The 288,358-nt window shown below is 35.9% G+C and overlaps 5 protein-coding genes and 1 long non-coding RNA gene across 6 annotated transcripts; 3 read left to right on the plus strand and 3 right to left on the minus strand.

Moving 5' to 3' along the window:
* The first annotated feature begins 16,129 nt into the window (after window positions 1-16,129).
* On the plus strand, window positions 16,130-19,260 carry LOC121413657. The gene has a single exon (XM_041606570.1). It carries the CDS (start codon window positions 16,518-16,520, stop codon window positions 18,567-18,569), a length of 2,052 nt encoding a protein of 683 aa, XP_041462504.1. The 5' UTR covers window positions 16,130-16,517; the 3' UTR covers window positions 18,570-19,260.
* Window positions 19,261-64,459: 45,199 nt separating this feature from the next.
* On the minus strand, window positions 64,460-134,683 carry LOC121413658 (E3 ubiquitin-protein ligase listerin-like). The gene is made up of 32 exons (XM_041606571.1): window positions 134,511-134,683; window positions 130,383-130,586; window positions 129,825-129,923; window positions 128,037-128,270; window positions 127,527-127,579; window positions 126,389-126,569; window positions 125,161-125,334; window positions 123,924-124,114; window positions 122,206-122,347; window positions 120,891-121,148; window positions 120,254-120,395; window positions 118,961-119,694; window positions 117,095-117,275; window positions 113,830-113,972; window positions 112,704-112,785; window positions 111,606-111,759; window positions 110,833-110,998; window positions 109,768-110,079; window positions 107,964-108,106; window positions 107,539-107,658; window positions 106,423-106,571; window positions 105,538-105,673; window positions 103,890-104,037; window positions 103,165-103,378; window positions 102,182-102,422; window positions 100,188-100,277; window positions 96,918-97,104; window positions 95,835-96,003; window positions 95,292-95,424; window positions 92,850-93,132; window positions 66,125-66,292; window positions 64,460-65,709 (listed from the first exon to the last, which is right to left on the minus strand). Exons 1-32 carry the CDS (start codon window positions 134,550-134,552, stop codon window positions 65,650-65,652), a joined length of 5,733 nt encoding a protein of 1,910 aa, XP_041462505.1. The 5' UTR covers window positions 134,553-134,683; the 3' UTR covers window positions 64,460-65,649.
* Window positions 134,684-137,793: 3,110 nt separating this feature from the next.
* Window positions 137,794-140,060, plus strand: LOC121412609 (protein D3-like). The gene is made up of 3 exons (XM_041605389.1): window positions 137,794-137,978; window positions 138,911-139,118; window positions 139,747-140,060. The coding sequence occupies exons 1-3, from the start codon at window positions 137,862-137,864 to the stop codon at window positions 139,986-139,988; spliced, it is 567 nt and encodes a 188-aa protein (XP_041461323.1). The 5' UTR covers window positions 137,794-137,861; the 3' UTR covers window positions 139,989-140,060.
* A 3,218-nt stretch (window positions 140,061-143,278) lies between these two features.
* On the minus strand, window positions 143,279-160,721 carry LOC121413659. The gene is made up of 14 exons (XM_041606572.1): window positions 160,706-160,721; window positions 155,109-155,316; window positions 154,376-154,480; window positions 153,163-153,222; window positions 151,053-151,211; window positions 149,813-149,911; window positions 149,298-149,523; window positions 147,854-148,020; window positions 147,326-147,400; window positions 146,585-146,760; window positions 146,007-146,067; window positions 144,880-145,172; window positions 143,992-144,073; window positions 143,279-143,586 (listed from the first exon to the last, which is right to left on the minus strand). Exons 2-14 carry the CDS (start codon window positions 155,301-155,303, stop codon window positions 143,524-143,526), a joined length of 1,761 nt encoding a protein of 586 aa, XP_041462506.1. The 5' UTR covers window positions 155,304-155,316; window positions 160,706-160,721; the 3' UTR covers window positions 143,279-143,523.
* Window positions 160,722-164,098: 3,377 nt separating this feature from the next.
* LOC121413660 (kinetochore protein NDC80 homolog) lies at window positions 164,099-179,524 on the minus strand. Its single transcript, XM_041606574.1, has 16 exons — window positions 179,426-179,524; window positions 178,726-178,849; window positions 177,695-177,803; window positions 177,062-177,231; window positions 176,536-176,638; window positions 174,771-174,854; window positions 174,126-174,219; window positions 173,359-173,450; window positions 172,266-172,410; window positions 171,397-171,602; window positions 170,244-170,405; window positions 168,839-168,928; window positions 168,293-168,385; window positions 167,678-167,808; window positions 166,293-166,395; window positions 164,099-164,365 (listed from the first exon to the last, which is right to left on the minus strand). Exons 1-16 carry the CDS (start codon window positions 179,514-179,516, stop codon window positions 164,273-164,275), a joined length of 1,890 nt encoding a protein of 629 aa, XP_041462508.1. The 5' UTR covers window positions 179,517-179,524; the 3' UTR covers window positions 164,099-164,272.
* A 47,943-nt stretch (window positions 179,525-227,467) lies between these two features.
* LOC121413661 lies at window positions 227,468-228,349 on the plus strand. The gene is made up of 2 exons (XR_005969761.1): window positions 227,468-227,708; window positions 227,761-228,349. It is a non-coding gene; the product is annotated as an uncharacterized LOC121413661 (long non-coding RNA).
* The last annotated feature ends 60,009 nt before the right edge of the window (window positions 228,350-288,358 follow it).

Raw genomic sequence — 288,358 nt, forward strand, 5'->3', positions numbered from 1 at the left:
ATCCGATTTCGATGAAATTTTCAGTGTTATGCTTGTTGAATTTTTCTCTTTTAATTCAAATCAAGTTTTTGTTGGGGTGGACTTGCCTTTAAGACCTTAAAATATGTCACTACATAAAACAATAATAATTCGACGTGCGAGGAGATATAATATTTGGTGTATATTGACTTGAAAACGGGAGGTTTTAGTACAACAAGATTATAAATCTCGTTAAACAGACAATGCGAGTATCAGTTTCATAAAGTTATATATATAATATAACATAACATAATTATAATATAATATAACATAATTAAAAATAATTTCTTCCTTCCCACTCCGTTTCTTTCACTTTCTCCCTCTTTTTTCCTTTTTTTTTTTTGGCCAGCCGATTGGGGGGCACGTGCCTCCCCCCTTGCCCCCCCCCCCCCGTAGTTACGCCACTGGCTCGTTCATATAACCATTTTGTTAAAAATAAGCGAAACTTTGAAATGTCATAACTTTCTTATTTTAATCCGATTTTGATTAAATTTTCAGCATTGTACTTGTCTGATTTTTCTTTATTGATTCAAATCAACATATTTCTGAGATTGACTTGACCTTTAAGAAGTATTTTTAAAAAGGAGAGAAAAAATATTAAAGGACAAGTCCACCTCCAACCAGTAGTTGGTTTGAATAAAAAGAGTTTCGCTCAATTTCACATAAAATTCCTATTCACATCCTGGCCGGTATGCAAATGAGGAGCCCGACGACGTCATCCACTCACTATTTCTTTTGTATTTTTTATATGAAATATGAAATAATCTAATTTTATGCTCATTGTCAAGTGAAACAATTATTAATTTCTTCATAAAAACATCTGGAATTAGCATTGTTTAATACTTTATTGTTCAGTCAAGTTGGTCCTCATTGTCAAATCTGTAAAAAAATTAAATATTGTATAATTCAAACAATTAAAAACAAAAGAAATAGTGAGTGAGGGACATCACAATCAATCTCATTTGCATGTCACTGAGTTGTGCATATCACTGTTTTGTGAAAAATAAGCGAAACCTTAAAATGTCATAACTTTCTCATTTTACAAATGTTTTTGATGAAATTTTCAGCGTCATGCTAGGTTAATTTTTCTCTATTTATTCAAATCAACATTTTTCTGGGGTGGACTTGACATCTCTATGATTTGTAACTTTACAGGGCCTGTCAATCCCCCGTTTTTTCGATTAGGAAAAATCAGTGACGTCGTTATTAAGTTGTGTTGTACCCTTGTAAAAATCCCCTGTTGATTCCATTACATCCCCTCCTTTCTGGCTTAGAGGTGATCAACTTCACCTCCACAAGATTGTCTGTAGATCAAAGAAAATCGTGTTTTATCAAGCTGTGTTGACTTGTGTAAAACGAGTAGTATATAATCACGAATGTATTACTATGAGGAGGGTTTGAGGCTGAAATTATTCTACAAGTAAGTTTTATCTCTGGAAAATTTGTGGGTATAGCCCTTATTTGCGTTAGCAACCTTTATTTTGTTGACATTATGCCTGGAATTCATGTCATTTTCATGGAATGGAAGAGGAATGCGCCGTGGAAAAGCGAACGGCAATGTACACCAATACCGAATACCCTGCGCTAAGATGACCACCCGGTATAAAAATGGCTGTTTTTAACAGGTTTTTGTGGGGTGTTGTGTCAAGTAAAATCGGCTCTAACATGACAACGGGCAAAAACGGGCAGCTAAATTTGGTATGAACTTAGAGCTTAGAAATTGGGAAAAATGATGCTTATAGAATTTAGACGGAGATTAACGGAAATCTACACGTTTCTAAGGTAAATGCAAGAAACATGGATTTTCAGCCTATATCGAGGAATAATCATATAAACCTCCTCAAAGATGTGTTTTATTTATTTTGAACCCTTTCACACGAAAAAAAAATTATCAGGATTATATGGGAGCCATTTCAGATTCCTAAATGATGAAAAACCTCAAGTGAAATGGTCTGTTTTTCAACGAGGTTGTCATACACGCGACCTTTGGCAAAATGTCACATTTTACGATTTGAGGCAGGTAATTAGCAACCTTAATGCGAATTCCGGAATGAAATACTTTGCTGAAAAATTCTTCAAAGTGTTGTCTTTCAGCTGGGCATGACAAAAATCGAAAATTGCCCAAAATGACTTTTGGCGCACTTTTGTTTCGCCCGCGCTGAAATGCTGTGAGCCATCTTTATATTATTAATACAAAAAAGGAACAATTGAAAATGAAAGAAGCTGAAATGAAAATGGGGAAGAAAAAATAAGAGTATGAAAATGAGATGCTTTACTCTCTTTTTGTTCAAAATTTTTAATGGGGGGGGAGAAGTCAACTTCAGGTAATTGTCTTGCCCCCTACCTTCCTACTCGATTCCCTGGCGCCGCCCCTCTATATACCGGATGTCTGTCTAATTCAGGCAGAGGACAAAGTAAAGCCATGGGTTGGTCTTTACCGCCCTCTCTTGGTCGATGCATCTCATGTAACTCGCTAAGTATTATTTTTAAGGTCAGTCTTATAAAAAAAAATCGAGTTTAATCAAAAAAGAAAAAACAAATAAGCATGATTATAAAGTTGAAAACTCATCACTATCGGACGTATTCACTTGTACGCTTTTGATGTTCATGACATTATTTATCTTAAACTGTAATTTTAAAAGATAACATGATAGAAACATTATCAAGTCTTATATATTTTTTTCCTGTCATTCAAAAAATAACAATCTAGTGAAATTTCAAAGTTTTTCATTATTTTGGTAAAAAAACTCCTTTTATTTATTCATGCAATGGAAAAGTTGATAAAGTCATATCTTCACTTTTTGTGTTTTATTGGATGAAATTATATTTCTTTTAAAATGTTTCTCCAATAATGAGACAAAAACGGATATACCATAATGATTTAATGTAAATTGCTGCAATTTACAAAGTAGACATTTTACAAGAACATGTCTGAAATAATTATTATTTCATGTTAAAATAAGAAAAAAGTGGGAAGTGCGGGTAATATTCTAATTAACTTAATGCACTTAATCAGTTGCCAATCCAATTGTTTTAGTTCTTGGTAGAAAAAAAATTGAAAAAAAACCTCATTTCACATAATAAAGCCGGGGGAGGGTGGCTTCAGCCCCCTACATTTTCCAAAGCCATATACAAAAACGTAAATAGAAATGACCATATTTATGATTGTGATTTTTTGCATGGTCAGCCCCCCCCCCCCCCCCCCCCCCCCAATTTGAAAACCGTTGTGCGGGCCCTGAGATCACGGTGAAAACTACAATGCACCAAAAATTCCAAAAGTCCAAAGCGGAATATTATATCATCATTGGTGTTAAAGCTTACAATAATAATGATAATAATATGTCCATTTATATAGCGTATTTACTATGTGCATATAATCAACTGGTGTCACATTATATTTGGTATCATATTGTTACCCCGGCTGTAGCTAAGCCGCAATATTAATAGGCGCTAAAGCATCCAAGGAATAATCCTACCGGATACCCATATTCACCTCACCTGGGTCGAGTGCAGCTATCCACTATGTGGATAAATTTCTTGTCGAAGGAAATTATACCATTGTTGGGATTCGAACCCACGACCCTCTGTTTCAAAGTCCGGATACTAATCACTGGGCCACAACGCTCCACTTTAGGTTCTATATTTTCTAATGGTTAAAGTGTAATGATACACCGGAAACCGGCTAATTGTGACTCAACTATTTTGGAACCGTCTGTAAAAAATGCGAAAGTGAGTATAATCCGCATTGTCTGAGTATACTTATATGAACTTCTCTCTTGCAGTGGGTTGAACATTTTTACGCGGCCAATTTATTTGGTGTAGCAGCTAGGTTCTGTCAATCAATGGAACAATTCCTTTTCAGGTATAATTGTCAAAACTCATAGCTCTGTGTGCTCACATTTATGTATACTATTATATTCATTCTAAAAACTGCTTAAAATTCCCTTTTTATATTAGTCTATAACAAATTTCGACTCACGTTTCCCGTGTGCATTAATAGTTAAAAATGTTCATTAACAAGTGCATCCTGTTCAGGATTACAAAAAGTTCCATGGGCGGAAATCTCTCCCCAATGGTATGGGGGGGGACACGGGCTGGAAAAAAAGGTTATCACGCCCAAATGCAAGGTCATTTCGACCAAAATAAATTTGGCAAGCAAAAAAAAATTAAGGTCGTTTCGACAAAAATTAATTTGACAAGCAAAAAAAGGGGAGGTTATCATTCAAAAAGTAAGGTGATCTCGTCAAAAATACATGTTTTATTTAAATTTCAAATGATGTATTTCTTTCCATCATAAAAGACCAAAAGTAGTAGGGGCGTTTGATATTGTCCCCCCCCCCCCCGGATTTCCGTCCATGGACAGGAAGAAGTTCCAGCCATGAATACAAGTTTGAAGAATAACTATCAACATTTGGGGAAAATTGGAAAGACATGTTAGTTTGAAAATTATTAATAAACCTGTGTTGGTGTGTCCATAGGTTGCCAGATATTAATGTTTTTAGGCAAAAATTTGCATGTGCATTGATATCTTTCTTTTTTGCCATTGATATCAACAATTAATGCAAAATATCAGCATTCTACACGAAAGAGGATATATAAACGAGAAGATTGATTTGCTTCATGATAGTATTAATGTCCTAACTTGCTAAGATATAGGGAAAATACCTTTAAATGTATTCCCCGATATTGCATTAAAATGACACCTGCCCAGTAAAGCAACCTCCGTCCTAGTCATAATAGTGATACCGACTACAATGCGCTCGCTGGCATGCATTTCAAGAGTACAATAGACCCGATCGGTCTTGGCTCGCCTGTATTGGTGTGACTAGCACGCATAAATGCATGTATTTAGCGTCGCCTTAGAAAAGTGTATATTACATAATTATTATATGGGTATGAGGACAAAAGGCGTTTTTTGCATATTGAAGCAACTTTTATGTTAATGAACCCTCTTGGAAAAGTTAGAAGAGGCATTGCTCTGCATGTCACAAGCAATTACATTCGCGCACCTTGAAACATAGTCCCGCAAGAGCCTGTCGAAGGTACCCCACCCTTATCCGAAGCTTGACTATTAAAATATCTTGCCTTTGGAGCCCTCAGTGTGGCAAAATGATGCTTCGGATAGGTAAAAAAAACTATAATTTTCTTGAAATCACTTAAAGACGAAAGAGTAGGCTTTTCTCTATCAACTACTTTTAAATAAGTAAGGGCACAGCAGAGCCTACCCTCTCATGGGGCTGCCCCAAGTCACCCAGCCCCTTTTTCGTATTTTGCCCATTTCTTGGAAAATTCGACATTTTGGAGCCACATTGATGAAAAAAGTGATTCCACTATGTAGTGAAGCCACTTTCATCGTTTTAAACCACTCGGAGACAAAGGAGTAGACATTCTTCTATCTATCAAATTTATGGAAAAATCTGCAAATTGGGAGGCCCCACTTAGGCTAAAGGGTGTTTCTGGTAAAAAGCAATCAATTTTCATTGTCTTAAAACCACATGGAGACGAAGGAGTTGCCTTTATCAGTGACATAATAATAAAGAAGTGCTGGCACAGCAGAGCCAACACCCGTCAAGGGCTCCAAAAATTACCCAACCCTTTTTTCCGTATTTTACCTTTTTATTAGAAAATATGCGATTTTGGAGCCCACATTGATATGAGGCACAAAGATGTTTCTGCTAAAAAGCAAACCACTTTCTTTGTCTTAAAACCGATTGGATGCAAGTAAATAGTACACTCTAAAAAATGAAGTGCTAATTCAGCTCTTAAAGGGCGTGTATAGTGACTGCACTTCGGAGTGCTGATTTTTCTCGTTCAAATTTGAACTACAGTGTAGACAAATCAGCACTCCGAAGTGCAGTCACTATACACGCTCTTTAAGAGCTGAATTAGCACTTCATTTTTCATTAGAGTGTATTTTCTATGTCTGCTACAGATAAGTGCTGGCACATAGAAGCCTTAACCCTTTAGGGCATGGCTAAAGTCACCCAAACCCTATTTCAAATTTTGCCAATTTATGGAAAAATCTGCCAATTTGAAGCCACTGAAGAGGGTAGGCGTCGATGTGCCAGCACGTTTTGTGCATGTAGCTGATAAAAGAAAACCTATTCTTTCATCTTAAAGTTGCTGCCAAAAACTTGCTTCATTGGCTTCCATTAGATTGGCTTCATTATACAGTGCGTATCAAAAAAAAGTTTACACTTTGGAAAAGTCCTGGGAATTAAAAAATACACAACACGTGGGTAATTTTTTCACATATAAACTTGGGTTTGGGTCTCATCTATCCAACGAAAGTAAAAATTTTGTCAGAATGTTACACTTGAGTGAGCACTGTCCATTTCTGTAAAGCTCGCAGAAATCTGATTGCGCAGAAATGCTGGTTTTCATGCTGTGTCAAGTCGAAAGGACGAAATCAAACTGACAGTATGAAAGATTTATCATACATTTCCCTTGCACTTTTAGTCATTTGGAGTAAAACGGATACATTCAAGCATTTTGTGACAATTTTGCCACCCAAACTGAAATTTCAACACTCAATAAGCACAACCTTTACCCTATTTATGCCAGCTGGATCTGAGGACATAACTGAATCTGAACAAAAGTTTATATCAGACATCTCCAGCATTTTTTTCACTAAGTTTTTATCATTAAAAGTTGGTTTACATTTCATTTTTCATTTAATACTTGTTTCTCCACACTTTTCCCAAGCTTAGCAATGATTAACAAAATGAAAATCAAGCTTAAGCCATTCCATGTAAATCACAGCTCAGTGTAAAGCAAATATCGTCACGATGGCCTCGGTGTGTGGGGGAGTGGGTGGGGCAAAATGCACTCTTCGAAGTGTTTTGGGCAAGGAAACAAGTCAAACAATGTAGAAGATATCTTCAAATCAATTTTACTAGCTAAATTCCATGTGTTCTTCATGATTAAGGTCTACTTTCATTCGCATAACTATTTCAAATTTCTGCGCAAATCATTTTTCACTAACTTTTCAAAAGTAAGTGGTGCTCACTCAGGCGGAAATATTTTTCGACAGTTACATCGTCATTTGCTTTAATGGACCTGTACCAATGTTAAAATGTGGAACAATCTTCAGGATATTACAAATGTATAATTTTACAGGATTTTTTCAAAGTGTAAACTTTTTTTTGATACGCACTGTATAGCAGGAATGCTATTTTGCCTGAACGAGGGGGTCAAAAACTGTGAATTATTCAATAATCCGATAAAATGGGAAAATAGGCAAAAGGGTGAGGGGGGGGGGGTTCGGCAGCCTCTGCCAGGGGTAGGTTTCTGTGTGCAAGCACGTCTTCAAATGAAGTTGATGGAGAAAATCCTACCTTTTTGTCTCCAATGAGTTACAAAACAATAAAAGTGACTTTCTGCAAAGCAGAAACGCCGTTTCTCAATGAGGCTCCAAATGGCGAATTTTCCTATAGAAATGGGTAATATACGAAATAGGGGTTGCGTGACATTAGCCGTGTCATGAGGGGGTAAGGCTTCGATGTGCCAGCACTTCGTTATAATGTAGCAGATATAGAAAATAACTACTTATTTGCATCCTAGGGGTTTTAAACAATGAAAGTGGTTTGCTATTTAGGAGAAACATCTTTGTGCCTCAATGTGGGCTCCAAATTCGCAGATTTTCTAATAAAAAGGTAAAATACGGAAAAGGGTTGGGTAATTTGGGGGTAATTTGGAGGCTTTGCTGTACCAGCACTTCTTTATTATGTAACTGATAGAATAAATGCTACTCATTTGTCTCCAAGTAGATTAAGGGAATGGAATTGATTGATATATATCAGGAACGCCTTTTTGCCTCAATGGGGGCTCCAAATTGACAGATTTTCAGATAAATTGCAAAAATGCAAAATAGGGGTTGGGTGGCTTCAGCCGACCCCTGAGGGGGTAGGCTTCGATGTGCCAGCATTTCGTTATATGAAAAATACTACTTTTTATCCAAGTGGTGTTAAGACAATGAAAGTGATCGCTATATATAAGAGAAACATCTTCTTGCCTCAGTGTGGGCTCCAAATTCGCATATTTTCTAATAAAAAGATAATCTAAGAGAAAAGGGGTGGGCAATTTCAGGAGCCCCTGACAGGGGTAGGCTTTGCTGTACCAGCACTTCTTTATTATGTTACTGATAGAGGAAAGGCAACTCCTTCGTCTCCATGTGGTTTTAAGACAATGAAAATTGATTGCTTTTTAGCAGAAACACCCTTTAGCTTCAGTGGGGGCTCCGAATTTGCAGCTTTTTCCATAAATTTTCATAATACGGAAAAAGGGGATGGTGTCTTCGGTAACCTTGTTCTCTGTTTAAATCTTTATCCAGTTTCATTTCACAATATCAAAACTTTTCTGCTCGCGCTTTGCGCTCGAAATATCAATGTAGGTAGATTTCCAATTACTCATCCTTTTCATGATTTACAAAACATGAATAGAGTGTCCCATTTTTAGGTGTATATCTCGATTTTTTACGCTCGCGCTTCGCGCTCGCATCGATTGTTTAGTTACATACTTTACCTTTTCAAAATTACAAAAAGTGCTTAGAATTTCCATTCTTCAGGTAGAAATGTCAACATTTTCAGCTCGCGCTTCGCGCTCGCATTATTTGATTGTTGAAATATGTAACGTCTTCAGGGCTAACTGCAAGCAGCCGTTAACAGATCATTTTTAATAGATCAAAACGTATATTGAAATTTGTGGCTCACGCTTTGCGTAGGAAGATTTCCAATTACTCATCCTTTTCATGATTTACAAAACATGAATAGAGTGTCCCATTTTTAGGTGTAAATCTCGAATTTTTCCGCTCGCGCTTCGCGCTCGCATCGATTGTTTAGTTACATACTTGTCCTTTTCAAGAATACAAAAAGTGCTTAGAATTTCCTTTCTTCATTTAGAAATGTCAACATTTTCAGCTCGCGCTTCGCGCACGCATTATTTGATTGTTGAAATATGTAACGTCTTCAGGGCTAACTACATGAGCAGTCTTTTACATGAACTTTTTTATTCCATCAGTTCATTTCTGCTCGCGCTTTACGTTTGTAGTAGTTGTTTATTTGCATACACATCTTTTTCAAGATAACAAACGTTGCCCGGAATTTTAAATTCTAAGAAAAAGTACACAGGATTTCCACAAAAAATAGCTCGCGCTTCGCGCTCGCATTATATAAAAAAGGATATTATATATTAATGTTAATTTATGAGAATAAAGCTAAGAAGTGACTACTAGGACTACCCCTTCAAAGAAACCAAAAGTCATCTTCGAGAGGCCGATCGGGGAATATATGGCTGAACCCCCCCCCCCCCCCCCTATCGGCGAAGGCTGGATCCGCCTCTGATACACCTCTAACACATCACGACAGTATTCATCACCAGTACAACACTGCCATTGCCTCTGTCATCCTACAGCCTACATAAAGCCGTACCCATCTGTCAAGTATGTGGCCAAACAGCTGCTGCAGCTGCCACTCGGGTTGTGTCACGTGCTCCTAGATGCCGTCAGACTCTGTTGCCTGCCCCAAGGTCTGTGGACATAGGTAGCAGTAGTTTGGTGGTGATGCAATGACTCAGTGTTTCCACTCTTTCCGAAATTCGGGAAATTTCAGGGAATTTTGACTTTTTTCAGGAAAGGTTCGGGAAATGAAAATATTCCAGGAAATTTCAGGAAATCCTAAAATTACAATTAAACAACAATTAAACGTAGAAAGTATCAATATTCATTATATTCAGGTCACATTTTAATAATATTTTACAGCCATACGTAGCTCAAAATTTTCCGCTCGCGCTCCGCGCTCACATTTGTAATTTTGTTACTTTTTTAAAGAGGGCGTGAACAAAAAACTGCCAAAATCCTCGATTTGGGCCACCTTGGCCGAATTTTGGCACGCTGTATTATTGCCCGATTTTCGTTTAAAATCAATCTTGAAAATTCCAGGAAATATCTATGAATTTCAGGAAATTTGGGATTTAGTTTCGGGAAATTCATTTTTGAGCTGTGGAAACACTGCTGACTGCTATACCAGCTGCCAACTGAAGGAGGGATAAACAGGATGAACCTGGTTAGAAAGGCCACTTGGAAGGCTAGATTTCAACAAACAGTAACGGTTTCGTAAAGGTATAACACCGAAGGGTTTACAACCAGTTTTCATAATTTTCGTTTGGTCTCATAGACTTACCGGACTACAATGTAGTCCCACACGAAGTCGCTTTATACCGGTACATTGAAAATGGCTGTCACATACAAAATAACATACAACGTTGGCTTAACCCTAAAGACGGGGGAGGGGGTGAATCAACCCCCCCCCCACCCCTTAACATTTTCCGAGACCATTTTGCTGCGCGTTTTTTTTTTTTTTTTTTTACCGTGCCGCTCGCCGACTTTTTACTTCGAAGTCATGTGTATTTTTTGACGAGATGTACGATGCCCTAGGACGCAATTGAATAGTTATGCAACATAATGTATGTGAATGCAGACTCCAAATTGCTCCAAAACGTGATTTCGTGAACAAAGTCAATGCAATTCAAGTACTTTCATTAGTTGGAATAATTGATCTTAGCCTAAAAATGTTTCAAAAATCTTCTGCTATAAGTTTGGCGGAAAAAAAGGTCGAAAAACAAAAAATTAAATAAGAAATTCACAAAAAATAAAATACATAAGAAATTTATTTTAAAACAAGGATTTTTTTTTCATTTGTAATTTTTAGCAATTTTATGAGGAATGTACACCAAAAAATAAACATTGTAGGGCCCTTTTTTTTAGTGAATTAGAGCAAAAAGTATGATTTATGCATAAATTAGCATACTTAGTCAATAATATAAAAAAAGAACTACACAGCATTGTAGATTATCCCACATTATTATCAAGTCAATTTTCACGGTGCGAGCGCATCTGGCGTCCCCTCCCCCTAAATGTAATACCTAAAAAGCACCGTCGGGTTAGGGTTAACAAACTTCTGACAAATTGATAAGTATTTTCTGAGAAAAAGTGACAACACATCCAAAAGTGCGTGACATCAACTGATTGATAAATAAAGTAGAAGTAGCCAAATTTTCCTGCTCATAATATATGCCACATAATCTACAAAAACAACAAATGTTGCAGCAATACTGAGAATATGTTTTTTTATATCAGCAGGCATAAAAAAATAAAGTATTTGGTAATTTTTCAAAAATAACGAAAATAGCAAGTGTAAAGATTTTATTTGTGCTTTCTAAAGAGATGCAGTCATTTGTTTGTTTATTCAAAAGAAAATTGCAGCATCTTGACTATCCCTGTACATATACATGTAAGCCCTAGTCAGAAGAATACTGCAGTGGTGCAAAAAATATTTTCAGTGGTAAAAGAATGGTTTGTCAGAAATGCTCACTCAGCTATATTGGTAATGTATTATCATAATATCTCAATGGTGGCATATACATGTATATGAACCGGGCATGACACACCATTGGTTTAATCATGGAGCCATGGAGCTATTACAGTAATAGCTCTATGGTTTAATGAAAACATCCCTAATGTCAATACCAGGTAGCCATAAACTCTACAGCAGAGTATTATATTATGATGACAAAGACATTGGAATTATTCCAGACTTTTCCCCTTGAAAACTGAATGATTAAGATGAGCATGATGAACAAATCTAGAGGAAATTGCCTTAACTGTTATTAAAGGACAAGTCCACCCCAACAAAAAAATCATTTGAATAAAAAAAGAAAAATCCAACAAACACAACATTGAAAATTTCATCAAAATCGGACGTAAAATAAGAAAGTTTCGCTCAATTCCACAAAACCGTTATATGCACATCACAGTTGGTATGCAAATGAGGGAACTAATGACATCACACACTCACTATTTCTTTTGTGTTTTATTGTATGAAATATTCCGATTTTCTCCTCATTGTCCTTAAGAACAAAGCTTTATTTCCCCCTGAACATGTGGAACTACCATTGTTAAACATTTTATGGTTCAGTAAAGTTGGTCCTTATTTTCAGATCCGTAAAAATTGAAATATTGTGTAATTCAAACAAAAAAAAAACAAAAGAAATAGTGAGTGAGGGACATCATTGATTCTCTCATTTGCAAGTGACTAAATTGTGCATATAACTATGTTGTGAAAAATAAGCGAAACTTCAAAATGTCATAACTTTCTTATTTTACATCCGATTTTGATGAAATTTTCAGCATTATGCATGTCTGATTTTTTTCTATTGATTTAAATCAACATTTTTCTGAAGTGGACTTGAAATTTAAACATTGTCACAGCACGTTTATGTTTATAAATCTGCCAAAACTAACAAAAATTTAAGTACCTTCTGTGGAACTGCTTCCAATTCAGTCATCGCCTGACACCACTCTTTCATATACACTTCAGTGATTGCGGATTGCAGGGCTTCGCATTGCCATGGCAACCCACTCTTTTCCAAGGCGATGTCCTCATCATTTTCTTGTAAAACTGGATTAACTGATGGGGTATTTTTTTGTCAGTTCTGATATAAGGGGTTGTCACGCAGTCAAGATTAGCTTATAGTGGCAACCCCTGCAACCTACTAAAAATCGATATGTATTAATAGAAAATGCAATGTTGCTCAATATTTTGCTTGTCAGTTATACTATATTATTATTGTATTTTCTTTGTTAATGTGTTTATGAAAAAGTGTTGCAGAAACCAATAAATGAAAATGAAATTGGTTTTGTTGGCTGAGGTCAAAGGTCGTATTGGGTCCTTTGTTGACCAATCACTGCAGAGGATATCCACTGTGGAGGGAGCACGCTGACTGTATTTGAAGACATACATGTAGATAAAATCCAGCATTGACAAATTACTGCTCTCCCATGGGACTGAACAGATCCAGTAGAAATCCCTCTCTATGCCGCCATGAAAAAAAAATGTTCAGATTTGGACCGTTCATTTTATATGAATATTTCTTTAATAATTACGTCATTTAGGAGAATTCTCCTGAGGACGACAAGAACACACTTGTCGAAACGTCGAGATTGGGTGGTCCTTTTTAGGACCAACACTTGCCCAAGAAAGATACATGGTGTACCGTGAAACCTATATACTATTCTTTTTCGCCATGGAAACCATCCGAAGTTATATTGTCTCGCATACAAATATATTGAACAATAATTTCTTCTTTCCAATTACGTTTCTCTTTCTTGCTCCCTCTTTTTCTCATTTTCCCCGGGTTTTTTTGCCAGCCAATTAGGGGGGCAAGTGCCCCCCATGCCCCCCCCCCCCCCCCGTAGTTTCGCCACTGTATACACATTATCAAGTCTTATATAATTTTTTCTGTCATTCAAGAAATACAAATTTTGTGACATTTCAAAGTTTTTCATTATTTTCGTAAAACGGTCTTTTCATTTGTTCATGCAATGGACAAGTTAATAAAGTCATATCTTCACTTTTTGTGTTTTATTGGATGAAATTATATTTCTTTTAAAATATTTCTCCAATGTTGAACCAACAAAGGATTTACCACACTGATTTAATGTAAATTGCTGCAATTTACAAGGGAGACATTTCACAAGAACATGTATGAAGTAGTTATTATTTCGTGTAAAACATAAGGGGGAAGGGAAGTGGGGATATAATGTCATCATCATCATATCACCGTCACCCTCAGCTTTTTCATCTTCATACTATAATATTGCATGGATGTTTCGGATTTGAAAATATATGCCCGTTCTGCTTTATAAATGTATTAATTAATTCAATTAGTATAATTTTGGGATTGTCATTTTTTCAAGCAATCTGCTTATGATGACAATCCTCCTGTGAATTGTGAGTATCATATAGTTAATCATTTTTGTCTGGAATTATATTTTTAGTACTCTTTATTCATGATTCATGCCAAAAATGCTAACATATTATGTTATGAAAAATGTATAATACGAATGTTCCGTGGATGCAGAAGAAAACAATAAATCAAATCAAAATCAAATCATTGTCATCAGCCCACCTATTGCTGGGTATATTTATCACGGCGTAATAATACAAAATGACTCTAAAATTAAATATTTTTGTAAACTGTTACGCTATATCATAATGGATTTTTTCAGCGTTTTGTTCAGTGATTTTTTCTCTTTTATTTAGATACACTTGTTTTCAGTCAAGGGTCACCCCCTTAACTTGCGTGAGACTCTTGAAACCTATTATGTCGAAACGCCATTCTGAGGATTTTCGATTTAAAGGAATCACCGGGGCGATTCGGATTGAAGGCGAAATCAGTTTTAATGGTTTCTCGGTTCGACATGACTGACTCCTAGCAAAAAAATAACACATTCACTGCAATCACAACAACTTTCTATTGGAATTTTGTTTAACCACGAATAGACAAGTATAATGATCAGGGGCCGATTGCACGAATGGGTCTTTGCAAGGGCCGTCTTTCGTGTCGCCCATCTTTTATGATGCGCCATGTGAAACTCATTTTAAATAGATCATCTGCAAACATATTTCATTCATTTCATAGAAACCAGCAACTTTAATACTAGGTAAATGTGTACTTTTTTTTAAAGCTGCCAAATTGTGCCTGACTTGAACGTGACAATTTATTTCGACCCGCGCAGTAAACTGCGCTTCGTTTTCATGGAGACTCAATTCCATTTCTTCCACTCAATATAATGATATAGGCATACCCCTCCCATAGTTAGAGATTACCATTAAAAAAAATATCCAAATCGAATCGTCGATCTCTAAAGATGACCGGTTTGTAAAACATTTTCCTCCTTTTGACGCAAATTGGCAAATTTGTAAATTATTGGGTTAGAGCCCAACTTACGACCTCTCTTTGATCCGATTTCAAAACAAAACGCAAGTTGCCCAGTTTCCTGATAATAATAAACGAAAGTAATTGCATGGTCAGGGGTTAAAAATAACTAATAGAATAGGCCTGGGAATTTTTTGTAAATTAAGGGAAATCGCAATCCTTTATTTTTGGAGTGGATTCTTTATTCAAATCAGAGCTGATCATACGACTGATGACGTCTAAAATGTGGTTGCTTATTTTGTATTGAACCAAAAGAATGTAAAATCAAGATGACACTTCAATTTTGATAGCTTTTGTGCATATAAGCTGTTACTGATACACAATAAACTTAATAACGACGATCTTTTACATGTTATACGACGAATCAAACACATTTTACAGTGTTTGAGGAAGAAAATTGAAATATTTTCAAATTGATTTTGCAAATGATAATTTACAGAAGAATAGGGCCTAATGGCGAGTGTGGATACTAACACTCTTTGGAATCTTTATTGGTTGTTTATAAAACTATTTAAGATTCTTAAAGAACCTTTTGGTTACCCTTTTTTAAGAGTTCCAAATCCGTGTCAAAAGGGTTCCACTTTGCACCTTTTTTTCGAAGAGCATACAGACTCGAATGTGCAAGTTCAAATGTTATAACTTTCTTATTTTCCCTATTTCTTAAACCTTTTCATTGGGATGCCGCCATCCTCAACCAGGCTCGAATCTCGTTCAGAGCAGGTTTTGTAATCAGGTAATGGGTCCATGTTCAGAGTTAGCACCAAACGATGAATTATGTGCATATTGGTTACAGCGCCATCTCTGTCAGGATTCTGTGAATTGACAGACATCCTGGGAGGCGGGGGAAATCAAAACTTTCCAGTTCACCAATTTCTATTCATGTTGAATAAAAACAGCTTCTTTTGTTGTCAGCAATCCGATTTTCCCCTTTTGTTTAGCGTTTGAGTGCCATACTGTGTATATAATATTGGATTCAGCTTGAAATCATGAAAGCTTAATTTCCTTTGACTCCCTACTGCCATGACTGCGTTACTGTTATTCAAAAGTGGGTCACAAATCATGTGTAGGCCTATTTCCAATGGGATTTAAAGGAACTATAAAAATTGAACAGTTAGCAATATTTTACCACACCCTTCCCACATTAGGCCTACGCTAGTTTCTGAATTAATATTTCAAAACTCGAAAAAAAATAGTGTTTCCATAAAGCTAAAACTAGTAATTCAGCGATTTTCTTACCATGACGCATGCGCATAAGTTAGAAAACTATTGGAGATTGAACCATGGAAAACGGGGTCAGTTCGATAGCAAAAACGGACTCATCCATTTCGAATGGTTCGATGAGCATAATGATAATAATTGTGAGTTAACGAGACTGTGGGAGTGGGAGAGAAAGACGTGTTGCTAGCTGTTATAGCCGAGACTTATACAGGGTGCTTACTACCTGACAATAGACTCTGAGTCATTAAAGCATGCCCTCCTCAACCGTCGAGTCACACACAATACTGCATGATCAATTTTATTATTAGCTACTGCTACCCAACTCAGTCTTTATTATGGCAATATCCTTCATCGGGTTAGCTTCATGCCACTGATCTTCCGCAGTAGGGCAAATCTTCAAGTGATTTTATACTGTCAACGTTTGACGTTATTTTGTTTTCTCACTCCACCCAAAAACAATTTCGGTGTGAAAGTTGAACAGTTTCTGTTCACATGGATTAGACAAGATGTTTACCAGGAGGCAGAAGATCAAGTATGTCGTCTTGTTTTTTATCGTTCTTGGATTTTGTAACTATATAACTGAGTGGTTAACTTCTGATAGGGAAACTCATGGAAAGCGCAAAGCCGTTGGAGATGCGAGTGATATTTTGCATGATCATGTTGGTGATATCAACCATCTGGTGGGGGCACGAGCTCTCTTGAATGGATCGTATCAGAGCATCCAAGAGCAACAAGGGGGAACGGTCAAACCGACCGTCAGAAAATCAAAAGAGATCAAACCGGTGGTTTCCAGTGCAAACCTCACCTATGTTGGTGACATCTATTGCCAGGAGAACTCAAGGGTAATCGCCTTGGTGTCCACGTTGCCTCATAGTACAGAGCTTCGGCAAGCGATTCGGGAGACATGGGGTAAGGTTAATGAGAACAGAGATTTTGCCATGCAAGTTGTATTCGTCACCGGAAACCCCATTTATAAAGCCGGAGAAGAGCATAGAAATGGACAGCTAATGGAAGAAATGAGAACTAAAGGAGATCTGCTGCAGGGTGATTTTACCTACGACATTCAACCTAAGACGACCTTACCAGTGATGTATGGATTATCTTGGATCTTAGATAATTGCAAAGATTTCCAGTATGTCGTCGTGGTCAACGAACAAACTGCCGTTATGCCAAAGAAACTTTTCGAACGCCTTGATTACTGCGAAAAACATGGCGTCTCGGATTCCCGGACGTGGATGGGCAAGATAGTATCACACTCCAAGGTTCAGAGATTAGAGAATGGGTTGTTCTATGTCTCACATGAGCAGTTTGCTGATGAGTTCTTCCCTCCATTCTGCACAGATGAGAATGGGCACGTCATCACGAAGACAGTTGCGAAGCAATTCCTGGAGAGCGCGGTGAAACGTTCTTCGGTTGTCCCAATCGCCGATGTTTTTATCTCGATTATTTCAAAAGAGAGAAACTGGACTTTGGTGGAGGACGATATGTTTACGAGGAATCATCTGCGAATTGACAACATATGCGCATCGCAATCCGCAGTGACGATGCATATTCCAAAAGAACCTACGGAATTAATTGCAGCCTGGAAGAAACTTGGAAACAAGACAATGCTGAAGGAATGCATGGATCCCGATCTCGACCTTGTATTACCCGCCAATGTAGACAATCGTCCTTACCTTGACCGAATCCTCTCCTACAAGTTCACAAATCCACACGTGTGTTACGACAGAGAAGGCAAGCCATTGGATATATTTATGATCGTGTTGATCAGCACGCCACCAAATCACGGCGAAGTGAGAAAAGCTATCAGGGAAACTTGGTGTGGGCAGCAGGAAGTGTTGGGAGAGACAATCCGATGTGTCTTCATCTTGGGCGAGATGTCTTCTGAAACGGACGAAATGAGATATCAATTGCGCCAGGAGGACATCAAGTACGGAGATCTAGTTCGGGCTAGTTTTCAAGAATCATTTCAGAACCTCACCTTAAAAGTAGTGCTTGGTTTAAAGTGGATATCGGAAAACTGCAGACACACAAAATACTTTTACAAGGGGGACGAAGACATGTTTGTTAACTTCAACAATATCATCTCCTACATAAAAGGGTTAGAAAGTCAAAATCGCGGTGAAACTCTGACAAAGTTTTTCGTTGGGTCCCGCATGTACAGTAGTATCAGGTTTTCTCCCAATATACCTGAACATAAAGGCTACAAGAGATATCATGTTCCAGATAAAATGTATTTTGGACACTTCTATCCTCCCTATTGCAGTGGAGGCGGGTATGTCCTGTCAGCTGAAACAGTACCCGATCTTTACCAGGAATCACTGAGGACATCATTGATCAATGTTGACGATGCCTTCCAGGGAATTCTCACCAAAAGGCTGGGTTATGGCCCCATAGGAAACAGTGGATTTAAGAACTGGGGAGGAAAGACGGACACGTGTTCGCTGAGGGACAAAAACACCATGACCATCCATGGTATCGGAAAAGATGCCAAGAACCTTTACAATGTCTGGAATACCTATAATGCTGAAGCTAACTGCACCGACTTTGGTATCTAAATGTCTACGGAAGTACCTAAAATTAGTTGCGTAAGCCTATTGCCCCAATTGACATCTTCTAATTATAATGTGTGAATATACGAGTTTCCGATTAAGGAAACAGGCTAATAATTTTCTACTCGAAAGATATTGAGGTGAACTTGAATACCATCCTGCAGTCATTAAAATGACGGAACTATAAATCTTAAATAATAATTAATATTATCATTGTTATGATCATTATCATTATTATTAACCAACATTATGTAGGTCATTGGGGTGGAATTAGACATCTTCCATTGGACAAAAATGTGTATTCTTGCTTATTTAGATACACTGCATAAGTTTGAATGAAATGTGAATTTAAAAAAAGCTCATTTGAAATAGCTCTTGCAAAATTCCATGTTATGGTAAAAAAAGAGCCCGGATTTTGAATTATCATTGGTAGATATTGAATCGAGCAGTACTTTTAGTATTTGTATTCTAAACAAACGATATTTTTATAGGTATCGAATGTTGTATGTGGGTAAGGATATCGATCATAATCGATCACATTGGCATGAAGGGGTAATCGAAATTTTGAATTGAGATGACTGCAATATTAACGGTGATTCTATATGATTATTGTCTGCGTTGTGTGGATGATGTGGTTTTACTAATTTCGTTGGCGCTTCTGTAAGATCGTGTTGTATGTATGTATAGTCATTATTCATTATTTATTTTGAAATACTCTTGCCACAAGCGTTTGTTTCAGGGTGGAAAGACGTGTTTCTTAGTGTAATTCGTTGAAAAGAGGAATTTTACGTGTAAATAAGAAAGATAAATTTAATATATCGAGTCTAGATATGTTTGGGCCTTTATTCCTCCGTTCCTTTCCTCCTTCCCCTCCAATCCTCCGTGTCCACTTCTCCAGATTAAAGAAAGCACTACAGTGCGTATCAAAAAAAACGGGACAGATTTGAAAAGTCTATAAAATTTTTGTTTCATATTATGATCTCTATATTTTGGTGTCAATACGTGCTCTGGAGTCTTATTCTTCAAATGCCATTAAAATAATTTAGTTTCGTTCATGCTTGAGCGAACACGGAATGTTTTCGTCTGGGGTAAAAAAGGAGGCTTGCGCCAAAATGACATAAAATGATAAATATGGTGGTCGGACTTCTTGCTAATCAGCAGACTTCCTCTTAACCTTTTCATTATCTCTGCCATAATTTTCGAATTATGCGGTCAAAATTCATTTCCAAATCTACTTATTTGCTTGAAATAGTTCTGTTGTTCCTTTTTAATCTGTTCTCTTTTAGCTTTGAATATTCCTTCTTTAGGCAAGAACATTTTTTTTTAACCAAAGTATGGGAGAGCGTGTTTTTTTTCAAATCCTTTCATTATGTGCTACAAAGGTTATGGTGCCTTTGAACAGTGGCATACTGAGGGTGGGGGCTCGGGGCGCTCTCCCCCCAAATAAAAAATATTACCAAGGAAAGAAAGGGGAAAGGCAAATAACAGAAAACTTAGAAAGTGAAGTATGATATCATTTTATGAATATTATGTCAAAATCACAAGATTGGATATTTTAATAAAAAGTGGAAATTTTTGCTTGCTCGCTTCGCAACTTTTTAATACATTTTACCCGATCTGCCATATCTTGCTCCTTCAAAATTGACTCAATGCACCATTGCCATTGAAAGACATGAATCCTTTCCTGTTTGTCCTGTCAAGCACATAATTAAACTTGGTGAAGGATTCAATACCGTAACACCTTGAAAATAGGATTCATGTCTTTTTAGGTACCATAGCATAATTTGTTTCACCAAATAATTATTAAAGGTACCATAATATATTTTGTTTCACATAATAAAAGAATTTGAATAATTACAAATTTTCCCATTTAATGGAAATCTTTTTATTTCGGTTGACAAAGTCTCTTCTTTTCTTACTTATGAAGGAAAGTTTAAATGAAAAACAATATAATTCAGGTAAATAAATAAATTTGTAAATGAAATTTGACAGCATAAATCGAAAATTATGGCAAAGATAATGAAAAGATTTAGAGCAAATCTGCTGATTAGCCAAAAGTCTAATCATCAAATTTCTCATTTCTGCCATTCTAGCGCAAGCCTCTTTTTGAACCCCCGACAAAAACGTCCCGTGTTCGCTCAAGCATGAACAAAATTTATTTTCTTAAATGGCATATCAAAGATAAGATCTTAGAGCATCTATTAACATCGAAATATAGATATAATAATTTGAAACACATTTTTTATAGACTTTTCAAAACTGTCCCGTTTTTTTTATACGCACTGTATAGGATACATTTGGTATAAGTTAAGAAAAATAAACAAGCAGAATCTTTTTTTAACAAAACATCTATCAAAATCGGATTTAAAAAGAATTGTTATTGATTTTGTTCAATTAGTTTAGTCAAGCAATACTGGTGTTGGTATGTTGTCATGAACATGCAATCAGTGGTCTCACGATGCAAAGTACTTTTATTTCGTGAAACCTTATTTCACGTTTCATCCTTCTAATTGTCTAGCCCATCTCATTCCACTGCTGAAAGGGAACGGTTTCACCAATCTATGTGAATGACATTGCAAATGATGTCAAACAAATCAATTACATGTGTGTAAATGATATCACTAGGTTTGTGCACCGCCACGCATAAGGCTTTCAAGAACACAGAAAATGTATTGAAAATACCCGCCTAATGATCGTGAACAGCTTGAAGGTCTTTGTCGAAAATTTGTGAACCGGAACAGCATTTCGTCCTATGTTTCAGGGGTCCGTTGCAGAAAAAGTTGCGTTTGAACGCAAGTCAAATAATCAATCGCAAGTCCCAAATGCGCGCTGTTGATTGGTTGAAAATCAAGTTGCGCACGATCTTTAGAGTTGCGACTGATTGCACACTCTTTCTGCAACGGGCCCCAGAGCTGTCAAAAAATTGCAAATAATTACATCGTTTTTCCAGAATCCAGGACGATACTGCTGTTTTGATTCGCCAATTTTTGACAGCAACTTCTTGGTTGCCCTTTGCCATGAAGGGCATCTAAAAGAAATATATTTTCTACATGTTTTATGTTATATAACAGAGCGTTCTGCGATTCGAAAACTCCTTACTATCCCTGATGGTGCGGAATCAATCAACCTTCACGCTGAATAAAAAGTCAATCCTATTTTTGTTTATTCGCGGAGGAAAAAAATGAATAATAGACTTAATTACATATTTGTAAAAAATGCAAAAGAAACAGGGCCGAGATATCTTCATCCGATCCTTATTACACCCCTGTCATTGCATGTAAATGACGACATTCTACAGAAATGTTTTACCAGATTTTCGCCAAATTAACAATGATAAAATATCTATAATACAAAAACTACGAATGCGATCAACAAATTTGTTTTCTTCTTGCCTTCTATACGCTGGTGTCGGGAACAGTGAATTAGTCTATGGATTGGTTATCATTTTTAGAATGTCATTTTAAAGAGTACGTTTTTAGTTGTTTAATAATTGCTTTTCTAGCTGTTTTTTTTACTAAAGCGATAAGATAACTTTGTACCGTTTGGCGACATAACTACGACGACATGACATATTTCAGATGTCAACTTTGGAAGACAAATAGTTCCCTTATGTCAACTGATAAATGATATTTTAACTTGATGATATTGCTATTCATCATTTCGACATGCTTTTGATATCCGGTCGACTAAAATGAAATAGCCTGTTACGTCGTCAAATAAAATAACGAATTAACGTTTCCTTATACTTATGTTTCATATACTGTATGTTTCGATAAGCATTAGCTATTCATGATCACTCTGATGGGTCGTACTAACGTAAGAAGCAAAGATGAATAGGGTGAAGAAAAAACAAGTTAAGAGAAGCATGTTTTCTTATTATATTCACATTCAATCCAGGGGCCTGTTTCAAAAAACACGTTATAATAACAAATTCGCAGTAACAGTTAAAAGCTACTGAAATCATTTGATGTGATTGGCTGATGATAGTAAACTTGTTAAAATTGTGCATTTATTTACTTTATCAATTCCTTATGAACCAGGACCCAAACCATTTTTTCCACGAAACGTAATGTAAAATATGTTCTTTAGGTGATATGATTTTTATCTTGGATTGCTGGTATTCATTTACAAGCCTATTAGCTGGACAATGCACAAAATGTATATTTCGATATGTGCAATGAGGAGATTTGTTGATAATTATTCACTCTCACTATATTCGAAAACAAATGTTGTACCAAACATTTTGTTTAATTAATTTCTTGGTAAAATGGAATAGTTGTATTACTAATTGAAAAACAGTCGAAAGTGTGCATGTATTGTCATATTCATTATGTGTCAACCGTATGAACATTTCACCTGTTCACCCTTTAAAACTGGTTCTTAGACTTTTAAAAGTTTCTATATATATTTGTACCGTACTTAGAATCATAAACAGAAAAGGATGTAAATTATCTTTAACTACCGCTTCGGAACCTTTTTTAGGTTATCATAAAAAATATTGAAGGTGCTTGAGCACTTAAAGAACTTTTTGTGGAACCCCTTTCCTCGAGGGTTCCTGATATCGGACAAAAGGGTACCAATTCGTCCTTTTTTTCTAAGAGTGTTGAGTTAACTTAATTGACAATGCTTGTATGTGTGACATGTTCAGTATATTTACGATACGAATAAATTAAAGTGCCTTTCTAGTATCAAACGGTGCCTGTTTGGAGTCAGAAGCGTCATCAATGTGATTTCTTTGATGGTCATGTACAAGTAAGGTGGATTCCTTTAACCTCATTTTCATACTTGACTTAATTATTGCTATACTGAGCCAAACAAAATTTGAGGGGATAGATATGGCGTATCGGGCAAAATTTATCAAACATAAATTTAAAAAAGTTGTGAGCGAGCTTGCAAAAATTTATACATTTTTATTTTTAAAAATCAATTTTGTGATTTTGATCTAATATTCCTTTTTCCCCTTTTCATTGTTTTCTTGGTCATGATTTTGTTTGGCGCTTGCCGCCCCCTTCTGTACTCCACTGTATTTAATCGATAGCTTAGCAAATTACCAAACCCTCTTTTCTAGAAACCCTTGCACGCATGGAGAGGCATTTAATATATTTCCCTCGTTTAGGATCTGTTTGTTTCAATGTGGTAGTTGATTTATTTTCATTTTATGGTTTCAAAATTTCCTGGTGTCATCATTCAGAGCCCAGAGGTGAAATTGTTTGGTAGACGTATCACTCGAAAATATCTGGAGTATATATGTTAGAGGAAAAGGATGTCAGGTTTCTAAAAAATGTCAGTGAAAATGTCAAATGAATAGAAATCTGGCGTGATATTGTCTTACATAAAAAGGTGTCAGTGGTAATTGCTATTGATGACACTGACAGGTCTGAAAGCATCAGACGTAAAAGTGTGGAAGGAAAAAACAACTTCCAGCATGTTTAGAAGAAAATGAAGTGTTAAAGGAAAATAAAATGCCATAAAAATGAATATCGGTTGTAAAAAAATCAGAGGTAGAAACCTCAAATATAAATGAAGCTATAGAGGTACGAGGTTTCGGAGATAAAACCAACAAAAGTCTGGAACAACAAATTTCGATGAAAAAAAATCACAGGAAAAGATATAGAGGAATACAATATTAGTGGAAAAATATTAAAGGCATAAATTTGTGAACTGAACGAAGCCGGTAATGAAATTGCTCCAACTAAAAAAAAAATGCTGCAAATCAGAAGAAACAATTTCAGCGGTAAAAATAATGCCATCAGAAAATATCAGAGGTAAAATCGTTAGAGATCAAAACGTCAAAGATCAAAATGTCACCATCAGAAATGGAATGAATAAATTCATACCCTTTTTTGACTGCGCAGTGCATGTAGAGTGTAGTTTCAAATAGTTTTTCGGTTTATTAGCCGTACCTTTGACAATTATTTGATTGGGATTTCGTCATTAATATTGTAAAGCTAAAGGTACACTGTAAACACTATGGTGTTAAAACTGACACCAATTGATGTTAATAGAGGACCACACCCTGAGGTGTTAAAATTACACGCTAGAGATTGAACATAACACCAAAGAGTGTAAATGTAACAATCAAAGGTGTTGTATTAACACCTATAGGTGTAAAACTAACACCACCAATTTAACGTCCGGTGTAAAATAACTGGTGGGGTCCTCTATGTACACCGGTTAACACCACAGTTTTTGCTGTGTAATAATACAGATATGAGGAGATATATATGATATAACTTAACATCCATATCCCGATAATGGTCAGTTATTTGCAAAATAAGTGAACACATTGTGAGTGGTAAACTAGCTGATATAATATGCTATTATGAGTTCAAAGAGTGTGACTTTATTTTAATTTGATTTACTTATCAATTCTCCAGCTGCTTCATATACCAGGGTTTGGACAATGAGTTTTCGTCACTGTGGTTAATATATGTTATTTATTAAGTGTTCATAAGTTGAATGCTTCGTTAATTTTCAAATGTGTGTTATTCATATTTTCATTTCAACATTTTTTCATTTGATTAACTCTCTCGTACTTCCCCAGTCATTAGAGGATGGGGTTATGGTAACAAGATATTAATCTATCTAATTAATAAAATGAAAAATTTTAATACATAGTATATATGTATGTGATTTGTTTGTGTTTGCTGAACTATGCATGTAGTCGGGAAGTTGAGGTTTGTATGGTTTGGGAGTTTCGGTGGCAATTTCACTCATGCAATGTGACAAACAAAAGCACTTGTCATCGTGTTTGAGTAACGATGTGTACTTTTGAGAGTTCAATCATTCGAAATGGTAATCATCGTTCAACATAACCAATGGCCGTTACAGTTCAACGCTTGATTGCAATTTTTACTACTGTCCGATGCGTTAGACATAAGGGTATTTCAGCACCGCGAAACAGAACGCTTTCAAGAACATAGAAAATGTATTGAAAATGCCTGTAAAATGACAATGACCAGCTAAGAGATCTTTGTCGACAATTGGTTAACCGGAACAGCAGTTTCGTCCTAAGTCTCGGAGCTGACGAAAAGTTGCAATTATGTCGTTTATGCAGAGTCCAGGGGCCCGTTGCAGAAAGAGTTGAAATCAACGCAACTCTAAAAATCACGCGCAACTTGATTTTCAACCAATCAACAGCGCGCATTTTTGACTTGCGATTGATTTTTTGACTTGTGTTTAAACGCAACTCTTTCTGCAACGGGCCCCAGCACGAAACTGCTGTTTTGATTCACAAATTTTCGACAAAGACGTCTCGGTTGTTAAAAATCACGAAGGGAATTCGACAATACATATTCTACGTTCTTGAATCTGCCATGTGTTGTGTAGCGAGATGTCCCTATTAACTCGCCGAAGGCGCGATCTGCGTAATTCATTTTACCGTGAAGAGGAATCAGTTGACAGGAAAAATCAATTATAATCTTTGTCAAACGCGGGGCGATATCATGAAGCCCTGGTACGTGTGACTTTAGTCACTAGACATCAAGAAATATATTTAGACCATAACGGTATGTCATATTGGAGTTTTCTTCAATATTATCCAATCCCAATGATCCGTTCCCTATCGATCGGAGCTGACTGGTTCCTGGTCAAAGCCTATGAGAATTTCAGAATTCAGAGGTGAATGGGTTAACTAGTGGCATTAAAAACTCGATGAAAATTGCAGTTTCTCGATCATTTCAAGTATATTTTCTGTTTGCCACAATTTGATAATAACAAATGGAATGCCGTTATAATTTTTAAAAAGATTAACTAAGAAAAAACTCCTGCTGTACAGAACACAGTGTGTACACACACGGTCTTCCGCATGCAGTGTGTGATCTCATACCTAGTAGTGACTCGGTTATTAAAAATGATCCCATCCATGCAAAGTCATCGAAGTTTAAACGTATGTTCAAAGTTTAAACATATGTGTTAACACTGCCACACTATGTTTAAACTGTGTCACACTGTGCTCATATAGGGAAAACACATCAGCTCATACACTGTTAGAAAATTTATCCTTAAAATAAAAGAAGGTCCTGCAGCAGTGTCTCGAGAACACCTGTAATCATACCAGACTGCGTAATTTTACATTATATCATGTAAAATTACAGGGAATTGGTTTTTGGTGTATGCAACCTTACAAATTTCCTTAAATAAAACACCGTTTTCCCCTTTTTAAACAGACCTGTTCTGTTAAATTGCATAAAACTCTTGTTTTATGAATTATACAGAATGAATTCATATTCTAATTACTCGAAAACATGCATTAACTTTATGATCAGTTTTATGAAAGTAAATGGAACACTTCAGCAAAGTGGACCATTCATTGAGCTCAACTAAAATGGCAAAGAAATGACTAGAGCCATTTACTTGAAGACGTCCTTTGTCATGACACTGAATTTCAATGCATAATTTTTTTCCATATTAAACTGGCTAAAATGGGTTCTCTGAAAACAACCCCACAAAAATGAACAAAAGAACAAGAAACACGTTTTATTTTCTAAAAGAGAAGTACGAAACACAAGTTTGGATGGGGAAAGTATTGTTTTAACCTTAATCATTGTTCACCCCTCAATTAAGGATTGTGGCGCATTTTATATTCAACTCTTAGCAGGTCGCAACAGGCACTAGATACTAAACATAAATTCCATAGAATTTAGAATAGAACAGAGTTTAAGGTAAGTTTGTTCTGTTTTTCAATTTCAACCTGTGTGTGGATCTTTTTGTAATATCATTAAACCAAGTCCATCCCAGCAAAACAATTATTTGAATGCAAGTAGAAAAGTCGGATGTAAAGTAAGAAAGTTATGACTCTAACTTTCGCTTAAATTCGCATAACAGTTATATGCACATCATGTTCATTATACAAATGTCTTTATTCTATTATGTCATTTTCAAATTAGAAATCGATAAAAGGGTAGAATAGTGATATTTATTTGAAAGATTCCAACAGAGAACTCACAAATTATCAAATAAATCGGAAAACATCCGAATTGAATGTTATTTTCTCGTTGAGGGTTTTTGATCTTTGACATTTAGAATGTAAAATGAAATGTCTACTTTAAATGGTCATAATTCATCTTTTTCATGGGGACATAAATATTTTCATTTTTGACCAATTCTATGGAGAATCCATACCTAGGGAGAATGTTGAGAATATGGCCCTACATAATACGCTGGAATAACAACTTTATTCATAAAGCCCGATGTGCTAAATACGTTAGAATAAATAAAAGGCTGATGGCGTTTGTTTCATTTCAGATTTTTTCCAACCGCGTAATCCGATAAAATCAGAAAACAAAACAATAATGAACTGGAACCGAAATTACAGATTTGAAGCGAATTATGAAGAGGTGGACACCAAATTCCTTTCTAAAATGATCGAGATGAAACCTACTATTTGATAATTTTTCTTCGATTTCTAACTTTTCTAACGTTCATACTTGACAGGAAGATATAGATAGGTTCTTGTATGAAGTTATATTCCTATCGCTCTCAATGCATATTGACTGGACGGCAATGTCTGATTCGACTACACATACAGTCACTGACAACGAAATACAAAATGCATACATGCACGCACGAATAACATAACTCATAAGCTAGCTCTCAATGTACAAACAGTGACATAGTTGAGCTCGGAATGATTTGCCATTTATAAGAAAAAAATATGAGTTACACTATTTATCAGAAACACCATTGTTATTTCTGAATGGGTGATGGAAAGGTCTTTTGAAAGCCGGAATGCTGGCGTCATCACATGGCTCCGGATCACCGGTTCCGAACAAAATCGACATCGTGTGATCGTATGCATTCGAGGTTATTCACGAGAGGCGCAATTTTATGCCGGACCAGGAATAAGTCAAAAATCTGCGATCTCCAATAGCTGATTTCAAGTTGTTTTTTTTTTATCTTAGTCATTTTCATCTCCTGTCGTCTTTTCATGTTTACATTATTTATCTAATATCAAAATCTTCACTATTAACATATTTTTAATCAACATATACATCGCATCTTAAATGTTTCAATCATTTTTTTAAATTCATATTTGATTCTTTTTTTTTACTATTCAATCCTTTTCTTCCTTTCTTTTTGAGAGAGGCTGGATAACTGGTTGAGTATGCTATTGCCATCTAGCGATCTGTTTCCATATTAATTTATATAGAAACATCGAATCGATTAAAACTAAAACCCAAAGTGGTCATAGTTAAATTAAGGGCCCCAAATGATAAAATCAGAAAACAACCAAACAATAATCGGATAAGTTGATATTAAATCCACTTCCAATAAACCAACGCATGATCGGATTACACTCTAAAGAAATGTTTACCCAATATTGGGTAATATGGGAACATGCATGTTGGTTGGATAAAAGATACCAGGTGTAAATTTTAGGCAATGTTGAGTTGAAATAGCTCAATATGGGGAAAATATACCTAGCAAACATGCAGGTTCCCTTTCTACCAAATATTGGGTAAAATTTTACTCAATGTTTTTAGAGTGTATATTATCAACTGTTTGTTAATTGTCACTGGGTATTCACTAATTTATGTGATGTGGTTTATAGTTATAAGTTAATTAATTTTGTATGAATACAAAGAAGGTTGATGAATTTTGGTCCCCTTGACGGCCAGAATTATGTACTCCTCGTTGTGCAATGAGTCACAGGCCGTTTCTAAAAAAGGGCAACCGAAGTTCAAAGGTCGGCTTTATTAAGAATACATGATGTATTACTTTAACGTCTACTCTACATATATGAGTAACTCATCAACTTTAATTTGACACCTTGCTTGCGTCACAATTGTCCCTGGTCACAGAGTTATGGTCCTTTGAAGACGAAGTGTACAAAACCTACTTCTTCCACGTTTTGTGTTTTAATGTACATGAACGAAACTCACTTCGTTTGTAAGGTTTTGGTTTAGCCAGAGTTTTACTTTGCAAATTTCAGTGAAATGTTCTCTTCTGCTTACTCTTTAACCGAGTGAATGTCCCATAACTGTCTAGCTGCAATTTTGGTTAGCCACATCTTTGTGACATGAAGTCACATTGTAAACACATGTGGGTGTCACAGAGTTATGGTCCTTTGAAGACGAAGGGTACAAAACCTACTTCTTCAAGTTTTGTGTTTTAATGTACATGAATTCAGTGAAATGTTATCTCTTAATTCTGCTTACTCTTGAACCGAGTGAATGTCTCATAACTGTCTAGCTGCAATTTCGGTTAGCCACATCTTTGTGACATGAAGTCACATTGCAAACACATGTGGGTGTCTATGTGGATTAATGTGGATTTTCCTTGAATGCTAATTAAAAGTTGTGGTGAAGACGATTATCAAATAATGTTATCATCGAAGCTTAATATTTGTCTGCCACCACCGGTGTGCTCTTACACTTAACAAGGGGGTGCTGCATATGTTATTCTCCTTAAGTAGCACCGCATGGAAATCCGGTAGTTGTGCCAAATAGCAGAAATGTAACCAGAATGACGAACATTTGTTTTGACCCACTCTTTTTTTTATGACCAAAATGATCTTAATTTTTAATTAAAACATTTTTTCATTCCATGTGAACTTCCTCGTCCTCGTGACCAGAACAACCTTCATTTTTAATTAAACATTTATTTTCCTTGTCAAATTCCTCATGACCAAAACGACATTGATTCTTAATTGAACATTTTTCCTTTTCTTTGTAATTGTTCGGCAGCGGTTCACTGTGTAATCAGAGGGTGACTTAAAGCAGTTTGCACTCTCCAAAACATGTCAATCGGTTGAGTTTGGAAACACTTATAGAATGTTTCGTAATGGAAATGGGAAACAATGTGTACAATCAGCACGGGAATCGGACAAAATCCGAAGACCGGGGGACCGTTTCATGAAACTTGTCATCCAACTGACATGTTGTCGATTTGTGACAGTTACTATGGTAACAGTCAGAGGCCAGTGCATCTTAGCCAATGAAAACGGAGGATTTCACTAAACTTTTCATTAATGACAATTTAGTCAGTCCTGACAATTTTCATGAAGCCCCATCCCCCCCCCCCCGGTCAATAATACTTCTGAATTAAAGGAATAAGAGACGTCGTTTTAAGCGCGGGGAACCTGAATATCATGATGTCGATGGTAATAACGACGATTATGACGATGGTAATCAATCCCACATACATTCGTAATTCTGAAGCTTAGTTATTCCGAAGGTTCGGATATTCCGAAAGTCCGTTATTCAGAAGGTTCGTATTTCCGAAGGTTCGTAATTCCGAAGGTTCTTTAGTCCGAAAACTAAATGATTAACGAACTTTATTTCGTTTTCGGATTAAAGAACCTTCAGAACAACGAACCTTATTTCGTTTTCGGATTAACGAACCTTCGGAGCATCGAACCTTATTTCGTTTTCGGATTATCGAACCTTCGGAATAACGCCACAAATGTTCGGATTAACGAACCCTTTTACGTTTTCGGATTAACGAACATCGAGGTATAGGCAATTTACGTGTTTCGGAATTACGAACCTTCGGAATTACGAAGTGTAACCATCAATCCTATGATGATGATGATGATGATGATGATGATGATGATGATGATGATGATGATGATGATGATGATGAGAGTTATGATAATCAACCGTATCAATGATGGTGTGGTGATAATAATCATGATTACGATGACTGTAATGATGATGATGATAATGTCGTTGATAATAACGATGTCATCGATGGTGATAATGATGATGATGATGATGATAACGATCGTGATGATATCACAATGACAAGAGAGATAGAATTGATATTCATCTTAACCATATTTCGATCCCATTTACGCCACAAATCTCTATTTAGCAGATGTTCGTCATTTTCACATTTCTGGCACTCGAGACCCTTCCAGTATATGATTACTTTGATAACTCTCTTGACCACAAAACTGTGATAGCCGTCCAGATGTCAAAAAAAGAAATAAACAATAGGCCTATAGAAAAGGTTATAACGTATATAGTTGCCCGTATCAAACCGCAGATTTCGGTCATGCGTGCGATAAGGATATCATCTATGAATACTTGGCTAAATGTCATATTTATCCAAGTTTATTTGCACTTAGTTCATGTTCATTCATGCCTCAGTAAGCACAAACGAATTTCAGAAATATGCAATATTTGCTTAATCCTCTCCTTAATTTCGATACCCCCTAAAAATTGTTTATCACTGTTTTAGCATATATTTCTACATTACATGAATATTTTTTCCTAAACATGGCAAAGCAGTTGTTGTGTGAATTATTGATGATGTAAAATAAAAGTTTTAGTGGCAGCATTCACTATTCTACATTTAAAGCTTATTTTGGTGGGGATCCAATTCATTTTTCAAAAATAGACAATTTTGTCTTCATGGTATAAAACAATAAAAAGCGTATAAATAACGTAAAGAGATGGGAATTGCTGCTCCCGTGTTTGGCGTTTACGATAAAGGGATAGAGCCTCGTCAATCTGGTGCTGCACATGGGTTACCAGGCCCACGAACAATAGGGCAAAAGGAATTTTTAGAGTATTTCTAGTAAAGATTTGTATTTCGAACAATAAAATATGGATTTTCATTTTCCTAAATATTTTTCAAGATGAAATGGGCTGAAAGATTTTGGTTATACGCGTTGCATTTTGTAAGATAGGTGTGCAGAATGTAGACGCTAAATGTCCTCAAATGAAGAATTCAAATTCTCACAGGAGTCAAGAAATGAAAGATTTATTGGTCACTTTACGTCAGAAGACTGGAATGCCAGGTGATACTCCAATGTTGATTCACATGACTGAACTGTATAAAATAAAAATAAAAAGTTTAGGTCTCTATGCAAAATATTAAAATCACATAAATTACATATGTAATTTATCAAGAAAAGGTCTTTCTTAGAACACTCGTATTGTGTTTTTTATATTATAACCGCAATATTCTAATATGTTAATTATTGTTATGATGTAAATATTATGATTAGGGTTTATATAGTTTCGGATTTTATGTTTTATGTTTCGCTTAATGTGCAGATTTTCCATCGGAGCAATTGTGGCCGGAGCAAATTTCATGGAACCCTCTCTTCAATACGGTGATTATGGTATTTTGAAAAAGTATCCAAGTTGAACTCTAGCATTTGGGGGAAACAAATCGTGTTCTTGAAGAACCCTTTTACTACACATGATGCCAATGTGTATATTTATATTGGAATGTTAAACTATATGGAAATTGATGCTGCACCTTTAAAGAATGTTAATTTTGGTTGTATCAAGAGCCAGCTGGGGTCTGAACGTCGTATTCTCAGATAAAGTTCTTCCACATAAATGCACAAGTTTTTTATTATAGTATCATTGAGGGTGTAAGTAAGATATACCCGCATCAAGTATAGGGAAAATAAAGATATTTATTGCACCATACGTTCTAGCCGATGGTGTTTAGACTATTTCGAAGACCCATCTTTTATAAATAATTGTATAATGCGAGGATGAAATGATGTGTATTATTCTTAAACACGGAAATCAACCATATGCGGTTGAGATTTATTTATTTTATTTTATTACATTTCCAGGTACACATACTCATAGTCAAATTCATTACATTGAAAATAATCATCATACAACATCCATTATACAATATTAAATAAAAAAAACAACACTAAAAAAGAGGAAAGAACACCAACTAATGCCTGGGGATTATCAAAAGAAATCAAGTTTCTGTTAAAAGACTCTCCTCATTAGCTGGTGCTAAAAATAACACTCACATTAAAATACAGTTCAACAAATAACAAATAAAAATGACATTTAAAGACATAATTGGCTAATGCAGGTTTAGAAGGAAAAAAAGAGAGAATGAATGAATGAAGGAAGGGAGGGAGGGAGGGAGGGAGGAAGGAAGGAAGGAAGGAAGGAAGGAAGGGAGGAAGGAAGGAAGGAAAGAAAGAAAGAAAGAAAGAAAGAAAGGTAGAAAAGGAGAAAACAAGAAGGAAAGAAAGAAAACAAAAGCTGGATAAAAGTGAAAAAGGAGAAATGGTGAAAGCAAAGTAAGAAGGCAGAATTATATGCATTTTTTTCTTAACCGATTGATGGCTACAATGAGGAAATGCAATGTTTGAATTAAAAAAAAGATATTCGATAAACAAAACAACCCTCATCTCGAAAAAAAATAACGGGTTACGAATAGGTCTATATGATAATACGTCTAGTAGACAAGACCAATATGGGGAGAATTTGACTTCAAGAAGCGTTTTGGGGTAAAAGTTGGGAACTGGTCAATTTCACCTAATTTGAATGTGCTGAATCTGATAAGACCGGTTCCCAAGCCAAATTTTCATGTTTTTACCACCTAATTTGCATAAACAAAATGGCTGCCAAATTGACTATTTATAATCTTATTTCTACAATATTCTTTTATAATATTTGCTTTCACCGATATAGATACTGCAAAATCCTGCATACATAGCAATGTACCATTCAGAAAAAATCGTTATTTTCTGTTTGCTGCTAATTAATTATCCAAATCTATGCATATTTTGCAAAAATGTGCTATAATTTGATAATTACACCTCAAAAAATTATTATTCTGGGTACAAATATAATTTGTATCATTGTGATAACTGTTTGGCCCCTGAATATAATATTTAAGTCAATTTTTATATGTATTTTTTTATTCTTTGATTTTTTATGTTCTTGTATTTTTTGCCATTTTCTTTGTATATGTTTGATATGAGATCTTGAAAAAAAAACTAGTATCAATGGCAGACAAATATCAAGCTTCAATCATTGAATCATTTGATTAACTTCTTTTGCCACAACTGTTAATTGTACTCAGGAACAAATACACACACATGCTCCCACACCCACACCTGTATATAGAAAGTAATATACTTGCAAGGTATATTATACATGCCCAATATAAAACACATTGATGCTGATCCTATAATCATGACAATTACCAAATTCAATGAACCCGTCAGAAAAGAAGGGTTTAGAAGTTAGAAAACATGTAATCATGCTGGAATTAGATTTCTTGAAATATTTATATTAAAATGTCTTATATATCCTTTATAATTCGATAACAGACCCAATAATCAATGATTTCTAATGATTTTTTTTCAGTGTAGTTTATCAACCAGATTTAAGTATCAGTACATTGTTAACATCCTTGTAGCAAAATTATATATTTGATTCGTCTCCATCAGAACGGCAATCATTACAGTTAACAAAAGAAGAATTTGTAATAAAGGCAAAGGGTCTGTATTACCGGATCACTTACTCGTTTTTTTTTTATCATTACCGATATATTTATTTCCTCTGAGTCAACCATCAAAGTAATACCTGAAAACCACAGCTTCTATCCAACCCTTGCCATTGAAGATTCTTTGCCAAACGATACTGAATACAGAAGAGGAAATGATAAAAAATAGGGGGCTAAACACAGATTAGCTCCATGGTAAAAACATGGGCAAAACAAGAAGGTTTCCAGCTGCCCAGTCACTGCCCAATGCAGAACAAATTTTCACACTGCGTTCTGTGGTTGAAAGGTGCTAGGGATGCCTGATGAAGGTAAACCAGCATGGAGACATTTTTCAGAAGTGCAGTCTAGAGGTTATCTGGTCATGGATGATATTTTCCGCACCACCTCATGTAAGACAGTGTCTGATCTCAGCAATTCTGTGAAGCTGGTAATATGCAGATTGGCAGACATGTGATGTGAGTTTCTTCATGCTCAAAGTTATATCAAAGACAACGCCAAGATATCTAGCCTTGCATACTGTAGATATACAACTTCCTCACCTATTAAGACCGGAGTTGTAGTCATAATAATTACGCATATGGAGATGACAGAACAAGTTACTTCAGTGGCAGCACCAACAACAGCAGTCAACAGCATAGAAGTGTACACCATGGACAAGTTGCCACATTATAGAGCCAAGAGGAGTGATGTACAGTTTGAAGAACAAGGGACCAAGGACAGACTCCCAAGGAACTCCATAGCAAAGGATAGTAACAGGAGACTGCATGTCAATGATGAATACAGCTTGTCCTCCTGTTCGCAAGGTAAAGGGAAAGCCATTGGAGTGCAGAATCATCAATTCCAAAACAGACTGTCAGTCTCCCAAGAAGAATGACATGTTCAGTGGTACCAAGACCGGTTGACAAGTCAAACATAACTTAGGCAACTGCTTTCTTCATAGAAAGAGATCTCCTGGCTCTACAAAGAAATTCTTGACCTAGACTTTGATGGTGATATCTCACACTCGCATGCAGCCTATCAGAGCTCGGTCAGCTATTGGATGCTGTTGGGTTTGATACCGATCAAAAGAAGTGGATTAATAATTAATAACCTACATGAACACCAAACATGTCAGGAACCAACCATCCTCTGAAAGACATCTTCGTTATAAATTAGAAATAATCTATCTTTCGAATATGTGAGAATATTAGAAGTTCGATAAATGGCCAAGGGGACATAACACAATTCACTGAGGTATTGAAAGGTGCACTCCGAGCATTTTAATACCTGAAACAAGATCTGGTCAGACAGCAGATTCTCTCTCAAGACAAAAGTTTAGGTTTTCTCTATGGATCTGTGACATAAGAATCAGACATATCTCAAGAACACAAACACGATGACTTCGATACCAACGGCCTCCGCAGAATACTTGTGCTAAATTGATTTGATTATAACAATGTCACTAATTAGTCAGGTCCAGATTTGAGAAAAGTAGACTGCCTTAGGCAAATTGTGTTAATGCTGAATTAAGAAGTGTTTTAGCATAATTTGAGGGCGCTGAGTCCAAATTTGCTGTTTGCCAACCTTGATTTTGATGTTAAAATCCTCAAATTGGCAAAAACAAAATGGCCGCCATTCTACACCCATTTTTACTCTATTCTGACCCCCAAACTTGTAACAAAAATGTTTGTCAACGATTTTTGGTAATATCTGATCTGAGAAATTACATACTAAAAATCCAACAAAATCCGGATCCAGGAAAGTGGTTATTTTCAAGATGGCGTCTAAGATGGCCACCATCAACTGAAAATTAATATAACCCGACACTTTCTCTACCCTAAACACCTTTTTCAGTGCATACATTGTATTCAATGATGTAGGGGGTAAAGGGAAAAGAGTGAACATAAGCACCCCAGGGTACCTAAAAATCAAAGACTGCGTAAAAATGGCTGCCATGGCTTAAAAATTCACAATTCATCTATTACCTATTTTAGTATCTTTTTTGGGGGGGTATTCATTGCTGATTTTCAAGGGTCAAGAAGTAAACCGGGACAAGTTACAAGGACAGTCAACGGTCCACTATGTCCAAAAATCCAAGATGGCTTTCAAAATTTGAGTCTAAAATAGCTGCTGTTATCTAAAAACCCTAAAACCCGACAAAGTTTGTTTAATATCTGCCTTGGGGATATGGTGTCGGTGTCTAACCCATCGTTTAATGGGTCAAGAATATGTTGGGACAAGTAACAAAGATAGTCTATGGTCCTCCATGTCCAAAAATCCAAAATGGTTTGCAAAAATGGAGTATAAATGTCTGGTTAATTACAAATCGACTTAATTTGTGTAATAACCGACTGGAGAATAAGATTTTTTAGGTATAATACATGGTTTAAAGGGTCAAGTATTAGATTGTGACAAGTTGAAAGGACAGTCAGAGGTTCCAGTATGTCCAAAAATCCATAATGTCTTCCAAAAATGGAGTCTATATAGACCGTTCTTACCGATAAACTGACATAGTTTGTTTAATATCAGCCTGGGGTATATGATTTTGGTATCTAACCCATGGTTTAACATGTTTAAAGGGTCAAGTAATAAATTAGGACAAGGTACATGGACAGTCAGAGGTCCAGTATGTCCAGGAATTCAAAAAGGCTTCCAAACTTGGAGACTAAAATGGCTATTCTTACCTAAAAACTGACATAGTTTGTTTAATATCCTCCTGGGGTGTATGATTATGTTGTCTAAACCTTTGTGTAAATGGTCAAGTAATACATTAGGATATGGGGCAATCAATGGTCCCGTATGTCTAAAAATCCAACATGGCTTACAATTAAGGAGTCTAAAATGGCTGCTGATACTTAAAAATTGACATAATCTATTTAGAATCTATCTAGGAGATATGGTTTTGTTGTCTATACTATGGTTTCAAGGGTTAAATAATACTTTTTGATAAGTTACAATGGTATGAAGCTGCCCATTTTCCTATCATTAAAGATCCCTTTCAAAATGAGTCTAAAAAAGACTTCCATCACCTAAACATCGTCATAATTAGGAGAGCCAAATCTACACTTTGGGGTTTGAAGGCTGAAATAATAAATCGGGACAAATAAAAAAGATGGTCAGTTTTTTTTCTTTTCTTCGTAAAAAGTCCAAAGCGACTTCTAAAATTGCGTAAAAATGACTGATGTCCCCTAATCTTGAAACCATAGGATAGTCCTAAGCACATAAATGACGTATCTTGACATACTTATCAGTGAATTATGGAACTTTTTAGGTGAAAGCGTACCTTATTTTTTAAAGTTTGTTTTTTCGGATTTTTACGTATTGATGCTCCAACATTTATTATGTCACATATTCTTGTAAAATGTATTTTCATGAGTCTTAAAAACAGAGACACCAAAATAGTGGCGCGAGATGGGATATGAAGTATTGTTGTTTTTGTATCGATGGTGACCGATTCGAATGTAATTTTAGGAGCGTTCTTTATTTTTTTACAAAATGGAAAACGGCGAATCCATGTAATTCGTCTTCACCTATATTATTTGAACCTTGAAAATCATGAGAAAGACACAAAAAATGTTTCGAGGTAGATAGTATATGAACTTTGCAGCCAGACTTTTAAGAAATAACTATTTTTTAGGCCATCATCATTTTTTTTGCAAAACTGCACCACTGATAAACCTTGATTTTTTTTAATGTAATTTTTCCCCTTTGGAACCATGATTTTTATAAATTTTAGGTAGGCCCAACGGCATTTCTACCAGGTGTATATATTATGAATTTGGACATTTGGACAGATACAATGTTCAGACGTCCAATATAGAGGTAATTTTGGAAGGTCATCTTGGATTCTATGACACACTGAATATCTTGTAAACCTGTTCTAATTCATTACTTGCTTTGCAAGCTTTTTGATGATTTTGAGGATTTACTATATTTTTGGAGTTGATGGTACAACGGCTGCCCTTGTGGACGCCATGCTAGATTTCCATGTAACCTTGACAACCTTTTTGTAACTATATAACATGTCTCAATAGATTTTGTTTAATCCTAACATGCCAGAGTTACATGAAATAGACATCTATACCCTAAAATTTATGACATTTCAAAAGCTTAACCTCGGTTAAGATTGATGTTGACTTAGCCGCCGCCATGGTCATCGTCGCCGTCGGAAAAGCGACGTCCATGTCTTGCTTCTGCTATGCAGGCAAGGAAAAAATAGCGGACACGTTAAAGATATCACGATGTGAATATGCCAGCTTCGCCCCAAAATTATCAAACATTTGGCCATATTATTTATCAATCAGCAGCTGTGAATCATGGCAGCCATCTTGGAATTAAAGATGGCTGACGAATCAATCGGACACATTATGTTTGCAACCCTGGGTGTAAAAAATAAGGGATAGATCCCAATTTCTGAAATACAATCACCCATAAAAATCGTTGAATATGGGAAGCTCCATTAAAAATGCCGCCATTTTGTTTTTTGCCGATTTGAGGATGAAAACATCAAAATCAAGTTTGGCAAACAGCATTTTTGGATTCAGCACCCCTGAATTACCTTAAAACAATTGATAAATCAGCATTAACACAAAATGCCTAAAGCACTTTTTCTGAGCACATTTTTAAAAATCTGGACCAGACTAATATGAGGCTGCCCTATCAATCAAGCCATCCAATGGAACACCAGCTCGATGATAACTGATATTGATCATTCAACACCCCGAAGGTGTATCAAGCTGGGGGAAACCGGATGCCTCTAAGTTGAATGAAGCGGCAATCCTTGATAGGACAGGTGCAGTACTGCATTGGAAAAGATTTTAATATGGAGATGCACATGTAATCAGTTAATGAAGTCCAATTATCAAAATTTGTTATCAAAAGGACATGCAGTGACTTATTCGTTGTGGAACTTTAGAACACCATATAGTCTGGCTTTTAAATCATTTAAAACTGTCTAATTGATAGGCAAAAAGAGACATTAGATAGTTTATAAATATGTGGGTTCAGTTCTGAGAATTTTTTTTTTCAAAATTGGAACAATTTGACAAGCATAATGGAGAACACACAAGACATTTCATTTTCAGCAGACTGTTTTCACTTTATTTTGCTAAAGAAAAGCACACTGAATATATATATATATATATATATACATGTATGTGTAATGAGATTCTGTTGGTCGGGGAACATAACTACTCCAAAGGATATTAAATGCGACTGATTGACTATCAGGAGTTTACAGTACTGTCATAATTCAAATTTAATAATCCATCATCTAAAACTGTAAATACGAATGAATTGATTGATATCATAATTCAAAAAACATTTTATATTAAAAATTTAAGCAACTAATAGTGACATTCGTTTGAATACAGATAGGTTCATGAAATTCGTTGGATCACCACCAGTGTGCTTTTAAAATGAATGCCCTGCAGGAATTTACATTTGTATGCAGATGTGAGTGTGGGAGTCGGTGTATTTGTTAATGCCCATGGATATATACGAATACAAACATGTAAAAATCATTGAAACTTATTATTTTCTGCCATTGATAATCAATACTTTGACATATCCCATGTCAAAACATGCACGAAACAAAAGGTACAAAATACAAACAAATACATAAGAAATTCAAAAACAATTAAAAAAACATTAATATTCACTGTGGTATTATATTCTAAGGGCCGTATAATTATTCATAATGATGCAAATACTATTTGTACCAAAAATATAAACATTTGAGCTTAGATTATCAAATTAAAGCATAATGATCCAAAATATGGATAGATCTGCATAATTAATTAGCCGGAAACAAAAATAACAATTTTTCCCGAAAGGTATACGTATGTATGCAGGATTTTGCAGTATTCATGTCTGTGAAAGCGAATATAAGTAAAGAACATTGTCAAAATTATATTCTGAATTATCAATTTTGCAGCCATTTTGTTTATGCAAATTAGGTGGTCAAAACATGAGAAATTAGCTTGGGAACCGATCCTATCAGATTCAGCATATTTGAATTGTGTGAAATAGTCCGGTTTCCAACTTTTACCCCAAAATGCTTCTTAAATTTAATACAGGCCTCTTTTTCCAGAATGGCTCTAGTCTAGAGAGACGTCGACGCTCTGTATCACTCTTGATTTTTGTTTTTGATTAATACTACGACCAATTTAATAATTCATGTGTACACTATTATGACTTGTCGTTAGTTTGATATATGATCAGTTCAGGAAAGACAACTAAGTGGGTTGTTAACCTCACACTTCCTTGATGAGATCCAAATCATTGTTCTAATGAATATAATCATTTAATTTGCGCAAATATTCGTTTCCCTCTCTTTGAGCACTCACTTTCGATTTGTTTTAAAGGACGGCAGACCTATCTCATGTGGGTAGTTTATAGGCATGTTCTCAATGATACGGGTATTTAATACTTCCAGTTATGTTTATTTGCATGATTATACCATGCAGTTCCTATCCACACAAGTATCGTGTGTATAATGGTCTACACACCAACTCGCATTACTGCCTTTAGATGAATATTAACAAGACCATTAGTCATAAATTAAAATCTGAGGTGAATGTTAACAGGATAGCAAATATAAAACCATAATTATAACCATATCATTGAAACCATATACTTAAAACTATACTTATTAAAAACCGTAGATGAATATTAACAGGGTCATTAGTCATTTAATTGAACCCTTGTACATAGGCTGAAGTGAAATGTGGCGTTGTTGTGTGTGTACGCCTGTATGTGGGGGAAGTGACTGATTCAGAGGTTCGAACCCTGATCACGGCATTCGGATGGTCCCAGACATGAATGATCATGGGCCCGTTGCAGAAAGAGTTGCGTTTAAACGCAAGTCAAAAAATCAATCGCAAGTCAAAAATGCGCGCAGTTGATTGGTTGAAAATCAAGTTGCGCGTGATTTTTAGAGTTGCGTTTGATTGCAACTCTTTCTGCAACGGGCCCCATATCTGATTGATACACGTCTGACAAAACTCAATTACACACACACCCACACATAATATAACCCGTACAGATTGTATGAAAGGCAGAACACCATTAGTATAAAGTCTCTCCTGTGTTATAGCAACACTGTCAACTTGTGACATTGAAATATCAAATACTTTTGTTAGTTTATTTTGATTTTTATAGCAGCATTGTAGGCCTATATTCTTGATCTAGCACTTACAGAGGAGTAGATTCTGACTGCGTGCATTCGAGAATCCATCTTCACGATCTCGCGGTTCTTGTTTTTTTTGGCGGGGCTAACATAAAAACAACCCAAAATCCAAACAGTAATCACACAGGTTGATATTCAATGATTAGTTGTAAACATACATGCGATTATTTCATCATACTTATCTTTGAATATAATCAACCAAAGTCACAAAAGGACCAATTCATTGGATATCCTGTTCTGTTGACGGGTTTTGACTGTCTACCTCATTTATTTCGTTTATTTTTCCTCATTTGTAATGTATTAAAGAAATGTGTCATGTCCTATAGATATTAAAATTTAAGGAAATTAAAGGTTAAAACTAAAGCCGCCCCCCCCCCTTCTTTGTCAACACTTCCCTATAATGTTGTATACTAACTGTTATTCGTGAAAATACACGACTTCCTTTCTATTTCACAGCTGTTGCTTTGGTTTGTTCCGAAGGTGGATTCTATCTGTGGATGCAGGAAGTGGGTGATTTCTCATGAACTTGGATTTTCTTTATTGTTTCTAAATGGGGAAAACTCAGTGACAGCCTTGGGGTAATATGGGGACTCCAAGAAATAGGTAAACAGACGCTGTTGGATCCGTGAATAAGCTGGTTCCACTATGATCGGAAGAAGGTTATTTGAGCTCAAAAGGCATGGTGGTTTAATTTCCATCGAGATTACCACCATCTTTGGTGTCTTCATTGTTCATATTCTTTTGAACTCTGATTGTGTATTACTTTTACATCCCTAGAAAGCAAAAAATGCGCCCAAGCACTAGCGATTGGTATTTTTGACTGTTGGCCAATATAGGCCTATATTGTAATAGCAACATATATGATAACGCTTTCAAGGTATAAGTGCAATAAGTACCTTCATAAAACGTTCATCGATGTGCTATTCTAGTCACTCGTTATTCATGTTATGTATAAATATTGACACTTGACTAAATGAAATGAAATTAAATGAAATTAAGCCTTTCCATTATATCTACCGCGTATAAGAACTTTTCACTACGTTTTCTGTATCCGGGTCCCGGGTTCTGTATCTGTATCGTTGGGTCAGCAAAATACCTGCAGGATTGACACATCACGGTAAATGAAAGAGCACGCTACGTGTGCAGTGGATCGAAGTATTAAAGGACAAGTCCACCCCAACAAAAAACTTGATTTGAATAAAAAGAGAAAAATTCAACAAGCATAACACTGAAAATTTCATCAAAATCGGATGTAAAATAAGAAAGTTATGACATTTTAAAGTTTCGCTTCATTACACAAAATATGCACATCCCGGTCGGTATGCCAACGAGGGAACTGATGACATCACTCACTCACTATTTCTTTTGTATTTTATTATATGAAATATTTTTATTTCCTCGTCATTGTCATGTGAAATGAAGTTTCATTACTCCCTGAACATGTGGAATTCCATTATTTTAAAATTTTGTGGTTCAGGCAAGGAGGTCCATTCGTCGAATTCGTAAAAATTGAAAAACAAAAAAATCAAACAATAAAAAACAGAAGAAATAGTGAGTGACATCATCGACTCTCATTTGGATGGAACTGGCTCGTTCATATATCTATTTTGTTAAAAATAAGCGAAAATTTGAAATGTCATAACTTTCTTATTTTACATCCGATTTTGATGAAATTTTCAGCATTGTGCTTGTCTAATTTTTTTCTGTTGATTCAAATCAACAGTTTTCTGAGGTGGACTTGACCTCTAATTAATATTTGATTCATTTTTGAAGGAGTCCAACGATAATACATTTACTATATCTGCAGTATTCGAACTTAAATATCAGAATATATTCACTCTAAATAAAAATTAGAACATATCTGATGAGTGTAATTATCTGATGAGTGTAATTATGCTATCGATCTCTAAAAGGGAAGTCCCTTTCTCTTCAAAGCTGCACGATGGGTGCTTCAAACTTCCAGAATAGGATTTGATTCGTCCTTCCTTTTGAAGTATACATTTCAATATTATTTGACTAGCCACCCCAACACCAACATTTGCCGGGGTAGGTTCTCTGTAAAAAGCCAAAATACTAATTTTGTATATTCAAGATGCAAAAATAAGCAAATTACCTTATCTGAAAGAAAAATTATACTCCTTCATACTGTCTTAAGTTCAGGTTTTGAAGTAAAATCACAATTTAAGTTACGAGTGTTTCTTTGAAAAAAAAAACTTTGTGGAGTTTCATTGCATGATATTGCACATGTTGCACATCTCATGCTTGAGTGGGTCTGAACATCAAAGCTGTTTCTCCTTATTTCTTGAAGCTTTTGCTGAGTTTCTCCTGCATTTGATTTCGATCAAGTATTCAATCGGGTTACAGTTGATTTTTACTGCTTATATGTCGTTTCAAAGATTAGAGTTTGCCTTTTCAAACTCAATTAAAATCTCAAAATTCATGTTAGGCGACTTATTATTTATTTTGTGGTTGTTGGTTCCGGTTACACTTCGTAATTCCGAAGGTTCGTAATTCCGAAACATGTAAATTGCCTATACCTCGATGTTCGTTAATCCGAAAACGCAAAAGGGTTTGTTAATCCGAACATTTGTGGTGTTATTCCGAAGGTTCGATAATGTGAAAACAAAATAAGGTTCGATGTTCCGAAGATTCGTTAATCCGAAAACGAAATGAGGTTCGTTGTTCCGAAGGTTCGTTAGTCCGAAAACGAAATAAGATTCGTTAATCACTTCCTTTTCGGACTAACGAACCTTCGTAATTACGAACCTCATTTCGCTTTCGGATTAACGAACCTTCGAAATTACGAACCTCACTTCTTTTCGGACTAACGAACCTCATTTCGTTTTCGGACTAACGAACCTTCGGAATTACGAACCTTCGGAAATACGAACCTTCGGAATAACGAACCTTCGGAATTACAAATGTATGCAGTTGGTTCCATTCACATGGGCATGTAATATTTTTTTTGCAGTGTTTAGAATAATATTAAGACAGTTTTGGAAAGACAGATTAGACCGCTCTAAAAAATGAAAAGTATAGCAGCAACAACAGAAATGGGTTCTGCTATAAATGTAATGGATATGCTCCGGTAGTGAGGTACACGGAGTAAAAAGGTTTCTCATTGTTCTCGTGATCCCTATCATAATATTAATTATCATAACAGAGTGAAATTTATATAACGAGGGATTAATTTAGCAAAAGGATCGATTTATCTCGTAAAAGTGAAGAGATCGTGTTACGCTGTGGAGATAATTATATAGCGATCATTCGCAGCATTAGTGTCTTGGTATGATTAATAGCGTGAAAGAAAATATCCAATGATCCTCCGTCGCGAATTGGGTTTCATAATACGGGAAAGCGAGCATGTGGGTGAGTGCCTGGATGTGTGGGTGAGGGTGCGTGTGTGAGGTGCCGTGGCCCAGTGTTCTAAGGCGCCTGGCTATACATGGAAAGTCCGGGGTTCGATCCCCGGCTGCGGCACCTGTGCCCGTGAGCAAAGCATTTAATCTACAATGCCCTTTTATATTGCTTTCAAATAAATGGAAATGCTATATGCATTATTGGTAACTAGGTGTGCACTTGTTTAAAAAAAAAAAAAGTGTGTGTGTGTGCGTTCCTGAATGTTTAAGAGTTAAAAATTGTGGCAAAATAACATCATTAAAGTAATGTAATCATTGACGCTAATTTGTGTGTGTGTTTAATAATCAGTATTTTTACAGATCTCGTAACAAAACATGTACGAAAATGGTAGAAAATACAAAGAAATACATAAGAAATTGAAAAAAAATATATACATAGGAATCGACTGTGATATTACACCTCATTTCACGAATGTTACACATTGAAGCCAAAAAAAATATATTATCAATGTCTGTGAAAACGAATATTATGAAAGAATGTTATAAAAATCAAATAGTAAATGGTCAATTTGGCAGCCATTTTGTTTATGCAAATTAGGTGGTCAAAACATGAGAAAACAGTTTGGGAACCGCTCTTCAGCGCATTGAAATTGTGTGACATACACCGGTTCCAAACTTTCCACCCGAAATGTTTCTAGAATAATTTCCCCCATTAGGACTTCAAAGATACAATCCGGTTAAGGAATATATCAGTTCGCAGTTACCTCATGGCCAAGTTTGCTGCTTCCTTTCTTTCATTACAAATTTTAATTGTGCCTCTCCAGCCTCTGGATCCGCCAGTGATACATGCAATATTAACAAACAATACATCAATATAAAAGCCACATAGCTATTACAACACATCACTTTTTAAATCAGGTGCATAACGAAAACCATATACGTAGAAAATATGGAGGCTTATTTCAAGAAAGTGAAGAAGATAACATAAAGGCAAATAAAACTTTTGATATGAAATTTTAACTGGTAGAAATACAAATAAAAAGAATAACGATCTGTAAACGGCCAAGAAGTTCAGAATGATGTAATGTTATAGCAGAGTATTAATGAACAATTGAACAACATGCATATAATAAAGGTGTAACAGTTGATTGAAATTAGGTATAGCTGTTAAAACCCCATAGATGTCCATGTCAAGACAGATTCCATATTGTGATGAAAAAAGAAAGAAGAGTCATAGGGGAACAAATTCATTTTGCATCCAAACAAGCCTCAGAACAAACATGAAAGGTAGGAAGAAAAGCAGAAGGGGAAACAGAAAAGAAAGGACGATTATGAGTACATAGGGAAAAAATATTTTTATGATCTATGCAGCTCAAAACGAGTGAACGTGTAATCAAATAGTTTCAGGTGGCGCTTGAATCTGGTACAAAGAGGTTGTGCACGGAGGGGGTGAATTCCAAACTCTGGGTTCATGATGCCTACAAGCAAGGTCTGGGGAGTAAGTCCTGTTTTATCCGACAGTTATCATAGTGACAGTGCTTCTCAGCCGATCAAAATCAAACTTGTCGGATGAAGATGTTGATGAAACGCTCACCCTTTTCTACATGAATTCAATAAGTGGTATTGATTCCTATATGTCTCGTATAACAAATGTGAATTGCACTATTAGAAGTTCAGTGTTTGCATGATTAACATGTTTGAATATGGATATTTTACGCCTCATGAAACGGACGTACACCCCAACCGATGATTATTTGAATAAGAGAAAAATCAAACAAATTACATTCAAATCGGAAGGAAAGTGATAAATTATTTTTCACAAAACTGTTATAAGCAAAGCACAGTGGTGTGCAAACGACAGAGCCAATGACACCATACAAAAGCTATTCTATTTTAAATATTTTTATTTATTTTCTTCTTTTGGGGGGTATTTTATTGCTTGAATTATACAATATTGATAAGAACTATTAGGAGCGAATGCAGACAGTATATACATACATCAGAGTGTAAATGGGCCAGTTAGATTATAAAATTTTGCTGGGTCACCTCGGTGGCTTATATTTTATACAGGTACATGTACCACGTGTATATTACCATGATTACTGTCCATCAAACACAGTTCATGAATATCAGAAATTAAAGCCCTGCACATTTACAGATGCATACAATTTCATGTAGATTAGCTTATATCAGTCTACAAAATTCGAGTTACACTGATTGTGTACACTCTAAAAAAGAAATGTTAACTAAATCTTTGAAAGGTTGGAGGAGTGACAACATTTTCTAAATGTTGCATTTACCACTAAAAAAGGTTGTCACTCCTCCAACCTTTCAAATGTTGATTTAACATTTTAATCTTCCTTTTTCTTATAGTATGAAACCAGCGTATTTTGTTTTCACCCAGTTAGAAAGTTCAAATCAAAATTATCAAATTTGATATAAAGGTAAAATCAACTTGATCAAAGTCTCGTTCATTATAAAATCCTAACTTCACATCATACACCGATATCAAATGCACTTTAATTATACACTCCCGAATATACATCGTTGCATTATGGTGTCACATGAAACTATGACGACAGAGAAAAGCAAGTTTCATGGTGGAAGCTTTTACATTATTACATAATTCAAATTTACAAACGTGTAACCAACATTATCATGATTTTAATAATATTGTACAAATCAAGAAATCATATCATATACAATTAGTTATTTGAAAAGTTACATTGAAAAACAAGGACCCGCACACTATAACACACATCTTAATAAGCCATTACAACACACTCACCCATATCCTCATATTAGAACTCTTTCATATTTCATTATGATTTCTTAAAGCAAAGTCATTTCATATTTTTCAACATTTTGAATGAGATAATTCAAAGTTTAATATTTCACATTTGATTTTTCAATAGCCTTTAAACATGGATCATAATATGGCCTATACAAACGTTACAATAATAATAAACAATTTTTATAAAGCAGTTTTCCCAGAATGGCCCAAAGCGCGTTACAGCATATCATTACCCCGGTCGTTGGATTCATTTCAATCAAGCACGAAAAATGCAAAATTTCCACTCCCTGGGGAGCATGCCTTCTATTCATCGCAGCCACATTATGGCGCTGGCAAAATCAAACATACAATATCTTTCGCATCCTACCGGGTACCCATTTAGCACCTGGGTCGAGGGTGGCAAAGTGTGGATTCCGCCTTGCCAAAGGACGCTAGACCGCGGTGCCATGCCATTCGAACACACGACCCTCTGTTTACAAGGCGAGAGTCAGAACCACTACACCACGGCTCTTCCACAAACAATAACATAAAGATATCAGTTGGTGTATAGTCTGCTATGCAGACTCTGAATGGCTCGTGAGGTGGGATCTGCTATGCGAAGCAAACCAGCCTGAAAGGGCGCGAAGCAGCCTCAGTAGACCTAGTCTGCTATGCGGACTCGTTGAATCAGCTGAGGTACACACACTGCAGATGTAGTCTACAAAATAATGTAGACCAGCCATTCTCAATTACTTTTTTTGAGGCGCCACATTTCTTGTTGAGAATCTGTAGTGCTCCACTGTCAATTACGGAGACCAGCAGTGTATCCAGAGGCCCCTGGTGAGGGTCGAGGGGGCAAAGCCCCCAGAATTTTTGGAATATGAGGCCTTTTAAATTGCCCAGAAGGGCAATAATCATTTTTTAATATCAACAGAAGAAATACAAATGCCAACAAATAACACAATATTAATATTAAAAGAAAAATGACCAGTGACTTTTTCACAACATAGCAATGATACCACTAGATCAGATTGTTCTACACCAGATCTACTGGCTGAAGCAAGTGGCATAATGAGTAAAATAAAAAAGAGGGGTCTTGGTATGGCAGCTGAAGCAAAAAAAAAATGAACTTTTCAAGAAAATAATACAGTGTTCCACTCTTTCCCTTTCCTTTTCTCCTTTTTTTTCTTGGTCGTGAAACACTTGTGGGCCCCAATCCCCACCCCATCTGTAGGCCAGTGGCTGAAGTTGCGTTCCCCGATTTTGCAAGGGCTGAAAATTAGGCGTTGCACTGCACTATAACGCCCCAAACTGCCCCCTCTCTCTCTACAACTCGCGTGCGGTATCATTCATTCAGTTGGTGTTAAACCCCCATTCTACAGAGAACAAGACCGCTTTGAAAGACCACAAATTCTGGTTGATCTTTCAGAGGTCTCTCAATGAACCTACAATGGTCTTTGAGGTCTTACGCAAGTCCTGACCTGACCTGACTATCAGTGATCTACGTGGTCTTGATGTGCTCCAAAAACTTTTGAAACGGTTCAAATCAGTGTTATAACGGTCTTACAGGAAAATGGTCTTTCAGTGGTCTTTCAGCAGTCTTTCAGCGGTCGTTCAATGAACTCTCAAAGGTCTTCATAGTCTTTCAATAATCTTTCGACAGTATCTCAAGATTTTTGCGGCGATCACTGTACGACTCATGAGAGATCATTGAAAGATCATTGAAAGACAGAAGGACCAGGCAAAGTCCATGGAAAGAATTCTGAAAGATCACTTGTTGTATAAAAGATCTCTGAAAGACCATTGAAAGATCTCTGTATGACTAGTCTATACGACCAGTAAGACAAGAAATATCCATCAGTCTTTCAGAGTTCTTTGAGAGAACTTTCTGAGCCATTCCACAAAGATGACAAATTTCAGAAATTCTGAACACGCTGTAAGACCTCACCAATTTCAAGTCTTTCAGTGGTCGGCTTTCAATGGTCTCCGTTGAGTGCATGCATGCAATCACGGCAGGCAATAAATCTGAGCATACATGTATTTTACTTTTACAATTTCGGATTTTAATCGGCTCCGGAAAAAAAGTTTCTGCTTCTTATGTCCCAAATTCATAATCTTTTATGATCAGGATGTTCTTTGAATGTCATATTATTTGATGTTTAACTCTTAACCAAAACGTCTCGCCGTTGAAATAGAAATCCTACAAAAGGGGGTTTCAAATCACTTGTGTGGCACATAAACTTTGTATACAGTAGAATAAATAAAAAGGAGAACACCATCGATCCTCCATAATAAGGGGTTATCGAGTGCTAAATTTGACAAAATTTGAGGAATCAATTAGCAATTAAGTGTCAAGTCTAGAGTTTTTGTTTTCTCTTTGTATCAAAATGATTACCGTATTTCCAGGTTACTGGTAGATACATTTTTTCTCCCCAATTTTTCCTTATTTATATATTTTTTATAGCGGCTCCCATGCGCCACTCCACAAGGCTTGGTGCGCCACAAGTGGCGCGCGCGCCACCATTTGAGAATCCCTGATGTAGACCCACATGTGCAGTATGTGTACCTCAGCTGATTCAACGAGTCTGCATAGCAGACTAGGTCTACTGAGGCTGCAGAAATCCCTCGCTTCGCTCGCCCTTTCAGGCTGGTTTGCTTCGCAAACCAGTAGCAGATCCCACCTCACGAGCCATTCAGAGTCTGCATAGCAGACTACTGCAGATGTGGGTCTACATTTGTAGACTAATTACACATACAGACTCACCAGCATTAATTTGCGCTCGCACTTATACACACGGTCACACGCTGTCACCTTCACGTCCTCACCCTACACACACACACACACACCCTCACTTCCTGCCATAACACATACAAAGTCTAGTCTGCTGGGCAAACCCTTCATTCGAATTAAGGGTCTGAATGTGTAGACTACTCATGCCTTGTGTACTGAAGGCTCTCCTGTCTCTCGCCCTGTATTGAAACAGCCAGTTTTGTATGTGTTAGTCTTTGCGTGGAGGTACACTTGCTGATCAAAGATTCAATCAGGGTCTGTGCCTGGAGACTATACAAAGTCACGTAGAAAATGAGGTAGACATTGTAGACCAAGAACATATGTAATGAACAAGACTTGTGTTAATCATTTTTAAGGGAAGCGTTCATCAGAGAATGTGCATGTTGGCGGAAGTGGATGGATTAAATACGAATCCGTTAATCCCTAACTTGTTCTAAAATAATGTTGCAGTCAGGGAAGAAAACTCGTCTTGTGAAACTTCGATCACAACACACAAATAGGAATGGAAACGACTTGAATTTTGAAAATTATCATAAGGGCATATTCTTTTATTTTTCAACCGAGTAGGGAATGTCATCATGATCATGGTTATGAAATTTGAAAATAACACGAGTAGTTAAAAACAGTTGCCTTTTTTTACATTACCCTGAAAACTTTTTCTTCATTCCCTGTTTTCCAGAAAAATAGTACTCATAATATGAATATGTTTTATTCATTTGAATTAGATGTTGTTTGAAGGTTTGCATGGTGGCATGTACAATTGCTGGTGATGTGGTTTACGGTACACTCATTTGAATTAATTCTAAAATGGGATGGTTGAAACCTGTGAAACTGTCAATTTGGCCCATATCTCTCCGCATCGCTTGCTAAAATTGCTGTTTAAATGCATCATTCTGCGTCGTGAATTGAAATTACCATTATACTATGATGTTATGTCCCGATCATGTTGAAAGTGCGCGTTGAATTATTAATTCAAACTGAGAAATAGTGCAATTGAAAATCCATGCATAATATTGACCTTATTGCATATACCCTACGACGTGTCCTGTGCATTTTTATCAATTCTGCAGATCCCCCCCCCCCCACCCCCCACCACCTCGACTCCCTCCATTCTACCCATTAATTACAGTATTGGAGCAATGGAGTGATGGCTACTTATAAAAAAGAGGAAGACCTTGGTCTATTGTTGCTTGCACTGGGAGAATGAATAACCTGCGTACCGTAGTCATGGAAACAAAATAGTCTAATCGAATGCTTTATTAATGGATGTAATACTAATCGTTAATGGGGAAAACGTTGGCATTAATGTTGTTCTACTAATGACTGATGTTGGTGAAAGAGATGGTATATGCCCTAGTTTAGAATGATTGATTGGTAATATTTTTGGCATTCATTATATAAAAACACAGTATACATTCATAGTTAACATACATTACATGGAAAATCGTAAAATAATTCAATATAGATCAAAATCTGGAAAATATTTGAAAAAGGTTACATACATGTAGATTATGAATTCATGACAAGGCACCTAGGCAGTCAAACTGGAAACTGAAATTGTGAAATAGATACTGCATACTTTTTGAAACATTAAATTTGCGCGTGTCGGTATTGGGTAAATGTCTGAGGTGATTTGAAAGTAGTTATCATTTCCTAAGCGAAACCGAGTGAAAATAGCGTACTTCAATTCAATTCAAAATGATTTATTCAGGTGAATAATAATAAATCGCGGCATGAAACCGAATCATTATACAGTTTTGACAATAAAATACGACAATTTATTCGTAGTTCACATTCATTTAGCCAAAAAAGCAATAGTTTTTTTTATACTTTCTATCATTTAATGAAACCAAAGGAGATTACAAAACTATAATTATGAAAGAAAAGAGAGAATATTTCTGATAAAAAATGACAACTTTTTAAGAAAAAAAAACATCGCTATAATTATAAAGACGTATTGCTTTGTAGGTGTGCGCCTCCCAGGGGGGGGGGGTACTTAGTATAAATGTATGATGTGCCGCTATCGAGACAGCAATTTTCAGCCTAAATTTCCGTAATCCAGAGCCTTTCGACAGCCACAAAAAAACATTTTCCTATTTTTCCCGTACGGTTCCGGACCCTCAAACTAGTGGCAAGTCTTTCCAGTGTCCGCTCATGCTCATGCTCAGCGCAGCATGGCAGGCCTACGACAGTGTGTATCAAAAAACGGGACAGTTTTGAGAAGGCTATCAAAATATTGTTTCTTATTATGATGTTTATATTTTGTTGTTAATCGATGATTTAGGCCCCGTCTTACAAAGACTTACGATTGATCCAATCGATCGTAACTCTATGGAAATCCATCACTGTCATAATTTTCTTCCAGGAAGTTTGCACAATGTCCTTTGTAAACAAAGAGAAGCACAGTGAATTTTCAAGAAAACAATGAACGCATTAATATACATCATATTCTGAACAAACATGAAAAAATACATGTTGACGTTGCTGGCCGTCTATAGTTGCGATTGATCAGATCAGCCGTAAATCTTTGTAAGACATGGCCCTAAAGTCTTATCTTTCCAATGCCTTTAAGAAAGAATAAGTTTTGTTCATGCTTAAGCGAACACGAAACATTTAGTCCAGTCAATCTAGCCAGAATAGGGGGGTGACCCGCCACTAATTGCAACACTTGATTTTCCACTGCAATGCTTTCCAGGAAGGTCCCCTTAACAACATACTAAAAGTCCCAAAAAATCCAAGCAGTGGAAATTTATGAAATTTGCATATTATGCAAATAAGCCATAAAAAATTAGAAAAATAAGGAAAATAGTCCAAAAATTACAAATTAAGTGTCCAAAACAATTTCATTTGAGCGAAAAGTAATGATAAATAACTGTATTCAATGTTTTTATTCAAAAGCGCCAGCGAATCTACCTAATTTGCATATTATGCAAATAAGCATCCTTATATGGAAAAAATGTTAAGATATTGTGATTGTTCTCATATAGACTGCTTGAAAACATTTCATTTATGTAGACATTTTTGCTACTATCACTAAGCATGAGAATTCATCACAATGCCTGAAAATTAATTTGCATATTATGCAAATTAGCCATTAAAAAAAGAAAATAAGGAAAATAACACAAATATTATAAATTAAATAAATTAAATGTCAAAAGCAAGCAATTCGAACAAAATTTCACGATGAATAAATAAGTACAATGTTTTTATTTTAAAAAGCTAGCCAATCTGCCTCATTTGCATATTATGCAAATAAGTATCCATATATGGAAAATGTCAAGAAATTTTGATTTTCTCACATTGACTGTTGTTCAAATCAATATGCTGCTATCACTAAGCATGCATACTTAATATGATTTGTATTTAAGGTAAAATACTGGAAATGTGTTCTTCACGTCCTAAAGCCATGTTGTTAGTCTGACAAGATGATGGGATTGGCAAGAATAAAGCACAGTATTTGAAATTGGTGAGTAGTTTGATAGAGCTGACGTCCGTTTCTTATATGGATGGGAACGACAGAAGGAAGGCCAAGAAAAGCAAACTTATGGCAGGTGAGATCTGATGAGTAGTCTCATTAAGAAGTGTAGCAGAGATTCCATCTGGCCTAGTAGCTTCATGCAGGTTGTTTTGTTTAACAATTTCTTCAGTAGTTTGGGCTACACCCGCTTGACTAAAAAATATGTTTCCTGGCCATGCCTGGGTCAGAACAAGGTTCCAGGACTTGCAGAGCAGCGTCATCATCATCATGATCAGTGGTAAATACTAATACTAAAAACCAGTTGTCTTCCAATGTAGTCATAGCATGATAACATGATATTAGGGGCTTTCAACATGTTACAGCCTGGATCATTGCCAATCCGGTCAACAAATGGTGACCATTCTATGGTCCTAGTGTAGCAATTCTGAGCTTCACCTTACTGATGCTTTAGGGGCTCAACATGCGCAAGCCTTCCTATAAAACTCTTTTTCTGACACAACTTATGTCCAGCGTCTAATTGAGGCATCTTGTGTCGGAAGAAGACATTGGTAATGGTTTGGTTCTTGCCAAAGTCCTCTTGATTAACATTCAATCTCCTATGCTCGACTTGTCGGATTTCAGTACAGAGAGTTGTATGATTGTCCAAAGTACATGTGCATGACACTATGAATGTCAGCATTCCTCCGGACTAACATCCTCAGTCGTACCATGATTTCTGACAGGTTTATTCCTCTGTATACTCAGAGTATACCAATGAGTAACACAAAGTGGCAAACAAATCCTGGAATGGGTACACACTGTTTAATCATTGTTGGATGGTATTTGATGGGGACGTTAAGGGTGATCCGTTATGTTGTGTCCTCAATAATCTGGTTTAGTCCTTCATCCGTTAACGTCTGCTTGGTTGTTCATTGTCTCACTGAAGAATTTCCATTTGCCATAAATATCAGGAAATTGATATCATTTGCATACGATTTGCTTAGAAACTATAGCTACAATATTTGGAGATAGTTGCCATTCTTAGGACATTCATCAAAGAGGAAAGAACAGAATATGGATGCTTCATCCTGAAGCAGCAACTGGATTCAGCAAGAACATCTAATCATGATTCCTGTATCTGGGAATGATGTCTATATACACTTTAAGCCTTTATCATGACTTTATGAATGGCTTTCATGTTGCTCGTATGGGCAAATGCTCATTGGTACTCTTATAAACCATGCCCAGAGATCTCGTGATTCAAGCAAGTACTCATATTCACCACCAAGACAAGTGGTGTGCTACAAGGACCAAATATTCGAAGCTAACGAGATTTTATTTGTACTGGGTGTGACATCTTGTGCTGATCACTTGACAATCAAGGAGCATGCTAGCGTGGACTATACTAGCAAGAAAAGCAAAGACTCTACCAAGTCAAGGAGAGAGCAAGACTTGGATAGAAATATGAAGCATTCAAACAGTCGGACCCATGTAGAACTGACTCATTGCACAATATGAGCATAGAGCTATTAACAGAGCTCCATGATATGAGTGAGGTATCTGCTCCGGTGGTAACTGCTCATGAAAAAAGTCAATATCAACCAAGCAAGGTCATCAAGGTTACACATAATCTACGTGGAATTTTAGAGGAAAATATCACAAGTTTACTTGATTATTATTTTATAACATGACGGATGCTTATTTGCATAACATGTACATTCCACTTCAGATATAGATCCACAGAGGGGAGACCTTTGAAGGACCTTTCAAAGACCAAAAATTGGCAAGGTCTTAATTTATACAGCAGTCTCCAAGATCACTGAAATTTGTCATTTCTGTTGTGGAATGGCTCAGAAAGACCCCTCAAAGAACTCTGAAAGACACCTGTCCTATAGAGATCTTTCAATGGTCTTTCAGAGATGTTTATGCATCAGGTGATCTTTCAAAATTCTTTCCATAGACTTTGTCTGGTCTTTAATTTATCTTTCGATGATATTTCAATGATCTCTCATGAGTCTTACAGTAATCTCCGTAAAAATCTTGAGACTGCCGAAAGATCATAGAAAGACTAATAAGAACTTTGAAAGTTCATTAAAAGACCACTTAAAAATCATCAAAAAAATAATTTTACTGTAAGACCACTGAAAGACTGTTTTGAACCGTTTCAAAAAGTTTTGGGACTCATGAGGAACATAAAGACAATTGAAAGATCTATCAGGAATCGTGAAAGACATCGGAGATCTTTGAAAGTTCGTTGAAAGACCCTTGAAAGATCAAGCAAGTTTTATCGTCTTACAGCAGTCTTTCAGAGGTCTTGTTCTCTGTTGAATGGGGGTTTAACTGTTTGTGTGAGAAAACTCAAAATTTCTGGGGTTTTTTCATACAAGGATGCTCATAATTTTATATGCAAATGATGGAGATTTATTAACATTTTTTTATTTGAAGAATTATTAAATTTGTAAAGATTACCATGAGCTTCCGTTCAATTTATATTGTTTTCCGCACTTGATTTCCAATTTTTTTTTATTTTTTCCTCATTTGCAAATTATTATGGCTAATTTGCATAATATGCAAATTTTGTGATTTTCCTATGATTGTCTATTTAATGACTTTTAATATGGTATTACTTTCCTGTAAGGCATTTCCATATTCCAATTTCAATAGATAATCTACTTGCAATTTTTGAGGAATGATCACCAGTGTGTTTTCTTGAATATTTATCACATGTTAGATACTTATTTGCATAATATGCAAATGACACTACAGACACTAAGCTTAATATTAATGTATTCAACGTCCTTAGTGATAGACGCATAGTAATTTCAACATTATTGAAATTTTCAAGCAGTCAATGAGAGAAAAATCACAATATCTTGACATTTTTTTCCATATATGGATGCTTATTTGCATATTATGCAAATGAGGTAGATTTGTTTGCATTTTTGATTAAAAACATTGATTAAAATTATTTATCATAAATTTCCTCTCAAATAAAATTGTTTTGGACACTTAATTTGTAATTTTTGGACTATTTTCCTTATTTTTCTAACTTTTTATGGCTAATTTGCATAATATGCAAATTTCATAAATTTCCACACCTTGGATTTTTTGGGACTTTTAGTATGTTGTTCAGGGGACCTTCCTGGAAAGCATTACAGTGGAAAATCAAGTGTTGCAATTAGTGGTGGGTCAAACCCTATATTGACTGGACTAATTTTTGTCAGGGGTTATAAGGGCTTGCACCAAATGGCAGAAAAATGGGAAAATATTGATCATCTTTTTTGATAGTAAGCAAACTTCCTTGTAATCTTTTCATTATCTTTGCCATAATTTTCGAATTATGCTGTCATAATCCATTTACTAGTCTATTCTTTTACTTTTTGTTGCTTTTTAAACATGGTATCTATTAGCATTGAATGATTTTTCATAAGTAAAAAAAAAAATATCAACCCAAGTAATGGGATTCGCATTATTAATGGGAGAGCTTGTAATTTATTCAATTCCTTTCATTGTGTGCTACACAGGTTATGTTGCCTTTGAAAGACATGAATCCTTTGTTCAAATTAATATTGTCCTGTCAAGTTAACTTGTTCAAGTAATCAATGTCCCCTAGACATTAGGATTCATGTCTTTCGAATGCACCATATCCTTTGTTGCACGTAATAAAAGGATAGGCCTATATTACAAGCTCTTCCATTAATAATGGAAATCTCCTTGGTTTACAAAAAGTTTCTTTTTTTCCTTATGAAAGAATATTCAACGCTAATAGATAACATATTTAAATGAAATAAGGTGGTTTGCGAATCATGAGTCTCGCCTGATTTCGCGAAAATTAAAATATGCAATATAAACTTTTGACCCCTAGATGACCTTTGACCCCATCATTCTCATGGATACACATCTGATATTACCTAAGGATCATGTGTAACAAGTATGAACATAATTGATGCAGAAATAAAAAAAATAATAAAGCAAGTTTAATAATAAGTGGAGAGCCTCTGGCAGTCTCACCTTCATTACGCGATTCAATATTGCAGCAGTGCTGACTTTGAAAACTACTATAAAATAACTATTTACAAAAATATCATTCATATAACGATACAATACGACATTCATTGACCCTAAAACTAGACATTTGACCTTGATCATGTGACCTAAGCTAGTCAGTGATACTTGATTATCCCTATGTCCATATTTTGTAAACTATATCCATAAACTTTGAAAGTTATGGCAGCAGTCTAATAATTACCTCCAACAGGGCCAAAGTTCATTGACCTTAAATGACCTTTGACTTTGGTCATGTGACCTGAAACTCGCACGACATGTTTAGTGATACTTGATTACTCATATGTCCAAGTTTTTCGAGCTACACCCACACACTTTCAGAATTATGATGGTTATTCAACAAATATCCCAACATGGCCAAAGATCATGGACCTTAAATTACCTTTTGACATTGATCTGACCTGAAACTCGCACAGGATATTCAGTGATACTTGATTACTCTTATGTTCAAGATATATAAACCAGATCTATAAACTTTCAAGTTATAATATGGTAGTTCAACAAATACCCCCAACATGGCTAAATTTAAAAGACCTCAAATGACCTTTGACCTTAGTTATGTGACCTGAAACTCGCACAGAATGTTCAGTGGTATTTGATTACCCTTAAATGTCCAAGTTATATGAATAAGATTCATAAAATTTTAAAGTTATGATGATAATTCAATAATACCCCCAACTTGGCCAAAGTTTATTGAACCTGAATGACCTTTGACCTTGGTAATGTGACTTGAAACTCAAGCAGTATGTTCAGTGATATTTTATTATCCTTTTGGCTAAGTTTCATGAACCAAGTCATTAAATCTTCGAAGTAATGATGACATTTCAAAAACTTAAACTAAGGTTAAGATTTTGATGTTGATTCCCCCAACATGGTCTAAGTTCATTGACCCTAAATTACCTTTGACCTTGGTCATGTGACCTGAAACTCAGGTAGGATATTTAGTAATAATTATTTAATCTTATGTTTAAGTTTCATGAACTAGGTCTATACTTTCTAAGTTATGATGTCATTTCAAAAACTGAATCTTAGGTTAAGATTTGATGATGATGCCACCGGCACTGCCATTTGGGGCAAGCCTTTTTTTGAACCCCAGACAGAAACGTTTCGTGTTCGTTCAAGCATAAACGAAACTCGTTTTTTGAAAGATAAGACAGCAGAGCATCTATTAAAATAAAAATATACATCATAATTTGAAACAAAACTGTCCCGGTTTTTATACACACTGTATATCACAGCAAATTCATTACAAGCCATCGAAAAAAAAATCGTGAGACGCCTTTAACTGAAAGAGAGAAGTATTATGTGCACGTTATACAGGTATTCCCCTATATAAAATATAGCCCTTGGTGTGGGGGTGTCCCCAAACTTTTGAATTTTCAGGTCAATATTATTATTACCCCCCCCCCCCCCCGCTGGGACCGGATTTACTATACGCCGTGCTTAACACACACTCACATAAGGCAATTTTCATACGCTTATTTGCACAATAATATGATGAGAAATATATACAACTTTTTTGGGGGAAAATACACCCGGCTCTACGCGCATGCAAATTATCACCGCGGCGGCGACCGGCAATCAGATCAGTCGCCGAGATTTGAAGGGGGGGGGGAGGTCAAATCGACTCCCCTTCCCGAATATCCTGATCTAAAATAGCCCTGTTAAATAAGGGCTAAGAATTGAAGTTTTTTTTTGAAATGAGGGGCTTCATTAAGAACTAGATGGTCCTCTGCAAATTGGGGAGCTTGGGAACTGGACTTTAGCATTAAATGGGGGTCATCCTGCAGTGATGCCTGAAATGACGGGCTTGGGAACGAAAAAAAAACGGGTTGGTCCTGCCCCCTGTCCTTAATTAACGTGATAAAAATGAGTAAATGAAATTATACTGATCGCTTTCTGAAATCATGGTTTGGCGACATATAGACCTGAATCAATTATCAAAGGAATGAAGCTTAATTGAACAGCTGTTTGGGATTTTACTATTCCCTTTATTTGAATGCAATCAATAAGCAATTTAATATCCCTGATGATTGTTATTAAAGTAAATAAAAGTCGAATTAAAGATCCTGTCGTATTGAGACTATATTTTGGCATGGCATCACGCATGCTCGCACGCCTTTACCTGGCACCGTTACAGCATCAGCAAAAAGAAAAGCATATCACAGGGTTTGATAATATGCTGTACATACATAATATGTGTTATTAATTAATTCAGTTGACTTTAATTACCACGAATTAGCAGGTGCATAGGCAAGTGGGGCGTAATTGGAGTACATGTATGTTGTGTATACAATCATTGATGCAACTTTAATTTATTCAAAGTAATGTTGTGCATGAAGAGTTAAGATATTCAGGTCACCACCTGGTGAAGTTACTGCATACATTGTAATCTTACATGTTTAAGTTGAGCTATTGAATTGACTATCATGCTTGAGCGAAGCCACACCTAAATGTACAACGTTGAATCAGGCATTAAACTGGACTCAGAGAGTCAAGACTCAATCTCACTACATATGCTGTCTACATTGGCTCTTATGTTATTTCAACAACACTACAGAGTAGGTTTAAGTTCGGATGGAAAACGATTTCCCATCCAGCTATGGATCTATATACAGTGCGTCCAAGTCTTAAAAATAAAAATAAAACGAAACTTAAAATTATCGATGCTTCCTCAAAACTTATTCTTACTTGGCAAAAACTTAACCATTTTTTTAATAATCCAGTCATATACAAACCCTTTTCATCAAATTTACGACTTAGATTCATGACAAAAAGGACGGTAATATCATATATTACTTTTTTCATTTGAAACCAAGGACAAACCGTCCGAAAACGGGCACATATCCATGGTAGAAACATTCCAGAAATATTAGACGATTTTTTTTCAGATTATCTGCTTTTCGTATGACACTGGGCCCTAACGTCGATGGAAGCTGAAAAACTCACCCCCAATTAAGAAAATCCCCGTTATTTGGTGCACGGTATGAGAAATTCAAAGAGAAAATACGTTTCAAGTGCCTCCCATCAGCTCTTTTAACTTGATACCTCGATCAAAGAAAATAACCAAGGAATAACAAAATTTTCATTTTGTATGTCTTCCGCGAAAGATATTTTGAAGTCGTGAGAACAGGTTAAGGTAGTCTGCGAAGCCACATCTGCAGCCTCAGTAGACCTAGTCTGCTATGCAGACTCCTTGAATCAGCTGTGGTACACACTGCAGATGTGCATTTGGGTCTACATTTGTAGACTAGAGTTAAGGGGGGTGCTGAGTGTAAGAAGGAACAAGCAAGTAATTTTCTGCTTTTATCAAAACCATATTAATGATGTTGTTGCTCCACCTCTTTGGACATCATACCCACTTGAAGATACCCACATGTGAGGATATCAAGAAAAACAGATTGACAAGTACATGATGTAGGATAGGTTTTTCATCACTATAATGATGGACACCAGTGTTCAACTAAACATCATCATCAATACCATCATCATCATCACTATCATCAACATCATCACCACCATCATCATCACCATTACAATCATCATCACCATCACTATCACCATCATCTATATCATCATCATCATTACCACCACCATCATCATCATAATCATCATCATTATTACCACCATCATCATCATCATCATCATCACCATCATCATTATCATTTAATAATACTCCTAAAATGAGACTTTTCCAGACAGAAAAAATAACAATGCAGAAGACTAGCTTATAATTTCATATATTGCATTTATGAGAAAATATGCCTTTAATTCTCACTTTAAAAATCATTAAGGATGATTCAGTCTTCATTTCTTTCTCAATGCATTGGTGCAATCATTATTTCTATATAAGTGGGGGAGGATTTCATGAAGTATTATAACAGTATTTTTCACTGAAAACTTTGCTCATACCCAATCTCATGCAAGAATTTCAGTAGCTTGTACCAGTCTGTGTGATCAATGAATGACATCTACGATTCATGAAACTGTCCCCTGAAATATCTGACCAATCCTAAATCTTTGGATGATGGAGAAAATTACAATCAATCATAAGTCAATTTAATGAAAAAAAATTGTATATTTGCAATTGATTCCTGGTTGCATTGAACATACAAAAATAAATTGATCTCCAATTCACAAATTGATCTTTCAATTATATTTCCTAAATTTGGAAACAAAATTTTCACCTGACAGAAATTTCCTTGCAACATTTATACCGCAAGGTATGTCTGGAAAAGTTTGCATTCAGGTGCTGTATTTTATGGAGACTCCCTCTTCATTTTCACTGTTTTTTACTCAAAATAGAATATTCAAAATGAATACTGAAAAAGTCTCATCGTTTTACATAAACAAATCAACCAAGCAATTTATGAAATAAAAGTTTAATGATACATTATAATTGATCAAGTAACCCTTGTCAGCTGTCCATACTAAATGACACTCAAAAAGTAATTTTAAAATTCACAGGTAAAAGTATATGGACGTTCGGTTGTGCAGGAATGGACCATCCTAATGGTGAAAGGGAAATAATTTGGGTCTTTATCAAATCAAACTTTGGAGCGTTGTGGCCCAGTGGATTAGTCCCCAGACTCTGAAACAGAGGGTCGTGGGTTCAAATCCCATCCATGGCGTAATTTCCTTCAGCAAGAAATTGATCCACAATTTGCTGCACTCAACCCAGATGAGGTAAATGGGTACCTGGCAGGAATTTATTCCTTGAAACACAGCGCGCGTAACAGCTGCACTGCTAAAGTCAGGGTAATTATGCTGCATATACTGTAGAGTGCTTAGAGACTTCTGACAAAGTAAGTAATAAGCGCTATCAAATTTGAACACCAATACCTACGCAACTTACTAGTAATTTTCATACCCATTCATCCTAATGGTGAAAGGGAATTTAGGAAAATAATTTGGGTCTTTAATAAATCAAATTTGAACACCAATTCCTACGCAAACTACTAGTAATTTTCATACCCATTGTTATGAAAGTGAGCAGTGCTCCCCAAGGCATGAATAATCATCTGACGTTTGGTGTCACGTGAGAGTTAAAGAGAAATGCCAGTAGTTGCAGTAAACACTGATTTCATGAGAAAGCCTGTAAAACCAGGCTTAATCGTCAGTATATCATCGAGGATCTAGATCTGGTACAGTCACATAAACTGAACTTTGTGAAATCTCGAAATCTACGCCGAAAAATATTCACACTGAAGATCGCCAACACAGATAAGCGCACGTGGGACAGTGTACTATTATTGCTTTGAATGTCGTGCCCGACGCTTGACCCGAATCCTGTGCTTTTATTTGCTAATTTCTCAGCAATTACACAATTTCTTCTAGAATCCTTCGGCACATATTCTTTATTTCTACAAACAGACACTTTGGTGGTCATTTCATTGGATTCTGTACGAACTCATTTTGATATCTTTACCAAAACTGGCATTTACCTTTAAGTCCTATACAGGGGCTGCAAAATGATTTTGCAGGGGGTGATGACCATTCTAGAAAAAAAAACATTAATCATATTGTAATTTTTATGTATTTACATGTTTACTGGAAAAAGTGGGCGCGGGGGGGCTTCAAATTCCGCATTATTTTTAGATTTTAAGGTATTATATGAAAGTGAATTCGATGAGCTACCATGGACAGGTGACAATGTTTACGACTTTACTGAAAAAAGTTGGGCGCCCCTCCCCATCCATATTCTCTTTACTCCGTAGCCATTTCAAATGGGTAAAGTTTTTTATTTAGACACAAAAATTGTAAAGTAAATCCTAGAAGAGTTGAGTTAACAGTGCCTGTGAGTGTCCATGTTGGCAGAGTCTAAATTTCCACCGGAATATTGATATTGTATCCACACTTCCTGAACTTCCTTCATAACACACTGTTCAAGGACGCGAGATATCAACATGAAACCCATTTTAATAACGATGCCTCCTCCAGTCTTGTTATTTTTAATAATACCGGTGTGTTGGCTCAGTTGGTAGAGCGTCCGTCTCACAACCGAAAGTCGGGCTGCGTCCAGCCGGCCGCATCAGAGGTTAAGATAAGAGTTGCTGCTACCCTGTTTGGTGTTCATCAATTTAACAGGTAGAGATAAGTCGATCTGGAGCTGCACAGTGGCTGCCGAGCCAACGATTAATTGGGCAAAAACAATTTTCAGAGTATTTCTATTTCAGATATCATTTCAATGATAAAATATAGATATTCATTTTTTTTTCATTTTTCATAAGTATAATATGGATGTCACACTGTTCAAGGAAACTCATAATCAGGAAATAGTTTTAATCAGGAAATAGTTTTCTGTTGTTGTAGTCTATTCTAAGATATTTTCGGTACAACGGGAATTAAAGTTGTGGAAAAAGATTTTTTTTCATAATTTTGAGCTTTCAAGTTCTTGTTACTTCATTCAAGAATAATATACAGTGTGTCCAAGAAAAGAAAAGAAGCCAAAATTTACCAAAGCTGTATCATAACCTAATCACAAATATGACAGATAAATGACCTATCATTGTAAAGCTTACAGTCTCCTTTTCATCTGAGTTTATGACTGAAATTATGGATATGCAAGGATTACTTTAAAAAGAACAGAGCTTTGCATATTTCTTGGTTATTTGGTTTTATTGGGGTCTCAAATTAAAGGGCAAATCAACTTCTAAGACACATGCTTTTCTTTTGGAAGGTCAGATACTTAGCCATGGTGGAGTTGGACGATCTGAGAGTACGACCAACTGCTAGTTGGCCAAGTGGATGCAAATCGCTGATATTAATTCATCAACACATACTTCTATGGGATGTGAAGGAGGTATGACCTTTGACAGGGCCAGATATCAGGCCCCACACATAACATAAAATAAAATCATGGAAAAGCAACATCGGGTAATTTCAGCGAACAAAAAGACTATTTCATGACGTAACTACAAAGTTTCGTCAGTATGCATTATAACCCTTATGAGACATTTTTTGTGATTAAATTACCAGATTAAATTAAGAAGCATTGTCAGGCTAATTTTATAAGAAAATGTATTTTATCAGTGAAATTACACTGCTTCGATCAGTGTGTGTTCTGTACTCTTCAAGATATATTTCAATCCAAATAGGATATTGATACATGATAGAATAAGGTATTGAAAGTGCCCTTTGACAAATACATATTTCTTCGAGAAAAACACAGAAATAAAGTTGCCTGAAGAATAAGGCAGGATAATGAGGAATCCAACGAGGAATTGCACTTTTCTAGCTTTGGTTCTCAGAACGGACTTCGGCAGAGAGGGCAAGAAGACTGCGTACTAGTACTGAACCATTTGTACTGTGGAGAAAACAGAGAAAAGGGAATAATCATCTTTAGATAATTCTTTGACTCACTGACAAAACACAGCAACAAATTTGGCAATTTCTCACAAAAAAGGAAGTGTAATTCATATATGCATAAATGCTTTAATATCATGAAGGCCTACCCTTTTTAGAGGAAAAGAATTTTTTAAATAAAAAGAGAATGACATGGAGAAATAGGATAGATGGCAAAATTAGGAGAGTGAACAGGTGGAAAACGATTAAGTGATACCATTAAAGAATTAGGAAAGAACACAGTAAATATCAGAAAGATACCATGTGAATAAATTTTGACATGTTTGGCTTTCCATAATTTGAGCACGAAGCTAGACCACAGTCTAAGTTAAACCCGAGTTCAGAATACTGGCCATAGAGACTGGGAGCCGACTTACCAAACATGCTGAGTGGAAGCGCTTCTTGCAAGTCTTACAAGTAAGTTTTGGTAGGGAGCAGTTTCCACCATGGATTACAGAGAAACAGATCATACAGTCTTCAATGCCCTCAAAACGTTTGTCTGCGTTGATCCTCCATAGGTTCAATCCTTCCATAATAGATCCATTCTAAATGGAAATAAAAAAAAATCAAATTAAAATAACTTTCCTTGATTCTGATTGGCTGAGAGGCACTGTTACTATGGTAACTGTCAGTTTATGAAACGCTCCGCAGATCTGACAATTTGTCAGATGACAAGTGTTGATGAAAAGTCCACCAGAATTGCCAGGAATGACCTGAGTAAACAAAGATTTGGAGAGTCTAGCCATCAGACACACAATATCTTTTTTCCAACCTGATGGGTGTTTCATACAGCAGTTTGTATGCCAAGAGCGACTGAAAGAGCAACTGGTGATCCTTTCTAATGGTAAATGTTATACACAAAAATGTTCATTGGCGATGGTTTAACGCGTAGGAAAGTTTCACCAGTCGTTCTTTAAGTCACTCTTAAGTTACAAATAGCTTTATGAAACAGCCCCCTGACCTAGTCTGAAAAGGTGGGGGTTTTGGAAAGTTGCTCGAAAAGTTATGCGCAACTTTATGAACGACTGGAACATGCTCTTAGATGATAAGTCAGCTACATTGGGATCATTTAGCACAGGAAAAGGTCACCAGTCGTGCATAAAGTCATTTGTAACTTCGGAACAGCTTTGTGAAACATCTGGTCACCAGAGTGCTCCTACACAACTGAATTGAACTGAGCCAAATACTCATGATGAGCTCCTAATCAACTGACAACACCCACGTGAAAATAGTCCAATTTAGTTTTCAATAGTTTATAGATGCCTCATTCCTCACAAAAACGAGCCAGAACATTTGGAATCCAGGTGGAATACAAAACTTGTGTCTAGATGTGATATGCTTTCAGGATGTCAAGAACAATACCTGTTTAAAACTATGCATAGAATTTGAAACATTTATTACAGGGGAGCATTTCATCAACATGTGTGTCCTGACGAGTGGTCGAAACTGACAACATTGATTGATTTTGGAGCTGTTACTGGGGTAACTGTCGGATAATACGGGCCCAAATAAGCAAGACACAAAGCCTGGTGTTCGATCGTAGAGCTTATTTTACAACTGACTGCACTGATCATTACATTGTGTAATCAATCAAAATATATTAAATGCATGATTAGAGTGTGTATATCACTGGATCCAGGACAATTTGCGTGTGAAACCCTACCCTTAACAAGTATTGAAAACAAAACGATACTCTTGGCAAATATTCCCTGAAATGAACCCCTAAACAAGTACAGGAATGTTTTATTGTTCCGGGCCCTTCGGTCGTCGGCTTTACAGTAGTTTGGTTTAGTACGATCCCACCTTCTGCACCTCACGCAAATCGGACTCTAAACACGAAGTGTTGGGGCAAAAAGGACATCCTTTATAAAACATTTTAATTTTGTTTCATCATCCCGCAAATTTGACCCTAAACACGTAATTTTCCTAGCGAAATAGATACCCTATTTTCATTATTTTTGTGTTTTTGACACCCTTATCACGTTACATATGTAACGTGCCCTATCGTGAAAAAGACATCCTTTTCACGTGTTTTTTTGGTCGCGCATGGTATCCACTCGTCAATTTAAGTGGCCCCCCTGGGGGTACACCTTGCAACTCAAACACTTTGGTTTCTCTAATTGTCATTACAAACTCCCTGGACAGTTGTGTGGGTTTTTTTTCTTTAAATTTTCAGCAAAACTGTTATTTCTTCTCTTTAGATTGGTATGTTCTGTTATTAGAGATCTCCACAATGTCTTATCAATTTGCTTTTCTTCTTGAAAAGACATTACAATGATGGCAGCTCTTAACTAAAAATGAGGTTCTCACACTTTTTTTTTATGATCCCATAAAGTTCTGTAGATTTTGCTGGTATCACAAAATACAAGTCATGGTTTCTGATCTCTTTTTAAGGGGGGGGGAGATGCTGATTCGTCCGTGTCATAGGAGCCATGACTTGAAAGCTCACCAGTTGAGATAATTGATCTATTAAAACCATGTTTAATAATAATAATAATAATATTCCGCATTTATATAGCGCTTAATACATCGGAACGACGTCTCTAAGCGCTTTACAGACATTACCCCGGTCATCAGATCCTTGCATGCCCGCATACAATATATGCACCTTCTCCACTCCCTGGGGAGTATTCCAACAACAGTTCCAAGACTCAATTGCTAGGCATACTACATATAGACTTTCACATCCTACCGGGTACCCATTTAACACCTGGGTGGAGAGTGGCAAAGTGTGGATTAACGCCTTGCCAAAGGACGCTAGGCCATGGTGGGATTCGAACACACGACCCTCTGATTACAAGGCGAAAGTCAGAACCGCTACACCACGACGCTTCCATGCTTAATGTTAAATTACACCCAGCAGACACCAGAAAGATGCTTTAAAGTAACTGTTTTTGAAACTCAATAGAATCCAGTGTAATAAAAGAAATAGCTGTAATGAACCTGAGCACGTACAGACAATTGTCAAATATTGGGCAACCCCATGGGGGTGAGTTGTTTATGCCAATAAAAATAATGCTGAAAATCTCATCACAATCGGATGTGAAATAAGAACATCAGGACTTTTTGAGTTGGGCTTATTTTCACAAAAGGGTATACAAAGAAGGAACCAGTGACATATTAGTATTTTATTAAAGATGGCACCTTTCAAATTTGTGCTCTTTGTTATCAATGAAAATATCATTTGATACCTCTGTTAAAGGTGACATCATCAGCTCTAATACTGACTAGGATGTAAAACAAAAATTTCAAAAGCCACATTTCTATCATTTAATATCCAATTTTGATAGCATTGACCGCGTATAGACTGATTTTTCTCAATTGATTCAAATGAATTTGTTGCTGGGGTGGACTTGACCTACAGTGTATAATGAACTGTGTCACATTGATATAAAATAGCAATTATTGTCAGCACTGCAATGCTACATTGCATTCAGAAGCAGCCAACCAGATAAGGCGTTGCCAAATAGCCAAGTGGATGACGGGCAATGGAGGTGTCTGGTTCTCATTGTTGTTGGTCGTGGGAGTTGTGAGGAACAAAGGGTTTCATGGATACCTTTTATTGAACAAAAGCTGTGAGGAGTTTGCTGCGCAAAACTGACGATCGGTCTACGTACCCCCTTGATCGTTAAGTCTATTCAATTCATTTAGTCTATATGGTTCTAAGAAAACTGTTTATGAACAAAATTTTCACTTTACAAAACAATCAAAGTAGAACACCTCTGGCAAAAGCGGAGCCTATAGTCTCGCTCTGCTATGCAGGCGAGACAAAGGGGCAGTTCCATAAAATATGTATGTCCTACCCCCTATATGTGGGACCTTCATTAAATTTTCTGTCTCTGATTTTCTGTTCTTTTGACAGTCTGTAATGTTGTCAAAGAACCATGACTTGGTCAGTTAATGAAGCGAGGTAAGACTTGAGAAAAATGGGGGTCGGACGTACAAAAAGGTTTATGGAATTGCCCAAAAATGAAAATATCAGACAAAGGGGAAATTATATGGGTATGAAAATGAAACTGTTTGAAGACAGCACAAAATAATGTAAGGTGAAACCCTGTTGAGTCCATGTCTCTTACACTAGAATTGCGGAAGTGTTAAGATATCATAATAAATAATTTATCTCTTTGGTTTCATTCATACCCTACCACTCTAAGGAAATAACTCTTAAAGGGGAAGTTCACCCTGACAAAATGTTTGTTGTAAAAATACCATAAAAAATAATATAAAATAATGGTGAAGAATTAAAAAAATTCATGAAAGAATAGTTATTAGAATTCAAAGTTTTTGATATGTGACATCATAAAAGATCAGCGGCCCCATATGTTATGGAATATAAAATGCATGAATTTTAATTTTTTAATGGTTCATGATGACAAAAAAATAAACATTTACAAAGTTTTGAGAAAGAGATATTTCATTGCTTTTTTTGATTCACAATACATGGAAAGGTGCTTGCATTAATGTCACAAATAAAAATTTAAACTTCTAAAAACTTTTAAAAAAATGGATTTTCCTCAATCCTTCACTAATACTATTTATTGTTTTATCTGCTATTTCTACAATAAACATTTTTTGTGAAGGTGAACTTCCCCTTTGATCACTGCCTTTGCTTGACAGAAGGTCAATTAAATCACTATGAGTCACGCATAAATGAATGACGAACCACATGATGGGTAACCTAAAAACTGCAACATGTGACGATTAGAAGAGAGGTGCGTTCAGCCATTTTCCTACAAGAATTACGTTTTCAAAGACATAAGCCCAAGTTAACAAAAATGGTTTTGAAAACCGTTGGTTGAACCCATGGTTTAAGCAGATTTCCTGTAAAAATTACGCTGAATTTACCATGTGTATAAAAATGTCAATGCACTTTTGTCTCACATTGAAACTTGTTGCCATGGCTGAGCAAGCTGTTTTATTAATGAGTCCACTGTTTTGAACAGAGGACTCATTAATTCAATAGAGGTTTCATGAATGAAAAAGCTTCACTACTCAACCATGGCAAAAGGCATCAATTTTAACTAAATGTGACAAAGGAGAGCATCAGCATTGGAAATTTTTTAATACACATTCAATTAGGCGTAATTATGCAGGACTATCGGCATACATCGCAGGTTCAACGGACAGTTTCAAAACCATCTTTGTGAATCCCAGCCAATTAATTTAAACATTCAATTTGTTTAAGTGGTAGGCCTCAAAATAAATGTCTTTCAAAATATGAAAAAAATGAAAAGATGCAATGAACACAATTGTGCAGAACTAAACATACTAAAAACTGACTGAACACATTGAGGATCTGATGGTTCTATGGTGTAGTTTGCTTCTGGTTTAGACATGCATTGATGCAATCCACATTGACCTACATAAACCGAGGTATTGTGTCCACGTATGTCCACAAATGAGGCAGACTCTACATAAATCAATAGAATGCTGTCCCTTTGGTGACATTTTGATTAAAATTTTGTGTAACTTCATCAATTTTCATTGTAAATCACTTCTATTCCAAATCTAACAATGAGACCAAAGCATATTAAACCAGATGTTCTAATTAGAATGAGATGGCCCAATTTGTATTTAATCAAATATCATGTAGATGTTATGGTATGAGACTTTCTGATTTTCTCCATTCAAACTACAACTTACAATGCAGTATGGTCACATTCTTTACGGGTCTCAAAAGGGGTTATTTTCTAAATTCTAACCTAACAATATTACACAATAACTCCAAGGAAATTGTATGAGTGAGCACTGAAAATACAGAGCTGCAATTTACTTCACTCCAATAATCACAAAAAGACTGGGGATATAAATGAAGCCTTTTATACATCAATGAACATGAATTGGAGTAGTTTTTATTAAAAAAGGGTAGACGTGTATTTCTAGAATTAAGCCAGTTGAGTGCATTAAAAACCAAACAATGAATGGAGGGAGGAGGGCATTGCTGAGGACTTTAATACCATGGTCACATTTGCTCTACGGCTGCCGTACGGTGGCCGTAGATACCTGAATTCGAGAGATTTCTGCGGCGGCCGCAGAAAATCTACGGTGGCCGCAGGGTCGACGTACGGCGGATTCCTACTTTTTACAGGCCGTAGGGGTGGCCGTAGAATTTTAACGCGGAGTTATAACACTTTTTCTTTTCTACGCTCGCCGTAGAAATCAGACTAGCCGTAGGCATGGCGTAGAACGCTCTACGGCGGCCGTACGTCGAGCGTACGGTGGCCGTGCGGCTGCCCTCTTGTTTTTCTTCCCTCCTTTCCCCTTCTCCTTTTGTGTTATCTGCTCGGGAGCCACCAGGCGCGTATTTAGAATTTTGCAACTCGGGGGCCCGACCTATAATTTTGGCCCATATGCATGTGTACTTTTCGAACAAAAAATGACGACCCCTCCTCGTCAGGCAAACAGGTGGCTTAAATGCATGTTGAATTATCTTATTTCATAATCACATGAAAAAGGGCAAGTGCAGACCACTTTTTTTAAAGCAAAGTATCCATAAATAGGATGTAATACCACTTTTTTTAAGAACAAATGTGACCAGGAAGCACAGATATTGCATTTTCACCAGGGGCTAAATTGGGTAAATTATGACCTTATTATTATTATTGTTATCATCATTATCATCATGTTCAGTTAAATGCTAATTTTTGTTGTTTCCTATATAGGGTGTAGTTCTTACTTAAGACTAATGCGTTTATTAACATCTTAACTTTATTCCTACAAACAAGTTAACATGTTTAAGTCAAAATAAATAATGCGAACGCGATTTTTAGCTTGTGTATAGACCTGAAAATAGAATATTCTGATAAATTTTGTAAGCATGAGCAGGATGGGTATTTATCTATCTGTCAGGGCGAGCTGAAAATTGTTTATATTCCAAAATGATCCAAAGTTTGGAAATTCTAAGCATTATTGGTAATCATGAACAGGATCGGTACTTACAAATTATTCGACGCGAGCTCCAAGCGCGAGCTGAATTCCGTTCCAAAACTGGACATTCTACGCAATTTAGGAATTCATTAACAGGATGTCCATCAAACTAATTATTCGATGCGAGCGCGACGTGCGAATCACCCCAAAGGTCGAATTTGTCCCCCCCTTCCTAGGTCGAAGATTACTGATCGTATAATATTCAGATCAGTGTCAAACATTAATTTGGCGACCCCCCCTTCCTAGGTCGAACATTAATTTGGTGCCCCCGCACTTTTATTACTCCCCCTTTCTCCTTTTCCCTTCTTCTTTTTTACTTATCTCTTTCTTTTCTCCCTTTTCCGTTTCTCTTCTTTCCCCCTCCTTTTTTTTATCTGCCTTTTCTTTCCCTTTCTTCCCTCCCTCTTTTTGGCGCCCCCTTTTTGCCTACTCAAGGGCCCAGACCCCGAAAACCCACCCACTCCCTCCCGCCCAGATTACGTGTATGGGCGTGGTGCGAAACTGTGAAAATTTCTGAAATGAAATGTCTAATGTAAAATATCATGATGAGTGTGAAAAGCAATTCATGGTATACTCACTGTATAGTCCCCCTGCGGCCGCCGTGAGGGCGCCTTGCGGCCACCTCGCGTCTGCCGTAGAATTTGTCAAAAACCTACGGCCAGCGCAGGGTCGCCCTAGGGCGACCGTACGTCATGATTTCAAGGACTTACGTCAGCCGCAGATTTTTTTCTCCATAAATTAAAAAATACGCCGTGCGGCGACCGTAACATATGTGACCGCTAAAGTAAGTGGCCGTGGAAATTCTGAGGCGACCGTAGAATTACTACTTGCCGTAGAAATTTTAGAATCTACGGCAGCCGTAGCAAATGTGACCAAGGTATAAACGGGCGGAATCAGATTCACGCCAAGTAATGACAAGAAATCAAATACCATGAAAATATTACATTAAAAATCTGTGAAGTTTGATTGGTTGGGCTTCATCGAAATAAGAGGCCATTTTCAAACTTAAAGGAGAATGAAACCATTGGAACAAGATAGCTTGTGTGAAAACAGAAAAATCAAAGAAACAGATCAACAAAAGTTTGAGAAAAATCGGACAAATAATGAGAAAGTTATGAGCATTTGAATATTGCAATCACTAATGCTACGGAGATAGCAAATTGACAATGCAACAAAGATGTGTGATGTCACTTGTGAACAACTCTCCCCATTACTTTAGTATATATTTCACTTGAATTGCCTCTTTTATCACATCTATCCATAGATCATGTGTTCTTTCTACATGAGGGCATGTAATACATATTTTTTAAGAATACATCATGGATAGAGAGTTTGTATCATCATAGGAAAAAGCAAAAAGAGACATTTTGAGGGTATTTTATAGTCCACCGAAGGGAAAGTTGTTCATCAGTGACATCACACATCCTTGTCGCATTGCCAATTGGAGGATCTCCATAGCATTAGTGATTGCAATATTCAAATGCTCATAACTTTCTCATTATTTGTCTGATTTTTCTCAAACTTTCTTTATTCTTATTCTTTGATTTTTCTGTTTTTACACAGGCCTATTTGTTCCAAAGGTTTCATTCCCCTTTAAAATGGAGAAACACAAATGTGTAAAAAAAAATACCATTCTGAAAGTCTCAGACAGGGGCTGCAAAATGATTTTCAAAGTGGAGTAGCCTACACTGTAGGAGGGGCCGGTCATGCAAGAAATCACAATTAGGTGTTGATCTTGGCATTGTTTTGTGTGAAAAAAATGTGGGTGGGGGTGACCCCCAGTTTTATCTTTTAATAAATTTGAAATTAGAAATTGAATGTTAAGTTTTGTCTTTAGATTTACTCTAGTGTTAATAGTGAATCTATTATCATGTATTCTGTACAAGTAGTGGCACTACAAAACTAAATTCCATACACATAAATGTACTACCAAGAAGCTTTTTGATTCAAACTCCCCTTACTTTATTAGCTGTTTAATGGCGATTATTTTTTGCCGGATCAAACAGGTCCACAAGTTCTGCATTCAGAAAATTCAAATTGTGATTCTGATAGTACTACTTCCAAAACACATCATCCCTCTATAAAATCCATCAAATATTATACAGACTTCCATCAATATAACTCGTTCTCACTCTGAATTCACTATCCCTTTAAGCAGTCCGCTCCTTGTATGTTTAAATCTACTGGTACTCGAATATAATCTTATGTAATTTCCAGCACTTAATCTAATTAAAACCCAAAACAAAATTTAAATATAGGAGTTACATGTACATGTACCTATGCTACACCAAATAATCACAATACATAACACACAATTTCTTTTTTTGACCCCCTTCCAGCTTCCCTGTAGGTTAAGTGTATTTTCCTTTTTCAATTCAAATAATAGGGTTATTACATTGCTATATGTACATGTACTTTTATGTATTATGTACTGGTGTCCCTTTTATCAAGCGATTATGCTTTTATTAAAGGGCATCCAATAAACTGAACTGCATATCTGTTTATGTACAATCTAATTAACTTTTTATCGGTTTGAGTTTAATAACTGACAGAAAAGTGTGTGTGAAAAAGCCTGGATTCCTCCCCAAACCCACACCCTCTCAACATCATAATTTATATACAATGTAGTACATTCATATCTTACAAATGAATCCAATTGTGTTTCATGCTAGTCTGCGGGCACAGACCCTTGTTTTTTGCAATTTTGCATACTGTATAATACAGAGTCTGAAGTAGTGAGACTAGTTTCACTATGTACGATACTATGGATGGCTCTACCAAGTTATTTGACACAGACACAGTCTTGGAGTATAGTCTTCACTCTAGACCCGTTATTGGTTGTTCGTGTCAACTATGAGTCTGTGCTTGCAGGCTAGTCTCGTGCATGTGTGCTCTTTCAATTTAAAGTTACTTTTTGTGTTGAACATACTGGCTGCCAATAATATTTTTGTTATTTTCATGGAAAAAAAATCACAATTAGATGAATAAGAACCTCTAGATTATTGAAAGGATAATCAATATAAGTGAACTCTACAGATTCCTTGTAAAACCTCACGTGCCAATTGCAAAATTCCACACTGCAAAGATTTGTACGTTAAGGGAAGTTGTCTACCAAATATAATTGCACTAATGACACAAATTTTGAGAGGACCGAACGAGTCACGACAACACTTTTTAGGATATTATTTAAAATAAGAAGTGAGTGATGAGTTACATGTAAGTGCTAATTAAAGTGAATGACTCAAAGACTTGTAGCTTTTTGCCATTCATGGGCTCTCCTTTTAAGAAATGGTCTTAGAAGTTATTTGAAATCAGTAGCTTAAAGGGGACTATTCTCCGAAGAGGTATTCAAATCAATAATTTAAAGGTCAAGTCCACCCCTGAAAAATATTGATTTGAATAAAGAGAGGAAAATCAAACTAGCATAACGCTAAAAATTTCATCAAAATCGGATGTAAAATAAGAAAGTTATGGTGTTTTTAATAAAGTTTCGCTTATTTTTCACAAAACAGTGATATGCACAATTCAGTGTCATTGCAAATGAGTCAGTTGATGATGTCCATCACTCACTATTTTTTTTGTTTTGTATTGTTTGAATTATACAATATTTCATTTTTTACAGATTTGACAATAGGGACCAAGTTGACTGAACCATATAGTTTTAAACGATGCTAATTCCACATGTTCAGGGAGGAATTAATCGTTGTTTCCCTTGAAAATGAGGAGAAAATTAGAATATTTCAAATTTCGCATAATAAAAAATTAAAATACAAAAGAAATAGTGAGTGGATGATGTCATCAGTCTCATTTGCATACCAACCAAGATGTGCATATAACTGTTTTGTGAAATTAAGTGAAACTTTAAAATGTCATAACTTTCTTATTAAACATCCGATTTTGATGAAATTTTCAGTGTTATGCTTGTTGGATTTTTCTCTTTTTATTCCAATCAACTTTTTGTTGGGTTGGACTTGTCCTTTAATGATATCATAAAATGATGATATGGATCATGATATCAAATGATTGGCTAATTATCTATCATGTGACCAATTCTATAAACCAGTCATGGTTTTGAAACGAGGATGGTTTATCAAATAACAAGGATCCATGTCGCACATATCATTTTGCTCAGGCATCAACAATTACAAACACATGTTACCTTAAAATGCTTCAAATGGCAGAAGTGTTCCAGAAGTATATCGAGAGTGTATTCATTACTCATGATTTTGATGTGTAAAAGTTATATCATGTTGGATGGTCAAGAATGGGATACCAGGTCCACATTGCACAGAAGTTAGTATTATGGTAATTTTGCCTTCCAATGGTAATTACCATGGTGACATGATAACCCAACAACCAATCAAAATCAAGGATTTCATGAAAGATACCATTTGATGAGATGACAAAGTTACATGATATGATATAAGATAAGATGATGAAATATGACATGATATGATATGATATAAGATAAAACAATATAACATAATAGAGCGGGGGTTTCGGATTCCGGTATTACCCGGGTTCGATTCCCAAGTTGTGCACTAGTGCCCTTTGGTAAGGCATTTATCCCCATTACCAGGTCCCTCGGAGAGGACCTTAAGCCGTTGGTCCCCTGGTTGCTTACTCACAGGCATTTGTGCTTTTTTAGCAGTCAGGTAAAAAACCTTGGTATAACCTCGGTATGATATTACATACTATAACAGTAACTCTTATGTAATGGGCCAAGAAAATAGGGAAAAAAGCATCGCCTTTTGACATGCATCAGGGACTTTGCATTCATTGGAGTAAAATCAGATTAATGAACAGAAGGCTAAAAAAAGCAATACATAACGGCAACGAAAAACATGGATGCTAGATAATGAGCTGTGATTGGTTGTAAAGTCAGTGCAACAAGTAACAAGCGTTCCTCAGTTTAAATTGAATCTTGAAAAAACATTGGTACATCCACCCCCTCAAGTACAGTCCATACACCAGAGAGATGATTATTTCCTGCAGGGGCAAGTCAAGGACAACTTTAAGCCTAAAATCGAAAGTAAACATCGAAAGAGAGTAAATATGATTTTACTGTCTCTCATGACTGTCATTTTGATCCTTGACAGATTATCAAACGAGTACGATGCACATGCATGTTTGTTTATGAGCATGCAAGCAATTACAAAAACAAGTGGAACGTCTCTGGCAGTCTCGCCTGCATTACGCAATTCGATATAGCGGCAGTCGTGCCTTTGAAAACAGCTATATTGTAATGAAGAAGAAAACACTAATATGACAATAAAATATTATGTCCATTGACCCAAAATGACCTTTGAGCATGATCATGTGACATAAGACATGTGCAAAACAATCATTCATACTTGATTACCACTACATCTATGTCGAAGAACATGAGCTAGATCTATATCCATAAACTTGTTAAGTTATGATGCCAACTTAGCACATACTCCCAACACGACCAGAGTTCATTGACCCTAAATGACCTTTGACCTTGGTCATGTGAGCTGAAACCCAAGGAGGATGTTCAACAATACTTGATTACCCTTAAGTCCAAGTTTCATAAACTAGGTCCATATACTTTCTAATTTATGATGACATTTCAAAAACTTAACCTTGGTTAAGATTTAAACGTTGATGACGCCGCCGTCGGAAAAGCGGCGCCCATATTCTCGCTCTGTTATGCAGGCGAGACAAAAACCAAAAAACAAAAACATATAAATGGTATGAAACTGATGACATGACAAACTCAACTAAGACAAAACACTGAACAAATAGCATCCCATATCAAATACAGGTGTGCAAGCACATTCTTTTTTATTCTATCAATCATGGCAATATTTCTCATGTCTACATCCAAAATCTGGAAAGAGCAAACATCATTAATTAAAGTTGTGTTCGACCTGAAATCATTCAAATGGTTAATTTCCACTGGTCTGCCACTACTTTGCTCTCCCATTTTGTCTATTCCCACATCAGGATATCATCATGCCTCCATCCACAAGTTCATGAAAGGGACTCAGACTGGAAAAAGCCAAACCTCAATCTCCTCACAGATTATAAATGCTTTCCCACAGTAGTTCATGACTACTCTAATCATTTTTTTTCTTTCTATTTAATAATGATCGTAATATGGCTGTAATTCGTTTTGCTCACAAATGACAGTTGAGTTACATCACACTTTGTTAGTCTGCATGAATTTTAACAAGCCAAATTACATTTCTCTTATGTAAATGTACAAAATAGAAGTTATGACCTGTTAGATAGTTAGGCTATTTATATAGTTTTTGTAAGTATTTATAATCTTTCATGTGGTTTTCACCACTTTTGAAGCATGCTTGCCACACTGTATGATACTGTAAATTCATGTTTAGCATAGCCAAGGTTTAGAACATCTTCATACTGTTATACATTTGTATTTTAGTGTTGTTGTTGTTGTTTTTTTGTACACTGTATTCTGTATTATTATCATATGTTTGTATACATTATTTTCTTTTGTATCATTATCATGTCATGTAAATGTGTTGTACTCTCATACCCCAGAAGGGGGTCGTAAGAATAAATAAATTCTATTCTATTCTAATGTATTGTAAAAATGATAAATTTGGCAAAAAATGCATTGGATAAAAAATTTAATTTTAAAAAAAGACTTTAAGAAACAAGAAAAAGACCAAAAAAATTAAAGAAAGATTATTTGAATGATCGTCTGCAGAATATAATCAAGAAACACAAGGTTCTTGAGAGGAATGATTTTACATGTAATGTACAAGTAGCTGTTCAGCTGACCTCACTACATAAAAGTTTCAAAGAGAACATGACCTTCATAAAAAAAAATAATTTCCGTAAGTTTTTGAGAACCCTGCTTTTTTACTCATTCTGGAGACTCCAATATCCCCTATTATTTTGTATAATAACATGGAGTACTACTGATTCATCTAGATAGGTCATATCGTCCATTTCACATCTTTAAACTTAAATTGACAGAGGCATTACATAAGGTCCGTTTGAAGCAAGTCTGTATTTCAGTTACCAACTATTGTATATGAAATTTACTAATTCATTCATTCATTTATTTATTCATTTATTTCATTTCATTTCATTTATCGGTTTCTGCAACACTTTTTCATAAACACATGAACAAAGAAAATACAATAATAATATACATACAGTTGTCCTCAAAATTATTCATACCCCTTGTGGAAAAACATTCTTTGGTAGATTCTTTACTTGTAAAAGCTATTATGATGTAACTTTCTTTGTATCTTTTGTCTGCTTGTTGCTATGCATGATTTGACATATGAGCTGGCAAGTCTTCATTAGCATAATAATAGATAGGGTCGAAAGTTATTTTTTGCACTTGTTCAGAATTATTCATACCCTTGCCAATACCTAAACAAAAATGTCCTTTTATGACAATGCGCATTATTTTTACTGTCTGGGAATGTGCTATTCTTTGTTCTTATAGTTATTTCAAGATGTTCCAATGAATTAAATACCCTCTTTGTTAAACAAGCCATTGAACAATGATGGAAAATAGCATCTTTCTTAAAGGGTATAAATAGAGGAAAGCATTCTGGATATTCTCAGTCTCTGATAATCATGGCCAAGAAGAAGGAGCTCAGTGAGGACCTACGGCAACGTCTTGTGAATGCCCACATTGAGGGAAAAGGTTACAAGGCCATTTCAAAGCAGTATGATGTCCCTGTGGCAACAGTCCAGAGCGGAATCAAGAAGCACAAGAGGTACAACACTGTGAAGAACCTTAGTGGGCGTGGCAGGAAGTGCAAGGTGTCCCCTAAACTTGCCAGGAAAATCTGCAGAGAGGTCAACAACAACCCCCGGACCACAACCAAGGCCCTACTTGAAACGCTTGACCGGGCAGGGACGAAGGTGTCCCGGTCCACCATCGAGCGAGTCTTGCACAAAGGAGGTCTCCATGGACGCAGGCCTCGGAAGACACCGTTGCTCAGGAAGAAACACCGGAAGGCTCGACTGGCCTTTGCTAGAGGTCATCTGAAGCAAAATCCAAGCTTTTGGTCAACCATCCTGTGGTCTGATGAGACGAAGTTGGAGGTATTTGGCCATATGGATGTTGAATACGTCTGGAGGAAGAAAGGGGAAGCATACAATCCAAAGAACACTGTGCCAACTGTCAAGCATGGTGGTGGGCACATAATGCTATGGGGATGTTTCTCTTCCAGTGGCACAGGGAACCTCGCTAGAGTCAAAGGAATCATGAAAAAGGAGGATTACATCCAGATCCTTGATGATAACTTGAAGGAATCTGCCGAAAAACTCCAGCTTGGCCCCAACTGGAAGTTCCAACAAGACAATGACCCAAAGCATACCGCCAAGCTGGTGAGGAAATGGTTCAAGGACCATGATGTCAACGTCCTAGAATGGCCAAGTCAGAGTCCTGACCTGAATCCGATCGAGAACTTGTGGCGAGACCTGAAAGTCAGTGATGGCAAGGAACCCGACCAACCTGACCCAGCTTGAGGCCTACGCCAAGGAAGAATGGGCCAACATCCCGCAGGAGACGTGCAGGAAGCTTGTGGACACTTACAGGAATCGTCTAGAAGCAGTCGTAAAGAACAAAGGCTGTGCTATTGACTATTAATGAAAGACATTGGACTCAGAAAACCTAGGGTATGAATAATTTTGAACATGACATTGTTTGAATATCTATGAATAAAATACCCCTGAAAAGAGAAATTTCTTGAATTGTGCATTGTTGTTATTCTTTCATTAGTAGGTCACACATAAATCTTAGAGAAACTTGATAAAATGCATTCATTTCATCACAAACATGAAAAATCACAAATATCAACAAGGGTATGAATAATTTTGAGGACGACTGTATAACTGACAAGCAAACATTGAACATAATTGCATTTTCTATAATACGTATCGATTTTTAGAAGGTTGCAGGTGTTTCCACTATAAGCTAAGCTTGACTGCGTGGCAACCCCAGAAAACAATTATTATTATTCATCCAACGTATCTTAACGTAAGGGTGCAGGTGCGAAATGGTGGAGGGGGGGGCGCTTGGTCCTCACAATGTATTTTTATTTTGATTCTTGGTTGTTTGTTTTTTTTTTTATTTATTTATTTATTTATTTATTCACGTCCATTAAAATACATTGATCATACAAAAAAACATAAAAAACAAGAAAACAAAGACACATAGCAAGATGCAAGATAGATTTTAAAAAGGGCTAAGATTGTATAAGGATAATTACAGTACATGTATAAAAAATGAACATGAAATGGGAAACTGCAAAAGAACAAAGCAAATGTTCTGTCGAGGCAGTCCCTATGGACCGTAAAATATAAAATTCAAGACTTGTACTGATAAAATAAACATATAATAATTAGGAAATGGAAATATGATGGGATAAATTAAATTAAGATGTTTGATGGTTGAAAAGAAAGTTTTTCAACTTGGATTTAAAAGAATTTAAGTATGAGATTTGTTTGATATTTCGGGGAAGAGAATTCCAAATGCAAGGTCCTTTGAATTTAAAAGAAAAGGAAGATGCTGCATTTTTACATTCTTCAACATAATAATTTTCAGGATTTCTAGTGTTATAACTGTGCATCAATATTTTACTTTTGATCATTGAGGCAAGATTACACGGCACTTTATTTTGTTTATGTTTAAAAACCATTAATGCTACACAATATTGATTCAATTGATATACATTCAGGAAATTAAGTTTTTTAAAAAGTGGTTTTGAGGGAGCATTAAAATCAGACATGCAACATATTCTAACAATCTTCTTTTGCAATTTGAACAACCCAATGAGCCTGGTGGGATATGTGTTCGCCCAGACAGTGTTACAATACATTAAATAAGGCAAAATCATCGAGTTGTACAGTAAAATCAAAATATACTGTGGCAAGAAATGGCGCAGTTTGCTGATGACACCAACATTCCTTGATATTCTATTTGATATGACTCGTATATGTTCGTTCCATGTTAAATGTTGGTCAATAACAACCCCTAGGAAATTTGTAGATTGCACACGTTTTATGACAACATTATTCATTTTGATGATTAAATTATTTGATAAGTCATCTGTAATAAAACTTTGCTTGTAACTAAAATAAATGAAACTGGACTTCGATGTGTTAAGTGACAACTTATTACAATTAAACCATTGTGAGACGTATTGTAATTCATCGTTCATAGTTTTCTTTAAGTTGTTAAAATTTTCATCACTACATAGAATATTGGTGTCATCAGCAAAAAGAATAAATTTCAGTTTATTAGAACAATTAATCAAATCATTTATGTACAATAAAAACAATAACGGCCCCAAAATTGAGCCCTGAGGCACACCACATTTGACTCTCTTTGGGTCTGACAAAACACCACTGTAAAAAGTTATCTGAGTTCTATCTTTCAAATAATCTTTAAACCATTTCAATACCGTACCTCGTATTCCATATATTTTTAGTTTTTTTAACATAATTGCATGATCAATAGAATCAAACGCTTTGCTTAGATCTAAAAATAAACCAACAGTATGCAATTTCTTATTTAATGAACATATTAAATAATTATGAAAGTCAACGAGAGCCATTTCAGTGGATACGTTTTTTCTAAAACCATACTGGCAAGAATTCAATATTGCATGTTTCGTTAAAAAGATTTCTAGACGATTATAAACAATTTTCTCAAGAATTTTAGAAAAAAATGGTAGTACAGATATTGGTCTATAATTTCCTATAATATTCATATCATCCTTTTTATGTATTGGTGTAATTTTAGCAATTTTCAACTCCGATGGAATTTTTCCAGTACATAAAGAAAGATTAAAAATATGTACAAGTGGTTTCAAAATTAAGGCCGATATCTCTTTTAAAACACATGGATTAAAATTATCGATACCACAGCTATTAGTGCTTTTAAGTGATTGTACAATTTTGAAAATTTCAGATTCATTAACAGGAGTAAAAAATAGTGACGATTCATTCAATCGAGGCAAGAATTTATAAAAATCATTTTCATCACCTCGTGGAATATTATTGCACATATTTGGACCAATATTAATAAAAAATTCATTAAAGTGATTGGCAATTATGTTAGAATCATAAATATCTTGATCATTTATCTTGAAATATGTTGGAAGAGATTTTTTTGACTTACCAAATAGTTCTTTGACCACAGACCAAGTTTGCCTGATATCACCTTTTGTCTTTTTGAATTTATGAGCAAAATAATTTCTTCGTGCTTGATTCCTTAGTTTATTCACCTTATTACGGGCTTCATGATATTTTGTTTTATTTGAAAATGACCTAACTTTACAATATCTTTTATATAGCTTATTCTTATTTTGAATTAATTTTAATAATTCAAAATTCAACCAAGGTTTTCTGCATTTTTGTTTACTTTTCTTTTTGACTAATGTAAAGCTTTTATTGTAATAGAAGGCAAACTTAGTTTTAAACTTCTTGTAAGCAATCTCTACATCATCACAATGAATAATGCTTGTCCACTCTTCCCTGATCAAATCTGATTTCAAATTATCAATAGTATTATCATTAATCAATTGCTTTTTTACATTCTGTACATGTTTATACGTATTGAATAAGGTATGATTTGTAATTTGAAAAATTGGCAAGTGGTCAGTGACATCATGATAAAAAATTCCAGAGGTGATGAATGAATTGATATTGTTGGTAAATATATTATCTATTAGTGTCGCACTAAGAGCTGAAATGCGAGTGGGCTTATCAATTAACGGTAAAAGCTGTGATGAATATAATACCTGTAAAAAATCAACACTGTATTTATAAGTACATTTAGAAATATCAATATTAAAATCCCCCATAATGTATACGAGTTTATTTTCTTTAATAAGTTCCTGAATACATTTATCAAATTCAGTAATAAAACCGTCAATTTTGCTCTTTGGTTGCCTGTACATGATTCTAACAATAATGTTTTTCCCTGATTGAACTATAATTTCGATAAATAACATATCAGTGCCATCATGATCAATATGTATATCATTTCTGATTTTGAAATTTAATGTATTTAAAACTAATAATGCTACTCCTCCTCCCCTACCATCATTGCGATCGGAATGTACAAATGAATATCCTTCTAGGTTAAAAAGCATTGGAGTTTTACAATGAATCCATTTAACTGGCTGACAGAGAAACCATATACAGAAAATGAAAAAGATAATGAAGATATAAAATCAACTATTTCACAAAAGTTCTTATTCAAACTGCGCGCATTAAAATGTAAGATACTAAAATCGTTATCAAATGTATCAGATAAAAGCTTGAAATCAGCTTCAAGATAATATTTACACTCATTCATCTCTTCCTGTAGATCACAATCTTCAATGTTGCATATGTTATTTTCATGTTTTCTGTCAAAAATACTTTCTAGGTCATTAATATCAATGTTCGCAGCAGATTTGTGAAATAGAAGAGTATCCATAAATTCATCATTGTTTAGATTATAGAAAGGAAATGCAGAATTAAGGCAAGAAGGACATTCCATGCAAATATCTATTTTACTACACATAAATAAATTGTGAAATACTTAATGTAAATCCATTCCCATCGAGAGATGAATAACATAGAAAAAATAGAAGACATGTAAAAAAGCATCATTGAGTTAATTTGTAACAGATCATAAAAAACAACAAAAAAAAACAAAACAAGCAAACAAACAAACAAGATAAATAGAACAGTTAGTGATCAGTTCGCAAGGAAAAATAAATACAATTATTTGGTTATATGGTGAATAAGTATCCTTCCAGGGAAAACAAAATTTTGAGGATTATTCAGTCGGACTTACAGCTCACTTTGCTTCTAGTTCTTATTTGTTGAGTGATTCTACTTGTTCGATGCTATGAATTACTCGTTTCAGATGCTTACCATCGCCATCAGTCTCTGTCAGTAACGCGATGATGCGACCATCTGCACTCCAGGCGTCCATGACAACAGGACCAGCTCTTTTGGCGCGATTAAGAAGTTCTTGATTTCTTTGCGTCAAGTCCTCTACCAGAGATTTCTTCATTCCTTTCAGTTTTCTCCGATGAGCTAGTACCTCTTGTCTTTTCCGATATGACTTAAATTTGATGATGATCCCTCTTGGTGTAACTTTTCCTCCTGTCTCCTCCTTACGCTTCCCTACTCTGTGGCTTCTCTCTATATCATCAAGAGTGAGATCAACCTTTAATACGCCTGTAACTAAGTCCATTACTATTTTGTCAGTGTTTTCACCTTTCCTTTCAGTGCATCCGAATAGCCTCAAACAGTTTCTTCTAGAGTATTGCTCCTGTTTGTTTGTCAAGTTATCAAGTCTCTGTATTTGTGTTTGTTGGATTTCTATCTTTTCTTTCAGCTTTGAGATTTCCTTAGACTTACTCTCATTGGAATTCTGTAAATCAAAGATTTCAGCCTTTTGCTTTTCTATTGCGACTTCTATTTCATTCATCCTTTTGTTAACCGATTCTTCAACAAGGCTTGTAAAGCGATCATTTTGTAGAATGTCTTTCACAATGTCTTGTATCAATGCTGAGTTAACAATTTGTTCTTTTGCTCGTGCTCTAGTGATCGGTGCCTCATTGTCAGCCATGGTTGCTAAGAAGTGTAACAATAGACTGCTGAATAATTGGTCTCCTGAAGATAGCACTAATGAATAGAATTCGTCTCCTGAAGATAGCACTGGTGAATCCAGTACATTATCTAAAGATAACACCGATGAATAGACTATGTAGACAATGTAGTTGTGACACAAACAAAGAAGCACAGAGTTCACTAGAGTACATGCATGTAGGCTACTAAAGCTGGACAAAATCAGGTAGAAACCACATCAAACTGAGCAAATGGGACTGAAGTACAAAACATGGACTCCAAAATGGTTGAAAGCCAATTTGTATTTCACTGATAATAGTCAGCAGAAGTGGCTTCGAAATAGAACATTTACCTGGAAGGTAAAGTCATTCACACACTTCTACATACTTAAGTATGATCCACGAAATATATGATAGAAAATTGAAATTTAGTCCTTCCTTCTGAGAATGTCAGCACAAATCAGCACAAGTCACCAACATATCAACATAATAATATCTGGAAATTATGTGTTTCATTAGATAAAGAGAAAGAGCAATTTTAGGATTAACTCTGTGAATATTTATTCAATAATATTGTTTTAATACCTTTTTTAAAGGGAGAAATGAATCTTAACTGTTTGAGTGAATCTGGCAATGTATTCCATGTCAGGCCCATGATGTCCAAGTGTTTTATGTGCTAATAGTGTTCTAGGATTAAGTGAATATTCTGACATGTCCGTGTTGGGTATGAATATTTTTGAAAAGAAATCGGTAAACACAGGAGGAAGCAGTTTGTAATGATATTTATACATACAAATAGCTATTTGTATAGTAATTATATCATATATCTTATACGTTTTAGACGATAAAGGGGATCAGTGTGTGAAAGATATGTTGATTTTGTGCAGATCCTAACACTTTTCTTTTGTAATAAAAGTAAATGTTCAAGGTTAGTTTTACTACAGTTTCCCCAAATAATGTTACAATAATTAATATATGGTAGTATCAATGCATTGTATACCATTAAAAGGGAATGCTCTGGCAAAAAATACTTTGTATAATATTCTAGATCTTTTAGCCATTGATGAGGATATATTGCTATAAATGTGTTATTTATTTATTTACATACACATATTTATCTCAATATGGTCCCAATGATACCAGCATATTGCTGGTATCTAATAAATTTATCTAATAAAATGAATACTATAACAATTCAATTTTGCATGTAACTGATCAAATGTACAATGTGTAAGTGATATTTCATACATATAATAATATTTCATATCAAAATATGATCATTTAGAGATATACATTGCATATACATGTAGTTGAAAATAAATGCAGTACATGTAATTATTTTCAAGCTGACTCTCGTTATTTTCCCTATATTGTGTACACTAATAAACAATTTGTTTATTAAAGCAAAAGGTAATTAACTAGTTGGCTGAAACCAATCGGGTGATTAGTATATTCAGGCAAGAACCGCGGATGATGACAAACGAATGGTGCAACCATGGAAACGGTAATACACAAGAAGTCCCATCATACTAGATGGATGCCATCCAATACCGCATAAATTCATTATCAAAATGGAATTGAATCGACCGCTGTTAACTTTTGAGCCGTTAAATCCTTATCGAAATACGACACGGTTAGCTTAGTGTTGACTTTCAGGTTGGAAAGGGTTTTCTTTTCTTTTTCATCATCAACTGGATGTTTTAATCAAAGCCTGCCTAACATTCTCTAAAGATTTACTTTTGAGAATTATGTTGGATTACCATCATAAAAATCAAATCTCATTAAAGTGTATTGACCGTTACAATTGCTTTTATGTGAAAATTTAACTTCAATGATTGACCACATTGAGCATCATCTTTTAGTAATTTTATGTTTCATTCTTACTTAAAAGCTAATTGGAATAAAAAAAATCAAATCTCATTTCCTACACTGTACTTCAAAATTGTTTTTAAAAATAAGCAAATCGTTCCTCATCTTTTAAGTGTACACTTCACTCATTACCGGTACACACAAAAACGTTTTCTGATGATTTCTTTTTTAATTTTATCTGATTTCAATTTTTCAAATCAATTATCTTGTCTTTTTTGTCATAAGATATGATAGTATAAATGTAAATAGTAGTCTGAAAGAAGAATACTTTTCTTTATCCATATCAAAATGTCTAAATGATGATAAATGAAAGCTTATTCAAATGAAAGAAAATCCTTTTGTGTTTACTTCCAGTTCTTGTACTTGTTCTTTGGATTTTGTGTTTAATATTTAAATGATTGTAACTTTGAAGTAGTCGAAACATCACAGTCATCTTCCAATACCTGTAACAGAAATCTGGATACTTGTACATGCAGATATGTGAAATCCATATTAAATATATTAGTGGTGAAATATCTCAGTTTATGCATATTTGAAATTGACATTATTTCAATTCCAATACTTGTTATTTCACTTTTCAAAACAAAATAAATCATTACTAAAAAATAAATGGAGATGAAACGCCTGAGTTATGCATCATGTGAAAGTGTAATATCAATGTATTTTCTTCAGAGTGAAACTTTGAGGCAATGTTGTATGTCTAAAAAAAATCAAAGTTCAAATTTTTCATAGAGTTCTTATCTGTAGAGTATCAATGAATGAAAACAAAAAGATAAATGACCAATGTAATTTTTCAAGATCGAGATATGAGATGATGTTTTTATTCATAATTCAATCTATTGATTGTTTTTATTGTTAAAAACAACCATAACATACGCAGGCACTTTTGAATGTATTTTCATAAACTAACCACATGAGAGTTTGCTGTTCTGTTAAATATGCTCACAAAATGATCTGCATTCAAACATCAAATGGGTTATTAAATAATAATTCCTAGCACAAAAGGCATTACTACAAATGTCAATGTACCCTATTTCAAGGTGATTTATTAATAAATAATGCACAGGCCCTACAGCATAAAATGAAGCCATTAGAATGCATTGAATAAAAGTCCTTTCATGACCTTACACAGAGATGAAGCCGGAAGACGCCAGCAGGTGCAAAAATTATTTAGATGTACATGTATTTCATATCAAATCTGTTTCCCATCTTTTTTCAATTTTCTAACCTTGATTTATCAAATCAGTTTGATGAAGTAGTATGTCAGTTATGCTTAATTAATGTCATTCCATTAAAACATAATTATTTTATTTTAGTTATTTATTTATTTACTTATCTATTCATTCATTTGTTCATTCTTTCATTTATCACTTTCTTAATTCATTCATTTATCTATCCATCCATCCATTCAATCATTTATTCATTAATGCATGCATGCATTCATTCATCCATCCATCCATCCTTCCATCCTTCCATCCTTCCATCCATCCATTCATTCAGTCAGTCAGTCGATCATTCATCCATCCATCCATCTATCCATCCATCCATTCATTCATCCATCCATCCATTCATTCATCCATCCATCCATTCATCCTTCCATCCATCCATCCATTCATCCCTCCATCCATTCATTCATCCATCCATCCATCCATTCATCCATCCATTCATCCATCCATCCATCCATTCATCCATCCATTCTTCCCTCCATCCATCCATTCATTCATCCATCCATCCATTCATTCAGTCAGTCATTCATTCATCCATCCATCCCTTCATCCTTTCATTCATCCATCTATCCATCCAATCAATCAATCAATCAATTAGTTAATCATTCATTCATTTATTCATTCATCCATTTATTCACTCATTAATTAATTCATTCATTCATTACTTTTTGTAGAAGGGGTGCAAGGGTCCAAAAGCTCTACATTTTCTTGCAGATTTATTTTTTTGTTGTTCATTTCCAGTGTTCAAATTCATAAAGCATAATTCTGTATCTGATCATTGTATGTCTGTAAAGTGCATTGACAGTCATCACTGTTCTAGAATGTGATATACATGTAGGAAACTGTCAATGTCATTTTGACAATTAGGATATGTTTCCCCTGTGAACCAAAAAAATTAATTGTTGAATTGAGGAAATATATGTCATAAATTGTATCTATGGGGTTGTAATTCATATGAAACATAAAATATGATTTAATATATATATATACCAGAGTAAAAAAAGGAACATCAATAGTACTATAACTTGGTTTTGAATTGATGTGCAGATTTACTTTAATATTGTGTTGACTGTGAAAAGTTACTTCATTTTTTTGTCTTTAATAGATGGTGATAACTATTGGTACTACATTGTATGCTTGATTAATTTCTCTCTTTCTATTACAATCAACTTTTCATTGGAGTAGACTTGATCTTTATTATATCAGATTGATAAAGTACATGTGTCATTTATGCTCAAAGTAATTACATTGAAACATATTTCTTCATTTTTTATTTCACTTGTTTATTTATTTATCCATCCATCCATCCATTCATTCATTCTGTCTGTAAAGTGCATTGACAGTCATCACTGTTCTGGAATGTGATATACATGTAGGAAACTGTCATCATTTTGACAATTAGGTCACATTATAAATTGTGGATATGTTTCCCCTATGCAATATGATCCTGTGAACTAAGAAAATGAATTGTCTGAAGTGAGGAAAAATATGCCATAAATAGCATCTATGGGTTCTAATTCATATGAAACATAAAATTTGATATAATATGTACCAGAGTAAAAAAAAGAATGTCAATAGTAACTTGGTTTTTAGATTAATTTGCAGATTTACTCTAATATTGTGTTGACTGTAAAAGTTACTTGCAAAAATTTCTATTCTTAATAGATAAGCAAGAACTGATTGGTACTCTGCTTGACTGATTTTTCTCTTTCTATTACAATCAACTTTTCATTGGAGTAGACTTGATCTTTGAAATCAACATGTATATGTATGAAATTTCAAGAATATATAAATGTATGGAGCTTTGAAATATTATAACACTATTATTGAGCAAAGGGGTTTTGCATGATTCACACTCCTACATCCTGATAAATGCTTAAATTTGTCAAGTGCTGCCACAATGCCCTTTCTGTTAGTAATTCACCTCGGTAAAGAAAAGTACAATGGCCTTAGGGTTGGAATGAATGAAAATTGTAACCAACATATATTTGTATGCAGTAGCCATGAGGGGTGCTAGATAATAGCCAAGGTGTGAAATGTAATGGATTGGAGATCTATGACGGTATATTTCAGTCTCTCAGTTGACAGGAAAGATTACATGATAATGCCATAACTTGCATTCAGACTACCTCGATCACTAGAAAACCTGATAATTATTAAAAAGAACTTGCTAAAAAATACCTGATAACAATTTTCTGCATTCATATCGACCCAAAGCAGACCCTTTCTGGGTAAGTTCTTGGTTACGAGCATGCGCAATAATGTTTGATTGGCAGGCAGGGCGCACAATTAAAAATCACACTCCCAGGAGGTGACCACACCCAACTACATGTTCTCAATGGGCTGAGAAAGTTCTGGAGATTTGCTTTGCACTGTCGAATACCTGCAACCTTGGAAAAATCCCTGCAGAGTTCTCATAATTTTGACAAGTAGGATCTTTTTGTGGGGAGTATCATGAGTATTTTGTTTTCACATTGGCGAAAATACCTGGATCAGTATTCAATTGAAAGTATTGATTTTGTATAAAAGTATTTTATTAAGCATTTTACTTGGCCAAGCAAAATGTTAAAAGTCATATCCAGATCATATTTACAAGTATTTTACTCTAGTATATATCAAGCAAATTTAAGCAAAATACTTACTAATAACCACTGTGCGTAATGAGACAAATAACACCCAATGTAAGAATGATCTGTGCGCAGAATATATGCGCGCATCACGCTTTGTAAACTGCATGCAAGCCAAATCTAATGATGACTGATTTTCAAAATATGAATTCATTATCAAAATAGATTGTTAAATCAAAGAAGGCAGGGCCAGATCCAGGATTTTTTTTTAAAGGGGGCACAGTCTCCCAAGGAAATATTTGACAAGCAAAAGAAAGGGTTTTAACAAAAAATGAGGGGTATTTCGTCCACGAAAAAATTTGACAAGCAAAAAAAAGGTCTTTACTTCCAAAGGGGGGGGGCACACTTCTGTTTTAACAGCATTTTTACATTACAAATTTTAATTATGCCTCTCAGAAGGGAGGGGGGCATGGGCTGACTGTGCCCCCCCCCCCTGGATCCACCAGTGAAAGAAGGCATCAATATATATCATGTTGTGGCCAAGATGTGTTTTAAAACTAACCTATTTGTGGGTGGAATTTAGAAATCAAATATCTTGATTGAAAAAAGACAGGTTCCTAACAAACACAGGATTTGCACCCACGGTTCTCTGGTTGAAAACAAAGAGTCAGCACCACCATGCCAAGATGCTTCAAGGGAAATGAGAGAAAATTGAGTAATAATAATCCTGCTTTTATAAGGCACTTAATATTAAGGATATACAGAGCTTACAAATCATAACATTGCTAAGTCATCTGAATCAATCAGTATTTCCCACACACAATGAATGCACATCCTCCACTCCCTAAGGAGTATTCCAAACACACACCATGTCAGTCTCTCACAATGATAATGTGACTCGAGTATCAAGAAACATACCTGATGGGTCAAAAAGGTGGTCAGCATCAACGTCCACTGCCGCCACTGTGATGTCCCTACGGCCACCTTGCGTCGATTGTCCACCTCGATGGGTCCCAGGGGATGGTTGGCCGGCAGGGTTATCATCATCTCAATGTTGAGCTCCTGCATGGAGTAGGTGGCGATGACCTCTCGGGTGGACAGACGGGCCTTGACGGTCATGTTCTCGGCCGTGCTGGGGTTCTCTTGGACAGAGCGGATCTCCTCCGCACATAGCAGGGGACTGACAAACTTGGTGGTGAACCTGGGGAAAGGAAAGGTAGGGCCATCGAATGTAGAAAATGCAAGCACACACTTGATGCAAAGGCAGATGCAAATCCACAGGGGAAGTTTGATTAACCACCACCCTATCAATTCTGTTTGTACTTTTGATTTGCCCTACATGTATAAAAGAATATACCGGTAGATCTAGAACAGGAAAATCTCAAATTGTGGTGCATCTAGCCTTGAGGTGTGACACATGGGAGCTGGTAAGAAAGAAAATTAAGACATGGGGGAGGGGAGAGTTTGATCAACTAGTAACTTGGAAATGAAATTCAATGGTCATTTTATTACAAAGGGATAACAAAAACTTGGCTATATTTGACCCAAAATATGAAAGGTGGTAGAAGCAAGCAAAAACAATTTTTTTGTTCAGTCATGCCCCAGCGAGATCTCCAAAAACAATTGATGATGAACTAAAAATACTGTTAACTGATCAAGATTTGGAGAAAAAAATGGACTGAACTTACTGGTTCCCCCGTTCTCAGGAGCAATTTTGGATTAACACAAATTTGTGAAATTTATAAAGAACAAATACAACAGAATAACAAACTTTCATTTGAGCAACATTCTTTGAGTTGTTCTTCTTCTTCCTCCTTCTTCTCCTTCTCTTCCTCCTCTTTCTCTTTACCCTCCTCATTCTCCTACTCTTCTTTTTTTCTTGCCCCCCCCCCCAGACCTCTTATCCTTCTGTTCCTTCCCTTTCTCCCCACCTTCAATGCAAATACATCAACATGTTTTTCACATTCCTACCATACAAGTACTTGACATAAAAATTTCAATACCAGCAACAATTACTGTAATTTGTCACTCAATCCAATTCACATGTCAATGGCTCCTTGCGCTACTTGTTCAATATGATTCATTTACGAAATACAGTTCTAACATATCGGCCTGAACATGAACAAATGTTTTAGAACAAGTATATCTAGAATCCATAGTTTGAAACCAGTAGTATTGAAGATTTGAAGGTAGTCTTATAGCTGAAGTTGAAGTAAAAATTGATAGAGAAAAAAGAAATTCAGAGAAAGGGTAAGAGGTTCAAAGAGGATAAGAGGTTCAAAAGAAATTCAGAGAAAGGCTTGTAGATGTAAGTTTCACTGCTATTTTTGTTCAGGACATGGAACAATATGCTTTACATTGTATTATGGCCGAGGGAAAAGGTGCTTAGGAGAAATCCATGAACTTCTGATGTCCACAAAAAATGAGAAATTTGACATAACTCCTCACAATCTACTAGTGCTTACAGTACCAAGTTTCCAAATGTGAAAGTTACATATATCAATCATAGTCATCTACTTTGTAAACATTGATAATTTCATTCCCCCTTTCTTTCAAACTATTGCCATTATGTTTCTCCTTTCCCATCTTCTGATCCTAACCCTTAAAGGCCAAGTCCACCTCAGAAAAATGTTAATTTGAATCAATAGAGAAAAATCAGACAAGCACAATGCTGAAGATTTCATCAAAATCGGATGTAAATAAGAAAGTTATGACATTTCAAAGTTTCGCTTATTTTTAACAAAATAGTTATATGAACGAGCCAGTTACATCCAAATGAGAGAGTTGATGATGTCACTCACTCACTATTTCTTTTGTTTTTTATTGTTTGAATTATACAATATTTCAATTTTTACGAATTTGACGATTAGGACCTCCTTGCCTGAAGCACAAAATATTGAAATAATGGAATTCCACGTGTTCAGGGAGGAATGAAACTTCATTTCACATGACAATGACAAGAAAATCAAAATATTTCATATTTCAAACAATAAAAAACAAAAGAAATAGTGAGTGAATGACATCATCGACACTCTCATTTGAATGTAGCTGGCTCGTTCATGTAACTGTTTTTGTGAAATGAAGCAAAATGTCATAACTTTCTTATTTTACATCCGATTTTGATGAAATTTTCAGTGTTATGCTTGTTGAATTTTTCTCTTTTTATTCAAATCAAGTTGTTGTTGGGGTGGACTTGTCCTTTAACCTCAGGCTCAGTCACGTGTAAAGTCTGTACGAGATTTTCTCCAGCGACCTCTTGACTCTTAACTTCCAGCCTCAAATCTACCCCTGGAAAATACTGAGCCATGTATGTAGTTTGAAATGTTCAAAAATGGCGAATACGAAGTGAAAGATTTGTACCTGTCAACATACGGGGCTATTCTTCTGTCCTGCAATGTCCACCACTGTCTGGCGATAGCTGGTACATCCTGAAGAAGACTGAAGAAGACCGAGCAGGCAAGGTGCTGGACCTCATTTACCTTCACGTGGGAGGCTGTCAAGGAACATAATACAAATAATGCACAGGTTAGAGTAAGTCAGTAGGAACAGTGTGCACAAGGTAACTTTGATATGGTCTATATCTTTGTGAAACACCCTCAAGTTGCTTAATTCCTGAAGCTGTATTATAGCAATTCATAAAACTACATTTCTTGATGTAACAACCAGCGCAGGCTGCACAAAAACGTTGTTAGCCCAACAGAGCGCTAACAGTAAGCCCAATCACATATTACGGATTGTAAAGTCAAAACATTTGTTTCAATGTGTAAGTAATGCATTGTTGTAACATTAGGCATTGCTGCCACATTATCTGTTTTAACAGGGCCTCTGTTAGTGCATTGTTAGCGCTAACAAAATTTTGTGCGGTCAGTACAGGATTATCAACTAAAGGCATTTTAGTCATACCTTTGGGGGTTAAGTCCGGAGGCTTGCTGAACATGGTCACCTGTGACCCCTTGCTAGGGGTCGTTGACCTCTCTAAGGTTGGATCTTCTGGTATAAGACAAAAGAGACTCTCCAGTAAAGAATGAATTCCTTTCGTCTGCTTCAGATAGGAGGAGTACTGTGCTCTTACCTGGAGAACAAAAACAGTCTCACATCAATTGAATTCAGAAAAATAGGTATTTCACCTATTTTTTTTTACATTTGTGACACTCTACATGTACTTTAAAACCAATAATATGTCACCTGGCAAAAGAAGGAGAAGAAAGAGAAAGAAATATCTTTAGTAGATATAATTTTGTAGTGGGTATTCCTTCAAAGGTATGTTGCATGTGTATATAATTCAGACAATACATGCCAGTTGTTTATATATTAAACAATTCACAAAATAAATTTTGTTACATATTTAGTTTGATCTATTTCACTGCAATGGAATGTTTACAAAAAGGTGTGAAAAACATTTTTGTTAAGTTATACAATAAAACCTGCAAACCTGCCTATAAAAACATGCAAGGGAGACAAGAAGAGTAAGAAAAGTAGCAGTCTATATGAATAGGTAGTCTTTATGGATAGGTTTACATGAAATACATTAATACCTACAATGTATTCAATGGGGAATTGTATTCAAGGGAAACCCAAAGAGTGGTCTATACAGACACATGGTCCTATACAGGCTAGGTGCCCCCTAATGCAGGCTTGATTGCATTGTGTATTGTTTCAAATGAGTAATTAAGAATTATAACTAGAATCTTGAAAATCATGGAACTCTACATGTTGTCGCCTTCCAGCACAAAGGCCGTTAGCACGTAGTGTTCACTGCACGATAACTGCCCTTTCGCGGGAAGGCGACGCGCAACGGCCTTTGTACGGGAAGACGATGATGTGTATCAATACAAGGCATGTAGTTAAGGCCGACCTCCAGGCCACATTTTCCGACCTATGCCTTGGCCTCAGGCCGAGCCAAGTGCACTAAGTCTGGGAGGTTTCCTCTCACAACCTCAACTACATTAATGATAAATAAATTCCATGTTATGTGTTTTGAAGTACCTCCATCGTGGCAGCTCGAAAAATTGTCAAGTACAGCTTCCATGCCAGTAGGTATGAAGAGGTCTGCATGTAGGCTTCGGAACCAGGCTCTACAATGGTGCACTCGCCTACGGGTATGTCCTGGAGAAGAGCTTCCATGAAGGCTGTAGAGGAGTCTAGCAGTTTCTGCAGGCCAGTCGGAGGCAAGCTGATGAAGTGGTATTTTGTTTTCAAGGAGAGGGAAAGAGAGAGGGAGATTGCATGATTGAGTTATTGAGAGACAGAGAGGGGCGGAGAGACAGAAAGAATGGTGAGATAAAGACAGAAAACAGTGATATACAAACAGGCGAAGACAAAGAGAGAGAGAGGGAGTGAAGCAGGCATACATGCAAACATGTACACAGGCAGAGACAAAGAGGCAAGAACAGACAGCGGAGAAACAAAAAGAGAGAGGGGGAGAGACATGCATACATGTACATAAAAACATACATACATGTACATAAAAACATACATACAAGAAACAGAGAGAGTGAGACAGACAGACAGACAGACAAACATGCACACAGGCCACAGAGATAAAGAGAAACAGTGAGAGGAAGAGACAAAAAAACAGAGAAACATATGTACAGGCAGAAAAAAGAGAGAGACAGATAGAAAAGGGGTAATATAAATGAAATCAAAATAGATTAATGGGATAAAAGTACGTGATATAAAATGTATATCAACTTCAATTTTTAATCAAATAACATCAAGTTGATTTGAAGAAAACAGGGGAGAACTTTATCAACATTTTTGTCTGACAAGTTGTCAGATCAGGGCCCCATCATATCAAGAGTTGTGATTGATCCAATCAATCGCAACTATGGAAAGCCAGCAAATTCAACACATAACATGCATGTTTGTTCAAAAAGATTTCTACATATGAATGTACATAAAAAAATCATTAATTTCTTGACAATTTGGTGTGTTCTCCTTTGTTTACAATAGAAATTTTGCAAATTTCTTGTTGAAAAAATTATGGCACTGATGGATTTCCATAGAGTTACGATTGATTGGGTCAATCGTAACTCTTCGTAAGATGGGCCCTGACATTTTTCCTGGAGTCTGATTGGCTGAAAAGCACTGTGCCTATGGTAACTGTCGGATAAAATGGGACTTGTCGGATGAAACATCCTCTCATAAAACACTCCCAAGCATAAAGAGAGCAAAATTCCATCTAAGTCAAATGTACATTTAAAATAAAAAGGGTACTTTGCAATGGCATCTGATCGGCTCAGAACAAATATAATCAGTGAAATCACTGACTGTTTGCATTTGAAACACTTCCCATGTGTGTATTCAATCCAGCTGGTGTAGTGATCAGGGGATGTCAAATACTAATTTCACATTATCTTGAGCTAAAACAGATGTTGTATTTGTTTTAAAAGAGACTTTCTGACTCCAAACAGTCACACCTGTATTTGATTGCTGTGCAAGTTTGATCAGTGAATGAAGTTTCCCAAAGCATACTTGAGCCATGTTTCCATTAACCCTGAAATAGCTCTTCAATTATCGAGAGAACAATAAATATCAATGTAGACAATGACCGCTGTGACCTTCCATATAATGACCACAATGAAACGAAACCTACACAATTATGATCAGATCATCATCATAATTCCCATTATCCAATATCCATACATATGTCAAGTTTTAACATGATCTGCCAAACGGTCCTGTAGCTGTCATACAAGTGGAATGCCTCTGGCCGTCTCACCTGCATCACGCGGTTCAATATAGCAGCAGTGCTGACTTTGAATACTACTCTAACTCGCACAAGATGTTCAGTGATACATGGTTACTCTTATGTCCACTTTTTATGAACTAGACCAATAAACTTACAGAGATATGATGGTTATTCAACAAAAAACCCCAACATGGCCAAAGTTCATTGACCTTACATGACCTTTGACCTTGATCATGTGACCTGAAACTCGCACAGGATGTTCAGTGATACTTGATTACTCTTATGTACAAGTTTCATGAATCAGATCCATAAACTTTCAAAGTTTTGATGGTAATTCAACTGATACACCTACTTCGGCCAAAGTTCATTGACCTTTGACCTTGGTCATGTGACCTGAAACGCGCACAGGATGTTCAGTGATATTTGATTACTCATATGTCCAAGTTTAATGAACTAGACTAATAAACTTTCAAAGTTATGATGGTAATTCAACAGATACCCCCGATTTGGCCAAAGTTCATTGACCCTAAATGACCTTTGACCTTAATCATGAGACCTGAAACTTGCACAAAATATTCAGTGATGCTTGATTACTATTATGTTCAAGTTTCACGAATCAGATCCATAAACTTTCAAAGTTATGATGGGAATTCAACAGATATCCCCAATTCGGCCAAAGTTCATTGACCCTAAATGACCTTTGACCTTGGTCATGTGACGTGAAACTCATGCAGGATGTTCAGTGATACTTGATTAACCTTATGTCCAAGTTTCATGAACTAGGTCCATATATTTTCTAAGTTATGATGACATTTCAAAAACTTAACCTCAGGTTAAGATTTCAATGTTGATTCCTCCAACATGGTCTAAGTTCATTGACCCTAAATGACCTTTGACCTTTGTCATGTGACATGAAACTTTAATAGGATGTTCAGTAATACTTGATTAACCTTATGGCCAAGTTTCATGAACTAGGTCCATATACTTTCTAAGTTATGATGTCATTTCAAAAACTTAACCTCAGGTTAAGATTTGATGTTGACGCCGCCGCCGCCGTCGGAAAAGCGGCGCCTATAGTCTCACTCTGCTTCGCAGGTAAGACAAAAACCAAAAAGAGACAGATTAATAAGCAAACATGATGCCTCCAGCAACCGCTGCAGGTGGACAGAGAAATAAATTTGACAAGAAGCATGATTATATGCATATACACTGCATGAACTGACCCCAAACAAGATTTGATTCTCATTGATTGATAGTTTTACCCCTATGAAAATTTCAGAGGGATGTGGGTTTGAATCCAAGCCATGGTCTGTTTCCTTCTGCAAGAAGTACATGTAATGTGCTGAACTCAACTCCAGTGAGGTAAATGGGTACCCAGCAGGATTAATTCCTTGAATGCACCAAGTGACTTTAGTCGGTGGAGCTATAGCCTGGGTAATACAATGTGGGCTACTGAACAGGCAACTACATAATCGGCACCTTATAAATGCTATATATTATTATTATCTAGGAAACATATTGGGAACATATCGATTAGCTAATCCAATAGCTCTGTGCGTACTCACATACTGGGTGCCTCATCCTCATCATCGGCCTGTGTTTTGTTCTTGACCTGAAGATACTCTTCGTCATACCTGGCAAATTCTGGCATTACCCTGAATGCAAAGAAAGACAGAATAATGCTATTACTATGGTCTAGGGTGGTGATTTTAGAAGTAAATACATGTAGTCACATAATTATTTTTGAAAGCCCCTGAAAATACCTATAGCATGGTCAAAGTCACAACTTGAAGTCTTTTGGTAAGAAGGAACATTAAAGGGTCAGTAGGCTATAAAGGGGTCAAAAACCAAGAAATTTTTTATTGAGATTATTTTCACCACACATTTTCAAAGAGGAGGCAGTTTTTAAAAGCATCTTGCCGGCTGAAAAAAAATCAAGAGGAAATGAAAATATGACACATCTTAAATTTCAGTATTTTTAGGGCAAAGCCACTACAATGATGGATCATTTCTACATTAAAGTGATTGTTAACATTGGTTTGACTTTTAAAAAATCTGAGCTCGAAGGTCACACTTGTCATCTGTGTCTGTGATATGTTACAACATGGACCTATCACACATGGACATTCAACCAATCCCCTCCTTTGGGCCAAAGACCGTCACCGCTAATCCTTTTATAAACAGAGCGCTGGCAGCTGACGCCCATCAAGCCGGTCGTAAAACACGCTATCACTGATGGACAGCGGAAATCAATTGTGCGCTGCTCCTACCCATTACGATGTTGTTCGTTCACTTTATCAAAAGCAATGCACAGCAGCGAACGTTAGCGCTATGAAAATGATTGCAGAAACAAGAAAACAGGCGTGCATAAACGTATTTTTTTCGTACATCGCAAATAACCGCACATGAAATGCATTGACATCACCTTGCTGATCAGTATATTTACGACACAGATGCAGTTAAAATTTGACGGAGAAATGTGCGGAAAACCGTTAAAAATGCATCTATTTCGGACAATATTGATGTCGATAGTAGTGCTTACCTTCGGTCAGAAGTTGATTTTCATTTTGGCGTAAAATTCCACAGGATTGATGAAATTTAACGGGATTTTTTTTTGATGGTCAGACGACAATCGCACATTATAGACAGCCTAAAATTATGCCCTGAAAAACAGGATATGAATTGCGCATTGCATTCTAGGTAATGTAGGGACTTTCCATTTTGGCATTCGGGCTAAAACATGACCGTCTTTGGTCGAAAGAGGGCCAGTGATCGATCGGTGACGATCATTGGCCGAAAGGAGCTTGTGTAAACAATCGCCCCGGGCGGTCGTCGTAAAAACCGCGTAAAGAGAAAGTTAAGGGTTAGACAGCGATTTTGACAGCTGGAAACAGGTGGTGGTCATAAAATGCTCTCGTTGAATGTCCATTCGTAATAGGTCCATGGTTACAAAAATGAAGCCCTGAAAAAATTGCGTTCAAAAATCCTTATTTAGTGCTTCAAAAATTGAAATATAAAGTGACCGGAAACACCATCTTAATTTCATCCCATACAGTTATGTGTACTATTTAGGCGTCTATAAGACACCTATTTACAAAATCGGGGTTTGCCTTGTAGTTTTAGCTTTTCATTCTCAATAATGGTTGTTTTCAGGGTTTATTAGTTCTAATACATGCACTTGTACACATGTTTCATCTTGGTTTGAGAATTTTTTAAATCGGCTGCTCACAAAGTTAAACAATACCTTTAAAGCACAAATTGGGGGAAAAAAATAAAAAGGCACAAGAATATCCCAGACCAGTGAGAAGGAGTCCCAATCGATGCAATATTGGTATTTATCCAATAATCTTCATATTGACTCTATCATCATGCTTTACCAAGAAGCAACGGCTAAAAACAAATATGAATGAAAAAAACATACATAAATCACAAGCAATTAACTATTGGAAAAAAAATGTCCTTAATGACTACTGAAAAGCTCTAAGAGATGACGATAGGGCATTAGATGGACTTGGACTTATTTAATCAAAATTGATTAAATTTTCTTTAAAAAGCCTACCTCTGCAGCATGTTAAAAGCCGCCATCTGGACCGGTCTGTACGGTTTAGTGAGAAGAGCCACTAGGTGGTTAAGGAGAGTGTGAAGGGTGTCAGGGACATGTCTTGTGCTTCCTGGCTGTAGCCTGGTGGGTAGGCAATGTCCCTTCAGCTGCTCCGTCGGGGTGTAAGCTGCAGCCTCGCACAGGGCATAGAGGAGAGGGGATAGATCCATACCAGCAGCATTCCATACACTCTCTTGCTCTGGAAGGGTGAAAGTATCATAATTTTAAATGAAAAAAAGTTATGAAAAACATATAAGATGACAATACATAAGAATCTTAAAACAATAGAATACATGATCAATTTATTTTGACATCTGAATTTGGAAGATTTTTTACCAAGACTACCGTAAACAGAATATCTTTTGGGCTTCACTAAATGTTTTGATGCAAAAAAAAAACAATCATGCATAAATTCTACATAAGTGCAATTAGCATACAGTGAAATCCCATAACCTAGACAAATTTAACAAGCAATTATATACATCATGCTAAAGCAGTGAGTCACAATTTCAAGGTGATATCGTGGCCAATTTCTAAGATCCAGGATGTATGATGTACAAACAGCTCACCTAACTAGGGTTTAACAAAAAGCTCTCCATGAAAGGAAAAGACTTGTCCGACTTTTTATCCAACAAGTACTGTTTATCCGACAGTTACCATGGTATCAGCACCTTTCAGCCAATCATAACCAAGGAAAGTTGTCAGACCTGACAACTTGTTGGACAAAAATCTTGATGATACGCTCCCCTGATATGCTGCTTCATTATTCAAAGATCAGGGGCCAGTTTCATAAAGATTTCTTTTAAAACCATTGAGCTATTTTGTAAACAAAAATGTGTTTTCTTTGGCTGAAAATAGAATTTAACAAGTCAACTGTCAAGATTTACTCTATAAAGTAGTGGCATCCTTGCTGATGCATTCATGGCCCAGCACAAACTCACCTAAGAACTGCATGAATGCTGGTAGGAAAACACTGTAAGCCCCATCGCTGAAGAACTCACTCCACTCGGTCAGGAGGCCAGATGGAAGCTTGGCCGATCTGTCGGAATGTCCAAAGAGCCTGGACGTACTGGACAAAAGGTCAGAGGTCGCGGCAAACAGGGTGGCAGCTAAGACTGATGAGGACTGGACGTTTGATGTGTTTTCACTGCATGCCTAGAGAAAAAATAACATACAAATCAAATCAAAGTCCAAATAAACTCTCTTTCACATTGTTTGATGATGTACATTTTTTATATTATGTTCAAGGAATGAAGTTGGTTTGCAAACTAGCTTTGCCCGTTCCCCTGCTACAGGCAACCACCCTCATCATTGACCACTATCACCACTTGCATTGGAGATTATCATTTTCAACTTTGATTGGGGCGTTAGAAAATTCAGTCCTACTTTGCTGACACACCAGTATCCAGTATTCAATGTATCATTTACAAACAACCTTGTGAAACACCCCCCCCCCATGAGATGCAACAGTCAGTATAGATTACCTAGTGATGGCTGGTCTGACCAAGTTTTAAGTTATGAACAGAAAAAAGTGGGCTTGGAAATGCCTGTATTACATGTACATGTAAGCATCCTATAAATTGTTTGTATTATTTTTGTTATCATTAAAGAGCTTCATATAAATATCTAATATCTGAATGTATGAAAAAGAAGAAAGTTCACTGACCTGCACCCAAGCAACCAGAGAACAAAGGATGAAGTCCCAGTCATGTGATTCCAGCTCCTCAGGGATCTTCTCAACAATACAAGTCACTAGCTGCACCATCTTGATGTTGAGACAGAGCAGTTCTGAGGAGGCTCCTTCCAGCTCCTCCCTGTGTATAAACGTATGGAGTCATATCCATTTTATATTAAAGATTTGGCTAAGGCTTACCAGATATAGCAACAAACCAGGGATGCAGACTGGATTTCAAAATCATTCTTCATGTATTTTTTTCTCTCTCTCTATGTAATGGGATTTGTATCTTTTTAGAAAAGGATCAATAGAAATGTTACTTGAAAGTTTTCATGAGGCTTGTCCCAACTGACAAGTTTTCATTCTTAGCAACCAATGGTAACATTCAGAGACCAGTGTCCCATAGCACAAAGTTAATCGTATGCTTGATATTCCTGATCTATTGTATATTGTAGTCAATGCAATCAATTGTAAAAAAAAAAAGAAGCTCTGCAATGATTTCTATGCTGTTTTATGAGGACCAGGGGAAGATACATTTTTTGTCGGAAAAGTTGTCAGATCTGAAACTTTCCTTCATATTGACACTCTGAGAAGCACTGCTTATAGGGATTTTTGCGATTTGCAGGTGGACTGCGACGAAAGTACTTTATAGTAGTCTGCTTGGTGTTGCTGGTATACAGTCAGTCGAGCACATAATTGGGAGACACTGAGCATCTGCAAGCCATTCTTGAAACGTCAACTTCATGATGACGACCGTGGATTTCGCTCAGATCACGCTCGTTCGAAATGTAGTAAACAAGCAATCAAATCCTTGCCAATTGATTGAAGCCACGTGGTGATCTACTCCAGCGGTCCTGTATACCGTAAACACAAAGCAGACTATTATGACGCACTTTCGTCGCAGTCCACTAGTTGACGTGCAAATCTAAAACTTGCTATCATGGTGGATGTTGTATACAACAAAACTTGTCAGATAACATAATTGGGCAACAACTCTATTCATGAAATGCTCTTAAGAACTTCTCTGCCAATCAAAATGATTAAGTCATATTCTGTAAAACTTGTGTGAAATGACATCTTCCCATCCCAACGATGATAAAGTACTCACGAGTATGGTAAAAGGCATTGATTGTGAGGATAATGGAAGTGCCGTGGTGTAGCGGTTCTGACTCTCGCCTTGTAATCAGAGGGTCGTGTGTTCGAATCCCACCATGGCCTAGCATCCTTTGGCAAGGCGTTAATCCACACTTTGCCACTCTCGACCCAGGTGTTAAAGGTACCCGGTAGGATGTTAAAGGTACCCGGTAGGATGTGAAAGCCTATATGTAGTATGCCTAGCAATTGAGTCTTGGAACTCTTGTTGGAATGCTCCCCAGGGAGTGGAGAAGGGGCATATATGTATGCAGGCATGCAAGGATCCGATGACCGGTGTAATAATATGTCTGTAAAGCGCTTAGTGACGTCGTTCCGATGTATTAAGCGCTATATAAATGCGGAACATTATTATTATTCTTCTTCATTGTGTTCAAAAGAATCAATCGTATGATCATTGCTAACCATTGTTTTATAGGCTCCTGGACAAATAACTGCCTGCTTGCATGAAATGACAAATGCAGTATGATGAAAATGATTAACTCACCCACTGAAAAGGAAGACAGAGTTTGATTTCTCTCTCCAGTGTTGAAGCTGTCTTAGACTACTCAACGCAATGTCAGGCAAGACTCCATGACGATTCATGGTGATACATCTGATGAGTATTGCCAGGTTCGATATAGCTAGTGATGAATACATCAAACAAATTAAATGAGTAAATTAATGAAGACAATTATTAATCATAATGATCACAATAATAATCATCACTTCCTTTGTAGTGTACAACACAGAACATGCCCCTAAATTCAGAAATGCAATTAGAAAGTAAACAAAGTAAAGAGTGCTGGGCGCTCGGTCATGTTACACACATTTTCAGAGAGGTTTAAAATCTATCTCCTTCACAAATATTTCTCTCATGATTAGGAAGTTGTTCCATAGGATGGCTCATCAGGTTTTGGCTCCAATATACAGTACAAACAAAAACATAGAAACCTGTACTCAAAAGAGTCACAGTGAATTTGACATGAATCCTATGAAATGGCCACCAAATTATTTGTACATGCATGTTACTGCTGAAGAATAAATCAAATAGGCATGAAATTAAAGCCATGTCTGGTCTTATACCAAGCCATCCTGAAGACGGACAGTCAACCTGATCGAAACGTCAAGTCTCCCTAATGCTTCTACTCATCATCTCTACTTGCCGACTCAAGCCAGCATCTCCTCATCCACCCTACTACTCAAGCTGTTCTCGACTTATCAATCTCTTCTGGTTTACCGTCCTTTTCTATTTCAGGACTACTCTCAAGTCTCCACTTTCTCGCCTATCCATTTCTTTTCTTCTTCTATCCACTGTTTCTATAACACTCCACATGGTGTACCGTAAACCACATCAGCGAATGTAAGGGTTGGTAGTGAATCAATCACTTACCACATAGACTGGTGATCTGATCTCCCTCACATGACATCAGCATCCCAGCATGGCACTCAGCAAGCTCCTGGCAATGTCTATCACTGAAATGGGGTACCAGTCTCTCTACTGTCTGCAGTATCTCCTCACTGGAAATCTCAAGCCATGGTCTGTGAATGAAAACCATGAGAATCAAAATGTGACCATCCAGCTCAGACCTAACAATAAGTCAGCAAAAGTTGATTTTGATTTTTTTTTTAAATTTCACTCTGATAAAAATAATATACATGTATCCTTGAAGTCTGGTACTGGTAACAACAGAAAATAAAAGATTGAACAAAACTGAAAACAGAATTATAGAAACTTCAAATAAATGATACCTGCCAAACAATTATTTATTCAGGAAAATGTATAATTACGGAGTAATGAGCAAATGAAGATCAGACAAATTACTGGAAATGCCTGTTCATTTATAGTGTGGTCCATCATGTTGTTTCCTGTGTTAGCTACAATAGGAACAGCATGTGGTAATGAAATAGATGTAATTCCAAGCAAGCCTGAATTACTTTGGCAACTTGTTGTTCTAAATTCAGGCATATTATAAGCACTTAGGGGATTGCTTCCAATCATTTTCTATCAAAATTAATTAATTTCTATAAAAGAACTTGAACTCAGCTTGTCAGGATTGATGAACTATATTACCCAAACTATAATAATAAGATGTAAGTAGAAGTGCCCCTAGTATCGAGGCAGGGGGAGATTATTGCAGAATACTGTTCATAGGTTTTTAAGATTTGAGTCATGACTGGAACATCTTCTTGGTTGCTAAATCATATTCTTGGACACTGTTATTAGCATCATTTAGCTGAAATATAATCTTTTATTTAATTTAAATTCTTGTGATGACCAATTTGTGAATGTAAAGTTTGCTACTTGTTAAAATTCAATAAGGGATTGAAAAAATTTATTCTTACTTTGTTCAAGAACCAGGAAAAGTTTGAAGTATTCCAATTTGGACAGGAACAAGTGCTAGCCATGAATACAAGCTTTATGAATATTAAACTATTAATATTTGGGGACAAATGGGGAAAATATAATCATGGGAGAAATTAGCTGAGAAATCAATGATAAACATACTGCGTTGGTGTGTCCATGGGTTGCCAGATATTAATTTGGTCCTTGCCACCATTGTGTTTGAAGTTGTTATCAATGAAGTAATAGAGAACATATGACCAGAGGCCACCAGATTTCAGAGACCTGGTAAGAGAATTAGATTACGTTTGTTAAGAGTTTGAGGAATTCACATTAATTGCAAAAATAATTTTATTCAATGCTATTATAAATAGTTAGGGAAAGATTCACTATCCTTATCACCACTATCATCATCCATCTTTGTCACCACCATCATCACCACCATCCTCATCATCATCATCATCATCATCACCATCACCATCACCATCATCCTCATCACCTTCACCATCATCATCCTCATCATGAATCATATCACCAGAACAACACTACCATTGCCTCTGTCATCCTGTAGCCTACATAGAGCTACCCACCTGTCAAGTATGTGGCCAAACAGCTGCTGCCACTCAGGTTGTGTCAGGTGTTCCCAGATGCCGTCTGTTGCCTGCCCGAAGGTCTGTGGGTACAGGAAGCAATAGTCTGGTGGTGATGCAATGACTGCTGTACCAGCTGCCAACTGAAGGAGAGATAAACAGGTTGAACCTGGTTAGAAAGGCCACTTGGAAGGCTAGATTTCAACAAACAGTAACTGTTTAATGAAGGTATAACATCGCTTGGTGTACAACCACTTTTCCTAATTTTTGCTTGGTCTCATGGACTAACTGGACTACAGTGCAGTCAAACACAAAGTTGCTTTACACCAATACACTGAAATGACTGTCACATACAACGTTGGCTTAACCCTAAAGACGCTGGGCATCAAAATTTTTAGACCGCGCCACTCACTGACTTTTTACTTCGAAGTCTTGCATACTTTTGGGACCAAATTTATGATACCCTGGAATGCACTTGAAAAATTACACAACATAATGTAAGTGCATGCAGGCCCAAAAGTTGCTCCAAAATGTGATTTTGTGTACAAGGTCAATGCAAAATTCAGTTTTCTCATCTTATTTCACTTCCATTAGCTGAAATAAATTGATTTTGCCTAAATATGTTTCAAAAGGGTTCTGCTATAAGTTTGGCGGAAAAAAAGAATTACATATGAAATTCATAAAACAATAAAATACATAAGAAATTGATTTTCAAGCCAGGATTTTTTTTATTTGTAATTATTAGCAATTGTACGATTGAGGAATATTTACACCAAAAAATAAACACTCTAGGAGCTTTTTGTAGTGAATTAGAGCAAAAAGTATAATTTATGCATAAATTAGCATAATTAGTTAATATAAAAAAATTAACTACACAGCATTGTAGATTACATCCCATACTATTATCATGCCAATTTTCACGATGTTTGCGCAATCGGCGCCTCCCCCCCCCTGCCTCAGTAATTTAACACCTAAAATGCACTGTCAGGTTAGGGTTAACAAACTTCTGATAAATTGATAAGCATTTCTGAGAAAAAGTGACAAAACATCCAGAAATGCGTTGTCATCAACTGATTGATGAGTAAATTAGAAGCAGCCAAATTTCCCTCTTCGTATATGCCACATAATCCATAAAAAACAGCAAATGTTGCAGCAAATTCTGAGGATATGTTCATTTATATGACCAGTGGTCAAAAGAATTTTCAAAGTATTCACTCATTTCTTTTGAAATACCTAAATTAGCAAGTGTTATTTGTGCTTTCTAGGCAGATGCAGTCATTTGTTGGTTTATTCAAAAGAAAATCCTTTGTGATCTTAAAATTATATGTTCTGCACTATTATAGAGGATGTCCATGATCTACATGTATTAATAAATGTACTAGTAATACACTGCAGGATCTTGACTAACCCTGTACATACATACAATATGACCTAGTCAGGAGAATACTCCAGTAATCAACAAATATTGTAATATTTTCAGAGGTACAATAATGGTTTGTCAGAAAGTGCTTACTAAAATTATATTGGTAATTTTATCATAATGTCTCAATAGTGGCATATACATGAACAGGTCATGAAACACCAGTGGTTTAAGGATAACATCCCTAATGTATTAAAAGGTAGGCATAAACTGTACAGCAGAGTACTATATCATGATGACAAAGACATTGGAGTCATTCCAGACTTTTCCCCTTGAACAACTGAATGATTAAGATGAGCATAAACAACACATCAAGAGGAAATTGCCTTCACTGTTATTAAACAAACGGTTAACAGATCTGCCAAAACTGAATATGTCAAATACCTTCTGTGGAGCTGCTTCAAATCCAGTCATCGCCTGACACCACTCTTTCATATACATCACTTCAATGATGGCGGATTGCAGGGCTTCACATTGCCATGGCAACCCACTCATTTTCAAGGCGATAACCTCATCCTCTTCTCCACCTTCATCATCATTTTCTTGTAAAAATGCATTTTTGGTCAGTTCTGACATGAGCATACTGACGAAAAGAGCGAGTTTCAGTGCTTGTGGGGCATTGGTTTTGTTGGCGGAGGTCAAAGGTGAAAGATCACAATGGGTCATTTGCTGACCAATCACTGCAGATGATATCCACTGTGGAGAGAGCACAATAATGGCTTTATCCGAAGACAAAAGCTTCACATGGGTACATTTTCTATTTTTTTTTTAACACTAATCAAAAGTTGCCATTTTATACTCTGCTTTAGTGATTGACATAGATACATTATTTCCCATAAGTGCATTCACTAGCTACTCAAAGAATGTGTTCTTTCCTTGGAGATGGCTGATTATGCTATTGTACACTACATGTATTTCCAAAGACCTCAGCCGACATATATGCATGCTCAGTCTCCCACAGGCTAAAAGGACTAATATCTTTCAAAATTACGTGTCTTTCCAGCAATCGCTAAATCAGAATAACGGATCGATGTTGGGGCTGGACCCCCCCCCCTTGCATTAGAGACACCCTTAAATTGTGATGGGGACCAGAAATAAGCCAACTTTTGAACCATTGTCCTTTTCCATTCATTCCATCTATTTATTAAAAGTACAAAATATAAAAACATATCAATACTTTTAACAAATTATTATTCATAAACATGGACACAATTTAGAAGGCAAAAGAGCCTCATTGGTGCTGACACCAGGGAAGAGCAAATCACCCGCCCCCCCCAAAAAAAAAAAAGTTCATATAAACATACCTCTTAACAATTAACAAACAAACAAAAGTAAAAATACAGCCTGACACAAAGATAGAGGGTCTGAATTTTGATGACTATAGCAGAAAATAGTGATAATGGCAAAGGGCTTATTTTTAATCAGGGCTTCATGCTTTCCTTTACTCACCTGATTGGCTAATTCCCTTCTCAGACTATTCCACTCAGTATCGGAAGGAAGCACAGACTCCAATAGGGTCTTCAATACATCCTGACAGCTATCTTCATGGTTGCTAGGTAACCCATCCAAGATGGCTGCCAAAAAGGCACTGGTGGATGCCCCCAACTCCTCAAACCTTATTGGAATTTAAATTGAAAGTTAGAAGCTAAACAAAATGTTAAGGAGTGCCCCATGTCTGTGCACCCAAAAATTTGAACATCAGATTAAACCTGAATTTCTTTTAAATTTCACAAAAAAATCAGTTGATAAAGTTCCTTATATTCTAACAAGTAAGTGTGCCAAAAATCTCAGGAAATTCGTAGAGAAATTTGAAGAAAAAAAAATTAAGCTTGAGCAGCAATGGAAATTTAAGTAATGAAGGACACACAAACTTTGCTGGAATAAACAAACCTGCGCAAGAATTTCAGTTCATAATTGGTAACCTATGAGAAAAAATAAAAAGCAAGAAATTGCTCCAAATGATGCGGAAGTATTACTTGACATTGAAATTGGAACTCTGTACTCAATATACAGTGTAAAAGATATTTGAAAGGAAAATGATCTATGCTGGTGTATTTTCATTATGGTAAATATAATCACATTTTACATCAATAAAATCTTATAAAATACGAATGAATTAAACTTTTATATGCTTCGAATTATCCAACAAGAGCAAGAATGTACTAGTTGATCCAAAATGACAAGAAAATATGAGAAACTTTCTGGAATCTCAGATGACTTACTGGTGTACGTTCCCATCTTTGTCATTGAGTGTTTGTTTGATCCACTGTGTAGTCCTGACAAGCAAGCCTTGATCGGTGAGCAACCCACCAGTCTGCTTTATTAATGATTGCACTCCTTGAACCCAAGTTTGACGTACTTTCTCCTTCAAAGATCCTGCATGTGACACATTGAATGGATTATCAAATACATCGCACAATGATCTTGGTAAGTGTAATGATTACTTGAAGAATAATGGGCAAGCGCTAGTTGTGGTAAAAATAAGCATTGTTCCAAAATGAAATTACATCACCAAGTACTGCTATACCAACAAAACAAAAATTGTGTTTGACAATACATGCAATCACTACTTTCTTTCTCTTGTGACAGTATCGGTGTAAATAAGAAGGGTGATGACAATAAAATGATGATGATGGTGATGGTGATGGTGATGATGATGGTGATGGTGATGATGATGATGGTGATGATGATGGTGGTGATGATGATGGTGGTGGTGATGGTGGTGGTGGTGGTGAGGATGATGATGATGATGATGATGATGATGGTGGTGATGATGATGGTGGTGGTGATGGTGGTGGTGGTGATGGTGATGATGATGGTGGTGATGATGATGGTGGTGATGATGATGGTGGTGGTGGTGGTGGTGGTGATGGTGGTGGTGATGATGATGATGATGATGATGATGATGATGATGATGATGATGGTGATGATGATGATGATAATGATGATGATGATGATGAAGATGGTGCTTGTGATGGTGATAGTGATGGTAATGATGATAATGAAAAAGATGTTGATGGCGAGGGTGACAAAAAATGATGGTGGTAATGATGATTGTAATGATGATGGTAAAAATGCCGGGTTGAAATGATGATATTGGAATGATGATGGTGATGATAATGTAAATGAGGAGGATATGGAGGAGGAAGAGAATGACAAGGAAGATAATGATTATGATGATGATGATGACTAGATAATCATTACAGAAGTAATTATGGTAAAGGCAACAATCACAATTATAATTATAATCGTGATAACTGACAATTATGGAACATACAGTAGACATCAGTGACAATGAGATTGACTACACAATATCATACCTGATAGATTGTGAGCATTTTTGCATTCCAGTTGGAATATGGCTAGTTGGAGGTCAGTGGACGATGAGAGATGAATGCATCCCTGAAAAAAAACATATTCGATTCAATTTAATTACATAGTATCCTCAACATGGGCCTTACATTTGAAATGTATCTCATTGTCCTTTTGATCTTTTCAGAAGGTCCTTTCAATGCGGGATCCATAATTGTACAAGCCAACTCAGTTTCATAGTGGACCTCTCTATTTCTACCAAAACATTAAGAGATCATTTTCAGGGGCAACATTACATGATCCTTCTGAGTTTCAAATCTATAATTCTGTTATTTTGTTAATATTTATTTTTAATGGTATTTGTATTTCCTTTGAATATTTTTTGTTGGAAATCTGAAGAAAATAAACTGAAATAAAAAATATATCATCCTTTTAAAAATAAAACCTTCACTTCAGAGGAAACCATTAGTAAATGAACTAAGATACATGCAAATCAATCAGAGTAATGAATAGCATAATGCTTGTGGCTCTGTGAAGAGGCATTTCTATTCTCTTTTATTTTCTTCTTATTTCAATCAATAGAGATTTGAAATTATCACCATAATAAGTGCTATATGATGCACCACGCCGTACACCGGGGTACCGTAGTAGCCAGGGGTACGGCGTTGTGCAGCGCCATCTCGTGTTGTAATAGTGTACAGTTACATTGTTGTCATGGTGATCACGGTCGTACGATCGGTGCGGCAATCATGACAATGAATGGGGACAATGATCCCAACACCTATTTCCTTTCTTTGATACAATCTAATGCCAATAATAGTAAACAAATATAATAAAGTTATCATTTGCATGCATTAATTGTTACATAAGATCACTAAAAAGAAAACAAATCTGTACAAAACATTAAAATATACTTGTACACATTTTTTGGTAACCCAGGGTACAGCGCAAAAAATAAAATAAATAATTCAACAAAATGACGGATTATTATTTGGTACCCCAGGGTACCAAATACTGCATCATATAAGCAAATTTATTATCTTGATCATCATCAAGTTTAATTCTCTTCTGAACTTAACACTTAACGAATATTCTGAAATGCACTTGCCATGTGAATAATCATAATGAGCTAACCTTAACAGCAGAAAAGAAATTGGTGGTCACATCACATATGAAACTGATGCATTGGGTTGCCGTGGCAACAACATCCGGTCTGGTAAGGGCATGGTAGAATCCAACGAGGAGCAGCTCAGCATAAGTGGTTCCAATCAGTGGCTCTAAAAGAAAGAGGACACTTTATTCTGAAGTCTACTTTAACTTCCACTATTGTCTTACTCTGTGCTTAAATTATGGGAGGTAAAACATGACATTGAACATTTTGTTTAGTGTATGTTTATCATGTTGAAAATGTCAACACTTTGTTTACAGTGTATATTTCTCATGTTTCCTTATGCTTTAAAGTTGAAGACAAGTGAAGCGCCTCTGGCAGTCTCATCTGCATTACACAATTCAATATGGCAGCAGTGCTGAATTAGAAAACTACTATAAAATAATTATTCACAAAACACCATTCATATAATGATACAATACTATGTTCATTGATCCTAAATGACATTTGACCTTGATCATGTGACCTAAGACTTGTCAGTGATACTTGATTACCCAATGTCCTAAATTCATAAATTATATCCATAAACTTTCAAAGCTATGACAGCAATTAAATAATTACCTCCGCAATGGTCAAAATTCATTGACCTTAATGACCTTTGACCTTGGTCATGTGACCTGAAACTCGCACAGGATGTTCAGTGATGCTTGATTACTCTATCAGATCCATAAACTTTCAAAGTTGTGATGGTAATCCAACAAATACCCCCAACTTGGCCAAAGTTCATTAACCTTAAATGACCTTGATCTTGGTCAGGTGACCTGAAACTTGCGCAAGATGTTCAGGGATAATTGATTACTCTTATGTAGTTTTATGAATCAGATCCATAAACTTTCGAAGTTATGATGGAAATTCAACAAATACCCCCAACTTGGCCGAAGTTCATTGACCCTAAATGACCTTTGACCTTGGTCATGTGACTTGAATTTGGCAGGATGTTCAGCAATTATCGATAACCTTTATGGCTAAGTTTCATGAACTAGGTCCATATACTTTTTAAGTTATGATGACATTTCAAAATCGGTTCAGATTTTAATATTGACTCCCTTAACATGGTCAAAGTTCATTGACCCTAAATGACCTTTGACCTTGGTCAAGTGACCTGAAACTAAGGCAGGATGTTCAGTAATACTTGATAAACCTTATGTCCAGGTTTCATGAACTAGGTCCATATACTTTCAAAATTATGTTGTCATTTCAAAAACTTAACCTTCGGTTAAGATTTGATGTTGACGTCGTCGCCGCAACCGTCAGAAAAGCAGCGCCTATAGTCTCACTCCGATATGCTGGTGAGACTAAATAAAAGTAAACACCAAGGAAAGTAAAAATAAATGAACAGGTGTTATTTACTATGACTGTCTGTGATGTTGATCCTTGACAAATTATTTGAGTATGATGCATGTACCTTTGTTTATGAGCATGAAAGCAATTACAAAAAAAAACATATTAATGGTATAAAACTGATGACATGTCAAACTCTAAAGACAAATCACTGAACAAGCTCATCCCATATCAAATACAGGTGTGCAATCACGTTCTTCTTTATTCTATCAATCATGGCAATATTTCTCATGTTTACATCCAAAAGTGGAAAGAGCAAACATCATTGAAGTTGAATAATCAACATTTTGTTTTTAACAATTTGCTTGAAAAAACAATGTCTGCCCTTTGGTAATAATGGCTGGTTTCATCAAAATGGCACTCTTTCTTTTCTATCATCCATTTGATGCTTGAACATGTTGGGCATGGCCCCTTCTTTCAATTCATAAGCTCCAAAATTTTGTGTTCGCTCTTGCCACACCTATAAAATAATTACGAAGTATTTGGTGATTGGTATTCTTGATCGATTCTTAGAATACTAAGAGGATTTGCGCTCAAATATATTCACTTATTATGCCATGCATGTCATATTCCTTTACTCATCATCAATACATTTCTTAGTATCTTGCAAGTTATGATACAAGAGTCCTAAAGATGTGCATAGTTATCTATGCTGTTTGATTGATGTCATGCAGGCCATACTCGTTACTCGTTCGTATTACTCTTGTACTATTTTTGTCTTTTTTATTGTTCACCTTTGCAATGCCAACATTCTTGTATTACTATTAGGAAAAAATAAAAGACACATCATTGTGAGCTCTTGATCATGCACTGTATGCTTGCATTACTCCTTAGTTATTTTCTATTTTATTATCAACTTCTATTTGAATAATTGACATTGTGTTAGATAATTCGTTTGATCTAGTCATGTCTGTCCTTTTGTGCCTAACTTTTATTGGTTGGCTATACTAAATGGTAATATTCCTTTCTAACGTCGATCTTAATGTCAATTTTCAAGTCTTATGATTATATTGTATATATTATGCATGCAAAATCGACTTTACTATATACTTGAAATAATATCCTAAAATTTAATTTCTCACATTTACATTCTCACATTAGCTCTTCACTCAACCTACTTCATAAAATGGACATCAAACTTCAAACAGGTAAGTTTTGGTTTAATCTCTTCATTCATAGGAGCTATCACAATTTTTTTTTCTTTATTGAATGAATGTATGTGTGGATTATTGGTGATCAATTTCGTAGAGGAATATACCATTTTTAAGTTAAGGACCTGGACCCTGTTTAATAAAGATTAGCTATGATAACAAACGCACAATGCCTATAATAACTTAATAATCAGTCAGTTAAACTGAATAATATCACTAGATCAAACTGTCATGTGTTACGATAACACATGTGGGCACGCCGTAGTCTAGTGGTTCTGACTCGCCTTTCAAACAGAGGGTCGTGGGTACCTAGCCTTGGTGTGTTGTCCTTCAGCAAAAATTTATCAACACTGTGCTGCACTCAACCCAGGTGAGGTAAATGGTTACCGGCAGGAAGTAATTCCTCAAAAAAAGCTGTGCACACCAGAATCAGTAGACTAGCTTAGCCGGGGTAATATAGGAGCGCCTTGAGCACCTCGCAAGGTGGATACGTGCGCTATACAAATCCTATATTATTTATTATTATTATCATTTATTATAACAATTTTTTTTAAATAAACCCCTGATATTTTAAACTTTAAACAATGCCTCCCACACCACCTATGATGGGCAGATGCACAAAAGTTTCTGAATTCATTTTGGGCGACATTTTATGGGTTTTGTGGTAGAGAGTCACATATAGTTAGTGCACATCTTACACCCAACTACAGGTACCCCATGATCAATAGGTCAGTCATACCGTCATGTTTGCCCGAGGAAAGGGCCAGGGAGATGAGCTTCCATCCTACAGAGCTGTGTTCAAGCTCCCCTTCAAGAGTCAGACGGCACAGTTCATCTTGGATCGATAGGAGCTTCTCACCAAACAGATCCGACTGAAGCCAAGCATCCATCGTCCATGATAGCTCGGGTTTATTTCTCATCTGTAGGTAAGATAAGAAAACCAAGAGGGCTTTATAAAAATTGCATCTTTTACAGAAGATACATGTAAATGCCAGTTGTGGTAACGTTCTAAAAAATGACTTTTTACAGAATTTAATATGATGACCACCAAAGAGTCTGCTTGTATAAATAAAAAATATGTGCCAAAGGATTCTGGAAGAAATTGTGTAATTGCTGAGAAATAAGCAAAATAAGCGCAGATTCGGTCACTTCCGTCGGGTCTTTGTTCCAACAATAATAACACACTATTCCAACAATAATAATACACTGTCCCACCTGTGCCTAGCTGTGTTGGCGATCTTCAGTGTGATCGTTTACAGCATAGATTTATGATTTCACAAAGTTAAGTTTATGTAACTGTACCAGATCTAGATCCACGATGATATACATGTAGTAATACTTAACCTTGGTTGTACAGATTTTCTCACGAAATCAGTGTTTTATTGCATCTACTTTCATTTAGGTTTGATTATTATTGGATGCATAAGTTCAAGCATCCATTGTCCATAATACCTAAGTTCATCTCTCATCTACATATAGATTTTTTTTTAATCTTTTAAAGAATTTGGTCATAAACTGCTTTAAAAGATATTCATGGCTGGTGCATATTTCCCTTTTTACATAAAGCTTTCAAAATAAGGAGATCTTTTTCAATTAATAAGTAGTTATTATCTGTGTCTATATGTTTTATCCCTCTGAATGTCTTAGTCCCAACTCTCTCTTTCCTCTCATTTGTCAAATCCCTTCATCTGTGTCTATAGTTATTCATTTTATTGATAACTTCATTGCATCCTTCTAAATTTTGATTATTGACAATAACAAAAATTGCACAATTACATACACAATTACACATACAATTTATTACTTCAAGACAATTGGAAATCATTACAATATATACTGTACATTGATTATTCAGAATGAAAGGGCAATGATCAGCAAAGGATGAATAAATAAATTTGAAGATGCATGTCTCTGTCTGTGTTCGTATCTGTCTGTGTTTATTGGTACTCTTTGCCCCCTCTCTGTTAAAGACCAAAAAAATGTTCCTTCATGACAAAGGAGGACAAAGGCAACCCTGCATTAGAATAGTGTATAATAATTAAAACTCTATGCAAAACCTTGATGATTATCCCATTTTCTTTTTACATAATCAAGCTAGACACTCTCCAAATCTAAAAAAATATATCAATGTATCAGGACGACACTTAGATAGATCCTTGTGATTTGATTGGTTGTTTGATATTGTTCATTCAGCCCATTTTGCAATGAGGTCATCGACCGTGCAATTTTGGATCCATACGATTTTGTCCATTGCACACGCGCATCAAGACTGCAGCTGCAGCTCATGCAGGCACCAGAAGCGTGCATGTTGTAATGACGTAACAATCGACAGACCGAACTCACACTGCATGAACGTGTTTTGCATCGAAATTCATAAATTTCATTAATTCATTAAATTATGATTAAAAAAATAATTTCTTAGGTGTCATATAAACCAAATAATGAATATTTTTTTCATTCGTGGAATGGACAGAATACTTCATTCGGTGAAAGATGAAATAATGATTCATTATCCAATGGATCATTTCATCTTTCACCCCATGAAGCATTCTGTGCATTGCACTCATAAACATTCATTATTTGTATATTAATGAATCTACATTACCTTGCATATTGTGAGATGGAGAAGCTGCGACGTCTCCGCTTTGAGGCACACGGCATCGACAACCAACATCCGATTCTCTTCATTGATGGTTAAGAGGACTGCAACAGTCATGTCAAGGACAGCTTCTAATCTTAACACCTTCTCCTGCTTTCCAAATTCACTTCCCTTTTCAACATCAAGTAACCATGGTAACAGGAAGGAATAGATGCATCTAAGCGGTAGAAGATCATCATCACGAACATCGTCCAGTTTTTCTACCCCTTCGTTCTCTTCCACCTTTTCATCCAGTTTGCCCTCTTTGGATCCCGCATTCTCTTCTCCGGCATCCTCAGTGCTTTTCACATCTTCACTAGTCCTACAAAATTCTTGATCTTTGTCATTCTCACTTGATGACTTGCTCTCAGCTACGTCCTTATCTCGTACATCTCCTGTTGATGCAGCATCTACCTTTATGCTAGTGGGGCCACTCCCTGTGTGGGGTACACAGGGTGCATTCACACCAGCTGCATTCTCATCAGTTTTGTCCACACCAGTTATGTTCACATCAGTTGTATTCACACTGGCTGATTTCAGCAGGGTTCGGATGGTGCTCTGGGTGGGGAAAGTTTTGACGAGCTGGGCTAGGAAATTGAGATGAGGTAGGGAGTCCTTCACTCGGTGGAACGATGACTGGATGAGGTCAGAGACGAGAGATGGAAGCTGGGGATGTTGGATGGATGGCTCGGCACTAAATTCTACACAAAGGAGAGGAGAAGAGACAAAGAGAAACAAGAGCAATAATAATAATCACAATGATAAATATTATAGAATTTTATCGAACTTCTAGCCAGGGGAAACAAAATGAAACTATCATTACCCAAACTTTACCTCGAGTAACCACTACGTACATTTAATTTCATTCACCTCACTTGGTCCAAGTGCGAGTGCAGCACAGTGTGAAAAAAATATTGTGGGATTGGAAATGCAGGACAAAAAAGGAATCAAGTGGACAAAAAAAATTCAAGAAATGTAGAAAAAATCATATCATAGATATGACAGAAGAAAAAAAAAACTAGAATGATGGAGATCCTATAACTTTTGAAGAGATTACAAATCCTTTGTAATTTCCATTCAATATCTTCGAACTTTTTTTTTAACTAATAGAGAAGTCTTGTTATACTTGGAATGTTTCTCCTCTAAAATTAACTATTTTGGTCTATCAAATGTATGAAATGGTCTGATTTTAACTCAAAGTGAATAACATTACATTATCTAAAAAAAATTGTTAATCATTTATTGGAAGCATAAATATACCTTCTACTGTTCTTAGACCAGTGCTAGTTGATGGGTCTTCCTTTTCTCCTCCTTCTTCCTCCTCCAGAGCAAACCTGATCCTTGCTCCCTTGCTTCTTCTCTTAATGACTCCTGTCTTCTTGATCTCAGCTGTATTAGGGTTCTGGGTGGTAGTGAAAGGAGCAGTCGATATCATCTTCATCAGTGGACATCGACATCATAAACATTATCAAATTCAGTGCCAAAATTGTATCTTCGTCATGGTCGTCATTTTCACCATCACAAACATCATTATCAACCTTACGATCATTAACATCATTTTCATCATTAACATCACTATCAACATCATTATCATCATCAACATAGTCATTATGCCAACACTATCATTATCATCATCATCATCATAACCAGCAGAAACTGCATCATCATCACCAACATTGTTATCAGCATGATGATCATTATCACTATCATCATCACCATCTTCAACATCACATCTTCATCATCACCATCTTAATCATCACCATCATCATCATCACATCTTCATCATCACCATCAGCATTAACAATAGGAGAATCATCTTCATTATCATTATCTTCTTTATCGTCATCACTAATTCCATAAAACTCATCATGTACAATTCACTCTTTTTAAAATTTACCTTCAGTACAGCAACAATCATTGCAACATTATTCAATCCTGCTTCCTGATTGGTCGATATCGATGTCACATGATCCACACACAAAGCAGAGATGCCTGACCACAGATACTCCAAAACCTGTTGAGCAGGTGACCCCTTCTCCTCATCATCCTTCTGCTTATAAAGGTAGTTAAGCAAGGCACCAGTCTGCTGATAAATGGTCACCACACTCCATGCCTTGCCTTCTTCACTCAAAGAGGACTTCAGAAGAGGCATAAGCTGGTGATAAATACAAAATACATCCAAATGCATAAAGGATGCAAGTATCAACTTAGCAACAAATCTTACAAGTCCACTTAAGCCATTCCATATAGATCACAAAAAGGATGTCACCAGAATAAGACAGTCAGTTCTGCCTATGAAATTCAGATTTATACTTCATTTAATATTGTATACTTGTGATCAATATTGGACTATTGGATAAATAAGTTTGGGTGGGAAGAAAAATATCTAGTGAAATTTCTCAACATGTCATTGTAAATGAGTTCATTTTTCTGTCATCACTTTTCACGTTCAGGGCCCTTGATTCGAAATTAGACCCTTTTTCAAATCACATTGCAACATCTTCACTCAGTTTTCACTTTTTAGCTATTCATGCATTTTCCATTAAAAACAACAATTCATAATAGAAATATATGCAACAGAAATTGGAAGTACTCCACGATATCCATAGCTCATAAGAATAAATCCCTTTCGTGTAACGAATTAGCTATAAAAAAAAGTTAATGTAACAACAGACAAACAAAAGATAGTGTAAAAATTAAAAAAAAAAACCAGACAGAAACTTTCGTTTTTCGTCTTGTCCTAGCCATCAACTGTAATTGTGTTACATTTGGTGACTTCACGTTCAGTGTTGACCTTTCGGTGTTGGTGTTAGGGCAATTTTTACATGAGTATTACACCAAACATCAAAACAAAGATGGTCCTGAAAAGTGACTCAGTAGGTGTTGAGCCGTCAATACTGTGATCTGCGTTACTCATGTAAACTCAAAATATGCACTGGAGCTAAGAAACGCAATCCCAATTGTGCGACACCAACACCGGACTTTAAATCATCCATAAACTTCAAATGCACAAAAGCAACCTTTACTGCAAGCAAAGTGAATGATATGGTTTTTATTATAAAATCAATAAGAGAAATAAATCATTTTGAGGAAAGAAATATTTTGAAAAAAATACCCTATTTAGAAATTGCAGAAAAAACATTTACATTTGCATTACTTTCAGCAATATGATCAATGCATTATTGAACGTTTTAGCCTCCAATAAAACGTACCTGTTGATCAATAAGATGGGTGTGAACAGATGCGTTATCACTGGAGAGATTCTGTGCTATACTGTATCTAAGACACTCCATGAAAGATTTCAGAACAGCTGTGTTCTCACCGCTACTCTGACTAACACTCTTGCAACTAAGTCTGTGTGAAAGAGGAAACAGATTGAGAATTCTCAATTCAATTCTGTAATCAGTTCTTACTCCCAGTAATACATTGACTAATGATACCATGATGATAGTAATATGAATGTAAATTTTGTTGTGTCTGTGCAAGTACACCGTACGCCCTCAGACAAACATTTTTGTACACTAATCAGTGCAGAAATGCCCAATATGCATGCTGCTAAAGGCGTTTTTGCGCACATACAATGTGCGAATTAGTGGTGTTAAGGGCGTTCTTCAACCGACACAAAAGATTTGTGATGTTCTAGTACTAATCATCCATCAATATTCATGATGTAACACGGAACCTGTCATAACGAATTTTATATTTTTCTAAGCTCCAATCTCAAACCCGATTCACGAAAGGCTTCCTTACTAAAATCCCTTGATATAGATACTATTGACAGAAAGAGCAGACGGTAAGTAGCCTTGGTCACAAAATAGCATTATTTATAAAAGCAAAATTATGATAAAACCGCAAATATTGTGATGAATATGGAAAAACATCTGATGGAAATAATGGCAGAGGTACATCAATTTAAACCATGAAGACTGGAGCATTTGATTGCTGAGAAAACCAAATTATGATTAATAAATTTTGACTCAAAAATGTCATTCGAACGTTGGGTACCCCCGGGATTTTATTTAATATATTACAAAAGTAATCTCTCTGTAAAGTACATGTATCCTTTTTTTTAAAGAATGATAATTATAAGCTTTTTAATGAGTCCAGACACCATCAAAACATAGTGTAATATAAGTTTTTTAAATCTCTATAGATACCGAAACATATAATTTGACAAATTCTATTCATAAAATAGATAGAATTTATCAAAATGATGATAAGGTTCTGAAAACATAGATTACAAGTCCAATAATGAATGGCCCAATCTTTATTGATTCAATTATTTTATTATTTCAAAATGAATGGTTTTTGTGGCGTTTTGCCAACCGTTTTTCATAATATTTGTACATCACAATTGACCGATCTATCCCATTTGTCTTGCAATGTAATATCAGACTATATGATTGATTACATAAGATTATAATTTTCAAATTTTGAGGCACCTGTGTATAGTCCACCAATGTGATGCCACTACATCATAAGGAAAGAAGTTATGACAGGATTGGAGGTGTCATAAATATTTAGTCAGCTTGTTGTAACCGATCTTGGCAAAGAGGGCTTCGTGATACGGGTAGCGGATAAGTAGCTCACTATGTGCTGACCAGGCATGTCCCTTAAATGATTGGTGAACAGAGCAGCAAGCAAGAGGCCACCAGGCCTCACCTGGCGCAGCTAAGAATACAAATAGGTGATTCAATCTAATGTGCACAATTTTATATATTTTTTGTTACGATACATATTTATATTCTATATCTGACAATTGTAAGCGATGTGATACTTTTGTTTGTAGCACACATATAAATTATGTTTTATTATTATTTTCTCTGACTAAGTCAAGAAGTTAGACTTATGACGGTGTTTGAGAAACGAGCCCCAGGGCCTTAATACAGACATTTCCCTGAAATTTACTAACCCTGTCACAGGCACTCACCCTTCTCTGAAGTTGTTGAAGAATTCCTTGTAGAAAGCCTCATCTTGACCTTTGACCTCGTGAGGTAGATGACTGAGAAGCGGAAGGAGGTGGGGGTATATGGTGGTGGCGCACCCACTACCTCCATGACGCAGGACAGACCAGAGCTTCGGAAGGACTGCTTTCCTCATGTTTACAAATTTCCAACAATCCTGGCAATCAAAAATAACACAAAAAGTAGCTGATCTTTAAGATTTATATTTGTTCATTGTCTTACTTCGAGCAAGTCATAACACTGAATGTTGGCAGAGTATCTTTTTATGATTTCACAGTACATCGATTAAAGAAACTCAAATTCAATGTCAAAGACTTAAAGAATTAATCAGATTCATAATTTCCTTTCCTTTAAATCTTTCATATGTATGTGATCATCTCTCAAACCTTGATCAATCAAATAGGACTATGGAGAAAAGATTACCAAGTAGGAATGTTTTTCTCCTTGAATACATCAGCCCATTATTTTAGAATATGAAAGTGCGTACAGACTCTTCCATATTCGCTGTTTTCATTATTCCTCAATAAATTTTAATAGTGCTAGATCTGCATAAACATGGTATTTCTAACAAGTGGAATGCCTCTGGCCGTCTCACCTGCATCACGCGATTCAACATAGCAGCAGTGCTGACTTTGAAAACTACTATAACTCACACAAAATGTTCAGTGATACTTGGTTACTCTTATTTCCACGTTTTATGAATTACACCAATACACTTACAGAGATAGGATGGTAATTCAACAAATACCCCCAATGCGGCGAAAGTTCATTGACCTCACATGACCTTTGACCTTGATCATGTGACCTGAAACTTGCACTGGATATTCAGTGATACTTGATTTTTTACTCTTATATCCAAGTTTCAAAAGTCAGATCAATAAACTTGCAAAGTTATGATGGTAATTTAACAGATACCCCCATTATGGCCAAAGTTCATTGACTTTTTACCTTGGTCATGTGACCTAAAATACACACAGGATGTTCAGTGATACTTGATTAGACTTATGTGCAAGTTTTATGAACTAGACCAACATACTTTCAAAGTTATGATGGTAATTCAACAAAGCGGCGCCTATACGGTAGTCTCACTCTGCTATGTAGGTGAGACAAAACTACCTTTGTGAATCCTTGACCTTGAATTAGAACACACAAGAAATTAACCAACCTATTCTACATAAATAATGATTTACATGAAATACTTACTAGATCGCATGAAATGAGTCTAAGGATGCCATCCCAAAGAGGTCCAACAGTCAATGGGTCTGTCTCATTCATGCTAGCCAGGAGGGCTGGGCAAAGCTTGGAGAGGTAGGGGGTCAGGATGGAAGAGACTGTGCTACACAGGGTTCCTAATAAGCTGTACATAGCACCACGGATCTAAATAGAGAGGCACAAACAAAATTATATTAAAGGTAAAAGAAAGTAGGTGCAGCAAACAATTAACACATCAGAAAGTCTTTTAGATCAGGGGTAACTGTCTCCATATATATCTAGATCTGGTACATTAATGTAAAGTTATCTTTGTGAAATCATGAAATCTTGGCTCAAAACCAATGATTCTGATGATCACTAACACAGAAAAGCTTATGTGGGACAGTGTGTTCATATTGGTTCGAAAAAATACCTGACATTTGATGGAATTCTATACATAATTTGCTCATTTCTCAGCAGTTACACATTTTCTACCAGAGCTATTTGCCAAATATTTTTTATTCATAATAAAGACACTTGGGTGGTAATTTCATTGGATTCTGTTCAAACTCATTTTGAGATCGTATAACCACAACTGGTATTTATCTTTAATAACATTCCACACTGTAGTGTTTCATGAATTAAAACGTAATTTTCACTAACTACTTGTTCTAAGCCAATCAAATGCGAGGATTTCAGTCACTTATAATGGTAGTCAGTGAAAATCACTTGACTATACTATACTTTTTTGTGAAAGGCTCCCCAGTTGATCATACGTCAGACTGTGATTTTAAACACTGTACTTGAAATCCCTAAATTAAAATATAAAATATTTTCTTCAATGCAAAGGAAAATGCAGATATTATAGCTATAAGTACAGTGATGTAACAAACAACATGTGTAACGGAAAAAGTAAGACTGAGGCTTATGAAATTATTTCAGATATATTTTGTTACTTCCCACTTAATAAATATAGAGATACAATGTTGGGCTTTCTTCCCTCCCCCCCCCCCCCCCCCCCTCTCTCTCTCTCTCATACTGCTTTGTATAAAATACATATGACTCTCTATAATCAGTCCATATTTGTCTATATTCTGGGCACCATAACATAAAGCTTAATGACTGATCATAAGGCTGATTACCACTGTTCATTGTATTGGTTGTTGTGTACAAATAATCATAAAATTCAGCCACACAATCAATTGTAAGTTTTATATATTACAGGGCCTCATAGACATACCTCTGGAGATTGATGCTTGACAAACTTCCAGAGTCTGTCTTCTGAGAGAATGGTACTCAGTTCTTCCTTGCTCCCTTCCAGCTGTCCCTGCGGTAAGAGACTGACAAACTCTCTGAGCGCAAGCAGAGATGAGCTCACCACTCTCAGGTACTTCTCAGTCTGCTCCTCTTTGGAAAATGACCTGATTAAAAGAAAATAGAAAGTGAAGTTAAAGCTACAGGAATGTATTGCATCAAACAAAGATTCCATGAGAAAGTCCTTAAAAATCAATGTTAATGATTATTGTACGACGCCTACTTAGCTTGTTGTACGCGAGCAAATGGGAGACTGAATGTCAAACATTCGTACTGTTGCACACGCGACGTACCATCCAAAATGTATCGTTGCACAGCTTTAGGATGTGATGTCATAATACGATTTAATTCATTGCGCTCAGTAAAAATGAAGGTGCAAAACATGTATAAGCCTGCTGGCTAAATGCGCAATGCTGCCAAAGGTCATGTGCGCTTGTGGAAATTTGCTTTTCGCTATCAATATTTTTGCTCCCATTTTACCAGTTTACTGCAGGGAAAAAACTCTTATTTCATATTTTCGCTAAACTATTCTTATTCGTGCATTCGGTGAAAGAGATGCTCTATTCAACTCGGCTAACACCTCATTAAATCTATTCAACTCGGCTAACACCTCATTAAATCTATTCAACTCGGCTAACACCTCATTAAATAGAGCATCTTCCTTTCACCTCATGCGAAATCTATTTGTATACCATGTCATTGTATATCTAGATCTGGTTCATTTACATAACCTGCCACTTAACTTTATGAAATCATGATATCTAAGTTGAAAAAAATATCATACTGGAGATCGCTAACACCTATAAGCATATATGCAACAGTTTTATCTTTTAATGGCTTGGAAGGAGATCTGACATCAGGTTGGAATGTGATGTTTCTTTCTCAGCAATTACACATTTTCTACTATTTTTCTTTCCACTTTGAACAGACTGCATTCTAAGTGTTGCAGTCACAGGCTTTCCATAGTTGAGACAGATCAGACATATCGCAGCAAAGATGAGGCCCAGAACAATACCTATGGGGATTACAGAATTAGGTAATCAATGGATTGATGGCAAACTTACTTTGGATCACTGAGTGTCTCAGGAGTTTCCTTGAACAAGTTATCCTTGTAAAGCTGTAGAAAGATATAGGATTACATTATTATTGCTACATTTTTCATGCAGCAATAAGGTCAGATATCAATATCAAAGAGGATTTGTGTTTGTTACAAAATTCATGTTCTTAGCATACAAATGCAATTCATTAAATTTATTGTTTAGATGACTGCATGGCAAATGTGCATTCAGTTTGGTATTTATGCCTAGTTCCATATACTCATTATCATATGCAAATATCAACCCTCATACATGAAACTTTGAAAAAATATTGGGCTATAAACCACAATTTAGGACATCTTTACAAGACATGAACACAATGGCCAAAGGATTGAGCAATCTTAGTAGACACTTGATCATTCAACACTCATGTCAATTCAAAAAATTATAACCAGCTTCTAAATGAAACCATTACATAATTCATTTCCAGAATATATAACTTCATGATCAAGCAACACCACCACCACTGAGACATACCTGAAGCACCTCGGTCTTGCAGAAAGCCACTGCATTGCCCTGCTTCTCTGGCGACGTGAAAGCCGTCCGGAACGCGACCTTTGCCCCTGACCCCGCAGGGGCGTAAGGGTCATTCTGAGCCATCAACCAGCAGCCCATGATGGCCTTGAGGTGAGGGGCAAGGTTACGTTTGACCCGGCTGACCACCTTGATGAACATCTGCTGGGTAGCCTCTCTCACCCGCTTGTCATGGTCCTTGGATTGTAGAAAATAATGGTGAATAAAAATATAATAATAATCCATATTTTATAGATATCAGAAATCCTCCGAAAAATGTATTTTACTGTACTGAACGTGGGCCGGATCCAGATGAGCAGTGCAAGATGTATAATATTAATTATAATGATTAGATCAACACAGATTATGAGCCACCTTAATGCAAACATATAATATAAAGTTGCACCCTAGCACTACAGTTTAATCTTCTAATATTTCTTCGCATTCCCCTTCTCCATAAAGGCAATGCAAATGGTCATCACCACCCCATTATACAATTATTTTTGTCATTTAAATAAGTCTCAGTCTCCTCTCCTTCAAGTCTGCCATTATCATATTACATTCACTCATTCATCATGTTCATTGCCTTTTATGCCTTATTTAAGTTGTATTAACTTTTAAATGTATAACCGTTTTTAAAGCATTTTACTGTGTATTTAAAGGGGAAGTTCACCCTGAAGAAAACTTTCTTGTAAAAATAGCCGAAAAAATAGTAAAAAATATTGGTGAAGGTTTGAGGAAAATCCGTTAAAGAGTAAGAAAGTTATTAGAGTTCAAAGTTTTGGATTTGTGACGTCATAAACGAGCAGCTGTCCCATTGTTATGTAATATAAAATGCATAAATTTCAAATTTTGTATGGTTCCTGATGACTTAATTTTGTTTTCTTTTCATGATCGGATGTGAAACGATTTGTCTATTGATATACAAATGTTACAGTGAAAACCATTTTCAATTTTCTGAGAAAATGACATTTCATTGATTTTTTACCATTCGCTATGTAGGAATGCTGCTCGCATATGACATCACAAATCAACTAATTGAAATACTAATAACTTTTTAATTATTTGATGAATTTTTCTCAAACCTTCGGCAATATTTTTCATTATTTTTTTTGCTATTTTTACCATAAACTTTTTGTTAGGGTGAACTTCCCCTTTAATAATGTGCCAAAACCAACTTGTATGCATGATTTTTCCAGCTTTTGCTGTTTTTTCATGTATGATTGTTAACATGTTTGATTATCAATAAAGACCATTTTTTAATTGAATTGAATTGAATTGAATAAATGTCAGTAGCATATCTGCACATCTCTTGACAGTCTTCTTTGCAATACTTGTTCTCGTTTGTTTACAACCATTTTTCAAAGTCCTTGAAGCTTTTTTTACCGTAATACAAACAAAACAAAATCCACTTGCCTCTGCAGCACTTTATTTTTATTTGCCTCATGTCCCACTGATTTGATATGCAAAAATGTTGCTGAATTCTGATGTCCTATATGTGAATGAGCCTTGAAGTTGCGGAGACAAGAAGATTGTTTCGCCAAGAAGTGTGACTAAAAAGCAAACTTATATTCTCAATTGCTTGCGATATTGCATTGAACGTAATGCTCAGAGGACATGCATAAAAGCATGTTCATCAACAAGTTTATTTGCATTAGATAACATGCCCATGTTGGTGTTCAATCAGGACTTTAATTCACACTTAATTCTTTGTGAACCCCCCCCTCTCGTCTGTTTTTTTTTTTAACTCACCATTGAGAGTCTATTATAGAGCCTAGGCCAGTGAGGCAGTAGGGACACAATAGCATCTTCTTCCTTCTCAGAGCAAAGTCCCTGGAATTCTTGAATTGCCTGAAGTGAGAAAAACATGACCATGGTTAAAATTTCAAATCTTTTAGATCTATAAAATCTTAGTATCTTCACTTTCATACATCGTGAAAGAGCTACACATACGTAAAATGCATTTATAATTTCAATATCCCTCATTTTATATCTTCGATTCCAGGAAAGTGAGTTGTAGGCTGATAATTAATAATAAATGATGGTGATTAAACACATCTTGTGCTAACTGGACTGTTCTATACATGCTTTAAAATCATGAAAATATATACCCTGTATATATACTTACTGATGTCATTTATCATCATTTTATTCAGAATTCATATCAAATAAAGGACTAGCTCAACTTGATCAGCAACTTTTTCAAAACTCATTATTTCATTGATTTACTGAATGACACAGCTGGCCTACCAAAAATTCTATTCATGATCAGTATTTATGCAATACCCCCCCCCCCCCAGTTCTACTAACCTTGAGTTTGGTGACTACATCCCTCTTGCTCAGCTTCCGAAGCACCATCCTGAAGTCTGTGTCCAGACCGGCATCCTGGTCTTCGAATCCGACGCTGGTTGGCACGTACCCAAGGTCACCAGACATCGATCCAAAGCCAACGAATCCAACATGACCACCGCCCTCTTTGGCCAGCAGCTCAGCAGCCTGGCCACTGCTTGAGGGCTTTCAATGAAAACATGGACACAATATTAAAGTTATTATTTTTTTAATTCAAACTTGCGAATGCTGGAGATGTTGAGATCAATGCATTTAAAAAACTTGTGTGATTTTATCAAACTTCAGACCGGGTTCAATTTTCATTAATAGAGGTGCACAGCAACTATGGCAGATCATCTCCTACATTGGAGACTGGCTTTTGGAAAAGGATAAAACTTAAAGATCAAGTCCAACCCAACAAAAAGTTGATTTGAAGAAAAAGAGAAAAATCAAACAAACACTGAAAATTTCATCAAAATCGGATATAAAATAAGAAAATTATGACATTTTAAAGTTTCGCTTAATTAAAAAAAAACAGTTATATATGCACATCCTGGTCAGTATGCAAATGAGGGAACTGATGACATCACTCACACACTATTTCTTTTGTATTTTATTATATGAAATATTCTTATTTTCTCCTCATTTTCCTATGAAACAAATATTTATTCCTCCCTGAATATGTGGTATTACCATTGTTATAACATTTTATGGTTATAGTTAAGTTGGTCCTTAATGTCAAATTGGTAAAACAATGAAACATTTTATGATTCAAATAATTAAAAAAAAAATAGTGAGTGATGAACATCATCGACTCTCTCATTTGCATGTCACTGAGTTATGATAAAACTATTTTTTGAAAAATAAGCGAAACTTCAAAATTTTAACTTTCTTATTTTACATCCGATTTCGATGAAATTTTTAGCATTATGCTTGTTTCATTTTTTTCTCTCTTGATTCAAATCAATATTTTTCTAGGGTGGACTTGACCTTTAAGAAACTAATTTATTTCACAAAGGAAGGATGCCATTTCGTTTTGGGTGTGGAGGATGACAAAAAATGTAATGAAAACATATATGCAGACAAGTAATATTTAAAGTAGACAGTGAAGAGGATTACATTTTCATGTGATATATACTTATCACAATTTCATTTGGTACCAAGGTAATGCCTTTCGAGCAAATTGTCACCTAAACTGAAAATGGATACCCAATTTTCCGGTGTATTAACCGCACTTTTTTCCGTCGGGGAAAACCTTGAAAATGGGGGGTGCGGTTTATACACGAACACAGAGAATTCAGACCTCAGAAACTTGATTGCCTTGACGAAAATTTAGCATATATAATGAATGTGTGACATGATTGAAACGTGGACTTGTAAAAAGAATGAAATAAAACTCACTTTACATCATCTCTTTCTCTTTTCATAATTTAATGATTTTTGTCGTGGCGTTCGCGGGGACGGCCAATCCATGTTCGGTGAGCGCTCCTCGGTAGCGCCTACTGTCATGGCTGGCCGCGCCACAGCCTAGCGACGACGTACAAGGAAACTGAAGGCGGAGCGTCGCGCAGTACCGTAGACTAGACGTAGTTAAGATTTTACCCTCTATCTGCTAGTGTAATTGACAGCCAATTTTTTTGTATTTCATCCACATCACCTCATTTCTCTCATTTTTTTAAAACTTCCTTCGCTCATTCAGCTTTTGTTTTTCAAGTATTCTCGTTCATTCTCGTGCTTTCCCCTATTTAGATTCATGCTCGATCAGCAACACAACAATTTTTATTTTTTTTTTTTTTTTTATTTCATCCACATCACCTCATTTTCTCATTTTTTTTTTAAACTTCCTTCGCTCATTCAGCTTTTTGTTTTTCAAGTATTCTCGTTCATTCTCGTGCTTTCCCTTTTGATTCATGCTCGATCGTCCCTTCGAACCACCCCCCCCCCGGCGAGCTCGCGTTCGCGATATAACTCAACGCGCATGCGCTCTCTCCATGTATGCTCAGAAAAAAGTTATGAGCCGACGTGACAGCTCGTCTCGCTCGGCCAAGAGTCCGTTCTCAAATTATTTGGTCATGTGATGGTGTTGAGTTCCTTAAGTAAACACAATTCCACTTCCCTGTCAACAGGTAATAAGTCTGTTTTATGAGTATTTATGCAAAATTCATACGTCAGGGTGAATCACTTTGGACATGTACCAGAGCCTGAGGCAGAGCTCGGTGCAGCCGGCAGCTGCCCGTACCGTAGGCGTAGACTCAGCATCGATCACGCACAGGCATTATCGCTGTGCATGAGCGAGATAATTGCGTCAAAATTTTCGAAGTGAAAACACTTTACATTGAACAAATCATATCTTTCCGTATATTTTATTGCTTTGATATCACGTAGAATGCATGAAGATATTCCTTCAAATATATAGAATATGGCACAGATTTCACTATTTCTGGTTTTCTCAATTTTTTTTTTTTTTCCAAGAGTCAAAAATTGGGGGTGCAGTTTATACACGGCCGCGGTTTATATACCGGAAAATACGGTATTCCCAAATTCCTAACAAAAGTCATTGATATACAGTAAGAGATAATCTCAAGACAGGCTTCCATAGAGGCCATGCGCCGTTATTGTTCACATCAAGACCCCTGTAGGCTGGCTTTTTCCAATTTCTTCCTGCCTGTAGTCCTCACATCAGAAGGGCAAACAATAGAGAATGCCGCAGAATATGCTCTAAAAAGACACATCATAGTTAGCACTCAGCATTCTAGCAGAAAGTCGAGACACAGACAATGAATATGACAGTGGCAATCATTTCATTTCTTATACATCCCCTTCTGAGCTTGAGAATGTGTAAGAAATACAAACAGATTTCTAAACAGGCAAAAATTTGCTTGGAAAAAAATAATAAAATATAAATAAATAAGGCATACTAATGTATAAAACAACCAGATTTCTATGGAATAATAATTTGACATAACAAATTTACAAAACATTGAAGGGTTTTACCATTCTTTACTATTCCTGGCTAATTCTAGTAATTGACTTACTGAATTTGAGCATTTTCAAAATTCATATTTAAATTGGAGGGCATTTATTTTCATTATAAAACAAAGGCCTTTTAATTAAAACTTGCTTTAAAATTCAAACTGATCTCATAATAAATGACACAACAGTCATTAGCAAGTAAAGTCTTAACTCTTATACATCTTCAATGATATTTACACAATTCAATCCTCAGTTCCTATATCTGTAAATTCTTTGACAAGTGTGAGTGTAAGGTCCACTCCAAAGACAAGGTCCAAACAACAAGTTAGCTCTGCATCTGTCGTTGATGTCTCTGACTCAACTAATTTTTTTGCATTTATTAATTCAATATCCTAATTCATGCATAAACGGTTTCTATTAACTTCAGTATTCCATTCTTGTGTTGCAATATAATTTATCTGAGTCTCACAGTTAACGTTATCAAGCAAAAAAATTGTTATTATTCCGCTCCTTGGATTGGCTTTGCTTAATATCACTGAACTCTTAAGGGAGTTTAGAACTTAAAGGGGAAGTTCACCCTGAAGAAAAGTTTGTTGTAAAAATAGCAGAAAAAATAATAAAAAATATTGGTGAAGGTTTGAGGAAAATCCGTCAATGATTAAGAAAGTTATTAGAATTCAAAGTTTTGAATTTGTGACGTCATATGCGAGCAGCATTCCTACAAAGCGAATGGTAAAAAAATATATGAAATGTCATTTTCTCAGAAAATTGAAAATGGTTTTTACTGTGCCTTTTGTATATCAATAGACAAATCATTTCACACCCGATCATAAATAGAAAACAAAATAAAGTTATCAGGAACCGTACAAAATTTGAAATTCATTGTTTTTTTACCATTCGCTATGTAGGAATGCTGCTCGCATATGACGTCACAAATCCAAAACTTTGAATTCTAATAACTTTCTTAATCTTTAACGGATTTTCCTCAAACCTTCACCAATATTTTTTATTATTTTTTCTGCTATTTTTACAACAAACTTTTCTTCAGGGTGAACTTCCCCTTTAAGATAGTAGATACGGTACACCATTCGCAACATGTGGGGCACATGGTATGAAAAAAGATGGAAATGCACTCACCCGAACATTGCCTTTAGTCCGTTGTTTCTGCTTTTTAGACATATTCAATGCATGGTATGTTGATATGGATGGTGGGAAATATTCAAGGTATGATTTACACGATTAAAAGACAAAAGAGTCCACCTTTCCTGAGTATTCACAGTTCGCTTAGCCTTTAACTATAAGGTCTTTGGCGTGGACAGCCGACAACCGTGATTACGCAATGACTGCTTCGTAATATTGCAAAACCTCAATGTAATCAGGAAGAGGGGGGAGGGGGAGAGCACGGCTATGCTGAGGAGGTAGGATGATTCGTCGGGAGGGCCTTATATCAATTAAAGGACTAATCCACCCCAACACAAAGTTGATCTTCATAAAATCATACAAGCTTAACACTGGAAATTTCATCTCTGTGTGTATAATGTTTTGATGTCCTGGCTGGTTCCAATCTACACACCCCGGCCCCGCCCAGATCGAAACCATCCCCGTTTCCAAAGCCGGGATCGAGGAATTTAGTCTATTATAGGCGGGATCTATATCTATTCCTTAAAATTCTATTTTAAACAGTTAGTTTGAAACAAAAATGTGTCAGCTAGGTTAACAATGTTAATACATTATGGAAGACCTTAATTTCTTTTTTCTTTTAATTTCTTTCCGTTTTAAAGGCATGCAGGTCCACCTCAAAGAAATTGTGATTTTAATCAATCATAAAAAATGATGCTGAAAATGAATAAAATCTGATGTAAAATTGTAAAATAAGATAGTTATGACATTTTAAAGTTTCGCTTATTTTTCACAAAATATAGTTATGCACAATTTAGTAGTCACATGCAAATGAGAGTCGATGATTTCCCTCACTTACTATTCTGTTTTTTGTTTGTTTGAATTATACATTATTTTAATTTTTATAAATTTGACATAAAAATGCTAAATAGTGGTGATTCCACATCTTCACTTATCGATGATATATTTGCCACTAATGGTATAATTATGTCCCAGCAGCATTTGAAAATATATATATATATTTTATCTCGACTCCATGCCTACCTGTTTGAAAAGTCGACTTGAAAAAAAATCCACAAACTTCCTGCAGCAGAGTCTCGAGAACCTGTAATCTTACTGCATTTGATACATGAATGAATTTTGTATAAGAAAAAATTATGATTCAATAAATCGGAAGATGTGCATACTTCCGGTGCATACTCAACGAGGAGGGGCCGCGATCCCATGCAGAACGGAGCCCCCTCCCCAAGGGCTGAAATCTCTCCTCAAAGGTAGGGGGACCAGGGTCTGGAAAATTTGACAAATAAAAAAAACAGGTTATCACCCCTTGAATGTAAGGTCATTTCGGCCCAAAAAAAATTGACCCCAAAAAATTAAAGTTATCACCCAAAAAGTAAGGTCATCTCGTCAAAAATACATGTTCGATTTTCAATGATGTATTTCTTCCATCAAAAAAGACAAAAAATAGTAGGGGATATCTGATTTTGTGTCCCCCGCCCCAAACTATTTTTGGTAGGGGTGACGCGTCCCCCTTGAAAGTTTGTCCTGATTTTTATGATGCTCTTTAGACTGGATAAAATTTTTCCCAATATTGGATAAAAAGGGAACATACATGTTTGCAGTATATTTGTTTTTACCCCATAATAATAATTTATATAGCATTTAGAGCGCGCATTTTATCTAGTTTATTCAGACGCGCAGAGGGATAACTGTATCATTTATTAGTTAAAAAAATCTTTCGCTTCCCTTTAATGTATCTCCCATCAGACTAGAGCCTCACATTCTAAAAAAAAAAGGGTTACCCAATATTGGATAAAACGGGAACATATAGGCATGTTGGTTGGGTAAAATAAGTTACCCAGTAGTTTGTAAGATATTACGCAATGTTGCACTGTCATCAACAATAAAGAGTCATACATGCCAACCTGACGTATCGATTCTCATCATATTTCAAATAACACCCCCTCCCTTTGTGTATAGGACCATGTACCACTGAGCTCTTATCTTTTCATGTACCAATTTTTAACGGGATGGACTCCTATGTACTTCCCAACAGCATCAGTAGCGTACGCAGGGGGTGGTTACAGGGATGATCACCCCCCCCCCCTTATTTTTTTTGATACCCAATTACCCCCTTTAAAAAATGGGGGTACGTGTTGTCAACATTTTTTCAGCTTGAATCCCCCTTTCAAAAACCCTGCATATACGCTATACTAAACAACATTATGGGGTAGGTTTGTCCCGGTGGGGTCACTCAATATGACTTGGGGACCGCATGACCGTTACCAAAATCGAGGGAAAAGGGGTCAATTTCACGGAACGTCCGCGGACAGAACACTCCTTGAAGTAGTGAAAATAGGGGTGCTCACCGTCCTCAATCTGATGGAAAAAGGGTGAACGCTTAACGATTACGAGAAGTAAAATTCGTCGCCGAGTCACCAGCCGCAGAGGGCGCGCGCATCATGCTTTGTATCTTTATATGGACAACTCTACATTTATATTTAGAAAGAATTCTACTTTTCTTATTTTTCAAGAAAAATAAGTTCTTTTGGATTATTGTATCAGTATGACTTGGCTCTTGGTCATCTTTAAGGACTGAGCACTCTGACGCCTGTGTTTCCTCTAATGAAGAAAGGATGTTAAATGCCATGTCCTTGATAGGGGTAAATTTGCGAAATGGGCAAAAGTGTCCTTACAATCTTATAATTAGGGGTGTTTCAAGGTACCATTTTACAGCATTTTTGTCCTTGTTTTGCGTGAAAATAGGGGGGGGGAGTAAATTTCACAAAATGTCCTTGAAATTGACTGCGATAGGGGGTCACTTGCATTTGTGGTAAATATACGTGTCCCCCTCTGCGGCTGAGTGACCCCGCCGGGGAGGTTTGTCTATAAGCTTTAGCTCGATTCATGATCCACGATATTAATTCCCTTTATACATTCCTTTTATCACCCTGTTTATCTTTATTGTATTTCCTCTCATATGATACTGGTACCCACTTTCTACATAATTAAAATGCAGCGATAATAAGCCCGCCTCATTCCATCCAAACTACATAGGAGATTTAAGAGTCTCAATATACATGATATACATAGGGCTGTATATCGAGAAACAACAGAACGGCGAGATTTTAATTTTTAAAACTTCTAATATGAGCCATGGTCAAGCTCGTACAGTTGGCTATCGAAATAGGTCTATAGATATGCACTAGAAATCCGAAAGCTGTCGACGATCCCGGCTAGAATCACCCATCATCATCATCATCATCATCACGGTGATCAGGAATATATTCGTTAATTGTGGGGCTTTGAAATAGATATATTCTTATTTTTTCCGAATCGCTTTTTGTTGGTGCTCGATTCATAATTATTATGGAGGTACATGAGATAATTCCCGACGTCATCGATGTCATTCCTGAGCAGGTGGCCGAGATCGTCTGGTCTGATGACGTCAAGGCAAACATGGGCAACGAGCTGACTCCTACTCAGGTAGGTGTTGCTTTCAATGTTAATTAAAAGTTTAGTGGTTTATATTTCTATATTAAAAAATATAGGATAGAATGGAATGAACACAAATTGGCATATTCAATTCATTATTAAAAATTAGATTGAATTACATGTCTTCAAATCTGTGTATTTATGGTTTATGACAATTGTTTGCCGACTCATCATAGAAAATTGGTTTGCGATTCACATCATTAGAAATATCTGTTATTATTATATTTAAGAAAATATTCTTTTCTGACATCAATCAGTTTTGTGCTTTAATTTGCATTAATTTATGAATGAAGTTTTGCCTCCGACGAAGATTCTGCTAGGATCGAAAGCTTAGACCCCTTTTGACTTTCTAAGTTGAATTCAAAATATGTATAATGGAGCATTGGGCCAATATCTCTCAAATATTCCAAGTGATTACTGAGACAATTTTTTTTATTACGAAGCAAACATTTTTAATCCAATACTAGAATTATTCTATTCTAATTTTAATTCAATCCATTCAGTTTATACGCGTAAATATATTATCTATGAATGGTATAAGGGGGCAAGCGCATTAATCGCACCTCATCCGTCATACTGACTTTTTACTTGTTCATCATAAATAAACTTTAATTAAAAAAAATCCCCTTCCCCTGGATTATATCTAATTCCTGATCAGTTCAATTCATTTATTTCACTTGCTTTTAAGGTTTCCTGAAATGAATCAATGACACTTGGCATGTTTCTTCCCCTATATGCGCCACTGATGTTTTGTATAATATGCCCAGGGATTGAGTCAGAAATAAAATGAATTATACTAAACATGTCAAATAATTCTATATAATTTTTTCATTCATTTTAAAAATTGTATCTGATTTATTTTACTTTGTATTATGTTTTGAATGGAAATGAAATAAAGAATTGAATTGAATTCAATTTCGTAGGTGAAATTCCCACCGACAAAATTCTCCTGGCCATCCGAGCCTGATGCTTTATTTACCCTAGCGATGATTGACCCGGATGCTCCATGTAGAGAGGATAGGTCAGTGGGAGAGGTCATTCATTGGTTGGTTATCAACATACCCGGATGTGAGGTCAGTCAAGGTCAAGTTCACGCGGAGCACATTGGCTCAGGACCCCGAGAAGGATCAGGTAGGAACCTAAAACTAATTTTGTGTCTGAGATGTAAACTTCATTTAATCGTATGAGATATTATGATCACCACCGTCCCGTTGGTCATGTTCGTCACCCTCGTAGTATCATCACCATTTAAAAGTCATCTTCGTCTTCATCATCTCTTCATCATCATCATTATCATCGTCGTCGTCATCATCATCATCATCGACATCGTCGTCATCATTTTCACCATCACCATCCTCCTCATCGTCGTAGTCATCAAGAGTAATCTTTATAGCAAGCAGCATTACCATCATCATCTAGAAAAAGTAAAGACACTGTCATCGTCACCATCTTTTTCGTCATCTTCATAATTATAATCCTCCTCGTCATCCACATCGCCACCGTTACCATCAATATCACAATCATCATCATCATCATTATCATCCTTGTCTTCGTCGTCATTATCATGAGTAATCTTCAAGCAAGTATCATTATCATCATCACCATCCTCACTATAATCATCATTATCATCACCATCATCACCACCACCACCAAGACCAGTATTGTCCCTGAATATATATATGTTTTTAAATAGATGAATCATCTTTCATTCACTTTTTTAAAACCGAACTCTTATGATATTTCCTTTTCTATGTTACAGGTCTTCACCGGTACGTTTTTCTGGTCTACCGCCAGCCCGGTCTCATGAACCCACCCTCGGGAGAGGATGCTTACAGACCTCGCAACAGCGAGAGGAGAATCAGGTGGAGTGCTAGACGTTTCGCTTCGCAACACGATCTAGGGGACCCTGTTGCTGGTAACTTTTATCTGGCCAAATACGACGATTATGTGCCAACATTTTACAAAGAACTGCATGCAAATGATCCTGATTATGCTAAATAATTACCAGAAGTGGCGCTATTCTACCCCACCCTTCCTTTCTCAGCCCCTTTCTTCTTCTGACTTTACCTCCCTCCCTTTGCTGCCCCCCCCCCCCCTCACCACAATATCTCCCCTTCTCTCCCTGTCACTGTACATCTGTGCTTCTTCCACTACCCCCTCTTCCAACTTCCTCCTCTCTGTTTCCCCCTCCATCCCATTGCTTCCCTCCCCTTCCTGACCCCCTTTCCCTTTCCTCCTACTCATCACAGTCAGAATCACCCTCGTACCTCTTTATCAATGCTTTCACTCATCTTCAGTAGATGTAGATGTATTATTTCATATCGTCCAGAGCTCCGTAACACAAAGGTTTGCGATGGATTGCAAATATGAAATAAGTGCCCTGATTGGTCCCTGGTCAGTATTTTAAACCAAATACGCATGAAACATTGATACTGATTGGTCAATTCATCTAGCGATTGATCGCTAATCTTTGTGTTACGGAGCCCATAACAATTTTACTCGGTGAATTCTAATATCATTCATCATTATCATCATCATCATCATCCCCATGTTAATAAAATTATCATCAATGTTCATCTGTAGTAGATGCACATGTATAATTCGATTTTAGCCAATTTTAACAATGCCTGTTCAGTTTATTATATTCTCATTCATAATCATTAAAACCATCATGATCATTAAGATCATCATCATCTTCATAATCCCCATGCTAATCTAGTTTTCCTTTTGATCAAAATCTTAAGTAGATGTTGATGTATTATTCAAAATGGCTAAGGTAACAATGCTATAGTCAGTAAATTTTACTGTCATTCATCATGATAATTACCACCATGTTGATAAAGTTATCATTTTATCACCATCACAATCTTCACCATCATTGTCATCATCACCATCACCACTATTACCACCACACCAACATCATCATCGCCACTGTCTCCACCTAGTCTGCAGGCACAGACCCTCATTGGAACTTTGATCAACAAGTGTGCCTCAACGCAAAGACTAGCACATAGAAAACTTGCTGTACACAAGGCATGAGTAGGCTGCACATTCAGACCCTTATTTCGAGTGAAGGGTTTGCCCAGCAGACTAGTCTCCACCACCACCAACACCACCACCCCCATCATCAACACTCCCATCATCACCACCACCATCAACACAATAATAAACACCATCATCACCACCACCACCATACATTTTTGTTCTTATCACCATTATCACATTCACATTTTACCCATGATTTGCATAGGCATGAGATGATAACTGATCAATTTGGTTGATAACAATTATGATATATTTAAAAAATATAATGCTGATCACACATACGTCACACAGGAGAGTTGACATACATTATTTCATATTGGCCCAAATGCAATAATGGATATCTTTATTGTTATGGGAGTACATGCTCATATTTAGACAGTTGTGAGCATTATAACCAGCTTTTTGCACCAAACATTATATAGATTTTCATATCAAGGTGTTAAAATCTAGTAATACTCTTTAAATGTTCATTACAGTTTCATCAGAATTATGATTTAAGTAGGAAGATTAAGGCATTTTGAAATTCATATAAAAATAGTAGCTCTCACAGCAATAGAGGTATTGAGGATCAAATATTTTACAATTCTTAATTTTTTTCTCTTTTAAAAATAATTTTATTGATAAATAATCACATGTAATAGTTACATAAAATGTAAACAATGTCATACAAAGCATGAAGTATTTTCTTCAACACTAATGTTTTCAAAATTTTTCTTTTTCTTTGGATAATATTCATCTTTTCTTCTTATATATCATCATGCATTTCTTTGTTTACTTTGTTTAACAGGAAAAATTTAATTCTGACTGTTATCAATTACAGAATTTATCCATAATCTATTTGAAATAGTTATCAAAACGTTAATACAAATGAATAATTTGTTTATGATAAAATAAAAGAAATTTCATTAGCTTCAGATGTTTAGAAACATGATTAAAGTAATTTTGAATGCATTATTTACTGTTTAATCATGGTGTACAAATCAATATCATTAGCGCTAAATTTCAAAATCACCTAGTTTCTAATTTCTATACCCAAATAATTAGACTTTGCATAAATCATTTTTAATCCTTCCAATTATGAAGAAATATAATTTATATCACATCAAAAGTAAAGCACAATTTAAGAGTACTGTTTTAGTGTAACAAGGAAACAAATTCCACCAAAGTAGCAATACAATATGTCATCTCATATTGCATTCCTTGCACAGTCAACAAATTGATGTGAGAATGTTATAAATCTGTTCCATTTAAAGAGAAATTCCAGTAGTTGCAGTAAACACTGATTTCATGAGAAAGTCTGTAAGACAAGGCTTAATTGTCAGTATATCATCGAGGATCTAGATCTGGTACAGTTACATAAACTGAACTTTGTGAAATCTTGAAATCTACGCTGAAAAATGTTCACACTGAAGATCACCAACACAGATAAGCGCACGTGGGACAGTGTATAAGTATTGCCATGAATGTCGTGCCCGACGCCTGACCCGAATCCTGTGCTTATTTGCTGATTTCTCAGCAATTACACAATTTCTTCCAGAATCCTTTGGCACATACGTTTTATTTATAGAAACAGACACTTTGGTGGTCATTTCATTGGATTCTGTGCGAACTCATTTTGATATCGTTACCAAAACTAGCATTTACCTTTAAATCAGTACGTAAAAATGTGCAATATTCTGCAAAATGCTGGTAAATAAAATGCTCAACTGTGAATCACAAATTTTTTTTTATGTATGAACAATATTATCATATGGCAATTTCTAATAACCTTAATGAGACCGCTACATAATCTTCTTTCCAATGTCAATGAGGTGAACTTTAAACATCAAGAGACAGTGTACAACAAATTCAATGGAAATGTGATTAAAGACAATCAAGACACCTATTTGGATTTCTGTATCATCTCAGTTTTAAGGATCAATTGCATGATGATCAAAAACAAAATTTGTCAATGGTGCGTGTTTAACCAGAAAGTATTATTTAACCATTACTAAAATGTTCAGCATCTGAAATGACGAACAAGCTGGAGAGTGCAGGCTGTTTGGTTTCTACTGGCCATTTCCAAAGCCTTGTGACACAGTATGAGGCGAGAAATTATATTAAAAAGAATGACCTCAGGGAGCGATTCATGAAAGGATTTCTCAGACGTTTCATCTGACAAGACTGCTTTATCAGACAGTTACCATAACATTGCCACTCAGCCAATCAAAATCAAGGAAAGTTGTCAGATCAGACAACCTTTCAGATGAAAAATGTTGATGAAATGCCCTCAAGTTACTCTCTCTCTCTTTGGATCCTTCAAAACACCATTTAACTATGCGAAGAAACTTGAAACAAGTGATCCATGTTGTACTTGGACATTTGACCGTCACTTTAAAGAAGAAAGACACATGCAATATGAGCATCTTTCGACAGTGTATAGTGTCAGCATGTGTAACGACCGTAACAATCATAACTCTTTCTCCTCTGGCCTTCTGGATCCTTCCAATTATCATTTTACTGGAGGGAGAAACTTGCCGTAATTGATCCACAATGTGCTTGGGCACTTGACAACCTGATGAATAACAAGAGGAACAAGAAAGAAGGGAGTTACAGAGAACCAATGAAGGAAGAAATAGTAAGTAACAAATAGAAGCGATCTGCAAAGTGAATGTGAGAAAATAAAGAATGCCAGAGAATATGTGGATTACAGAGTTAATGAAGAAGTGGTACTCTCCCCCCCCCCCTCCACACTTTTTTAGACTGGGTATTACATCTCCATATCTGTAGAGACTGTTTCATAAAGATGTTTGTAAGTTCTGCATAACTTTACACATGACTGGTAAACCTTTTTTGACTATCATGATCAGCAGGTGGAATTCATTATTAATGTTGATCTTTAAATACTGGATGACTAACAAAAATAAAGATATATTTACAAAATGATAAAATAAAAGAGGTTGAATTCAGTGATCCTTACCTTGGTGTCGGTGTGGTCCATGACTGCACCCAACGTCAGAGGGAGCGGCTGGGGTGGTTCTGGAGTGACAGGCATGTTCCTCCTACAAAAAAACACCAAAATAACGGTATTTACAAGGGAAATATAACATGCGGGGCTCAGGGCTAATTCACCCCCAAAAGCCTGAAAAAACTACAAAAGAAACCTCTGAAATTGCCATAGGGTCAAACATAAACTTAAGAGAATGAAGCAAATTATAGCTGGTGAGCTCAAAAAGTAGCCACTGAGAGTTTTTAATTAACTTTTTGCCCGTGTACTTACACATTAAATCATAGATGATTATGTTAATTGTATCTTCTTCTTTTTTTTGGCCTATGGAAACATCCTTTGAAAATGAAGATTAACTTCACACAATGGACTTTAAACTCCGCAATATTTTCAATCTTAACATAAGGAAAAATAAAGAACCCTGAATATTTCAATGATAATGCACTATACCAGTCAAATCTCATGTTAAAAGATTTATTCAAATTTTTACGAACCACCCCCTCCCCCCGAAAAAAAGAATCCATTTACAGATCTTGCACTACCAAAAATAACACAATAAATCAAATATGTGTTCATGAATATGCACTATACCAGTCAACTCTCAAATGTTTCAATCAGACTTGTGCAAAAGAAATCCATTACATTTTTTGCACTCAATCTTATTTCTCTATGATATGATTCCTCTGCAGCTTTTCTAGCCAAGGGACAAAATTAAGGTCTTATAATCCTTTGGGAGCAATCATTTTATCTGCTTTCTCAATAAATTTGTGCACAAAATATTGCCAATTTTGCTCCCAAACTTTGTTGTAAAGATTTATTAAGCCAAGTATGAACAAGGCTTTCATAAAGAATGCACATTACCTTCTCTCTGATTCCGTAGACGTCAAGGAACTTCGTCTGCTTGATGACCTGCTGGAATAGATGATGAATTTCCCATCCTCCTCTTCATCTAAATCTCCTTCCTCTGATATTCTCTCAATAGCGAAGCCAGGGCTGGGTAGTCCAGGGTTGCTCCGGCTTGGTCCTCGACTGGGAGATGAGGAGCTGGGAGGAAGCAGGGCTAGTCTTTCCACTCTTTCCTCTTCCTCAGCTGCCTCATCAGCCATCCGCCTTGCGATATGGGTTAGCTGCTCAGATGGGTCCTGGGCATACAGCTTTGTCATTAAATTGAAAGACAGAAAAAGGGCTAAATTTGGCATTTTTTTTATATTCTAGCTTGAAAAGGGTTTTAGGTACTATTGGAATCATCATTGTTAAATCAATCCAGGGAATACTTTTTATGGTATCACATCACAATTTGCTCAGGATTTTTTTATGCCCGCTACACAATATTTCTTTTATGGAGCAATTTCTTTTACATTGGTCTGTACCAAACATACTTTACACCTTTTTTCATTTACAACAAGAAATGCTAATCAAATTTGAGAGGAAAATGTTTCCCCTGCAATCTGTTGTCTTCTGAATTCGGTAATTGCAATACGGTACATGGTTATTATAATACAACCCAGATCTAACTCCAGACTAAATGAGAATTTTAGTCCACATCCTATGGAATGCTAGGCTATATGTTACTTCTAAGAGATTCAAGAAAAAAAGTGATGTATCAAATTATTCATTGAAATTTCTAGATTCCTCATTTCATCCTAACTTTAAAACAAAGCTCATTAAAAAAAAACACAGGATTCAAATAATTTGTTCTTGATGAATGGTGTGGCAAGCTGCAATCCATGAAAGTGTTGGAAGTCAACCTACAATTAACCAAACCATTGCTATAATACCACAATGGACGTTGTAAGGGAACTCCCTGGTTTCAGCAGGCAACATTATGACCAAATAACCCACTAATTCATATTCTATTTATTAACCAAGTGTGGCTCTTTCAATGGCTGAATGCTGGTGTAGTACACTGACTGAATTTCCCTTTTCTCCTTGACAATGATATTGAAGAATTGATTATAACAAAAGGACAATAAGAACATGAAACTCACCACATCACCGAGGGACGGTCCATTCAATACTCTGCTGAATTCATCTTTCATATCAAATATTCTGAAAAAGATTGAAAAGCAACAATTAGTTACACTTTGATGGCAACACATTGCTTGTTGATTAGTCAGTTTTCAAATGAATGTCAAATATAAATATTTCAAGGAGAATCCCTGTCACACTGTTTATTGCTATTCATAAATCACTATCATCTACATAGAGAATAATTCCTTAACTGTCATGAAAGTTATAGACCTGATAGCCCGTATTTTTGTAAGAGGTTTCAATTGTACCATGGTACAAAACCATGGACTACACACATTTTTTCTATTATCTTGTTTCAAAATCGGCGCCCTTCGCCTAAATGTGAGCATTTGTAATTGGACCATTCTTAGTGTACACGAAGCAATAAGCGCAATTATGTACAAAAATCTGCATAGTCAGTGATTTTGTACCGTGTTAATATTCAAACCTCTTTTTAGAATGCGGGCCGATTGGTTTCGCTGTGATGGTGATAGACGATGTGAGAATTAGATCGTCAACTGGCAGATGAAGTGGATACAAATCATCCCCCACTAACCTCTGTGTCGCTGCATTGTTTGTGAGGGAAGACTGGTACATCTTGCGAAGTCGACTGATTTCAGCGTTGCGTAGGCGAGCCCTCGTCCGGAATTCCTCCCGCATCAGCTCCACTTCAGGGTCTTCCTTCGGAGGCTCGAGGTCAAGGGTGAAAGCTGCCAATTTAGGGAATTCAACCTGCGAGAAGGGTTTTGAAGAAATATCAAAACATTATTTTAACTAGTGAATAGAATAAAAAGAGGTAGAGTATGGGAGACAAACTGACAAGATAAAGATGGAGGAGATACCCAAAGAGAGAGAGGGAGAGATAATATGAGAGGAAGTGAAGGCATGGATAAAAACATACACGTGAACTGAGACAGAGAGAGGGAGAGAGAAAGAACATAAGAGAAAGGCATGCACATCGACAAGAAAAAAAAGAAGAGAAATTAAGAGGGGAATGAATGGGGTAGGGTAGGTGAGAACAAAGTTTTGGGGTAAAGTTGGTTGCAAACTAATGAACAAATGACTACAAATATGGCCATTTATTTGAGACCTTCGAGTGATTTTAGGTGGTATTTTACCAAATATACCCAAATCTTGCATAGGTAACCCCTTTCTACAAGTCAGAATATTATCATCATCTTCTGCAAATATTAGGTTTTTTCTCTGGTGAAAATTGAAGTTATTTCCCTTCAACAGTCTCACTTAAATTGCTTTGAAAGATTTAGTACATTATTCCTACATCAATACATATACCTACCCTAGGACATTTTTGTTCCATTTCCAGGACCTTCGGATGAACAGGCTTCTTAGTCATTACTGCTTGTACAGCTTTCTGTAGAGCAATGATTGTGAAAAATAAAAATAAAACATGAGAAAACATAAAGTAACATTTTATTATGAAAACAATTATATAAGTAACCACAAATGCCGGACAAGTTTTCCAGTAAAGTGTTATGTTATAGGAAGGTACCACAGGACCATTTCATGAATGACACTATTCAATCCGAGATGTTGGGCTAAAAATATCACTTGTTTCAAAACCTTTACCTTCTTGGTCTTTAATCTATTCACAAGGGAGCAGTTTATACAACAGCTTCTAAAAATCCTTTCTTTCAATTTGGATGTGACCAAATTATATAAATTTTTTATGAAATATTCCCTTGAAAATAGTTTTATGTCATAACTTTAAGAAAAAAAAGAAAAGCATTGACTCTTTAAAAACAAAAAGTGATATATCCAAATGAGAATTGTATGGAGGCCCCACCATCCCATCTATAATACGTACCTTCTTGGTCTTGGGCTGTTGGATCCAGGACTGGAGGTAAGGTCCTCCCATGGAGTTAGGCCTGGAGGGCTCCTTGACCTCCTGGATCTGGTCCAGGTAGGCCGGATGGTGGGGATCCAGCTGACGCAGCGAGGCCATGGAAACGCTCTCGGGGATGGAGTCTGATCCTGCGAGGAGATGGATGAAAATAAATGCAAGAATCATTAAAATGTCAAGTTCAAGTTTATTTATTCAAAACCAAAAACATGACATCATAATCAAAATAGATATACATTCAATGTAAATGAGTACATAAACATACATCAATTAGATTATACCATAGAGGAATTGGTTTTAGGACCCCTTTAAAAGCAAAGCTTGTGAGTAGGGCCCTGGAATACTTATGATTAATATTAACATAAAACACAGGATATATTAATCTACAAGATAAAAAGGAGAGAAGGTTAAGATGCTAAAAATAGAATGGAAAACTATTACAAACATACGTATACACACACACACCCACACACAACCACATTCATCCATATGTGCACATACTAAACATAAATTCTGAGTAGGTCATTAACTTAAATGCACATACTAAACATAAATTCTGAGTAGGTCATTAACTTAAATGCAAATATATCAACTTAAAATAGATGGAAAATAATCATAATCTGCCAAGAAAGTAAGTTTTGGATAATCTTTTGAACATGAAAAGAGTTTTACTATATTTTATATCAACAGGTAGATTGTTCTACTTTTTAATACATGATATATGAAAGGAGGTCAGGGTGTCAGAATGTCAATATCATAACAGACTACTGATCACTTCTTTGCCATTTCACTAGTGCTCTGCCCCTCACTGCGAATACAATAAAAAATAAATTGCAAAATAGTCTTCACCCGCTTCATCTTCTTTCCACTTCATCTCATTTTGCATGCTTTAATCCCAGTTCGTCTACAACCAGTTTGTCTAGTAACTATACCATGTCACTTAGCCCTTATACCAATTGTTAACTTCCAGTTAGACTACATCGATTTTATTCAATACCCACTAGATCTAACACCACTGGGTATACATGGGCTGTATATGAACCAAGTTTTTATTTGACAAAGTGAAAATAATAAGTAGATGAAGTTGAAATTAGACCAAGTGGGTATTAGACTTAATGAGAATCAGAGTAAGTGGGTATTACACAAAGTTTGGTGTAAAAAGAACAAACAGCAATGAAACCAAATTCATTGTAGACCAAATGAAACAAGTCCATGCCGTATTTGACTACTAGTATCTTGTAGTAAGCCAACTGCTTTTAAAGCAAGTGAACATAAACCCTTCATGAAACATATTTCATATGACACATGTAGGATGATGTAAAAAAAATACAAGAAAAAAACTAATTATTTCAGGTTTCCCAGTATAAAGTCTAAAAGAAATATATCAAAACAGGATGTTGACAAGTACCTGAGCCTTGGCTGAGGGCATCACTACCAGGCACCACCATCTCCACTTCTGTCTTTGTAGGTTTGGTCCCGATACTGGTCCCCACACCATCCTGGTGTTCCGTTCCTTCCTCGCCAAAGATCTTCCGGTAGTTCTCCTTTTTGCTCATGTGCTCCCAGTAGGCCCTCACATGCTCGTCTGTCCTCAGGCGCCCCTCCCTCGCAAGATGGTCTTGCAAGATAACAATCTATAATACAGAGGGGAAAAAAATTATATGAATAAATGAGACTGAATTCATTCAATATTATTTCATTTTAAATATTGTGTATTCATCAATATTACAATTTATTTGTTCTTTAAAACCACTAGTTGGCACAACATAATTAGACTATCTATTAGACTATCTGTAGGATCTGAGATGGCTGTTTGTAAACCAATTCAATATGAACCACCTGAACAATGTGTGTCCTTGCAATCTGAATACTTTCTGTAAACTTTTCAAGACCCTAACCCCTTTAAAAGCTCTTCATACTCACATTATGGAACTTAGTTTTTGACAAGCCTCTCAAAAAGGTATTGTCAGTGGAGACCTCAGGATGATGCATCAGGACTTTTGCCTTCTGGGCTGCTTCTCGCTGTCAGAAAAGAAAGGCAGAATAAATGGATAAATAAATACAAATGCTTACAAATATCCAATATTAGGAAAAATAAAATTTGAGTAGAGAGACTATATTTCTTCAAAACACAGAATTGGGCAATTACATTTAGAGAAAGAGAAAATGCAGCTTGCTGTACAGTATCATATGGGCACTAGTATTCAACCCAGCAGAATTCAAAGATTTTGACATATTCCCCAAAATATTTAGAAATTGGGAATTTATCTTAATTTCATACCTTTGTTGTTTTCAGGGTAATCTGTTGTCGGTATTTTCTTTATCAATCTGTCAACTGTATGCGCGTAGGATCGAATTATGCGGCGATGGCCTTTTGCACTGAAAGGCACTAGTATTCAACCTAGTGAGGATAGACAGCAAATCTCAAAAGGGCTTAGATTGCTAAATTAGATCTAGATCTATGTAAGCCTCTGGCTTTGATTAATTCCCTGTTTGGTCTCATCTCAAATGGCCTAGTCCATAGTTGGATGGGATGAGGGCAGATTGAGATACAGGGCCATCTCTCATCGCTAGGTTGAATACTAGTGTCAAAAACCATCGCCATATAATTTGATCGCCCGTGCGCACAGTCGATTGGTTGAAGAAAAAAATAACGGAAAAAGAATAAACAAGAATAATCAGCATTTGCTCTTCGAAATAAGACGGGTCTGAAATTCAGGTAAATTCTTTATTTCAGTATATATTTGAGGAAACTCTCCAAACGGGTTGAATACTAGTGCCCTTACGGTACCTTAAGATAAAAATATCTGAGGATGTTTTTCTCAATATCGAAATAGATATTCAAATTTATTCTACAATACATGTACATATTCGTACAAAATAAAATTACTGGAGGAGGATTAGAAGGAGAAAATGGAAGAGGAGGGGGATAAGAATAAATGGGAGGAGGATAAAAAGGAGAATAGGGAGGAGAATAAGGAGAATAAGGAGCAGGAAGGGGATAAGAAGCAAAGGAAGGAGGATAGGAAGGAGGAGAAAGAGGAGAAGGATAAGAAGGAGAATGATAATGAGGAAGGGAAAAGGAAGAGGAAAGGGGAGGGAAAAGGTGGAGAAGACACATTGATTACTAAGAGAATACATAAATAATAAAATATTCCAATACCTCCTTTTTCTCTTTCTTCAGCCTTCGTTTTCTGTTGAGCTCACTCTTCCTCTGAATGTCTTTTCGCTGCTCCTCCACCTTGTCTGTCAGTGCATCCATGTATTCAAGATAGTAATGAGCTTTAAGCTTCTCGAGATCATCCAAAACCCTCATGTGTTTCTGTAATTGGGTAAAAGGGAGTCAAACTACATTTGAAGTCAAGATTTCAACAAAGGTTGTTGCAAATAGCTAATCTGGAATGTACGGAGGGGGGGGGGGGGCTTTCCATACCAAAGAACTGTACAAAAAGTGGTGAACACACCTTTTCACCACATCTAAAGAATGGAACAGAATCATCTCTTATGTGTACAAATTATGTGTACATCAGTATTAAGCTCTATGATATTGATTTAATAAACTCCTAAAAACATAAATTCTTTTCTAGAAGGATTGGCTTTTGTATTTCCTAAAATATATCAATTTTCATATGTACCTATTTCTTTTTCAATGTACTTGGTTGCTTATTGTTTTGCAAAAACATACTAACTTCTGGTTATATTTTTATTACCATCACTGCTTACAAGTTGTATTTTTCCTAAAAACTTATCATTATTGACTTATGAATATTTCATTAGCAAAATTGGATGGATGTTCTTTAAAAGTAATTGGATTGACTTTGCAAATGATGATAGAATTTCTCAAAAGTGTATCATGAAATGACTGTATCCAAAGAAAATAAAGAACGTGCATTATTATTAATGAATAACTGTACATTTATCACAAGAAAGTTATGGCAATTTAATTAAGCAAGAATATGAACATACATCTTTCATGATTTCAAAAACAGGATTGAAATACAATGCAATGTACTGTTAAACCACAACAATAACATTTTACAAAGAGTGACAAAAGCAATAAAAAACACCGTAATTGGATTGTACAAGAACAATGTCACACAATTTGTAAAATCAAACTTTGAAAGTGAACCACATAATTTTCAATAACAGAATCACTAACATAGAACAGGGATCAATTGTAAACTTTTAGTGGTGGTTGTTATTACAACAAAAAAGTGTTTTTAATGTGATTTATTTGTGCATGAACAGATAAACTCTGCCACGTTACAACTGTCAAAACAATGACTACTTGATTCAAACAAAACAGCAAAAACAAGGTCTGTGCAACCTCGCAAATATAAATACGGCATTGCCTCATTTGCATGTACATGAAGCTATGATAATGTGAAAACAAAATTTAATGCAAAAGCCCCGCATAATTTGCAAATAAACAAAATTGTGGAATAAGTTATATCTCAACTTTCATCATGCCATCAATCTCGCAAATATGAAATGGCAGCAGTTATGTATAAACTTTTACACACATACACACATTTATCAACATTTTTAATGAGCTTTTGTGAGAAGTCATCTGCGGGGCCAGAGGGGCAAACTAACAGTAACACTACATGGGGGCATCTCATAAAGAGTTAAGTATGACTTAGAGTCGCACTTTAATGCCTTGTTGCATACGTTATGCCAATAGGATGCGCACTACTGTGTATTAATCAATAGGATTGCGTGTTGCATGTACGTGTTGGCATTAAGTGAAACTCTTAAGTTCTACTTTTATCTTTGTGAAACACCCCCATGTATCAGAGAGAGAAGGAGGGGAGTGATAGAGTGAGACTCTAATAGCAATAGCAAAAGATTCTCTGTTGTAGGTTATCATTGATTGAGGTATTACAGGGGGTCGTTTCACAAAGAAATAAAAGAGTACTGCTTTACTGCTAACATGAACATCAATAAAAGAGACAGTACTTAGAGCATGCCCTATGAGAATGATGTCACCAATGTGGTGATCCATTATTTAACAAATGTAACTAGGAAATTAAGTGTAATTCTCAGTTGCACTTAAATGTTGGTGAATCCCCCGCCCCCCTTGGTCAGCCATTTTATCAAGAAACGGAACAAATGTGAATGTGCAACTCAAAACACTAGTGCATTCCTGACAAAAAAAAATACATATATACTGTGGAAAAAAAGACATAACACACTGTTCAAAAAGTGCATGAGTGGGGTGACGGGTAAGTGATCCATTGCATAGAGTGCATAAATAGCTTGCTCTTTCTTACCAACATGGCTATCTTCAATTCATGGTGTATCCCACTTTTGTCAGCATCTGTATCCAACCACTGATTGCCAGCATAAGGATCAATGATATCAAGAATTTGAGGGGTACAGGGGGGGGGGGGGGGGGGGGGGGGTAGGGGTAAGTTTTTATTCAAATGACTGAATAATACTACACAATGACGGATCCAGGTCAGGGTGCAAGGAGCACAAGTATCACTCTAAATTCTGAGAATAATTTATTGAGTATGCATATAACTAAATGTTTAAAAAATGTCACCTTCCCCCACTCTACTTTCAAATTTGATCTGTGCCCCTCTCTTTCATAACCCTGGATCCGCCACTGACAGGAATCAGTCAATGAATCAAAATGAACTTCTTTTTTGAGTGCTAATATGTGATTGAGGAATGTTTATCATGGTGGGTGAATAAAATTAAATCAATAATTCATCCACGCAACTTGCAATTATTTGGTAACTGTCCCTGAGATGTTATAAACAAAGTAAAAATAAAAAAACTTTGAAAGACCACAAAAAAATTGTTTACATCCCATGCCTCTTAATTATACATGTAAACACATGTAAATAAATGAATGCATGAATAAATTAAAGAAATAGCGACAGATCATTCATTTATTTTTCAAGTGTTTCTTTGACAATCCGTCAATAAGCTTTGGGTAAACTTTTGACAACCTCTAGGACCTGTTGCAAAAAACTGCATCATGAATTGAAAAAAAAAAAAAAAAGAATCAATCACAAGTTCCAAATGCACAATATTGATTGGACTAAAAACAAGTTGCATTTGATATTTGGAGTTGTGTTTGATTGCAACCTTTTATGCAGTAGCCCCTAGAAGGTATCACTCAGAGATCTTTCAGTGAATTTGTAGATCTCAGTGAGAATGTCTGATGAGATACTATTAATATTTTTTCTCTGCCGAGATATTTGGCAATCTTCAAGGTCTCATCATTGGTAACTCTGAGACTTTACCAGATGATACAAAACTCTGAATGATCTATCAAGGGCAGTGGACAATAAAACTCTTTGCATTCCTTAGTCCAGAAGAGATATGTTGAAATAGTTTTTATTCAAAGTAGCAACTTTTTCTTTTCTTTTCTTTTCAAATAATAATTTTTTGAAAAAGGTTTCAAAGAGCCTGAGCTGCATAATAGCCATTATGCATCGTTTTGGCATACTTTGTGGAAACAGTAGTTATTACCTCCTTTAATTCTTTAAGTCTCTCTTTCTCCCTCTCGTCAATGTCCAGATCAAACGATTCTTTCTTGGCCTTTTTCTTCTTCTTCTTTCCCTTTGCACTACTGACCTGTACAGTAATTAGAACCAAACATGGTCACTTGGCATCATCTGAATTGCAGATAAATCTTACAATCTTGATCAAAGTTGAAAAATTAAACAGGAACATACATTTTGATTTTGAAATAAAGAAATTAAACCTGAAACTCTAAAAGCATTACATATGAAATTTCAAATGTATTTAAAGTTTGGAATACTAGGAATACTAAAATCAAGTCTGCTTTGCTGTAAGCTCTGCAGTTGGGTCCTTTGGAGTTAAAATTATAACATTTCAATGGAAATTATCACTATGATTTTCATCATATCTCACATAGTTTATTTCCTATATATATATATTTTTTTATTGAAACAAGAAATTATCCATTTAACATACCTATTTGAAATTAAAATGGTTTGTACAAAACAACCCACTATAGTACAAACATGATAAATAAGAAGTTATGGCACCATCTCACAAATGCAAATTGTGATTGATCTCAAACTCACATTACCTTACAAACAAATCAATTTAAGATCTATTTTAATATGAGTCTAACTTAAATCTATTGTTACTCCTTTGTAAGATATATAGGCCATTGGCCCTATTCAGAAATGACTGTATCAACTATCATAAAGAAAAAATAATACACATGAACTACCTTTGGAGGCCTGTAGAATTCATCTTGATCATCAGCATCAGATGGCGGCTCTGGGACAGGAGCTGTGAGAAACTTCCTCCGAATTGTACCAAATGATTCACTGGAGGTTGGGCGTCCGTCAAGGGCAAAGGTCGACGGCTGCATGCGACGCTGGCCAACAAGGGGCTTTGATGTAGCTGCCATACTACTAGTCATACTACTCACTTCACTACATGCAAAAAAAGAAGAGAATATCACAATCAGCTGCATCCAATTCTAAGAAAAGCTTTTAAAATTTTTTTCTTTCTTTCATGAAAACATTTTTTTTCAAGATGAAGGTGTAGAAATTGTAATGGATCAATTTGTTTTATTTCAAATTATCAAAGTGAAAAAAATTGGGATGGTTCCCCTTACATAAAATACAGAGAGGAAAGAGATTTTTATTGTTAGGGTCTTAATACAACAGAAAAGCAGAATTTTTTTCGGGGACTACTTTTCACAACTTATTGCCTAAATCTGCAACACTCAAAAACTTGTACACTGCAATGAATGGGGATTTCCAGGCTCTTTTGTGCACTTCAGTGGCCAAATTGCCCCAGCCCCCGTGTGTTTTTCCCCTGTAGAATAGTACAATGTAAGCATGCCATTACCAAACTAAGCTCATCATTAAGATAGGAGAGGCAAAATCTAAAGGAAGCACAGCAGTATAAGCACAGCTGCTATGAATGCGGCAGCTACATGCCTGGTTATTGCATCTTAAGGCCTAACATTTTGGAGGGAAAAGATCTCTTCTGGGACTGGGTCTGGGAGTTACTTTAGATCTATCTAATAATCTGAAATAAAACAAATAATTTTTATATTTTCTCTAGATGGATGGATGTGGCCAATGTAGCCACACATTCTCAAGGGGTGAAATACCAGCGACATCTAGCACTTAGAGACTGACGCTTTCCGTCTAATTCTGGGAGACGTATGCTAAATATTGCAAGTTGATTGTGTGACAAGTCATTTTTTTCAGGGGCTGCAAATCACACCACAAAATGCAGAGAAAACCTGCAACTGCTCTTTATTAAAAACATATTTTAGGGTAATCCTGGGTTTCCTGGGTTTTAGCTAAATTATTTGAACCCATAAATGACCACTAACTTCACCAAACTTATATCACATTGGCAATACCTCCCTCACCCTACCGCCCCATCCAGAGAGGGAGGGGTGGGGTTGCAGGGGGAGGGCTATTTATCACTTATTTTTATACAGTATGATATACTGGGACGAGTTGAGTGAAGTTTATGTGGGGTTGAAAATAATATGGAAAAGTCCAACCGCGTAGCCAGGATTTAATTTTGGAGGGGGCAGTAAGAGCGCGCGAAGCGCTCCCTAGGGGGGAGGGTGCAGGGAGTGGGAGTTTCCCCCCCTCCCGCGCCGAGCGCGACGTTTTTGATATCTCATCAAATTCAAATCATAAGAAGGCATCTCTAGTACCCTTATCAAATCGAATATTGACTTGCTGTGATTTAAAAAGAAATACATGTAGTTTTCTAAAGAAATTATGAGTGCCCCCAAAATTGGAAAAGATTGAAGAATATGAAATAATTCCTCTTACCACGTGAAGCGCGGAAGCTTAAAACATTTCATAAAAATAGAGAAGAGAAATGATAGGCCTACAATTGTGCCTAGATACCTTGGTCACATCAGATTTGATTGTATAAAGTTTATCCACATTAAGAAGACGGGTATATAAATGAAGGAAATATGCCCTATTCCCTCGCGAATGGTATTGAAGCTCTGAATTTCAGAAATTTCTCTGGAACTTTAACCTGTTCTTATTTTGATATTTCTTATATTATACAGTATATAGCTCAATTAAGAAGAAAAACGAGCTCAAAATGTGATAGGGATGAGTGCAAGCTAGAAAAAGGACTTCCCATGCTCACGAAGCACGGAAACCTCTGTGATTTATTTTGGAAGAAAAAAATATGTAACTTCGCTCATAAGCGCTTCCTTTTGTTTAGAATATCTTCAGTGAAAATCAAAATATCAGATCAATGGCGCAAAACAAGACAGGAGATGGATGTGCAGCGACATAGAATAAAGTTTAATATCGTACATACTTTTGCATATAGCGCATGGCACAAATTTAATGCCACCCCCTTTCAGCAGATACTTTGCCGAAAATTACTTGCTGAAAGGCAGAATATTAGGAATTGGGAGTGATGGTAATGTTTTTTAACAGAAAAATCAAAATTATGTGTCAATGCAAAATGAAAAAAAATACTATTCATACTTTTTACACCATACTTTATAACTTCTGGCAAGAATATACAATTCCCATAGCCGGGATAGGTAAAAACGGAGTAAAAAAAGGTGTGGGAAACAAAAGGGAATGGAAATTTATATAGTTTTCCGCGCTCTGCGCAGAAGCAAAATTTTTTATGAAGAGAGAAGAACGTCTCGTTTGGGTTTTCATTTTTTTGACCCAAAAAACCAAACAACAAAGCTATACCTTTCTTCCCTTTCCTTCTTTCGCCTTTTCTCTTTCTCCTTTTCCCCTTCTTTTTTTTCTTTTTGGGGGCGGTGGGGGGGGGCGACCGCCCCAATCGCCCCCCCCTGGCTACGCGCCTGGAAAAGTCTAATTCATAAAAATAACCAATAAGTGATAGAGGGAGGAGATGAATTAGATGCTGGGATAATTACATAAGAATGTTGAATAAAAGAATCAGATGTAGGAATGTAATGAATGGACACATCTGAATAGGGAAGGAATGACAGAAGCAAGTTGAAAGTTAAATGAAAATGAATGACAACAGAAGCATCAAGAATGTAATAAAAGCTTAAATTATACCAACAAACTGTTTAACTGTCAACTATTAAAGGAAACCAAATGTCAAAATAACAGTCCTACATCAGCGTCTTATAGCGACCACTTTTGACTTATTGTGTTGAAATAATTTTAAACCCCGGCTAAAGTTAAAACCCAGGGGCGGTATTCTGAAAACGTTCTTATCTTAATTTTGTTCTTATCTAAGTCACTTTCTTAAATTGGTATTCTGAAAACGTTCTTATCTTTTTCTTATCTTTTGTTCTTATCTTGCTCTCCACCCAATGCTGAGTGCGTAAATTTACAACTCGCGCATATAATACCAAAGCGCGCTAAAAGATAAGAACAGAATGTAGATAAGTGGTATTCTGAAAACGTTCTTATCTTTTTTCTTTCTTATCTTTCACGATATTTAAGATAATATTTAAGATAGCTAGAGGGTTATCACATCTCACGATGTCCGCGTTTTTTCTTGCTCAAAATCGATGGCCTCTAGTAGTAACAAGTACCCACAAGTATTCCTCCCACCATTTATTTCATTCACCCTTTATTTTGCCCGTCTCTTTTTCTATCCCTTCTTTCTTTTCCATTTTTATTCCTTTCTATCTGTCTGTCTTTCTTCCTTTCTATCTGTCTGTCTTTCTTCCTTTCTATCTGTCTGTCTTTCTTCCTTCCTTTCTATCTGTCTGTCTTTCTTCCTTTCTGTCTGTCTTTCTCCCTTTCTATCTGTCTGTCTTTCTGTCTTTCTTCCTTTCTATCTGTTTGTCTTTCTTCCTTTCTATCTGTCTGTCTTTCTTCCTATCTGTCTGTCTTTCTTCTTTTCTTTCATTCTTCATTTATATCTTTACTTTTGTTCTGTTTGAATCTTTTGATTTCTTTTTTTTTTCTTTTGCTTTGTTTCATTTATACTTCATCTTTCTTCCTTTTTTATTTTCCCTTTTCGTTTTATCCCTTTCTTTTTTTTTCTTTACTGAGTCTTTTTTCTGCTTTCCCCCCGTTTCTCTTCCTTTTCTTTCTTTTTCTTTTTTCTTTCTTTCTTCCTTCACTTGTTTGTAATCTTTATTTTTCTTCCTTATTTTTCTTCTACACATTCTTTCGTTTTTATACATGCTTTTCCTTTTTTAATCATTCATTTCATTTTCCCCCTTTTTCTTCCTTCCCTTTAATAATTCTTAATTTTTCTTATTTTTTTATTTCTGCTTTCTGACACTTTTGTGTCTTTTTTTACTTTCTTTCTTTTTTTCTTTATTTTGCTCATTCTTTTTTCGTTCGTTCTTTATTTACTCTTTTTCTTTACTTTCTTTCTTCTCTCTGTCTTTCTTCTATTAACTTTTTCTTAATTCTTTCCTATTTTTGTGTGTATTCCTTTTTAATAGTTAATTTCTTTTTTTTCATTTTTGTTCCTTCACTTTATCATGGATAATTGTTCTATTTTTTTCTTCCTTTTCCTTCTTTTATTCATTCTATTTTCTTTCTTTTTTATTTTTGAATTCTTTTTGCTTGCTTTCTTTCGTTTACTCTTTATTTTTTCATTATTTTCTGCTTTGTCCCTTTCATCTTTTTTTTCTGCTTCATTCTGACCATTTTCTGTCTTCTTTCTTTCATACCTACTTACTTTCTTTCTTCATATTTTGTTCTTTATTCGTACCTGCTTTATTTACTTTTCTTACTTTTTTTTGCACGTGGACGTCTCGAAATAATAAAATCAGTCATTGCGTATAAAATGCCCATTTCGCGCAATGCGCCAGAAACGGTGAACGCGCAGCGCCCATGATATTCTCTTCACATAAGGAACGCTTCTATTGGTTAAACTGCCAATATAAAGCGCATTTTGATTGGTAAAATCTTAAAAATGGGCGTGTTGGAGATAAGGGGGCAGTCCTTACAGAGATAAGAACGCGTTAAGAAGATTTTCAGAATACCGATTTGCAATGATTTTAGCGTCTTCTTATCTCAGTGAGATAAGATAAAAGATAAGAACAAAGATAAGAACGTTTTCAGAATACCACCCCAGGATTAGATCTAGATCTATCGATTTTAAATTTTTAGATATTAGGCAGTTTTTAACACATACCAAGGCAAGTGCACATTGTTCCATGCCTTGTCTCGTGACTATTTTTGCCGCAGGTCGCCCATATCTCACATGCTGTTTGTGTTACCCGCATCCGCAGGAGCGCACGCCAAGTCTGATTTAAAAATTGCACGCCGAACAGTTTTAAACATGCTCAAATTTGTTACTGCATGCTGGCGATTACCCTTACATCTCCAAATCAGGGGGGGGTAAAAAATAATTTTTAAAAATCGAGAGGTATTCAAAAATACATGTTTTAGTCATCAGTATCATAACCTTAATTATTTGAATGGTGGTTGGTTTATTCATGACATTATTTTGCAATAAATCAGACTTATCAGAGTACGACGATCTGTTAAAATATCAAGAGTTTTTATAGTTTACGTTTGTAAACACTGCATAGATCTAGAGAGATCTTTTCTAAATTTTTAGCTTCCAAGACCAAGTTCAACTTGAAGTTCCCTCGGCCTCGTCAGCTGCATATGCAGAATTAGCGTGGACACAAGCGACGCCAAGCCAGAACTACGGGGTACCGCAAATGAAAGTTACGGTAACCCACCGGTTGCCCCGGGTCGTCGCTGAAACGACGCTGCAGTTCCTTGGGTATTGCTCTACCATTACACGAACTAAATGAGAAAAAAAGATTTAAAAATCACGGTGATGACAAACAATGAAATAAAAGTGATTTGTCTTTAATGAAAATAAATGTAAAACACTAAAAATTCATACCCAACTCGCCAATCAACTACTTCGACCTTCGTTGTTGTGGTTACAATACACAATGTTTGTCGCCCTCTAACGTTTCAGCTCGTTCAGCTTCTAATTTGGTTTAGAAAATTAACCAGACAGCACAACACACAAAAAATGAATGTCAAGCTAGGGGGTGTAAGTTGCAGCCCCCACTTTTTTCAGTACAAAAAGTTAAAAATTACCATCAAATTTTGATTAAATGCATCCTCCATCTCCAATACTTTACAGTTTCCCAGTTATAAGCCCTACATCATCTCTTTCTTCATCCCTTCATCTGCTGAGAAAACAAAGTACTACATCAAAATCAGACCTCAAAACAGACATTTGCATCAGTCAATTGTATGCAAATGACAGTCAATGATGTCACTATTTCTATTTTATAAACTGTTTACAGATTTGACAGTAAGGATCCTCTTGATTTAACACACACAAAGAAAATACTAACTCCACATGTTCTGGGAAGAACAAATCTTTGTTTCACAAACAAAATATTTCATATGATAAAATACACAATAAATGTGAGTGGGTGATAATATTGGTTCTCTCATGTTTAAACAGAGCAGTAGGTGCATACAACTGTTTTGTGAAATTAAGTGAAACTCTAAATGTCATGAATTCCATTTTGTATCCAATGTTGATCAACTTTCCAGTTCTGGATCGATTTCAAAGTTTCCGTTTTGTTCATATCAATTTTTTGTTGGGTGGACTTGCCCTTTTACCAAAATATATGGAATGGCGCCAACATTTTTTTGAAGGGATATTGAGGATATTATACTTGCTCTTACTAGAAGAGCTCAAATTTTGTCATAAATGTGAACAGAAAAGAAAAACAATGTCCTTTCTCAATTCTTCTCTAATCCCACAGAATACTCTCATATTTATGAGCCAAAGAAATGAAAACTTGAGGTAAAGAAACAGTGTGTGAAGCAATGGAAAAAGGTAATAATGTGATTTCCCAGTGATATCTAATAACAAATTGTTTGGGATTTTATTATCGGGGAGAAGGAAAACCTTACAATATGGAGATGGTAAAACACCCCTAACATATTTTGTTTAACTGCATGCAAGTGGGGACAAACAGTACACACGCCACTAAGTATCATGCCATTGGGGAAGTGTGCATGTGATATTCACCAGTAACCAGGGACTTTGAGCGATGCATACACTTTTTATCTCAATATTTTTATTTCTGTATTTCTAAATATTTTCATTCCTATTTTTCGAAATAGTTTATTTTCAAGTGTAGCCATTAGAGAGGGGGGGGGGAACAGAACAAAATAATTACCGCGGTGCAATATATCCATTTTACACTTACATCTCAGGTTAAAGGTGATAACAAGCACCCTCACACACACACACACCCTCACATAATTGTTTGTTTAAGGCATTATGGACAGTATAATAGAACATAGTCATAACACAAGAAAGCGGGGACACACTTCTGGATACTATACAACTTGAGACACTGCCAGGAACCTTTGTTTGTGTGCCATCACTATACAAGTAATAAAATGTGTCAGGTACATGTAAGTAATCCAAATTTTGCCAATTTTCTTTTCCTTCGTCCCACATATTATTTTTTATAGTGTATGTGTAGTCCAATCAACAGATTGCCAAGTGTTCCCCATATGAGAATGTTCTGTCACACATACACTATAAAAAATTACATCCAGGTTGCTGGCTATTGTCAATGTATACACAATCTCTCACTCCCTCCCACGACTGAAATTTGTGCAAGCCAATAGAGCTTGATGCAGGATAATTGAGTGGGCTCCATGATATTTGCTCTGGCGACAATTGCTCCGCTGCAAATTCCACACACTAATGGAATTACCAACTTCATACCCTACCCTAAAATAACATCCATTTGCAATCTTAACCCTATATCTTAGACAAAATAATGCCCGGAGCAATTATCGCTGGAGCAAATGTTGCGTCACCAATTGAGACACTCCCTCTCTCCTTTGTATGCTATAACCACAGACAAAGATACAACTCAATCAATGAAGAAAATACCTCAAATTGAATATTATAATATGTAGTTTATTTACATAGTACACAAAGTGGGGATTATACATCTTTTATGTACGGTACAAGAAGTCATAATTAGTCACTAAATGTAAACAATTTTACATATTACAAAAGATGCCTATTTATCTATTTACAGAGCTTATAATGTACATATAAAACAAGTGGAACAAGAACAATTAGCTGTAGCATGCATAGTGCATATTAAATTGGAATATCCCCCCCCCCCCAAAAAAAAAAAGAGAAACATGCTCACAAATGATACAGCCTTTTTGTACAAGATTAGAGCAATAAAACTTCTTCAAGCATGTTTCATTCATTACAAGATGAGCTTCGATATAAGTTTTTAATTGCTTTACATTGATAAGAAAATATGCCCTAGAAAATGCTAAAGATAACAAACTTATTCATCCTTAATTTCAATGGTTTTCTACCAGATTCATTGATCTGATTCTATTATTTTATTAGAACTAGCTTGGCAGACTTCAAAATAAACAGCCAATTTTGTATGCAAAGTCCATTTAAAAAAGGTTCAAACTTATGTAATACTGAGATCAAGTCAATTTGAAATAATGATTTTCTTTCAGCTCATCAAATTTGAAGTAGTTAACTTGGCCATTCGGCTGATAACCCTAAGAAGCATTGTAAGGTTATCTGTAATAAGCAAATTTCTTAAGTAACTCTTCTTTATGAACTGTGAAATTCACAGAAAAAACAAAGCTCAAAGCATTCAGACAATGAACCACATCTATGAGAGCACTTGTGTTGGGATCAATGCTGGCCTTGAGATTGTTTATCATGGCGGGTGCATAATCTTACTCCCACACAAAGTGTTTTCATTAAACACATGAACACAATGGTACCAGCAATGCCTCTAGCATTTCCATATATTTTATATTATAATTAGGATAAAATAGGACCGATGATTAAATGCCTTGCTCAAGGGCATAGGTGCTATGGTCAGGGATCAAACCCCAGCCCTTATGTGTCTTGTCAGAGACCTCAGACCATTTGGCCACAGCTTGTCCAGTGCCGTCTAGGTTTACAAAACTGATTGAAATTGAGTCCCCCCCCCCCCCAACAAAAAAGAAACTTATTGTCTTTAAATGGGGGAATTCTACCATGTGACCAAGCTAAAAAACACATAATAAAGCAGCCCCAAAGCCAGGGTTTTCAATTAGGAGGTTTGATCCCCTCTCTTTCCTTCCAGCCATTTCTCCTTTTCCTCCCCTAAATTTCTCTTGCTATTGACAATTTCAGGGGGTTCGACTGAAACCCGGCTGAAAGCCCTCTGGCTACGGGCTTGCAAAATTGGATGAAAATGAGCAAAATCCCATATTTTTGCTGCTTTTCATGTAATTTCTAATTTCAAGTTTAAATAAAAGATTGATTGATTAGATTTCAATTTAATCATCCAACTCAACTTAATCTCTTGTTGGAGTACCCAAATATTCAACAATAAATGACGGATGTTGGCTTTATTAGCTATGAAGAGCTTTTCATCTTCTCTTGGTGACCTTACGTGGATGGGTTTGGATGTTGAGGAATCTCCATACTTCTGATGACTTCAAGGTGATTGTGAGCTTCCTCTTGAAGATTTCTGACATGATTCTGGGTGAAGATACAATTGTATGAAGAAGAGTGTGATGGAGCTGCATAAGAGGTTTTACCTTCTTCAAAATTAAAGGGACGGTCTGGGCTGAAAGTATTTATTTATTCAAATAGAGTAGAAATCATTGAGCAAAATGCTGAAAATTACATCAAAATCAGATCACAAATAACAAAGTTATTGAATTCTAAAGTGTAGCAATATTTTGTGAAAATAGTCGTCATGAATATTTATTAGGTGGGCTGAATATGTCACATCCCCACTTGTTTTTTTGTATTTCATTATATGAAGTTAGGTTTGTTCAAATTTTTTCCTCCAAGAATTAGAAAAATTGGATTGACAACTGATTTAGTGTATTAGATATTTATCGCTGCAACTTATTTCCTTATAAGACATTTTATTCACACAAGTATGAAATAATGAAAAAAATATGATTTTATGTAAATACATAAGAAAACGGAAAGTGGAGCTGAGACATCATCAGCCCACCTAATGAATATTCATGAAGATTATTTTCACAAACTATTACTGAACTTAAAACTTCAATAACTTTATCATTTCTCATCCGATTTTGATGAAATTTTCGGCATTTTGCTCAGTGAATTCTATTCTATGTATTAAGATATAAATATTTTCAGCCTGGACCATCCCCTTAACGCTAAAAAAATGAATTTGCACTAAACAGATTTTTAGAGAAAGAAATTTAAATCAAGGTCAATCATCAACATACTGTATCATCATATATCTATATAGATCAGGGGACTGTTTCATGAAAGTTGTCAGTGCCAACAATTTCAGTGAAATCCTTGATTTTGATTGGCTAAGAGGCACTGGTCTCTGACTTTTACTATTGTAGCTGTTGGAGAAAGTCAACTTTCATGAAAACAGCCCCCTCGTTCATTCATATCAACCAAACTATGTGACGTCTTGACATTTACACTGAAAAACATCACAATGAAGATCGCTAACATATATAAAAACATGTTTTTAGACAATGTATTTCTATTGCTTTGAAAAAAAAAATCACATGGTCTGAATGCAGTGCCACAGCATTTAAACATTTTCTATCAGAACCATTTGGCACATATATATAAAACACTTGGGCAGATATGCCAACCTGAACAAGAACATTTCAATAATTTAAAAGCTGAAGATCAGTATTTTGGTGAGGATACCAGGGGGCCGTTTCATAAAGCTGTTCGTAAGATAAGAGCGACTTTAAGAACGACCGGTGAACCTTTCTTACGCGCTAAACCATCACCAATACAATATACCACTTACCGCATGAAGGGATCACCAGTCATTCTTAAAGTCGCTCTTAACTTACGAACAGCTTCATGAAACACCCACCCACATTTTCAAAGAAATACCATAGGAAAACACATAAAGCTGAAACTCAAGAAAATTGGTATTAATTTTTTCATCAGTTTTCTTCTCGTTTTGTTCAGCATTGGAAATCATTAGCGGTATTACTTAGCAGCTCCAAGTAACTGGATTTAACTGGATTCTTTTCGAACTTATTTTGGGATTGTTACCACAAGTGGCATTGTGTCTTAATTGAATTATCTTGGTTAAACTGATGATTCAATTCATGTGTATCAATACACTACAGAGTGACATCATGCATGGTAAGTTACAAAGAATTACAAAATATCAGAGATAAATATTCTTAGAACTGATTGAAATTCAATCTTTGGTATATGGCCGGAGAATGCCCGATTCAGGGATGTGAGTGGTCACAAATAAAAAGATCTGAAAAAAGGCTAAAGAGTGCTAAAAAAAAGTCTGAAATAGAAAGAGCTCCCACACATTTTGTACAGAAGGAAGCTGAAATAAGCTGAAATTAAGCTGAAAATCAAGACAAAAGAAATCTGAAATCAGCTTAAAATCTGAACTCTCACTCCCCCACTGATTCTATCTGAAACTTACTTGTATTTTTGCTTTGTGTTCCAGGATCATTGTACAGACTTGAGTGAGGAACTTATCATAATTCTCTCTCTCTATCTGCATGGTTTGGCAGCCTTCTTCATATCTACAGTGTAAACAAGGATATAATATAAAAAAAGGTGTATAATAGGTTGGAACATTTTTCAATTCAACAGAATCAAAATGAGAGAAATGGTACTTGATTCTTGATGTAGTAATCCCTTTGGCAGCTCATACAGAAGCTTTACTGGGATGATGAATAAAGTGAGCCACTGGAAGGAGCATCATGAAGTGAAGAAATGGTGATGAATAGACATAGCAATTGTGTATATGTACATAAAAAATGGAAATGGAAAGAATAAATGGTGTCACTATATTTGGGCTATAAGGATAGAAATTAACTTTAGGGTCATAATATTTTCCTTTAATATAATTTCATATACACTGTGAAACAACAGCTCTAAAAGAGATACAGATAAATTATCACCCTGTCAACAGATCCAGGCATGGTCATATACAATACATGCACTTTCTCCATTCCCTGGAGAGTATTCCAACAAGACTTAAAAAGTCTCCAAACTCAGTTGGCGTACTACATAGGCCATTTCATCCTTCTTAATACTCATTCAACACCTGAGTGAAAAGTGGCAATATGTTGACCGATGCCTTGCCAAAGGATGCTAGGCTGCAGTGGGATTCAAACACATAATCCTATGATTAAAAGGCAAGAGTCAAAACCAATACATCATGACTTCAACATGATTACATTTAAAAGAGAACAACTAATCCCTCTTTGAACCTATAAGGTCTGCTAGCTCATCTTTACTCACTACTCAACAATCTAGCAATTCGAGGGGAATCAATCACATCAATATGCAGAGCCAGTTCCTATGAATTAAACTTCTACAAGACAGCTGTAATATTTCCTGTATGGGCACCTTCAAAAAACTACTAAAACCATTGTTAGTCAGACAATCTTGCCAGTAAATGAAAATCCTTCCCCTATCTAATATGTTTGTATTCCAATTATTTTCTTTACTGCGTCAAGAGTATCTCCTCATGAAGGCCCTGTCTCATTGCTCCATGCAAGTCTTGCTTGTGACCTGCAGCTAACTATTTTTGATACCCGCAGGTCACCCCCATTCACAGTATCTTGCACGTTAACTCACACGCAATTGCCCACAGAAGTGCACGCAAGTCTAATTTACACGCAGAAGAGTTTTGAATATGCTCAGAACTTTGTTCCGGGACAATACCTGCAACTCACCCACAAGGATTGCACGCAACGATGTGACAGATCATTAATGGATACCGGCATGATCATTAATGGATACTGGCGTGTTACTAATGTTCATGTTTCTATCACTAAAGTTCAATAGGACATTTACCTTGACTGCATTTGTCTGACTTGTTCCTGTGTCTGAGCTACGTCTGCGCTCCCTGATGCCCTAGCCATCTCCTTTTCCTTCTCGATGTCAGCAAGACGATCTGTCATCGCTTGAGTTTCATCACGAGTTTTCTAGAGCAAGAAATACCAAAACAGATATTGTAATAATTATGATAACAATATAAATTGTTTCTTTGTGATTCACAATGAAAAGAACAGAAAAACACAGGTTTCTGAGTGTGCAGAATGGTGTTTGGGCATGGTTTGTGTGATACTAACAAAAAAATGCATGATGGTAGAAAATTATGTAATATAAAGGTAGCATTTCATAAATTGAAATAAATTTTGACTAGAAACAGAATGAAATGCACTTATGAAATATTATGCAACTTTAATACTACATGTGGGGACATCGCAAAAGTTACAATAGACTTTTCACACTACAGATTGATCACAAAACACGTTAAAAGAGGGGGCATAATGGCTCGAAAATTAAACCTTAAATACAATGAAGCTTAAATGTGGATACGGTAGTCATCATATTTTATGAGGTGAGCTCTAATCATTGATAAGCCAGCATATGAACGTAATTAACATTTATCAACAGTCCTCTTACCTCCTTGAATGCATTGATTTCTTTCTCTAGTCGCTGAACTTGAGATTCTAGCTTTCTGATCTCTTCTCTCTTTCCTTCTGTCATCTCTTTCACCTGCAAATATAAACAAAAGATAAATACTAGTAAATGTAACATATACCCAAACACACCCACACAGAATATTCATTAATCTGCAAAATAGATAATGATGTATTGAAAAAGTATAATGCTGAATTTTCAGATCTTACCTCCCCAAACCCCACCTTTCAAGAACTTGCAATAAATTGCAAATCCATATCAGTCCCTGAGGTCAATCAAAATTTTTGCAAACAATTATAAATGTATGATTAATTGTCAGTCTGTAAATAGTAAAAATAGATCTGTAATCAAATGCAAATAACTATGTTGTAGCAACAAATAGGAAACATTTCAATAAATGTGAGGTTGACTCATGCAAGTCTGACCAACACACACCGATACACAAAGCGAAGTAAATTGCCATTCAATGCCAAGTGAGATTTGAATCTTGACCTGCTCGTCTCAGGTCCTACATAGTGTACCACTTACCTGATCAAGGGCCTCTTCTTCATTCAATCTCTGACTGTGGAGCTTATGAACCTCGCCATTGATATTCTTCTTCAGTTGTATCAATGCAGGCTGTAAAAAAAAATGCAATATGATACAATAAATTTTTCATGTTAAATCAGGTAATTTTTTTTTAATCAGGTTAATCGGTCCAATTGCTCTTCGTTAGAACTACACTGGGCTTGGCCTAATACCTACTTGGAGCAATTTTTTTCAGCCTAATGTCCAGCAAGTCTAATTTTCATTTCGTCAACTTATTATTTTTTACCTTGTCAAATGAAATGGATATGAGATGAAATGGGTATACTATAACTGGGAATTATAGGGGAAGGCGGGGTAAGTTGTGACAGTTTTTGCTTTTTGCATGTTAGAATTGATATGATTAATAATCTTGTCGAAATAAGTACCTTGCCTTGAAATTTAATTCTTCTGAAATATTTTCCACCTATATATAACTTTCTATCCCCACACCGAAAGTCATCGTGACCTTTGAAAAAAACGATGTCAAATGGCTCAACTTGCCCCATATATGGGGTAAGTTTGAGCCACCTTCTGGGGTAAGTTGAGCCACAAAAACTATGTACAAAATGTATGGGGGAGAACCAGCATGTCAATTTTTTGTTTAAAGTCTTTTCACTTGCTAATTCTCTATAAATACTAACATCCTGTAAAAGGAAAAGAGCAGTCATGTAAATTTGCTCCTTTCAGCCTGCATTTCAATCGATTTTTATGGTTTGTTGTTTTTTAAGATACATTACCATAGGAATTACCATGGCTCAACTTGCCCCATGCTGTTTGGCTCAACTTACCCCAGTCCGAACTTAGTGCGATAATTTTGTATCCACACATTTATTATGCATCCATCATATAAAAGACTATGACAAGAATGAAGATCCATACCTGGACTAATAATGTTGTTATCATGTCTTTATCATATATAAAGACGTGTGTGTTTATAAAGCACTTATCTATTTCACACTCTTTTTTACTTTTTTGGCTGAAATTCATATTTTTCCCTCTAAAAAACTACTTATTGTTTCAAAGTTGGAAACAATGTGGTGGGGTTAGGGGTTATGCTATGGGTCATCAATACATGACACCACCACAATGTCTGACTCATTCATTATTGGCCTGGGGCTGGTGGCTCAACTTGCCCCTATGCTCAACTTACCCCGCCTTCCCCTACATAATGATCAAATGACTAAGTGGTTATCAGACCAAATAGTTGATGATATGGTGATAGATGAGGCAATCATAGACAAATTAGCAATTTACTGTTTACAAATGGTTAATAGACAAACTGGTTGTAGAAAAATCTGCTATAGATTTGCCAATTTAGGGTTTACAAAAAAGAGCCACTTCAACAAATTAATAATGTAAAGCCTACCTTTATTGTACTGACAAAGTCCAACATGGGTGAATGTTGAGTGTAGATGGAATGGAAGTTGAGACGGAGCTCATAGTCAATACCGTGGGCATTCTCTGCATCAGCCGGGATCAGCTTCAGCTTACGAGCAAGGCTGTTGTAAGCATTCACTTTCCTCTCAAGCTGCAACAACAATCGGGAGAGCATTTCACAAAATAAATGGTCAGTGAAAGTTACTGTCACAAGCTACTGAAATCTTAGCATTTGATTGGCTAACTACAAATAAGTCAGTGACAATCACTATTTGCTAATGAAACACTCCCCAAAACAGCAACAAAAAAGGAATATTTCCCCGCAGTCAGACAGTTTAATATAAGAATTTTTTTACTTTTACTAAACAAGAAAGTACCATATTATTAAGTAAATTCAGAGAAATAAATACAGTTTTGAAAAAAAGAATAGTTGTTTAAGTATACATGTACATGTTAATTGCTACATAATAAAAAAGTAATTGATCAATGACATTCCAAATTATACAAAAGTAAGGTACCTCGAGCACACAGCTTAGCAATTTGATTAGTATGCTTCATTGAATGTCATAATCAATGTCATCATGCATAAATATCCACCTTAATTAACATCAGCCATTAAGCTGTAAGTTCTGGGGCCCAAATTCACAAAAAGTGGTTTTAAAAACATCGGTTGAACCCATGGTTTATGAAGATTTCCTGTATAAATTACGCTTATTTACTGCGTATATTAAAAAAATGTCAAATGCTGATATGCACTTTTGTCACAGTGCGCATAATTGACGTCTGTTACCATGGTTATTTATGCTATTTTTATTCATAATTCCTTTGTTTGAAGAGTGGACTCATTTATTCAAATCAGTAGACTCATGAATAAAATAGTGTGGATAACCACAGCAACAGGCATCAATTAGGCGCACCGTCGCACTATGACAAAAGCGCGCATCAGCATTTGGACATTTTTAATATATGTGTAAATAAGAGTAATTTATAAAGGAAATCTGCATAAACCATGAGTTCAACCGATGGTTTTAAAAACCACCTTTGTGAATTGGGGCCATAGGGTGTGATGACCTGCTTATTGAGGGTCACTTTTCTTTCAATTCAGTCTTATGACCAGGATCCACTGCCCAAACTCGACTCACCTCCTCTTGCTTCTTTGCGATGCTGCGTTCCTCGGCCCAAATCTCCTGGTCCAGGGCCTGGTTCTCCCTCTCCACCTGATCCAGACTGGAGTTAGCCTGGCGGAGCTCCGTCTGCATGCGCTCCACGTCCTTCGCTGACAGCTCCTGGTGCTCCAGCTGGTACTCCAGACGAGCGATTGACCCGTCAAGCTCAGACTCCTCCAGCTCTGCTCACAAAATGGGATATGTCACCAGGATAGGTTAATCAAAATCATTATTTAAGCAAATATGATTTTTTCCAAAATATCAAGAAAAGTAGATTTAAAAATACACATTATGTACATGGGTGGGGGGTGGGGGGGGGTTCTGATATCTATTTAAACTGAAGAGATTTTCAGGTCAACTTAATGGATTGCTAACATAATGACATTATTTTACAGCACTACAAAAACATCACATTCTCTCCCTCCTCCTCTCTAAAAATCACAAAAATGTGAAATCTGTAATCTTTTCATGTCGTCTCAAATGTAAGACAGCATGCACTTGCACCCACTAATTTTTCAATCACGCAACGTCACCAAAAACAGATTTCCTGTGGCCATACACATAGAGTGTGGTCTAAGCAGTTGCTATAAGTAGTCAATAGGGTCATTCGCCTATCCTGACCCAATCTAAAACCATCCAATAGCTTGAGTTTATAATGCAGACACTAATGCATGTCTTATATACAATTAGAACCCTTTACTACCTAACCTTTGGTTTTGCATAAATAAAATGTAAACATTATATTTTGTTTCCCTTTATTTTCATTTACTTTCTACATGATATAGGTTTGAATTTCAAAGCACAGTAGTTCCTCTAAAAGTTAAAAAATTGGGAGCCATGTTTACCCAATTGTCCAAGGTGAAGGTCAATTTCCTGCATCTTGAGTTCATGTGTCTTCTTGTGTTCTCTCAGACTGACCAGGTAGTTAGAGAACCTCTCACAGTCAATGGTCTTTGCCTTCATCTGCTCTTGAAGGTTTGGAATGCGACTCTGTAATAGGAGAAAGAGAGGAAGGTTGAAAGATATTGACAATCTAAACTTACCCAGGGCTCCCAGCTTTTCAAGAAAACAAAATTCCCTGATTTTTCCCTGATGAAGTTTAAAAATTCCCTGATACTTATTAAAACCCATTCCTAGTTTCGCATGTTTTCTAAGTTGTTGCAGTGAATTACATGTATTTTCAGTATAAAAACAATAATGTAAAACTAATCAGTACCACCATAACCAGTCATTCAATGGATGTTGTTTTGATATGCAACAAAATATAACAGAGTCTGACTGACTACCATGCTTTCAACTCTTGGGCTGATCAAAATTCCCTGATTTTTCCCTATTTAGAGGCATTTCCCCTGATTTTAAGTATTTTTCTCAAATTCCCTGATTTTTCCCTGGCTGGAAAAAAGTAAAAATAATTTTCCCTGATTGGCTGGGAACCCTGTCATCTGAACTTGTCTAAATTAAAAATGTAGAGCTTTCCCACAAGTAGACAAGTAGGAGGAGGACAATTAATAAAATCATCTGCATCAAACCTATTATATAATTGTTGGTATAGTCTAATAAACAAGTTTTCCAATGATAAGCCCTTCACTGTTACCCAATCTAAAACTGTTCTATACCTAATACAAACCAAGTCCAAGCATTGAGAACTTCCCATCAAGTGATAAAGGTGACTGGCAAGTACGTATGATTATTTTTACACTACTAGGTTGAGATCAAAACAATGGGTGAGACTTGGACCTGGGGACCGTTTCATGAAAGTTGTCAGCACTGATGTCTTTCTCCGACAGTTACCATAGTAACAGTCAGAGGCCAGATCTTCTCAGCCAATCAAAAGCAAGGATTTCACTGAAATAGACTGCACTGACAATTTAGTTAGTGCTGACAACTTTCCTGAAACACCCCCTGATCCTAAAGTTGCTATGAGAGGGAAGTAAGTACCTGCTGTTGTTCCAATTCTTGTAACTCTGCTTTCAGTCGTTCTTCCTCCGCTACCAGATTGTCCATGTTGATATCCCCTCCTTTGCTCATCTCTAGACAATTCAAGAGGAAAAAAAATCAATAACAGTCCGACCACATTAAACAACCCTTCATCAATCAAGATGCCTCAATCCACCAACTGGGCAATTCAATAAAATTATAAACCTTTTTGTACGTCCGACCCCCACTTTCCTCAAGTTTTACTTCAATTTATCAACTGACCAAGTCATAGTCCTTTGAGAACAGTACAGACATCTTAAGAACCAGAAATCAGAGACATAAAATTTCATGAAGGTCCCATATTTAGGGGGTGGGATGTACATATTTTATGGAATTGCCCAGCTGTATCTTCTGAGCAAATAACTCTTTTTCATGACTGGAAAACAGCAGTTTTGTTTACCAGCAAAGTGACATAATAACTAATTCAGATTCATTAAGTATGGGAACCCCAAAGACATAATACAATAGATACCCTACAAATTTCCATCAAAAATTTACACTTCATTAAAATCATATCCCTCCATTCACTTATGTACTTTTTTGCTTCAAGCGACATTTGATCCGGTCTTGGGAACAAGCAAGATGTTGTGGGGACTAGCTACAGTCATTTACACAATAGTTTTTCATGGTAACAAGGTATGACAATAGAAATATATGCTGCATCATATTGAGAGCTCCACTGACTTTTAATCAGTTGGTGCATAGAATATCTAAATTACTGTACTTACGGATAGCTTCCCTGAGTTTCCTCTCATGCACATCATACTGATCTTGTCCATTCATGTACTCGGCATAAGTATTCTCTAAGTAGTCAAAGTGCATCTGTTGTATTTAACAAAATAATGTTTAAAGAAAATTCTGAATACATAAAGTAGAAATTAAGGCATATATTCAAGCAGTGGGTAAGGCAAGGGTTTATTGGGTAACCTTATGACTTATCATGGAACTTATTTGATCTCCCTTATATAAGTCGAGAAAAGGAGATAAAAAGTGCACATTAATTCAAAATCAATGATTCTTAAACTTATTCCTGGTTTTTCATTGTCGTCATATAAATGCCTATAGGAATAACAATTATGGTTGGTTTTGCAAGAATGTGATCTTGTCAATTTAAGTCCCACATATTCACTTGATGTTAAGTGTCTAACATCAACTGAAATTTTGAGATATATTTCTTTCAGAGTGAAGTAAAGAATGGAATATTCCTAATTTTCTTTGCAGCTGAATAGTTTCAAGAATACATGGCCAGTAGAGAGAATTTCACCCGAATAAAGATATGAAAATGTGATTTCTCAGACACACTTTGGGGAGGTACCTGTATTCTATTCTGCTGGTTTACCACAACCATCTATAACGAAAATAGGGAAACTCACCTCTGAGTAAGCTTGTTCATCGAGACAACCAGGAACGTCTTCATCGGTGAACAGTATCTCAGATACCCTTGTGTTCATGGCATACTGCAAGGATTCAACAAACGATTGTAATGGCACAACAAGGTTGATAATACATTTCTGGCTTGCACCAAGTATTAGATAGCATTGGCATGTTCAATCTGAAACTTCCGTAGCAAACCTTTAACATTCAGTGCTGATGATGAAGAGTAGCCCTGACAAGACCTGGGTTCCGTTGCATAAAAGCTACTATTAACTCATTGAGTGCTTCGTGCACGCTACGTATCCTACTAATACATGCCACACTCGTGCTCACACGCCTACTATTGATCTCTTTGTGCTTGCATTGTTTCCTACCCTCGCCTGCTTCGTGCATGACTGCACACATTCGGAATTACAATCATTGTTATCGCCGTTTTGCATTGTATTGCGCATCGCATGCACGCCGTAATTAGCACTATTGTGTGCAGTGCGAACTCTGCTTTCTGACAGATCAACTTACGCGGTTTACATTCGACTTTTTCGAGTATTTCTACATTTTTTTACAAGATATGGCTCCGCCTCTGAGAGGGAAGAGACCTAGGTTTTTTGATCCATACAAAACACTCCACAAAATGGAAACACTTGATACAACTTATATTTTAGTAGTAAAGATAATAACCAATCCATATAATGAGGACACCATTATAAGGAGTATGAAATTTCCTACAACTTTACTACACAATATTTTGTGGATAAACTAATCATTAGAGAGTTACAAGCAATTGTAATCATGACTATTGAAAGGAGTGAATACGGCTCGCGATCCCCAAATCAATGTGGCACAGGGGGTTTTGTGGCTGGCACAGGGGATTAGCATCGGATTAGCACTGTGGCATTGGGTTAGTAGTGTGCGTGGCATGTTAAGAGTTAATACTACTTTGCCATTCAATGGTAATTACCATAGCAACAATGCTCAACAGCCAATCAAAATCAAGGATTCAATTAAAGATACAACTGGATGACAAAGTTACTATAATAGTAACTTTTATGCAATGGGCCCCAGACGAATGTGTCAAAACTCATTGCCAGAATAAAGGGGTCAAATGACCAAGTTCACTAAGAGTAAAATGATATCAAATTTGTAGCTTTATTTTGCGATTTAGAGCTATAGATTTCCTTTCAGGCATATCTTTTGAAGTGGCAATAATCAAATTTCCAAATACGCAAACTTGATGCAATATCGAGCAGGATTACACTCCAGACCTTAAACCTATTGAGTGACAAAAATTGGTCATCCCAGCATATAAATGAGCTAGGACAAACAAGGTTCAGAGTTCATTAGAGAGCGGGGATGTTGTTTCATAAAGATGTCTGCACAGTTATGCACGACTTCATGCATAACTTCATGCATGACTGGAACATGTTCATAGGTGCAAAGTCAGCTGCATAGGAATATGTCATTTACATGTAGAATAATAAAGGGTCGTGTGTAGAGTCACTATAACTAATGATCAGCTTTATGAAACACCCTCAGGAGTGGAGTGTGGGGTGCTGCTTTACGAAGATTTAAGTGTGACTTAGAGGTCACTTCTATTCTGTTGCAATTGGTACATAATGCATTACCACACTGGCCAGATCATGCGCAGGTGACGCACACTTACGCGTGTCCATCAATCGCATTTGGCGTTAAATTAAATTGAGGACACTGGCACTTAAGCATGACTGTAAGCTTTGTTCTTTGAGAAACCACAAGGGATTATCCTACCTGGATAAGGTCACAGAGCCAATGAAGAGCAGCCAGGACATGAGGCCATGCATGGGAACTACCAAGGGTGCACATGGAGCTCTTGGAGATGGTGAAAGGATATCTGAAAATTACAGGTCACAAAAAAGGTCACAAAAAAATAAGTTCAGAGGGTCTCCCCAGGCTTAAATTCACACGGATACTCTATTAGAAAAAAATCAGGCAAACAGGTCACTAATGATTTCATCAAAATTGGATGAGGAACAAAAAAGTTATGCCATTAAATACAGTTTTGCAATACTTCTGTGACAAAGTTCTTTGCATATTTTCATGAATATGCAACAAGCAAGCCCATGGTGTCATCTCCCCACTTTATATGAAATTGTATTTCAAGTTGACCCTTTCAGAGCTTCATTTATCATGAAAACTATCAATTTCAGGTGTGAATGGATGAATGGATAAACACATACATAATGACTTGAGCATCCACTGTTGGCAACTACGTATGATAGACAGACACCCAAAAAGATCATAATTGTGTATTTACTTCAGTTCTTTGAATTTTGCTGGAATCTCCTCGTCAATCTTCGGTCCAACAACATAGTCCTCATCAAGGAAGTTGTAGAGGAACTGGAAGACTCGGACAAAATCTTTGGTTGTTGGAGACATCAATTGCTTCACAGAAATGGGGTGTGAAAAGCCATGTTCCTGTAAGAACTGAAAAGGAAGAATACAATATTTAGCAAATCTGTCTTGAATAAGATATGGACATAATTTCAAATAAGAATTTGGTCAATTGAAATAATATTTGACTTATTGATAATTGCATCACATTTCCATATGGAAGAATTTGACTTCTTCCCAAGATGAATGAAAGCACTTTCAGTGGGCTGTCCGATGACCTTGGTGCATTGCTAATGTATGTCAATGCATAAATGATCAATTGTTAGGCATATAATTGATGCCCTCTTTTAAATCTAGAATTGCCATAAAAAAGCAACAAAACCAAATTTGTCAACAGTACTCTGAAGTTGAACATGCACTTTAATGCACATCACTTTAAAATTCTTGTGTGATTAATTTACTGCGGCCAGTGAATATGTGTTTACATATAATTCACATAAGCTTTAACATTTCATAACTTATGAAATATCAATGTATAAAAATAAGAAACACTTACATCTATGATCCTCCTGATTTCTTTCTGCATGTAAGACTTGTCACTGATTGGACGTGATTCCCGAAGTACCTCTCTTGACATGTTGGAACGCCCATAGCCGCTGGAAGGCCTGAAAACATTTAAATTAAATCTGCCATAAATTTTCACTAGATTATGGTAAATACAATCAGGCACCTACTACTCATCGTTTTGCCATTTACCTCAATTTCAATGTTCTGTAGCCATTTTCTAGTCCTTTGGAAGAACAGCTAGAAAACAGTGATTTTCACTAGTCTGCAGGCACAGACCCTGATTGAAACTTTGATCAACAAGTGTGTCTCCATGCAAAGACTAGCACATACAAAACTTGCTGTTTCAATTGAGCGAGAGGGCCTTCAGTACACATGCAAGTTATGAGTAGGCTGCAATTCAGACCCTTTACTCGAGTGAAGGGTTCGCACAGCAGACTAGATTATCTCAGGCATAGCATTGTACATGGCACTGCCACAAAACAGCTACAATTGCCTACATAACATTGAGTTTTGTTAATTTTGCAGTTCTGTTCACTGTAATACAGCAGTGTCTTGTCTCATCATCAAAACAAGAGACAGATTCAGGAGAGATATTGTGAATGATATAGTGTTGTAGAATCTCACCATAAATGTGCTTTGCAGCTTTCCGTATTCTCCATTGTTTTGTTTATCATGAATGAGTGGATAAGAGATGATCAGGAGAGCATATCATGTACGTACTCTTTGGATGTTTACTTTTATCCCACTGTAACCATAGTAACAGTGCTTCTAAGCCAATCAAAATCAAGAAAATTAGACCTGACAACTAGGATGAAAATGTCAATGAAACCTTCCCTGGATACCACCTGCAGGATTAGATGCCTATATCTAACTTTTGAGCAATGTGGCTCCAAAAATAGATCTTGGAGTGTTCACAATATCCATATTGAACATGCATTTTCATTCTTAATTACATGCAGACTGACTCTCATTTTAGTCCTTTGTTACAGTACCACATACAAACATTTTGGGGGACCTTACCTTCTAGTGTTGCTGAATCCAAAGTTGGATTTTGGGGCAGTGGATTTGCGGGGTCCTGTGGCCCCTGCACCTGATGACCGACGCATGAACCCATTACCTGCAGCTCGGCTTGTTGAAGCAGCAGCTGATTGAGAGAAAAAGTCAAATAGAAATTTTCACAAAGTATTGTCATAATGAAAAATGAAGGTTGTGGTTTGATTTAAAGTAATGTTGTTGAGCTTGTGCAAAAGAAAAAAAGATCTTAGACTCTGCCACATGCAGGTTTTATGAGAAGATATTCAATAAAAAAATGTGCAATTTTCTAATTTCACTAATGGATGATAAAACATTATCTCTGGAAATCAAATCTGCATCCAATGCAATTTTAAGATGTGGCTCTAAAAAAAAATGAAAGCACAACTTGGCAAATAATATCATTGCAAGTATCAAAATACGTTCAGGAATTTGTGCCCCCCCCCCTCAGACTTACAGCACTGTTTCCGCTTGGGGTTATAAAACTACAACATAGAGCATCTCTTCAAAGAAAAACATTACTTTGAGTAGCAAAGGATGACAATGTAGCAAAGTTGTTTGTACAATTGGATCAGATTGAGCACTTCAACTTCATACCCTACATCAGAATGACACCACAAATTTATTCTGCTATCTTGATTCTCTGACTGTTTGACAGAAGAAATTGTGTGGCATTATATCTACTCACCATTGTCATGTTTGACCCTGAGAGGACCCACAGAAGATCTTCTGTTCCCTGAGGAGGAAATGGACGCCCTGCCTGCACTCTGACGATGCATGGTGAATGCTGGAAAAGATATGTTTGAGACTTTAATATATGATGAATATGTTTATTCTTGTAGTGCTGCAGCCGAACCGAACGGAAGTTCGCCGAACTTGGCACTTCCGAACCGAGGCGTGGTTCGGAAGTTCGGTAAAAAAAAAAGAAGTATATTAATAAGCAATGCGTAAGTGTGTGCATTTGAGCTTTGTCAGACGTGTATCAATCAGATATGATTATTTACGTCTGGGACCGTCCTTTAACGTCACCATCCGAAAGACGTGACCAGGGCTCGAACTTCGCACCTCTGCATCAATTTGTAACTTCCCCACAGCTTGGATTACAGGCGCACGCCACAACGCCCAGTTGTGCGATGACTACATAGATTTAAGTATAAAATTAAAAAAAAAATGTTGGTTAGTGATTGTGCACAAAAAGAATTCCACTCAATATATTTGTAAAATCCACTATGATAGCTCCCATCTTGTCTTTGATTGAACTGTCATCAACTTAAGAATATTTTATTTATAAATATATTTTTTCTTGATAAAATGAGGGGACATTTTTGAAGCTAAACTCGGTATGAAAGTGTGGTGTACCAGTAATTACGTTTTGCCGTAAACGATCGTGTTGTATTTAATAAAGAAAAAGAACCAAACATAAATTCATTCCTCGTAAATGACAAAGTATGACAGTTTCGGTCTCGTGTTAGATTAAATTTTTATCATTTTCAATTTTTATTTATAAACGTGAATATATTTTTTTCCTTATAAAATGTGGGGACATTTTAAGCTTAACTCAGTTAAAAAGTGTAGTTGAATTACGTATTGCTGTAATTGGACGTACCGTACATTTAATTGTTTTGTATTTAAAACGAAAAAGACAAGACAAATTAATTCCTTGTGATTGACAAAGTAATGGTAAAAAGTATATATATTCCACCTTCTGAAATTTCCATATTAATATAAAAGATAAATAAATAAGACATGAAGGAATGAAGGTGAAAAACAGAAAAGATAAAAATTCAAACCAAATCAACGCATGTTCCCTGATCGATGTTCCGGAAATGATTGGTAAGGAAAGTTGAAACATGAAGTCCAAACAACCTGCTCTCGGTTGCTATTATACAGGTAAAATTTGTATTCCGAACTTGAAACGTTTTTCCGTTGTCAATATTTTCTTAAAAGTGGTTTAATCTGGTCAATTACTGAAAATGAAATGATAAATTATCAGTTCCTCTTAGTTCTGACAATCAACGCCGAGTGATTTCACAACACTAAAATACACAGTACAGTCCCATGTACTCATTTTCATGTTGGAAATATATTTGAAGTCACGTAGCGTCGATCTTTCTGGACCAAGAATGGACTGATATTTTTATCTTTTTAAAGTAATTCATTGACCAGATTTTACCACTTTTCAGAAAATAGGGACTTTCTAAAACACTCATATTCTTTGGAATGTGAATTTTACCGGTATAATAACAGTTGAGTGGAGGTTGTTTGTCTACTGTTTCGACATTCCCGATCAACACTTTCCAATTTGAGAAGCTGCGTTGACAATGACATCGTAATCGAACATGATCATAGCTACATGAAATAATCATGAAAAATATTCTAATCTTTGTAATTCTGTTTCTGTCCTGATTCTCTCGTTATCAATATTTTTACATATTACATAAAAAATATAAATTCAATAGTTGTAATCATCTTTTGTTATGTTCTTTATAATATTTCCTAACAACATTTTGTACTAAAAATTGGTGAAACTTCACTTGTGAATTTTTCCAAATGACTTTCTAAAATTGATCGTCCGGACACACGACCTGTCCGGACACACAACAACTGGGTATACTGCCCCACACCTCGCGCAAATCGGACTCTAAACACGTATTAATGTTTGGGGCAAAAAGGACATTTTTTATAAAACATTTTTAATTTTGTTTTATCATCCCTGCAAATTTGACCCTAAACACGTAGCTTTCCTAGCGAAATAAATACCCTTTCTTCATTATTTTTGTGTTTTTTACACCCTTATCAAGTTACGTGCGTAACGTGCCCTATCAAAAAGACATCCTTTTTACATGTTTTTTTGGTCGCACATGGTATCCACTCGTCAATGTAAGTGGCCTCCCGGGGGCATTATCCTGGTTTAACTTTAACTTCAGTCACCACTCCACGACACTGCCATTTATTTTGTCAGCCGCGGCCGCTGACCATCTTTCCTTTCCCATCACCATGTCATGATTATCAATATCATGATCATCCGGCTCCCACTCCGAGGCCATGGCATTGAGCGCAAGCACACCAACATCATGAACATGATATTGATAAGGCCACGATTAATGAGTTAGATCTGCGCGTTGCTCAGCATGCTCAGTTTGCTGATTGTTTAAATTTGGAAACTACGATACGGCGGTCTCAACTCTCACCAGCTTCAGGTCTTGGGCTCCGCCGCTTTCGACGGTGTCGCTAGGCGTCAGCTGCCTCGCTCCCCGACCCCGGCCCAGCCAAAGGACAGTTATGATTAACAAAAACTATTGATTCATTATACTTTAGTGATATTGATTCAAAAATGTAACACATAAAAGTACATCGCTCAACTTTGAACATATATCTAGATCTATAACAAAACAAAAAATAACATTTGATAGCAACTCACATAGATCTTTTTTCCCAGCCAAACCTTTTTTTTTTTTCTCGTTTGAAATTGAGCGGTCGTCAAACAATTCAATGCCGTTGAGGGCGTGCTTCGGAAGCTTTTACAGTATACAGTAGCTGACATGATCGTAGATCATCGGCGTACATACCGGTAATATACAAAAAAAGGCCTACTTTTATTTGTTTATTATTATTTTTTGCACCCGTCCGCTTATACTGGGGGTAGATGTCTGGGGGTGGATGTCCAGGGGGTAGATGTCCTGATACGTACGAGAAATGGGGATGAAATAAAAGTGAATATAATAAATTATGGGGATATCCCGGATCATCATGACTATATCTATCAGGGGCCTGTTGCATGAAATGGTCTTTCGTGGAACCATTCTACGTAAGAACGAGATATCGCTCAACTGTTTCACAAAGCCGATTTGAGCGATACGAAGAATGGTCCTTGGAAAGACACCTCCAGACATGTCCTACGTAGGCATGATCTTCTTTGCACACCGCCCGCCACCGTCGGCATTGAGAGAAAACGCGTTTACGGCAAGCCACTCTGACATATCACCTTTAAACATATTTTTAGGGGGTTGATGATGGATTTTATCTGGGATGGCGCCAAGTTATCTTTTATATGGGGGCTAGTTGTCATCAATTTCACGTCGACTAGACGACCAAAAACGGATGTCATTTTAACTTCTCCGGGGTATAAAAATGTAGGCCCAAATATTTTTTTAAATATGTTTTCTTTTATTCTCCCTCTGTCCTATATCCCCACCCCTTTTCCATAAAAAAATAAACTTGAACTATCGAAATGGGCGACACTATCTCTCTGACCCCTCATGCTTTCTCATAAATAATTCAACAACATGAAAACAAACTTCTTTAAAAGAAATAATATAAGGAAAAAGGGCATGTTTATAGCGTTAAGCAAAAAACAAAGAAAAAAAACGATACAAAACTAAGATGTTAAACATTATTTTTTGATGAGATTAATTTTAATCAATGAAAATTAATTCTTGGATTTGGGATAACTTGAGATGTGAAACAGTGACACAAAACAAAAATCTGCAGTCAAAATAGCTCATTCTAAGATACAGATTAGGCTTAGCTCACGAATCCATCACAATCGCTACAAAAATTAATGAAGATAAGTTCATCAAATAAAATATTATGGAAAATCCATACAAAGAAGCACATTTTAAATCGTAGGGTGGCCCCTTTCGGCTCCTATGTCATGTTAAAAGGATCACGGTAGTCTCTACTCCTCCCTTACTTAACTTTGAAATATTGTACATATATATTCTTAAACCTTATATAAACTTCAAAAAAATTAAGTGATCAACTTTAGATATGACCAACGTTAATATGATCGTTGTAATTTTTAGCATTGTTCCTGTTAATACTATTTTCTCCATTGTGGATTGCACAACTTTTTCTATGTTTTAGTTATTATTGCAAAGCACTACTTTATTTACTTGGCCATGTTTGCAGCAATTTTCATATTTTCCTTGTCTTCGGTTACTCTTCATGCATCTGAGGTACTCTATAAACACTCGTATTTCTTGCGTTATATCTGACAAATCAAATAAATAAATTAGATTTTTCACACGCAGCCTCTCATATTTTCCCTTTTAGTCTCGTACAATCAGACACTGTTGATATTGTTTACTCCATTCAAACCCTATATTTACCTCAACAAATAACATATTAACGCATAATTTGCAAAATTACAATTAAATGTAAGTATTCTATAAAAATACAAAATATTGAACTAATAAAATGTTGAAATTACTTCGTCAAATCAATTTTATACCGGACAAGGGTCTCTTTCGTTGAAATATCAATGAAAGGTGTCTCTAAAAGGACATCGTGTTCTAAATAAGGGAAATAATGAAAAATTCGATTTTATTCAGTTATGTTTGTGAATCTTTCAGGTTTTTTCTCTTTTTACCTCATAAAGTAAGCTCCATACATCAATTCTACAATCAGTAATAAATAAAACATCATTTGATCTCCTTTTATTGAAATAAATGATTTTATGAAAAGTCGTCATTCCGAAATAAAAGGTTCAGGTGACGATGAAGACTAAATATTTTTCCGATAATATCGATGTCAAACGATGTCGCGGACTTGGAAGACAAAATTGCCTTCGTGAAACGGAAAGCGCTGATTTGTCGCCAATCTTCCTATCTCGGAAGAATGGTCCTAGGACGTTCCTACGTATCGCTCATCTCGTCATGCAACAGGCCCCAGTTAGGTTAGGAGGGGAGGGACCGGAGCCAGCACAAATTCAACTTATTTCCCCGGGTTATTTCCCCGAATATAATGCCGAGATATTTCGCTATAAGAAATAAAGGTCGTTTGGGTTGTATTTTTAAACAATTTTTACACATCTTCAAGAATACCTGGGGTTTCTGCCGATGGAGAATACACGCAGCATCCTCAACTTGGGTATTTTTTTGGGGGGGAGTGGGGGTGCTTTAGCAGTAGCACCCAAGGCATCCCAACTTCCCACCCGATTAACCGACAATTCTCAATTACTGCGGGCCTCGATACTCTACATACACCGTAAATGCAGTACAATTACCCTGGATTGAGCAGATCAGTTATTACGCGCACCGCGTTTCAAGGAATGCTGCTTGACTAAAAAACAAATTTTGTTATTTCAGATTTTTAACACTTGTTTAAACTGTTAAACAACTACAGCAAATAGTTTTATCTAGCGTTGTGTATAGAAAAAAAATGAGCAGCGTTTTTTAGTGTGTGCACCTCGGAATAAATTAGGCCCTTATGCATTAATTATCATTAATATCACTATTATCATTGACAATGATCAGATCCCATTAACTTTGACGCATTTTCTTTTCAAAAGAGTCGGGATTAAACTTGTCCCCCTCCCTTTTTTTCTTTTTCAAAATGTAGTAGGCCTATACCCCATAACTTCATTTTGGTTTGACTATATGAATTCCGATTTCACTAATCGTGTGTGATTTCCGTCCAGAAAAAAATTACAAGTAAAAAAGGGGGGTTCCCTTAAAAAAAGAGGTAATTTTGCTTCAATTTCTCCATTTCTTGACACTTACCAAATTCCTGGGGGCTGCCTATGGAAAATAATACACGCAGCACCCCCAACAAAATATTGCTTCCCCACTTCCCAGTGCCATGAAATTAAAACAAAAACACAAGACAAGTATGAAGATCCTGATAGACATACTATACTCTGATTAGTGAATAAATTTCGTTCTCAGTATAACTAACAACTGTAATTCGATTGACATTTCAGGGAGCGACATATAACATGTATAATTATAGTGAATACATTTTACATATGACAATCTGTTGAAACAATGGGACGGTGGGGGCAAAAAAACGACATTGATGCGACGTGGCTTAAAATGCTAAAAATCATTACAACCGATTTTCTTTAATCTGCTTCAGTGGCTTAGTGAGCTAAAAATTGTTAAAAGGTTGCGAGCAAGCGAAGATAGATAACAAAAATTTCGACATCATTAATACAAAATCCAATTTTGTGATAGATTTTGAGATAATCTTCAGAAAATATTCACCCTTCTCTCTTTCCTTTTCTTTCCTTTCTTTTGTTTTTCTTGGTCGTAAAAATATTTGGGGGCATTTTAATAATGTACGCCACTGAATTCAAATGAGATATGTGAAGGTTGGTCTTGAAATATCACCCAGATGTATAAAGATATGCATGATGAAGACACAAAATACAGTTATCGTGATATAGGCTTCAGCAAGAGTATAAAATGAAGAATAGATCAGGACGCACCCTGTACCGCGTTTTTCCGTGGCAAAAATAGTAGAGAGAGAATTTTAAAATAATAGTTTCGTTACGAACTGCAATACACAATTGAATGTTTTATTTATCACTCTTTCTCATGAAAGTCATGGAAGTCACCAAATGAACTGTGCTTTTATTTGCAACTGAAGAGGGTTTGTTTAGGAGAAAGTCAAACTTATAGTATTTATATATATCTATCATTATGTTTGATTTTGTTTTGAATTTTTGAAAGCAAAGAGCGCATAGAGACTTCTGATAAAGTAAGAATTAAGCGCCCATGGCTAAATTATATGCAAAACTGATTTTTGATTTTTTTTTATGTAGAATAGCATTGTTGAATTCATTCTTTTTTTGTAGAGCGATTTGTCTATTGTGATGTTTAAAAAAGCAAACAATCCCGAAGTAGGCTATTGACTTTCGTCTGATTGTTGTTCTCCTGCCGGGTAGGGACACACAAATAGTCTTTGGAGCAGACCAAGTCAACCTAAACTCCATAGCAAAAAGAAAAAGATATGCTTCCCTATTTCATTATATTTCAAGCCCATCTCAAACGTTCATAATGCATGCATGAGTTAGAACATTAGCAAGTGGTGCTACCAAATTTATATTTCCACGATCAAATTACGATTTCAAATGCGTTTTTGGCTTTTACTGCTATCTATTCTAAAAACATATTTCATAACTTCAATGTCATCTTTTTTTATACGAGACGTACCTCATGCATAAAATATGATTACCGAACACACTAAGAAATAAAGGTTCAAATTGAGCCACGAAAGGTTGATGCAAAATCAGCACCCTATGGGTTCAAAAATTGAACCCTGCGGTTGGGGTACATTTTTGCACCCTGCGGGTTCAAAACTGCACCCCTAAAGTTTAAATTGAAACCCTAGAGTGCAGTTTTGACCACAGGGTTCGATTTTTCAACCCCACATATCAATTTGTTTGCGCTCCTTTTTTGCAGTGCGTAGCGTGTTAAATTATTTCCCTATGGAGAATAATAGAAAAATACGCCAGATTTTTGACGGATTTGCTAAGATATCTCCCAAACGCATCAACAAGGTGATCTATCAAAACAGAATAGAATAGAGCAGATTCTCACCTTGAACATGATATGATTTTCATTTAATTTTAGTCAAATTAAGTTCTGTCACTTTTGAGGTTTTTGGAACCTTTCTTGATGATTTTGGAAATCCATTTGTACATGAGCCAATGGGCAAGTGCAGGAAACGAAACGTTTGGTGCGACTTCACATTGTTGTAAAAAAATATATACGTCACAATAGACCCTATCAAAAAAAGACATTTTGCAGAAAATGCTGTAGATTGCGAATACCTAAGAATTATTTTGATTGGATAAAAAAAACCTCTGTCACTTTTCACATTTGCAAAAGCTTTTGCAATAATTGGTCACTATAGTTTGGCGGGTTCAGCCGATGGCATTGTGTGTACACAGTATAGCTAGGCAACGCAGCGCGTGAAGAATTTTGCACGTTTTCATTATTCGTACAGCGACGACTTGAGTGTATGTTGGATAGGACCGTACCATTTTTGACCGGGGGTGTGCCAATGAATGCAAGTGATCAAGAAGAGTTACAAAACTGAAGGGAGTGAGAAAACAAGGAAAGTGAGAGGGAAATTTATGAAAACAAGTAATGCGAGGAAAAATGACAAGAAAAGGAGAGAAAGGAGAAGAAGTGAAAACACGCAGCTGAGTGCGCTCACGATATGTAAGTTGAACACCCCTGCACCGCAATGTAGCAGCCCGCCACTATACACGTAGACTGCCTGCACGATGCGAAGACAGCGGCGCGTATTAGTGACTGTGCGTTAAACGTCCCATTTCTATGCCTTATAAAAGGAGCGTTTTTTGTACACAACAAATTGATATGAATCAGGGGTTCAGTTTTTGAACCCATCGGGTGCTGATTTTGCATCAACCTTTCGGGGTTCAATTTTGAACCTTTATTTCTTAGTGTGCATGGTCGAGGAAAAGTTGCATGAACACATGCTTGATTTCTACCTACCCGACGGATCATTGAAAAACAAACATTTCCAACAAATCACCAGGCAATGGGCTAATTTATGATTATAAAATATAATGGCAAAACAAAATATAGTACTCCGAATTACGTTTTCTCTTTTCGTAGAAGCACTACATCAGTTCAAAAAATGAAAGATGTAGGTCTTTACTCTTATAGTAGATTTTCTTAAACAATGCATGGATTGCATCTTCGTGAGAAGGCCTCTTACACATCTTTACCGAAGCACTCTTTACATATAATCGTATATCAATGTTAACGAGCTTTGACGTCGACCTAAGTATGATACAAAACCTACTTGATACAATCTGAGTGGAAAGTCTTGTCTTATCATGAGGACCACACTTACAGTCCATATTGATTAATGGCATACTACTATATCAAGATGTGAAATTTCCCTTAATCAGTCGAGAGGGTGTCATATGCAGAACATTTTCATTCGTTTGATCGGGTAACATCAGTTAGTCGCTTTATATCAGTGAATTTCATAATTATTTGTCTGGAATCATTAAAAAATATGACCATGCAATTTTGTTCACTAATATCTATAATCCCTCTCCTAGGAATTCTTATGATCTTTCAGGAGAATGTCTACTTTGTCGACGGCTTGGGGTCCTCTGCTCGTTTTTTGCAGCATCCTGAAAACAAGACAGTCCACGAGGGTGAGGATGTGTCATTCCACTGCTCCTTTCGATCCGAGCAAATATTCACTTCAGCTTCTGCTTTTTGGGAAACCGGATTGACCAAGAAGCGAGACAAACAGTAACATGTCCATCTCAAGTTCAACCGACGTCACCACGAAGATTGTGACTTCGGAACTCACCATCCGAAGAGTGAACAGGAAAAGAGATGGGGAGGTTTTCAAATGCACCATTCTCCTGCAATTCCTCAGTTCCCAAAGACCTGTAATACTGAAGTCATCTGACTTTGGTAGATTGAATGTCCAGTTCTTTGACGATGAACTCCTGTGCAGTGAACTTAGCGGTAGACTTGTGCTTCAGGAGGGAGAAAACGTGTCCATCTGTCAAGGGCATGTAGGGAATCCACCTGTTCAGATCAAATGGGTGGCGGGCGAAAAGGTTCACTTGCTAAACACTGTTTCCACTCTGTCCAACAACATGCATTCAGTCAGAGGCAATTTTCTGGTGACAAAAAGTATACATGGCGAAAAACTAACATGTGTTGTGACACATATGGAAAACTGGCGGACAGAAGGTCCTCGCTGCACGCGCGCACCCTTATAACACGCAGAATTCCCTTGCATCATACCCCTTTTTCACAAACTAATGTGTATCAAGGACAAGCGTTGATTCAGATAGAATTTCCGCCCCCCTGAAATGAATGTTAATAACTTCTTCTATCAGATGACCATAATTTTTTTATATTCAATTGGTGGGAAATATGGCACTTTATTACATTAAAATCACTAAAAACCATCCATAGTCAGGAATATGTATTGGGATAATGGGTTAGGGGGACATTTTTATAGTACCCGGGTGGATTACATCCGTCGTCACATCGTTGGGTGATGGTATCAAGAATTTCCGCCCAGATTATAATAAAGGGCACATTGTAAGGCAAATACTCATGAAAGAACCATGGAGATTGGTTAATAAGGAAATAGTGCACTTTTATCATCAAATCAGAGGAGATTTTCTTTGTGATACTGATGTCCGAAGAGCAAAGCTACACTCGACGTGCATTCAACACATAGGGCTGGACAGAGCTTTTGTGTACGTCGGTGTGTTGTTCGAGTCACAGCGGTTTTCTAGCTCTTTCCATTGCAGTGCTGAACATTTTATTAGGAATATATAAATATATATACCTTGTCACTCCGAACTATGGATATAAATATATCAGATACCATTATTTTTGGCAACAAAAATCAATTTTATTCTCTGAAAGTTGGATATGTCTCTGAATGTTGTGACGGGTCCATTATGTATACGAGGGGTGCATCCTAGCTTATCACTGCATTGGTAAGTCTGAAATTTAAGTTTTCTTATTCATTTCACTTTAAATGATGTTTTAAATGTAAGGATAATTTATGAAATCGACATAAGATATTGCGAATCAACGCTGGAACATTATTTGTGAAGACATTTTATCCCTTTGTAGTGCTATTTCCCCCATAAAGCCGCAATGGAACATTCTGCACCACTAGTCATACGATGATCGCAAGGTCTGCAAACGTCGTCTGCTATGTTTTTAAATGTCCGGTACACTGTATGCAAGTTTTCGATATGGTACAGGTTTTCCAGGGCAGACAAGTAATTGCTCGATCGGCCCGTCCATGGTTACCTACCGCCCTGAGGTACAGATCATCCCAAGTCAGGTAGAGATGATTCCATCGGTTGTTGCTAAGTTGAATCTATACTGTCGTGCAAGTGCTTACCCCTAAGTTCACGATTACATTATACAGTGCGTCCCAGAAAAAACGAAACCGAGATTTAGCGATCATTTATCATTACTTAATCATAAATAAAATAGACAAATGACCTACCAATTTAAAGCTTAGAATCTCCTCTTTCATCTGATATTACTTAGATTATTTCTCATTAACGCATGAGTGAACAAATACAATTTGAAGAAAGGATATCAAAAACTCATTTTTCGGGGGGTATCTGGGTTTCAAAAACAAAACCACATTTTCGAAAAGTTCAATATCTCCTCTTTAATTTGATACCTAAATTACAGAAAATGGTCAAGAAATAACAAAGTAATGGTCATTAGAAATAAGGCTTGAATTTCAATAATTTCATAAAATGAAGAGCTTCTCCAGGCTGGCGTTCAAACTCACTCGACACTCTGTTTTGTTGATGATCAGCCATGCATTAAATCTTTTGTTCACCATGCGAAAGCTTCTGTGGGAAACCGGTGAAAACACGTTTGTCTCATGAAATTATGGAAATACAAGCCTTATTTCAAGTGACCAGAACTTTTTTATTTCTTGACCATTTTCTGTAATTTAGGTATCAAATTAAAGAGCAGATATTGAACTTTTCAGAAATGTGGTTTTCTTTTTGAAACCCAGATACCCCCCGCCAAATGAGTTTTTGGTATCCTTTCTTCAAATTGTTTTTGCTCACTCATGCGTGAATAAGAAATAACCTAAGTAATATCAGATGAAAGAGGAGATTCTAAGCTTTAAATTGGTAGGTCATTTGTCTATTTTATTTATGATTAAGTTATGATAAATGACCGCTAAACCTCGGTTTCGTTTATTCTGGGACGCACTGTATATTGACATGTCACAACATAATGTCACGTACATTCTGTAAATGGACGTGACATTATGCTGTGACATGTCAATATATTCCTCTTCGTGAACATCACTGGAGTCAACAATATCGTCTTCTAAGGAAGATAATATTGCGGAGGACTCGATGGATGCACTTGATCTACCAGATGTGTCATAATCTTGACCGTACTCGTACACCTTGCCATTGTACACGGAATCCCTTATAGTATGATGCAGGTGTCTGTCTTTCCAGCTACATTGATCTGGAAGTTCGTACACTGCCATTCGTTCTGCCATAGGGCTTCCAATTTTAGGGCCTGAATCACTTGTTGATTGTTCCGCTGCAACATGGCTTTTACTAGAGCTGGCACCACCACGAAGCATTATTTGATGGAAAATACAGATCATTGATGATGTTATCAAAATGATAACTAAACGTGACACGTACATTCTGTAAATAAACTTGATTCGTTTTAAATTGCTACTGACAAGACATCTTGCGGCAATGGGAAATGTTAGATAAAAATACCCTAAACCTAAGAAAGGAATTTTTTAGACTAAACTTGATGTAGATCCCAGCGGTTACATTTCTAGAGTCATGATAGTTCTTCTTTTAATTTGGGGTATCAACAAGAAAAATTTTCCTCATACTTTCATTATTGTTGATTTATCATAAGCCTTACTTGACAGGCGAGCAAATTTATTAGTTACTTCAAACTAAATATTTTGTTAGGTTTTGGTTTCATCGGTTTCCTTTGAGATTTGAACCCCTCATGACAGTTATTGGACTTTAAAAATAACTTAAATGCAAATAACATGGGTTCTTTCATCCTTTTTTTCTTGAAATTTTCCATGAAGAGGAAAATATTTTCCTAATTCCATATTCCAAAAGCCATGTTACATAATAAGATGGTGAAATAATCATGGACAAACATGACAAAGTGTAACGTTAGTAATTGTTTGTTGCGTAAAAACTAAATATGGCTCTCCCCAAATTTATGTTACAAATATGCCTAATGTCTGCCCCTGTACAGCAGTGGCGTAACAGTCGGGGGCTGCCCGTACCCACTCTGTTCTCAAGACGTTATTTACCCTGGTCACCATCCCGGCACACGTTTAACGTGTGAATCGGAAAGAATAACTAATCTGATAATAATTTCATTCAGGGTAACATAGAATCATTACAAGTGGAATGCCTCTGGCCGTCTCACCTGCACCACGCGGTTCAATATAGCAGCAGTGCTGACTTTGAATACTATTCTAACTCGCACAAGATGTTAAAAGTGATACATGGTTACTCTTATGTCCACTTTTTATGAACTAGACTAATAAACTTACAGAGATATGATGGTTATTCAACGAAAAACCCCAACATGGCCAAAGTTCATTGACCTTACATGACCTTTGACCTTGATCATGTGACCTGAAACTCGCACAGGATGTTCAGTGATACTTGATAACTCTTATGTACAAGTTTCATGAATCAGATCCATAAACATTCAAAGTTATGATGGTAATTCAACAGATACACCCAATTCGGCCAAAGTTTATTCAATTCAATTCAATTAAATTCAATTCATTTATTATCTCTTTCAATCTTTTTACATTTACAATGATAGTTCAATAGACATATTTACAAAATATAATACATAAATCATTTCTATAATACAATAATGCTATGAAATCGAAAGAGACGGAGACCAACTAAAAAGCAGAGCTTGTAGGGTGAAGGCCCCCTATCATAAGTACATTTTATGAATAAAAATATGATAAAATAAAGAAATAAACAATACATAATACAATGAATAAAAAATAAACAAAAAATAAAAATAAATAAAAATAAAAGTTAATGAATCAGTATACACTGTATACAGAAATCATAAAACGATTAAACATATATACAAAGAGAAATTAACAAACACATTTACATATTAAGTTCTGAGTTACATAACTTTGTGGAAAAAAAAACGATAATCTAATATGAATCCAGAAGATATTTTTTCCTTTGATATTTTGTATTGAATTACATTGTATAATATCCTTTGAAAAAGAAATCCATAATTTTGGACCAGTAAAAACAAATGTCTCCTGTGCAAACGATGTTCTATTCAGAGGTAAATGAAAGGAACTCGCCTGGCGAGTAAAGTGCTTATGAATTGTATTATTTTTTACAAACATATTATTAAAAGGTAACGGTAATTGTTTATTAATAAACTTGTACATTAACTGTCCGAGTTGAAAAGAATATCATTCTTTAACCTTCAAGACTTTATTTTTCAAAAACAGAATATTTGTATGTGCCCTGAATTCTGCATGACTAATAATACGAATCGCTCTTTTTTGTAATATAAAAAGTCTATTAATTTGAGAATTCGCTGCGTTACCCCATGCAACAACTCCGTAATTCAGATCAGGTAAAATTAACGTTGAATATAATGATAACAAAATATAATGGGGTAAGAAGTGACTTAATTTTCTAATGACACCAATATTGCGAGCAATGATTTTACAAATATTATCAATATGTGTTTTCCAAGAAAGTTTAACGTCAATGAACAGTCCCAAAAATTTAGTAGATCGCACTCTTTGAATAACAGTATCATTTAAAATTACATCTTTTGGTACAGTCGTAATCTTTGCTAAATAGCATGTAGCTAGTTTTTGCTAGGTTAAGAGAGAGTTTGTTAGCTGTTATCCATTTAGAAACATTTTTCAGTTCGTCATTGAATATTTGCGTCAATTGATCTGGGTCGGGGTGTGACAGAAATATATTAGAGCCATCAGCGAAAAGTATAAATTGAAGCAATCTTGATGACATATCAATATCATTTATATAAGTAATGAACAAAAGTGGGCCAAGAATGCGGCCCTGTGGAACTCCACAAAGAACAGGTTTACGTTCAGAAATATTACCATCAAGTGAAACGAACTGTTAACGCCCGGTTAGATAATTCTTGAACCACTTTAGTGGTTCCCCTCTAATTCCATAATGAGAAAGTTTATAAAGGAGAATATTATGATCAACTGTATCGAATGCTTTAGAAAAATCTAAGAACATACCAACATCGCTGGCGTATTCGAAGACTTGTCATAAGCTTTGGCAACTGTTTGAACTAAAGAAAGTATTGCATGGGAAGTGCTACTCTTTTCTCGGAAACCAAATTGAGTATCGGATAGGATATTGTGCTTTTTAAAAAAACATATGGTTCGTATGTGAACCAATTTTTCAAGAATTTTAGATAAGTTTGTAAGCAATGAAATGGGTCTGTAGTTACTTGCTAAAAAACTGTCACCCTTTTTGAAGACTGGTATTATCTTAGAAATTTTCATTGATTTTGGAATATTTCCCGATGATAATGACAAATTGAATATATAAATAAGAGGGTCAATTATATAATTCATAGTTTTCTGTAGAAGGATGCTATCAATGTTATCGAATCCTGCACTTTTATTTAATTTTAGGCTAGATATAATTTTAATTATCTCCTGTGCGTTCGTAGGAGAAAAAACATACCACTTTGATTTCTATCTCCCAGATATTGATGAAATGAATGGGAATTTGTTGGTATACTTCTAGAGAGCTCAAATCCAATGTGTGAAAAATAATTATTGAAAATATTTGCCATCTGAACTTTATCTTCAATAATAGAATCATTATGCATAAGCTTAGTTATCTTTGAAAACTTTGGTCCATTATTGATGGTAGAATTGATCAATTTCCATGTTTTTTTAAGATCATTCTTGCATTGATTAAATTGAACATTGTAATATGCCTTTTTGGCAGTACGGATGACCCCTGTTAGTATATTCTTATAATTGGTATATTGGCTCCGAGTATTTTCAGTTAGTCTTGATATATATTTATAGTATAATCTATTTTTTTTATTTATTGAACGAAGAATTGAATTCGTTATCCAAGGTAATCTAGGTGATCTTTTATAATTTTTGGACTTGGGCTTTGTAAAAGGAATATTTTCATTAACATGACTCATGAAGATATCAATAAATGTTTCATAGGACTCGTCAACACATTCTGTACTAAATACATCATCCCAAGTTTCTTCTTCTAAACTCTGTTTCAAACGAGATATATTTAGATCACTGTATACACGCCTCTTAGGTACATTATCGGGAAAGTTGTTTGGCTGATATTGATTAGAACAATACATGAAAATTGGGAAATGATCAGACATGTCTGAGATAATTATACCAGCTTTAAATTCTGAACGAATATTGGAGAAAAAATTGTCAATCAGAGTTGCGGAAGTATTAGTAATTCTAGTGGGTCTAGAAATAAGTGGCAAAAATGAGGCAGAAAGGAATGTCTCTAAAAAGTCATTTGCAAAAATATTAGTATCACTCGCTAACAGGTCATAATTAAAATCTCCCATTATGATACATCTTTTGTTTTGAACAAAATGATAATGTAGTAAATTATTCAAAGTTTCTAGAAAATCAGCACTATTGCTGCGAGGGGGCTTATAAACAACTCCCAATACAGTTTTTCTGTTATCACGATCACTAATTTCAATGAATAAAGTTTCTGCAGTTTCATTCATTAAATTCATGTCTTCAATAATAACATACTCAAATTGACTCGGCACAAAAATTGCAACACCACCACCAATTTTATCAACACGATTATTTGTAAGTATATCATAACCTGGGAGTGCATTCATATTAATACATTTATCTGACAGCCATGTCTCAGTTAAACCTATTACTGTATTTTGGGAAACACCTGAGTTATCTAAAAATAAGCAAAATTGCTCAAAATTCTTGTTAAGGCTTCTGATATTAAGATGCAAAATAGACAAGCAAGAAGAAGGTAAACCTTTGAAAATGTTTTTGGCTGACGCCTGAGTGTAGTAGTTTGAGGATATGGCACTCGAAGCCTCATCATTTGGATCTAACTCAATTTTAAGTTCATCATTATTTACACCAATATCATAAATAAAATCATTGGAATCATTTAAAATATTCGTAATCATATCAAAGTCAATCATTATTTACATAAAACATCAACAATATATACATATGCGTAAGAGAGTTTTACTTAATTTTGTTCAGATCCTCTTCTCTATGAATAGCAACCGGTGGAACATTCGGGCTCTTCCTCACCAGAATGGTGCCATTCGTTGTCCATAAGAACTTGTATCCCGCCTTCTTCCTCTCGTCATTCGCTTTCTTTAGGAGAGACTTCTTAGCTGGGGCTAGATTTTCGTTGAGGAACACCTTTCCTTCATCTCTTGAGAATCCCAGTTGACGGGTTGATGTTTCCCTCAGTTTTTTACGGCCTGAGTATAGAGTATCCCTCATCCTCCTGGTTGACCTTTGACCTTTGACCTTGGTCATGTGACCTGAAACGCGCACAGGATGTTCAGTGATACTTGATTACTCCAATGTCAAAGTTTAATGAACTAGACCAATAAACTTTCAAAGTTATGATGGTAATTTAACAGATACCCCGATTCGACCAAAGTTCATTGACCCTAAATGACCTTTGACCTTAATCATGTGACGTGAAATTCATGCAGGATGTTCAGCGATGCTTGATTACTATTATGTCCAAGTTTTATGAATCAGATCCATAAACTTTCAAAGTTATGATGGAAATGTAACAGATATCCCCAATTCGGCCAAAGTTCATTGACCCTAAATGACCTTTGACCTTGGTCATGTGACGTGAAACTCATGTAGGATGTTCAGTGATACTTGATTAACCTTATGTCCAAGTTTCATGAACTAGGTCCATATATTTTTTAAGTTATGATGACATTTCAAAAACTTAACCTCAGGTTAAGATTTCGATGTTGATTCCACCACATGGTCTAAGTTCATTGACCCTAAATGACCTTTGACCTTGGTCATGTGACATGAAACTTTAATAGGATGTTCAGTAATACTTGATTAACCTTATGGCCAAGTTTTATTAACTAGGTTCATATATTTTTAAGTTATGACGTCATTTCAAAAACTTAACCTCAGGTTAAGATTTGATGTTGACGCCGCCGCCGTCGGAAAAGCGGCGCCTATAGTCTCATTCTGCTTCGTATTAAAGTATTCGTATTTAAGAATTTTCCTACAAGGATCGTGCATAATAAAGCGTGTATAGAATTTTACTGAAACACACTGCCCTGGGAAGCGGGGATGATGGGTGCTTCATAAATTATGTTATACACCATTATAGTTCAGGATAGGCCCCATAGGAAATTGACCAAACCTTGTTTTTTTATATATACAATATTTTTTATGGTTTCTTGTCAATTCGAGGGTGCTGATTACGAATCTGAATGATGCCACTCGTGTAACCTTGAGCATTTTCCGCAACTATTTTTTACAAAAATGAGCACTAAACTGCAAAAATCGCGATGTATGAACGAAGTAATATATGCAAATCATCATTACTAATGAGATATATTACTTATTATGTCAAATATGGGAACATTGCTGTATTTCGATATCTAAAATAGCCGCCACTGGCCCAAAGAGTATTATGTACAATGGCAATGGCCGGGGCCAAAAAAAATGAGAAGATTGAGCATTAAAATGCATATTATTAAGATAAACGAGTGGAATACTTACTAAAAACATAATTGTAAATATGCCATTTATGTGGTAAATGCTGTATTTTGAAATTCAAAATGGCCGCCATAGCCCCTTTATTCATCATGTACAATGCGAATAGAGAAACTAATTTTAACACGAGTAAGAAACATAAAATGCATGTAATTGTGATCTTTGAGTATAATGTTGTCTGACAACATGTTTTATAGCAAGACATATCATTTCTTTTGTCATGCATGAGATAAATACTGTATTATGAAATTAAAAATGGCCCCTATAGGCCCTAACAGTATTATCTACAATGTGAATTGGGACATATAATTTTGTACGAATTTGGATTTGCTTGACTATGACATCCATATAATCCTGTTGTATGAGTAAAACGTTGTTTGAAAATATTTTTTTTAATCATCGCATTTCTTCTTTCATATAGGTGATAAATACTGTATTTTGACATTCAAAATAACCTCTACAAGCCCTAACTAAATTATGTAACATGCGAACAGGGAAACTAATTTTCACCAGAGTGAGAATCATAAAATGCATATAACTGTGATGTATGGGTAAAGATATTGTCTTAAACATTATTTCTAACTAAATACATCACATATTGGTCGTGGACATGGTGGAGGTAATAAATGGTGTACTTTGAAATCCAAAATGGCTGCCATAGGTCCTAACAGTATTGTGTACATTGTAACATGGGACATATAATTTTGACAGAATTTGGCTTTGCTTGACTCTAAATATTGCATATAATTGTGAATTGTGATGTAAAGGTGAATAATTGTCTAAAACTATGGTTTCTAACTAGATATATCATAATGTTGTGTAATTAAGGTGATAAATGCTGCATTTTTAAATTGAAAATGGCCACCATAGGCACTTATCGTATAATATACATTTTGGGTGGAGACAAATCATGTTCACAAAAAGGGCATATGGCAGCCATTTTGAAAGTTGAAATACAGTATTTTATCACCTAAATTACATAAGATATGATATATTTTGTTATAAATCATGTTTTCAGACAACATTCCACTCATACATCACCATTTGACCAAGCAAAGCCAAATTCTGTTCAAATGATTTGTTCCCATTCATATTGTGTATGATACTGTAAGGGACTGTAGCGGCCATTTTAACTTAAAAATAACCGTATTTATCACCTAACTGGCAGAATAAATGATATATCTTAATAGAAATTATGCTTTCAGACAATATTTTACTCATAGATCACTATTACGTGCATTTATGGTACTCACTCCTGTGAATATTGGATTCCCACTTTGCATTGTACATAATACGATTAATGTCGATGGCGGCCATTTTGAAAGTCGAAATACAATATTTAACACAAACTTAAAACCTGAATGATATATTTCGTAAGAAAATAAGTTTTTAGACAGTATCCAATTAATTTATCACATATATATGCATTTTAGCGCTCACTCTTGTGATTTCTTTTCTCCCATTTCTCATTTCTGTATAATACTTTTAGGGCCTTTGGCAGCCATTTTGAATATCAGAATACAACATTCACCACATACATGGCATATTAGTAATATATTCTGTTAATAATTATGTTTATAGTCAGTATTCCAACTGTTTAATCTTCATAATAAGCATTTTAGTGATCACACTTGAGAATTTTTGGGCCCCCATGATTGCCATTGTACGCAATACTGTTTGGGCCAGTGGCGGCTATTTTAGATATCAAAATACTGCAATTTTCCCATATTTGACATAATAAGTAATATATCTCATTAGTAATGATGATTTGCATATATTACTTCTTCATACATCGCGATTTCTGCAGTTTAGTGCTCATTTTTGTGAAAATTAGTTTTCCCTATTCATATTGTACATGATAATGTATACAATGGCCTATGGCGGCCATTTTGAATATCAGGAAGATAAATATTTTGTCAAAAATTATTTTTTAAGATTGTATTTCACTCCTGCCACACAATTTCATGCATTTCACAGCCAATGTGCGGACAATTTTATGATTTTCATGGGTAATTTGCATATTTTGGCGGCCATATTGGATTTTGCCAATTTGCGGAAAATGCTCAAGGTTACACGAGTGGCATCATTCAGATTCGTAATCAGCACCCTCGAATTGACAAGAAACCATCAAAAAATATTGTATATGTAAAAAAACAAGGTTATGCCTCTTCTATCCTTGACTATTATGCAACACGCCCTGGAAAAGGGTATGCTAAAATGAAAAGATCTTACTCCAATCTCCTTCATTTGCATGATTTGGGAGCGACAACCCTTTTTGCCATTTTTCAAAGAAAAAAATCACCTGTATTTTGGAGTGAAACTTATTTTTTTTACTTTGCTTCTTAACAAACCAGCACCCCTTCTTTAAGATCATTGCCAGTGCCCTGTTTAAGGGATTTGTAGCTGAAGTTTGATTTTCATAAGGTTAAATATGATTGTTTTTACAAGCATTAGAACGAAATAATTTGATTTGAATAAGATAATCAGAGATATCATTGTGATAGAAATTGTTGCTTATTTTAAAACCAAAAATCGTTGCCAAAGTCATAACAAACAATAGTCAATTCATGCAGTAATGACCTGATCAGTATCAATAAATCCGCTTATTAAAGGGGAAGTTCACCCTGACAAAAAGTTTATTGTAAAAATAGCAGAAAAAATAATAAAAAATATTGCCGAAGGTTTGAGAAAAATTCATCAAATAATTAAAAAGTTATTAGAATTTCAATTATTTGATTTGTGACGTCATATGCGAGCAGCATTCCTACATAGCGAATGGTAAAAAATCAATGAAAAGTCATTTTCTCAGAAAATTGAAATTGGTTTTCACTGTACCATTTGTATATCAATATACAAATCACTTCACACCCGATCATGAATAGAAAACAAAATTAAGTCATCAGGAACCACTCAAAATTTGAAATTCATGCATTTTATATTACATAACACACGGGGCAGCTGCTCGTTTATGACGTCACAAATCCAAAACTTTGAAATCTCATAACTTTCTTACTCTTTAACGGATTTTCCTCAAACCTTCACCAATATTTTTTACTATTTTTTCTGCTATTTTTACAACAAAGTTTTCTTCAGGGTGAACTTCCCCTTTAAGGAGCTCTTTTCACCTCATCTTTGGCATATAACCATATGTGGAAACCAAAAACAGCATTGGCATATGCATGTTTTCGATTGAGTGTTAAGATTAATTCCCGGTGACATGGAAATTTAGGAAAATCATTACTCTTTTTAAAAGTATGTAGACAACCAAGCTACCTGTCAATATGTACATCATGATTTCTGTCTTATTTTCAATAAATCTTTGAAAGATTAAGCGTTAAGAGTATACATGTATTTTTTTTGCGAACACATAAGATGTCATAATTTTGTCGTTCTTGGGTTTTGGGGGTAAAAATATCCAGATCTATTATTTGATTGCTCCACAGATTTAAGTGTCAGTCATTAGGAGAATATGAAAAATCATAACAAGAATCATAGTCCTCCTCTGTGTTCATTTCTGATTGTAATAACGACCACCATCTAAATGGTAGCTTTAATGTCACCCAAAAGGCAGCTGAAATCACACCATTCCAAATCGAGATCGGATTCGCTTTGTTGACTGGGAAACATCTTGCAGCATTTTGGAGGCATGCTATAGTGCCATTCCCATTACTGGCAACCGTGGCATTGCATTGTGCTTCTTTCCATGTCCTGGAATATGAATTGTAAGTTATCCAGCATTTGGCTTTTCCTGGTGGTGTCAAGACCCGTAGAAAGGAAGCATGTATGGTGTTTGTCACCTGCCCGACAAGATCTTTTTCCAAGGATAAAACGTAGAATCCACTATCCACAGAACTTACATTTGTTATGAAGAGCGTGACCTTGAGACTCGTTCCATTTCTAACTTTAAGAACGTCAAATCGTTCTTTCTGATCACCCAGACATGCCGTTATCATATCTCCACCAAGGCAAAATACGCAATTCTTGTCTGGGTTGAAAATATCGTATTGATAAAGTGCCTCTTCTCGAATCGTAAAATCAAACTCAATTGATATATAGGCACCACGTGTAGACTCGTATACCATTTGGCCGTTTGAAATCCCAATGACAACGATTAATATCATTAATAAACGACTATGTGCCATATTTTTTCCTTCAGAGCTAAAGTTGTGTTAATACCCCACTAGAGGCACAAGGATCGACAAAAAGGAATTTGCAAAGGATTTGAAAGGGACGTCTCCAGAATTTCCCCTAGCTTCTCAAACTGACGTTTAACTTTTCCGAAGAAAAGTCGTTCAACATGTTCTTGCAATCCAACCTATGAAGAAACCTACTTGCAATCCTTTTGAGATGTGCAGATAGAATGCTGTTTTGACTATCAATTTGTAATGAATTTAATATGAAGATATTATCAGAAGATCAGCAAGATGTCATATAGAATTATCAATAAACGGACTGCAGACGAATAACAGAATAGGCCTATATATTGATACAGGAAATGAAAGTATAGTAAATATAAATCATACCTCGTAAAGAGAAACGCCGGTCTTTAAGAATGATAGGTGGTTGATTAATAAGTAATCGATAATATATAGATGAAAGTGAAAGCCACGGTTATCATCTTCATCATCAAAGAACATAGCCTATAATCTAGGAGAAGGCTGGATTATAGGCTAGAAGCATGGTGAGAACACGGTGTATGCATCACATTTTCACATTGTGAAAGCACAGTGAACACATTTATTGCAGTGTGTTCACGCTGTAGGACACTTTTTTAAGGCGGTGCATCATCATTATCATCTTCGTCATCATCATCATTACCACCATCATCATCATCATCTTCGTCATCATAGTCATCACCGTGCACCATCGTCAAAATTATCATCGTCAATCATCGTCACCATCAGCGTCATCATATCTTGGTGATCAGCACCCCCAAAAGTTTCCTTGGGAGTGTTGCTTGTAGGGCCTATTATTCTCCACAGACAGCACCCCAAGGTATTCTTGAAAATGTGTAAAAAATGAAAATGTAACCAAATAACTTTCATTTTGTAATGAAAACTGTTCTTTCTAACTTGTTTTCTTTTTTTGCTTATCAAAATTCTCGGAACCAATTTTACTTCCATTTTGTAGTGAAAACTTTTTTTAAGCTTTTCAAATTTACATCAGCACCCCAGAATTGTCCCCAGGGCCTTAGACAATGGTTAACAGAAGGAAAACCAAGCCTTAACATTGTTACGACACATTTTGGTAACTGAACAATTTACCAAAATGTGTAGGACATTGATGGCACATTTTGGTAACTCTGGGATTATTTGCTCAGTTGTGTGTACTCATTCATTGCATTGAAAAATACAAATTACCACAAGCATGACAAGGGGGTCGTATGTTACGGCACATTTTGGTACAAGAAATTTGTTATCAAAATGTGCCAATAGTTCACCTTTGCCTGACAGGATCTTTTCATGCCAAAATGTGCACTTATAACGTGATGTACTCAGCGGCGTAGGGGTCGGTGGCCGGGGGGGGGGGGGGGGGGCAAGAGCCAAAAATTTCCCGGTCATATAATGTAATGGTGTAATAAGGCGACGATTTTGAGAGGGTCAGGTATTGCGTATCGGGCAGAATTTATCTTTTGAAAAATTGAAAAGTTGCGAGCAAGCGAAGCGAGCGAGCAATTTTTTTATATATATTTTTAATACAAAAATCAAATTTTGTGATAGATTTTAACATGATATCCAGAAAATTATATATTTCACTCTTTCTCTTTCCATTCCTTTTTTGTGGTCTGTATGCCACTGTGAACAGAATTACTTGCGGCAGTAGCTTGAAGAGTACACAAAACGAGGGGTGCAGTATGGCGCATGTGCTAAAAAGCTACTTAACGAGCGAGCGAGAACGAAATCACCTTTTCATGAGAATCTAACTTTGAGATATTTTTTGACATAATATTCAGCAAAAAAAGTCATATCCTACACTTTTCCTTTGCTTTTCTTTCCTCTTTTTTTTTGTTGTAGATCTTTTGGGGCCATGGTCCAACCCTTCCATACTCATATACGGCAGTGCTATGAGGTTGGGCTTCGGGGCGGAGCCCCCGGAACTTTTTGATATCAAAGTCATTTAAACCTCTCAGATTGCCGCTATATTTAATTTGAGCCATTTGAAGGTTATTGATGAAGAGCCCCTACCATGCCTACTGCGTGGGTCTGGGGAAAGCCCCGATAGCCTATTTGCATAAACATTAACAAGCTTATAGCACATTGCTGCATGCTGTCCATCTTTCTTAACGCTCTTTATTTTCAATCCTCGGCAGTCCGGTCGTGTTATTAAGTGTTTTTTCTTGTCTTTGTTCTCCAATTTAGCTTTTGAATAATTCCATTCTACCTTCGTTTCCCGCTATTGTTTGCCTCTTTGTCATATTTTAATTTATTTCCGATTATGATATTGCATTACATAGGCCTATTTCAGAATGAGTTGTTCTTTCTTAAATGTTCTTCTTTAGTTCCTTTTCCCGCTTTCCTTCCTTTTCCATTAAAAAAATCTTCGTTTGCTTTTCCCTTTCCCTTTCTTTTTCCTCCTTTCCTTTTCCCCTTTCCTTCCCCTTTTTCTTTCATTCTCCCTCCCCTCTTCTCTTTTTCCCGTTTTTTTTTATTTTCCCGGTGAAATCCGCAAGGGGGGGCAGCTTGCCCCCTGTCGCCCCCCCCCGGCCTGTTACGCCACTACCTGGGTATGCTACATTTTTGCAACTCTTTTCTGATGGGGGCGATTTGTCTGTTATGCTTGTTTTACCTATTTGTGATTATTTACATAGAATTTGCAATTTAAGAAGGATATGCTAAGTAGAACATGTTCAATCAACGTAATATAATACTTGGTAAACACATTGTTTTTATTTATGAATTGTACTCTTTTCTCTCCTCTCATTATACCTTTCAGATATTTCCTCTATTTTTCCTCTACCCAGCTTTTTGTTTTGATTTTGAATCATTCTGATCAATTAAAAGTCACTTCCACCTCAGAAAAATGTTGACTTGAATAAAAAGAGAAACATTCACTAAGCATAACACTGAAAATTTCATCACCATCAGATGAAAAATAAGAAAGTTATGACACTTTAAAATTTCGCTTAATTTTTACAAAATAGTTATACGCACAATTTAGTCACATGCAAATGGGAGAATCGATAATGTATCTCACACACTATTAATTTCTGTTTTTATTGTTTGAATTATACAATATTTCATTTTTACAGATTTGACACTAAGGACCAACTTGACTGAACCATAAAACTGCTAAAAAATGGCAATTCCACATGTTCAGGGAGAAATGAAACTGTTTTACAGGACAGTGAGGAGGAAATTAGAATATTTCATATAAAAAAATACAAGAGAAATAGTTGGTGATGTCATCACGCAGTTCCATAATTGACATATCAACCGGAATTTTCATATAACTTTTTTGTGAAATACAAGCGAAACTAACTTTCAAAACTTTCTTATGTTTCATCCGTTGCTGATGAATTTTTCAGTGTTATGCTTATTTAATTTTTCTCTTTTTATTCAAATCAACTTTCTGTTGGGGTGGATTTGTCCTTGAAAGACTTATTTAAATTCATTAATATGAGGAAAAATTTCTGCACTGTATCATTGCTGAGTGGTTTTAAAAGGACTTTCAATTATTTCCAAAGTCTGATTGATATACCAACACAAAGAAAAGAAAATTGCACAATGGGCAAGAATTTTATTATCGGGATGCCTTGCATCCAGTTTATCATGTCCATATATAAATATACACACATACTTCAAAGTCATAATTTTTTACAATTCTTATTTTTACTCGGTCACTGGATTCAAGCAGCCTGTTAGGTGCACAGTTGCTAAGCCAACCATAATGACCGTCGTTTCCTACCGACACCCAATTAGCACATGGGTGAGAGCGGCAAAGTATTTTTGACGCCTTGCCTAAGGACGCTAGGCCATGGGAATCGAACACACGACCCTCTGATTACAAGACATAAGTCAGAACCGCTACACCACGGCGCTTCCACATTATCATGTGATCCAATGTACATGATGTACAGAACATGTTATTGACTCTTTACCATGTTTGCATTATTATTAATTATATATTATTAATTTTTTTTTGGGGGGGGGTAATAATGACAATTGTTTATATGTTCTTTAATTCCAAATTTTCATATTGCAAAATTTATACTTATTACTATTATATAGATGTTGTCCAAGAACTGTTGCCCTTTATTAGCTTATCTAATTTGATGTTAGGGAGAAAATTAATTGTAACGATTGCTAACTTTGATTTCACGTTTTTATTCATTTTATACTGCTGCAAACTTCAATGCTTGCCTTAAAAAGTATTCGTTATCAAGAGGGCGCTCGTATTATTTGATTTGCGGGTTCTATAGACCTAACCTTATTTTATCAAATCAATTTCATCTTCTATAGATTTACTTATTTTATAACTCCAATCCCATGCACCATGCATGTAAAGAAATTTCATGTCCTGGAAGGAGCGACGAGACACCTTTCCCATCCATTCCATCGATTGCACTAAATTCAAAATATTTATAGTACACTCAATTTTATGCAGATTACCATCATATAATCAAAATACTCATGTTATATTCATGATACATGTAACATCCATTACCAATTAAAAAAACTACTATTTCATTATCACAATGATTTATTTCGCAAGCAAAATAGACTTGGGCGTATTACCTGCTCCACGTGACACTAAAGTTCACCGGAACCTTCCGACTGTTTTATGATAGATTTGGAGAAAATCGCATTTTGCTAATTTTTTTACAATGTGAATAAAAAGTTTTGCTTGTTTTTCATTTGAGGTTCAAATTAACTGAAAGAATACTAATATAACAAGTTTGAGTGATTGCAAGCCTTTATCTTTTTTATAAAGGCCAAGTTAGTTTTAAATCGTAGGCAATCGTACGACTGCTATGACGACATTACGACTAGACATTAAATTCGCTTTGATTCTTATATGTAGTCATAGATATGAACATAGGTATTCGTGCGATGATTTTAAAGACTACTCAGTAAGATATTCCATAAGCAACAAATTCTTTTTCGTTTTACTCCAAATCGGATCGCAGACTAATCGTAAGTTGTGTGGTGCCCCTTACAAGTAACTCAGTAATAATGGTCTTTATTGATACTCAAAAAACATTCGTTGCAGCCAAAGGCTGAATTACAAATGCTAGTACAAGGTAAAAAATATAACATATAAATTGACAAAAAACGCAAATATACAAACAAGGTATATATCATATATAGGTGAAAAGATAAAAATAAATAAGTAAATAAATACATAAATAAAAACAGCCAGTCAATACAGAATACATAGTGACCTCCATTCGACCTTGCAAAAGTAGCAGGAAACATAAATGAGTGGCGATATGGAATTAAGTTGGTAAAAAAAATCAATAAGTATTTAACACGTTTGAAACGGAATGGGTAAGAATAACAGGGAAAAGAAATTGGCAAATCCTTGGATAGCATTGTGTATTATTGGATTATAAAGAGAACGATAAATCGGTGTAATTGAACAAAAAGGCGTTTAACAAGGTCGAATGGAGCACTGAAACATATAACAGGTTGTTGGACATGCATCAAAGTTTTAACAAAAGAACAAGTCCGCCCCAGCAAAAAGTCGACCCGAACGAATAGATAACGAGATATAATAGGCATAGTACTCAACATTTTACATTCTAGCCGATCCACCTCTATTCATTCGAATCAACCCACAGACTTGGCTTAAAAGAGAAACAGAAAAATGGAGTAAATAAGAAAAAGGATATTGGAGAGAGAAAGAGAAAGCAAAGATAGATGCAATGCCAACAATATCAAATATTACATATTACAAGTACAACATGCTATTAAAAAAGGAAAACGTTAAAAATGTAAGAGACAAATTTGGAACTCTTCTATCATGTCTATCCTGTTATACTTCACTGTAATTGCACTTCATGATTGCACTTCAAAATTGCACTTGATACTGGATGTGTATGTTTATATATCATTCAAATATCAATTATACATGTACCATGCATTACTTTTCTTCATAATGAAATTACTCAAGTGATTCAAACTTTTTTAAAAAAGTAAACTCAAACTTTACTTTCAGTATGTTTGTATTCTTGAATACATTTTCGACAATACAATTATAATTAACGATTATGATAGAAAAAAGGAGGACTATTTTTCCTCGGTGGAATGACACTACTGATCCACAATGTGCTGCACTCAAAGTGAGGTAAATGGGTATCGGTATATAGAAGTAATTCCTTTAAAAAGCTGTGTGCGCTCTGAACTCCTAGCTTAGCCGGGTAATATAGGAACGCCTTGAGCACCAACAAGGTGGATATGTGCACAATATAAATACTCATTATTATTACACCAGACCCATGTGACCAAGAAAGTAATGTGGTTGCGCAGTCTGTGGCGTGATTTCACCATAATATAAAATGTCTCAAAAGAAATCTCTACTATGAAAATAAAAGTTTTCCTTCAAAATTGTATAAAGAAAAAAACATTTATTTCAAACTTTCACAGTATTCGTGGATCAGCACCACAATACAGTCTTTCATTTACCAATCACCACAGACCAGGCAGATCTTTGCGCTCATCCACCTCTGGCTTACTTGTCATTCCGAAAGTTTAAAAAACTTGGGGGGAAAGATCATTTGCTTTTGCATACCCCACTTTGTGGAATAGCCTTCCTGAAGACATAAAAAATGTACCTCTGTCGAAACTTTCAAAAATCTTTTAAAAAATCTTCTAAAAATATTCTAAAAACTCTTAGCTCTTTATGCACCTTGAGCACTCCACTTGAGTGGATTTGGCGCTTTACAAGTCTCATTATTATTATTATTAACTTAGTTGGCAAGAATTCCTTTTCACAAGAACCCCGATCCTTTTTCCTATTGTCTCTATCTTTTGAAATTTATTTCAGGATATTGAAAAGGCTGATGCACACTACAATAATAACTTGTAGGTAGAGTGGCATCCAACTTGACAATTCAACTTGATCTGCTGAGCTGGTAGGCCGAAAGGCTTCAGTAGTCAGATCATGATCAATATGCAATGGGCTCTTGGTTATTGGGAGGATGGAGTTGTGTGAGACGGGTGTGGTGCGGGGTGTGGTGATGTGTTTGGTATGGCGGATGATTGATTGGTCGCATGTCTCCTGTGTTACATTTTCTGAGATATGATGAGAACAACATTGAACTTGATCGTCAAATTTAACAAAGAATGTTGCCCTGATCATATCTTTGTTGTCCGTGTCGACGGTTATTGGTGGAATTTTGGACAATGCTTTGTAACAACTCACAGTTACCCTGCCATTTTCAGCAGGAGCTTCGCATTGCACAATATGTTGCGCGAAATGGCATTCGGCTACTGCAGATGGATTAATCACATTGATTTCTGCCATTCTTTTGACGACGACAGGTTTATTGTATTTCATGAAGATGTAAAACAACTCAATACTTCCACCATCTTCAACCGACACATTACTAATGTTCAGGATAACAGAGAAATTGTTATTCATGGGAAAACCTTCAACATAGAACCTGCCTTTTTGACCTTCCTTGAGGCCTTCATTGGTGAGAGAAGTGAGAACACCGAACCTACAACAAAATGGTGGCTCCTCAGATCGATACCTCAATGTGTAATGAGGAGCCGCTCCTGGATGGCACTCGAGATGATCAAACTTTATTGAAGTATTGGTACCTTGGATCAGGTTGAGAGTTTGAATCGGCTTGGTGACAATAAACTGGGTTGAAGTGGCAAGTGCAATCATGACTCCTAAAATGAGTAGACGCCATGCCGAGAACGAGACACAAGATTGGCCATTCTGAAGTAAAATGAGATAATTCATTAAATATATAACTTCTTAAAGAGAAAAACAAGAACAGGCCTACCCTGGATGCCTACACGTCATTTTTAAAAAGCTAAATACAAGATCGACCCGAATTTCAGGAAATTAGTTTTTCCAAGGGGAGAGATTATGACGAGGACGTTAAAAAATATACTGGAGAGCCGACAATAATCTATATCTAATATCTTTGCAAGTAGGAACATTATTATCTATAATATAGTGAATTCTTATCTAATACCATATTTTGATAAAGGTCAAAAATAAGAATATCTCCTTGAGATACATAACGGAGAACCAATGTCTCGGGTTTATCTGAATTTTGACTGAAAATTTTGAGGACGAATTTCATTGAGAATTTTTTCTAATTTTCTTCTATCTAAAGTGCAAGTGTGCGAAAATATCAACTAAATTAGAGGAGAAGATAATCCGCAGCCCGTAATTTTCAGATTGATGTGATATATATCTCCTTCGGGGTACGGGCGATGAGTTCGACTGTATCTTAGGCAAGTATATTCAATGCCTGAAATTTTGCACATTTTTGCACCATTTGTCTTCATTGTTTTTTAATGTAATACAATCTTCAGAGATGATACGGATCTTGGTCATTCCATGCAGAACTGAGCAGGTACATTACTGCGCAGACAATCGAAGTGAGAGTTCTAGCGCAGACTTACTGTTCACAGGGTACACATGCACAACACACCGAAAACACGTTCTCGGGCAGGGCCAATAGTTATCAAGTAGAGAAGAGAAGGATAAGAGAAAGGGAAGAAGAGAAAGAAAAGGGAATATAAGAGGGAGGTATAGGTCATGCCACTTTAAAATTGAGAAAAAAATAGGTACCCCAGTTTAGCTCCGCCTCCCTCTACCAAAATACCATGGCACCACCTCAATAAGTGCTTGGCATTGAGTAATATAATGAATAAAGCGCATTTTCTAATCAATTTGACTCAGTTCCACAACCATTTATCATATTGAGAGAATGAAAGTAATGGTAATCTTACCAGTCTCGGTGTCTTATCAAAAAGCTTAAATGAAATGAAACTGCTTTTATTGGTATACTTACTGTACAACCGGATGATGAAGAACTTAGTATGGCATTTGGCCTTGTAATTTGGCCTTTCAAGAACCATGGCAACTGAGGTCGGCCTATCCTCGGTCTGCTTGATCGATAATTCGTAACAGGTTCATACTGAAAGGCAAGGAATAGAGTCAGTCATCAATCAAGTATAGTCGGTGTTAATCTTCAAATCTAGCAAGTCAGAAAATATTACGGGTTGAAAAAAGCTGGCACTCCATTATTGTTAACACTCTATGAAATTGATTATAAGTCCACCTTTTGTATCAAACTTTTCACTGAAATTTAAAATTATTTATTGGGCATATTTTGGGCGATATTTTACACAACTATCCTCAAGCATTTCATCAAATTTTAACAGAACGAAGACGTGTCACATTGGTATGTACATGTTTATATTGTCATTGCTCAAAACTCACCTACACCCGACAAAAAAATAATTTGCGGTGTCGAAAATCTGTATATCTGAGAGTTAATCGGATCGGAGCCCGGGGATCTGCCCTAACCCGTCTCTGTGGTCTAGTGGATCTAGTCCGGCAGCCAAGGGGGGTAAGGTTGCATTGGAATGTCATAGTTTTTTTTAACTGATTTTGACTGGTGAGACCTTCTATTTGAAGAATCTACATGCTGGAGCTCTGTCAGCATTGAGCAATTTGAGATATACGCGAAAATCCAAAATGGCCGCCGGCAGCCATCTTGGATTTTCTGTTTACTGACTTTAGCATACCTAGAAGTTTAGAAACTTGGGAATTACAGGTTTTAGGGGGCGGAGAATCCAAATCTGAAGTTATTTTTGGGAAAAAACAATGCATTGATGTCAAAATATACAGATAGCGGCCATTTTCCAAGATGGCCGCCATATAACATGTATTATATTGTTTATTTCCTGTATAGGGTACCTAGAATTTTCAAAACATGTAATATACTGGTTTTAGGGGATGGAGAGTCCAAATCTGAGGTTTGTTTGGGGATATGACCATGCTTTGGTGTCGAAACATACAAATAGCGGCCATTTTCCAAGATGGCTGCCATAGAACATGCATTATATTGTTCACTTACTTTAGCATACGTGCAATTTTCAAGCCTTGGAATATGATCATGTTTTGCTCTCAAAATATAAATAGCGGCCATTTTCCAAGATTTCCGCCTTGGAATATGCACTATTTCGTTTACATACGAACCTATAATTTTCAAAACATGGAATATAATGGTTTTAGGGGCCAGAGAGTAAAAATATGTGGTTATTTTGAGGATAGGACCATGCGTTGATGTCAAAATGTACAAATATATGAAGAAGATGGCCACCATAGAACAAGTATTACAGTAGGCCTACCGTAATTATATACAAGCAGAGTTTATCAGTCATTTTCTTTTTTCTTTTTGGACTAGGTGGAAGGATTAGGATAATGAACAATATTTAGACTTCAATTGAATGAGGCAGTAATTGATATATCAAGATTAAGTGCAAAAAGTAGGATATCTTAGTTGTTATCGCTACATGTATGATGAGGCATATTAATCATCTGAATCATTTCCAAATTATATCTCTTGAATGACTATTTTGATGGTTGTATGGTTTTTACATATATCACTGTGATGATGCAATATAATATAATTACTCCTTAAGATAACTTAGAGTAACCTAAAGTATATGGGAAGGGGTGGGCTGTTTATCCTCTTCTGAAGTAATGGCTTGACCTTGACAAAACAATCTTTTAATCCTCCTGAAGTGATTACCACATTGCCAAATTTGCTGTAAAATAAATTTAGTTTCAAATGCTTGATTATTTTGCACAGACACTGTTGTCGAAACAGGATTAGACTTGTATGCTGAAAGAAAATGCTTGAAACAACTGACTGTCTTCATTTGAGAATATAAAAAAGGAAAAATCATGTTTCAATATTAATCTCCATTTACGGGACCACTGAAAACATCTCTGATTTGGCCACTAGCAATGAGCCAATTGAAAGCTCTAGTTTACTCAGTTCACGTATGGCATCATCACGTCAGCAACACTGATTCCTATCGACTGCAGCCCTGAATTATTTCTTAGGACTTTCAACACCAATAATGAAAAACGCCCAAACTGTTTATCTAGTCAATTACTTGGTACCATCAGGCTGTATTGCACTATGAAGAGCATGAAGCCTTCTCCTGTAGCTCTTTTCCAGACAGTAGCCTAAACACAACGGCTTACCATATCTAGCACTCAACTGATTCCTTTATGTAGGCAAGATATCTTTACCTCTCGAAGTTCTTTGTTAATTGAGGAACTATGTAATGAGCACAGACAGAGCAAGCAATCACCACACAGCCCCTAACATGATGTCTCTCAGCCGGTGGAAAATCTGAAGTCCTGGGATATTGACCCCGCTGCTGAATGGCCAGCAAAGACAGACAACTTAAGGTGACACCTGCATCAAGATGAGACCTACAGAGTGTTATCCAGGACAAGGAAGTATGAGGTTGGCATGCCATGGAAAAGAGTGGTGCAATGTCAAAAGGCTGATGGTCAACAGATCACAAAGTGGGGCCTCCTGACAGAACCTTAGCGCTTCTTCAGCTGAATTGGATATTAAAGTGGGAAAAGGAGAATGTTGAGCCAAGTTTCCACCAGGGCCTGCAAAGGTCGGGACCCTGCTAGTAATTTTGTGGCTGAATCATAATTACACATCGGGAGCAGTTAAGAAAAAAAATCTCCTTGCCCAGAATGGCGATGAGGAATATTTACAAGTATGTTTCAACATCAAAGCATGGTCATATCCCCAAACAAACCTTAGATTTGGACTCTCCATCCCCTAAAATCAGTATATTCCATGTTTTGAAAATTCTAGGTACCCTATACAGGAAATAAACAATATAATGCATGTATGTATATGGCGGCCATCTTCAAAAATGGCCGCTACTTGTATATTTTGATATCGAAGCATGGTTAAATCCCCAAATAAACCTCAGATTTGGACTCTCCATCCCCTAAAACCAGTATATTCCATGTTTTCAAAATTCTATAGGAACCCTATGCAGGAAATAAACAATATAATGCATGTACGTATATGGCGGCCATCTTGGAAAATGGACGTTGTTTGTATATTTCGACATCGAAGCATGATTATATCCCCCAAAATAACCTCAGATTTGGACTCTCCATCCCCTAAAACCAGTATATTCCATGTTTTGAAAATTCTAGGTACCCTATACAAGAAATAAACAATATAATTCATGTAATATGGCGGCCATCTTGGAAAATGGCCACTATTTGTATATTTCGACATCGAAGCATGGTTATATCCCAAAATTAACCTCAGATTTAAACTCTCCATCCCCTCTAACCAGTATATTCCATGTTTTGAAAATTCTATGTATCCTATACAGGAAATAAACAATATAATGCATGTTATATGGCGGCCATCTTGAAAAATGGCCGCTATCTGTATATTTTGACATCAATGCATGGTTTTTTCCTCAAAATAACTTCAGATTTGAATTCTCCAACCCTAAAACCTTTAACTCCCAAGTTTTTAAACATCTTGGTATGCTAAAGTGAGTAAACAGAAAATCCAAGATGGCTGCCGGCGGCCATTTTGGATTATCACGTATATCCCAAATTGCTCAATGCTGACAGAGCTCCAGCGTGTAGATTCTTCAAATAGAAGGTCTCACCAGTCAAAATCAGTCAAAAAAACCCTATAACATTCCAATGCAACCTTACCCCCAATATCAGGGTTTGGCTGCCGGACTAATAAGGCCCCGGGTTCGATTAGGAGTGCACGATTCAATGAAGATAAGATTCTACCATCTTGAGTGAAGTGCAGGAAATTTTGCGAATTTAGGAAAGAGATATAAGACCTGTTATTTCTAATGGATATGTGTAGGGACTAATGTTTCCCTCCCGCGCATAACACCGAAGCTTTGAGATTTCATGAAAATTGAAAAAGAAAAATCCGATAATGTAACATTTGCTTCATTATTATGAGAAGATATAGTAGTCTGGATAGACAACTTCCGATAGAGGGGATTAACGTTATTAAATCATTAATTATTAATTGATAATTGATAAATTATTAATCAATCAATCAATTAGGTGTTTGTTGATATCAGTGAGGTCAAAAGCGAAGAGTCGTTGCGGGGATGAACATAATTAATTCTTAAATTTATGTTAGACAAAGCGGTCAAGTTGGACATGAATATTTTTTGTAATGTGTGGAGAGTAGGGATTGATGATGGGACAATAGAATTAGGGTAGTGTGTTGGTCAAGTTCACTCTTTTGAGTGAGGATTTTGGATACAGGCAGATGTTTGCCAAGCAGCTCATCTTTGTGGGGTCTTGGATGCCGACAGGTGTTTGCCAAGTAGCCTCATCTTTGTTAGGTTTTGGATAAATCTGTTAAAAGCCAAGTAGTTTTCAAGACATCTGCAAGAAGCCATATTGTAACTAACGGTGACCTCGAGAAACACACTTGGTTAAGGTGACCATAGGGATGCATCAGTGATTCGTGGCCCTCGATGGCCATGAAGTTAGAGTAGAATAGTATTATTGGTTACACAGTGAATCTAATTTCAGGGGGTCGCTTACAATTTAACATTCCTGTTTCCACGGTTTCATGCAGAATAGCTGTCACTCAATCGGTACGTCTCATTCCGCCATTTGCCACCATTTTGGCGTTGCAACGTCTACAGCGAAACATCAGCATCGTCATGATCGTGGAGTTGTGGGGGGGGGGGAATAATAGAGTTTAGCTGGAATCCACTTCATTTCCTCATATTATTCCAGCAGTGCGGCGTCTAACGGCGTCATTAGGGTTGCGGTATAGGAGGATCACAATTTACCATTTGGCAATGAGTTCAATGAAGTTTGGTGATTGAGATATGATGTTAAATGTTGGTCCCAATTATAAATCATAATTTCTCAAAGAAACATGTCTGTAAATATTTATCACACACTCTCTATTTATAACCAACGGCGCCCCAGAGTGTCAAATCATGAACATAAAGGGGTCAACGCCGCAATATTGTGTTCATCAGGAAATACTTGTCAAAATCCGCCACTTGAAAATGAGTTCACGCCCTAATTTCTCCGCGACTCGATTTGCAGGATTTGGGAATACTTTGCTTTACAGCTTACCCGAGACCCCGTTGTCCCAACACACACATTCTCTCACAGAAACACACACTCTCTATTTATCAGATATAGTGGGGTTTAACACTTCTTCAAATTGTTTGTCGCATGACCCTGCGTTTATTATCAAAATCTTCAACCTCGAGAAAACAAATAATTATTCAGATCGAGTGTCAATTCGAAGAGAAGGAATGCATCAGTGTTGTCGATAGACTCGGGCACTTTATCATTTGGAATACTTTTTTATTATTTTGTATTTCCCGAGATCGAAGTTCAGAATATCTAATTTTTCTATTTACAGAGGGTAGTAAATCGGATGAAATCGTCAAAGTTTATGTTTGCAAGGATCTGATTAAATAAAACAACATAACTTTCACTCTTATGTTTAAGGAAAGTTATTTATATTATCATTATTATTATTATTTTAAACACAAAACCTCAGTGCGACGCGATTTTTCAAATGTCATGTTTGCTGCGCCCCTGCATGCCTTCATGTCCCTTTTCCGTTTATTTTCAAAATCCTTGAGGAAACATTTCATGTGACAATAACAGCAAGATTATCACAATGTTGACAGAGGGTATGAATGAGCTATGACACTTCATGATGTAGATGTTCAGAAAATATATTTCATTGAAAGAATTGTATTGCCAATAGACGGTTCGTAATTGATGAACTATTAAATTTATCATGTTTATTATTTGGATAATGTGGCCGATAGACGGCACTGACTGTTATATCATTTCAGAATAAATTTGTATGGAAACTACTTTCAGAGAAGTTTAGAATATCTTCTAGGTGCTCAATCGCATCGTCAAATCTGTAAATTTCATACAGCACATCCCAAAAAAGTCCCTCTGATATATGGCTGAATTAATCCCTCCCCCCCAAAAAAAAAATATTGCAAACTTGGAATGGTCTGAAATGCACCACTGTTGCGTAACAGGATATGTATTCAAAACCGCTGAAACGAGACCAATGAAATTTCATAAAAGTTAGATTATGATATATTAAGCTTTCTACTCCTGTATTTGATTGAGAGTACTGCAACATTTTGGAATAACTTCAGCCCGGCTGTGTCAGGGGACGTTTGGGGTTGCGATTGTATATAGGTCTACATTCGTAGAGGTGACATGATTGCAAGCAGTTCATTGCTGCGTACATTGCTCTGTTTTGACGGCATTACGGCAATGTTACGGCGGCGTAAGGTGTATCTAACGGCAAAGTCATGAACACAGCGCCTCGTGCATGGCGTCATAGTTTGACAATACTCGGCATGGTCAAAGCAATATAATATATATATTGATGCAATTGCTGCACTATCATTTGCAAGCTAAACATCTTCAAGTCAACATGAATACTCTCTCAAACCGATTTGCTTGTTCCCTATGCGATAAGACGTACAGTCACAGGTTTGACGTGAAGAGGCACGAACAAACTGCGCATCGGGAAATGGAAATGGATGAGGAACCGAACGAGACTGAATCTGAGAATGAAGACTCCAGTGATAATGAAAATACCATAGAGGAAGATTCTAAAATGACAGAATCAGAAAGCGAGGAAGAAGACAATGGAGATTCTGAAGACAACCTGGTTTAACAAGAATGGTTTAAACTGGCTCTAGCAGCAACCGATGAGATGAGAAATGAAAAATACGAAAAACATATCTCAAGAAGTATGAGCGAGGAAGAAACTCGAGAGAATGCTTACACAAAAGTTTTTTTGGCAGTCAAACGAGTCTTCTTCGACCACTACTCTTACTTCTTGCGACATAGTTTGAATCTTGAAGAAGATGACACCAATCCCGAAATTCAATCTGATATCAAAGAAAGAGTAGAGAATGGAATGGATATTCGGACAGCAATTCAATGCGTGTTGGCTAGACACGGAACAAAGTTTGATGTCCTATTTCAATACCAGGAAGAAGAGGAGGATGAAGACGAAATGGAAGGGACTGAAGAAAGCGACAACTAGTGCACATAATAATACAGAACAAACTTTGTAGATTGTAGAAAGCTGTTCATTATTATGATAATGATGAAATGATATTTTTCCATGCTGATAAGAGACAAGAGAGTGACCAAATATAATATATGAATGTACTTTCTGATACCTACAAATTTGAAATATGCATTGCTTATTAATATCTTGTTTCATACTTCAATTAAAATAACAAAATTTGCTGATGTGAAATATATTTTTGCATAAGATATGTGTTTTCCTTCTCTTCTCTGCTGTACTAAAGCCTTCCGTTTTCAAATCAATATACAACAAAATAATATATTTCCTCGCAATTAGAGTTATTATTGTTTTAAGGAGAGATATATTCTTCTTTTTCATGACTACTGAAAGTTATTGCCCTATTGTAAGGTCTTAATATAAAACATTTCTTGTCCGTGCTAACGTTCGCATTAGTGGATTGGTGAGATTTCTGCTCTTCATGAACTCCTAAAATCAGTCCTTAAAATGTCAATTTTTCTGATCTGAATATCAAAAAATTTTAGCTCGCGCTTCGCGCTCGCATCATTTGGTTAGTGAAATACGTGGGGTCTTAGTGAATTCCTACAAACAAGCCTTGGAATGCCCCTCTTCATGTCTGAATTTCCTAGATTTTCAGCTCGCGCTTTTGCGCTTGCAGTATTTGATTAGTAAGATGCGTATGATAATCATGATTACATGACTACAAAAGGTGCTTCATGACTGTGTTTAGATGTAATTCTAACAAAATCAGCAAAGGATGGCAATAGCATTAGATGACTATGGTGAGATATTTATACTCTTAATGGATTCTAAAATATAATCCTTAAAATTTCCTTGTTTAGGGTCAATACATACAAAAATTTTAGCTCGCGCTTCGCGCTCGCATTGTTTGTTGAGCGAGACAGTTTAGTATCATGATTACAAAAAAATTCGCATATAATGTCAAATTTTAGCCGTCAATATAAAAAATTTTCACCTCGCGCTTCGCGCTTGCATTATTTAATCAGTGAGATACATATCCGTTTGATGGCACTGCATGTCCTTAAAATATCTCTATTAGGTCAGTATACCTGACAACTGAGCGCGCTTCGCGCGCTCCCTAAGTGACCCGAAATTTTTGCTGGTGCCCCCCCAATGCCGTGACCCACGGTACGCCACTGTCCCCAGACACACCCGTGTTGAAGTTATTCCAAAATGTTGCAGCACTCTCAATCAAATACAGGAGTAGAAAGCTATTTATGAAAATTTCATTGGTCTCGTTTCAGCGGTTTTGAATACACACCCCGTTACGCAACAGTGGTGCATTTCAGACCATTCCAAGTTTGCAATATTTTTTTTTTGGGGGGAGGGATTAATTCAGCCATATATCAGAGGGACTTTTTGGGGACGTGCTGTATGAAATTTACAGATTTGACGATGCGATTGAGCACCTAGAATATATTCTAAACTTCTCTGAAAGTAGTTTCCATACAAATTTACTCTGAAATGATATAACAGTGCCGTCTAAGGGCCATATTATCCAAATAATAAACATGATAAATGTAATAGTTCATCAATTACGAACCGTCTATTGGCAATACAATTCTCTCAATGAAATATATTTTCTGAACATCTACATCATGAAGTGTCATAGTTCATTCATACCCTCTGTCAACATTTTGATAATCTTGCTGTTATTGTCACATGAAATGTTTCCTCAAGGATTTTGAAAATAAACGTAAAAGGGACATGAATGCATGCAGGGGCGCAGCAAACATGACATTTGAAAAATCGCGTCGCACTGAGGTTTTGTGTTTAAAATAATAATAATAATGATAATATAAATAACTTTCCTTAAACATAAGAGTGAAAGTTATGTTGTTTTATTTAATCAGATCCTTGCAAACATAAACTTTGACGATTTCATCCGATTTACTACCCTCTGTAAATAGAAAAATTAGATATTCTGAACTTCGATCTCGGGAAATACAAAATAATTTAAAAAAAGTATTCCAAATGATAAAGTGCCCGAGTCTATCGACAACATTGATGCATTCCTTCTCTTCGAATTGACACTCGATCTGAATAATTATTTGTTTTCTCGAGGTCGAAGATTTTGATAATAAACGCAGGGTCATGCGACAAACAATTTGAAGAAGTGTTAAACCCCACTATATCTGATAAATAGAGAGTGTGTGTTTCTGTGAGAGAATGTGTGTGTTGGGACAACGGGGTCTCGGGTAAGCTGTAAAGCAAAGTATTCCCAAATCCTGCAAATCGAGTCGCGGAGAAATTAGGCCGTGAACTCATTTTCAAGTGGCGGATTTTGACAAGTATTTCCTGATGAACACAATATTGCGGCGTTGACCCCTTTATGTTCATGATTTGACACTCTGGGGCGCCGTGGGTTATAAATAGAGAGTGTGTGTGTGATGAATATTTACAGACATGTTTCTTTGAGAAATTATGATTTATAATTGGGACCAACATTTAACATCTTCAATCACCATCACATGAACGTCGGTATTAGTGAATATCGGACAATATTCCCAAGACGAGTGATTATTGCACCTTTTTGTTCATGATGAATAATAGATGAAGAACATACAAAATAAATCAGAATTGAAATATAAAAAAGGATAAGAGGGAGATATCCACTGAACCGATGATTCCTTAAAATGGCAAATTTTAGGTAAATCCTGCAAAAAAAATCAGCCCGCACTTCGCCATCGCTTTAATTCTTAACCAGCTTGTTCTGTATTTCATAACGTGCTTCTAATGTCAGTACGGATTACCATGAAAAAATTATCTCGCACGTCGCACATCAATTGATTAATAAGCATTCATTCTGTTTATGGTTACAAAAAAGTGCTTATAAAGGAACATCTAATTTTCAATTTGGAATGTCAAAATAACTTCAGCTGGAACTCTGCTTGCATCAATTTTGTTTATAGGCCTGTGTACTGTAGGTTACCAAGTATCCTATGCTAAATTCCGTTTACATGTAATTCACGCCATTCCGTACACAAAATACGTTTTAACTCAGACGAAAATCATTTCGTCATGACGCAGTTTCATTTCGTATACGAAATTTATTTTTGGTCACACGAAATGAATTTCGTCAAAACGAAATTAAATTGCGTCTACAACACTTATGGCATACAAAATGATTTCTTTGACGAGTGGATACCACGCTCGATCAAAAAAAAGTTAAAGGGATTTTTTAAAGATAGGGCACGTTACGTACGTAACGTAATAAGGGTGTCAGAACACTAAAATAACGAAAAAAGTATATATATATTTCATAGTTCACAGTTCATTTATTTCTTCCTTTCACAAAAACATTCATACATGGTAGTTTAATAGCAAGACAAAAAATGGATTGTCAGCGTATAAACTTACTTTGAGGTTGTTAACATAAATCATACCCAGTAGGATTACGGAGACAAAACACAAAATTTCACATTTCTGAAAGAAAGAGGAGACCTTAAAAAAGCTAGGCTTGTCAAGGCAAGGTCCCCAGTAAGGATACGATAAGTGTATGTGTATAGATATTTTACATACTTAAGTAGGACTACACATCTAAATCTACATAATGGAAAGAAAGGGAAAGAAGGAAATACAAAGAGAAATTAGCAAAAGAAGAAAAGAGTGAGGATAATCAAATCAAAAAGCTTAAATGAAATGAAACTACTTTTATTGGTATACTTACTGTATAACCGGATGATGAAGAACTTTGTATGTCCCATGGCCTTATATCGTCTTCCCACTGACAAAACCGACGCTTTGAGATTTCATGAAAATTGAAAAAGAAAAATCCGATAATGTAACATTTGCTTCATTATTATGAGAAGATATAGTAGTCTGGATAGACAACTTCCGGTAGAGGGGATTAACGTTATTAAATCATTAATTATTAATTGATAATTGATAAATTATTAATCAATCAATCAATTAGGTGTTTGTTGATATCAGTGAGGTCAAAAGCGAAGAGTCGTTGCGGGATGAACATAATTAATTCTTAAATTTATGTTAGACAAAGCGGTCAAGTTGGACATGAATATTTTTTGTAATGTGTGGAGAGTAGGGATTGATGATGGGACAATAGAATTAGGGTAGTGTGTTGGTCAAGTTCACTCTTTTGAGTGAGGATTTTGGATACAGGCAGGTGTTTGCCAAGCAGCTCATCTTTGTGGGGTCTTGGATGCCGACAGGTGTTTGCCAAGTAGCCTCATCTTTGTTAGGTTTTGGATAAATCTATTAAAAGCCAAGTAGTTTTCAAGACATCTGCAAGAAGCCATATTGTAATTAACGGTGACCTCGAGAAACACACTTGGTTAAGGTGACCATAGGGATGCATCAGTGATTCGTGGCCCTCGATGGCCATGAAGTTAGAGTAGAATAGTATTATTGGTTACACAGTGAATCTAATTTCAGGGGGTCGCTTACAATTTAACATTCCTGTTTCCACGGTTTCATGCAGAATAGCTGTCACTCAATCGGTACGTCTCATTCCGCCATTTGCCACCATTTTGGCGTTGCAACGTCTACAGCGAAACATCAGCATCGTCATGATCGTGGAGTTGTGGGGGGGGGGGGTAATAATAGAGTTTAGCTGGAATCCACTTCATTTCCTCATATTATTCCAGCAGTGCGGCGTCTAACGGCGTCATTAGGGTTGCGGTATAGGAGGATCACAATTTACCATTTGGCAATGAGTTCAATGAAGTTTGGTGATTGAGATATGATGTTAACTGTTGGTCCCAATTATAAATCATAATTTCTCAAAGAAACATGTCTGTAAATATTTATCACACACACACTCTCTATTTATAACCCACGGCGCCCCAGAGTGTCAAATCATGAACATAAAGGGGTCAACGCCGCAATATTGTGTTCATCAGGAAATACTTGTCAAAATCCGCCACTTGAAAATGAGTTCACGCCCTAATTTCTCCGCGACTCGATTTGCAGGATTTGGGAATACTTTGCTTTACAGCTTACCCGAGACCCCGTTGTCCCAACACACACATTCTCTCACAGAAACACACACTCTCTATTTATCAGATATAGTGGGGTTTAACACTTCTTCAAATTGTTTGTCGCATGACCCTGCGTTTATTATCAAAATCTTCAACCTCGAGAAAACAAATAATTTATTCAGATCGAGTGTCAATTCGAAGAGAAGGAATGCATCAATGTTGTCGATAGACTCGGGCACTTTATCATTTGGAATACTTTTTTAAAATTATTTTGTATTTCCCGAGATCGAAGTTCAGAATATCTAATTTTTCTATTTACAGAGGGTAGTAAATCGGATGAAATCGTCAAAGTTTATGTTTGCAAGGATCTGATTAAATAAAACAACATAACTTTCACTCTTATGTTTAAGGAAAGTTATTTATATTATCATTATTATTATTATTTTAAACACAAAACCTCAGTGCGACGCGATTTTTCAAATGTCATGTTTGCTGCGCCCCTGCATGCCTTCATGTCCCTTTTCCGTTTATTTTCAAAATCCTTGAGGAAACATTTCATGTGACAATAACAGCAAGATTATCACAATGTTGACAGAGGGTATGAATGAGCTATGACACTTCATGATGTAGATGTTCAGAAAATATATTTCATTGAAAGAATTGTATTGCCAATAGACGGTTCGTAATTGATGAACTATTAAATTTATCATGTTTATTGTTTGGATAATGTGGCCGATAGACGGCACTGACTGTTATATCATTTCAGAATAAATTTGTATGGAAACTACTTTCAGAGAAGTTTAGAATATCTTCTAGGTGCTCAATCGCATCGTCAAATCTGTAAATTTCATACAGCACATCCCAAAAAAGTCCCTCTGATATATGGCTGAATTAATCCCTCCCCCCCAAAAAAAAAATATTGCAAACTTGGAATGGTCTGAAATGCACCACTGTTGCGTAACAGGATATGTATTCAAAACCGCTGAAACGAGACCAATGAAATTTCATAAAAGTTAGATTATGATATATTAAGCTTTCTACTCCTGTATTTGATTGAGAGTACTGCAACATTTTGGAATAACTTCAGCCCGGCTGTGTCAGGGGACGTTTGGGGTTGCGATTGTATATAGGTCTACATTCGTAGAGGTGACATGATTGCAAGCAGTTCATTGCTGCGTACATTGCTCTGTTTTGACGGCATTACGGCAATGTTACGGCGGCGTAAGGTGTATCTAACGGCAAAGTCATGAACACAGCGCCTCGTGCATGGCGTCATAGTTTGACAATACTCGGCATGGTCAAAGCAATATAATATATATATTGATGCAATTGCTGCACTATCATTTGCAAGCTAAACATCTTCAAGTGAACATGAATACTCTCTCAAACCGATTTGCTTGTTCCCTATGCGATAAGACGTACAGTCACAGGTTTGACGTGAAGAGGCACGAACAAACTGCGCATCGGGAAATGGAAATGGATGAGGAACCTAACGAGACTGAATCTGAGAATGAAGACTCCAGTGATAATGAAAATACCATAGAGGAAGATTCTAAAATGACAGAATCAGAAAGCGAGGAAGAAGACAATGGAGATTCTGAAGACAACCTGGTTTAACAAGAATGGTTTAAACTGGCTCTAGCAGCAACCGATGAGATGAGAAATGAAAAATACGAAAAACATATCTCAAGAAGTATGAGCGAGGAAGAAACTCGAGAGAATGCTTACACAAAAGTTTTTTTGGCAGTCAAACGAGTCTTCTTCGACCACTACTCTTACTTCTTGCGACATAGTTTGAATCTTGAAGAAGATGACACCAATCCCGAAATTCAATCTGATATCAAAGAAAGAGTAGAGAATGGAATGGATATTCGGACAGCAATTCAATGCGTGTTGGCTAGACACGGAACAAAGTTTGATGTCCTATTTCAATACCAGGAAGAAGAGGAGGATGAAGACGAAATGGAAGGGACTGAAGAAAGCGACAACTAGTGCACATAATAATACAGAACAAACTTTGTAGATTGTAGAAAGCTGTTCATTATTATGATAATGATGAAATGATATTTTTCCATGCTGATAAGAGACAAGAGAGTGACCAAATATAATATATGAATGTACTTTCTGATACCTACAAATTTGAAATATGCATTGCTTATTAATATCTTGTTTCATACTTCAATTAAAATAACAAAATTTGCTGATGTGAAATATATTTTTGCATAAGATATGTGTTTTCCTTCTCTTCTCTGCTGTACTAAAGCCTTCCGTTTTCAAATCAATATACAACAAAATAATATATTTCCTCGCAATTAGAGTTATTATTGTTTTAAGGAGAGATATATTCTTCTTTTTCATGACTACTGAAAGTTATTGCCCTATTGTAAGGTCTTAATATAAAACATTTCTTGTCCGTGCTAACGTTCGCATTAGTGGATTGGTGAAATTTTTGTTCTTCATGAACTCCTAAAATCAGTCCTTAAAATGTCAATTTTTCTGATCTGAATATCAAAAAATTTTAGCTCGCGCTTCGCGCTCGCATCATTTGGTTAGTGAAATACGTGGGTCTTTATAGTGAATTCTTACAAACAAGCCTTTGAATGCCCCTCTTCATGTCTGAATTTCCTAGATTTTCAGCTCGCGCTTTTGCGCTTGCATTATTTGATTAGTAAGATGCGTATGATAATCATGATTACATGACTACAAAAGGTGCTTCATGACTGTGTTTAGATGTAATTCTAACAAAATCAGCAAAGGATGGCAATAGCATTAGATGACTATGGTGAGATATTTATACTCTTAATTGATTCTAAAATATAATCCTTAAAATTTCCTTGTTTAGGGTCAATACATACAAAAATTTTAGCTCGCGCTTCGCGCTCGCATTGTTTGTTGAGCGAGACAGTTTAGTATCATGATTACAAAAAAATTCGCATATAATGTCAAATTTTAGCCGTCAATATAAAAAATTTTCACCTCGCGCTTCGCGCTTGCATTATTTAATCAGTGAGATACATATCCGTTTGATGGCACTGCATGTCCTTAAAATATCTCTATTAGGTCAGTATACCTGACAACTGAGCGCGCTTCGCGGCGCTCCCTAAGTGACCCGAAATTTTTGCTGGTGCCCCCCCCCCCCCCCAATGCCGTGACCCACGGTACGCCACTGTCCCCAGACACACCCGTGTTGAAGTTATTCCAAAATGTTGCAGCACTCTCAATCAAATACAGGAGTAGAAAGCTATTTATGAAAATTTCATTGGTCTCGTTTCAGCGGTTTTGAATACACACCCCGTTACGCAACAGTGGTGCATTTCAGACCATTCCAAGTTTGCAATATTTTTTTTGGGGGGGGAGGGATTAATTCAGCCATATATCAGAGGGACTTTTTGGGGACGTGCTGTATGAAATTTACAGATTTGACGATGCGATTGAGCACCTAGAATATATTCTAAACTTCTCTGAAAGTAGTTTCCATACAAATTTATTCTGAAATGATATAACAGTGCCGTCTAAGGGCCATATTATCCAAATAATAAACATGATAAATGTAATAGTTCATCAATTACGAACCGTCTATTGGCAATACAATTCTCTCAATGAAATATATTTTCTGAACATCTACATCATGAAGTGTCATAGTTCATTCATACCCTCTGTCAACATTTTGATAATCTTGCTGTTATTGTCACATGAAATGTTTCCTCAAGGATTTTGAAAATAAACGTAAAAGGGACATGAATGTGTAGCACTCTTTTGGTGCTACATATATTATATGTAGTGAAAAGGATACAACCCTTGTAATATCCCCCCCCCCTTGTAGGGATATTGAACGAGATGGCCAGAGTGAGAGAGGAGAGAGTGAGATGACTTGCATGACCTTTTGTACATACTGAGAGAGAGTGAGCGAAAGAGAGAGCCAATGGTCAGTTCTGGCTAGCGTGAGTAAGGGTCAGCTGGTCCTTATTCCCAGAAAATAATGACGTGAATGTCATGAATGACGTAGTAGTATTTTGGGGAAAAGTTGATGGGCTCTTCCATCTCTGCTACCCTAAAGGGGTCAGCAATTATTAGTTACTGTTTTTTGTTTGTTAAAAGAGATGACCAAGGATCAACAAGTATTTCTAGTTACACATATACACACCCCTTCCCCAAAATAATGGTATCATCGAAAATACCTTTATATAGAAGTTCTGGAGACATCCTCTTCACAACTTTCGAGATGGAGAGGAAACATCCACCATAAAGTTACTATCATGTAACTTCTCTTTTTTTTCCTGATTCTCAGGTCACTGGTCGTCTGACCATGAACAGCTTCTACATTTACTATATCTGCACTGAGACCCTCAATGTCATTATGTTAGTCTTACTATCAGTAGTTGTTTGACAACTGTTTTAAAGTTATGTCCAGTTAATTAATGTTAAGTATAATTTGAACTATATGTTCATATTCTTTCGAATAACTATGTAACTGGGAGTTACACCATTTTTATAGCTGTAAATATCATGTATATAATGTTAATTTAGCTTAGAATTAAAGGAACATATATCCTTTATATAACGAGTATGATAGTTTATTTTATAGAGTATTATTATTTACATTAATTAATAGCATAGTGTGAATGTTGTTGATTGATGGTGTTTGATTATGTGATGTGTGATTATTACATAGTAAAATAATTACAACCTAATAGTGTTTTATTTAAGTTCTACCTCTGTAGACGGACAGGGTGGGGATTCTTCGTTTAAAAACCCTTCCGCTGCACTGTTCTGTTATTGTATAAGTAAAAGATCCTCCCCCACCCAAAACGGTCCCGTGCTACAATTGGTAGCAGAGCGAGGTTATATTTTTGTCAGTAGACTATAATATTTCTATGTCGTTGCAATTGTTAGGTTTATATTTGTGTTGATAGACTATAGCATTGCTATGTTTTTGCAATTGTTAGGTTTATAATTTGTATGACCAAAGTGATAGTATAATCCTTATGATTATCTTTTAAATAAATGGTATTAAGGGAGAGAAGGTGTAAGTATAGGTATTATGTGAAAATACCTTTAGGAACTCGTATATGATTGAAGTTCATTTTGTTCCATTTTTGTGTGTTGTTGAAAATCCTATCTCTACACCATTTAGCTCTAAGTGTTTGAGTAAGAAGATACTTCGTAGGAGTGCATAACAGGTTTATACTTTGGAAAATCTTTTGCATTATACTTTTGCTGCATATGTGCGCTCACTTAAAGTACATTCATTATAGGGTCTAGGTTTGAGACTATTCCTGTTCAGATCCTGGTACTATCAATCACTCATCTAAAAAGTTTGATAGAACATTTGTTTTGATTCCACTTCTTGTTATTCACATGATTGTGGCTATGTCGTTGTTAGTTGTAATTCTGTAAGTTACCCTTTTTTAAATGGAATTAGTAATGGTATGGTCTGGTGAACATTTTTTAGTCTTTTGATTTGGTCTTTGTTTTTGAGAGTTCATATATTGACTCAGGACGCAATTTTATGATGATAATGTGTATTAAATTCTGTGAAGATGGAAGACTCATCTTAGTGAAAAGATTGAAAGTGACCTTCCCTGCATTGCAAATCAAGAGATGTTGCGCATAAGGTCCTCCATCATAAATTATTGTTGTCAATTGGAATGAAGCAATTATATCAGAATAGAGGCGAATGGTACGATTCACCTACTGGATATGCACAAATGTCAATTAATTGTTGAGAGTTAAGCTGATGGACTTTTGTTTGTTCCGATCTAGTAAATTCTTCTCCTGAAGTTAAACATTGTCGGTATGAGTGATATATCGAATTGTTTTCCATTCGAGCCATTCAGTAGGGGATATAACTTGTATCGTCTAAAGAATAACCCTTTTGAATGAGGTATTTCAATCGGGATTAGCGAAAATAAGTTTGCTACTGAGAAAATTGGTATAGGGAGTAAGATAGGATGAACAGCAAAGTTGTTGGAAACAGTGATGCATTTTTAAAGATTGAATTAAGTAAATTCCAGACTTACCAATACTATTCCAAGTTATAGAGCCTGAGGATATAGCATTGAATGCAAATGCAACCTCAAGAATTAAAGTAAGATTGAAAAAGTCAGTATAACTGAATAAGTAGGAATAGATAATTTTTCACCCACCCTGGTGAATCTTTTTAAATCATACTTGTACTTGTAATGCAAGTCTGTTTAGGAAAAGACCTGTCATGAGTTGAACAGGCACTGGAATGTGTGTGTATTTTGTGTGTTTGATAATGACTTATACGTTTAATGTACTAGTAGTCGATGTGCATACTTTATTTGAGTTGTAAGTTCTGTTGACAGATTAGGTCACTTGGTAGGATGTTTGTTATTTCATTGCATTGTTTTTTAGTTCTTATTCTGTTTTGTTAGGCATTTAGTTAATGATCTTATCATTGTTTAAGTTATAGTTTGTTAGAATTGTCATAACTTAATCTAAGAATTTTAAGTTAGGGCATGAGGGTTTTCAGAGGAGTTAAGAGGTAGGAGTCCATCTGCTAGCATCCTGGATGAGACCTGGATCCTGTCAGAGGCCTACCGAATGGAAGATACAGTTCCTCATCATGAACTCAGGGACAAGTCAAGAAGACACCACTACACAAGAAAGTTTTCGGTTAGCTGCTGTTAGAGAATGCATCTTTCGAACTTGAACATTGATTATCGTCATGGGTAATACAGAGACGCTATCAATATTGAGATTGGTGAGCTGAAACACTTAGCATACGATGATATACTTTGTGACTGTAAGGACAGTGGTCCGGAGCCCTAAGACAATTCTTCAAATGCTTCGAGTTGGTCTACACTGCTATGTCAGGACCCTTTGCATGAACTATAGCATCTTAATTCACCGAGTGCATCAGGCAAGATGCCACACATAACTTTTCTGCAACAACTGGATTCTTGGAATCCGTACTCTTCAGTTGCAAGTGGTCGTCGGTCGGAATTGGATCCCTTATTTCTTGAGCAAAATAATATTGAATTATTTTGTTTATCTTTTGTATTTAATTTATGGAATGCTTTGTTTATGTTCTTTTGTGGAAGAACATTTTTTTTAAGTAGGGAAGAGTTGTAGCACCCTTTTGGTGCTACATATATTATATGTAGTGAAAAGGATAAAACCCTTGTAATATCCCCCCCCCCTTGTAGGGATATTGAACGAGATGGTCAGAGTGAGAGAGGAGAGAGTGAGATGACTTGCATGACCTTTTGTACATACTGAGAGAGAGTGAGCGAAAGAGAGAGCCAATGGTCAGTTCTGGCTAGCGTGAGTAAGGGTCAGCTGGTCCTTATTCCCAGAAAATAATGACGTGAATGTCATGAATGACGTAGTAGTATTTTGGGGAAAAGTTGATGGGCTGTTCCATCTCTGCTACCCTAAAGGGGTCAGCAATTATAAGTTACTGTTTTTTGTTTGTTAAAAGAGATGACCAAGGATCAACAAGTATTTCTAGTTACAAATATACACACCCCTTCCCCAAAATAATGGTATCATCGAAAATACCTTTATATAGAAGTTCTGGAGACATCCTCTTCACAACTTTCGAGATGGAGAGGAAACATCCACCATAAAGTTACTATCATGTAACTTCTCTTTTTTCCTGATTCTCAGGTCACTGGTCGTCTGACCATGAACAGCTTCTACATTTTACTATATCTGCACTGAGACCCTCAATGTCATTATGTTAGTCTTACTATCAGTAGTTGTTTGACAACTGTTTTAAAGTTATGTCCAGTTAATTAATGTTAAGTATAATTTGAACTATATGTTCATATTCTTTCGAATAACTATGTAACTGGGAGTTACACCATTTTTATAGCTGTAAATATCATGTATATAATGTTAATTTAGCTTAGAATTAAAGGAACATATATCCTTTATATAATGAGTATGATAGTTTATTTTATCGAGTATTATTATTTACATTAATTAATAGCATAGTGTGAATGTTGTTGATTGATGGTGTTTGATTATGTGATGTGTGATTATTACATAGTAAAATAATTACAATCTAATAGTGTTTTATTTAAGTTCTACCTCTGTAGACGGACAGGGTGGGGATTCTTCGTTTAAAAACCCTTCCGCTGCACTGTTCTGTTATTGTATAAGTAAAAGATCCTCCCCCACCCAAAACGGTCCCGTGCTACAAATGCATGTAGGGGCGCAGCAAACATGACATTTGAAAAATCGCGTCGCACTGAGGTTTTGTGTTTAAAATAATAATAATAATGATAATATAAATAACTTTCCTTAAACATAAGAGTGAAAGTTATGTTGTTTTATTTAATCAGATCCTTGCAAACATAAACTTTGACGATTTCATCCGATTTACTACCCTCTGTAAATAGAAAAATTAGATATTCTGAACTTCGATCTCGGAAAATACAAAATAATTTAAAAAAAGTATTCCAAATGATAAAGTGCCCGAGTCAATCGACAACATTGATGCATTCCTTCTCTTCGAATTGACACTCGATCTGAATAATTATTTGTTTTCTCGAGGTCGAAGATTTTGATAATAAACGCAGGGTCATGCGACAAACAATTTGAAGAAGTGTTAAACCCCACTATATCTGATAAATAGAGAGTGTGTGTTTCTGTGAGAGAATGTGTGTGTTGGGACAACGGGGTCTCGGGTAAGCTGTAAAGCAAAGTATTCCCAAATCCTGCAAATCGAGTCGCGGAGAAATTAGGCCGTGAACTCATTTTCAAGTGGCGGATTTTGACAAGTATTTCCTGATGAACACAATATTGCGGCGTTGACCCCTTTATGTTCATGATTTGACACTCTGGGGCGCCGTGGGTTATAAATAGCGAGTGTGTGTGTGATGAATATTTACAGACATGTTTCTTTGAGAAATTATGATTTATAATTGGGACCAACATTTAACATCTTCAATCACCATCACATGAACGTCGGTATTAGTGAATATCGGACAATATTCCCAAGACGAGTGATTATTGCACCTTTTTGTTCATGATGAATAATAGATGGAGAACATACAAAATAAATCAGAATTGAAATATAAAAAAGGATAAGAGGGAGATATCCATTGAACCGATGATTCCTTAAAATGGCAAATTTTAGGTAAATCCTGCAAAAAAAATCAGCCCGCACTTCGCCATCGCTTTAATTCTTAACCAGCTTGTTCTGTATTTCATAACGTGCTTCTAATATCAGTACGGAATACCATGAAAAAATTATCTCGCACGTCGCACATCAATTGATTAATAAGCATTCATTCTGTTTATGGTTACAAAAAAGTGCTTATAAAGGAACATCTAATTTTCAATTTGGAATGTCAAAATAACTTCAGCTGGAACTCTGCTTGCATCAATTTTGTTTATAGGCCTGTGTACTGTAGGTTACCAAGTATCCTATGCTAAATTCCGTTTACATGTAATTCACGCCATTCCGTACACAAAATACGTTTTAACTCAGACGAAAATCATTTCGTCATGACGCAGTTTCATTTCGTATACGAAATTTATTTTTGGTCACACGAAATGAATTTCGTCAAAACGAAATTAAATTGCGTCTACAACACTTATGGCATACAAAATGATTTCTTTGACGAGTGGATACCACGCTCGATCAAAAAAAAGTTAAAGGGATTTTTTAAAGATAGGGCACGTTACGTACGTAACGTAATAAGGGTGTCAGAACACTAAAATAACGAAAAAAGTATATATATATTTCATAGTTCACAGTTCATTTATTTCTTCCTTTCACAAAAACATTCATACATGGTAGTTTAATAGCAAGACAAAAAATGGATTGTCAGCGTATAAACTTACTTTGAGGTTGTTAACATAAATCATACCCACACTATGAACACGAGCAGGAATTGCTCTCGTTTTACTCTCAATAAAACGAGAGCCACTTCTCCCGAAAAAGTGTCTCTTTTTGAACTATTTTTAACGGATTTTCATCTCAAAATTTTCGAGAGAAAAGTTAGTTTTTATGATCCTCTCGAAGGCCACACCTAGAATTTAATGGCCGTTTGGCCCTGAATGGCCCAAGCGAATCACTTCGCTGATGGGATTTACGATCCTACAGGGAGTATCCGTTCCCTCTCGATCGTGGCCACTAGTGCGCTTAATCTCAGTCCCAGGCTTTCATGAAATTAAAAATAAAAGTGGAGGCTTATGCAGTGAACTGTACATAAAAACCGATATAAAAAAATTACTAGAATAAGTTTGAAATTGAAAAGAGCTTTTGATAGACGGTGTTCTGCAGCATCCTTTGGCAGTATCACGTTTGTGTTGTTTTATACTTCTACGGATCTGAAAGGCCCAGAATTTTGTGGCACCGTCGAACAGGAAAGAAAATTGTGCTGTTAGATAGTGGCTGTTCTCATATCTGAAATTTACTAGGAAAACTCTTCATCATAATTGTCTTCGAATAGTATCATATCACAGCATGACTTCAATAATATTTCATGAATTTGTAAACGTTATTATAACTTTATCACATTTTAAATCAATTACTGTTCTGTGCTATTTTCCACAGATCCCTGTAGAAAGCGTAATGGCAAAAAAGGGTTAAAAGTTACAGTTGATTTTTCTTCAGTTCTTGTAAATTGAAAAAATAGATGCAAAAAAAAATACAAAGTATACCCAAGTATATTTTTGCTTTGTAAAGTACATACTGCATGCATTCATCGCATCTGTGGCTGAACAATCATTATTCGCAGCGAATAAAAAAATAAAGGAAACATTAGCTCAGACAACACCCTAAAGAATTATTACTCCCAGTTTTCACCTTTTCGTTTTATTTTCAATTTTAAACAAAGTCAACAAAGTTAATGAGCGTACAGATGCAAATCATCGTGTTACAGCAAAGCAAACTCAATACAATAATCTCATATCAACATTTTCATAAGATAAACTAAACAATTCTGAAATTAGGCATATATGACATATTGAATGAATGCGTTTAAAATGAGATCAACAGCAAAGGAGCGAGAGGCTTATAACACTCAAAATGAACGCAAATATAAAACGGACGAAATTTTTTAGCAGATGGCCATGGATAAATGGGGTGGGGCTTCAATAAAAGAGAGAAAATGATACAACAGAAGAAGGAAACAACAATAATGGAGGCATCTAATCAAGGGGGCACGATCAAGCTACAAGCTAGTTCTATTGACAGGAAGCATTGGGGCGTAGTGAGTATAAACGGGTCCTACGTAAATGTTGTAAGAGTTCTTTGGAGGCAGGCGACACTTTTTCTCAAAATAAATTGTTAAAGGATGATCCAGACTGGAGATATTTATATCTTGAAAAATAAAGTAAAATTCACAAAGCAAAATGCTGAAAATTTCATCAAAATCGGATAACAATAACGAAGTTATTGAATTTTAAAGATTTGCATTATTCCAGTGAAACAGTTCTAGGCATGTCTTTATAACATTCGGTAAGCTGATGTCATATCCCCACTTCTTCTTTTGAATTTTATTATATGAAATCAGGTTTATTCAAAAATTTTCTAACATGAACTAAAACAATTGGATGGACAACCGATTAAATTCATTACATGTAGTTATTTACTGCCGCAACTTATTTTATCATAAATGAGAGACATGCATCATTTACACATGCATGGAAAAATGAAACACTTATGATCTCATGTAATAACACAAGGAAAAGGGAAAGTGGGGATGTGACATCATCGGCCACCCCATGACGATGTGCATATAACTGTTTTCACAAAATATTGATAAACTTCAAAATTCAATAACTTCGTTATTTGTTATCCGATTTTGATGAAATATTCAGCATATTGCACTGAAAATTTCACTTTATTTAGTTAGATATAAATATTTTCAGCCCGGACCATTCCTTTAAGTAGGGTAATTCTTGGTGGTTATACCCGAGTATACATGGCAAGATTCGATCGATAAAGGATGTTTGAATAAAAGAGACTGTCTAGGGAATGTCTAAAATTAAACATACTTATAATCTGCAGAGGTTTCTTTTTGTAAAATCATGGTTCTATAGGATCCATGGTAAAAATTAATAATTCAACATTATGTTGCACTAATATTACGCGATGAGATTTGAGTAGAACTGACGATGAATATAGGTCAAATCCCAGGGTCAAATAATTTGTATGTGGGGGCGGGGTCCATTTGAGTGTGTGATTTGTGTGAGTGTGTTTATTACATATACACCAACATTTGTAAGTATGGAGGGACTATATCCCCCCCCCCCCTGAATATGGACAGGGGAATCCAGCGTTGATCATAAAATGTCGTGGTAGAAAGGGCAAAATAAATAAAACAGAATGGTGTAAAGGAGTTAGAGAAGCACTTTGTCCGCTATTCAACTTTCCCCTTTCAAATTTTTCTTTTTCTTAAAGTCAAAACCGTTTGTATTTGGGTTGGATTCCCCTGAAATACTAGTAGGGTCCGTGATTAGCGACATCATCGGGCGCGTGCGACCTTCAACATGCCCACTTTAGATCAGATTCTACAAAAAAAAACCAGGTAAAGATAAATCTCATCACGTGTAAGCCCTTTACGACATAGTCTGCTGTGCAAACCCTTACTCGAGTAAAGGGTCTGACTTGCAGCCTATATGCCTTGTGTGAAACAGAAAGTTTTGTATTTGCTAGTCTTTGCGTGGAGACACACCTGTTGATCAGTTTCAATCAGGGTCTGTGCCTGCAAACTATTTAGGTCATTGTGTGCAGGGGCGTAACAGGCGTCGTTGGTGGAGGGGGGGGGGGCAAAAATTTACCAGTCATATCATGGTATGAACGGGCAGTGGTTTAAAGGGGAAGTTCACCCTGACAAAAAGTTTATTGTAAAAATAGCAGAAAAAATGATAAAAAATATTGCCGAAGGTTTGAGAAAAAATCATCAAATAATTAAAAAGTTATTAGAATTTCAATTATTTGATTTGTGACGTCATATGCGAGCAGCATTCCTACATAGCGAATGGTAAAAAATCAATGAAATGCCATTTTCTCAGAAAATTGAAAATTGTTTTCACTGTAACTTTTGTATATCAATAGACAAATCATTTCACACCCGATCATGAAAAGAAAACAAAATTAAGTCATCATGAACCATACAAAATTTGAAATTCATACATTTTATATTATATAACACATGGGGCAGCTGCTCGTTTATGACGTCACAAATCCTAAATTGTGAAATCTAATAACTTTCTTATACTCTTTAACGGATTTTCCTCAAACCTTCACCAATATTTTTTACTATTTTTACAACAAAGTTTTCTTCAGGGTGAACTTCCCCTTTAATGAGGCAAAATTTTTGAGGGGGTCAGATATGGCGTATCGGAAAGAAATTATCTTTAAAAAAAAGTTGCGATGGAGCAAAGCGAGCAAACAAAAAAGATCAAATTTTGTGATAGATTTTGACATAATATTCAGAAAATAAAATATCATACTTCACCCTTATCTCTTTCCTTTTTTGGTCTTGGCACTCGCATAAGATGGCTATGGTTAGATATACAGTAGGCCTATATATTCTTAATGGATTCCTAAACTGTATTCCTCAAATGTCTCTGTTTGGGGTCATACACGAAAATGTCAGGTCGCGCTTCGCGCTTGCATTATTTGTTTAGCTATACAGGTACGTATCGTGATTACAAAAATTGCTGTAATGTCCCTTTTTAGGTCTGAATATCAAAACTTGAGATTGCGCATCACGCTCGCATTTATGAGTGAGATACATATCCGTTCAATGGCACTGTCCCTAAGAGGTCAGTCAAAGTAAATACCTGGAATTTTTGCCGGTCCCCCCCCCTTCAATGCCGCAACCCAAGGTATGCCAGTAAAGGAATATAACAATTTATGTGTAGCGTCTCCGGGAGAACTACTCTGTTACAATCATCCACTTCTCCAATATTTTATGTCTTTTTACACCATTATGTACATGTCCCTAGTTCCTGCTTTGTTATTTGTAGTTAATTTGCAAGTTTTCTTTTAAAGGCATACCACCCGCGCACATACACCCATACGCACACCCAAACATAAAATATGATAACTGATCCACTTACCGTGCCGGATAAGTTTTCCTTTGGCAGGGCATTGCACTGTTTTTGCCTCTTTTGGCGGAACGTGGTTGGTATTATTCTCCATATTTCATTAGCTTCAGTACTTAGTAGTCACTGAATGCTGGACTGACCATATTTGCAGGGCAGTGGCTGCTGGCAGAGTGACCGATCGAAAGGGTGTGGATGGGCGTGGCACAATTTTTAATGTATGTGGTTGGAACATGGTCGGAATCACGAAAGCAATCTTGATATTTATTTGGTTCAGTTCTGCTTTTGAATAACGGTGTACTGAGGGGAAAGTGTCCTTGACTTTTAAAGGCCAAGCCGATAACTATTTAGTCCAAGTGCTATATGGAAATTGGCTTGAAGCGGAAATGGAAGCCAATCTCCACTTACCGACTTTATGCGTCGTGTAGAGAAATCCGACAGACAATTCTTCAATGTGTCCAATTATTATTGCACGATCCCAGTATTTGTATTTATACGTGTATAAAATATACACAAGATCACACAGATTACCAAAAAATAACTTGACTAGCACAAGCGGTATTTGGGATTTTTCTCTGAGTGAAATGACGGAGAAAAAGGGTAGTACGATAACTGGTATGTGAGATGAAGTGGATGAAGTTTGCTCCAAGTGAGATGATGGAAGTCCACATAATATAAAGCCTGGGGTATAAAGTAATTTGACGACGTTCTCAAAACACGTGTTTACGAAAGTAGGAAACCTTGAGAAGTGTGCCAGAAAAGAAAGTACATGTACATGGAATACTTTTCATCCCAAATGAGATGGAGAATGTAAACAAAGAGAGAGAGAGAGAGGGGTACCAATTCAGAGAATTTATGAGTCACAGGTGAGTGTGCGGTGTTTGAGAGTCACCACTTGTTGGCATGTTTATTGCTAAGGAGTGGAGGTAACCTGTATCCAAGGGTGATGTCCTCTCGAAGATGATGGGCAAATTTGAGAAATGGAAAGCGATAAGATTTTGAAAATACTACAGGCTTTTTAACCAACTGGTTAATATGGTGAGTGGATACATTGGCAATTAGACCATGTGGATAGTGGAAAGGCTGATGGTAAATCATAATTATGATAGACGAGTTGGCAATTGGCTTGAGACTAATTGAAAATAAAGAGCTATAATCTTCAATGCCAAAACTTTTATTCATCCGAGGAAAGCAAATGAAAAACCATGGTTTGTTATTATAAGAACATGCGAAAAAACAGTGGGACATACTTATTTTTGCCTGTAATATACCTATATGTTCACACCTTTGTCAGCTCGTTCTACAAACGTCGCGGTCTCACGAGATCGCGCGGCCTCCTGATAGAAGCAACATCATAACATGTAGAATGATTTGATTCTATTTTCTACAATACTCGATCGTGTTGACTTATGTATACAAGGCAGTGATTATTGGGGTGCATTCATTTGCAGCCTGTATACATGCTGAGTATCCAATTAAGTAACTTAACGATGTTGCAGATGTATTCGGATGTTCATAAAGTGCTCCAAATGCAATTAAGGTTTCACTTCAAAATGTTTCTACCTGGTCACCACATTCCCTCGTAATAAAAGGGTGTCATTGACATTAAAACCCAATATCTTGCTTTATTCTGTATAATACATTTTTTGCATTTAAGGGCTCTAAAATATGAGAATATCGCTCTTAAAAAAATCCTGAACGTACCAGTCCCATGAATCCCAGCCCCCCCCCCCCTCCCCTATCGTTTAATGCCCTAACACCCATTAGGGTGTTCTCAAGCATTTTGAAAGTTTGATTTTTTTTTCGTCTGTCGGTCGCTACGCTCCCTCGCATATTACAAATATTTTAATGGAGGGGGTGTACAGCTTCTTGGTCAGTATAAGGCTAGCAGCAATAGGTCATTTTCAGTGTAATGAGTAAACCAACGTCAAAATTTTCCCAACTAAGCGCCCCCCCCCCCCCCTCACCAAATAAAAAAAAAACACTTTCGTCTAGAATCGCGCCTGTTCATATTGTGTCTTATGGCTATGGAGAGGCATCAATTAGCACTTGAACGTCTTTCAATAAATGGAAATAAAATTATCGAAATGATGAAATGAGTGATTGGTTTGTTTATTCTTATTAAGAAACATGTTCAAACAATAAACCTTTTATGACTCGGTAATGACATGGTAAATAATTGTTAGTCACAGCATAGAGCTATTGTCAAATCTGTAAAGATTGAAATATTGTAGATTTCAAACAATAAAACACAATAGAAGTGGTGAGTGAGGGTGAGGGACATCATCGATTTTGTCATTTGCATGTGACTAAATTGTGCATAGGCCCTATAAATATATTTTGTGAAAAATAAACGAAACTTTAAAATGTCCCCACTTTCTCATTCTACATCCGATTTTAATGTAATTGTCAGCATTATTCTGGTCTGATTTTTCTTTGATTCAAATTACACTATTTTTTAGGTGGACTAGACCTTTAAGTTGTTCCCAATGTATTGCTCTATGGTCACATCATGGACCTATTACGTGGTAGGGTCCATGATGTAGGTAAACTATTCTCGACCTTAACCCTTAGCCTTTTTATGGGTACTTCAGAGGGAAAACAAAGGTGCCACTAGTCTGCTATGCAGACTCTGAATGGCTCGTGAGGTGGGATCTGCTACTGGTTTGCGAAGCAAACCAGCCTGAAAGGGCGAGCGAAGCGAGCCATTTCATCCATCTTCTGCAGCCTCATCCATCTTCTGCAGCCTCAGTAGACCTAGTCTGCTGTGCAGACTCGTTGAATCAGCTGAGGTGCAGATGTGGGTCTGCATGTAGACTAAGGTGCCACCGTCTCGTAAGATGGGTGTGTTTGGACCGATCACCATGTATAGTAAAAGTTGTGAACATGATCATGATTCAAATGAACAGTGAAACGCGAATTATACCGGGGAATAAGAACCTTGTCTATTTGTTGCTCTGGGATATGAAGCTTCAAATGCCATGGCAGCTAATAATGAACACGGTCCCTTTGCACATGATAGAACAAACGTTTAATACGCAGTCCTCTATATGGCTTTGTGTTTTTTTCTTTCTGTCCAAAGAATAAAACCTATATTCTTCTCTCTCTCCATATAAATTTTGGTTTCCATTAGTTCCCACACCTTTTTTCTACTCAGTTTTCCCCTATCTTGCCAGAAATTGTAAAGTATACACGATGTAAGGGTATGAAAAGTTTTTTTTTCATTGCACATAAATACACAAAATTTCGGCTCTTCTGTTCGGAGCGGATTAACACTTCCGTCACTCCCCGAGTTCCAAAATACTATTTCTTCCGCTTTTCAGCAAGCAATTTTTGAGCAAAGTATCTGCTCACAGGGGCGGAGGCATTTAATTCGTGTCATGTTACATTAAAATGTATATGTGATGAAACTTTTTATATCGCTGCACATCCATCCTGTCTGTTTTGAATAGTGTTTTAATTATAGTTACAGAGGTTTCCATGCCTCGCCTACATGGAAAAATAAAAGTCCAGCATCTAGCTTGCATCATGCCGTTCATTATTATGTTGAGCTCTTTTTTTTCTTCGTAATCGAGTTATAAATTTATAAAAATATCAAAACTATAGAGCAGGTTAGAGTTTCAGAGAAAGTTCTAAAATTCAGAGCTTCAACGCCATTCGCGGGAAGGAGTATTTGCTCCCATTGCACATTTTACAGACAGATCAAGTGAAGATTATCTACATGAATTACAGAGATAACTGGATATTATGTAATTTGCATGACATCCATTAAAAGTTAATTTGCATATTTGAAACGGATTAAAATAGGAAACAATCAAAGTCGTGTAATTCCCTATCAGAACAACACATCACCGTGACACACTTCCAAACGTATAGGGTTTCTCAAATGTAAGATCTCGATAAATTCAGAGATTCAGTGACGGATATACAGATCATGCAGATGGAGTTATTTTAATTATTGAACCGAAAGCCTTTTAAATGAATTCACATTTGTGAAAGGTGGGCCTGAATAGCAAACAGTTGTCAAACATTGTTGGTGGTTGGCAAGATATGATATATAGAATGTTTCCCACAATCCTAAAATGTTTGGCAACATGCTGTCCACACAACAATAACTGGTTAAAACTTTTTTTCCAATTTTGTGTAGTTTTAAACCAATAATGTGTGCTTTGGGTGAACGACTGTGTTCATTTTTTTCTTTAATCCGTTTCAAATACGCAAATTAACTTTTAATGGATGTTATGCAAATTGTATACTATCCAGTTTATATCTCAGTGATTCATATAAATAATATTCACTTGATCTGTCTGTAAAATGTGCAAAGGGAGCAAATACTCCTTCCCGCGAATGGCGTTGAAGCTCTGAATTTTAGAACTTTTTCTGAAACTTTAACCTGCTCTAGTTTTGATATTCTTTATATAACTCGAGTACGAAGAAAAAAGAGCTCAACATGATTATGAAAGGCATATACATGCTGCAAGCTAGATGCGGGACTTTTACTTTTCCATGTACACTCTAAATTACAGGGATTTAAAATATTAAGTCCAGATGGACTGTAGTTAGGGACCAATCGATTTTTGGACTTAGTTTTAATCACAAAGACTTAAATTTAAATCTCAAATGATTTAAATTTAAATCTTTCGAGATTTAGAAATGAATCTTAAGGATTCAAACTAAATCCGGAATTCGATTGGTCCCTAACTACAGTCCATGTGGACTTATTTTAAATCCCTGTAATTTAGAGTGTAGGCGAGGCTTGGAAATAACCTCTATATAACTTGGTTAAAAAACTTCAGTGATATTCAAAACAGACAGGAGATGGATGTGCAGATCTCGATAAATTCAGAGATTCAGTCATACAGATGGTGTTATTTCAATTGAACGGAAAGCCTTTTAAATGAATTCAAATTTGCGAAAGGTGGGCCTGAATAGCAAACAGTCGGCAAACATTGTTGGTGGTTGGCAAGACATGTTATTCTAGAATGTTTCCCACACTCCTAAAATGTTTGGAAACACAACAATTGGTTAAAACTGTATTAAATATTGTGTAGTTTTGGGGTGAAAACTACAGTACCGGTTGAAAACTATTGTTGGCCAATTGTGTGGACAGTTTGTTACCCAACATTTTACGAGCGTATTTTTAGTTATTATTACAAAAAATACAGTCTTATTCAAAAGAAGATATGGTTGATACTGCTGTATAATGGGGATATGGATCAAGATTATTAACTTTTATTCAAATTATAGCAATTTACAATTTCATTTGGGAAGTCTGTCAAACTTTGGATTGAATGCATGCATTTTACGTGTTTGAGAAGTGTATATACATGTGTGAACTTGTAAATTGAACGAAGGCACTAGTGAAGTATAATTAGACAAGGAAAAACATCATATTCGCTCTTTTACCAGTACATGCATAATCATAATGAAAAATGTATAGGCCTTTGACTTCAAACATCACAAAATGACCATATTTCAGAAGTTCTTATATATTGTATTCGGTCCTAAAAAAATGGAAAAGGAATACACTATAATATCATTGCATTATGGTATAAAGGCATATTACTTTCAATTTTATTCATACTGAATCAATGTTTAACCATAGAATGTGTAAAATTTCAAAACAGACATATTTGTTTAAAAATCAGTAAATGCAAATAAAATCATACAAATTATGAAATAATTTATTGATTTGTCTAATCAATAAGAATAACAAATCAACCTTGCACGATTTGTTTTTATCGAATAGCGAATACTTTGATATAGAAGCTGGAGAAAGGTTAATTTTCTTACAGCTTTCAAATAACCTCATTTTCATACAGGCCTGGATATGTTGCATGTAATTTCAGAGGAGCAAATTTAACGAAAACCCTGTTGAAATGACATTTGATTATATTGTTATACTGGACAATCATACGGATCTTATCGAAAACAAGGAGAAAACATAAATATTACGTATGGCATAAAATCTTTCAAAATATCCAGCAGGAATGATGCCCGACCCGGACTGTAATTCCCCCGGAACTCAAGGCGGGATGTGTCAGGCGTAGCCGTAGAAGCAGCAGGCTGGAATTGCCAGGCTTGACATGATTTAGAATTCTTTGCACATTTTACAGAAAAATCAAGTGAAGATTGTTTATATGAATTATAGAGATAACTGGATATTATACAATTTACATGACATCCATTAAAAGTTAATTTGCATATTCATTGAAACAGATTCAAGAGAACACAAACATAGTCGTGTAATTCCCTATCAGAACAACACATCACCGTGACCCTTCCATTTAGGTGGTTCTCAAAGTGTAGGCTAAGGGCTATCTAAGAAATAAAACAGATGTCTATATAATGTATATAATATATAAATGTATTGATGTAAGATCTCGATATATCAGAGATTCAGTCATGCAGATGGAGTTATTTTAAATGAACCAAAGCCTTTTAAATTACATTTGTATTTGTGAAAGGTGTTCCTGAATAGCGAACAGTTGTCAAACATTGTTGGTGGTTGGCAATATATGATATTTAGAATGTTTCCCACAATCCTAAAATGTTTGGCAACATGCTGTCCACACAACGATAATTGGTTTAAAAAAAAATTCAATTTTGTGTAGTTTTAAACCAATAATGTGTGCTTTGGGTGAAACTACAGTACTGGTTGAAAATTACCCAGAATTTGATTTTTTTAATAATTGTTGTGTGGACAGTTTGTTACCCAACAGTTTAAGAGTGTTTTTTTAGTTATTATTATAAAAAATACAGTCCTATTCAAAAGAAGATCTGGTCGATGCCATAACGGGGATATGGATCAAGATTATTAACTTTTATTCAAAATAATGATAGCATTTTACAATTTCATTTGGGAAGTCTGTCAAACTTTGGTTTGATGCATGGGTGTGTTTGAGAAGTTTATACTACAGTACATGTGTGAACCTGTAAATTTAAAGAAAGCAACAGTGAAGTATAATCAGACAAGGAAAAACATCCCATTCGCCCTTTTACCAGTACATGCATAATGTAATGGAAAAAAGTAGGCCTTTTGACTTCAAACATCACAAAATGACCATATTTCAGAAGCTTTTATACATTGAATCCAGTCTTAAAAAGATGGGAAAGGAATGCACTATAATATCATTGTATTATGGTATAAAATCATGTTACTTTTAAACTATTTTAAGAAAGAAAACTGTTACAATAATTCTATAATATTCATACTGAATCAATGTTCAACCATAGAGGGCGTAAAATTTCAAAACAGAAATATTTGTTTAAAAATCATCAAATGCAAATAAAATCATGCAAATAATGAAATAAATTATTGATATGTCTAATTAGTCAGCATAAAAAAAATCAGCCTTGTAAAATTTCTTTTTATCGAATAGCGAGTGCTTTGATTAAGAAGCTGGAGAAAGGTTAATTTTCTTTACAGCTTTCAAAATGACCTCATTTTATAGGCCCAAACATGTTGCATGTAATTTCAGAGGAGCAAATTTAACGAAAACTCTGTTGAAATGACATTTGATTATATTGTTAACGGGACAATTATACGGATCTTATCGAAAACAAGGAGAAAACATAAATATTACGTATGGCATAAAATCTTTCAAAATATCCAGCAGGAATGATGCCCGACCCGGACTGTAATTCCCCCGGAACTCAAGGCGGGATGTGTCAGGCGTAGCCGTAGAAGCAGCAGGCTGGAATTGCCAGGCTTGACATGATTTAGAATTCTTTGCACATTTTACAGAAAAATCAAGTGAAGATTGTTTATATGAATTATATAGCTAACTGGATATTATACAATTTACATGACATCCATTAAAAGTTAATTTGCATAATTGAAACGGATTAAAGAGAACACAAACATAGTCGTGTATTCCCTATTAGAACAACACATCACCATACAGATGGAGTTATTTATGAACCGAAGCCTTTTAAATTGAATTTGTATTTGTGAAATTTGTATTTGTTGGTGGTTGGTAAGATATATTTTAAAAAAAATTCCACCAGTATGATCTGTTTAATATCAAGAATACAAAGTTATCCCACAGCTCTATAACAGCCAAGTTGCAGTGGTAATAATTGGTGGGAAGAGCACCGAAAAATGATTGATTGATTGCATTTATTCTTTTTCATTCCAAATTTAACAAAAGTTACAATGTAAAGCATAACACAAAAATATCATATACAGAAATGAAAAAAGGGAACCCACTGGAAAGCAAAGCTTGTTAGTATGGGTTCCCTGCAATAAATAGTTAAAGTATATCTTTGATCGATGAAATTCAATTCGTAAATTAAAAAGGTTTGTACAATGAAAAAGAATACCAGTGGGGTCAAGCTTTTTATGTTTACTAAATAAGTTACAATTAACAGAAAAAAATGTTATATCGTGCCCCTGCTGTATAAATAAAAAAACCTAAGTTCAGGAGTGTTTGAACAGACAATCACTTGGACAAGAGAGGACGAATACTAAAAACAAAACAAAGACAAAAACAAAAACGGCACACACACAAACAAAAAACAAAACAGAACAGGACAAGACAGCAAAAAAAAGGAAAAGAAACAAAATGGCACACACACACACAAACAAAAACAAAACAGAACAGGACAAGACAGCAGAAAAAAGGAAAAGAAACATAACAAAACACACTACAAAACATAGACGGACAGAAAGATTATAAAAGCAATAGAACTAGACATAAAGATGACAGGAAGAGAGAGAGAAAAAAGAAATGTGAGAGGAGAGGGAGAAAGATAAGAAGGAAGAAAATAAGAAGGGAAGAAGAACAAAAGAGGTGGTAGCTGCTTACACAGAAATGTTTGAGTTCTGGGTTTATACTGAAGGATAAAAATTTTCTTCAACCCTCGACCGAAACTTAAATGTGTTGGTTTGTTACGTAATGATTCTATAAGGGAGTTCCATAGTTTGATACCTGTAAAAATAAATGTTTTATTCAAGAGGATTGTTCTAGCTCTTGGTGGATGAAAGAACCCGGCAGACCTAGTAGGATAATGATGAATTTCGACATTTTTAGTAAACATGGAATAAAAAATATTTGGAAGTTCATTTTTATCTAAACTATACATGAGTTTTCCGAGATTGTATACAAGTCACCAATCTTTAAAATATTATATTTATAGAAAAGTTCGTCAGTGTGTGAACGAAAATCAGCATGACAAATAATACGAATAGCCTTTTTCTGCAAAAGTAAAATTCTGTTCAGGAGGCAGTCAGCACAATTCCCCCATGCTGTTATACCATAGTTTAAATGAGGCAGGATCAAAGTTGAATACAAATTAAATAGTATATATAAAATGACTTTATATCAATGTGTTATTATTATTTAAACAAAATACAGTCGATCATATTCAAGAGAAAATCTGCATTGGTATACAATAACGGGATATGGATCAAGATGATTTAATTCAAATTACAGCATTTAACAATTTAATTTCAGTAATCTACATCGGTCAAACCATGCGTTTGAGAAGTGTTGTAAAACCCACTCTCAAAACTGTTTGGCAACATACAGTCCACACAACAATTGGTTAAAACTTTATCAAATTCTGGGTAGTTTTAAACCAATAATGTGTGCTTTGTTTGAAAACTACCCAGAGTTGGATAAAAATTTCAAATCAATTTTTGTGTGGACAGTATTTTTCCTAACATTTTGCATATGTGTATACCTTTAAATTGAAGGAAATCAACGGTGAACTGTCATCAGACAAGGAAAGTCATATTTGGCCCGTATGGCTTAATAAGAGCTCACAGAATTCCAGGGGTGGTGGAGCGAAGTTGAAAAGGGGGAGGGTTAAGGGCACATTTTTTTCCCGAAATGGCACTCACTGCACTCACAAAGCTTTGACATGAAACTAATGTACATAGCTTATCATTTGATTTTAGCAACAGCCTCGTTTTCCTCGAGGCTCGATATGATATTTAGTAATTTAAAATGTGTGTTTCCAGAATCTTTATACATGTAGTAGGAAAACTTGTGCAAAAGGAAAAGGGACGCTATTAGAACATTATCAAATTGAAAATTTATCAAAAGTAAACAAGGGTATGTTTTAAGACTTTATGCAACGCTGTTTACTATATGAACCTTGCAGTATTTGTTTAACCATTTAAACAATCCTGTTTAATTTATTGAAGATAAGATATTGAAAATTAAACTTTGTTGCTTAAGAGTAAAACACTAACCCTTGTTTAATCATTTTACACAATTACTGTAAGGTTCGTATAGTAAACAGTATTGTATATATTTTTTTTACTATGTAGGACAATCAATAATTGTAGAGGCTGGTTATAGGGATGAATTTCATTATCAAAATAAATTTGTTCTCGTACACAAAGGCTCGAACAAGATAGAATTTCGATTTCATTACCACTACTTTGAACGCTAAGATTTTATTGGATGTAATGTTAATAAAATTTGCATCAAATGTTATTACAATTTATTTGCTTTTCGGATCGCTACGAATCGTTTTGCACCGCGGGCTTAAGGGGAATCCAGTCTTCATATTTTGTAGTTAAGAAATGTTGAGGTCCGTGCGGGGGTGCACCTTTATAAAAGTTTAATTACAGATCTATGGATTAACAATGTACAGAAAAGTAACCCATCAGTAGATTAAGTAAATTAAAAAAAGACCTCTGGAATAATATATCTTGTACGAGAAAACAATGATAATTATTCAACAACACAATGATAATAACTGTGACGATAATGAATAATTCTTGGCCAACAGAAAGTTTGGGAAGCAACAAAAAATATCGATACAACGTTTATAGCTGTGATGAAAAATGAAACTGAAAAACGTAGGAAATATAGTATTCTGGCTTAAAATGTTTCACACAGCCTTAATATTACGATCATGGTTCCTGTTGATTGTTTTTAAATGCTAACTGTATTAAGCTATGCAAACCAATGTGGTGTAATTGCTGTACTTCTAATTATTTCGTTTAATCCAATACTGTTCGGCGCTAGGAGGACAGGATTCCTTGCAAATTTATAAGATCACTGACATACTGATGGGTTACACTCCCCGGGGTTACACTCACGGTCTACATTTGATTACCGTATATTTTTTTCGGAATCTCAGCTGTAATTGACAACATAACAGAAAACAAAATCAGCTGAAGAAAAGAAAATCATTGCCCCTATGTTAAAGTTATGCCTGCCATGACTCATGTAAAAATAAATCAGATAAGCACACGCACCATGATATCGACCAAAGATCGTTGCACGCTGCATATGCCTTTTGGCTGCCACATTTTTGGCACACCCGACGATCCGAAGTGGGGGGGGGGGGGTCTCATCCTTGAATTCTAAAGCAAAATATACTATTTTAGAGTCTAAATTTGGCGTGTTGGCTAAAAATATTTTTTAAGAATTATTTAGGCTATAAACAATTATTTATGTTAGCAGGGAGTATTTTTTTAATAGAAAAATTATTTTGCCTCTCTCGTATGTTATGCAACTTTCTTTTTATTTTGTTTTCTTCTCACTGGTATAACAATCAAGGGGCTATGTTCGAAAGAGATGTATAATATTAAGTGGTAAGCTTTGAAGCTCCATTTGCACCCCCTCTCCTTCCCTCCATGCATGTATAGCATGTAAAAAAATCGTCTCCTGCCAGAAAGTATAAATGCCTCAGACCATAGAGCTATTAATACTAGACCTACCATAGAGCGTGCAGACCATGGGTCAGGGGGTCAAGGCGGGGTTCCATTATTGTTAGCACTGACTTATAGCAAGATTTTATTGTTTACGAAACACGTCTACAAATTTCATGAAAGAGTTTCCCGACTTCGTTTGATCGCAGGAGATGGAAAGTTTCCTCCCCCCCCCCTCGACCCAGATAGATTGTGCCTTTATTTATTTGATGGCGTAAATGATATAAATCAATGTGGGAACTAGGCGAGTGAAACAGTTTTCAATTATTACTACATCAAAGGACAGAATTATGTTGTCCAAACCATATTTCAAGTAATGTGTAGTTTACAGTATTTATCACACGCATATGGGGCTCCGTGAACAATAATACTACCATTTCTGAATTTAATATCGTGTTAACAGATAAGGCCTCTCTCGATTTTTTTTCCAGATGGCTATTGCTATGGAAATTAGATCTTTAGCAGCTAAAGGCAGAATAGTATCTAAAACGTCGTTCAAGGGGTATGTAAGCGAGCGTAGTGAGTGAGCCTTGAAGATTGCTTAGAAAGTAATGTGCATATTATTACAGAAGAAAGTAAGTGCAAGAAGAACGAAAACTTAAAGGACAAGTCCACCCCAACAAAAACTTGATTTGAATAAAAAGAGAAAAAATTCAACAAACATAACACTGAATATTTGATCAAAATCGGATGTAATAAGAAAGTTATGACATTTTAAAGTTTCGCTTCATTTTACAAATCAGTTAGGCCTATATGCACATCTCGGTCGGTAAGCAAATAAAGAACTGATGACATCACTCACTCACTATTTCTTTTGTATTTTGTTATATGAAATATGAAATATTTTTTATTTTCTCATCATTGTCATGTGAATGAAGTTTTATTCCTACCTGAACACGTGGAGTTCCATTATTTTAACATTGTGTGCGTCAGGTAAGGAGGTCCTAATCGTCAAATTCGTAAAAAGTGAAATATTGTATAATTGAAACAATAAAACAAAATAAATAGTGGGTGAGTGACATCATCGACTCTCTCATTTGGATGTATCTGGCTCGTTCATATAACTATTTTGTTAAAAATAAGCGAAACTTTGAAATGTCATTACTTTCTTATTTTACATCCGATTTTGGTAACATTTTCAGCATTGTGCTTGTCTGATCTTTCTCTATTGATTCAAATCAACATTGCTCTGAGGTGGACTTGAACTCTAATAAGAATAGGAAAACGAAATATAAATTAGTTGTTACATCACAGTTGGCAAATAAGGATAAAAACAAAAACAAATTGCTCTTTGAAGTCGAATCATTTAAGTATTAGGTAATTATTACAAATGTTAATATAATGAGCAGAACAAATTTCCATGTGAACAATAAAATAAAACTAAAATTGAAATGAAAACTAGTTTCCTAACTTTTTAGAGGTGAGATATTTAGACGATGGTTATCGGGTATAGGGATGTCTTATGAAATGATTATGCCATTACAGGCCACAACTTCAAACAAAAAACTTGGAAATATCACGATGATTAAAATGAAAAGGAAAATATTGCGAAAAGGACAGAGTTTGAACAATCTTTAAAACTACGCAGAGATGATGTAATTACCCTATAAAATGAATAAAATTGTAGAGATATGTCGGAAATGTTGTTGTTTTATCGTATAAGTGTTTCATTAATGACATTGATCATATATATACACTTAAGTGTTTTGAAGTATTAAAAAAAAGAAGAAAAGAATATGTCACTCGCTTCCACACACACCGCTAACATCCACGCCAGTGAATGTCAGGATGGTTCGGTTCATGATCAAAGTTATATTATTAAAGTTAATGAAATCATACAGTTCATATACGGAGCCGTTAATGATAATAAGAAACATGATTGCGGTCATAGACTTAATTGTGCACAATATTATGTACACAGTAACATATGAATAATGAGAATCTGAAATGATTGATATTCACAATAAATAAAAAAAAATATGTATACTTAAAAATCGAGATAAAATGAATTAGAAACAAAAAAAAATATTATATCATGATTGACTGCAAAAGCGGAAAGACCGCAGAGGAACTTTTCGTTTTTAGAATGCAAAATAATAGGCAAAATAAAACATTTTGAGTGCATTAAATTATGAATTCACGCGTTATTATTTGAACATTAATCAATTAATATTTTTTCTACGGTACATTTCTCTTCACAAGGTGCGTATTGATTATCTCTAATGGAAATACTATTACTGGCGGGCAATGCTTGCATATATTGCCTACTTGGATGTGGAAGTTATATATCCATGTTCTGCATGACACAAGTCATGTCCAGTCCTCCTGGCAGTGGTTGAGAATGGGGCTAATAGCTCCATGGGTCAAGGGTTTAACCCCTAGCTCAAACTACAAGGTCTGAAGTAGATGAAATGAACATTTGTATTATGATTTATTGGTCTATGGTCATACCGTGGACCATATATTGGACAAAATAAAGACGTCCAGATCTATAGACGAATGACTTTCCTCTATATGGATATTGCCATCCTCCAAGATGGTTGGATCATCTGGCACAAACTTACAACAATGTGAACAATATATGGATTAATATTTTCATTGAACAATCCATCATGCTTTCTCTCTCTCTGGCTCTCCATCCTCTAAACACATGTATGTGTGTATTTTATACGGTGAACCCAGCTGGGTTCACCCAGGGATATAACCCCGGATGCGCGGATATAACTTTCGCGCGTAACGTGACTGTCAGTCGTGGCGGGAACTATCTCACTGGGAAACTCTGAGGGAATATGCTTTCGCGCAGGCTTCTGTGATATATATCATGGCGACGAATTGTCCACCAGTAGCATGAATGACCAGCAGAACACGTGGATGTTTGTGAGTATACCTTTTCCCTATAAATTGTATTCGTCCCGAAGGAAAAGTAAATTTTAATATTATAACCACATACAATATATATGTGTTTTCGAAACATACGTCAACATAATAATGTAATTTTCACATGATTGGCGTCTCATAAATTAAAGCAGCTCGTTTATTAGGCCTGTTGCCTAATAAATCCTGTAAATTGCCATTGTAAATAAGAGTAAATACAATTGAATGAATGAATGAATATGCGCGAGCAGTATGATATCAGGAGGATTCATAATTTTGATGTTTTTGAGCGTTGGTCCCTTTTCCATGAAGGCGGGTGGGGGGGGGGGAGTCAACATAAACTTTATTCAACTCAGTGGCGTGCATATGGAGAACTTGGCCTTGGGGCGCTTGCTCCTGACTAAAAAAATCACGACCAAGAAAAAAAGAAATTGAAAAGAGAGAAAGGTGAAATACATTTTCTGAATATGTCAAAATTTATCATAATACTTATGTCAGAATTTTTGCTTGCACGCTGACAACTTTTCATAAATGTTGTCTAATAAGCCATGATCCTTTTCACTTTTTATTTTTTACCCCTCATATGATTCCAATTAGTGTATATACATGTTTTTATATATTTATATTGATGTTGTCTCAATGCAATCTGTAGTTTTATCCTGAATTCCTTTCAATATTTTTACACTCTTATATTGTTTGTCCTCTTAAAATTGTATGCGTGCACCAGAATTGTGTGTTATGATGACAGTTTCCAATAATTACATATTCATTTTGAATCATTGTACCTATTTTATTATTCCTTGCTCCTTGTGAAAGCCTTTTCAATAACGTGGTATCAGCCTAATTCATTCAATTTTATAAAATATTTAGTGTAAATTCTTGCCAAACTATTTAATTTTATGATCTTTTCTTATAACAACATATATCATGTCACTTTTGTTATTCTGTTTGATTTACCGTATATGTTCCATATGTGTTTACTTTTTTTCTTTGTATATATGGACCCATGAAAGAACAGTATAGTCATGTAGACTAAACTGAAAATGGGCTATCCATCCGTTTTGCATTTTTTTAATATACGGAAAATAAATACTTTACTATAGTATAATATCCAGCCCTTACAAAAAAATGGCTCATTATGCCACTTATTCAATTCAATTAAAGGGGTACTCCAGCCGGGCTGAAAATAATATAATTTAAAGAGATAAATAAAAATCAGGCAAACAATACATTGGATCCGAATGGGATAAGGAATAGTTTCGGCATTTTAAAGATTTGAATTATTTTGGTGAAACAGTTCTAGGCATGTCTTTATGAATATTCAGTGAGCAAGGTGAAGTCATATCTCCACTTGTTCTTTTGTATTTAATTATATGAAATTAGCTTTATACATTCTTTTTCAAGCAAGAACTGAAAAAAAAATGCATTGACAACATATTAAGTGCATCAGATATTCATTGCTTCAACTGAATTCATTAAAAGGGAAACACATCATTTTACACGTATTGATTTAATGTAATAACATTTAAAAAAAGACAATGGGGATGTGACATCATCAGCCCACCTAATGAATATTAAACGTGCAGATAACTATTTTCACAAAATATTGATAAAACTTGAAATTCAATCACTTCGTTATTCCTAATCCGATTTTGATTAAATTTTCAGCATTTTGCTCTGTGAATTATACTCTATTCATTTAGATGTAAATATTGTTCAGATTGGAGTACCCATTGAAAAATGAATTGAGAATTAAAAATGATTTATATTCACAATAGTAAATGATAAAGAAGAGAGATAAAATGTGTGCAATTAAAAATATAGATAAAAATGAATAAAAACGAATATGTTTGCTTAATACTATAAACGAGGAGAAGGCATAGAATACAGAGAAGCCTTATTGGTGCTGCCACCAAAAGAACAAAATAATGAATCTATATCAAATGTATTGGCATGAGGCTATGCTCAATGTGGAGAAAAGCTTACTTGTCAATTTTCTTGTTCAAAGTTTATCTAAACATAAAATTTCATATTTTATTCATTTTTGCATATTTTTTTCGAAATCGTGTAAATGAGCAATGGAAATAGATTAGCCATCTGTACTTCACCTAGTCCAATGACCTTCTATTTGGACCAGATTTCAGTCGCTCTTGTTTGTCCAGACCAGTCGGGAGGGAATGTCAGTTAAACAAAACAAAAACAATGGCGTTGGTGTTATATTTATTACACTTTGCTTCATTTAATTGCTAATTTAAAAACTGCATATTTAATTTCAGAATAGTTATTGCTGGTCAAATTGGTTGTTGTCATTATCTAGGATGCCTTATGAAATAATTATAATCCACCACAGGCCACAACAGGCTTATATAAATACGTGGAAATAGCAGGATGATTAAAATAAAAATAAAAATTTATAGGACAGATTTTAAACTTATATTAAAAAATGATGCAGTCACCATATATATTGGATACTTTGCAAAGATAATTATATGGGAAATATTGTCCAAACGTAATGTGTCATTAACGGGTTGATTTGATCAATGTAATCTCATCATACACTCTTGATTGCCTTGCAGTATGGGATAGGACTTTTTTTTGTAAAAAATATCATCCGCCTCCACAAAGATGACAGGGTATGACACCACCGCTTACATTCACGCCAGTGTGTCTATACTTTGATTGTTTGTCTATCTGTTTTATATTGGACAAAACGAAGTGTTTAGATCTACACTAGAATAAACAGAAGTTTAATGACTTTCTCTATCAATATTACCATAGAGCTATTAACAGATATTACCACACTCCAAGCTCCAAGAGTTGGAGCACAAACTTACAATGAAATGCCAACATATGGATTGAATCAATCACGCATCTCTCCCTTTCTCTATCCTCTTTCACATACATGCGTGTATTCTCAACGGATGTGTCCATGGCGAAACCAAGGATATACAATAACTCAAAATTTCGCCCGTATACTGCCATAAGTGGTGGCGGGAGTTACCCAATGAAAAAATAAACTGAGGAATTTCAATATGCTTTTGCGCCAGCGTCTGTACATGACTCTCATGGCGATGACAATTTAATGTATACCAACACTGTTAGAAAAAATAAAAGAAGTTCCTGCAGCAGAGTCTCGAGAACACCTGTAATCTTACCGAATTGCGTAATAATCATTCTGTAAATTCATAAAACAAGTATTTTTCTGCAATTTAACAGAACAGGTCTGTTTAAAAAGGGGGAAAAGGGTGTTTTATTCAAGGAAATTTGTAAGATTCCATACATCAAATACCAATTTCCTGTAAGATTACGCAATTCGGTAAGATTACAGGTGTTCTCGAGACTCTGCTGCAGGAACTTCTTCTATTTTTTCTAACAGTGAATTCTAGACCTGTACAAATATAGAATGCATGACCAGCGGAGCGCATTGATGCTTGAGAATATACCTATATATATATATATCCTATAGACCTAATATTGTATTAATTTAAGGGAAATCCTTCCTGAAAGAAATATATTTGCATACTATAAGCATACGAATAGAGGTTCTCTAAACAAACGTCAAGAAATAAATGTAATTTTCACATGACTGCGTCTCTGCATTTAATCAAAACAGCTCTTCCGTTAGGCCTGTCCTGAACATTTTCATTGTACATGAAAATAGATAAATGATTGAATAAATAAGTAAATCAATTATTTAATGATTTAAAAATCATTTTTATTATTTTTTTTTCTTGAAAACAAAGCTTGCGTAATATTTTCAATGAATACGGATGCAGTACCATGATCATTATAATAGGTGGAATCGTGTTTATGGTATTTTAGAGCCTTATGCAGTTGGGCCCCTTTTCCTCGAAGTTTGGTGGGGGAGCTCAACTTAAAGATAAATTCCAGTTTTGGTAACGATCTCAAAATGACTTTTTACAGAATCTAATATAATAACCACCCAAGTGTCTTTTTGTATGAATAAAAAATATGTGCCAAAGGATTCTGGGAGAAACTGTGTAAATGCTGAGAAATAAGCAAAATAAGCGCGGATTCGGTCACTTCCGTCGGGTCTTTATTCCAGCAATAATAATACACTGTCCCACGTGTGCCTATCTGTGTTGGTGATCTTCAGTGTGAACGTTTTTCAGCGTAGATTTCAAGATTTCACAAAGTTCAGTTTATGTAACCATACCAGATCTTCATCCTCGATGATATACTGATAATTAAGCCTGGTTTTACAGACTTTCTCATGAAATCAGTGTTTACTACAACTACTGGAATTTCTCTTTAAAGCTTTATCATTTCAGTGGCGCACAGATGCCCCACCCCCTACTTGGGCGCTTTACCCCCCACCCCAAAAGAAATTAAAATCACGATTAAGAATGAAAAAATAGAGAAGTGTCAAATTTATTATTTGAGTATTATGCCAACATTTATCACAATATCGTAAATTTGTTTTGAAATGTTGAAATCTTTTTCATAAATATACCCGAAAAGCTATACAGCTCCCTCATTTATTATTATTATTTTTTTTTTTTGGGGGGGGGTCATTACGCCACTGATTTAATTCAATTCAGGCGAGGTTTATTGAAAAAAAAACCCTGCTACAACCACCATAGTGCCAGAATTATTTAGATGTTGGCGGAAATTGCTTTAAAAGTTTTAGTTGGTAAGCTTAATATTTCTTCATGCGAGAGATACACAAGAAATCGAAATGATTTGTGAAATGAGGAGACAGCTCAGAAGGCACCAGAAATAGCCTTATTATGGGGCTGCCACCAAAAGAACAAAACAATAAACCGATACCAAAAGTCTTGACATGAGGCTATGTTCCATGTGCAGAAAGTCGACTTCTCGTGCATCAATTTCCTTCGTTTAAAGTTTGTTTTAACATGAAATTTCATACTCTATTCATTTTTTTACATGTTTAGTCGATATCATGTAAATGAGATAGGGAAATAATCATGATTAGCTAATTTCTATACTTCACCCAGACCAATGACCTTCTATTTATATCGGGGCCAGACTTCATAGTCTACGTACAGTTGTTTGTCCAGACCAAATTGGTGGGAATGTCAGATAAAAAACAATAAACAATGGTGTTGGTGGAAAAATGAATTAAAGTATATGATACATTGATTCATTTCATTGTTAATTCATTAACTATATTACTTGCAGAATAGAAAATGCTGGCCATGTTGGTCGATGCCATTATCATATCCAATCCAATGTATGAATATACAGACTATTTGATGACCTATCTGGGGAGTGAGCGCCCTTCGGCCGCTCGTAAAAAGGGACATTAAATCGAGACGGTTTCTAGTGATTCAGCAATGGTTTACGACCGTTGTCAAAATTTGAGAGGAATTGAAGTTCTCTGACCTTCGCCATTGGCTCAACGATGTATGCAAAATCTCAAATATATCCTTTTTCCAACTTTTTTACAACTACCCCCTTTCACCCTGACGAGATAAAAACGAGTGATTTTGGCCAAGTAGAAAATTAGTCGAATTGGAGGCCATTCGTGACATTGATGAGTTAATAACGAGAGAGTATGGAGAGATTTTGGCCGGGGATCTCATAGTGCCAGTAGGATTACGGAGACAAAACACAAAATTTCACATTTCTGAAAGAAAGAGGAGACCTTAAAAAAGCTAGGCTTGTCAAGGCAAGGTCCCCAGTAAGGATACGATAAGTGTATGTGTATAGATATTTTACATACTTAAGTAGGACTACACATCTAAATCTACATAATGGAAAGAAAGGGAAAGAAGGAAATACAAAGAGAAATTAGCAAAAGAAGAAAAGAGTGAGGATAATCAAATCAAAAAGCTTAAATGAAATGAAACTACTTTTATTGGTATACTTACTGTATAACCGGATGATGAAGAACTTTGTATGTCCCATGGCCTTATATCGTCTTCCCACTGACAAAACCGACGCTTTGAGATTTCATGAAAATTGAAAAAGAAAAATCCGATAATGTAACATTTGCTTCATTATTATGAGAAGATATAGTAGTCTGGATAGACAACTTCCGGTAGAGGGGATTAACGTTATTAAATCATTAATTATTAATTGATAATTGATAAATTATTAATCAATCAATCAATTAGGTGTTTGTTGATATCAGTGAGGTCAAAAGCGAAGAGTCGTTGCGGGGATGAACATAATTAATTCTTAAATTTATGTTAGACAAAGCGGTCAAGTTGGACATGAATATTTTTTGTAATGTGTGGAGAGTAGGGATTGATGATGGGACAATAGAATTAGGGTAGTGTGTTGGTCAAGTTCACTCTTTTGAGTGAGGATTTTGGATACAGGCAGGTGTTTGCCAAGCAGCTCATCTTTGTGGGGTCTTGGATGCCGACAGGTGTTTGCCAAGTAGCCTCATCTTTGTTAGGTTTTGGATAAATCTATTAAAAGCCAAGTAGTTTTCAAGACATCTGCAAGAAGCCATATTGTAATTAACGGTGACCTCGAGAAACACACTTGGTTAAGGTGACCATAGGGATGCATCAGTGATTCGTGGCCCTCGATGGCCATGAAGTTAGAGTAGAATAGTATTATTGGTTACACAGTGAATCTAATTTCAGGGGGTCGCTTACAATTTAACATTCCTGTTTCCACGGTTTCATGCAGAATAGCTGTCACTCAATTGGTACGTCTCATTCCGCCATTTGCCACCATTTTGGCGTTGCAACGTCTACAGCGAAACATCAGCATCGTCATGATCGTGGAGTTGTGGGGGGGGGGGTAATAATAGAGTTTAGCTGGAATCCACTTCATTTCCTCATATTATTCCAGCAGTGCGGCGTCTAACGGCGTCATTAGGGTTGCGGTATAGGAGGATCACAATTTACCATTTGGCAATGAGTTCAATGAAGTTTGGTGATTGAGATATGATGTTAAATGTTGGTCCCAATTATAAATCATAATTTCTCAAAGAAACATGTCTGTAAATATTTATCACACACACACTCTCTATTTATAACCCACGGCGCCCCAGAGTGTCAAATCATGAACATAAAGGGGTCAACGCCGCAATATTGTGTTCATCAGGAAATACTTGTCAAAATCCGCCACTTGAAAATGAGTTCACGCCCTAATTTCTCCGCGACTCGATTTGCAGGATTTGGGAATACTTTGCTTTACAGCTTACCCGAGACCCCGTTGTCCCAACACACACATTCTCTCACAGAAACACACACTCTCTATTTATCAGATATAGTGGGGTTTAACACTTCTTCAAATTGTTTGTCGCATGACCCTGCGTTTATTATCAAAATCTTCAACCTCGAGAAAACAAATAATTATTCAGATCGAGTGTCAATTCGAAGAGAAGGAATGCATCAATGTTGTCGATAGACTCGGGCACTTTATCATTTGGAATACTTTTTTTAAATTATTTTGTATTTTCCGAGATCGAAGTTCAGAATATCTAATTTTTCTATTTACAGAGGGTAGTAAATCGGATGAAATCGTCAAAGTTTATGTTTGCAAGGATCTGATTAAATAAAACAACATAACTTTCACTCTTATGTTTAAGGAAAGTTATTTATATTATCATTATTATTATTATTTTAAACACAAAACCTCAGTGCGACGCGATTTTTCAAATGTCATGTTTGCTGCGCCCCTGCATGCCTTCATGTCCCTTTTCCGTTTATTATTTTATTCTGAACATCTACATCATGAAGTGTCATAGTTCATTCATACCCTCTGTCAACATTTTGATAATCTTGCTGTTATTGTCACATGAAATGTTTCCTCAAGGATTTTGAAAATAAACGTAAAAGGGACATGAATGTGTAGCACTCTTTTGGTGCTACATATATTATATGTAGTGAAAAGGATACAACCCTTGTAATATCCCCCCCCTAGTAGGGATATTGAACGAGATGGCCAGAGTGAGAGAGGAGAGAGTGAGATGACTTGCATGACCTTTTGTACATACTGAGAGAGAGTGAGCGAAAGAGAGAGCCAATGGTCAGTTCTGGCTAGCGTGAGTAAGGGTCAGCTGGTCCTTATTCCCAGAAAATAATGACGTGAATGTCATGAATGACGTAGTAGTATTTTGTGGAAAAGTTGATGGGCTCTTCCATCTCTGCTACCCTAAAGGGGTCAGCAATTATAAGTTACTGTTTTTTGTTTGTTAAAAGAGATGACCAAGGATCAACAAGTATTTCTAGTTACACATATACACACCCCTTCCCCAAAATAATGGTATCATCGAAAATACCTTTATATAGAAGTTCTGGAGACATCCTCTTCACAACTTTCGAGATGGAGAGGAAACATCCACCATAAAGTTACTATCATGTAACTTCTCTTTTTTTTCCTGATTCTCAGGTCACTGGTCGTCTGACCATGAACAGCTTCTACATTTTACTATATCTGCACTGAGACCCTCAATGTCATTATGTTAGTCTTACTATCAGTAGTTGTTTGACAACTGTTTTAAAGTTATGTCCAGTTAATTAATGTTAAGTATAATTTGAACTATATGTTCATATTCTTTCGAATAACTATGTAACTGGGAGTTACACCATTTTTATAGCTGTAAATATCATGTATATAATGTTAATTTAGCTTAGAATTAAAGGAACATATATCCTTTATATAACGAGTATGATAGTTTATTTTATTGAGTATTATTATTTACATTAATTAATAGCATAGTGTGAATGTTGTTGATTGATGGTGTTTGATTATGTGATGTGTGATTATTACATAGTAAAATAATTACAACCTAATAGTGTTTTATTTAAGTTCTACCTCTGTAGACGGACAGGGTGGGGATTCTTCGTTTAAAAACCCTTCCGCTGCACTGTTCTGTTATTGTATAAGTAAAAGATCCTCCCCCACCCAAAACGGTCCCGTGCTACAATTGGTAGCAGAGCGAGGTTATATTTTTGTCAGTAGACTATAATATTGCTATGTCGTTGCAATTGTTAGGTTTATATTTGTGTTGATAGACTATAGCATTGCTATGTTTTTGCAATTGTTAGGTTTATAATTTGTATGACCAAAGTGATAGTATAATCCTTATGATTATCTTTTAAATAAATGGTATTAAGGGAGAGAAGGTGTAAGTATAGGTATTATGTGAAAATACCTTTAGGAACTCGTATATGATTGAAGTTCATTTTGTTCCATTTTTGTGTGTTGTTGAAAATCCTATCTCTACACCATTTAGCTCTAAGTGTTTGAGTAAAAAGATAATTCGTAGGAGTGCATAACAGGTTTATACTTTGAAAATATCTTTTGCATTATACTTTTGCTGCATATGTGCGCTCACTTAAAGTACATTCATTATAGGGTCTAGGTTTGAGACTATTCCTGTTCAGATCCTGGTACTATCAATCACTCATCTAAAAAGTTTGATAGAACATTTGTTTTGATTCCACTTCTTGTTATTCACATGATTGTGGCTATGTCGTTGTTAGTTGTAATTCTGTAAGTTAACCTTTTTTAAATGGAATTAGTAATGGTATGGTCTGGTGAACATTTTTTAGTCTTTTGATTTGGTCTTTGTTTTTGAGAGTTCATATATTGACTCAGGACGCAATTTTATGATGATAATGTGTATTAAATTCTGTGAAGATGGAAGACTCATCTTAGTGAAAAGATTGAAAGTGACCTTCCCTGCATTGCAAATCAAGAGATGTTGCGCATAAGGTCCTCCATCATAAATTATTGTTGTCAATTGGAATGAAGCAATTATATCAGAATAGAGGCGAATGGTACGATTCACCTACTGGATATGCACAAATGTCAATTAATTGTTGAGAGTTAAGCTGATGGACTTTTGTTTGTTCCGATCTAGTAAATTCTTCTCCTGAAGTTAAACATTGTCGGTATGAGTGATATATCGAATTGTTTTCCATTCGAGCCATTCAGTAGGGGATATAACTTGTATCGTCTAAAGAATAACCCTTTTGAATGAGGTATTTCAATTGGGATTAGCGAAAATAAGTTTGCTACTGAGAAAATTGGTATAGGGAGTAAGATAGGATGAACAGCAAAGTTGTTGGAAACAGTGATGCATTTTGAAAGATTGAATTAAATAAATTCCAGACTTACCAATACTATTCCAAGTTATAGAGCCTGAGGATATAGCATTGAATGCAAATGCAACCTCAAGAATTAAAGTAAGATTGAAAAAGTCAGTATAACTGAATAAGTAGGAATAGATAATTTTTCACCCACCCTGGCGAATCTTTTTAAATCATACTTGTACTTGTAATGCAAGTCTGTTTAGGAAAAGACCTGTCATGAGTTGAACAGGCACTGGAATGTGTGTGTATTTTGTGTGTTTGATAATGACTTATACGTTTAATGTACTATTAGTCGATGTGCATACTTTATTTGAGTTGTAAGTTCTGTTGACAGATTAGGTCACTTGGTAGGATGTTTGTTATTTCATTGCATTGTTTTTTAGTTCTTATTCTGTTTTGTTAGGCATTTAGTTAATGATCTTATCATTGTTTAAGTTATAGTTTGTTAGAATTGTCATAACTTAATCTAAGAATTTTAAGTTAGGGCATGAGGGTTTTCAGAGGAGTTAAGAGGTAGGAGTCCATCTGCTAGCATCCTGGATGAGACCTGGATCCTGTCACAGGCCTACCGAATGGAAGATACAGTTCCTCATCATGAACTCAGGGACAAGTCAAGAAGACACCACTATACAAGAAAGTTTTCGGTTAGCTGCTGTTAGAGAATGCATCTTTCGAACTTGAACATTGATTATCGTCATGGGTAATACAGAGACGCTATCAATATTGAGATTGGTGAGCTGAAACACTTAGCATACGATGATATACTTTGTGACTGTAAGGACAGTGGTCCGGAGCCCTAAGACAATTCTTCAAATGCTTCGAGTTGGTCTACACTGCTATGTCAGGACCCTTTGCATGAACTATAGCATCTTAATTCACCGAGTGCATCAGGCAAGATGCCACACATAACTTTTCTGCAACAACTGGATTCTTGGAATCCGTACTCTTCAGTTGCAAGTGGTCGTCGGTCGGAATTGGATCCCTTATTTCTTGAGCAAAATAATATTGAATTATTTTGTTTATCTTTTGTATTTAATTTATGGAATGCTTTGTTTATGTTCTTTTGTGGAAGAACATTTTTTTAAGTAGGGAAGAGTTGTAGCACCCTTTTGGTGCTACATATATTATATGTAGTGAAAAGGATAAAACCCTTGTAATATCCCCCCCCCCCCCTTGTAGGGATATTGAACGAGATGGTCAGAGTGAGAGAGGAGAGAGTGAGATGACTTGCATGACCTTTTGTACATACTGAGAGAGAGTGAGCGAAAGAGAGAGCCAATGGTCAGTTCTGGCTAGCGTGAGTAAGGGTCAGCTGGTCCTTATTCCCAGAAAATAATGACGTGAATGTCATGAATGACGTAGTAGTATTTTGTGGAAAAGTTGATGGGCTCTTCCATCTCTGCTACCCTAAAGGGGTCAGCAATTATTAGTTACTGTTTTTTGTTTGTTAAAAGAGATGACCAAGGATCAACAAGTATTTCTAGTTACAAATATACACACCCCTTCCCCAAAATAATGGTATCATCGAAAATACCTTTATATAGAAGTTCTGGAGACATCCTCTTCACAACTTTCGAGATGGAGAGGAAACATCCACCATAAAGTTACTATCATGTAACTTCTCTTTTTTTCCTGATTCTCAGGTCACTGGTCGTCTGACCATGAACAGCTTCTACATTTTACTATATCTGCACTGAGACCCTCAATGTCATTATGTTAGTCTTACTATCAGTAGTTGTTTGACAACTGTTTTAAAGTTATGTCCAGTTAATTAATGTTAAGTATAATTTGAACTATATGTTCATATTCTTTCGAATAACTATGTAACTGGGAGTTACACCATTTTTATAGCTGTAAATATCATGTATATAATGTTAATTTAGCTTAGAATTAAAGGAACATATATCCTTTATATAACGAGTATGATAGTTTATTTTATCGAGTTTTATTATTTACATTAATTAATAGCATAGTGTGAATGTTGTTGATTGATGGTGTTTGATTATGTGATTTGTGATTATTACATAGTAAAATAATTACAATCTAATAGTGTTTTATTTAAGTTCTACCTCTGTAGACGGACAGGGTGGGGATTCTTCGTTTAAAAACCCTTCCGCTGCACTGTTCTGTTATTGTATAAGTAAAAGATCCTCCCCCACCCAAAACGGTCCCGTGCTACAAATGCATGTAGGGGCGCAGCAAACATGACATTTGAAAAATCGCGTCGCACTGAGGTTTTGTGTTTAAAATAATAATAATAATGATAATATAAATAACTTTCCTTAAACATAAGAGTGAAAGTTATGTTGTTTTATTTAATCAGATCCTTGCAAACATAAACTTTGACGATTTCATCCGATTTACTACCCTCTGTAAATAGAAAAATTAGATATTCTGAACTTCGATCTCGGAAAATACAAAATAATTTTAAAAAAGTATTCCAAATGATAAAGTGCCCGAGTCTATCGACAACATTGATGCATTCCTTCTCTTCGAATTGACACTCGATCTGAATAATTATTTGTTTTCTCGAGGTCGAAGATTTTGATAATAAACGCAGGGTCATGCGACAAACAATTTGAAGAAGTGTTAAACCCCACTATATCTGATAAATAGAGAGTGTGTGTTTCTGTGAGAGAATGTGTGTGTTGGGACAACGGGGTCTCGGGTAAGCTGTAAAGCAAAGTATTCCCAAATCCTGCAAATCGAGTCGCGGAGAAATTAGGCCGTGAACTCATTTTCAAGTGGCGGATTTTGACAAGTATTTCCTGATGAACACAATATTGCGGCGTTGACCCCTTTATGTTCATGATTTGACACTCTGGGGCGCCGTGGGTTATAAATAGCGAGTGTGTGTGTGATGAATATTTACAGACATGTTTCTTTGAGAAATTATGATTTATAATTGGGACCAACATTTAACATCTTCAATCACCATCACATGAACGTCGGTATTAGTGAATATCGGACAATATTCCCAAGACGAGTGATTATTGCACCTTTTTGTTCATGATGAATAATAGATGGAGAACATACAAAATAAATCAGAATTGAAATATAAAAAAGGATAAGAGGGAGATATCCATTGAACCGATGATTCCTTAAAATGGCAAATTTTAGGTAAATCCTGCAAAAAAAATCAGCCCGCACTTCGCCATCGCTTTAATTCTTAACCAGCTTGTTCTGTATTTCATAACGTGCTTCTAATATCAGTACGGAATACCATGAAAAAATTATCTCGCACGTCGCACATCAATTGATTAATAAGCATTCATTCTGTTTATGGTTACAAAAAAGTGCTTATAAAGGAACATCTAATTTTCAATTTGGAATGTCAAAATAACTTCAGCTGGAACTCTGCTTGCATCAATTTTGTTTATAGGCCTGTGTACTGTAGGTTACCAAGTATCCTATGCTAAATTCCGTTTACATGTAATTCACGCCATTCCGTACACAAAATACGTTTTAACTCAGACGAAAATCATTTCGTCATGACGCAGTTTCATTTCGTATACGAAATTTATTTTTGGTCACACGAAATGAATTTCGTCAAAACGAAATTAAATTGCGTCTACAACACTTATGGCATACAAAATGATTTCTTTGACGAGTGGATACCACGCTCGATCAAAAAAAAGTTAAAGGGATTTTTTAAAGATAGGGCACGTTACGTACGTAACGTAATAAGGGTGTCAGAACACTAAAATAACGAAAAAAGTATATATATATTTCATAGTTCACAGTTCATTTATTTCTTCCTTTCACAAAAACATTCATACATGGTAGTTTAATAGCAAGACAAAAAATGGATTGTCAGCGTATAAACTTACTTTGAGGTTGTTAACATAAATCATACCCAGTAGGATTACGGAGACAAAACACAAAATTTCACATTTCTGAAAGAAAGAGGAGACCTTAAAAAAGCTAGGCTTGTCAAGGCAAGGTCCCCAGTAAGGATACGATAAGTGTATGTGTATAGATATTTTACATACTTAAGTAGGACTACACATCTAAATCTACATAATGGAAAGAAAGGGAAAGAAGGAAATACAAAGAGAAATTAGCAAAAGAAGAAAAGAGTGAGGATAATCAAATCAAAAAGCTTAAATGAAATGAAACTACTTTTATTGGTATACTTACTGTATAACCGGATGATGAAGAACTTTGTATGTCCCATGGCCTTATATCGTCTTCCCACTGACAAAACCGAAGCTTTGAGATTTCATGAAAATTGAAAAAGAAAAATCCGATAATGTAACATTTGCTTCATTATTATGAGAAGATATAGTAGTCTGGATAGACAACTTCCGGTAGAGGGGATTAACGTTATTAAATCATTAATTATTAATTGATGATTGATAAATTATTAATCAATCAATCAATTAGGTGTTTGTTGATATCAGTGAGGTCAAAAGCGAAGAGTCGTTGCGGGGATGAACATAATTAATTCTTAAATTTATGTTAGACAAAGCGGTCAAGTTGGACATGAATATTTTTTGTAATGTGTGGAGAGTAGGGATTGATGATGGGACAATAGAATTAGGGTAGTGTGTTGGTCAAGTTCACTCTTTTGAGTGAGGATTTTGGATACAGGCAGGTGTTTGCCAAGCAGCTCATCTTTGTGGGGTCTTGGATGCCGACAGGTGTTTGCCAAGTAGCCTCATCTTTGTTAGGTTTTGGATAAATCTATTAAAAGCCAAGTAGTTTTCAAGACATCTGCAAGAAGCCATATTGTAATTAACGGTGACCTCGAGAAACACACTTGGTTAAGGTGACCATAGGGATGCATCAGTGATTCGTGGCCCTCGATGGCCATGAAGTTAGAGTAGAATAGTATTATTGGTTACACAGTGAATCTAATTTCAGGGGGTCGCTTACAATTTAACATTCCTGTTTCCACGGTTTCATGCAGAATAGCTGTCACTCAATCGGTACGTCTCATTCCGCCATTTGCCACCATTTTGGCGTTGCAACGTCTACAGCGAAACATCAGCATCGTCATGATCGTGGAGTTGTGGGGGGGGGGGGAATAATAGAGTTTAGCTGGAATCCACTTCATTTCCTCATATTATTCCAGCAGTGCGCCGTCTAACGGCGTCATTAGGGTTGCGGTATAGGAGGATCACAATTTACCATTTGGCAATGAGTTCAATGAAGTTTGGTGATTGAGATATGATGTTAACTGTTGGTCCCAATTATAAATCATAATTTCTCAAAGAAACATGTCTGTAAATATTTATCACACACACACTCTCTATTTATAACCCACGGCGCCCCAGAGTGTCAAATCATGAACATAAAGGGGTCAACGCCGCAATATTGTGTTCATCAGGAAATACTTGTCAAAATCCGCCACTTGAAAATGAGTTCACGCCCTAATTTCTCCGCGACTCGATTTGCAGGATTTGGGAATACTTTGCTTTACAACTTACCCGAGACCCCGTTGTCCCAACACACACATTCTCTCACAGAAACACACACTCTCTATTTATCAGATATAGTGGGGTTTAACACTTCTTCAAATTGTTTGTCGCATGACCCTGCGTTTATTATCAAAATCTTCAACCTCGAGAAAACAAATAATTATTCAGATCGAGTGTCAATTCGAAGAGAAGGAATGCATCAATGTTGTCGATAGACTCGGGCACTTTATCATTTGGAATACTTTTTTATTATTTTGTATTTCCCGAGATCGAAGTTCAGAATATCTAATTTTTCTATTTACAGAGGGTAGTAAATCGGATGAAATCGTCAAAGTTTATGTTTGCAAGGATCTGATTAAATAAAACAACATAACTTTCACTCTTATGTTTAAGGAAAGTTATTTATATTATCATTATTATTATTATTTTAAACACAAAACCTCAGTGCGACGCGATTTTTCAAATGTCATGTTTGCTGCGCCCCTGCATGCCTTCATGTCCCTTTTCCGTTTATTTTCAAAATCCTTGAGGAAACATTTCATGTGACAATAACAGCAAGATTATCACAATGTTGACAGAGGGTATGAATGAGCTATGACACTTCATGATGTAGATGTTCAGAAAATATATTTCATTGAAAGAATTGTATTGCCAATAGACGGTTCGTAATTGATGAACTATTAAATTTATCATGTTTATTGTTTGGATAATGTGGCCGAGAGACGGCACTGACTGTTATATCATTTCAGAATAAATTTGTATGGAAACTACTTTCAGAGAAGTTTAGAATATCTTCTAGGTGCTCAATCGCATCGTCAAATCTGTAAATTTCATACAGCACATCCCAAAAAAGTCCCTCTGATATATGGCTGAATTAATCCCCCCCCCCCAAAAAAAAAAATATTGCAAACTTGGAATGGTCTGAAATGCACCACTGTTGCGTAACAGGATATGTATTCAAAACCGCTGAAACGAGACCAATGAAATTTCATAAAAGTTAGATTATGATATATTAAGCTTTCTACTCCTGTATTTGATTGAGAGTACTGCAACATTTTGGAATAACTTCAGCCCGGCTGTGTCAGGGGACGTTTGGGGTTGCGATTGTATATAGGTCTACATTCGTAGAGGTGACATGATTGCAAGCAGTTCATTGCTGCGTACATTGCTCTGTTTTGACGGCATTACGGCAATGTTACGGCGGCGTAAGGTGTATCTAACGGCAAAGTCATGAACACAGCGCCTCGTGCATGGCGTCATAGTTTGACAATACTCGGCATGGTCAAAGCAATATAATATATATATTGATGCAATTGCTGCACTATCATTTGCAAGCTAAACATCTTCAAGTCAACATGAATACTCTCTCAAACCGATTTGCTTGTTCCCTATGCGATAAGACGTACAGTCACAGGTTTGACGTGAAGAGGCACGAACAAACTGCGCATCGGGAAATGGAAATGGATGAGGAACTGAACGAGACTGAATCTGAGAATGAAGACTCCAGTGATAATGAAAATACCATAGAGGAAGATTCTAAAATGACAGAATCAGAAAGCGAGGAAGAAGACAATGGAGATTCTGAAGACAACCTGGTTTAACAAGAATGGTTTAAACTGGCTCTAGCAGCAACCGATGAGATGAGAAATGAAAAATACGAAAAACATATCTCAAGAAGTATGAGCGAGGAAGAAACTCGAGAGAATGCTTACACAAAAGTTTTTTTGGCAGTCAAACGAGTCTTCTTCGACCACTACTCTTACTTCTTGCGACATAGTTTGAATCTTGAAGAAGATGACACCAATTCCGAAATTCAATCTGATATCAAAGAAAGAGTAGAGAATGGAATGGATATTCGGACAGCAATTCAATGCGTGTTGGCTAGACACGGAACAAAGTTTGATGTCCTATTTCAATACCAGGAAGAAGAGGAGGATGAAGACGAAATGGAAGGGACTGAAGAAAGCGACAACTAGTGCACATAATAATACAGAACAAACTTTGTAGATTGTAGAAAGCTGTTCATTATTATGATAATGATGAAATGATATTTTTCCATGCTGATAAGAGACAAGAGAGTGACCAAATATATGAATGTACTTTCTGATACCTACAAATTTGAAATATGCATTGCTTATTAATATCTTGTTTCATACTTCAATTAAAATAACAAAATTTGCTGATGTGAAATATATTTTTGCATAAGATATGTGTTTTCCTTCTCTTCTCTGCTGTACTAAAGCCTTCCGTTTTCAAATCAATATACAACAAAATAATATATTTCCTCGCAATTAGAGTTATTATTGTTTTAAGGAGAGATATATTCTTCTTTTTCATGACTACTGAAAGTTATTGCCCTATTGTAAGGTCTTAATATAAAACATTTCCTGTCCGTGCTAACGTTCGCATTAGTGGATTGGTGAGATTTCTGCTCTTCATGAACTCCTAAAATCAGTCCTTAAAATGTCAATTTTTCTGATCTGAATATCAAAAAATTTTAGCTCGCGCTTCGCGCTCGCATCATTTGGTTAGTGAAATACGTGGGGTCTTAGTGAATTCCTACAAACAAGCCTTGGAATGCCCCTCTTCATGTCTGAATTTCCTAGATTTTCAGCTCGCGCTTTTGCGCTTGCAGTATTTGATTAGTAAGATGCGTATGATAATCATGATTACATGACTACAAAAGGTGCTTCATGACTGTGTTTAGATGTAATTCTAACAAAATCAGCAAAGGATGGCAATAGCATTAGATGACTATGGTGAGATATTTATACTCTTAATGGATTCTAAAATATAATCCTTAAAATTTCCTTGTTTAGGGTCAATACATACAAAAATTTTAGCTCGCGCTTCGCGCTCGCATTGTTTGTTGAGCGAGACAGTTTAGTATCATGATTACAAAAAAATTCGAATATAATGTCAAATTTTAGCCGTCAATATAAAAAATTTTCACCTCGCGCTTCGCGCTTGCATTATTTAATCAGTGAGATACATATCCGTTTGATGGCACTGCATGTCCTTAAAATATCTCTATTAGGTCAGTATACCTGACAACTGAGCGCGCTTCGCGGCGCTCCCTAAGTGACCCGAAATTTTTGCTGGTGCCCCCCCAATGCCGTCACCCACGGTACGCCACTGTCCCCAGACACACCCGTGTTGAAGTTATTCCAAAATGTTGCAGCACTCTCAATCAAATACAGGAGTAGAAAGCTATTTATGAAAATTTCATTGGTCTCGTTTCAGCGGTTTTGAATACACACCCCGTTACGCAACAGTGGTGCATTTCAGACCATTCCAAGTTTGCAATATTTTTTTTTTGGGGGGGAGGGATTAATTCAGCCATATATCAGAGGGACTTTTTGGGGACGTGCTGTATGAAATTTACAGATTTGACGATGCGATTGAGCACCTAGAATATATTCTAAACTTCTCTGAAAGTAGTTTCCATACAAATTTATTCTGAAATGATATAACAGTGCCGTCTAAGGGCCATATTATCCAAATAATAAACATGATAAATGTAATAGTTCATCAATTACGAACCGTCTATTGGCAATACAATTCTCTCAATGAAATATATTTTCTGAACATCTACATCATGAAGTGTCATAGTTCATTCATACCCTCTGTCAACATTTTGATAATCTTGCTGTTATTGTCACATGAAATGTTTCCTCAAGGATTTTGAAAATAAACGTAAAAGGGACATGAATGCATGCAGGGGCGCAGCAAACATGACATTTGAAAAATCGCGTCGCACTGAGGTTTTGTGTTTAAAATAATAATAATAATGATAATATAAATAACTTTCCTTAAACATAAGAGTGAAAGTTATGTTGTTTTATTTAATCAGATCCTTGCAAACATAAACTTTGACGATTTCATCCGATTTACTACCCTCTGTAAATAGAAAAATTAGATATTCTGAACTTCGATCTCGGAAAATACAAAATAATTTAAAAAAAGTATTCCAAATGATAAAGTGCCCGAGTCTATCGACAACATTGATGCATTCCTTCTCTTCGAATTGACACTCGATCTGAATAATTATTTGTTTTCTCGAGGTCGAAGATTTTGATAATAAACGCAGGGTCATGCGACAAACAATTTGAAGAAGTGTTAAACCCCACTATATCTGATAAATAGAGAGTGTGTATTTCTGTGAGAGAATGTGTGTGTTGGGACAACGGGGTCTCGGGTAAGCTGTAAAGCAAAGTATTCCCAAATCCTGCAAATCGTGTCGCGGAGAAATTAGGCCGTGAACTCATTTTCAAGTGGCGGATTTTGACAAGTATTTCCTGATGAACACAATATTGCGGCGTTGACCCCTTTATGTTCATGATTTGACACTCTGGGGCGCCGTGGGTTATAAATAGCGAGTGTGTGTGTGATGAATATTTACAGACATGTTTCTTTGAGAAATTATGATTTATAATTGGGACCAACATTTAACATCTTCAATCACCATCACATGAACGTCGGTATTAGTGAATATCGGACAATATTCCCAAGACGAGTGATTATTGCACCTTTTTGTTCATGATGAATAATAGATGGAGAACATACAAAATAAATCAGAATTGAAATATAAAAAAGGATAAGAGGGAGATATCCACTGAACCGATGATTCCTTAAAATGGCAAATTTTAGGTAAATCCTGCAAAAAAAATCAGCCCGCACTTCGCCATCGCTTTAATTCTTAACCAGCTTGTTCTGTATTTCATAACGTGCTTCTAATGTCGGTACGGATTACCATGAAAAAATTATCTCGCACGTCGCACATCAATTGATTAATAAGCATTCATTCTGTTTATGGTTACAAAAAAGTGCTTATAAAGGAACATCTAATTTTCAATTTGGAATGTCAAAATAACTTCAGCTGGAACTCTGCTTGCATCAATTTTGTTTATAGGCCTGTGTACTGTAGGTTACCAAGTATCCTATGCTAAATTCCGTTTACATGTAATTCACGCCATTCCGTACACAAAATACGTTTTAACTCAGACGAAAATCATTTCGTCATGACGCAGTTTCATTTCGTATACGAAATTTATTTTTGGTCACACGAAATGAATTTCGTCAAAACGAAATTAAATTGCGTCTACAACACTTATGGCATACAAAATGATTTCTTTGACGAGTGGATACCACGCTCGATCAAAAAAAAGTTAAAGGGATTTTTTAAAGATAGGGCACGTTACGTACGTAACGTAATAAGGGTGTCAGAACACTAAAATAACGAAAAAAGTATATATATATTTCATAGTTCACAGTTCATTTATTTCTTCCTTTCACAAAAACATTCATACATGGTAGTTTAATAGCAAGACAAAAAATGGATTGTCAGCGTATAAACTTACTTTGAGGTTGTTAACATAAATCATACCCAGTAGGATTACGGAGACAAAACACAAAATTTCACATTTCTGAAAGAAAGAGGAGACCTTAAAAAAGCTAGGCTTGTCAAGGCAAGGTCCCCAGTAAGGATACGATAAGTGTATGTGTATAGATATTTTACATACTTAAGTAGGACTACACATCTAAATCTACATAATGGAAAGAAAGGGAAAGAAGGAAATACAAAGAGAAATTAGCAAAAGAAGAAAAGAGTGAGGATAATCAAATCAAAAAGCTTAAATGAAATGAAACTACTTTTATTGGTATACTTACTGTATAACCGGATGATGAAGAACTTTGTATGTCCCGTGGCCTTATATCGTCTTCCCACTGACAAAACCGAAGCTTTGAGATTTCATGAAAATTGAAAAAGAAAAATCCGATAATGTAACATTTGCTTCATTATTATGAGAAGATATAGTAGTCTGGATAGACAACTTCCGGTAGAGGGGATTAACGTTATTAAATCATTAATTATTAATTGATAATTGATAAATTATTAATCAATCAATCAATTAGGTGTTTGTTGATATCAGTGAGGTCAAAAGCGAAGAGTCGTTGCGGGGATGAACATAATTAATTCTTAAATTTATGTTAAACAAAGCGGTCAAGTTGGACATGAATATTTTTTGTAATGTGTGGAGAGTAGGGATTGATGATGGGACAATAGAATTAGGGTAGTGTGTTGGTCAAGTTCACTCTTTTGAGTGAGGATTTTGGATACAGGCAGGTGTTTGCCAAGCAGCTCATCTTTGTGGGGTCTTGGATGCCGACAGGTGTTTGCCAAGTAGCCTCATCTTTGTTAGGTTTTGGATAAATCTATTAAAAGCCAAGTAGTTTTCAAGACATCTGCAAGAAGCCATATTGTAATTAACGGTGACCTCGAGAAACACACTTGGTTAAGGTGACCATAGGGATGCATCAGTGATTCGTGGCCCTCGATGGCCATGAAGTTAGAGTAGAATAGTATTATTGGTTACACAGTGAATCTAATTTCAGGGGGTCGCTTACAATTTAACATTCCTGTTTCCACGGTTTCATGCAGAATAGCTGTCACTCAATTGGTACGTCTCATTCCGCCATTTGCCACCATTTTGGCGTTGCAACGTCTACAGCGAAACATCAGCATCGTCATGATCGTGGAGTTGTGGGGGGATAATAATAGTGTTTAGCTGGAATCCACTTCATTTCCTCATATTATTCCAGCAGTGCGGCGTCTAACGGCGTCATTAGGGTTGCGGTATAGGAGGATCACAATTTACCATTTGGCAATGAGTTCAATGAAGTTTGGTGATTGAGATATGATGTTAAATGTTGGTCCCAATTATAAATCATAATTTCTCAAAGAAACATGTCTGTAAATATTTATCACACACACACTCTCTATTTATAACCCACGGCGCCCCAGAGTGTCAAATCATGAACATAAAGGGGTCAACGCCGCAATATTGTGTTCATCAGGAAATACTTGTCAAAATCCGCCACTTGAAAATGAGTTCACGCCCTAATTTCTCCGCGACTCGATTTGCAGGATTTGGGAATACTTTGCTTTACAGCTTACCCGAGACCCCGTTGTCCCAACACACACATTCTCTCACAGAAACACACACTCTCTATTTATCAGATATAGTGGGGTTTAACACTTCTTCAAATTGTTTGTCACATGACCCTGCGTTTATTATCAAAATCTTCAACCTCGAGAAAACAAATAATTATTCAGATCGAGTGTCAATTCGAAGAGAAGGAATGCATCAATGTTGTCGATAGACTCGGGCACTTTATCATTTGGAATACTTTTTTTAAATTATTTTGTATTTTCCGAGATCGAAGTTCAGAATATCTAATTTTTCTATTTACAGAGGGTAGTAAATCGGATGAAATCGTCAAAGTTTATGTTTGCAAGGATCTGATTAAATAAAACAACATAACTTTCACTCTTATGTTTAAGGAAAGTTATTTATATTATCATTATTATTGTTATTTTAAACACAAAACCTCAGTGCGACGCGATTTTTCAAGTGTCATGTTTGCTGCGCCCCTGCATGCATTCATTGTAGACCAAAAGCTTCAGTCTCTGTATTTTGGTGACCGCTGAACTGCGTTGGCTCACTCACCAATACATAGACTGAAAAGCTTGGAGGCCGTACGTACAGACAACGTATTTTAGCAGAAACGTTAGATCTAACAGCGGAAACCCGATTTTCCGATCGTTTTTTGTACATAAAATGTCATATTATGAAAAAGAAATCACATCCATATTTACGAAAAAATGTTTAAGACTCAGAAATATCGTACCTATAACACCGCAGTTACCGCTAATTCTTTTGAAATGATGATCGAAACCCGGGGAATAACTCATCGGTAACGTATATTTTCGAAATATTATAAAATTTATATAGTATCAATAGAAAGATTAGAGTGTAACGAAAATAGTGGGCCTTCGTTCAAGATAATATAATGTCATTTAGAATCTAAAAGAAGTAAAAATCTGGACAAAACCCGTCCGCCGAATTGTCGGACCAGATAACACATGCAGGCTCGTACTGACACATTACCTTCGGTGAATGGGGATTAAGTAAAATGTCAGAAATTGTTGAATAAATCCCCAGAAACGACGGTTATTTCTGTTTAGCATTCATGCCCCTTTTCCGTTTATTTTCAAAATCCTTGAGGAAACATTTCATGCAGTGACAATAAAAGCAAGATTATCACAATGTTGACAGAGGGTATGAATGAACTATGACAGTTCAGAAAATATATTTCACAGAAAGAATTGTATTGCCAACAGACGGTTCGTATTTTATCATGTTTATTATTTGGATAATGAGGCCGATAGAGGGCATTGTTATATCATTTTAGAATAAATTTGTATGGAAACTACTTTCAGAGAAGTTTAGAATATCTCCTAGGCGCTCAATCGCATCGTCAAATCTGTAAATTTCATACAGCACGACCCCAGAAAGTCCCTCTAATATACTGCTGAATTAATCCCCCCCCCTAAAAAAAAAAATATTGCAAACTTGGAATGGTCTGTTATGCACCACTGTTGCGTAACAGGATATGTATTCAAAACCGCTGAAACGAGACCAATGAAATTTCATAAAAGTTAGATTATGATATAAGCTTTCTACTCCTGTATTTGATTGAGAGTACTGCAACATTTTGGAATAACTTCAGCCCGGCTATGTCTGGGGACGTTTGAGGTTGCGATTGTATATAGGTCTACATTCGTAGAGGTGACATGATTGCAAGCAGTTCATTGCTGCGTACATTGCTCTGATTTGACGGCATTACGGCAATGTTACGGCGGCGTAAGTAGTCTGGATGATCGGTGCAAAATATAGCAAGAATTGCTCAGATTATGGTACAAGCTTGAAATTTGGCTGACAGGTAGAGTAAACAGTGCTGAACATTTATAGCAGGGGGTGCCAACCTGATCTCTCTTCGTATAGCAACAGTTGCTAGGTAATATATTTACCTTAGCAACCATCATTTTGGGGTGTTATCTTCATTAAAAAACTTTTTTACATTTTTACTTCTAAGCGCCAAATTTACAATCACATATCAAGCAACGTTCCCATCGTGTACAGCAACAGTTGCTAAGCAACACATTTTCCATAGCAACTATAAATAATATTCCTGAATACCACCTCTGGTAATAATATTTGAATGGAAATTGATAGAAAATTGGTCGAAGTATGAATCCTGGGAGTATAAACTATCTAATAAGCCTGAAAACATCAGAAGCAGTCCAAATAATCATAATATCTGCATAATAATCGTATTTAGGTAATAAACCTACTTTTGATCTACAGGATGTGATTATATTTCTTCATACTTTTTACTCATACATGACAAATCTAACACACCAACAAAAGTCATCACCGGGTTATTGAAAGTTCTTACTATTAATAATTATTAGCATCTCGCCTGTTATGAAAATGTGACAGGGTATTGTCCTGATTGTAGTGGATGTACATGGAACACTGGGAAAGACACTTAAATTTTAGGGGAAGCTAAAATTTGATTGATAATTAGACTAATCGCTCCCAAATGACGAAGCTTCATTGGGAAGCAATGGCGATTAATGCCCCACACACATACTTGTCAGTAAAGTTTTGATATTATTGTCTGACTTGAATAGCATGTGCAGTAGATCTGAAACGGCCTCAAGCATCGACTGTACATGTGCCACTTGTGAATATGTCAAGAAGTAGTATATTTGTCAATTATACAACAAAATCTTTTAAAAGAAATTGCTATCTCTGTAATTGACACTAATCATTAACGCCGCATCCTACAAATCATGAAGATAAAGCGGTAAAGTGTAAGATATTCATGATATTGTATGTTGTACCAGGTCATCAAAAAGTATGGATGGAAAATGGGAAGCAATGCAAAGGTGTTCGTACAGAGCTTTGCAATCTGCTTAAAATTACTTCTTTCATCATTCTTGCCCATTATATCCGAGCATCTTAAAAAAACTAATCATTCTAATTCCAAGTTTACTAGAACCAATTGCCACTGTATGGGCACTTGATTCATTTATGTAATTTACATGATATTTTGCAATAGTTTCTAGATGATGAAAGAAAATAAGTGATTTATATTTACACTGTAAGTTTAAAAAAAACTTGGGACTATGGGTACAATTCTAGCAAATTAATCGAACGTACATTTTATGTGTCGCACATGCCTTTTCAAAGTAGGGCATAATATATTTATTCCAAAATTTAAGTTAAGACTAGGTTAATCACAAATACGGGAAAACATGACTACTGTGAAGCAAGCAGTATGCTCGACAAAGAATATTAGTGGCAACAGAGAAATACATCAAGAAAGTTACAGTCATCATCCTCTTCGATGGGACAATTAATTGTTCATCAATCAAAATGTAAGAAACGTTTCTCTCCATAAGGAAATTATATTGCGAGGCAAGGTGGTAATTTCCATCTGAGTTGGACATGCCAAGAAGTATTGGAGGTATATGGAAGGAAGAAGCATATAAGAAATTAAATCTACTGTTCTGTGGCCGAGTATGGATCGCATCTAGCCAACCTGATATCACAAGTGCTTCACATACGTAGGTGAGAAAGTCAGTTGCGCATAGATCAAGTCATGATCGATCTTGAAGCTGCAGAATCCTGGCCAAAATACCTGCAATTGGAACTAGCAGGTCAAATCAAATTTTGCACAAGTTTTCAAGTCATGGATCCTGGAGCTGCAGGCTTAATCCAGGTCAAAACACCTGGAAACAGAACGGACAGGTCCAAATCAACTTCTGCAGGATCGTGTCATGATAGACCAATCACATAACTGCAGGATCCAGGCCAACATGCCTAGAAACATAACTGACAGGTTCACGTCATGAAAGATCCCAGAGCTACATTACCAACCGAGGTCAAAACACTTGGAATAGGAACTGACAGGTCCAAATCAACCTCTGCAGAAATGTAGCTGCAGGATCCAGAGCGACTTGCTTGGAAACGAAACTGAATGGTTTAAATCGAAACAGATTTTTCAAGTGATGCTATGTCCTGGAGCTGCAGGATTGATCCATTGGTAAAAACACCTAGAAAAATAACGGACAAGTCCAAATCAACTTCTGCACAAGCTTTCAAGTCATGATAGATCCCCGAGCTGCAGGATCCAGGCCAGCACGCCTGAAAACAGAATTAGCTGGTTGCAAAATTTTTCACGTGATGACAAAATCTAGAGCTGCAGGAATGTTCCATGTCAAACACCTGGAAAAGAACGGACAGGTCCAAATCCACTTCAGCAGGATCAAGTCATTTAGCTACAGAATCCAGGCCAGCATGCCTATATATATATATAGAAACTGAACTGACGTGTCCAAATCAACTCTAGCAAGATCTGTCACGTCATGATAGATCGTGCATGGAGCTGCAGGTTTGTTCCCGGTCAAAACACCAGAAATCGGACCTAACAGGTCCAAATCAACTTCTGCAGAAGTCATGATAGATCATGTAGCTGCAGGAACCAGGCCAACAGGCAAGGAATGGAACTGAATGGTCCCAATCGATTCTAACAGATCTTTCACGTCATGTTAGATCCCTCAGCTGCACAGAATTGATCTAAAAAAACGCCTGGTCGAAATCAACTCCTGCCCGTTGCATCCGGTTTTGGGAACGGCATGGATAACTAATATGATCTTCATCACATACGCTACGGAAGGGAGTGGGTAATCCAAGGCAAAGTGTGTTGGCTTTCAAGTGACCGACATTAGCAAGGGATAAAGTGGTATCCAAGCACTCAATTGAAAATTAACTTCTGGCAAGTTTTAGGTGTTTGAAATAATTTTAAGCTTAGTTGACTCAATGAATTCTTGGTGGACATTCTTTAATCTCTCCAAGATCAGAGATATTTAGGTTGTTAGTACCCATGACCTCCTGGAGAGCTCTTGTAACCGTTCTTATACAAGAATGACCTTTTGCTAAATGTTGATATTGGGGAATTATATCCTAGGGTCGATCTTTTACATAATGTTAAAGTTAATCCAGAATAAATAGGATTTCCAAATGGAGAAATATGGGTGAGGTTCTTCCAGCAATGGATATTATTATACCATTAATATGGAGCCCATAGACATCGTCTTTTGAAATAAGAACTGTATCATGAGGTAGTTTAATTTGTGCAAGGTTTTACTTTTAAGCTTCTATTAGTACCTCTATGACTTACACACACCAATAATCTTACGGCCTTTAACCATTGGTTGCTAATATAACTTAGCAACTGGTACTTCGCATGGGCTTGTATACATGGTATATTTGTTCTTGGGTTGTTGTGATTAATTTATTAATGCGCTAATAAAAAAAGATGAGATTCATATAAATTAAAATCATAAAAATGATACCCTATAATAATTGGTAACTGTGGAAAATGTTACTTAGCAACGGTTGCTATGGTGCTCATTTTGTCTACCTATTGAAACATTCATCACATGAGGAATCCATGGGCCAGATTTAATTTCTGGGCTATTCTGAGTTAATCATAATGATCTGAACTAAGGTAAAGAATTCGTTGCTATGGAAGAGGGTCACCTAGCATTAGCAACCTTTGTTGTGAATAAATGGATCAAAACTATTGTGATACACAGGAACATGCTTTAGATTAAAATTTGTATGACATATTGCCTGTGAAAATATCGAATCCTACGGGACACTAACTGCGCGTGCTTTCCGCGCGTGTCTACCACTCTATGGAAATACCATTGGAAATTTCATGTTTTGTTAACAATTTTGTCATTCCTGAAAAAAGTTCCCACTTTTATCCCTAGTTCCAATGATATAATGCTGATGATATCATATTATTTCCATTAAATAATTGAAATTTTTGCAAAGATGTTAATTACATTCGCGTTTTGGGGTCAAAAACATCCCTTTCATATCAAAAATAGGATGAAACTCAACGTAAAATCCTACTTTATGTCACCACAAACGATTTCCCACTCTTCCAATTTCGCTTGATGGTATCGTACAGCTTAGTTCCCATGAGTCATTGTGCAGTTTTTTCTAAGCTTTACGATGATGTAAGAATGATGTTCATTGGTCAAACTTTGCGTTCGCGTTTTAGCTTTAAATAAACATGTGTCAGACCACAAGCCAATGGCAAAAGTTGTCATATTCGGGCCGGGCGCGTACTGTACCTAATATTATGCAGTGCAGCAGGCAGGAGCCACGGCCGCCGTGCCCTAGCGTATAGCCCTAGCGCTAGCCGGCTGGGCTGCGCTTGTGCGACTGTGCGTGCGCCGCTGAGCATTGGCGCGCGCAAGGGGTCCAAAAGGCGTAAAAGGACTTGATATGATGTAACCCAAGCCCAATTAAGCTCAGTTACTAAGGTAAATATGTTACCTAGCAACCGATGCTATGTTTGGTGAACTCACGTTGGCAACCCCTGCTAAAAATGTTTAGAATAACTTACTCTACCTTTGTGCCGATTTTCATGCTTGTACCATTTTCTGAACATTTTTTTTCACCAATCACCTAGACTAAAGGTGTATCTAACGGCAAAGTCATGAACACAGCGCCTCGTGCATGGCGTCATAGTTTGACAATACTCGGCATGGTCAAAGCAATATAAAGTGGTGATGCAATTGCTGCACTATCATTTGGAAGCTAAACACCTTCAAGTCAACATGAATACTCTCTCAAACCGATTTGCTTGTTCCCTATGCGATAAGACGTACAGTCACAGGTTTGACGTGAAGAGGCACGAACAAACTGCGCATCGAGAAAAGGAAATGGATGAGGAACCGAATGAGACTGAATCTGAGAATGAAGACTCCAGTGATAATGAAAATACCATTATAGAGGAAGATTCTAAAATGATAGAATCAGAAAGCGAAGAAGAAGACAATGGAGATTCTGAAGACAACCTGGTTTAACAAGAATGGTTTAAACTGGCTCTAGCAGCAACCGATGAGATGAGAAATGAAAAATACGAAAAAATTATCTCAAGAAGTATGAGCAAGGAAGAAGCTCGAGAGAATGCTCACACAAAAGTTTTTTTGACAGTCAAACGAGTCTTCTTCGACCACTACTCTTACTTCTTGCGACATAGTTTGAATCTTGAAGAAGATGACACCAATCCCGAAATTCAATCTGATATCAAAGAAAGAGTAGAGAATGGAATGGATATTCGGAAAGCAAGACAATGCGTGTTGGCTAGACACGGAACAAAGTTTGATGTCCTATTTCAATACCAGGAAGAAGAGGAGGATGAAGACGAAATGGAAGGGACCGAAGAAAGCGACAACTAGTGCACATAATAATACAGAACAAACTTTGTAGATTGTAGAAAGCTGTTCGTTTATTATGATAATGATGAAATTATATTTTTCCATGCTGATAAGAGACAAGAGAGTGACCAAATATAATATATGAATGTACTTTCTGATACCTACAAATTTGAAATATGCATTGCTTATTAATATCTTGTTTCATACTTCAATTAAAATAACAAAATTTGCTGATGTGAAATATATTTTTGCATAAGATATGTTTTCCTTCTCTTGTGCTTTATTGTTGGACGGATCGATAAACGCCTTCTATCGACAAAATTAAAAGTTGAATTCATGACTTTGCCGTTAGATGACCTTACGCAGGGGCGTAGATAGCGGGGTGATGGGGGGATGCATCCCCCCAGAATTTTAGGTGGGGGGATGGTGTGTACAATCATCCCCCAGGTTTCTGTGGGGGAAGAAGCAAAACTATACAGTAATAAAGCAATGAATGCTAGTTAAACTTAAAATCAATCAATAATAATAGCAGTAATAATCATAACGTACAGCAATGACAAACATGATCAAAATTGGACTTTTATTCAGAGTCAATCATCTTATATGCATTTACAACTTGCAAGTTTTAAGTAATAACAACTGTCTTGCGTCGTCATATACATTTAAAGGGGAATGAAACCTTTGGAACAAATAGGCTTGTGTAGAAACAGAAAAATCAAAGAATAAGAATAAAGAAAGTTTGAGAAAAATCGGACAAATAGTGAGAAAGTTATGAGCATTTGAATATTGCAATCACTAATACTATGGAGATCCTCACATTGGCAATGCGACAAGGATGTGTGATGTCACTGATGAACAACTTTCCCTTTGGTGGACTATAAAATACCCTCAAAATGTCTCTTTTTGCTTTTTCTTATGATGATACAAACTCTATCCATGATGTATTCTTAAAAAATATGTATTACATGCCCTCATGTAGACAGAGCACATGATTTATGGATAGATGTGATAAAAGAGGCAATTCTAGTGAAATATATACTAAAGTAATGGGGAGAGTTGTTCACAAGTGACATCACACATCTTTGTCGCATTGCCAATTTGCTATCTCCATAGCATTAGTGATCGCAATATTCAAATGCTCATAACTTTCTCATTATTTGTCCGATTTTTTTCAAACTTTCGTTGATCTGTTTCTTTGATTTTTCTGTTTTCACACAAGCGATCTTGTTCCAAAGGTTCCAGTTATTCAGAGTTTCACAAAGTACATTTCCTTATAATAATTATGTATTTGCAAAGGAGATAAGTTCAAAATATTTCATTACAGATTTAAGAAAGTGTCGCTTAATCACTCCCTTTCAGAGCAATTGCTTTCATAACACATTAACACTGTTCAAACGAATTAATAAGAAATTACCTATACACATACACTGACCCTTTTCCCTGCTGGCCATGTCCTCAACCCCTACTTTGCAAAGGAAAGGTGAAAATTTTCAGTCTCTAAGGAGCGAATTAGTAAATGAATGATTTTGGAATGAAAGTGCAAATTTTGGATGGCCTCAGTGATATCCGAGGTTTTTTTCACTCAATATTCACTCTTTCATATATTCACTCCTTAAAGAGTGAACTATTTCACTATTTTTTTTTCAGAGTACTTTGCGCTTTTCAAAGAAGGTAGAATCATCCAATATATAGACATGCCTTAATTCACGAAGGCAGATTGAATCAATCCATGGATAAGATTAATTTATGGTCTAAGATCACAGAACAAGCCTAACTCAACCCTCAGCATGTTCATTGTCGGACCTTTGACAAAAAAACATACTCATCTCGCGCATTTACGCGATAAAAATTTGACTAATTTCTAGACAAGATTCAATTTAACCTTGTGAATTGCGGTCAATGTAATGACGTGAAATTGTCCAAGCATGTCGCAAGCAAAGCGTTTGAAAACGTCTTTTATATATAAATAAATATATATATATATATATATATATATTATATAAGGTATGACCCAGCTAGGGATCATCCCCCAGGTCTAAGGACCTGTCTACGCCACTGACCTTATGCCGCCGCCGTAACATTGCCGTAATTGCCAAAACAGAGCAATGTACGCCGCAATGAACTGCTTTCAATCATGTCACCTCTACGAATGTAGACCTATAAACCTCGCGTCCCCAAACGTCCCCAGACAGTGGCGTAAATACGGGGGGCATGGGGGGCACGTGCCCCCCCCCCCCCATCGGCTGGCCAAAAAAAAGAAAAAAAAAACGGGGGAAAGGAGAAAAAGAGGGAAAAAGGAAGAGAAACGTAGTGGGGGAAAGAGGAAATTGTTGTTTATCACAGTGTTATATTATATTATGTTATACAACATAAGCATTTTTTCACAACTTAATGAAACATTATTTGCTTAATTGTGTCTTCATTGTTCCTGGTGCTCGCATAGACTTTTTAACGAGATAGGCCTATATAAACCTGCTGTACTAAAGACTCCCGTTTTCAAATCAATATACAACAAAATAATATATTTCCTCGCAATTAGAGTTATTATTGTTTTAAGTAGTGATATATTCTTCTTTTTCATGACTACTGAAAGTTATTGCCCCATTTTAAGTTCTTAATATAAAACATTTCCTGTCCGTGCTAACGTTCGCATTAGTGGATTGGTGACATTTTTGTTCTTCATGAAGTCCTAAAATCAGTCCTTAAAATGTCAATTTTTCTGATCTGAATATCAAAAAATTTCCTTGTTTAGGGTCAATATATACAAAAATTTTAGCTCGCGCTACGCGCTCGCATTGTTTGTTTAGCGAAACAGTTTAGTATCATGATTACAAACAATTCGCTTATAATGTCAATTTTTAGCCGTCAATATGAAAAATTTTCACCTCGCGCTTCGCGCTCGCATTATTTAATCAGTGAGATACATATCCGTTTGATGGCACTGCATGTCCTTAAAATATCTCTATTAGGTCAGTATACCAGACAACTGAGCGCGCTTCGCGCGCTCCCTAAGTGACCCGAAATTTTTGCTGGTGCCCCCCAATGCCGTCACCCACGGTACGCCACTGTCCCCAGACATACCCGTGCTGAAGTTATTCCAAAATGTTGCAGCACTCTCAATCAAATACAGGAGTAGAAAGCTTATATCATAATCTAACTTTTATAAAAAATTTCATTGGTCTCGTTTCAGCGGTTTTGATTACACACCCTGTTACGCAACAGTGGTGCATTTCAGACCATTCCAGGTTTGCAATTTTGTTTTGGGGGGAGGGATTAATTCAGCCATATATCAGAGGGACTTTTTTGGGACGTGCTGTATGAAATTTACAGATTTGACGATGCGATTGAGCGCCTATAAATATTCTAAACTTCTCTGAAAGTAGTTTCCATACAAATTTATTCTGAAATAATATAGCAGTGCCGTCTATCGGCCACATTATCCAAATAATAAACATGATAAATGTAATAGTTCATCAATTACGAACCGTCTATTGGCAATGCAATTCTTTCAATGAAATATATTTTCTGAACATCTACATCATGAAGTGTCATAGTTCATTCATACCCTCTGTCAACATTGTGATAATCTTGCTGTTATTGTCACATGAAATGTTTCCTCAAGGATTTTAAAAATAAACGGAAAAGGGACATGAAGGCATGCATGTGCGCAGCAAACATGACATTTGAAAAATCGCGTCGCACTGAGGTTTTGTGTTTAAAATAATAATGATAATATAAATCACTTTCCTTAAACATAAGAGTGAAAGTTATGTTGTTTTATTTAATCAGATCCTTGCAAACATAAACTTTGACGATTTCATCCGATTTACTACCCTCTGTAAATAGAAAAATTAGATATTCTGAACTTCGATCTCGGGAAATACAAAATAATAAAAAAGTATTCCAAATGATAAAGTGCCCGAGTCTATCGACAACATTGATGCATTCCTTCTCTTCGAATTGACACTCGATCTGAATAATTATTTGTTTTCTCGAGGTTGAAGATTTTGATAATAAACGCAGGGTCATGCGACAAACAATTTGAAGAAGTGTTAAACCCCACTATATCTGCTAAATAGAGAGTGTGTGTTTCTGTGAGAGAATGTGTGTGTTGGGACAACGGGGTCTCGGGTAAGCTGTAAAGCAAAGTATTCCCAAATCCTGCAAATCGAGTCGCGGAGAAATTAGGGCGTGAATTCATCTTCAAGTGGCGGATTTTGACAAGTATTTCCTGATGAACACAATATTGCGGCGTTGACCCCTTTATGTTCATGATTTGACACTCTGGGGCGCCGTGGGTTATAAATAGAGAGTGTGTGTGTGATAAATATTTACAGACATGTTTCTTTGAGAAATTATGATTTATAATTGGGACCAACATTTAACATCTTCAATCACCATCACATGAACGTCGGTATTAGTGAATATCGGACAATATTCCCAAGACGAGTGATTATTGCACCTTTTTGTTCATGATGAATAATAGATGGAGAACATACAAAATAAATCAGAATTGAAATATAAAAAAGGATAAGAGGGAGATATCCACTGAACCGATGATTCCTTAAAATGGCAAATTTTAGGTAAATCCTGCAAAAAAAATCAGCCCGCACTTCGCCATCGCTTTAATTCTTAACCAGCTTGTTCTGTATTTCATAACGTGCTTCTAATGTCAGTACGGATTACCATGAAAAAATTATCTCGCACGTCGCACATCAATTGATTAATAAGCATTCATTCTGTTTATGGTTACAAAAAAGTGCTTATAAAGGATCATCTAATTTTCAATTTGGAATGTCAAAATAACTTCAGCTGGAACTCTGCTTGCATCATTTTTGTTTATAGGCCTGTGTACTGCAGGTTACCAAGTATCCTATGCTAAATTCCGTTTACATGTAATTCACGCCATTCCGTACACAAAATACGTTTTAACTCAGACGAAAATCATTTCGTCATGACGCAGTTTCATTTCGTATACGAAATTTATTTTTTGGTCACACGAAATGAATTTCGTCAAAACGAAATTAAATTGCGTCTACAACACTTATGGCATACAAAATGATTTCTTTGACGAGTGGATACCACGCTCGATCAAAAAAAAAGTTAAAGGGATTTTTTAAAGATAGGGTACGTTACGTACGTAACGTAATAATGAAAAAAGTATATGTATTTCATAGTTCATAGTTCACAGTTCATTTATTTATTCCTTTCACAAAAACATTCATACATGGTAGTTACATAACAAATGATAATAAAATAAATAGCAAGACAAAAAATGGATTGTCAGCGTATAAACATACTTTGAGGTTGTTAACATAAATCATACCCAGTAGGATTACGGAGACAAAAGTAACACAAAATTTCATATGTCTGAAAGAAAGAGGAGACCTTAAAAAAGCTAGGCTTGTCAAGACAAGGTCCCCAGTTAGGATACGATAAGTGTATGTGTATAGATATTTTACATACTTAAGTAGGACTACACATCTAAATCTACATAATGGAAAGAAAGGGAAAGAAGGAAATACAAAGAGAAATTAGCAAAAGAAGAAAAGAGTGAGGATATATATGAATTTATATACAGAATGAAAAGACATAGGGAACAATAAGAGAGGAATTATGAAGCGAGGAAAAAAGGTGTATACAGGGAAGGCAAAGAGAGGGAATTACATGGGGCCAATAGGGAGGTGTATAAAGCAGTTTATAAGAGAAACGCTAAAAGAGGAGAGGAAAAAGAGGTGTACAACAAAAACAAACGAAGGATTATAATAAGTAATCTATTTTACACTAAATATTTTGAAGAGTTTCAGCATAACCTTTCAGCAAATGTAATTTCAACTTATGTTTAAAGACCGACACACTGACAGAATGAGTTACTTCAATGGGAAGTGTGTTCCAAAATTTGGGACCAGTAACGGATAATGTATTCAGAGCAAAAGTAGTTCTTACCCGTGGTATATGAAGAGCAGCTGCTTGTCTTGTGATTATGAATTTGACAGTTTTTAATGAATAGTTGAGCCAATGCATTTGGAAGAGTACCATTTTCAAAATCATACATGATTGAGCCTAACTGCAAACGATAGATATCCTCTATCTTCAACAGTTTATTACTGTGAAACAAAACATTAGTATGAGCACGATAACTAGCATGAAAAATAATTCGAATTGCCCTTTTCTGTGCAATAAGTATCTTTTCTAATTGTGTCCTCTGTGACTTGCCCCATGCCAACACTCCGTAATTAAGATAAGGTAAAACTAGAGTAGAATATAGAATAAGCAAAGTTTCTTTTGGTACAAAAGAACGCAATTTGTAAATAACACCAGTATTTTTTTTATACCTTGTTGCAATGAGACACCCATGTCAGCTTCTCATCAATTTGCAATCCAAGGAACTTAGTGGATCTTACCCTCATAATGTCAACATTGCCAAATAATAAACCTTGTGGTAAGACTGACAGAGAATTACTAAATAGCATATAGTTAGTTTTCTGAATATTCAAAGACAACTTGTTTGCATGGATCCACTGAACTACTTTTTCTACAGTGCGTCCCAAAAAAACTATACACTTTTGAAATGGCTGCCAAATAAGAAATGTAGCACTTTGGGGGAAAATACTTACAGATATGGAAAGCCGATAAAGTCAACTTTCAAATGACACCAAAAAGTTGGAAAACTATTCATGCTTGAGCGAGCACTGCGCACTGAAACAAAGGGTATGAAAATTAGGGTGGGCTGGAATTAGCCTTCCAATTTATGCAGTTTTTGAGAGGCAAATCCTTTCGAACTTGCAAAGTTAAGGGCGTTGTGATAAATTAATGATCAACCGTGACCAGTTCTGGTTGCTTATGCAAATTTTATAAATTATTAAATTGGAAATTTAATGCATGAGTGAACACAAATTGCACTTTTTTGGCAGCATTTCAACTTTATCATTTGGATCTCTTTTTGGGCAGCATTTCAACTTTATCATGTGGATCTCAGCAATGTGTTCATGGGAGTCGGGTGAATAGGGGGTGAGATAGGACTTAAATGGGAGAAGTAGGTTGATGGAATAAGGGTCAACCGAACATCCAGCCCCACCCCCTCCCTCTTTCCCGCCCTCCCCTTCTGTTGAGAGACTGATGGCTATTGTCATGTCCGCGTGAAGTCCAGAGCAGAATGTTGATTTAATGATTATTTCTGAATTGGGGCATCAACTTTTTCCTATCAATCATTTAATCAACAATTTATCAGTAAATCAACTTATTCAATGTGCAATGTGATCAATCAAACATTCAGTTT

The sequence above is a fragment of the Lytechinus variegatus genome, chromosome 4 (genome assembly GCF_018143015.1).
Source record: "Lytechinus variegatus isolate NC3 chromosome 4, Lvar_3.0, whole genome shotgun sequence".
NCBI lineage: Eukaryota > Metazoa > Echinodermata > Echinoidea > Temnopleuroida > Toxopneustidae > Lytechinus > Lytechinus variegatus.

Excerpts from the sequence above, each read along its gene's own strand:
- LOC121412609 (XM_041605389.1), top strand. The coding sequence starts at position 137,862 with ATGGAGGTACATGAGATAATTCCCGACGTCATCGATGTCATTCCTGAG. Across the intron at positions 137,979-138,910 it reads ACGAGCTGACTCCTACTCAG|GTGAAATTCCCACCGACAAA; the intron begins GTAGGTGTTGCT and ends TCAATTTCGTAG. Across the intron at positions 139,119-139,746 it reads AGGACCCCGAGAAGGATCAG|GTCTTCACCGGTACGTTTTT; the intron begins GTAGGAACCTAA and ends TCTATGTTACAG.
- LOC121413658 (XM_041606571.1), bottom strand. The coding sequence starts at position 134,552 with ATGTCTAAAAAGCAGAAACAACGGACTAAAGGCAATGTTCGG. Across the intron at positions 124,115-125,160 it reads GACTCATTTCATGCGATCTA|GATTGTTGGAAATTTGTAAA; the intron begins GTAAGTATTTCA and ends TTTGATTGCCAG. Across the intron at positions 100,278-102,181 it reads GCTTTTAACATGCTGCAGAG|GGTAATGCCAGAATTTGCCA; the intron begins GTAGGCTTTTTA and ends CTTTGCATTCAG.
- LOC121413659 (XM_041606572.1), bottom strand. The coding sequence starts at position 155,303 with ATGACTAGTAGTATGGCAGCTACATCAAAGCCCCTTGTTGGCCAGCGT. Across the intron at positions 151,212-153,162 it reads AATTGAAGATAGCCATGTTG|AAACACATGAGGGTTTTGGA; the intron begins GTAAGAAAGAGC and ends ACCCAATTACAG. Across the intron at positions 143,587-143,991 it reads TGGACCACACCGACACCAAG|GTTGTCAAGTGCCCAAGCAC; the intron begins GTAAGGATCACT and ends GTTATTCATCAG.
- LOC121413660 (XM_041606574.1), bottom strand. The coding sequence starts at position 179,516 with ATGCATCGTCAGAGTGCAGGCAGGGCGTCCATTTCCTCCTCAGGGAAC. Across the intron at positions 174,855-176,535 it reads GGCTCTGTGACCTTATCCAG|TATGCCATGAACACAAGGGT; the intron begins GTAGGATAATCC and ends GAATCCTTGCAG. Across the intron at positions 174,220-174,770 it reads ATGAACAAGCTTACTCAGAG|ATGCACTTTGACTACTTAGA; the intron begins GTGAGTTTCCCT and ends TAAATACAACAG.
- LOC121413657 (XM_041606570.1), top strand. The coding sequence starts at position 16,518 with ATGTTTACCAGGAGGCAGAAGATCAAGTATGTCGTCTTGTTTTTTATC.